At 41.7% G+C, this 282266-nt stretch overlaps 6 protein-coding genes across 14 annotated transcripts; 3 read left to right on the forward strand and 3 right to left on the reverse strand.

Moving 5' to 3' along the window:
• The first annotated feature begins 992 nt into the window (after positions 1-992).
• mpl (MPL proto-oncogene, thrombopoietin receptor) lies at positions 993-8800 on the forward strand. The gene is made up of 12 exons (XM_037113468.1): positions 993-1240; positions 2317-2437; positions 2861-3021; positions 3838-3992; positions 4461-4602; positions 4725-4839; positions 4993-5162; positions 5494-5633; positions 6038-6188; positions 6511-6592; positions 6837-6924; positions 7167-8800. The coding sequence occupies exons 1-12, from the start codon at positions 1129-1131 to the stop codon at positions 7641-7643; spliced, it is 1914 nt and encodes a 637-aa protein (XP_036969363.1). The 5' UTR covers positions 993-1128; the 3' UTR covers positions 7644-8800.
• A 305-nt stretch (positions 8801-9105) lies between these two features.
• Positions 9106-96603, reverse strand: ddah1 (dimethylarginine dimethylaminohydrolase 1). 4 transcript variants are annotated; one of them, XM_037114505.1, is made up of 7 exons: positions 95235-95315; positions 88775-89117; positions 32277-32376; positions 30798-30871; positions 23413-23532; positions 17666-17809; positions 9106-12946 (listed from the first exon to the last, which is right to left on the reverse strand). In XM_037114505.1, the coding sequence occupies exons 2-7, from the start codon at positions 89066-89068 to the stop codon at positions 12830-12832; spliced, it is 849 nt and encodes a 282-aa protein (XP_036970400.1). In that variant the 5' UTR covers positions 89069-89117; positions 95235-95315; the 3' UTR covers positions 9106-12829. The 4 variants fall into 4 exon arrangements, with proteins under 4 accessions (XP_036970400.1, XP_036970399.1, XP_036970402.1 ...); XM_037114504.1 differs by lacking the exon at positions 95235-95315 and adding an exon at positions 89302-90134; XM_037114507.1 differs by lacking the exons at positions 88775-89117; positions 95235-95315 and adding an exon at positions 96426-96603.
• Positions 96604-97843: 1240 nt separating this feature from the next.
• On the forward strand, positions 97844-100722 carry ccn1 (cellular communication network factor 1). Its single transcript, XM_037114503.1, has 5 exons — positions 97844-98102; positions 98291-98543; positions 98881-99225; positions 99324-99526; positions 99649-100722. Exons 1-5 carry the CDS (start codon positions 98055-98057, stop codon positions 99949-99951), a joined length of 1152 nt encoding a protein of 383 aa, XP_036970398.1. The 5' UTR covers positions 97844-98054; the 3' UTR covers positions 99952-100722.
• A 9184-nt stretch (positions 100723-109906) lies between these two features.
• Positions 109907-140513, reverse strand: znhit6 (zinc finger HIT-type containing 6). Its single transcript, XM_037115476.1, has 10 exons — positions 140312-140513; positions 139895-139960; positions 135937-136043; positions 135664-135749; positions 133219-133322; positions 122763-122831; positions 122434-122514; positions 119508-119588; positions 112842-112966; positions 109907-110733 (listed from the first exon to the last, which is right to left on the reverse strand). The coding sequence occupies exons 1-10, from the start codon at positions 140425-140427 to the stop codon at positions 110384-110386; spliced, it is 1185 nt and encodes a 394-aa protein (XP_036971371.1). The 5' UTR covers positions 140428-140513; the 3' UTR covers positions 109907-110383.
• A 1386-nt stretch (positions 140514-141899) lies between these two features.
• On the reverse strand, positions 141900-237703 carry LOC119029103 (collagen alpha-1(XXIV) chain). 6 transcript variants are annotated; one of them, XM_037115694.1, is made up of 60 exons: positions 236934-237703; positions 225514-225584; positions 218578-219962; positions 212637-212690; positions 208738-208791; positions 205026-205079; positions 203892-203945; positions 201307-201351; positions 199044-199097; positions 198503-198547; positions 197175-197228; positions 196464-196508; positions 194647-194700; positions 194030-194074; positions 188680-188733; positions 188328-188372; positions 187892-187945; positions 187414-187467; positions 186663-186716; positions 184443-184496; positions 184284-184337; positions 183478-183522; positions 183335-183388; positions 180990-181034; positions 177438-177491; positions 176126-176179; positions 174321-174374; positions 173565-173618; positions 171383-171436; positions 171137-171181; positions 170061-170105; positions 165503-165556; positions 164829-164882; positions 164629-164682; positions 164281-164334; positions 162913-162966; positions 162535-162642; positions 161645-161698; positions 161207-161314; positions 160568-160621; positions 158971-159024; positions 158775-158831; positions 157706-157759; positions 156566-156619; positions 156065-156118; positions 154525-154578; positions 154076-154183; positions 150179-150286; positions 149937-150044; positions 148669-148722; positions 148449-148511; positions 148117-148170; positions 147795-147830; positions 146773-146808; positions 146349-146375; positions 145376-145441; positions 145037-145205; positions 144832-144941; positions 144251-144487; positions 141900-143304 (listed from the first exon to the last, which is right to left on the reverse strand). In XM_037115694.1, the coding sequence occupies exons 1-60, from the start codon at positions 236984-236986 to the stop codon at positions 143158-143160; spliced, it is 5184 nt and encodes a 1727-aa protein (XP_036971589.1). In that variant the 5' UTR covers positions 236987-237703; the 3' UTR covers positions 141900-143157. The 6 variants fall into 6 exon arrangements, with proteins under 6 accessions (XP_036971589.1, XP_036971588.1, XP_036971590.1 ...); XM_037115693.1 differs by lacking the exon at positions 236934-237703 and adding an exon at positions 227378-227800; XM_037115695.1 differs by lacking the exon at positions 236934-237703 and adding an exon at positions 227120-227268.
• A 28970-nt stretch (positions 237704-266673) lies between these two features.
• c11h1orf52 (chromosome 11 C1orf52 homolog) lies at positions 266674-271346 on the forward strand. The gene is made up of 3 exons (XM_037115414.1): positions 266674-267123; positions 268488-268698; positions 268992-271346. The coding sequence occupies exons 1-3, from the start codon at positions 266824-266826 to the stop codon at positions 269141-269143; spliced, it is 663 nt and encodes a 220-aa protein (XP_036971309.1). The 5' UTR covers positions 266674-266823; the 3' UTR covers positions 269144-271346.
• Positions 271347-282266: the final 10920 nt, after the last annotated feature.

Below are 282266 nucleotides of genomic sequence, written 5' to 3' on the forward strand. Positions count from 1 at the left end.
TATATGGAAAGATAATGGTGAAGTTATCATTTTAGATGGTAGCATTTAAAAGTATGAGCATGATTATTTTCGTTATTGATTAATCTGCTGATAGTATATAAAAAGAAAGTCAATCATCGAAATTTCCCAAGAACTCGGAAATCAAGTGATATCTTAACAGTGCTTAATTTGCCCAAACAACAGACCAAAAAAACACAATTCAAAATTTAGTCCAAAATGTTAGATCATTTGTCAGAGCTGAGACAGGTCAGGGATGGCGTTGTCTAATGAGATCTTCCAGTCATGTTTCCTGTTTCTTACAGTGTGCTCTTCATTTACTCTTCAACTTCAATCATTCTGTAAGTATTTGAAGAGCAGAGTGAGCTAGAGGACCGAGGACTATTTGATTGGAATAACGTCATGAAAACATGGATTACTGTTGAGCTATGTATGATTAATAGTGGCGTGCCCTGCTGCTGCACTTACCGAGGATGTGGTAAATATGAAGAGAAACTCATCAGAGGCTGGCGATGCAAGTTAACTGTTTTTCAGTCTCTTCAGTAGCTATGAGCACACTTGTGTATAAAGGAATAAAGTAAAGCACTCCACATCACCTCTGAGCGTTCTTTACCTCTAGATTTCCCTGAAGTCCTTGATGAGCTGGTGAAGCATTAAGTGATTAGCCTTCATACCCTTGATTAAAATGCATTTCTCTTAAATTGTGAAATGTATTCTTAATAAGGCCAAACCTGCAAACCAAGACAAATGATGCACTCATACATTCACTATTTTCATCAGCAACAACATCTCCCATTAGGAATAATGTCTAACTGTTGACTATGGAAAGTAGTATGTAAAGTACGGAAATGTACCTCATTTACTAAGCTTACTTCCAGTCACTCCTCCCAAAACCGCCTTTTACGTTGGTGTTTACTTACACTGTACACAAAGAAGGCTTCCTGCTCTACTTTGGGCCGCCCCCCTTCAAAACTGCTCAGCCCTACCCACCCATGCCCACTCAAAACATCTGCAAGCGATAACACACACACACAATGAACATGCACATGCATGCTTTGTGTTAGTTTGTGTGCCATGGTGGAGCTTTTTTGGATACATTATTCCTCATAACAACGGCACCACAAATCCAACATGATGTTTCCCTCCAGGTGGGAGATACTCATAATTAGCTTGTGGACACAGGTTGGATTTCTGCCTTGGATGCATTGCAAAGATGGGACTGGTGTTCATCTGTCACAGGAAGGTAGGCCTTTAATTCATTCTATTTTCATTTTTTCTTCTTCAATTGCAGAACATTTTGAATCAATTTTAATTAATTCCAATTTTTCTCCTGTTTATTTTCACTGAAAATACTGACCGTTAACTGCATCATACAGAGCCTCTGATTTCCCAAAGCGTGTGTTATTATGTGTGTTTTAAGTCTTATGACAAATGGTAATGAGACATAGGTAGAAGTTATTATCTTGCATCAACCACCAAGTCCATCATGGGGAAAACATAGTTTTGTGCAAACAAGATGTGGCGACAAAATTCTATGTTGATAAAAGTGATAATCTCACGAGAGACCATTTCACCTCACCACAAAGATCCTTATCACTTGCCCTGGAATTGAATGGTTCTTGTTTCCAAAATGTTGCACTGACCTGTTGCTGATGATGATATGGTATGGTATGATACGGATATGGTATCCTGTTGTGTTCTTACTGTGCTGACTTGACTTTAATTGCCCCCCCCAGAGACAAATAAAGTTGTTTTGTTTTTTTTTTTATTGAATTGAATTGTTCCTGTCAGTTACTATCTTCCTGTTAGGAGTAAAAATAAATAAAGAAAGAAGATTGAAATTGAAATAGACTTTGGGGGACATGTTTTAACTACAGGGCCCTGGTTTAGTGAAAACTCAGATTTTGTTAAGCCTGAGATGTAGCCTCTGGGTTTTTCGGTTCCAGACAGAGAAGTAACAATTAATCGGTGACAACATAGAATGAAACTAAATTGTGAAACCTTTCTGAAGCTTTTCCTCGCTCTGACTCAGACAGGTTTCACTCTGATTCAGACTCTTTGTTTAAAAGATAAACATCCACAGTCCATGTGTGCATTAATATCTCTATATTTACTAGATTAAAACGAGGGCTCTGCCTTTCATCGGCCTGTTGCCATAGTGAACTGTAATATCAGAGCTCTGGTGATGATTCAGAATTGATTGAACAAATTCTGAATAGCTTTTCTCAACTCTCAGGTTTCTCATCTCAGGCTCAGCCATCTTAGAGTTCACTGTGAAACACTGAATAAATAAATCATTGTTTGTCTTGTCTGGATCAGATCTTTTGGCGTTAAAGGATGAGCAGAATCCCAAATGTTTCGCTCGGACAAAATGGGATGGCATCTGCTTCTTTGAGAGTGCAGACAACGGGACCTATGATTTGTTCCACAAGGTTGAAGAGTATGTTGTACACATAATATTAGCTGTTTTTTCATAAAATGTTATCAATGTTAGAAATGTCTGCCTTTGACATGCCACTCTACTTTTAGCATTTTACCTATACCTTGTATACTCCCTGTCTATATTCTGCTAGACTATAGGTCCCAGTGAAACCAATGTGAAAAACTGAAAATGACCCCATCCTTTACTTTTCTTTCCATAGTTTTCCATTTTTGCTTCTTAAAAAAAAAAAAGAAAAAGATTTCTTCTTTTAAGTTTACATTTAAACCGCAGACATATCTTTACTTCCTCCATGAGTTTTGTTGGTCACCTGTAGCCTACAGCACTTTGAACTGTTCTCACCTCTGTGAAGGATCCTGTGAAAATAATGTTTGATTGGTGGATTAATATAACAAAATGTTTATTGTGTTTCTCACTGTTCAGATGGAACATGTGCCAAATGTCTGTTCAGGAAACAGAGGAGGGAAAGTTTCTTCACATCTGCTCATTTTCCCCACATTTTTATGTTGAGACAAATGTTATAGTGGTCAAGCACAACACCAATGCCACCTTCTACAATCGGACTGTCAATATGGATGAATTAAGTAAGACATTTCTTTTTACAAATCCATGTGTGTGTATCTCAGCCTTTACTCCTTGTTGCTTCACATCCCATCCCTGAGAAGAAGCGTTGCATTGACAAATGGCTTCCAAATTGCCAGCTGAATGTCTTTGGGCTTGACCCTTCCTCACATCTGAGAACAACGTATTACTCAGTGAGGCTGCTCCTCCCAATCATATCTATCATTATGTTGCATGCACCAACTCCTCTGGTGGTGGATTTACTGTGATGTATGTTTCCCCTTTCCCAAACTATGAGAAAGGTCAGCTTCACTGTGAAATCATAATCGTATTCTGAGCGGAGGCATACAAGTGCAAGGCAGTGATTGTAGTTTCTAATCTTTGAGACAATGACTAAACTGCAGATTAATGAAGGTTGATGGGGACCAGGTATTCATTCGCTTTGTGTTGTTGTCGTCTATCCTTCCTATTCACAATTGTGTGTTTACTTTGAGGGATGAAATAAATGGGGTCCAAATATTATATGCCCAGCTTTTGCCTGAAACTGTACCTATTGCCCTTCAAAGAACAGTTACAGGTTCCATTTCAAGTACGCTAAGATGTTTTAATTGCAGGCACCTGATCGGCTTTTTGTTGATTTTTTTGTGATAAACATATTTGTTTTATCATTTTTCCAACCATGCATCCACAGAACCAAGTAAAAACTCTTGTCAGTAGAGTTGTTCATCAAAAGAAGGCACCGGGCCTCCTCACCATCTGCCTAAAAAAAAAAAAAAAAAACAGAATTATTTTCAACAATGGATTCTGTAATGAGTTCTTGTCCTTTTTTCCCTTCTTAGTGCTACTGAATCCCCCCTTCAGTGTGTCTTTACACCAAACTGGCAAAGCTGGACAGCTGAAGGTTTCATGGAAATCCAATATCTCTAAATACGATAAAGATAATGTGATCTATAGGATTCGATACTCCTCCAAGACGCTAGGAGAGACACGTGAGGTACACACAGACACACAAGCATCAAGACTGTTGTTTTCATTCATGTGTCAGCATAGCCAGTTTGTATCTATATATAGTTTGTATGTTGGGCTTTGGTCCAGTATACTACTGCTACTTCTTAAATAGGAAAAACAAAAGAGAAAGTCAAACAAAAGGGAGAGTTATTTGACTTGTATTGTAAATTAGAATAAAGAGCTTTTCTTTTTTAGTGCCAAATCACTGGCATATAAAGGTAAAGCATTAATTGATATAACCTGTCATATCTATGACTCATGACTTGTTTATGGCTTTTTTTTTTTGTTTTTTTTTAAGTACTTTGCACTTTTGTCTATATTTTTGGTGGTTTTTGTTCATTGAGTGTCACTGATAACCTTTTTTTCACATGCAGGCCTGTGCTGTTAATTCCACTGGGTGAACATACTTACTTGAATAACATTGTAAAACCCACGATGTTTGTGATTTCTACAGGCAAAGGAGGGCGAAATACTCGACTCTCTGGAACCAGGGGAGGAGGTTGAGGTCCAGGTCCAGGTCAAATCTAGGTTTTCAAGGACGGGACTCTGGAGCAGCTGGTCACACCCTGTAAGAGCTGTGGTTCCCCAAAGTGCAGGTGTGTGTCCAGATGAGAAAAGAGTGTAAACGTCTGAGTGGATGCAATATTTTCAGGTGAGGACAATTTTATCCCTCTCATCCCGTGCCCTTTTGAATTGTTTTTTTCCCCCTCTTTTCCAGACAATATTTCAACAAAGTGCTACACACCTGACCTGCAAAATATCATCTGTCAGTGGAATGGGAGCAGATATGGCGAAGATAATGAGTATAAACTTTACTACAAGACGAATCTCAGGTATGTTTTTTTTCATCATCGATTGGTAAAAGTCCTCAGATTTCTCTTTGGTGCTGTAACAGCATGTGAAGTTCTTTGGGTTATACCAGCTAAGACCACAACTGACGTTCAATGTGGCTGTGATCTGAAATGATGATATCATAACCTTTACAGTGAAGTTTCGGGCTGGACAGATTGGACGGAGTGTCTCGCTGACAGGAACTTGACTGGCCAGTGCAGTTTCCGTGGGGAGGAGTCCAGAAAAGTCATGGTCAAGCTCAGCAACGCTCCAGCTCCACTCAGCAGAACCTTCTATACTCAAGAGTTCACTCTCAGAAACAACAGTGAGGGATTTTTTTTTCCTGCTTTCTTTTTCCTCTTGGATGTGCCATTTGTATTATTTTAACCTTTTGATTTGTTTTATTGGTTAATGAGGAGAGAAGGAGGCTGAAAAAAACTGTCCTCTGAAGCACCAGATTACACTTTTAGTTATGCTTCAAAATTGCTTCAAAAGTAGGAACTGCAATGTTTAACAGACCCTCACGAGTCAGGGCCAAGGCATTCTAGATGCAGCAGCTCACCTAGACATCTAGGTAGCTAAGCTCTTAGCTCACTTACATTATTTGCAGCAGGCTTCATTTTGAGAGAAATGTAATGTCTGCTTTTTACTTTTAGTCAAAACCTCCCCACCAAGTCATCTGAGAGGAGCTCTCGAGAACTGGAGGCTGTGCTTGAATTGGGAAGCTCCGCCATCTCCATCAGCTCATCTGCAATATGAAATCAGCTACCAGATCACAAGGAAGGGAGAGAAAACGGTGAGAAGTCACAATTTCATGTTGTTAGATTTTTTTGTCTTTACTTTGGGTTATTAAAATAACATACAATTTTCTGTCTGTGAAATACTTCTTGTATTCATTTGTGTTCATGTTCATAGAACTTTTTGCATTGCATTGCATTTTGATTTCAAATTCCCTTGCAACCTGTTTTGTCTCGGTATACCTAAAGTCCTGTGCATGGAATTATGTAATGATTTAGCACCTTTGGAATTATTCTGATGGCACAACTTCTATTGTTTCAAACAACTTTAGGATGAGACCCCACAGTGTCATTCTTGATATTACCACCAGATGGCACCAATGAATTCTCAATTCTACACAGTAATCAGTTTACAAATCAGCAAGATGGTCCATTATATTGTTTACATTGTTTATGTCCCCAGGTTGCAGCTCTGTATGATTGTCAGTCTGGCGACTGTCTGACGGTTCCAGCAGGTAGCAAGTACGGTGTTAAGATCAGAGCAAGACCTATGGGCTCCATTTACTGGAGTGACTGGTCAGATGAGCTTACTGGTGGCACTCCCGCTGATGACAGTAAGTTCACACTGAGAGCCACAAAAGTCACTATACAAGACATTTAATTAGCAATCCCTATTGTTATGTTTTTTTTAAATCACAACCAAAACTTTGAGAAACTTTAACTGCTGTTTTGCATTTGGTGATGTTGTCTGTTTTTATTCTGTAAGAACTTCAACTAGTAGTTAAATCAAATGTATATCAATTGCAGTGGCATCTGAAATATACTGCTTTGACTTGATATGCTTTAGGATAAACATGATACACCCATGAAATGCACTCAAGTAATGACTGGACACCATTCAAAACTTAATAAACAATATATATATAACCTTCACAGACACATTGTTGCTGCTGTTTATCCCTGCTTTGGTGCTGATAACTGCTATCGTCCTCATATACCAGTTTAACACTCCTCTCAGGTAAGACCATGTTCAAACAGACTGTAATCTACCACTTCTCAGGAATACTTTAAAGAAATGAAAACCCTGACCCTACCTGTACTGTAGAAACACTTCAACATTTGTTACATTTTCTATCATTTTATATTGTAAAAAATTATTTCAAATCACTAACTACTCTCCTAAGTGTCCAACAAGTTAAACCAGTTAATTCACTGACTTTCTTGGCCATTAGACTATTTTCATTTCTGTTTTTGTTACCCAGGAAGTTCAAGCTGTATTTTTGGCCGCCTGTGCCCAACCTTGATAAAGTCCTTCAAGGCTATCTGACTGAGATCAACGGGCAGACCTGGGTAAATAATTTGATGTGATACATGATACATGGCGCTTTACATTGCATAAAACATGTACTGTGGGGTGCACAATTTTATAAATATATAGATTCAGATATCAGATGGGAAATAGATACAACACAATTAATTACAACACACAAACTGTGAGCGATACAACCAAGTTTTCACTCAATTTCAGCACTTTGAACTGCGTGTGGGTGTCCCCAGGTGTTAAAATGAATTACTCTGTGTTCACACCACAGAACCCTCCACTGATAACAAAGCAGTGCTCTGAAGAAACCATCCCGTCTCTGGTGGAGATAATGTCTGACGATGAGGTCTCAGGATCGGGGAAGCCACAAGAGGAATCCACCCAGCTGCTGTCACCAGAGGGAAGCTTCTTATGCAGGGAACAGGCAGATGGAAGTCCTGGAACGGAAGTCTTTCCAGACTATGTGACTCTCAACAAGGACAGTGTCATTCTTTGCCCAAAAGGAAACAAGTATTTTGTCGAGTATGAGATAAGTATGTGTGAGAAAGAAGCCCCGGCAGTGAAGAATGAGCTCCTCCAATCATGTAACTCCTCCTGCGCTGATGGCTCAGTCTGTACCAAACCCTGCTGCACGGACTTTCTGAACCATTCCTACTTGCTTCTGGCTGAGCCTGCAGGCGGAGTCCACTGCAAGGTCACTGCTATGAGGGTGCCCGGCAACCTCTACACTAACTTACCCTGCAGCTAAGTGTACGGCATAACTAGTAGATTTTCCTTCCAATCGTGCAGGTTGATGAAATATACTTTGCACTTTTTCATTGACATAACAACTTGTTGTAAATTGACATTTCAGTAGCTCCAGTGGTGAAAAAGGCTTTTGAGGATTAAAGCACCCCACAACTTAAGCAAAGGTGTGTTACAGTACCTTGTAGCTGCAGTGTAATGGGGGCTAGTTTAGTCAAGTCATTTCTACATATATATATATAGCCTTATATATCACAAATCGGCAAGACAACACCATTCACACAGAGAGGAGAAACAAACGCACTGAGGGAGAGAGAGCCATGATAACAATGGAAACTATGGACAGGGGGAGAAGGGGTGAAGCCGAGTCTCCTGAGGGACGACGATCTTGCAGGAGATTCAGATTTAATCATGGCGTCTTCTCATCATTTGTCACTCTTATTAGACAGTTCAAGCTTTTTACTCAAACGCTGTTTAAGATATTTAGGAATAATATTTTATCTGTTACTTCTGTTTTCTTAGTATTTGTGTGGAGCTTCCCACACTTCATTGCTGGCAGTTTGTCTACTGTTGTGTCTGTTTTTGTTTTTTTTTTGGCCACTAGAGGGAACAGTAGATCATGTGATCCTTGGTGAAAATAAAGGAAAGGACCCCTCTCTGGTGGAGGAGATGGGGGTACATTGTGTGGACCTGCTTTTCAGAGTACTCTTAAATGTTCAGAGTAACTTTGTGGGAAAAAAAGGTGTCATGAGGGATTTGGACTTGATGTTTGTACATTTTTTATATAGCATTTGAATGTAACCTTCACTCATTTATTCATGTATTTTTTCTTCCTATTCTGAATGATCAGGATCTGAAATACCACTGGGCGTTGGTTTCTCCTTTGCCCTTACATTGTTTGCTGTATAGTCATTTGCTCGTTTGTATCGCACATATTTTCTTGTGGAATCTTTTGATCTGTCAGAATCCCTCTCAGGGTGGAGGGGGTCGACATGGAAGCGACATGTAACCAAAACTGCTTTCCACCTTTCTAAGCTTAGTTCATGATCCATTACATTATAACGTGATGGTTTGTATTTTTGGCAATAAACACTGTAAAAGTTATTTTTCTACCAGTTGCATTTCTTCTGAGGTCAACTATAACAAATGAGACCTTTTTGGACAGCAGCCTCAACTAAACAGCCACTGCACTATTGTGCTCCTAAACAGACCTGTCTTAAACCTGTGGTGTCACTAGGTGGTAGCAGAGAACAACAGGACGTCTCTGTGCTCACTGAGACATCACTAATCATTATACACCACTGAAAAGTTAAGATTTGGGCACAGATTCAGGTTTGTACTTTATCTCACCCGATGAAGCCTCATGATTTGTTGAAGCTCCTTCGAGCTAATCACCAGATGTGAAGGTTAGTTTAAACTTGATTTTTTTTTTTTTTCCTTTTTAAAAGAAGCACAGTTCAACACAGTTGAATGTCAGATGTTAATTTATTACGCAAAGTACATGAAAGGCTCAATTAAGATGAGTCAGATTATTACTCACAACTTGTATGAAAACCAAGAGACCTGAGCTGGAAAACACAACATCAGTGACTACTGGGATGAGTGAGGGGATTAGTAAGAGGCTAAATAAGAGTTCGACATGGTCAGCACGCTTCTTCAGGAGCTGTTACTCTCATCCAGTTTTGACAGCCAAGAGCCAAACATGTATTAAATATCGCTCTGATTTTAAGTCAGTGATAGGAAGAGGTTACGGTGCCCCACAGCTGAACAACCAAGAGGTGATTCGGAGCTATTTCAGATGGCTTTACTTCCCTAAAATCCAGTGTTTGACATTGTACTAATCAGTATGACAGGTCCTGTCTGGCTCAGCCTTCTGGAGTAACTGTGAGAATCAGAACTGGATGCATTTGCAGCTACGCTATCACCCTGCACCCAAGCCAGTCGCCCTCTGTAAAATATACTACCAGTGTCACACTTTTAACGGCAGGCCATCGCATCTACAGGGCTCGCCAGACTGTATGATATCATGGCCATAAATTAGCCCAGATAGTCTATGAGGCAATAGCAGAGGGTGGGAGAAAGTGAGCGCCGAGAGTGAGACAGTCAAGAGAACGACAGAGAACGTTTAAGAGAGTCAGTGTTTACTGGTGTACAAGCCTCTCCTCCCAGCAGGAATTCTTTCCATGTTTCATCATCACTGCCCGCTTGCCCATGCACAAACGTCTATGGAGGGAGGCTGAATCACCTCCTGATGTCATTTCCTCAACTTTCACTTACGATCACATTGAGAAACAGCACGGTTTCAGATGTGATAGGTTTCAACGTATATACGGTGTGTAGTGTACGTACAGTGCACATGTACATTCACAGGTCTACAAGGCCTAAAAGATGGACGCCGGCGACAACAGAGGTAAGGCCACCAGATCAGAGCTCATCAACATCCTCTGGGCTCCCGCTGGCTGCCACCATCGTGAAACACACATGGAAGCGCACCAAATGGGGGCCGCGAGCTTGTTCTGCATGCTGAGTGCAAACTCTCCCAGCGCAGTCACGTTCATTGGATGTAGTGGAACAGAAATCCGCTTCACAGCGTGCGCTTAGTCAGTTTTGAGCAAAAACTGCCAGACAGGAAAAAAGAAAGAGAACCAGTGTAATGAACAACACAGGCAGAACCGGTGGTGTGAGGAAAAACTACAGCGCCTTCACAGTCGTTCAGCAGGAGTGACAACATTGGTTTTCCACACAAGCATTGTATACTGAAATGAAAAGAGGTGTTGCGCGGGGATAAACGGGAGCTTAGTTCATCCGAGAATAATGAAAACATATTTCCCACACATGGAGCTTTTATCTGCGCTCTGTATAAAGGATTATCTCATCTGTAGGGCTGCCACAGATGAATACATTTGCATCCCCGCATGCATCTAAACAAAAGCTTACCGGGAGGGATGCTAATTTGCTTAACCAAAATGGTCCTTTTGGAATAAATCAACAAGCTCCTGTTGGCGTCTCTGGCTGGTGGCAATTATCGAGATTAGTCAGAAATCGTCTCCAGTGTTCTGTGAGTCAGTTGCAAATAATCAGTGAGCTATAGAGAAATGGTGAAAAGTAAGAGCACCTCAGGTCTCAATGGCAGGACTTCAGAAAATCAAATCATGACACTGTGATCGTACCAAAAGCTTCTATCACCATAAGACCTTTCAAAAGCTGTACTGAGAAAGCAAAACAACCTATAAGTCAGATAAATGGCCATCGTGTGTCAGTGGTCTTGAAACTATGTATGTTCTCAGCACCAAATGTAAGAAACAGCAGGCATTTAAAGGGACAGTTCACCACAAAATCAGAAAATAAATGTTTTCTCTTACCTCAAGGATTTTTTTTTTGTTGTATCTTATTAGATTGTTTTGATGTAAGTCACCAAAATGTTTGAATACATCACTTGCAGAGATGTCCGCCTTCTCTTAGCCATTATGGAATTAGATGACATTCCACTTGTGGTGCTCAAAGGGCCAACAAAATAAATACTCAACAGCATTGTCTCTTTTCCACAAATCCACAGGACTTGTTGTGAGCAGTTTCAGGAACTATTTTTTCCATCACAGAAGGATCTACTCATGGAGGAGAGGCTAGATAACTGAGTTGAAGAGGATGCCATTAATGTTTAAATCCTCTGCTGTCATAAGCACGAGCCTCTCGTCCCTGAGTAGATCCATGTGTCCTTCTGCACGGCATTATGGTTAAAAGTAAAAAGTTCTTACATTAAACTGCTGACAACAAGGTCGGAGGATTATCTTGAGTAAGTGGGTCATCATCTCTTAGAAGATAAATCGCTGTTGAATTTTTCAAATGTAATGTTTCGGCGCTTTGAGCTCCACAAGCCCAGTGCCAGCTAGTTCCGTTAAAGGCAGATACGTCCATGGCCGATATCTCCACAGCTCAGCTCAACTCTTACCAAAACAATCTGGATGAGGAAAAACACATATTTTTGATCTCGAGGCGAACTGTCCCTTTAACTAACACATTTCAATACTTAAACACTGCTATTTGGCAGTATTTAAATGTGTGACAAGGAAATGTTCTCATGTTGCTCCGAAATGCAGTTCTCGAGAAGCAAATTACAAACTGAGTCCCAATTGAATTATACAGTAAAACCAAACACTCAGAATTAAATCACAGTTAAAATGGCGCACGTAAACAGCAGAAACCAACTGTTTACATTCTTCACTGTGTCACTTATGTAATTCATAGACCTGCAGTGCAATGTTGACAGTACTTTTCAATGGCAACAAGAATGATCAAACAGATCCATCTGGTTTTGTTGGTTCAGTTGTTCTGCGTGGTTCTCTTAAATGGTTGTAAACATCTAACAGTAAGTGAGGATTGGTCCACACATGAGCAGAAGGGGCTCTGCAGGTTTAAGGGGGAGTGTGCGGGGGATCTCCACGTGGCACATGGTCTACTGATCTGGAATCAGATCTTTCCTCTGTCAGATTTATAATTAATTGGAGCTACATTTTAACACTTTGTAGACTATTTGTAAAGAAGCAAATACTGTCAAAAAGTGGCTTTACATGGGTTGAACTGATGAACCATTATCTAACCTGCAAGCATGTTTTTTGCCTTGTCATAATGTTAGAATACATCCAAGTCAAGAGCGATGAATTTTTATATCTTAATTCAGACCCATAAGACACATAAACTAAAACTAATAGTGATGTATGTCAACCAAACAATTCCAAAAAAAGTTTTTAAGACACAAGTTTAACTTGACATGGTCCTTAAAAAGTCTCAAATCCAATTATCTGAATTTTAGGCCTTAACATGTCTTCAATACAGTTTGGACAAGGCTTAATTGAAGTTCAAGATGGATCTTAATTAGTTAATTTACTTTGCAAGTGATTAAAGTATTCATTTTTTCTTACGTGCTCTGCATTTTTTTTTTTTTTTTTGCCAGTGTAGATGTGAAATAGGTTTTAATTTCTTTCATAGTATTCTTAGGGTTAGGGTTAGGTCAATTGTTTTGGGGGGAAGATGACTCCCTTTGATTTATATTTTCTTTTTCCCTCAGCAATGACAAACTTGTCTACCCTTCCTCTAAGTACAAAGATAGTTTTGCTGATTTTCCTAAATCCTTGGTGATCAGATACAGGCTCCGCTTGGTTACCATGTACTCAGAGACCCCCCGGTGAGCGCTCAGATGTTGGCCTTCTTGTTGATGAGTACAGAGCAGCAGGTGAGGGCTCCATCCACTTTGACCTTCTCCTTGTTGCACACGGGGATCAGCATGTGGTCCTTCAATTTGTCGAACACCTGCGGGGCGAGACGAGGCTGTTGTTAGAAATATCTGACACCTACTCCGTTTAGAAATCACAGATGATGATTATACAATTATGTCCGCTGAAATTCAACAGAACATCAGCGTTCAGCCAAATGTCATTGGAAGAAACAGGTTGCAAAGCAATTATATGTCTGGGAATCAAAAACCTACCCTTTTATATAAAAGATTATTAAATAGAAAATAGACAGCAGCGACATCTTGATTCTGCCCTTGGAAACCAGATCTGTGAGCGAGTGTTTGAGGCCTAATTGACCCGTCAGCGCTCCAACAAGCTCTCAACAAGGCTGAGGTACGGCTCAACTGGCGGTAGTTAAAATTGTGAGGGGGAACTTATGCAACACTTAAGTTTGTTTACTCTACTTGTCAACTTGTAAAACTCTGTGATATAAAAGACCTGCAGAGAGACACAAAATGGGAAGGAGGGGAACAAGCATTCAATGAGGTTTCCTGGTCTCCAGGCAAAATATACATGAAAAAAAAAAAAAAAAAAAAAGCGATGGGAGTGAGAACTATTACGACATTCTCAAAAGACCCTCGTAAAGCAGTGTGTCACCCCGTGGACATTTTCCAGAAGAAAACCAGTGTTTTCCTACCACACTTCCAAACCAGGATATTTTTCTCTTTAAACTCCCACTTCAACCCTGCTGTGATACTGAGCGAGGCCCCGCGGCACAGCCACAGGCACCAACTAAACAAATTCTTATCTCATGATGCAATATGGCTGACGAAGCCTCTGGCGAACCAATAGCCATGTTTAAAGCCACCACACTCATGTACCTTATAACCCCTGAGTTTTTATGACCAAAATACCAAGGCATCTTGTGTAATGTGGTCACTGTAACACCACCATACCACTAAACACACGATATGTCATTTCTGCTGCTAGGGGTCTCACAGTCAAATCAAAATAAAAGAGCAGCGTGGTATCATGGGAGTTTTTGTCTTCGTTGCTTAACAGCGTCCATGGCCAATGAAATTCTTGTGTGATGTGACTCCGGAAGAAATGTTCACTTTAATGTCCCTTTATGGTATTAAAGTTGTCTTTACATTACGTTATGTCATATTTGTGGACACCCTTCCTCACTCTCCTGGGAGTTAAAGTGACAGGGGACCAGATAAAGCCACAGTTACCATGAATAACTTGTGAGTTTCTCTGGTTTTAAGATCATTGGAAACATTTGGGAAAATGAAGGCACACATCAAAATACTAAACAAAAGTCTAATCGCTTTACAATTGTTTTTGACTTTATAATGCAGAAATGTAACATTTTATGTCTTAAAAAATATGGTGTTAATGCATATTTGCATACGTTTTTCAGTCATAGCTAAAGCATTGGATTTATTAAACATAGTGTGTAATTTCTCGCAAACAAAACAATGAAATCAAAAGACTTGTTCCAGATGTTCCAGGAGGATTTCTTTTGTTTGTTTCATGTGTGAAACCTGCCACAACTGTTTTTAAAACTTGGTTTCACACATGAACAAAAGAAGAGGGAGAAAAACAACAGCTTTAGATCCATTTTAGACCCATTCTCTGGGTGCCATGAATGTGGGTACCAAATTGTACGGGAATTTGCACTTAAATCGTGGACAACTACAAAACATGTCTGTCAAAATTCAAGTTGATGCGAGAGAAAAGGCTGGGGGAGTCAGACAGAATACTCATCTTGGAATACATCCCCACACATGTTGAGACGTTTCAGTTCACCCATTGGATTGTCCACTTCTGTTTTGGAGCCTCAAGTTTTGTGTCATCATCTTCGAGCCAGAAGTGACCGTATTTGGACAAGAGGGTTAAATGGGGGAGGATATTCTGATTAAGACTGACTAAGAACCCGAGGACTGTGGCAGCTACTTGTCAATGACAAGGTGGTCATGCCCTGGAGCATACCCTGCTTTATCAGCTATGTTACTTAAAACCAGGCATAATTTACAAAATGAACATCATGCTGTATTGAAGAAGACTTGAATCTAGTGATTATCCATGAGCGCATTATGAAACGGTTTACTATGACAATAAGTCAAGTGAAGTATTTCCTAATTAGCTGACATACAAGCTGACTTCTTTTTGAAAACCAGTGCTGGCCATTAGCAAGAATGCAGATTGAAGGGCACTTCCGCACCGGCTCCAACCTGGACGCTCCAGACTTTATAGTGAATGGTCTCAACTATAATTTAAGACTGAGCAAACAGGCAACACTGCCATCCCAAAAACTTTAGACCACATGATCAGAGGGTCAACTCAGGGAAGGTTTTGCTTTTATACAATTCCCCCAAAACAACATCGGTAAATCCCCTGCCGTTTATAGCATCTCCACCTCCACAGTGTCTTTTTTTTCTTCGGAACATTTCCAGCCGGGTTCTCATTACTGCGGTTGAGATTTATATGTCAGGCCGGAGGGTGGCATGGTCCCACACAGTAGGGGCTTCTATTTTTCACTGGGCCTTTTGTCTGCTCCGTTTCTTTATCTCCAACCCGAGCCCTCTCGAGCCGTCGCCACTGCTAACCATTAAAGATGTCCCAACTCCTCCCCTCCGACCCCACCAATCCTCTCTCATGACCCCCCGCCTTTGTTGATGTGGGACTCTTATGTAACTTCACGAGCAGACTAAAAATAGACCGGAGATTAGGACAGACAATGTTTAGAGTTAGAAAGGAGCAGAAGTCTTTGCAGAATGTGTCTGTGACTGTGAAATCTCGACATCGTATTGGGAGGAACAAGCAACGAGTTCCCCTTGGGAAGCATGCACCGACTGTACACTCACTGTACGAGAAGGCAGGAGAGTCAACTATCCCCTGCTGCCACCATTCCTTAAACACAGGTTTGGACCAAAAAATGGGGTCCAGGCCAATTTCTGGTGGGTTTGAACACTGTAAAGGAAACTGAATCATGGAACAAACATCCATTTCTCAAACGTCGCTCCATATGGTCCGTTAAAAGGTGCTACCAAAGCAGGAAGCACGAGTTACACAAATAGATTTTTATTATGCTCGAGTCGAATTCTCTCAGTTGATCTTCCTGGAAAAAACTGATCCCTCATCGTGGATCTAAGTCCAAAGACGCATAATTTTGTGAATTCTTCCTTCTAAAAATAGCTGGCGGAGGTTGGGGTTTTAACCACAGAGTACATTTTGAGGTCTCAGCACTGTCTCTGTAGATTGTAGGCTGCTGGGTTCGATCCTGTGAGAATCCTTTGGACTTGTTGTGATGTGGAGTGACCCCAAAGCATCTAAATAGCATGGCTTCAGCTCGGGCTCTCCAAAACCAACACACAAAGTCAGACAACAACACATCATTTGCGATGAGCTACGGCAGAAAACAACATGTAAGTGTCATGAGTCTTTGCAAGTAGGTCAATGCATGTCTGAAAGAAATCTCAGGAATTTTTGTGGTCATACTTGTTCATGGAGTGTATGTATGAGACACTGTTGGAGATTAGTTCAGCCAGGTACTTTGAGCCAAGTTTACAGCAACGATGGGCTTAACAGGGAGCATATGCTGTAAGGAAACTTTCTGGGAGGGCACCCGCGGCAACTTCCTTAGAGATTCCTTATGGATTTCTCTTATTTATTATCAAAATAATACCAACTTGGCAACCATAGGTGCAAAAAGTAAAAATGTTCCATCTAACAGTAAGTCATTTCACTTTCATCTTGACTGAAGAATGTCGTGGAATATGTAAATACCATGTATGTATTTTATCATATTTTCTATATTTTGGCACTTTGGACGTTTCTTCTAACTTTCTTTGTAAAACTACGACAATGACAATAAACACGCTGACCTGACTTTGGTATGGTCGATGAAGCATCTTAAAAGATGTATTTTTAAGCGATTTAACTTTTTTACACTTAAAAATAAGTACTTCATTTAATTTCGTGCAACAGCAATAAATAAACACTGAAAAAAGCTGATAAAGACTACACTGACATACTTAAGTGGGCATCACATTAACAAACATTTCAGACTGAGATTGTGTTCACCTGAAGTCCAACATCGTCTTCCCTTTTTAGCTCTGGTTGGGTCTGTGACTGAAGGAAATATCAGATGCTCCAGCTGCTCAATGTTCCTCTATGTTTATGGGCCAGGACGGATACAGTGGGGTTTATCAGTGAGAGTGGTGGGGCTGTTTTTCACAGACACTGATGAGAGTGGTGAAACTGAACCGGAGCAGTAAATATGTAGGCTGTAAAACCAAAACAACATGCTGGAAGACTCCAAAACAGCTCTGCGGACAGGATGATGGGGCCATTTTCACAAACATGTTAAAACATATTGATCATAGCAGTTTTCCGAAGATTTATTTCGATGATTCTAAGGGGAGAAATGCCAAAGACTCCAACGTATCTGACTCCTAGTCTGTGGTCTGAGTCATGTCTACAAAAGGTCACTTCGCATAAATCTGTGCGTTCCTTTGTCAAAAAAAAAACACAGCGTTGGTTGTGGTTGACCTGCAGTGGTCCATGTGAGACAATCACATAGATCATTGCAGGGTTTATCTCTCCAGCTAGTTGTTAAAGATAGATAGCAACAAAGAAACGTGCTCTTTAAAACTGAAGCCACTAAACCAGCCTGTCCCGACGCCATTTCTTCCTCCCAAAGGTGTGACCTCCGGACTGTGATTGAATGTGTGGTTGCATGCCTCAGACAAATCTGTTGTGAGTGGATGTGAAATGAGCTGAGCAGTACCTTAGCACTCTCTGGATACTGCTCTGGCGTGCAGTGCAGCAGCACATGTCCCTTATTAGGCAGGTTCATGTAGATGCAGTTGGCAGCCAAGTCATCAGGCACAGTCAGCTTGTCATAGCGATGGTCACTCATCTGCTGCATGATCTACACACACACAGGAAAAAGACATTTAGGTAACGAAACGACAAGCTGTGGGAGTCCAAATGACTTTCAGAGACACAGACAGAAAGCATTTATTCAGAATATCAGACACTTTGAGTCAGAATCGAGGCCACAATGTCAAAGGCAGAACCACATCTTTCCCTGGCCAAACCAGTCTAGGGCCAGTGTGTGTGTGTGTCTGTGTGTGTCTGTGTGTGTGTGTGTGTGTGTGTGTGTGTGTGTGTGTGTGTGTGTGTGTGTGTGTGTGCATGGGGGTGCGGGGGGGCTTAATGGAGAACACAGGAGCAGACAGACATTCTTTCTCAGCAGATGTCATGTTATTTATGTAATCTGAAGGAGGTGAAGGTGGGACAGGAGGTGGGGGGAAGAGGGGCTGAGAAGACGCTCATGTTGCCAAGTGGAAGTCAGGGGGTGAGGATGTTATGACCAGAGGAGAGGCAGGTGCCTTTTAATGTTTATGAGCAGAACATCTGCGGACGGATACCTCAGGGACAAGATGAGGAGGGGAGGGGAGGGAGAGTAAAAAGAAAAAAAAAATAATCCAATGCGTCAACATTCAGAAAAGGTATTTTGAGGAGTGAGATCTTCACCAGATATTTTTTGCACTCTTCCACTGTTCCTTTTTCTTTCATCTTTTTTAACTTCACTGGTGGACAAGATGAGTTCATGCTTGGGCCTGAGTCAGAGAAGGTCACAATCAAAAGCTGAGCGAGAATCTTAATTCTGCAGCTCAAAGTCTGCTCATGAAATTCAGCCGATGCCACCTATGCGACTACGCTGCAGCCAAATTGCGTGACATCAGTTTGACGCATGTATAGGTTCGGGGGAGTGGCCGCGAGCGAATGTGGTGACGCGGATACAAACGTGGGAGAAAAATGTGTGGTTTGTGAGCAACAATGGGCTCTGTCGCCAAGGACGTTTTCATTTCACTTCCACTTACTGGGTCTGCTGCACTAGAGAGGACAGAGACCTTTTCTTGTGTGAGAACTTATCATTTTCCACTCGCATTACAACACGTTATACTCGGAAAAATGACTCATTGTCATTCTTTAAAAGATGTGTATTGTCAACTGATTCAACCCAATACAAAAATATGCTGTTCTAAGTTCAGTCAGGGCTTTCCTGGAGAAAAAAAAATATTATCTGGCACACAGGAAGCAACACATTTGATGTTTTTGGCAGCAGAAACTTCGCTAGGTTGGAATAAATAGAAGAACAATTGTGTGGCGAGTATGAGTAGTAAATCCCATCATTGGAAAGAAATCCCAAGGAAAAAGTTGTCACAGGATTGGACTTGTTAAATGGAGCAGTGATCTCTGGGAGGTGCAAACTAAAACCAACACATTAATGGTAGCGCTGCAAAAATCAACGTGAAAAGTAAAGAATAAAATAGGAGATTCTGCATTACAACACCAGTATCGCAAACTGCGAAAGCTTAACTAATATTTTTATGCACCCAAAAGCCATAACTCTTTTTTGATTTATAAACAGTAAATTAACAAGCCCTGCCAATGCACTGTCAATGCCAAATAAATCAGAATAACTTTATAGCAGCTGACACTGCAGGGCTGCAGGGTGGAGTACAAGCTCTGTGTGTGTGTGTGTGTGTGTGTGTGTGTGTGTGTCTGTGTGTGTGTGTGTGTGTGTGTGTAACCAGACCAGACACATTCCCAGGTCACTTGTGGGTGTGTTAGGTGATTGCAGCAGCACTAAATGAAAACATCGTCCATGTGCGTGACCGCCAACACAGTCTCTCACACACAGGGGGATTAAGAGTGGTAGAGGGGAGAATAAACGTCGACTCCACCAAAGATCACAGTCGCTCCTGCTCTGCTCTCCATCTCTAAAACATCTCACAAAAACGCAGAAGACAAACAATTCGGGGTGTAAGGAAAATGTCCCGTGGCAGGATTTCAGTGTTCTCTGTGTAAAGTTCGGATCCATGAAATGCAATTAAATCCTTAGAAAAATTCAACTGACTAATGGAACAGTTAGTTCTCTGTCCTGAGTGAGAGGGTGCAACTGCTCAGGTCACTAGCTCATGTATATTTTGGTACCAAGATGTTTTAATTATTCAAGTCTTGGGGCTCAAGAAAAAAAAACAAAAAAACAAGTGATCATCATCTTGCTCAACGAATGCTTTAAAACAGACTTTAAGATGCCTTTGCTAACATCAGTTTGCTGTCTGACATCATTAATGCACCTCAGATGTGTGCTTTTTCTTCTCAAGAGCGGAAGAAAAAAGAGAAACAAACAAGTGTTCTACATAGTCATCCTGGCCCTCCACCAGGTACAGCTACAGAAAATCAGCAGCAGCTTACTTCTGGACAGTGGCTGAGCTCCAGTTAATACACAGAGTGGTGACTGGGCAGCAGAGTGAGCTCTGTCAGAGCCGCTTAAACAAAATATTTACTGGTAGGTAATAAAATCCAGCCTGTGCGATGACAGTCATGACCAGCTGACAGCAAACACTGACAGTTTACTGGACGTGATGCCATCCACTGAGGTCATCAGTGTAATCTGTATTTTGGCTCCTGGTATGAATATTTATAAGGCTTATTGTAGTAATCTGCCCCAGGAAGCCTTTTAAAGTTTTACAATGCGTCTCTTCAGTGATGAACAACAGCAGCGTGCACAACACTAGTCCTACTCGAGGCTGCTTCCAACTCCTGAGGGGAAATGAAGCTGAAATGGCTTCCTGTTGGTGTACAATAAATGTTTGTTATGGCTCCTTGACACACATTTCACTCTGGAAATATTATTGGCCTATAGGGAGTGTTTATGGCTGCACCCTAAGGCGTCCAATGGAGGATTACTAAGAGGGAAGGAAGGGGAGGAGAGGATGTAGAACATCTCTGATAGTACTGACAAAAGAACAGGATTCAGAAAAGTGTCCCTGAAACACTTCACATTTCTCATTCATCTTCTTATTATCTCAGCCATAAACAAGGCAAACATTCAGAGGCACGGCTCTCTAATCTGTGATACAGTATCAGCTGCTGCTGTTGGGCTCTGCAGCCGACTCAGGGGCTTGATAACATTACTGGCGAGAAACCTAATGCTCACACTCCATATATGGCCCTCTTCCCCATATAATAGCTCTGCAATTTTCTTAGCCACACTAGGGATGACTCCAGGGATGACTGCTGGTCTGTAAATCCACCATTTAGGCCAGCCTGACGTATCTCAACAACTATTTTGTGTGTGTGTGTGTGTGTGTATATTGTATATAGATGTATATGGACCTACAGCATGTAGCTCCCACTCAGGACAAATCCTGACTTTGACTTTTTCTTGACTTAATAAAACCCAAAAAACTAATGTTTCCCAGTTTCAGATCAGCCTTAGCTGTACTTTGTGCTTGGAGCTAAGACAGTGAAAGTGTCTTGTGTGATCGCTGTTAAGGGAAGAAGCATGGGGACAGCTCAGAGACCCCAAACCTGTGACCTAAACTGTGTCATCAGCTGCTGCTCTGTGACGCTGCAGCCGAACGACTCTATGAACCATGTTGTGACATCACAGGCAAGGAATCATAGAGCTTGAAAAGAAATATTTTTACATAACCCACTGATTTATGTATTGAACATCAGAGTCAATCAAAACTGAAGTATGTGTTGTATTTTGGTCACTCGCTTGCGTGTATGAGCATGTTTGCGATCACACGCAGCTCATCCAGAATACAACCTTCGCCGCGCTCTCACCCCATCTATAAAACTCAAGTGTGTAAACAACCTTGAGGTGAAGATCAAACCCTGGCCGACCAAGTGGAGAGTAATGACCTCATGGATCAAACGGGCTGACTGGAGAGCCAGAGCGCTGCCCACGAGTCCGCTACAGGGAGGGGGCAGTGTGTGAGCGAACAGGGAGTGGGTGCTGCTCCGGCGTCTGACGGTAGGCGGTATTTCGAGATGATGACTTCATGAGTGAAGCTTGGCAGTGACAGCGGCAGATGGATGACGAAATCCATCCGGTCAGCGTGTATTCTCATCCTCGAGAGAGCTAAACACAGACAGGAGACGACACCTGGCCTGCACGTACACACATGCTGAGCACTGGGAGTTATTGTTTAAACAGACCCTGATATAGACAGAGCCAAAAGTGCAAAAATGAATAGCCTTGATCCCCAATTATAAATCTTTTAGTCCAAACACATGCGGCAAACAGGTCTGGTCCTCCTCTCTTGTCAAGTGAATATTCTACGGCAGCAATATTTAGCTCCCTGAAGACAAACCGAATTAGCCGGGCTCCAACTTTAATTTGTACACAGTGTCTTTGTCCAAGGGTACACAGACAAGGAGCCTCATCCAAAACAAGCACTTTGAATTCATTAAAACGGCATTCATGAGATCTCACTCCCCCCACAAAGAGAACATTACCTAATTACAAATCCAGGGTCGTTAAAAGTCCTTTAAAACAGGAGCTAATTGCTGCAAGAGAGGGGTGACGTAAGCCGTAATTAGAAAGCGAGCAGCCTGTCATTAAGTCTCGCTCGCGGCCACTCCTCGCTCCGGTAGCTAATTACTGGGGTGATCAAACAGGCAGGAATCTTAATGAGTCGACGCTGGAATATAAAATCAATTAGCGCGTGTGTTTGTGCAGATTCCTGAGTTCTTGTGTATCGAATCCGGCGAAGCAAAACACGCTCGCAAAACCAACAAGTCCTGACCTTGTGCAGCTCTCGAGTGCTTCACCTCATTAGGATGTGCTGTATGATGGTCTGCTTTTAACTGCCCCTGAGACTCACTTGTACTTGACTTAAGATAACCTTGTGTCTCCGGGCCAGTAGAGGGGGGTATTACACCAAGAGGCACGTGAAAGCCCTGCCAAAAAAGATATGCCGAGGCCAAGGGTGTCCGTGCTTCTTACTTATGTAATTAAACTTATGTTTTTATGCTGTGCAAACACTGTATGCCCCTTTCAGAAAGTTCACATACTGTCTCATGGGTTGATGTTTGGGACTTTCAGGGATAATACCCTCAGAGGGATGAGCTGATATTTGTGGCTCTCCATGCGAGAAGGATCAATCTGTCTCTGTCAGGGTGTCCACTCCCCTCCTGTTCGTGTTGAGTCCTTCAGCATCCCCTGGGTTTACTTTCTGAGGGCCCTTGCCGCTGTGATGGAGCTCAATCGATTCCTCTTATGTGGTAATGAGCTCAAGCTGTTGGATGGAGGGACAACACCTTCGTAATTGAAGCTGGAGCGAGAGTGCCCGGGGCAATCCCCTCAGATTAGCCGAGAATATGAATTAATGAGCAGGGATTAAGGTGACAGGTGGTTTCTGTGCGCTTGAAGTGGGAAGCAGCAGCCAAGCTGTAAATCAGTGAGTCTGCTCTGAATCAACACGTGTGATGTCCTGTCTTGTAGTGTTATTCTTGCTGAATACTTTGCAGAATGGGAGGGGCGGCGGAAGGACTCGGCTGCGTCAACGTGCATCACAGTTATACAAACAATGGTTGTATATTGATTTACTGGTTTCCATGACAACAGCTGGGGTTGGGGGGCAATGCAACAGATGATGCACTTATTGCATGTACAACACACACACACACACACATACACACACACACATACACACACGTCCATACTTTGAGGGTTTTCTGTGCCGGTTCACTGGAGCCAATGACAATGAGGCCTGGTCCTCCCATGCTGCAGAAACTTTTCAGGTGCAGCCCCTCCAGCACTGGCACAGTAGACACGGCATAGTCCTGCAAAACACAACAAGGTTATGTGAAGCTAAAAAAAAAAACATGATGAGAGATGATGAGCTTCCTAAAGATGGGAAAGGGCGAGCTGATGGAAGCTCATGGAGCAGGAAATCACTTTGGGTATGTGGTGTCAACACTGAGGGCGTCTTTACAGATGGGGTTTCCCTGCAATTATAATTGTATGTACAGAAGAAGCAGAAAAAGGAGAAGAACAACAACAAACAATATAGTAAAACTGGTTTGCTGCATTTAACCCATCCTGAGGGAGCAGTGGCCAGCCAATTTAAAGCACCCAGCTCCACATTCTGAGCCAGTGCCTCGGTCAAGGGCTTTGATGGTGGAGAAAACAAGAGTACCAGGAGGAAACCAGCACAGGCATGAGAAAAACATGTTAACTCCACATAGAAAAGGATCCAAACCCAGGACCTTCTTGCTGTGAGGCAACATTGTGAACCACAGAGCAAATATCAGAAATTGAATCTAATAAGATTATCCTAATAAAGGTGGGACCGGATTGCTGTGAGAGCTCAATGAAAGTCGTCCTTTGTCCCCTTTGTCCATTGGGACGCTGTTTACAACATAAAAATAATAACAGAATGCAGTCGTGTACAAACAAACTGTGTTTAACAGTTGTGCAAAGTGCTCTTGAGCCCATGCGGGAAGATCCTTTATACAAGAATAAGCATACATTTACAATAATCAACCTGGTTAAACAAAAGATATATTGTCTATGTGGAATTATTGAATTATAGTGTGTAAAAAAGGATTATCAAACCATCATATTTGGATAATTTGTATTTTACATTGAAAACTGGATTGTAAGTGAAATGACGTTTTGGTTTTCTAATAAATTCAAACAGCATTGTAGTGGTTCATGCCATGCCATTAAACTGGGTGGCCTTTAAAATGAAGCGGTGGCCAGCTGAGGGGCAGAACAGAGGCAGCAGGAGTGTCTGGGAGCTGATGTTAGCGAGCCCTGGGCTCAGGAGGATATTACAGAGCGGCTTGTAGGAGCCTGACGTGAGAGGCTCTCTCGTCAGGATGTTACATACCTGGTCTTACAAAACAACCGGTCACATAAGGAGTTTACGTAACAATTCCAGGCCGCATTCACACAATGATGGGCAGAAGGCACGCTATTGTTTTGTTTATCACATGTGAAAAATACTTCAAGTATAATTTGCCTAAAAATGTAGTGATCACTGTGGGCACAGATATCATGTGGTACACCACCACTACATTTTGAACCGGGAAAATACAGAGGTGTGACTGAAGATGAAACAATCTGTGAATACCGGGAGCTATATGAGGGGGAGAACAAAAACAATTTCTATTTTATAATGTCCTTCATCATTTATGGCAAATATAAAAATATAAAATATAAAAAAGCTCATGTTCCTGTCTTAGATTTGATGGTACAGAGAATGCAGTTATAATTGAACACCTCAGGGCTCATGTTTTTGCATTTTTTTAGAAATATTTTTCTGAAGCATGTGAAAGGGAGGAGAAAGGAACTATATGATAGATAAATTCATCAGACTATTCTTTATGGTTTGCCATTAATGGATGTAGATGTACTTTTCGTTTATTATGTCCTGTGTTTAAGGGGCTGGGCTTACATGTTTGTATATTTGTTGTATTCCCATTGTGGAATACACCTTGGAGAGTAATTATTTGTAAGTAATTCTCTATAATATCAAACATTCCCAGCTAATTAAGCAACATTAAAATTTAAAGACTGCTAAAACAAAAACGTCCCTGATCGGAAATGTATGGATGCGGTTTGATCATATTTAACTATCAGGACACGATGACCTTCTTCACATTTTGTTTGAAATGTCACTAAACTCTACTAAAAACACCGATAGGGAAACTTCTCATGTTAAATGACAAAAGTCTTTTATAACTATGGCAGAAAATGTGCGTTCACGTAGGATACCATCATCCATAGTGAGACACTGATTAAGGAAATACTAGTTTTCACAACCTTTAAATCTCAGCCACCAATTCCATCCAAACTAATTGATAAATAGCCCATATTACCACAATGTAGGATGATCTCTGCAGTATGATATAGAGGACAGCTGACTGATCCCTTCATTAAAATACCAGCAAGAGTTAAAGCCTCTGGTCCATAACTGAAGAGCCAGAACTTAGCTCATCCTCCTGAAACAACATCATTTTACCACTGACTTTGTTCTGATTTTGATTTACTGGTCTGGAAGAAATTCCTACATTCAAGTTGACTGATTGAGCATTTGATACACAGACTCACAGTGTGTGACAGTTGGACACACCGTGAGCCTTGTGAGATCCGCCAAAGCCAGAGTCGAGTCCTGCCAACATTTGTAATCGCTGAAGTGATACCGAACTGTAATTTGAATTATGAGGGGATACGAGACCTGAGGCGTACTTTCTGAGGCCTTTCCTTCCTGAATCTACGTGAATACATTTATATGACCGTATAAATTTTGGTTTCGGCCTGAGGAAATAACTTCCAACTGACATCCATGTGTTTATTTAATCACATAATATGTTTTGAATGGGTTTTTATGGCTCTTAGCTTCATAAAACCCTATGAAGTATTGTGTACATTTTCCATCGTTACACTCAATTGTGACATTTTCCATTCAAGTATATGTTAACGCTGTTCGGGTCAATATTTGTACTGCACCATTAGCTCAATTAAAGCGCAGTGATTCACTGAGAAAGTTATTGTGGCTGAGGAACAGAATAGTGCTTGGCAGTTCATCATACAAAGAATCTAAATTACCCCATTCTTGATGTTTTCCTGAACTCTTGCCTCGGTGCTTGTTTAGCAGATGCAAAGAGGACAACTGGGAATTATGTAATCTGAACTTTCTTCATCCCTTAACCATGAGCGAGACGTTTTGTTGCAGTGTAAAATTAGAAGTCATACTTTTCTCCTTATCAACATAAATCCATCAGGGAATCGAGGGAGAGGCAGAGTTGCTTTTTATCTGGACTAACAAGCTTATGCACTGCCATGTAATGACCTGAACAGACCCTATTGACTAACCCGGAGGCATAGCAGACTGAGCTTCACTGCTGAGGTCCAAGTTTGGGCCTTATTGGCAAAAATTAGGATTGAGCGGGAGAAGAAGAGAGGCGATTTGGCCTCCATATTACTGGAACTCATTCAATTGACAGCGCCATCTACTCTAACCTCTGCAAGGAAAAAGAGCTTCGACATCTGCACGTAGTTGCCGAGTGCTAAACAAACCTGGCAACAAAATGGTCCTTAATTTGATAATGAAAGGAAAAAACAGCAACAGGAGGCATCAATCAGATAAAAAACGGAAAAAACAATAATGGACGCTCAAGCGATTTTTCCGAGTGTCATTTGTCGGAGACGCGTCATTTAGCCCTGTCTTATCAAAGATAACAGAAAACACAGAGGAATCCATAATGAGGAATTCAAATCAGATACAGATGGCACAGCAACGAGGCCAGCCAGGTTACCGTAATGTGCTGAACTCTTCGCCTCTGAACTTGAGAGTCTGCTGGCTTTTCTCTTTTGATTTGGTCTTGCAGAGCAAATCCAAAAGCAACACACGAGTCTGCGGGATGAAAGTCCTTCACATTACAATAACAGTAAACAAGATAGATAGAATCAGTCTGTGTTTGTGACCCACCCTGTGACCCTGTCTGTAGGCTGCGTGCCTAAATCCTCACAGTTAGCCTGAATCTGTCGTCTCAGCACTTTTTGGGGTATTTTGCGAAGTATGTCCTTCGTATGTGTGAGTCATATGTGGGTGGTGATCGCTGAGCTCAGTTGAGGCTTTCGACATCAGGCCAGAGCACACTGGAAGATGGAGAAATATATCCCTTTCACACTGTACAAATGCAACACTAACACATTGTTTTTCTCTTAAATTGGACAATCGTTAAATTCATTCGCAGGTCAAATGACTCAGTAGTCAGTAGCTGCAGTGGTCACAGGTGTTTATCTGCTCCAGCTCAGGCTGGCAGAGATACATGACATCAGGGTGGACACAAATTTTTTCATTCGGATACTGATATCATCTCCATCAGTGTTGAGGCTTGACATTAATTCAGTCAGCATTCAAGTGAAAACAAAGATACTTATTTTAAATTTTTTGTTGCTTTTAATGAGCTAGATTTTGTGTGAAAAATGTTATACGAAAAAAAAAAAAAAACATTTAAGAGGTCCCGTTATCATGCTCAATTTCAGGCTCATACTTATATCTCAGGTGTCTACTTGGATATGTATAGTTTTAACGGAAGTTTACCGGCTTTTAATGTTCACAAAATATCATATTCCTCATGATTGCTGCAGCGCCTGTATTCACCCTCTACCGGAACGCCTGTCTCTTTAAAGCCGGTGTTTTTACAACCGTGCTGGGGGCTAGCTGTGACATCACAACCTCACTGAAGTCCTAACAGCTCGTTTAAAGGCACAGTTTATGAATATGGGCTGCGTGCATTTCTCCGTGGATCAAGAGGGCTGGCACTTTGAGCCGTTTCATAATTAAAAAAAAAAAAAAAAGGCATAGAAATGCGACCTTTAGAATGTGAAATAAATGACTTCCAAAGAGACGGCTCAGGCTGACACACTTACTTCTACTTTAAGGACAAGGTTGGCTCAATATTTTACTCTTTGTGAAACAAAAAAGACCAGAAGCAACAGTGCATTTGTCTCGAAATATTGTAACCTTTCTGCCTAGTCTGTGGTGCTCATTTTTTCTGACAATTAAGTACAAACTTTAAATATCTGGGCTTTGTAGTATTTAGCAAATGTTATTCAAAAAGGTCCAGTGCGTGGTATTTATGTCTACTGCAGAGAGAAGGCGGACCCCATGGAAGAGGACCTGCTCTCTCTCTGGAGATATTAAAGGCTCAATCTAAGGTAACAAAAAATCAACAGTTTTTAGTTTCAGGTCATTATCCACTAATGAACACACCATTCCATTTCTGCCAAAAGACCTCCGTAAATGTGCCACACTGAACATCTAAGCAGGAGTAGATATTACACAGATTTCAGCAGCCAGTTTGGCATGCATGGGAGTGTTTACAGCAGCAGGACTGTGAACATGTGTCCACATTCATCATGATGAAGGAACCCGGTGGGTCACTGATGAGCTTTTAATAGTTTTTGGACAACAATATAAATCTTTGGCACAAAGTCGTACACTTTATCAGGCTCCTTCTAGACAATAGGATCAGTGGTTTTGTCTGATGTGAGGTCATCTGACAGCCTATTAAAGAGAGGGATGTTAGTGATTGTTTCACATTTGTTTACTTTAAAAGACGAGAAAGACCAGACTAATATCAGTTGTCATTCTTGTGTTTTAAATTGTGTTTTAAAAAAGACTTCACCGGAGGCTCAATAATGAAAGAATTCAATCATCAAAGTGACAAATTAGCCAACAGTCAAACTCATTTAAGTCCAAGTCATTCAAGAGAAGACAGCATTTACTTACAAAGTGGAAGAATGAGCTTTAAATGCAATTTTTAAGACGAAGGTATTGACTGATGGTAATGATGATTACAAACAGGAGTCATCAGTGATGGATAAGAACTGGGAGAAACATCCTTTGTTTATTCCTCACAGTTCTCAACGGCAACACTCAGTAAAGCAGCCAGCAGTGATTTAAAGACGGGCAGATTTAATAGTCATAAAGTAACTCACAAGAGAGGTCTTTTCCCTCCAAAATCACCTTTTCAATCAGTGTCATCAGCTGCTTGTATAATCACTGTGTACAGATGTGGCAGAGGTTTGCATCAATAGCTGATTAAAAAAGCCTCAGAGCCAGCTGAGGCCTGAACCGGGGCACTGATGACTAACTGCCACTGGGACTCTTTACAGCTGCATCCATCGATCAATTATGTCAGAGTGCCGCGCTTCAGTGGTGCTACATACCAACACAGAAACTTGGTGTTCCGTACAATGTTTTTTTTTTTTTTTGAATGTTATAGTCACGTTCATGGCAGTTGTGATCTGAAATCAGCTCTCTTCGGCAAAACAGCTTTTTTTCTAACAAGCAAACTTACAAAAACAACAGGGTACTTTGTATCTTTGTCATCCATTTCCCTTTGACAACAGGACAGGCATCAGGATGTGTGGTAGGGTTTCCATAACCCCTGGCAACAGTTCATGTTTTCATGTACTGTAGCAACACTGACTGGAAGTCACACATCCACAGCCAGCAACAGAGTTAAGTGAATGCAGGGAAAGAGGAAATGGAGGTGGATGGATGGAGGACGGATATTTCTGAGTTTACTTTACCGGAAAGTCCCACTGAGATCAAAAGTCCTCATCTCTCTTTATATACAGTATATATACAGTATAATGGATAGCGAGGCGGGGGAGGAGTGAGACAGAGATGGATGGAGGCAGAAATGGAATCAGAGAGAACGGGGAGTTCGAAGAGAATGAGAGAAGCAAGATAAATGGAGTGATGATGCTGTTATCTTCCTGGTGGTAAAGCTTTTATGATTGATAACATGTAATATTTTTCTCTCTTCCTTTTTCTTGTTTGTGATGTCTGATTGCTCGCAGCAGGCTTGTGCCTGGAGACCATTTAAGATACTTAAGAATAAAAAAGCCATTCTCCATCCTCATATACAGCAGTAATGTGCCCAGATCACATGGTGTTTCAATACATTATCATAATGATTGACCAAGTAAGCACACATATTTTGAAGCACAAGTCACTTTGCTTACAGTTTTAGAACTTAGTTATCAGTGTTTTTGTCTTAAAACTAGTGTTTCATATGCTAGTATATATCCTTAAAGACACAAAAGCACAACACCTGATATTTAAAGCTACTCTAATCACTTTCTTTTATAAACCATGGGTCAAACACAACCGAAAAGAATTATAACTAAGTTCCTCTAAGTTTTACAGAGTTTTAAAGTCTGCAACATCACCGTTCTGGTTCACTCTCACTGATCTCCTCAGTTTCATTGACAGAGGTTCTCAGCAAAAAAAGCTCTTGGAATCCACCATGGTAGACAGACCAAGTTATGCCTACCCACTGGGAGTATTTTACAGCTGAGGAGTCTGATATATTTGAACCAAATCTGAGCTAAAATGAGAGCAAATATTAGACTTGACTGGCATGATAAATACCTCAGTGTTGTGTTTGCAGCTTGTTGCACTGCCCCTAAATTTTAGATTACAGTGTCAGGTTAAAGTACATTAAAGTTTCTCAAAAATGAAGCAAAAGGTCTCTTTAAAATTAACTTCAATATTAGTTGCCACTTTTTTGAAACTCACCTTAAAGGCATCTGCCAGGATCTCTGCTCCTCTCTGATTGGTCCGTTTGGAAAGGCCCACAAAGAACTCTCGACCTGAAGAAAAAATCAGAGTTCATTTAATTGATCTCATCGAGTTCTATTTAAAAGTGCTCTGTGGAACTTCTGTGTTGATCAGCTGGTTGTTTATATTGGCTGACTCTGTTTCTAGTCTAACATTAGCTACTGTTGGTCTCTGTTAGCAGAGCGGAGAGCAGCACTGAGACGAGGCATTCAAGAACGTGTGTACAGTCACATCCTTTGGACTGTTGCGGAAAAAATCTGACCAGAGAAAAAAAAAAAGCCACAGTCCAGCAGCATTAAACAACTTGAACAAATCGTCCACAGGCTTCTACTGTCAACAGGGAGAGACGGGGGGAAGGTGTCATTTTTCATGTCACCTTACAATCTGCTCACATATGGCCAATACATGTGATTCATATGTGTAAATTGCTACTAATTGTTACATAGAGCCTCTCAAAGTCAATGCAATACAGCTTTATTTGAGCAAAAGTATGATCAGCAGATACTGTACATATGAGGCTTTAAGCTTTAGAAACAATATGTGGAATCCATAAGTAAAATATGTACATTAACATTATAATTATGCTATACATTATTATTACACCTCTAAAGTCTACGGCGATAAAAGTTTAAAAAGCTTGAACAGCAGCAACATGAAGAGCCTGCGCAGCGACGGCAGCTGAACACTACAGCCACCAAAGTGTGTTCTTTATTCATGCCTGTGAGAAAGGCCAACTGTGGTCAGCATGGTGGGGCACCAACACACAGAGACCTGACTGCCTGGCGAGGCAGCAGCAGCTCAGGGATGGGCTCCTAATGTAGCTGCTGAGCCCTCACCCTGCCAACAGGAAATGTTTCTAACCCTGCCATGTGAAACCCATTTCAGCTGGAAGGAACGAGCGCACAAAGCCAGAGTCTAGAAACCCAATTAAGTGTACTATGCTTTTTTCCAAGTGGCCTGCACAGTGTAGAAGGCACTGTCCTACATTTTAACTCACCGCATGACTGCAGCAGAACGTACAGAAGATCTAATAAAGGCCACCGCGCTCTCGACTCTCGCCGCCTCTCGTCGTTTTGATTACCTGATGCCAGACAGGAGGCCATGTGGGTGCAGCGCAAAACATTTGCGCGTCCGATTATTTTTCAAGGGAGATTCTGCTTAATGTGCTGAAGCACCGGGTCATCGAGGTCGCACAGAGGAATGTTTGTGTGAAGGATCCAGAAACACAGAAATGTATCACTGCCGCTCTTCTCCCAGAAGAATCTCAGAGAAATCTCTATGAACTGCAGAGGCTCACGTCGGCTATCTCTCTGCTTTTTAAACGGTTTACCATCATCACCAAAACCTCAATATGTGGATGAACGCAGGCTGTTTTTAGAATGGCACAATGTGTGATCACCGTGTTTACAGTGATTGGAGGGACACGCTGTGGATTACCTGTAAAGAGCACGTCCCCTCCATCCAGTGTGGCGTTCTCATCAGTCATTTCCACAAGGTTCAGATTCAAATCCTTCAGAGCTCCTTTCATTAACTCCGTCTGGAACAAACACACGGACACAAACAGAAATACACTGAAAACATCTGTAGATATTAAACAAAACACTGAAATGTAATGACGTACAGTAAGCCATCAGCGTTTCCCATCTTCAGGAACATTATGATACGGTCCAGTTCTAATCAGGCATCTGTAAACAACATGATGAAAATCACTTTGAGGATTTTCATTGGATTTCAGCTAGGCACAGTAACTCACAGTACCGAGATTGAGCACAGTGAAACAAAACCTCTTCTCCCCAACAGGTTGCGATGACATCATCTCAATGAGCCATGAAATGATGTCATTTTGAAGGAAGTATGTAAAGTCTTTTACAAGGCAGTGTCTGCGGAAAAACAGATACCCTGAAGGACCGACACAAACTCTAAAAAAGCCTCTTCCTGTCCTTGTGCGCCGGGTCATCTGTCTTTCATACATTTATAGGAAGGAAGTTAAAGGATGGTTTCCAGCCGGACAACATTAGCATACATTATGCAACACATTCCCTGGATGGAAATCCACATTTCACCTGCATGTCCTCTCTGCTGTAATGGAAACCTGAGGAAAGAGCAGGTCTTTATTTGGCTGAACATCGGCTGGTCCGCTCTCCTGTCTGACCGCCCAGTGTGATTTTACTGTCCTGTTTTTGGGGTTCCTGCGGGAGTGGTTTCCAAGGCCAGTCATGTTAGCGAGAGCATCAGTGTTTCCACAAGCCCTATCTCGCTATGACCTCAGCCTGCTCACTGTGCTTTTTGGCCAACATAATGCTTCTGCTTCTCCTCATCTGTGGAGGGCCCAACCATGAAGTCATCCAGGTAGACTGCCATGCGCGGCCCAGATTACACAACGAGGGACTGAATGTGCACACGTGAAGACCTGTCCTTACACCTACACACACACTCACATATGGACAAATATATATATGATAGTATTTAGAGCTGCAACAATAACGCTTTAACGCTCTAAAATCTTCAACATTTGCTGGTTCCAGCTTCTTTAATGTGGGGATTTTCTGCTTTAATTCATCAATAGTGACAGTGAGTGAACAGTCGTTGGGTTTCGAACAGGTGGCTGGACAAAAGAAGCGCCTAAAGACGTCACTTTGGGACTCTCGGAAGTATTTTTCACAATACAGAGACTGACTCTTGGCCTGGCCGATTATTAAAGCCATTATTCAGCAATTATCTCTATCAATGGGATATTTTTGTTTTTTGTCAGATTGCAGATAGAATAAATCACTTTCAAAATGTGCTAATTTGGCTCTGATGCAGAGTCCTCTCTCTATCTGCAGTGTGACTGGTGATATGCAAGTGATACATACCTACGTACCAACATGTATACTCTACATAATGCAACGTTGTCAAATAAATGCTCTAGAGTGGAAGTATGAAATAGCAGGAAATGGAAATACTTAAGTAAAGACCTTGATAATTACACTTAAGTGAGCTCCTTGAGTAAATTTTACTAATCATCATTCTCCTTGGTCCTCTCTGCTCTCTTTGATTACTAATAATCAATATCAGCCCATATCAGACAATTTTTTGAACATTTTTGAACAGACTAAATAATGAACTGATAAAAACAAAGAAAAATAATGGTCAGATTAACTTAAAATGATCATCAGCCCAAGTGGTATTATAACACGTGCCAGTTTATTAGATACAACAAGCTAAAACTAGCACCATCCAGCAATAAATCCCATCAACAACTGTACTGTCAGGTTGGAGTGTGCAGTTTGTGATGCTGCTGAACTGTATTGCATTGTGCTGTAACAAGTGTTTCTAATATTTTGACATCTCTCTGTATAAAATGACTAAAAAATAAATAAAAAAGAACATCGAACCCTTCATGAAGGGAGGAGTCATTTCAGGACTGTTGTATCAGACTGAATAACACGTGTATTTCCACTCTACTATATGTGTTTTCACAGCTGTGACTTTGGATGACTTTGCATTTTAAATGTTCTCGTGACATAGTAGCATTCTGCTGATTTAGTCACTGTCCACAAGTAAGACATCGGAATTCCACAGAATAATAAAACTTTCCCCTTTTATGTTTTCATCCTCACTGCAGGCCTTCCGTTCATCTTTCTGCCTCAGTTAACCAGCCAGGACACGGTGTCCTTCAGAGAAACTGGGTCACAAATTTATGACCAGAGTTCTGAGAGCGTCAGCGTACAGTGTATTAAGCAAAGTTAACAGTTAATCCCTTTCATTTTGTTGTTCATGAAGTGCAGAGGCATCTCTGAGGTTAAATTTCTGCTTCTCATTTAGTTAGGTGGCAAAGAAAAGGTTGAGTCAGATTCTGAGGAAGTAAACAATCCAGATGGTTTCGAGAGAAGTCAACTTTTTGATGTGTGTTGTGTGTTGTCTCTGAGCTCCACTGCTGTGGAGCCTCAGCTGCTGCATCACTGATTCATCATCAGATCAAATATTTAATGTTTTAACAGAGACCTTGACTGCGTGTCTGTGCCCGTCAGCGAGGCCAGATTTGCACTACAAAGCTGGGGATCAGGCTTTTAATATTTAAAACCCACTTCATATCGAGTATATAATTAAAAAACACCTTTCAAAACAAGGCCACACACATTAGACACACTCTCTGTGGTGTCTCCACCATCACTATCAGCCACTGCTGTTTCCTTTCGTCTTCTATCTGCCGCACACTGGAGCCTCCACTATCACAGCAGTCGTCTGCCCAGGAATCTGCAGGACTGCAACGAGGCAGCTCTTTACTTCATCTCTCTGGCATTTCCTCTGACATCACTGGAGGTGATGTGACCCAAAGGGTGTTTAGTCCCCCCTCGCCATGTGAAATGTAATGGCCCCTATACACAGACAACAGTGCGATATCTGCTCCGGCTGCCGGGTGCATGTGGCGGAGATCATCAATCAGGCCATCTTTCCACGTCGACACACAAAAGAATGTAGTCTTAATGAGTCTGGACGAGACATTTAGTGCAAAACGAAAATGAGATGTGGATTAAAAAAAAAAAAAAAAAAAAGATAGAAGATGAACAAAGTGAAGAATAAAGCGTCATGAGTACCCTGCCACCACATTTTAGTGGAGTTCCACCCGCCGAGGAGAAGACTGAGGGTGCACCGTGTGATGTAATGGGCTTGTGTATACAGTTTGTAAACGGTCAGACGTACACTGCTCTACGCAATGATAAATTACAGACCTACTGTAATCCATCACTTAGTTTAAATAAACAAAGGCTGTAGCCTAAATCCTGCAAGCAAACCAAGAATGATCACACCACTAAAATTTTCAATCAGATCAATCAGATCGATCTGTGGCTGCAGCATCATCCACTCTTTTACAGCACTAGTTTCCATGGACATTTGACATCAGCATCACACATCTGTCATTCAGCTGTGTCCTGGCACTGTACAACACATAGTGAGCTCAACAAAGTGATATGATTTTACGTATTTTTCTGTAATGTTATGTCATGTAATATATTGTGAAACCACAACAAAAATGATCAACTACAACATTTGCATGTATTAAATCCACAGCAAAATAAGGGCTAATGTGTAGTCAAAATTAACTTTATATGTAAAAATGACAGTGATTTAATGTGGCACACATTCTGTTTATTTACAGGATATGTATTTAATATAGTTACAATGGTAAATAAGAAGATACTATGATTAGGCTACAGCAGAATACAATAATTCAGCAATTTAAGGTATTGCAGTTTTACAGTGATGTGTAGTTGGGTTACTGTGAAAACACAGTAAACTGTTGTAATGTTACTGTAAACTGTATAGTAATGTAATTTTACATCAAACCACTATGGTGTCTGGTAAGTGTAGAAACGCAATGAGTAACTGTAATTTTCATGTATATTACTGTTAAATAATGACTGTACATTACTGTGAATTTATTGCAATTTTTTTTTTTTTGGCCATATTTAACCACATTACTGTGTAGCTTTGAGGGTGCAGAAGTGATAAAGTTGACAATCTGCTTTACTTAACGGCAGTCAACTAGCTTTGTTAAAAAAAAAAAAGACAATGGACAGGCAAGCATGAGGTGTGCTAGATTTTAGCCACTTTGGGGCATTTTTGTTTTATTTCCAGAGAGAAGTCAGCAAACGATGACATTTCTAGATGCTCTCTAGTTGAATCTGCTTGACTATTGTCTTATGCAACCATCTATTCTACAGCACGTGTTCAAAGTCCCAAAAACAACCCAACAGAGAATCAGGTCTTGCACTGGTTAAACACAACAATGCCCTGCTGAATCTCCTTCCAAATGCTGCCCCGTTGGTTTGAGATCCTGGGACCATGCAGGATTTATTGGAGCAAATCTTGTTTGTGCTGGATGTCATCATTTGAAAAGACGACAACGGCCATGAAGGGATGCATCTACTCAGCCGCAATATTCCTGCAGGCTGTGGTGCTCAAACAATTCTCAGCTGGCACAGTGAGCCAAGACTAACCCTCCAGACATCATCACACCTCCACCTGCCTGGATCCTTCACGGCACATTTTGCTGCAGAAACGGCAATTCAGCGAAGCAGATAACCTAAATACTTTGTACATTGTTGGCGGGAGTCGACCTGCGTTCACACACAACTGTCTCAAGATTCAGGGAGGTCTATGCTCAGACCTAACCACCTGCAATCAGTTACATCTCAAATCTAAAAGATGCGACGCGGCTTATGGCAAATCAGTTTTCCATTTTACTTTATCACCCTGCTTATCAACAAGTTTTTGCCTGTGTGACTACAACTGAATGGATGATAACACCATTCCAGCAAAAAACATCTAAGTCAGCAGCATGGGGAATGCCCCGGGAGATGTCTAAACTAGCACTTAGATCACACAAATCGCATCACTTAACTTTACATCAAACAATAAGTAAACCTGTCTGTTGTATGTACCATATAAGATTCACAGCCTTGCACGTCACAACTTGATAAAACAGAGAACCACTGACGTGACCAGGCTTATTTGCTTCTATGGTGAGGCACCCGGTGAACATTTACGCCTTCACCTGTGTCAGTCTAATACCAGTGCTTGTTCATGAGTATCGCCGCTGGTTGTGGCAGAGCATTAAGTGTGGTAATCATGATTGACAAAGCTCTAAGAGCCACAGTGTAATAGGAAAAATTATTAGCATGCCACTGCAGGTCCTCAATACCCCCCCAATATCCCCTCCCCCCCGCAAGTAATCAAGTTAATGATGTGCAGTTTCCTGATGTGATTCATATTGCATTTACAGAGAGAAAAATCCATCTAAGAGATAATTTCAGGTCCGTCAATCAATGTCAGGTGTAACTTCATCAGTAGTTCTTACTTACTGGCTTATGGTGGTTTACAATGCTCGTTATCATAGTTATATACAGAGGAGGTCAATACAATGTCAAGCTGAAGGTAATTTATCAACTGGCTGTTAATGGAAGCTGCTTGAGTTTGTACTTGAACTTGGAAGATCTGATCTCACTGACTCCCTGGAACTCTTACAATACAAACACTTTAATATGACTCTTAAACTATTCAGCTTCTGTTTGTACCCGTTTTTTGGATTGTTTGTGTGTCTTGTATCTTTTATGGACTGTATTTATATGCCTAACACTTATTATCTGCAGTGATCTTCGACTTTAAATAAAAGTAAGATAGAACTGTGTGTAGTCACACTCTGATTTCATCAACAGTCAAAGTGATAGCATTTATAGAAAGAGTTAGACACTTCACACACTTGTCAAGAATTGAAGGGGATGGATACCAGTGTCATGTCTATAAGCAAGGCTTAAAGTTTCTCTTTTCCATTCTCTGTGCTAAGATAAGCTAACCTCTGCTGGCTGAACATTCATGTGCACTAACAGAATGTAATTGAGTGCATTTACTCAAGCTGTGTACTTCAGTAAACATGATGAGGTACTAGTACTTTGCTTGAGTATTTCCGTTATCTGTCACATATAACTCCACTACATTTTTTTGAAAACTCTGATGTGTGATTAAAACAGAAAGTAATTCCAATAATCTGAAAAGTGATCCAAATAACATCTTAATCGATAATCGGTCAGCCCATTCAGAATACACATACATGTAAATATATGAATACTTTACTTTTATTTGTACTTTTTGATACTTTAGTACATTTACTGACAGCTGATAAGGGGCCTCATTTATTAAATTCTCCTTAGATCTGTACTAGAACACAGTCTTAAGATCATATTCAGAATCAGACTCATAAAAGATGGTGAGCATGAAAAATGTTGCTCGAGCAGGTTTTAAGGAACCTGCAGTATTTGTCACTTATGCACCTGTGATCATAAATCTCTAATCCACCTAAAATGACGACACCTGCCATGTGATTTCCTGTTATAAAATGTCAGCACAAACGGGAATCATTCAGGAACAGCAATGGAGGAAACTGAGAAAATCAAAACATTTTGGAAGACAAGATCACGGCGATGGTGGAGGGAACTGCAGCCAGGCATCCCAGATTTCTAAATACAGTAATTATTTACAAGAATTACTATAATGACAAATAATTACAAGAATGACTTTTGGGCACTTTTTAAAGCACTGAATGTTTGCTGAACGGACATGAGAGTCGCATCAAAACTCTCATCTGACTCCAGGCAAGAAAGCCAATAAGCGTACTTGCAAAAAAGACAAACTACTCCCTTCAACAGGTGCAGACATTTCGAATTTCACTCGGTGACCTTAAACCAAATCTGAGACTCCTTTTTTTGACAGAATATCCCGCATTCAGTATCTCTCCCTCCTCTTCTTGTCCTTTCTTGTCTTTCTTTCTTTGTCTCTCACATTCCCTCTATTCTCTTCAGACCCTCGTGTCGGGGTCAAGAATGCTCCTACAGTGGCTTCTCATGCAGAGTGGCCTATTATCTCTCACTGTGAGGGACATCCAATACCCCGCCCGGCCTAGGTGCCAACTCACTTTGCCAGCATCTCCTCTCCCTCCCACCCTCTTCAGCTCCACTCTTCTTCTCTCCTCTTTTTCCCCGGAGTGCTTGGCCAGGCGACATGCTGTTAGCCAGCACCCTGCTTTGAATGAAAAAGGCCTTTTAAAATTCATTAGGGGCTGAGGGCTCTGAGATCCAGCCGGTCTGCCTGCCACATTCCTGCCGTTCCAGCTCAGGACAGGGGAGACGGAGCAGAGAGAACAGCCTTTTATTTGGGGCTTTTTATGGACCCCTTCTCCCTTCTCTCGCCCCTGGTACCCGTGGATATCGCATTCTGCTAAAAAGGACCATCAGCCTGATAGAGCACGGTGCATTTGGAGAGGGAATAGAGTGCACAACAATAGCATTCCTGAAGGTCATCCTAGCCTCCCCGCACCAGGCAACAGAGTCCCACGCTCCGGCATAATGGGGATACAGCATTCCTCCGCGCCTCACACGCAACAAGGTTAACCTCTTTAACTGACAGCCATCAGCTGCAGCTTGTGGGCTCATAACGTACATGCAATCAATGACACAATAATACCGGACAGCCCGGTTGGTTAAGCAGTGGTTTTGTCAGAAGTATTTCTTATTTCTTGCCTCAGATGAACTCAAATGGCATTTACATCGACTGCTTCAAATGATTTCAAACATATCAGAACACAAGAGAAAACTGTAAATATTAAACTGCATTAAAAAGTCTGTTGCTTTCCATGAGTTTTTCAGGAGCTCAGCAGTCAGAAAAGCAGTGATCATCAGAACAAGAAGGAACAATTTGACACGGCAAACAGCTCCAAGACCTGCTGATACACCTCAGCTTTCAAACGCAGGCTGATCTTTTGTTTGTTTCTTTGTCCGTTTGTACACCTTCAACTGGTATTAAGAACTTTTTTTTGCTTTAACTTGTAGTTCTGAAGTAAATATTGATTGCACTGTGTAATGGCTATAGGAAAATTACACCATCTGCATACAGCTTGGTTCTCTACATTCAGTTTGGGCTCGATTTTTACCAGAATAGCAGACATCGAGTAACAGCACAAAGGAAACACTGAACAGGAGGAAGGCGTGGTGTTCCCCAGTTGCAAGCCTCAGGTAACAGTAGAACAACTTAATTTGTGTCCCCTAACCATCAGGACGTTTTGTTCAAACCTGCCAACTTAATAATACAACTGGGTGTCTCAGTCTGCCTTCTCATTGCACACTCTAGAAAAATTGGGATTCTTACATTTGCACTTTTGCTTTGGACATTCGCTAGTCATGTCGCCGATGCTGTGTTTGCTACCACAGCACGAATAGTAATACCACAGGGAAACGGTAAGAGGGGGGAAGGCTGAAAAGTTGTCAGTTTCAACATTAAATAAAAGCTTATTTTATTTCAGAAAGTTTGGGAACTACTGACCTATTTACATAGCCAGCAGACACTGACCAACACTATCAGTCCACTGGAGTTATGTGTCTGGCCAGCTGGCAAAAGTCTAACATTCATTCACTGCTGTTTTGGTCTCCACCAACTCCTGAAGGAAATATCTGGTTCTACCATGTTCGCCAACTAGTCCCTTTCTGTCTGTCTGCTGTTTGGTGCACAGTGGGTTTATGAGAACATTTCTCTTATAAATAAATAAAGATATTGGCTGGTGCAGCGTTTCTCTTGGAACCTGAAAGGACTCAAAAACATAAACAATCAGGCAAAAGTTGCATTCTCCCGATTCCAAGAGCTGTGCACAAAACCGAAGAACAAAAGTGACTTGTTTGTATTGACATATGGGCACAAGTCTGAACAGCGAGTCCTGTGCGTCAGAGCCGAGCTTTGGCTGGACACCCAGGACACAGACGATGATCGCAACAGATAGCAATGGCCCTAATGAGAGGAAATTTCAAAGACCAGTGGAATACAGAAGGGGAATAATGACCGCAGTTCAGGGCAATCGACCAAGTGGAATTTAAAGCAAATGCACAAATCGCATTAGCTGTGCAACAACTAGCTGGATAAGGCTATCTGAGCCTTTCAGGTATTAAATCTCTGGCGTCATGGAGGAAACAGAGAGATGAGATCCTGTTCTTTGCTGAGAGGAGTAAGTGCGATTCAGTTGCACAATTATAGATTTGTCAAAAGTGTGCAACCGGTTTCACTGAGTGCTTCTTCAGAGAGAGGCCCTTAGGGGTTGAGGAAATGGCAGCCATGAGGGTAAAAATGTACAGAAGCTGTAATGAGGTTATGACAGGGCTATTGTTACATTCACATACCCCTTATTTGACAGCACACACACACAGATGCCACACAAAACACCAAAAAACACGCAGACAGGAAAAAAAATTGAAGAATTAAAAAGTGTTACGTTTTTTCGACAATCAGTACCCAATCATTTTTTTATCTCTCCTGCAGGAAGAGCAAACACAAAGGACGAAAATCCCTCATACATGAGTCTCGCAGGATTGTGCATACATGGAAAAAAGGGCCCAGTCTGATGCTGTCACGGTGGTCAAATGGTACATTCCTGAAGGGGACTAACAGCGAGGGTAAGCGCTGTCACAGCCTGTAACTAAAGTAAGAAATGACAACAACTCATTTAGTGGCAGCCAAGAGAAAACAAACCCTCCGTGGCCTGTCCTTGCGCTATCCAAACAAATCTTTCGTGTATGTTGGAACATACCTGTGGTTAACCAAGCCATGACACCACCACCCCCGACCCCCCCCTCTGGCAATCTCTCCCATCAGCTTTAGGATTACATAAATGTTGAGAAGTAGGTCAATGTGAAGGCGTGCGCAGTTAACAGTAGCAGATCTGGAGACCCTCGCACCACATCGACCACAATGATCTGGCAGTCTGCCTCTGTAAAAGAGCTGTTTCAGCCAAACCGGCTGCGCTGCCAGACCGCTTTCACTTGGGGCTCCCAGGATATCAGGGCTCCGAGGAGGAGAATGCCACCCTATAGTCCTGCTTGGACACATTTACAGCCGCCTGAATGGAGGGGGACAGCGACAAGGGCAGGATTACACAAATCATGTGAAAAGAGAGTGAGAATCAAAGTGAAATTGCAGGGCACTGAGCCTCACATTGTTAAATGGGGTGTCTTCTGCTTTGTAAAAAGCACATGGTGTGTGTGAGAGGTAATTGCATTTTGGAGAGCTGTGAAAAGCTGCTGTAGCCCCCATATAATTACACATACAAGAGTGGATGACTGACTGTGTTGAGACTCTTTAAGCAGAAATGAAGACTTCTTGGGAATTAGTTTTCTATTAATGTTCTAGTGTCGCTTCATCATCCACTCCTTTTGTTATTTTAAGATTGGAAAACCAAAATTGAAAGAGAATACCAAGAAGACATCTCATCCTGAAACTTTCGCTGGGTCTCAGCTGGGATCCTGAACTGATGAACTGAAGTTTTTCATATATGTGGAGAAGGTTTTGTTAAACAGTATCTTCATCTGCCCCACTGACTGAAGTTCTGAGGTCCCAGGTCACATTTTCTTAATGGATTTTTAAAGCTAAGATGGTCATCAAACCTCTTACACATCCTTAAAGATTTGCAGCTTGTAACCAATAAGAATTATTACTACAGAATTATTTCTACGTTCTTAGAAAAGATTACAGATTAAGGAGTACCTCTGTTTAATAATGCTTGTAGAAACACTCTTAGATAACATTCTTAACCTCTGAGGTCAGCCTTTATCAGGAAAGTAGGCCCTGCACATTTCTCAGGAAGACAGCGAATACATCAGGAACTAGAAGTAACCGTCAAATATGCAGTAGTGCGTAGATAAAGAGGAGCAAAAATGCAAAAAGGAAATGTTGGGAAACTTCATCAATAAAGGCGGCGGAGTGACAACACCTTGTACAATCACATCTAGAGACACCCAAGCGGGGCCGAGCACTCCAAAAATAAACAGAAATATGAGTCTGTTTGACGAGTCCAAAGTCTGTCCCAGAGCAAATAAAGCGCCCGCTCCAATCAGCAGCGCTGTAAAGAATGTGTCTGCTGCCTACCTCTCACTGTGACGGCTCCACAAATACAGGAGAGCTGCAGGCTAGGAACTGTTGGAGAGCAGAGGGATGGAAGCTGCTGGTGACGAGTGAACGTGGGGAAAAACAGAGGAGGCTTCAGTAAATACATCTCCACTTGGCACAGACTCCTCCATGTTTATTGGGTTTGACCCCCGCAGACTGGACCTCTATACCCAAACAAGGGGGAAAAGCCAATAAACTCCCCTACCTCATGGAGAATTATGGCTTACCTTTCTCTCCATAGCTTCCCATATGATATCACTATGCTACTTAAAAATGTAGCTTCATTTAGCACATTCACAAAACAGAATCCGTGCTGATTTGCTGTTTTGGTTTTTTTTGACAACCTCAACAAGAACTGCAGCTACAACACAGGCTGGTTTGGACGTCAGCGATGGTTGTTTGTACTCAAGAGCCTGCATGCCTGCAGCCAGGTTGTTCTACTCTTTACCACCGACAAGCATCGCCAACATTCGCCAGCTTTTACGACCTAGATTTCCTGAGCTGTATGACATCAATTGGAAAAGTAGTGAAATATTCCAAAGATTGGAGGCCTGACTGTGAGTGCTAGCCCGGTTAAGGGTCGTTCCACTCTGCTCTAGTTTAATAGTTTAAGTAGGGCTATAAAGTCCCTAAGCTCCTCTCTGATAAGATTTACGCCTGAGCCGTTTACCTGGTGTTATTATCCAACGCAATAAAAGACTTACAGCCCAATCAGTAAAAAGTCATACTTTAACATAAGAGTGGGCAGAAAACAGGAAGTAACGTGCGAGCTGAGAACAAAAGCCCATTTGCCGTCACCTTTGGCCTACCTGGGCTGACAGACACAGCACCACCCATATTTTTGGTAAAAGGTGATGAGGCAAGGAGTTCAAGGTGACAACATTGTGTATATCAATCTTGTTTATGTGCCACATGTGTGCGTAAGAAGGCCATACAGCACTGTAGTCTATAGGGCAAAGCCTGTGGTTTTACATGTCTATGTCCACTGGCTAAAAATCCTGTGTATCACTGTGGGGCTGCATTATATGATTAAAAAGAAAAAATCATGATGCCTTTTTTGGAGATATACAACAATAATTTTCAGTGAAAAAACTACCCAAATCATGATGATGTGACATTTTGGTGGGTTTTCATGATAAAAATAATTAACTTTATCTATATTGTGCCTTCAAAAACAGATGTTATTAAGTGCTTTGACAATCAAGCAAAGGCAGAAAAACTCAGGAAGACAATATTACAGAATAAACACTTGACAGTCATGCCAAAAACAAGAAGGCCTAGCCTAAGGTGAGTTAAAACAAAATGGCAGAACAGAAAATGGAAAAACACAAAAAGATTACATGAGTCATTACAAGTAAAAGGACAGGCAAAAATAACTGAAAAAGAAATAGAGAGGGGAAGTAATTCAAAAATAGAGTGAAGAATTAAATCAATACAGGATGATAAGAAGAAGACATCACATGGGACAAATTATGAACAGGTTAAAGAAGATTAAGAGCAGTGAAAAGAATAAAGGACAATAAATAGATTAGAAATGAAATGAAAAGATGCGAGCAGTAAAAGATGGCAAGAAAAAAGACATCAAGGGAGGGGAAATAACAGATAAATAGACTAACAGGGCTAAAAGGAATGAAAAGATAGAAAGATGAAGCATCAATTTAAAAAGCTGACTTTTTTATTTAAAAGTTAATGATTCTGCGAGCTGCATCTTCTCAGGTAGGTTGTTCCAAAGTAGACGGGCCCTGGCGGCAAAAGCTCGGTCACCTTTGGTTTGAGCCTCGACTTTGGAACGAAGAGAAGAGCACCGCCCGATGATCTAAGGCTGAGAATAGGCTCAGGGAGAAAATGAAAAATGTAGTGATATACAGGACATCCTGGTTAATATAAGAACCCACAGATCTCACTGCTTACGGTTAAACTACTTTTTTTTTCCCAAAGAAATAGACATGAGCAGAGGGGACAGTCTATGGAAACATGAGCTGATGGTTCCTTTTTCAATGTTTTGAGCCCCACAAATAAAATTCCATCTCGTTGCAATTGTTTTTTAGTGTGGTGATAGAAACCTCAGGCGAGGATGGAATCATAAGGCTTTGCAAGCTGTGCAACAAATAACATCCTCTCGATTCGGACATGGGACACACGTCCACAGGGAAAGTGTTAATTTGGGTGGAGCAACCCTTTATAAAGGAACTAAAACCTGCAAACACAGCGGCATGGTCCTTTAACAAGCTGGAAAGAAAGAGTCGGCCGCCTGAAACTTCCCGAAGCTGTTGGTGATCAATCGAATGAGACTGTTCTGAAAGACATTCGGAAACAGATGAACTGATGCACGATGGTAATACGCCTCAGCAGACGTCTGCCAGGGAGGTTTTGTGGAAGTACATATGGTTTATGATCGAAAAAAGGGGACGAAAAGTTGAGCAGAAAGTGGAATGCAACTGTCACCAGAAGTCCTTTCCCATAACCTGTCAGGCTTTCCAAGCTCTGCATCGAACTGACTCTTAATACCCCTACAGATTCAACGCTTGGCACCCGTATCACGTGTTCCAAAAGATGATTCAATTGAGATGATTCGAGTAGGAATCCCCATAGTGTTTGTTTTTGTTCCACGGGCTGAGGCCCCTGGAAAGCCAAAGTCAAAATACCCAGAGCTCCCACATATTTAAGCTGTTTCAACATTTGTGAGGCCCAAGGTGTGCCACGGAACGGAATGTCCGACCAAACACGCTCCATGAAGGTTTGTCTGGATTTATGTGGCCCGGAGCCTGACCTACCACGGCCTTTTTCCAGGGGAGGAGAGAGATGTGTTTCGCGCTGGTACAGAGCGGCGAGAAAGGTCGAGAAAGGAGGCGGAGAGCTTCGGGTGAGTCACGTTTAGATGAAGTTCGTGTCGAAGGCTTCCCCTTTCGCTCCATCTCTCTCTCTCTCTCTCTCTCTCTCTCTCTCTCTCTCTCTCTCTCTCTCTCTCTTCCCTCCCACGCAGGGAGTCCTCTTAGTGTATGGTTCTGGCTTGCTCAGAGAAAGAGGAACCCCCGGCTAAAAGGTCAGGAAAGCCATACAAGTGAGAGGGGAGGATTCAAAAAAAAAAAAAAAAAAAAAACTGACTTCACTGGATATGAACAGTGTGTTCCCTGAAAGGTTCCTCTCACCATGTGCTCCAATACTGTTTGCTTTTTCTGCAGATATCCAGAACGTCAATAACATGAACAAAAAGCTAACCAGACTTTGGCTGCGGGCTTGTATAACCGACGGATCAGACCACCTTCGGACGCCACGCATACTGTCTAGAATGTAAAAAGAGTCTGTTTATGTCTTTTCATATCTGCATTCTTTTCATTGCTGAGGTGTTCCAGCAGTTATTCCTCTTTGCTCGGTCCAGAATACTAAAAACAGCATGGAAACACAGAGCAGTTTTGCAGAAAGAAAACACCATCATACCACATGGATACACCCACGATTTCCAAAGAATGCGATGGATGGGTTCCCAAAGGGGAAAAAGAGTTTGCCAGGCAAAGTACAGACTAACTGCCCATTATGAGGGATTTCCCAAAACAGCAATGTGAAGTTGGATGTATGGGGGGGGGGGCTGGTATGGAAAAATGAGGAAAATGACTATGTGTTTTAATCTTGAGAGGGAAAAGAACAAGATGGGCCAAAAGGTTTCCCATAAATGTTAATGAAGGGCTTTCCCAGAAAGACTTTTTTTTTCCTCCTTTCAGCTTGAAACAAGAGGTCAGGTGCTAATGTTAACCAGCAGGGCTGAATCCAGGGATCTGACTTTCAAGTAGAGGAAAACCATGCAGAAATTTACCATACTGCTGGGATTTAGTAGTGAGGTAACTAACTTTTGCATGATGATGTGCTAGAACAATTGAGCAGGCCTCGTGCACCGAGCAGCACACAAACCTGAGAAAAGCCAAGATCACTGAATCACCTCTTACTTTTAGAACTTGCATCAATTGCGGCAAAGAAAGCCTCTGTAACTTGTCAGGTATGTTTCCATGTAGACAGATGTGGTTACTGCGTGGTAGCCGTTCCTGTGGTTATTAACAATTAGTATTTTGGATTCCATTTTTCGTTGCACATGTCTTTGCACAAGTACAGGGCTGCTTGGGGTTGCTGCTATCTTTATTGTTGACAGTCTTTGCTGGGGTTCTGATACAGTTTAGTTTCTGATCTTCACAGCAGCCCGTCTTCAGCTCACACAATCTAATTTGAATTTCTAATTTAAGTGAAAAACAAGTGCCGGCCCAGGGCTGCGGAAGCCACTTCAGCTGTTTCTGGTGTTGACAGGGAGGCTAAAAGACACTATTTACTGTGATGTGTTCTGGAGCTGCCAACAACATATCTGCCCCTCCATGACACATTGTACCTGGACCTAGACACCTAACCCTGTCGTGAATGACTGCACCGGTCTATCTGTCCTGTAAACTGATAATAATCTGATGTGTGAGTTACAAAATCATTTGTAATATTTAAACAGAGGCCTATTACGCCCTTTTCAGTTGTTACTATTCCTTCAGTGTTTTATGTAACAGAGTCCGCACCAACCAAGGTCCTCTTTCCACAGAAAACACTGCCCCTGGACAACCTCGTCATTAATCCCACCTTTAATTCTGTTTATTTGTGACACCACACTACACCACCATGCCACACACTTTAGTGCTAGTTTGCTACATAAGAATTGATTTTGCGTTGCTGCTCTGTTTATGTTTGGTGGTGCTGGCTCAGTCGTGTGTGAGTTGACCAATAAGAGCAGAGTGGATACTCAGGAATGGGGGGGACCTTAAATTGACAGGAGCTGGAAACGGAGCGCTTCAGACAGAGAGGGAATACACTGCTGCAGCAATGAACAGTGTGAGAAAACCGATGTGCTTTTCAAGCACTTAAGCATGTAAAAGTATTCAATAAGTCAGCCAAAATAAAAATTATGGATCTGAAAATGAGCATAATATGTCTTCTTTAAGAAAAGATACACAAAACTACCCAACAGATAGTGACTGAGGACTGAGCAAGAACCATGTCTGACACTGCATTGGGATTTGGGATGAATGTATGAATGCAGTGAAGCACTGACTAAATCCTTTGTGTAAATTAAACATCTTAAAACTCAAGTGGTTACCTGGCAATCTAAACTGACAGACAAGCGGATGGGAAACATGTAGGCACCAGAGCGATGCCACCACCAAACAGACAAACAATAAAAACCTTTTGTTTTTTTTTGTTTTTTTGTCCAAATGGATGCACTGCGGAACTGACACAGCACTTCTCTGCCTCTCTTTGTTCTAATGCGACCAGACACTTACTGTATGAGTTCATCAGAAACTGAAAGTGAGACAATCTGCGAGGTTTTCACTTCACAGGTATTCCAGGGAAGGCAATAAAATCAAGTGTTAGTGCAGTAAACTCGGCTTAATGGTTATGTAACTGAGATGTCAGATGTATTCCCCAACAGTGTCCTGAAAAATAGCAGACACAACCTGACTCGTAAAATACTCAATATCTATTTTAGATTTGCCAACGATGAAAAACATTTTGACACTTCTACTCCATAAATCAACAGATGGCTCCTGTGTGTCTGTGTCCTGATGTCTGTTGGAGTGGTGGGATTACAGGTCGTTACCTTCACCCCGTTACTGTCCAGACAGCTTTATTACAGCTGATATTTGATACTGTTAATGACTCTGCATCACTGGACAGTTGCCTTGACTACATCATTACACTTCTATGTCAAGATGGGCTGTTGGCTGTCTGTCAGTCTCCAGTGGTCCAGCACAGTAAGACTGTTATTTAGACTGTCATCGTTGTGGCTGCAGCTGCTTCAGGATGACTAAGAGGATCAACACTACACGTTAATTGCTGATTTCTGATTGTTCACTTGGACCTACTCTTTCATTTTCTGGAGGTTAGTCACCACAGTCCGACACCAAAGCAAGATTCAGTGATGCAACGACCCTTCCTTCTACCAGGTGAAGGTAGTGGATGATTAAACAACTAAATAGTTTGATATTTTCTTCAGGAGTTGGAAGATACCAAAGACTGAGCGTGAATATTGGACTTACATTCAGCAGGTGGACGTAATAATGTTGCTACATAGGTGCTGGATGCATCCACATACTGTAAAAGGTTATTGCAGGTTGGAAGAGAAACTATGAAAAAAAAAGGAAACATCCATGCATGACATATATTATGCCTGTCTGTTAGCATGTTAGTGAATCCGTGAATGATCATTCTGCAGTTATCTAACTAACTGGTCTGAAACCAGTTCCTGGCAGTTCTCCTTCTGCTTTCCTGTCAGTGATAACAGGCTTCCAGCAGTCAGGCCCGTCCAGCTTTGTCTTTGTAGCTGCACATGTAACCCATGTGTGTGTCTGAGAGCCACAGCCGCTCCCCTCCCTCACCTCGCACTGCTGAGGCCTGGACTCACAAGGCCACAGAGCTCGCCCCTCACCCTCGGGCCTCTATGCAAAAACATCGCCGCTGCAGCGGTGAAACGAGACGGACTGTAATGGAAACGGCACACTTTCCAGACACTTGAGGGAATAGCAAGCATCTCTGCCTTAGTCTCGTCAGGAAAACATACAGACTACCATCCGTGGTCCCCCCCCCACCCACCCCCGCCCTCTGCTCATCTGGACAAGGGGACATCTCGTCTTTCAGGAAATAACTGGCTGGGTTTCATAATGATTACAACACAGACATTATAGATAATAAACCCTTGAGTCGGAGGATTTTTGCAAAGATAACCAAAACAATGAAAAGCCTAATTCATCACAGATTCACTGTTCGGTATGTACCTGCTTTAGTGATGCAAGGTTGCACGCTTTACTTTGGAGACAGACATTCCTTGAACTCACATTTCAGTGCTTGGTGTTGCATACTGATCATTCTGAGATTCAACAGATGAATCGCAAACTGGAAGTCGAGACATCCGAAAGAGTCACGCAATGGTTTACACAATGTGAAAAATATCATTTATGATAATAATATCTCCGCTGAGCGTGTCTTATGGAATTTGCAGCCTCATCTGGGAGGTGTGGGAGGGGGCAATGCAATAGACAAGGCTGTGTTTTAAAAATTCCTACAATTACTTGCTGATACTTTGTGGGCAAATGTGACGATTTACTGCTTTTGTTCTCTTTTTATTATTAATTAATAGACGCAATCCTGAGCAGATGAATGGATAAAAGAAGTCGACGGTTATAGCGCAACTGTACGCTGCATAACAAAGATCGGGAATGTTTGTCTACAGCGAATCAAGGACCCTGCATGAGCTCAGACTGGGCCTGACCTGTAATTTCAATCAAATACTGAGCTAACAAAGGTGTTATTGTACAGAATTAGTCCAAATGACCTATTTCACCTCAGAAAACAAACATCTGAGAGGTGACCGACATGTGGCTTTGTTACAAACTAGTTCACTCAGGGTGCAGTTTCAGACAGTGTTTGATCTCAGCAGTAATCCAATCTAATCTCCAACTTCGGGGGTTAAATAAGGACGTTTCTCACACTTAATTCAGGTCCAACAAAGTCTGTTTTGTGCAGTTTTTAATTCTGCTTTTGTTGCCAGGTTAATTAAATAATCTTTAATCTTTAAGGAGTCCACATCAGATTTAAAACAATGTAAATGAAGCGGTGTTGAAGTGAGGTCCTGCCATCTGCTATAGGTGGATCAGAGACTTGTGAAGAAGCTATAAGGTGAAGAAGCGTGTCACTCCCTCCGCCCTCCTGCATTTCACTGGTATAGAAGTGGATCGCATTTCGACCCCCCCCATCTGATAACATATAGTGCTGTTCAGAAGCTCTTAAACCTGGCCATTCTTGACATTCTCAGGATTCTGGATGGTGTGACCTCATTGGGTGAGCGAAGCTGGTAGGAAAATAGCCCCCGGCCGTGCCTTTGCTTCAACATGGAAAGTTAAGCTAACAAAGAATGCATGACTATGTGCAAACTTGACTGTGGCCGCACTTGTGAGTGAAAACAACATGTTTTTCCTAGGTGAGCTTGATTTCACTGCGATGTGCAGGTTGCTCTGTAGGTGCAAATGTCAAATGCAAGTGTGAGCATCTGCAGGTGTTGGTTTCCACTTTAACAGAACACAATATTCAGAAGAAGATAACGCTTATGTGTTCATCGTGCCCACCACATGTGAAACAGGATGCGCCACATGATGCACAACAGTAAAGTCAAACACAAATGTTCTTGCTTCATGTGTCCGGACTTCAACTAGCCGTCGAGAGTTTTAATTACATCCGTGCATTACAACAAAATGTATGGCCTTTTACTCAAAATGGATCACCCGTCAGTACTGTGCAACCGTAATCATGTTCATTTCCTGCACTGTTTACAAAACAGTCACAACTACTGCAACTCTATACTTTGCAAAAAATGATTCCAATCTGTGACAAGCTGATGCAAGAATATCATTGCATAACATGTTATGTGTCTTGGTGAGCGGCTATGTTGTTTTGTAATTTGATCATTCAAACTGTGAAACCCCCCCCCCCCCCCCCCAGTGGAGCTGAACTCAACTCACGCCTCATTTGACGAGCCGCCTTGAAATGAAACTATATCTATCTCTGCAAAGCATTGAGGAGCCACAGGTTCAGGTGACGAGTCTCAGCAGGTTTATCATGACAAACAACCCCTTTATCTATCACTTATCACTTACAGACGTCAGTGCTTGGGGCCGATGACACTACCAATATCAGGGAGTAATAATTTAGATGCCGATACACCGATATACACACATCTTTGTAATAATCCCCAAATGTGTCAAATGGACATTAACATGGCAACAAAACAAACGGTAACAAAACAAAGTGACGCTGAAGAAAGTTTCTGCCATGTCAAGAATGCAAGTCTGAAATTTCCCCTTGAATATCAGGACTGTTACACAGATGGCTTTTTCAGCTCATTTCATGCAGGACAGGCAGCAAAAAAAAAAATGAATAAATAAATAAATAAATGAAATAAAATAAAAAATACTGGCTTGCTTATTTTTTACTGGAAAACATCTGCTTACAATTTTATATGTAGGATTTATGAGAGCTGTAAGACTCAACTATACAGTCTGCAGTATTTGTAGGTCAGAGAGGCAAAATAATGCTCCCAAAACTGTAGACAGGTGCAGAGTTTGATGTTAATCCTGTGGTCTGATGCTCCAAACAACTGTTTTTCCAATACCAGGAATAGCTTGATCCAATCACATCCTCCAAAAAAAAAAAAAAAAAAAAAAAAGAGTTGCATTTGAGAATGATCACATTAGTGCAGGCAGAGGGAAAATAAGGTGAAGGATGAGAAAAAGTAGGTTGAAGTAAGAGTAGCAGGTAGAGACAGATGAAGAGGAGCAGCTGGGGGAGGATGGAGGCAGGAGGAGGCAGCAGTTGTGCACTAATGCTTGTCACAGTTCTGATGGTAGAAAGCAATTATATGGCCCTTTGCCTCGTGGAATGTTCTTGGAATACAGAGCAAAGCGATCCATTAGGTGTGCTAATCAAGGTGTGTGTGCGTGCATGTGTGTGTGCGTGTGCATGTGTTAGTTGCGTGCCTTTCACTGGAGCACGTAATTACTAGCTGGTGATAAAAAAGAGGAGAAGGGGGCATTGTGGGATAGCTGCGGCATGAGTCGCCATTTCCACGAGGGTTTATTGAATGACCGTAAGCGGACATGATTAACTACATAGCTGGGAGCTCAGGTATGCACCGGCACGCACGCATCCAAACACGCCTCGCGCACGTCAATCGATACTTTATCAAATGAAAGGCAGGATCTGCAAACGCTTCGAAAAAAAATGGCACATGTATGCATCGAATGTCACGTCTCCTGAAATGTGCAGCATGCACACATGGACCAACCGCAAATTTGGAACGATCAACAAGTCAGGCCAAAAAAAATGGAAAGCTGTTTATACTCATAACCAGGCTCTGAAAACATTCATTTAGTCAGGCTCTGCTGAATCACTTACCAAAACTGAGGTGGAAAAAATATATAAGCTCAGAGTCTGGCTTTTACGTAATGCCAGCAGCCAGTCAGTCAGAACCACAGGATGCATACAGGGAAGCAGAGAAAACAAACACAGAAGGATGTCCTTTCTGCATACTTGATGCTTTTCCCAGCCGCAAATACCAAAGTTCGCCCGGGATGCTGCAAAACAGATTCACTCTCGGCCGACCTGCGATTTTACCTTATAAGGTTTTGAGTACTTTGGGCCTTAGGTTGTGTGTATACGTGTCCGTCTTTGTGTAGGCGCCCTGGAGAAGCCAGGTTCAGATAGAGGAGAATTCTTCTCACAGCTGGTTAGTTTTTGTTATCATCTAGAGATGGTTCCTCTGGCAGCATCAGCAGTGGTTTAGGAAAGCTTAAGGCAGATGAAGAGAAAATTCCACGGTTACCACTCGGTCTAACATCGTTCCATTCCAGCCGTCCATGCCAGCAACACACACTCGCACACACAAACACAGAAAACCTCCTGGTGGTGGGTCTGAACTGGAACATTGTTGGAATTCTAGCAGGCTCGATCCAAAGCCTCCCTTCCTCTGCAGTTCTTGGAGATTCTGCACCATTAAGGATAATGTATACTGCAGCCCACTCCACTGCTGCTGGATGAAAACTGTTGAGCGCTCTGCAGGTGGCGTACGCCTCTGATCATTGCTATTTTCAACGAGACTTTTGTCTTCATTCAGCTGGAGAAAAACCCCAGTTCTCAGAAGTTTTTACCACAGCGGTATTCGTTACTAACAGAGATCAACGTATTGATCTTGCTATTTTTGCAGCCTCTTCCACTTAATTAAGAGGGCAATGGTGCCAGGAGGCCCTTAACGAATGGAGGCGCCTGGTGGTGTACCCTTTCAGAGTGAGCAACATCTGACTTTTGAGTTCAATGTTAAAAGGGTACAGTTGGCATTCATTCCTGTGCCAAATGAATCACAGGTATTAATCGGCCCCAAGCTATCCAGCTCCAGCAGTGATGAAAACAAGACAACCGGGCAGACACGCAAATTTTTGACATGATGCTACAGCGCGCATGTCGCTAGTTTTCCATCCGTATCGTTCGAGCAGCGCCCATCATTCAAGTTGGTGTTGAGTTTGAAAGAGAGGCTGTGAAAGACATTTATATTAAAAAAATACCCACCATAACATCGTCACTGGCCTCCATGCTGCTTTCTGGAAAGGCAAAATTTTCTCCCGGTGATTGGAAGGGTTACCAATGGCATATCATCAGAGAGGTTAACCACATTTAGATAATTTTCATGTTAAAACGGTACGTGGATGTTAAGACACAAACCATACACTATGATAGAAACATCCCTGGTTCTATTCTAGCGAGGGACCGTTGCAGCACGTCGTACCCCAGCCACCCCCCCTCTCTCTTTCTTCCTCCCTCACCATTTTCTGTGACCAAAATCCCCCTCAAAGGGCTTCTACAAATCCTTAAGATTTCCTTAACATTAGAGAAGAAGGATAATAAAAAAAAAAAAAAGGTTTTATCCTGAGAAGGAAAAATACCTGTCAACCCAGGGAATAACTTGGGATCAGCCCTACGCAGTATGAAGATACAACATGGCCTTTGATGGCTCAGGTGAAATGCTTTTAATGTAGATTTATCCAACATCCAAACAAATGCAAAGATGCCGAGCCAGCATTCAGCACGATAAATCATCAAAAACAATCATTCATCAATCTAACAAACAGATGCAACTGCTCACATTGCAGCAACACAGAAAAACTGTAATCTCAGAGTAAAGTCATACAGTCTACACCTGATGTCACACAGAGCTGTTCTAATATTTGCTTCGTCTTATTTAAAGATATCAGGAAGCTGGCCAGAACTATTGGAACAGGATGTCAATGATGAGATTCTGTCTGAGTTGAGAGCATAACTCTTGATATAAACCGGATCTGGAGCGAATTACAGCTGCTAAGTTTTATGTCCAGGGACTTGAAAGAGGAACGCAAAAATGGCTTGTCTATTTATAGCCTGTTTGTTAACAGGTTTGCATCTTCTTTGAGGACAGACCTGTCAGTAAACTGAGGTGTGTCGTATCTGTGCTGCCGCCGGCACAACCTACAGCATGTCAGCTCACAGCTGCACGTCTGAAACAGAATACTGATTAAGACGCCTGGACCCTTGAATAAACGTGACACATGAACAAGCCAGCCAAAGTGCGCTCATTATGGCAAGCATGAAGGGTCAAAGCATGCTCAGTGTTCTGCCTTACAGGGACAAGGCCACAAAGTTCAACCCTGAGGTCAAGAGGACACATGGAGCAATTGACAGTGACTGCGCACGCTCACACAGCCATGCATGCATATAATCAGACAGTTAAGCACGTGCATACACTCAGCTCCAGTCAGGCTCGAGTCAACAGCTGCTGAGCCACACATCCAAGAGGCAAGCTGACTTCATGCCAACCATAAGAGTAATGCCTCACTTTGGAGTCGCAGTTCAGGGCTGCACATGATGGTGAATACCTTTGTGATTGCTGAACAAAGGCTGTTCATTTAGGGTCCCCGCTATGTTTAGCCAGCCTACTAAGAGCATGCAGTCATCGCCCCAAACAGCACCTCCATGCGCGGTGTATAACACTTGACACACTTCTCGTGCCGTCACGCCGTCAGTGACACCACGAAACAAAGCGACCTGCGGTCATTCATTTCAAACGACTGGCGTGACCAGGAGAAGAGCGCGAGAAAAGCAGAGCAACAGCTGGCGCATAAATCTTAGCAACATGGAGCCAGCCGAAGGGCGAATGTGCTTTGTTATGATTCCCCATGAAACCTCTTTTGATTTTTAATCTTTTTTTTTTTGATTGAGCATTTCAGTCATTTGCTGGTTCAAGGTTCCTTGATGCTGTTCTTTGACAGATTCATGACAGTAAATGATGAGTCCTGGACAAAAGAAGCAATTTGAAAAAAAAAACTGTACTGCAGGAAAATATGATCAAAGGATTAACCGATAATGAAGATTATCCTTATATGCAGCCCTTCAAAGTGCAGCGATATGGGAACTGTACCTGTAGCCATGTTGTGCACAATATGTTCAAAACTTCAGTGCAAAGAGTAAAGAGTGGAGGTACACCTAAGAGCCCCAAAGGACCCACGATGACGTTTAAAAAGCTCATGGAGAAGGTTATACATCAGGAAATAGATTTTGGAAAAGCAAGCTAATACAAATACATCTAAATGTCTTTTAGTATTTTATTCAATTAGTATTACTGCTGACAGTCAGAAGTATACTGTATGATGATTGCCACAGAGTAAAAATCAATAACAATATCGACATAATACAGTATACAGCAGTTGTAAATACATATGTGTACAGTGTGTGTGTGTTTGTGTGTGTGTGTGTGTGTGTGTGTGTGTGTGTGTGTGTGTGTGTGTGTGGTGCATGAAGGATTTTACAAACCCACATTTTATGTAACTCCGTGTTGTACAATGACATAAATTACCTTGAACTTGAACTAAGGTGTCATGTATTTCAAATGAGCGCTCATAGACATAGGGCTACTTTTGGGACCCATGGATATGTGGGAAAATGAGATACAATAGCATGCTCACACTCACAGCCAACAATAAGTTGCCCTTGCCAAAGTTGTCAACAGAATACAAAAAGCTCTTAGTCAATGCTCTTGACAGTCAATAAAAGCTTCCAAGAACAGTGTCTTTTTTTTTTAGAGAAGGCCGTCATCAAACTATGTCCAAACACTGGTCTCTGAAAACATGGACTTTCCCTGATATCAGACGAGGACTGCTGGAGTATCATCAGCCCTGACAGCGAAAGGAACATTCACTTGTCTTAAAACTTCAAAATTTGCAACTCTCAAGGACAGATCTCTGGAGTGGTGTGCTGATCACAAGATCAAAATACAGGAAAACACCGAGCCAAAGCTTATGAAACATGCATAATTCTCTCTTTCTGTCTAAAGGTCTCTGGACAGTGAGCGCAGGAAATATCTGTCACAAAGGATTCGTTTGACATATTCTTGCCCTGTCCTCTCCATCTTTAATTTATCATTCCCTCACAGCAAAGCTCTCGGTTCATTGGGATGAACGAGGCTCTACTCGATGAGTTCAGACCGTGGCTTATATCTGTGACAAATCATGAACCTGATGGATCGGTTCCACTTATGCCATCAGCGTCTCCACAGACACACAAAAAAAAAACCCTGCTGGACACTTCGAGGAATCTGCTCAACAGTTGCATAATAGAGTGGATTACACTGGATGATGTAAACTGACAAGTTAACCATTTGTGAGTAAAAGCTCAAATTGAAAACAAATTAAGCTTCAGAGTTGACTGACTTGTGACTGCAGATGAGGAGAAACAGATGCAGCAGAGGAGTTTATAATTTGACTCCGACTCTCTGGGTGATCTCCACTCACAGAGGACAGCAGGTGAACGTCTGCTCTGAGTTAATGGGACGAGCATGACCAGCTCTACCCTATCGCTATAAGCACTGGAAACCAGCACCAAATGTTCTCATGCACCATAAAGGGAAAAAGATCTGACGGAGACAATTTGGACATCATTGCAAAACCTTTCCAAATCCCTTAAACTTTGTTATGATTTCTGGCTCAATCCATTTGAGAGTGTTCCCTGAAGAAGCCGGCGGCTCTCATGTTGTTATCACCCAGTGATGTCATGGACCCAATCTGAGAGGATTACGCAGATGGTGGGAGAGATGAACATTGTGTTAGCTGAAGGAAAATGTGGATTCCACTGACAAACTATGGGAAGAATGACGAGGAATTTGGCTTCGCATTAATCTCTTCCTTCTTACGAAGGAGGTTTTGGCTCGTCACCAAGTTGTTCCATTGTAAACACTCAGCTTTGTGAATGTGTTTCCTGTAACAGAAGTAAATTCCTCCTGAAGGCTGCAGGAAACAAACAAAACCAACGAGCCTGAGACAATGGAGGGGGGTACACGTAAAATGACATTCTGTGTCCGAACAATGAAGTCAAGGCGCTCGCTATCTCGTGTTCCATTAGTCTTTGTCCTCGAATCACAATTAAGGTTGGAAAACATTGCAGCACCATTGACGCGATCCCATTTCCATTACTTATTCAGTTGAATAAACGACTAAGTGAAAGCACAGAAGGGTTTCCCAAAAGTGCAGCGGATGAGTAAGTAAGTGATCAAATATGGTGTTGTGTGACAAACACAGATTACTTCTTTTGCTGACGTGCACACATACTTTACATTCCTGATGTTTTATTTCAGTACATATTGTGACACAGAATAGCTGTTAAATAAGTCATTCTGCCCCCTTCCTTTGCCGACGCTTTACTCACCATGTCAGGCTCCATAAATGGAAAACAGTTTGCTCTTCCTCTATATTTAGGATTAACCCCTACTGTTTTACATCTGACTTACAACAGCCATTTTGTCATTCAAAGGGGACAAAAGGTACGTTGAGATATCGTTAGTCCAGCATACTGTTAAAAACTTAAGTTAAAAGTGTTCTATGTCAAAAAAATCTTTGGATCTGGTCAAAAACATGCAAAAACTGCTAAATTTACATGCAGAATGTGAAGAAAAAACAGTTTGATGTTACATGCTGTCAGAGATATCTACTGAGGCTAGCATGCTAACAAGCTCAGCCTCAAGACTATGTTTCTGTACTGCCTTAATTGTTGTCCAAAATCATAGGAAATACACGGATGACGTGCTCTTACATTATCATCAACGCAGGCTTTCTTGTCCGTTTGATTCAATCCTACATACACCACAGTGCTAATGCTAGCTAGCACACTAAATCTGGGGTAAAAAGACCCATCATTTACTCCTGTGTCAGTAATGGTTGCTAAAAACTAAGACACCCAGCCAAAACAAAATGAAAAATAGCACACACTTCAGACCCATCACATCTATAATAGGAACCAATGGGCTTGGGGAAGTTAGAAAGTACTGACAGACGCATGTGTTGTTTCTGCATAGGCCTTCCTGATATTCTCATGGTACTACCACCTGTTTTCATTAAGACTGGCTACATTTCATTTTTTTCTTAACAAAAAATGTCGGCTCTCTTTCAGCCACTTGAGAGATGATTACCAGGAAGGAAGGTGTGCGCTCTGTGAATTAACTGAAAATTAATTTAATCTCTTCGGGTCCTCTAAGAAGCATCCAATGAAACGATCCGACAAGAGCGGTGTCTTAAGTGGACATTTTGATCCAGGAAACAGGTGTCCTCTCTATCCACTCATGTTCTATGAGGCTTTATGAGGCCGCAGACAGGACACTGAGTCATGATCCATGCTGGCACCAGAGCCTTACACGGTCAATCTGTCCATTCACGCGTCGACTAGTCATGCCGACCAGCGCAGAGCAGGTGAAGGCCGAGGGCTCTGCGACATTCCTGAGGAGGCCTCGATGCCGTGCTGCCATGACAAGAACATTCCTGCGAGCCGGATGCATGACCCTCCATCTGTTTGCGGGTTTATATGCAACGTGGCCGGCATGTTGACAAGCATGATGTAACCGCATAAGTCTGCTGGAGTCTCGTATGGTTCAAGCACAAACATTGATTCACCGTGGATCAAATGAAAACTCAAATCTGAGCTGTGAGACTCAAACAAGAACGGACACTTCACATGTCCGTCTGTGCTCCTCTTGAATTAATTATTCATACTGCCCGTCCACGCAGACATGGCACCAAACAAATCAAAAATGTACCGATGGACACAATCTCCGCAAACAGATAAATAAAACATGGTTTTCTTCCTTCTGTTTTTGAATGGTTTGACCACACCGCTGCAGTAAGGGCCGCAAAAACTGCTTTTACTTTCAGTTTGACTTCTAGGGAACAGTCACCTCATCGATATTCATCACTAAACATCTGAAAAGTTAAGTAAGAGACAAGGAGGGGTGGAGAGTTTGGTTCCAAAACAGTGAGCACAGGCTTAAAAATGCATTTCTATTTCTAATGCTTTTCTCCCACCGAGCATAAAACAAAAATAAGTCTGTTTTTCTTTGAATCAAACCGAGTCTTTATCGATATAATGCAAATATATCATGGCCCCTTTGCTCTATAAGACGTAGCTTGTCGTTTTGCCAACTGTGTCATTATGTACAGTAATTCTAACTTGCACTATGCACTAAAAGAGTCAAAAGTAATTGAGCCTGAGTCCATAATGTGAAATTGTGCATTTAATTGTAGTTTATGAGCGTGGCACTCTCACCAGTTTTTCCATCAGTCTGCCTATGATGTCTACGTGTATGACCTCATGAAATGCCACAAAATATCACAGATGACATAAAATATAACCCTTAAAAAAATAAAAAATTCAAAAATTCGTTAACAAGAGGATCAATAGAGAAGCTGTAATGGAGCCATGGATTGATCTGCCTGTTGGCTTTAACCATCTGTAAAATAATCACACTTTTTTTTTTTTCAAAATGGTGGACAGCATCACGCAAAAACAAACAGGCCTTTCAAACTAAAGGTGTCATTTGTATTTTTGTAAACCTTGAATATGATCATATAAAAGCAGACATGCTGTCAGAGGATTGGAATGTGAAATGGAGCACAGTGGGAATGTCTCACGGACTCTGTGTGTGTGTGTGTGTGTGTGTGTGTGTGTGTGTGTGTGTGTGTGTGTGTGTTTGTGTGTAGTGTGTGTGTAGTGTGTGTGTGTAACTCGTCAGCTCTGGCACAGGACAGGTGTGCTTCTTGGGATAGAGCAATCCCTGTTATTGCGCCTGGCCGGCCTTTTATTACGGCCTCGCACCAAGCCAATCACATCCTAACACTGGTAAACAGGTAGAGGAGAACAACCATCAATCACTCTGTGTGCCGAGACCCGACTCAAGCCAATTACACACAAACACAGAAAAAGAAGGGGGTGGGGGGGCCAGCAACACAAAGAGCAGAGTGTATTTTTGGAGGACAATCCTATTTTTCCAGGCATGTTTCTGTCATTATCATTCCTGGAGTAGCTCATGTTTGAAGTCAGCGGGCCGTAGAACAGCGCAGCGCTCGCTCTGCACAGAGTGGGATGTGCTTACGAGTAGATGATGGGGAAAGCAGGTGCTGTGATTGAGGCCAAGCCAGTGCCAGAGAGGTAGAAAAAGAGACGGAGGGAAATGGAGAGAAGGGGGCAGCAGCAACGACGACTGTGAGAGCTCCCTGACCTTATTTCCTTGACTGGACCCTGACTCAGTCTGATTGGTTTTCATTTCGACTTCCTGTTGCCGTCTGATCAGGAGGTTTAGTCTGTCACGCCCCTGGTCTGTCTGCGGGGCTGTGTTTATGTCTAATGGAGAGCGGTAGTGACTAAAGCAGGGAAGATGAGCTGTTTTCATGCAGAGAGCACCAGCAACGAAAGCTCATAATGGGCTCGGATTTTATATATTGTGTGTTTAAAGTTTGTATTAATTTGAACTTGGAACTTATTGGCTGACTAGCAAAATCATACTCATTATATGCTATCTTTCAAATAAGTTTGGATAACCTGGGGACAGGGATCAGTTTCAAGGATGGGTACGACATTGCTACCATTTCATGATGGGTCAGTGCTGAAGTATTGATATGCTCCTGGACAAACTGCGCTGTTATCTGTGTCTATGTAACATAAACTCACTCCAGTATACCACAGCTGGCATCTCCTGAGCAAATGTCTCGTAACGATGAAAAAGCAATTAGCGTCACAGTGACTATGTTCAACATTGCATATCTTCGTGTTTACATTCTGTACTCCTTAACACTGCAGTCACAGCTGACCGGGCAAAGGGCATAAAAGCGTGGGTTCACTTTACTACATTTAATTAAATTGCAGCAAAATGCAAACGGTGCGTAAACCAGTAGTGGCATGCAAAGATACATGACTCGGACAACTTCAACCACCTGAACCGTGCTGATAACGGACAAAAGTTTCAAAATTATACCCAGGTTTGGTCACGTCAGTAGTAGTTATTCTCATGGATGTAACTCCAGTTCTGAGTGCATAGCCATAGATACAAAATACACTGGTGGACTCAGGGAGGTTGGGGGTGATTGGCCCCCTTGGTGCCCCTGTGTTTGAAAAACACTGTGAAAGTGCTCATTATATGGTGCAATAGTGTTTGTTTTTTAAACATCTTATCAGGTCATGTTTTCATTCTTTTATTTTCATCAAATAATGGAGAGTAGCATCAATAAGAGTATCCCTAAGTATAAGAATGTGTCAAATCCTGATGATGGCCGAGGACTTTTTTTTTCTTTTTAAACCTGTAGAAATGTTGTGCCTCCTCTGACTGCTTTAGTTAACGTTGCCATGTTTCGAGATCGAAGTGATGGCATTATTAGCAAAGAGAAGGTGAATGGTGAGGACACCCGGCGCAGTTTGGCTGGAGGTGAAAAAAACAAAAGTATTGTACAAAGGAAAGAGAGATGACAGCACAGCCGGAAAGCTGTCTGAGCCGAGCGCTGGCCGACTCGGCTCAGACAGCTCGTCGTGTGTAGGCAGCAGCAGAGGAGACTGAGCGGAGGATGGGGATATTTGGTCTGCGGAGGAAGTGTCTTCCACCAGATATGAGAATGAGATCATCTTTCTCATGGACAGGGGGGGCTGCAGAGATGAAGGCGGTCGGGTCGTTACTGAGGTCAGAGTGGAAAGACTGATGGCTCCCGTGACCTCCATTACGCGCGACACCAGGAGAGGCACTGTTTCAAGTGGATGACGGCATGTAAAAAAAATGTGCTATTAGAAGGCGAGTAAGTGTGCCAGGGGCTGACGTAACGCCTGCCCTGAGTTCAAGGCTCAGATAAGCATTTTAAGGGGGAAGGTTTCATCTGGAAGGCACTGTGTGGACCCTCCTGAAATATTTACATTTTTTAAAATTATTTTATAAGACAAAAAGCAGAAGTGGTGTATCCAACCCGATTCCTCATTTTAATAATGACTTGTCAAAGTGAGAAAAGAGATAAGAGGACATTATCACAGCCTTTTCTCACTTTGACTCTCAGAGGACACGGTGGGTTCACATCTATTAACATCTCAGTAAATAAGAGGATCACTTACAATCCCTGAGTGCCATAACCTCAATTACAGGAAAAATGTCAGAACAAGCTGCAGAACATTCCTGACTCTCATTTGGTATTCATGAAAACAATGCCTTCAGTGGCACCAGAGCTATTCCATTAAAGATTTCGCTCTCGTCGCTATTCATAGCAGATTTGAAAAGTGAATGACAGGGCAAAGTCACATTTAGGGGTTTTAATCATGTTGTGATGAAAGGGAACCTGGCACATGACGAACTCCTCAGAGGCCTGAAGCAAGAAGAATGGAGCAGCGAGGCATGAACATGGTGTCTGTTCTTTACAGCAAGTCCTCCAGGACCCGACTGCAAAATACACGAACATGTACTGTACAACAACGGATAAAAAAAAACAAGCTTATGTGCATGTGAACTCCAAAGCAAAGTTACGTAGCAGTATTGTAAAAGCCTGCTAAAGCATTGGCACTGCATGGAGTTAATCTTTAAGTAGTCAGTTATCTTGACACAAATAAAACGGGAAGTTTCGTAGTGCGAAATGAAACTGTATTAGAGCTCACATGAATGTCTGAACTAAATATACTGGCAATCCAGAGAGAACAGGGGCTTACATTTTTTTAATTCTACTGTGAATAGAAGAAATAAAAGAAAATATGGAGCCTCAAATGGCTGAAGACACAGACAATATGGTGTGTATTCTACCACAGTTCAGTTTTAGGTCGCAATCACACATAAATCCTGGCAGTTCAGGATGCGAGGCACATAGAACTCAGGTTGCTGGTTTTCTCAACCATATATTTGTATGTACATTTATGCACTTGTATGTACATGTAGATGTACATGTACTTGCACATACAAACAGTTTTGCTTGATCCATAGTGTCTGCATTGCTTGACATATCACAGCTGTGCATGCTTATCACTTAGTAAACTGAGTTATGCTAAACGTGTTACAGGCCTGATTAGTTAGATGGAACACAGATATATCTATCACTTAAAAGTCACGGCATTATTTTGAACAACCCAAGTTCTTCAGAAACTTTCTGCTCACTGTTTGGGAACTCTAATTAAAGTTTCACTTTGGAATTGTTTTGCATTTACTGGAAAAAAAACAAAAAAAAACAGGCAACTTAGGAGGGAGTTGTTGGAGGTATTGATTGGTGTTTGCAGTCGTTGATAGCGCTGAATGTGCGTTATGCCCCCAATACCATTAGGAATACATACAAAACCACTCTTTTGTCACTGTTGGGCCTGACAACCGTTAAAACATTAAATGCTGATTTTTACTTTATCATCTCAGTATTTGCTTCAATCTATCATTTTGGTCATGTTGCGTATCGTCTACAAATTACCCTGTTTAAATGGCATGTTTCTCTAACCATTACATAAGGAGCTACACTATATGATTCAGTCTAATACTGCATCTGCTGTTGTTAGATTTAATGAGGCGGATAAATTAAGCAGCAGAGGTTCAGTTCAGTTCCTCTGATGCCTCCTGGCAAATCTGTGCAATGCTCCTCTGACAGGAACATACAGGAAACCAGTGATCAGATAAAAAGATGTTTAAGTTTACAATGTAGTAGCATGTAACACACACACACACACACACACAGTCACCTACACATAGTTGTGTGCATAGCAGCAGTAACCAAAGCTGACCTGACACGCCTGGTACAAAAAAAAAGGTCAATCAATAGCATCCTGGAGCAGAGCAGTGATGGGGAGGAACTGTGTGGTCTGTTATGGCTGGACGACGAGTGCAGCTCTCAGCCAACAGGAAACAGACGATGTGTTCCGTTCACTGCTGCATGCTGGGACACACGGACTGTGTGTGTCTGGAAGGGATGTCTGTGTGTACAGGCCTGGAGTTTGAGTGTGTGGGGTGTGTGCTGTCCTTGGACTTTTTGTTTTTTTCTGTCTGTTTTCTTATCTAATTCTGTGTATGAATCCGTCTGGCTCTGGAAGCATTTGTGTATTTGTCCGTCGACTTCTCTATGTGGTTGGGCGGGCTGGAAGCTGGGATCGGATCATGGGCTCAAGCTCGGCTCGTTCTCAATATTTCCTTCCAGACTGCTTATGTTGAGACTGTGTGTTGTCTGTGCCGGTGGTTTTAAAGGATAAGGCAAACCTCCCACACCAGTACCATGACCACAGCTTGATTAGTTTCCTTGTCTACAAGTTTTCAATATAATGAATATATCTGATATAAATGTATAGAGGAGTGTATCAATGCTCCAATGTTATAAGAACTTCTTATGGTTGGTTAAAATCGAATTGCGGGCATGACGTCACTTAACATTAATAAATGTTGGAACTCATAATTTTTTTAATTTCTTCAAAAGACTATACCTTTGTTGTTTATTTTGTCAAGTTATACACTTAGATTATTCCAAAAGTTTCCACCAATGCTTAAACCTTGAGAAATCCACACGTTTAATCAAAAGTAAAGGTGCATTTCATATAGTAGCCAGAATACGTACATGAGCCTGTCGCGTCATATCGATTTTCATCAGCAACTGTGCTTGTGTAATGGTGTGTTCACCACCAGCAAAGTGAGCCAGACTGTTGGATCATTTGTTTTTATCTGCCGCAAACAGCCACATGAATCTACTGAACACTGTTCAGCTGTAAGACAGCAGGTAAAGGTAAAGAGCTCTCCTCCCATTATTTTATCTGAATCAATGCACCATTAGATGTGACTCTGGGTGTTTGTTCCTCCAGAAGATCTGGCTTTGCACCCGACTCTCTGCTGCTGCTTTCATTTTAATAGAGAGGAATTACATATTGTACGTTTCAGTGTTACTACAGTTACCATAATTCAAACAGAAAGTATAATGTTGTCTTAGATTCAGTTAGCTTGTTGTGGGGCTAAAACACGAGCCAAGGGCTGGGCGATCGGACGATCTGAGATTGTGATGAAAGATTAATGTCTCACTTGCTTCTGTTGCTAAACTTCACATCACCTAACTTATTAGCTGATCCACGCTACATGAACATACCAAAAGCATGATGGAGAAAACTTCATGACCTGGAGGGTGACTTACTGTAAACAATACAGTGTGAGTTATTGCTAGCAACATGGCAGATGAAGAGCTTGTGCCAAAAAACTAATGGCGCAGATGTAGAAAATGAATTGGCTTTAGTCTACAGGGCAATACAAAATAAAAAAATGTAAAATTTGCAAATGAGATTTTGGCCTGATCACCCACCCTATATTTTTAACAATTCTGCACCATCAAAAGTATGCCAATTAAGCCATTAACAGTTGGAACTGACTAACAATGGATTACCCTGATAGTCAAGAAAACTTGATTCTCAGCCAAGGGACATAAACTAATGGTATCTTTGCAAGGAATCAGCAACACTAAATCTAGAAGTAAGTGCACTATGCTTGTGTTCAGACCCAGCTGAGTTATGACCCACACAAGAGGTACAATTATCCATGCAAATTATGGAGAATCACGTGCTAAGGGTACGCTAATCGCCTCCATGAGCCGTGTGCCACAGCCGCTGCTGCTGCCGCTCCAGCTGCTGATCGTGTTAAAAAGGCCAAATCTGTGGACTAAACTATAATTATTAACTTTTGGTTGTTTTCGGAACTGCAGCCAACATCTGTTCCTTTAAAACCACGCTTCTTACCTCACCCTCTCTCCCTCTGCGTCTAGTCTCTACTGTACATGTAGTTCTGGATGTATTTTTGTAGTGTCTTTCTGTGCGTGTGTATTTTGGGCTTAAATGCAGACTCCTCAGCTGAAACAAAAAAAGCAAAAAGAGGAGCTGAAATAAATTCAGAACTAAGCTGTTGAGGTTTTGTTCTATTTTTGCAGCTGCTACTGCTGAGTGAACCTCTGACTGCGGTTTGTCCACATTATCTCTGGCAAACAAGACCCAAAACATGACCTGCACACTCGTTTCCATCACATGTCTCTCTCCCTGCAAACACGTTTCGCTGCTAAACGTGATGAACAGCTTGAGTCAAGAATTTGTGAGCAGATTTCTAAATGTTCCATCTTAAACAAATTGATTTTGTAGCAGAACTAAACTTCATTACCCAGGGCCGACTGCAACAGATGCAACCATCCTGCTCCTTAACAGCCTCTGACATTTCACATTATGGCCAATTATTGCCATCTCAATATTATGTAATTATCGTGGAGCTGTCAAGGAAACTTTGCCTGAGGATCTAAGACTATTACCACAAAGTGACAACAGTGTAATTGTGTATTTATTTGACCCAATGGTTTACCGTGGGATTCAACCTTTACAGCCGAGTGTGCACTAAAAGGGGAACGGGCCCCATTACAACTGCAGAGAGGGTGGCAGATCCTTCCTAATGGCTCTGCTGTAATGACCCTGGCATCTGCAAGACACTGTACCGTTTCCAAAACATTACCGGAGCGGCTTGGCCATCATTTAGGCCTCGTCAGGCCTCTGGGATCTGTGAATCTTCTGATAAGTCATCCCTTGGGCTCAAAAGATCACAATGAGCCTAATTTAGTCCTCACAGAGCTTATTTGGCTCCCGGCTATCTGAGTCATCTCCACCTTTCAAGTCATTAACAGATCCTTCTGAGTCATCTGAGGCTTTTTACCTCCGACAGTGACAGAGCGTCATTACCTTCATATCTCTTTCAACCACAGAATGCTATTGAGCAAACAGTTGAAACCACAACACATAACTTATGAATCCTTATATGATAATAAGGATTTAAAAAAGTGTTACCACCCCTTCTCACTTTCATGCTTTTCATTTCACGAGATACACTTCAAAGAGGGCACAGCTACCTTAGCCTGCAGCTACACTTCCAGATCCTTATCTTCAGCTGACAGGTACCAGAGGTAGCTCTTACAGCGTCCGAGATGTTTAGTTTGTTTTCCTTGCTCAAAAGATCCTTTATTGGTTTGTTTGGGAAGAGGGAACACTTGGGATCTGAGAAACTCTTTAAGCGATGGAAGAATTTAAAATGTGAATGACAGTTTTCAGGAAATGAAACCAATGATTTGTTGATCTTCACAAATCCAGACACCACTGTCTTACAATGGCATAACCATCAGTGCTGAGAAACCTTAAAATCACAAAATCTGAAAATACTGAATCATAAAACTGGAAAAATCGTGGCGTAATTTAGCTGACTAAACCTGAACTATTTTCTAACCATTATCAAACATTTTACAAAACATACACTAAAACTTGATTAATTCAAAAATAATCATTGTAGATTGACTTCAAATCTCTAGACAGAAGGCAAACACTCTCGCCAAAGCGAAAAAAAAAAGAAAAAAAAAAGAGAGCCAGTCAGTTGCCGTTGTATAACTGTGTGACCTGTAAAGCTGATACTGGCAATCAGGCTTCCTGGAGTGCTAATGTGCTGATCCAGTCTGCTAACCAACTGATAGGAACACATCCTCTAACTGTCCGACAGGATTCGAGTTCATCAGTCTGCCTGCTGACCCTGCAGCCCCTGACCTGTGATCACCTGCCAAGACTGTTTCCAGTGAAGCTGGGAAACGGGTGAGAAAGCGGCCAAGTGTGATTTACCCCCTGCACTGCTTTTATTATTAACCTGATCTCATGACAAAGATGCGAAGGCACACGGACATGAACACACGTGCACTTACAGAGTCACACTTGCTCTGGGCTATCAAACATCTGCTAGGGGAAAGTCATATACAGAATTAACCAATCGAAAAGGTGGGTGTTTCTGTGCAAACTGGTAGCTGCAGGAAGAAAAAGTTTGACTCTGTCAGGAGCTCAACTTACAAGCTCACAGTGTATATGTGTGTATGTGCCTGTGTGTGTGTGCTCATGGGTGAGTGTGTGTGTGTGCACACGTGTGAGTCTCTTCTACTCTTTCCAATTTTCCGGAAGTCTGCTGGAGCCTCCCACAGCTCTGGGCCCCAGCGGATGACTTCTTATTGTGGGTTTGGAGCCCAGAGCAATTAGATGAGTTTATGGTAAGCGCTAAGAAGCGGAGAAGCTTGTCATTCTGTCAGAGCTGATTTCCCCCTCGCTTTAAATGTTGACCTCCCCGGGGCTGCCAAGGGTGGACACGGCCCACAGGCGTGTATGTAAAAAAAAAAAAAAAAGAGGTGAGGGAAGTGGAACGTTTCTGAACCCTGCAGTGATTCAGTTTTTACTTCCTGTAACTACATACTGTTGCTAAGCGATCTGAGCAGAAACATGCCTCTGTATTTTGATGCCTGGTTACCAAAATAATTTGTATTCAGTAAGGGAGGACTGGTGGGGGCTTTCAGATTTGAGATACTTTTGTATGAGCAGAGCCACAGTGAATGGTGAAGCACCCGGGGTCCTTCAGAGCTTTATCCTCAAATCGGACAGTTTTTTAAGATTTCATCGATCACAGTGCTATGCATCCATTTGAAAAGTGATGCACTGACATCCAAACATCAGCATCAGCGGATATTTGCCTTGCTGACTGCCTATCAACAAATAAGATGGCATTTACTGATGGCAGTGGCTGATGTTCAGCTGTTGTGTCACATCTGTTTTGCGCTGGCACATTGATGAGCCTGTGACATCCCTGCATCACTTTGTAAAGCTACATGCAATAGGCATTACGGTTTGGCAATGTCTACTGAACTGGCATTATGAGGATATCCTCATTGAAAGATTACTATGGGCCACGACATCACTGTTTGTCTCTTTCTGAATTGAAGGTAGTGCATCTCCACTAACCATCGACATAGAGTCTCCATGAGGAAGCTAAACTAAAAGAACACAAATAACAATGTCACAAGTGAAAGACACACACAGACAGTGACCATCAGAACAGAAGCACAGCTGCAAAATTACACAACCGAGTGTCTTGGGTTCGCCTAACTGGGCAGGTTTGATAAGACCATAATAAACAGGACATGGAGACATAATGTTGGCAATGAGCAATGACAAACTTGATTTTTTTCTTTTTCTCTCCCACATGTCACAAAAAGGCAACAACTCCTGCCTCAATGTAACTTTTTAGTCTTTAAATTACGATGTTAAAGGGGTACAGGGGTCAAGAGTCGATGAGCATCTGCCATCAGCGAGTAGTACGTAGCGCAAACTTCTATTCATGGAGTAGGTAGTTGTAAAGCAGGCTAAAAATGACACTGAGTTACTTTATTTATTCAATTATATATTGATTTTCATGGGAAGAATCTGGTTCCCAGATTTTATGATAAAAATGTCTTCTCTTTCAAAGATGGTGCAATGATGGACTTAATGACATGAAAACAGTTACGTTGTTCTTTTGTAATGAGTTCTCTGTTTCCGCGAAATCGATGACCAACAACAAAAACTAAACAAAAAAACATATTGTATTGCACCAGATTAGACATTCATTGTATCCCTAATTTTGAAACAAAAGTACAATGTTGAAACTGCTGTCATGTTCACTGAGCTGCTGCATTCATCATCATATGACTCGAGTGCTGTGGGAGGATGAAGGTATTCAAAGCTGCACAGTGCAACACAGCGGAGCTTCAAAAGACACCTAAAAAAGCAACAAACAACGGTGAGGTATCCTGCCATGTCATGACACAGGAGTAAAACATTCTTTCTACATGAAGAGTAGAAACACATTACAAACAGTGAAAGCACCAGCATAGCAGTCCCTACATGAATTTAAAAAAAAAATAAAAAAATCTATGTTGCACCTCCCCATGCAGTCCCAAGAGCGTTTCCCAACACTGTTGATGTCTTTTTTCCAAGTGCGGTGCCAACAAAATACTTCATCCACTCCACCTCTGAGGCCTGTGTATCCTCCTGAGTCTTTCTACAAGATTCACCTCTTTACTAAAGGATTTGCTGGAAAACTAAATAAACACAGTTACACAATGGAAAGGGGGTCTTATATAACTGACAACAGCCATGCTGTGGCCCAAATCGAACTATTTTCACGGCCCTGAACTTGAATACCCCACCCACCCCATCGTCCACACAGGCGTACACACAATGTAATGTATATACAATGGGGACCTGCTGTGTAAAATGGTGTTGCCTTTTCACATCTGCAGGGATTACAGAGTGATTCCAGAGAAAATCCCTGGAGGTGAGGCAGACCTCTCTGAGACTCCAGTCAGATTAAAGGTTACCAAAACACAACATGATCACATGAGCATATTTATCTTAAAATATCAAATAACACTTTTGCTCCTTTACATTCAAATCACTCTGAAGCAATGAGAATGGTTAAAGACAACATCAGATGGTTATTAATCATCTTACTTATACTGCTATGACTCGTATTTCTGATGAGACTAAACTGATTCACAGAATCAAATAAACAATATGGTAAACAGTGATGGTTGCTGAGTGTCATCATACTGCCGTGTGACAGGATGCACTGATGCTAGCATGACGATGCACTTGATATGCACGTATTACAGTATGTAATATGTCTTGCATTGGAGTCGGAAATGTCCTAATTTTCCCCCAAAAAACAAAAAGGCCACACATCTCCTTTATCAGAAAGCTACGTCAGATTAATGTTAACTATCTCTCAGGGAAAGCACTGGTTCTAATGTGTAGTGTGCTTAATCTTATAGTGCAAAGCCGTTTTGTTAATTGAAACAATAGACCATATTCACACTCTCAGGGTGGGAAGCTCAAATGACACATTTATTCAAACCTAGGAGTGAAATGCACTGGATATACTCAAATGGGAATAGCAGCTCGGATGTAGCTGAATGCAAATGTTAGCTAATGGGCCATCAAACATGTTGTTTTATCTTGAAATATGGTCCAATGTCCCTCCAGATTCTCACTATCCATCATATTTTCAGTTCCTGATCTATAAGGATCATGAAACATACTTCATGAGACATCATGAAAGGTTAATAGTTTATCGGTTTTCATTTCACCTCAACAGCTGGCAACTACAAAAGTAGTTGATGGTGTGACAAATATATTTTGCTTTTCTTTCATCTCAAAATCAGGTTTACTTACATCTTACACGGCGTGAAAACGTTTTTGGAATCGTTGTTGAATATGTCAAAAACGTGATGTGAACACTGAGGACAAGGTGACACAAGGACAACAGATCCATTCACAGTGGTGCACATTGTATAAAAGTAACAGGAGCTGAGGAGCTGCAACCAGCAAATGTTTGACATAAGACATTCAACAAGTCAACTAATTATTTTCACATTTTTGGACACCTGTACTTATCCACTGATTGTTTCAGCTCTGACACATTTCCATGCTGGCTCGGCTGTGCTCTGTGCGTGACTGAGGAGATTGGCTGACGGAGGAGAAGTGTGTGTTTTCAGTATGATCCTTGGCGTGAGAACAGACTGAGAGCGGACATCACACCACACTGTGACAGGCGAGGGCAGACAGGGGAGGCAACACACACCTCCCTGCCCAGCCCCGATACCTGCCCTGCCCCTCAGGACCTCTCACACATTCACACACAGAACCATCATACACATGTGAATGCATGCATGCACACACATAAAACCCCCAGCCAATTTCTGCAATATTCAAATTAATTGATGTCTATCCTGGTTTTGACTGTAAAGAACAAAAATTGTCATGTCTGTAGTCAACTGTGAACTGTAGAGACTAACAGTTTTCCTTGGAGTTTTGCACAATACGCCGAGCATATAAACGCCTAATCGCCTGTTTGTGAACATGTCCAAGCCTGCTGCATACACACAGATCATCAAAGATCTGTGAAAGTACGCAGTTTATGACTGATACTTGATTGTTTTGGCTGGGACGGCTTCTTCAAGTCTGAGCACTTGTCTCCGCTTGTCAATTAGATGAACACAGAGTGTTGGAAATATTGCCAGGCACATTTTAAAGGACTCCTGGTATTGAATATCAGTGCTTACAGGCATATAAATGACCACAGGCTGTGGTAATTGACAGATTTAGCCCCCCAGCTGTAGGTCACTGCAGTAGGGTAAATGTGTACGTGTGTGTGTGCGCGCGCAAAACCAAAACTATCCCAAGGACTATGAAGTAAACTCGAAAATAAGTTTCTTGTGACTTGTTCGAAATGACCCTTTAAAGGTTGAACAGTTGTAACTGAGGCATGCTACTGTACACATGCACAAATTACACGTAGGTGCAAGAGATGCAACAAGGCGAGCACTCTCCCCGTGGCCTCCAGCCTCCTCCTGACACTCTGACAACACTGTGGCACCCAGTCGACACATACTGTCTCATGACTCACCGTCAAGTGGAAACTAGACACCTGAGTCTCACCTCCTGTGCTTGAAAATGAATGGACTGACATGCACCAACAGTGAATTCATGCAGACCAATTAAAAAAAAATGTTGAGTGAATTAAAGGGTAAAGTGCACAGATTCAGATCCACTACAGTCTGTTTACATGTTTTGAAGCTAGAGAAGAAGTGCAAGAGGCTTCTAGCAGAGGACCCCTTAATATCGAGACTGGTCGGTAGAGTAATGTATTTTTCTAAACTGTCCATTTTAAGTCCGACAATGTTGAAGGAGTGAAATGCTAAATCTGTGGAGAGACAATAATGGGTCAATCCTTCATTGTAGCTGTAGATTTCCAAAAGCTTTGAGATGTGTACCTGTTTGTTTTTTTTTATTGTGCATGTTCTACAGACTATTTAGGTGTTATATTATGACAGCACAGTGGTTAAGATCTGGTTAGGTTTTGGCACAAAAATCTAGGTTACAGTTAGTTAAAAGTTGACTTTGTAGGACTCAAAGGCCAACTTTATCACAAAGTGGACCTTTAGAGATTATGGTTTAGGTTCAAAAGTTGGGTCTTGTGAAATCTTTCGCAGGTGTGGGGTTAAAATCCAGACAACTCAGAATTCAAGTACAAGTTTCACCCTTCTTTTAGCTCTGTTTTGGTCTCCACCAACTCTTGATGAAAACACCTGCCCCTTTCAATGCTAAATGCTTCGGTATCCTTATATAATAGTCCCCAACTTTTTCTGCTTGCTGCTTGCTTTCGGAAAACGTCCACCTGCTGAGACTGGAAATGGGCTGATCAGAGCCGAGAGATTGAACCAAAACAGTATGTCATGTTGGTGATACTCTATGGATTAATCCTCTTTCACATTGAACAGTGTCACTTGTCCCATCGTTAATATAAAAAGAATTAACACAGCTTCAATCAAAGCCTCAGTTTTAAACTATTTCAATTTAACTAATTGTGTGTAATGGGCTTTATAGCTCACACTCTCACACTCTCAAAGACATGTTTAAACCAAATTAATCCAGAACAATTTAAAGGGGACAGGCTATCAGAAACAGTTGTAATGCAATTTAAAATTTAAATAGCTTCAGTATCAGAATATTGATATCAGCTTATGTCTTATTCCTTTTAAGGATTAAAGAAAATTAATGAAGATAATATTCCCCACACCAGCACCATGAGCACTTCTTTAGAGAGAACATTATAAATCCTGAATCCTCTAAATCACTGGATCGTTAACTCGGCCTCTGTTAATCCTGCTTACATCAAATTGCTCACCAATTCAGAAGTCTGACAGTAATTTCCCCTGAGGGAATGAGGTTCACAGTGGCATACAGCAGAGGCAGCGCGGCGGCATCCTGCTCACAAACATGAAACTGAAACACATGGGACCAACGTGGCCGCATATTATTCAGCAGCTGACATTGTCTCTTTACTGCGGCCAACCCTTACTCACTGTTAAATTCAATTTGAGAGTGCCCCCGAACAAAAAGCATTAGTCAGACTGAATGATCGAACAGTGAAAAATGTAAATTCAAAGAGGGCGGATCTGAAGCAATAACCGCGTCAGAGATATATCACTTTGATCGAAGACCGATGAGTGGGACGAGTGCATAAGAAGTTCATACAGTGACAGGAATATTCGCTGCACGCTCTGATGGCGGGGCCAAAAATTAAGAGAAGACACGTGAAACATGCATCAAAGAGTACTGATGATGAATTATCATCGGTTTGTGATTAGTGAATATGTTAACAGAAAACAGGCCGATGCATTCCTGCTCAGCTTCAGGTTAACGCTCCATCAATCTGCAGCACCGCAACAGGTTTGTAGGGGAAGGAGAAAAAGAATAACAGTAAATTGTTTCTGGCAAGAAAACAGGAAGACAACGAGAGAGATGAAGATGAGGGGGGAATGAAGCACATACTGGAGCGTGCTGCGCAGACAAATCGCTTCATGTTCCCGTCAGAGAGATAATTCTGAAACAACATTGGCCGTGTGTTCTGGGCAGATGTGAAAGCAGGGCAGTCATCTGAAGGCTTCGCATTTCCAGCCGACGCCGCTACCTAGGTGTACAAAATATGAGCGAGCCCTGCTTTAGCTTGTCCTCCCAGGACGCCGTCCAACAATGAGACACGAGATTGACGTGATTGAGTGTGCGCATGCTGCCTGTATCTGAGAGAAGAAGACAGATGAGTGAAACGCAGGCCCGCAGGTGAAAGGGTTTTCTATGTGTGGAATTTAGTGCACGTTCATATGCATGTCACTATGGGTTAGCTCTGTTGGCATGTCTCCTTTTTTTTGTTTTCCATAGTTTGAACTGAGAATAGTTACCCTGTGAATGAGTAAAAGGGTGTGCAGGGGGCAATTTATTTTAAGGTCCATGTTCAAGTGGATGTGGGCATGGTAGCGGTGTGTCGTGTGCGTCAGGGGTCTGGTTCACGCTGGCTTACCCCTGACATGTAAATACAAAACCCAGCCACTCCGAGAGATGTGAGGCGGAGTGGGGAATGGTTTGTAATTTGCTCTGTGTCTCTGAGGCAGACCAACTGACATGGAGGGCCCGAAGTTACAGTAGCACTTGGAGGAATTTCACAAGGGAAATGTGTGACAAATAACTAGAGTTTGAAATCCCTAATTCTAAACTTCACCTCTGATTTATTTCCCCTGCTTTTTACGCTGACAATAAAATTGGTCTTGTTCAATATTTCATGGCTTACTTCACTCTCGATGTAGCTCCAGGTCACCAGAAGCACAGCACCGTTCCACACAGACACACCGCAGCAAAACCCAAAACAGTTTCAACCGGGTTCTTTCAACGAGTCTCGTCGTCACTACATGTCAGAATAGTGTGCAGAATTTAATTATTTCAGCTAGCATGAGCTCATCGGAAAGTAGACGATGTAAGCTGGTAGTCTGGTGTCGGGTTCCTTTGATGCTTTCGTCTAAAATGTCAACTGGGGAAAACGCGATCACGTCAACCTCCTGGTGATAATTACAAGTCGGATATGAGGATTGTTTTGACAGGCTCGCACCAGCGGTCGCACGACACTTTTCAGTGACGTGCCCGGGCTACTTTAATACATACACCAATCACGGGTGAAAAAAATACTAAATGTAAGGTTTTGTTATTTGGGTGACTTTATGAAACTTACTGCTGATGAAGACAGCAGATAAAGTTGTTGTTAGAGAGGCTGTTGAGTCGGTTGTTGTTGTTCGGTGGCAGCAGAGATAAATGCATGTAACCAAACCGCCAGACTGATCGGGAAGGCTGATGGCTGTGGACTGCAGATTGGACCAGATCCTTTTTGTCTCTGAGCCTCCAGCAATCAATGAGGTTGATGTTGACTGTTTGTGTCTCTCTGAGAGTGTGTTGGTTTTTTAAGAGTGAGGACAAAAGGGAGGGGGTGAGAGTAAGAGTAGCAGAGAAAGATGAGAGACAGGAAGTAGAGACAGTAAGATTATAAGAGCATGCGTAGATTCATCTCAATTAGTCTTAAGTGCTTGCTGCTGTGTTTTCAGAGTGCAACAAAATGTGTCTGAAGCAATCATGGTATTACCACTTAAGTATTTGTTTAATGTGAGGTCCACTGCTAAGTAAATAATTCAAACGCTACTGAATCCAGAGTCTAGTATTAGAGGTGATTGTCGCGTAATCTGCCTTTAAACAACATCGGACAGTGCTGTTTTAACTAAATAAATATGGCCAAATCCTTCTGTTTGAGAACTCTCACAACAACAGTATCTCTTAGGGATGGATGGTCTGTCCAACACTCAGGGAGGTTATGGGTTCATATATTCATTCTCATGAACACTGTCAAAGGTTGATGAGGCCGCCCTCCAGACTTGATGACATAACAAATCCTGAGATGTGAAGGTCTGGCTTCTGCTCATGACTGAATGCTATCACGTCCAATCATGGGTTAAACCTTACATAAACAACCGGCTCCACGACACAAGGGCAGGGGTGCCCAAACCTTGAACACAACACAAATACCCCTGGATAATTTTAAGCCATGTTATGTTTAAGGATTTTGTCTTGTATATCATTTAATTGAGATGTGTCACTGGAAGCGAGGTCTCCCCAAAATCTCCTGTGTCAGGCTACTTAACTACGTATTTTCACTACAGAGGATCTGATTCAGACAGCAGACAAAAGCTGGACTGAAGGGAGGAACAGAAGACATAACATAACATTTTATTAGAAATTAACTTCTAACCCCGAACCTCCAGGCGAAAAAAGGGGTTTTGTCTCAGCTTATGCGGCGCCCTCTCTGACCTGACAGCGTGACTTTTCTCAGCACCACCGCGCCGGGCCCACTTCCTGTGTCTTCCACTGCTCGGTCTCACATACCAAGCCAGACATTCACACACCCACGGTGACGGCTGAGCGTGACCCGGTCATCAGCAAGGCTGAGAGGAGTTCCTGTTCACAAGTGTGCCGCAGCTGTCTCACAGGCTGCTGGGTTGGCGGGTTTGCGGTGGGTGAGCCCGTGGCCAGAAAGGGGGCAGGGTCCAAGGTGACGGCAGGGCGGGGGGAGAGCTGTCTGGTCTACTCACAGCCTTTACACAACACTTCCTGGTACACATGAGAAGCAAAATCCCGGCACGTGTTGACCAACACACACAGGACACTTTGTAATGATGTGAAAGCAAGAAAAAAAAAAAAAAAAAGAAAAAAACGGACCGAAAATGAGCTGCACCTGCTATTTGGAAATTCATGAATGTAAAGTCAAAATCAGCTTGTTTCAAAAAAGCAATTTAGCAGGCAACAGGATTCACAAGAAATGTCTAGCGAATACTTTACTGTAAATTAGAAGCTTGAACACATCCTTCACATTGTCCAGTCAAACCCAACCCACTGTACTAAACGAGTGTTAGCATCACGGGCAGGAAGACAGGAAGTAACAAAGTTCCAGCACAAAGTATGAAATGCTATGTTTAGATGTTTCTGCAAGGACCTACCTCACTGCTGCTCTCAATGTGTTTTCAATACGAGCCCATTTTCTTGCCAACAAAAGATAACTAGCAGCAAAGGAATTTACTGCTGCTATCATCATATTACTGGAAATATAAGTTATGTTTCCTGTGCTGATAGCAGGCTAACCTTTACGGATCAGTCAGAGAGATTCTAAATTGTTTTAGTGGCCATCTGTTTTGTTGAGTGGTCGATTCATGGGAACAGTGATCCTGAATTTCAGGTTTTAAATGTAAATGTAATCAGGTTAACCTTAGGAGACCCTATGATTGGTGAGAGATTGAATCAGACGGAGGATGGGAGCGGCAGCAGCACTGCCATGTTACCAACGAACACGCCAGACGAGGAGTCAGACAGACAAACAGTGAGAGGAAGGGCAGGTTAAATGTGGTAGGAATGTGACAGACAGTTGGGGAAGGCACGTTGACCCCATCCCACATGCTACTTGGCGGGTTCCAGGTGTCTCACCCTCCTCCCCACGTTCGCAGGCGGATGTCAAGCCTCCCTGACGGAAACCAGGTCGGTTCCGTTGTGGAAGTCATATAAGAGCGGGGAGGACGGCGAGGAATCTGCATCTGCGGGCCGTCTAGTCAAAACAAGGCTCCTGTGCCGTCTGGTGTTAGTTTGGGGGCAGCTACGTGAGGCGTGACCAGAGAGGGGCCCGCATGGACATAAACTGCGAGGTCTGAACCTAAATATTACGTCTATAAAAACATGACCTAAATACTGTGTCTGTGGAACAGGATTTTCCATCTGGACTCCAGACTTGAATTGACACCTAGGCCTTTTACACTTGTTATGACACATTTCAGCACCTTTAAATGACCATTATTTTCCGGGCTCAGCGAGCTTAACTTACAGTAACTGCTTACATTATGAAGATACAGTGAGCATTAGCTGGCACTTCTGGGAGAGCTAATGGCCACACTTCAAGCCATCACAGGGTCTGAGCACTAACAGTAAAGGTGGCAGTTATGGTGATCACGTCATTTCATTATCCATTCAGATGATGAAACGCTCTGATCACTTGTTTTCAACTCAGGGTCTTTTTTGCTTTGCTGAAAGTGTGGCGGGAAAGTAAAATGTAAGAGTGGGAGGATTAAAAATGGATTTTCTTTTTAGGAAATTACGTTTGCCTTCACTCTGCAATGTAGACACTGCCAGCACACCTGAGGTTCAGGATATGAAAATGATTAAAAAAGTCACCCAACTGCAGCTACTGGGAGACAGCTTGAATTATATGAAGCAGTGCATCAGAGTTCAGCAAATCACTCCTTGTCAGGGCTGCTGGACTGAGAGTTGAGTCTAATCTTGACCAACAATACGGCAAAAACAATGGTGCAAAAGTTAAAAATGCTGTAGTTCTCAACAACATTTCTTGTTTAAGCATGTCTAAGCCCTCATACATCTCACCAGGGGAATTCTTATGGTCTAATATTTTTTTTTATCTTTCACAAGTTTTAAAGTTTAAAGATAGGAAACAATGATGTGGGAGAATTGGGCTCGTTCTCATTTCTGACATTGTTTCACCTTGTTGTTGAGTGTAAAATGTCATCAGTCCACTGGGTAATGGGGCTGAAAATAATACCTACTGGGATGAAGTTAGCACTTGGAGCTGGCACTGCCAGAGAGAAATGAGAAGCCACAAACTAGATCTGAATTTACCAAGTGTTTTCTGCAATGAAAAATGCACTACTCAGAGATACTTGAATGCCACTGGCCCCAATTCTGCAGATATGGCCAGCTATCAAAGCAAGACTATCACATCTTGGTAAATATCTTGCAAAAAAGATATTCTCTTCATAAGTTATGTCATCAAACAGCTTTCTTAACATGTCATTATATCGTACTATGGGTGGTAGAGGTGGTGGAGTGCCACAGTGAAGCTTGTGTTTATGAAGAGAAGACAGTGAAGTGCAATTTCGGAACTACTTCTGGCTTGAAACTGGGACTGCCCTTTCCCCTGCTCGGACAACAACCTCTTACAAAAGCAAGCACAAAGAGCAGCTTTCGTGGCTGTAGCTGGTAAAGGCACACATACTGACCTTTTTCAACAACAACAGAAAAGCCACAGAGTGAGTCAGGTGAACTGGCACTTTAAACGCCCCATCTGAATGTGGAGGAGCAGCAGAGCGACTGCAATTCCTCAGCTCTTCACTCTGTCACAGTGAGTGAGCCCAGATATCCTGTGGCGAAAACTCATTTTTGGCCACTTGTGTCCAACATCTCTCTGTTCCAGATACAAGCTTGTAATCACAGAGAGGATGAAGATGGTAAAGCTCTCAGAAAAATGACACGGCAGAATTGCGGCCTACCTTTTGATACATTCCCCCCCCAAAATACAATTATTTGTACGCAAATATTTACTATAACAGATTAATCAATCAGTGCTAAAATAACTGCACTATCATGACCAGATAGGGACAGAGACAAGGATTCAAAATGATCCATCAGCAGCTTCCCACCAGTGACAACAAATTACCATTATCTAACACAGGGCTCACACTTGAGGACCCTGCTTTTCCACTTGCCAAAATCAATGGTGATTTCGACTTTTGATTATTATTTGCGATCCAACAACTAGCAAGAATACAATTACCTATATCTTTTCAACCAACCAAATTAGCTTTATCCGTATCTGTACACAGAATTGACAGTGCCTAAACTGGAAGTCCAGGTCCAGGTCCGATGCTATGGGATGGTGGCCGACCCGGCCTACAGTCAGTACAGTCAGTCAAAGTGTCAGTAATTGACGAGTTGTGACTGAGAATCAAAACTCAACTTTCTTACAAATTGGACCTTTAATTTGGGCCTGAAGTTGATAGAGGTTGATCCAAAGTTGCAATATTTATTGTTTATTGTAAAACTATTTACAGAACTTACTCAGAATGGTGCTTCAGATCAGCGTTCTTCATCACAAGAGCAAGAGAACTATTTACAGAAATAATTTTATGACCAATCTGCATAAATAGACTTCAGGCAGCTACCAAATGAAGATTTTTCTTGATCGCAAATATGAAAATGTACTAATTTTACTTGGGCAATACTCGCACTTATCTGTACCTAATCCTCAATTAACCCTAGCACTCACTCAATCCAAGTGTGGATTGTGGAAAGATGCAATCTGAGCACTTGCAGCGAGCAGATGCCTCGCAGACACCTGAAAGATATCAAGCAGGCTCGATATATTGACGTGTCAGAGACAGGGATGGGTCAGGGAACATTGCAGCAAGGTACGGCTGACGAGAGCAGACGTGAGCTGAGGGATGGTAGTGCTAGGAGCTGTGAAGGAGGGACAGAGGAGCACGGGAGCAGCAGCCAGAAATGACATGCAAAGAGTCTGAGTAGTAGTTTTTAGATAGACAGATAGACTTGTGTAGGATTCCTCCTGGTGAAAGATTTTGTAGATCTCGCCTCAGTAGCTGATCAGTCATGTTGTGAACAGCAATTTCAAGATTCCTGTACAGTACAGCAATCTGACGAAAGACACAGTGTGACCGAGGCACCGACTGACTCCAAGAACAGCCCCTCTGGTTCAGACTGAGCTGCCACAAAGGAACACCTAAAATTCCCCTGATCCTCGAGTTGACCTGCGCGTCCACCCTTACCCTCCTACATATAAAAAGGTGTAGAGACACCTGAATACCTGTACCTGAGTTGCTGCTGAGAAACTATCAATAAAGTATGTAAGCAAGCAAAAACATGTGGGTTTTGATTGGCACAAGGAGTGCCAGCAGTTCAAAACTTGCATCAGAGCATCTACAGAGGGCGGTGACGACACTCCGCAGAACAGCCTTCAACAAGTGTAACAACGAAATTGACAGTGAAGTCTGCCACGTCAGACCTGCGATGCACTCACTTCCTACCTGCCAGGCATCAATACTCCAGGACATTTTTAATTAGAGCATTAACGGGCTGCTTCACTCACTCTGCTGACTTTATGGAGAAGGTATTCTGACAGTCAAGGTTACCAAATGGGAAGCTTGGCAACATCTTCTACGCTGCAACCACTGATTAAGGTAAGGAGGGTTGACTAGAAAAACGTGTTGGGAGCAGGCCAACAAAGTGTTTTTAAGTCGGTCGTTATGTTCATCCAGAACACATCCAGGTGAGACACTTTTTTGCGGCTGTCAGATCATTTAGTGGGAGTCTTCAGCGCAAATGAAGTGAATACTTAACACAAATCACTGAATACCTATATATATATATATATATATATATATATATATATATATATATATATATATATATATATATATATATATATATATATATATATATATATATATATATATATATATATATATATATATATATATATATATATATATATATATATATATATATATCTCTGTTGGTACACACTTAAGACTTAGGTTGCCAGTTTGCTGTTGTGATGAAATTTTCCCTCCAACTGCTAAGCTTGAGACAACACTGGTAATACTCAATTCCCCAGACTTTACACAAGAAAAGATGCTCCCTGACTGCTAATGGAAAGCAAACATTTCCTACTGCTTCTGCTTCACATTGCAAATGATTTAATTGGTGAAACCATGAGTTGGCTTTTTTTTTTTTTAAAGTAGGCCAATTTAGAGAAAATTCAATGTGATCAGTGAGATTAGTGCTGTTGTTCATGCAGCAGTTTGTAATTGTAGTTGTCCATCGAACAACTAAGTATTGATTAGAAAAGCAAAAAGACATGGGCGGTGGGCAAGTGATGTAATAGGTGCATGTTCGACCACCATGTAACTACGGGATAAGGGTAGACCAATTATTGCGGTCAATATTCTGCTTTTTTTTTTTTTCCAATTATCTGGATCATTATTTTTCGATCATTTTGAGTTGAAGTTAAGTCACGTGAAAGTGTGCTACATTTGCTCTGATGCAGCATCCTCTCACAAAATGTCCTGCCCTCATCAATACATGATTGGTAACACATCACAGTCGATAGCCTTTAAACACAGAGCAATCTAAATCTTCAAAGTAACTAGTGACTAAATTATTCAAATAAATGTAGTGGGGAGGAAGTATACAGCAGCAGGAAAATGTTATTACTCAAACTGTATATGAGAACAGTACTTGAGTAAATTGTATTTAGGTTTGTGTCATCCCTGGTTGTCTGAACCTATGACACAAAGGGTTTCATTTTTTACTGCAAATGAATATCGGCCACAAATATCTGTTTTCAGTGTCCTTCATTCTAGCAATCGGTATCAGTCCTGAGAAAAACCATCAGTCAACTCTTACTCCGGAAACACCGACTTCCATGGCAAGATCCAACTGGATGGTGCGTGACAGCACAAGCAACAGCTGTGAACACTACAGCGGTGAAGTGGCGAGGACCACGGCCAATCAGTTAGCACCATTAACAATCATCACCAGTCTGCCCGGCCAAAAGGTTTAAAACGTTTAGAAAGTTTAATCTGAAACAAAGCAAGGCTAACATTTAATATCATTCTTGAAACTCTAAATGTACACAATCACATGTGTTGGTTACTGACAGTGGGTGAGTCCCTTGGCGCCCTGTGACCACACTGCACAAAGAGGCTGTGTGCAACACCAAAACACTGCAGGCTGTCAAATTAAAAACATGAAAAATGCATTCATGACCCGCGGTGCCGTAGAAGACATTAAAAGCTCCTAATAGTATCTGAGAAATGTGTTCCTGTCAGCCTTGAGAGACGATTTCTTTTTATCTTAATTCTGGAAAAAAGCTCTCCATTGTGTGAATAATTTGGTGTCTCATCTTCTCACAAAGGAACAACGGCGTATAATAACAGCAGCTTTACTTGCGGGCCATTTTTCATTTTGAGTCCTAAATGGGTTCGCAATAAGCAAAGAAGTAAAGGTCATCTGACAATCTGCAGCTCTGCATTCAGCCGGGTGAACAATTGCAGCTTATCAAGCTAATGTTTGGTATTATGGAATAATTAACTTTGGCTCCTGGTTGGAGTGTTTAAGGACAATGCTGCAGTCTGGCCTGAATAATCATGCAGCCCATTTAGACAAGCATTTCCCTTAATAATAAAGCTTTTAAGCCACAGCCTAATGGATGCAGTTCCTGCAACCTTCGAGAAATGTTTAAAAACGCACTCCGCTCCATATTGACTCATGGAGTTGAACAACAATGAACTCTACAATCACAAGAAGTAAAGTCCTGATCTGGGGGAGTCAGGGGGGAGAATGATCACACTATGTGAAACACAGTTAATCTCTCCTCTACGAGACGATTAGAGCAGTGGTAGGAAGGGGAGCTCAGAGCGGAACTGATGGATGAGGCCAAGAGACCAAAAACTAAATCCCATCACATTTAGAACAGTCTGAAGTGATAAACAATAACAAGTGATTCCTCCCAACTCAGATAGCACCACCTTTGGGGTCCCACATCAATTCTCCTGCTGCACTGCACAGCTGCACTCCAAAGATTCCAAGCACTTCTTCAGAACTTTTGTCGTCCCTTGACAGTCGAAAGGACCTGGAGTCCAAAGCCCAAAAGACTGCACACATAACTGTCCTGGTTAATGATAAAGTAAAGAGAGTTCAAGACTAGAGACAGATTAACGACTGCGCAACGTCCAAAAATGACAAGCACTGACGAGGCTTTTCTTCTAGCTGCAACTGCACCCTGCTTCATCCATCCTGGCAGCAAATTGGCAGCAACTAATGGAAGACTGAGAGGGCTGAAAATATGTGAATCGAGGCAGGGAAAATAGACAGAACCCTGGCCAACCGTGCAGTAGGTAGAAAAGCCATTACACTGATAGTCACTCATTAATCTTTTAGGTTAGAACACAGACTCGCCCAATTAAAGTCGCCCAGGATGTTTGTTGAGTCTTGAAAAATAAAGCCCGCTCCTCTCGACTAACGCCAAACCGGTAACGCAGACGCAGTCTGTTGGTGGCGGAGCCTCATCTACATGCAAGGTTGTTAAAATGTCAGAGGTAATTATGGGATAAAAATCAAACCCCCACCATTCAATCACCAGTGAATGGGAGATGGTGATTATTTCAGCACAGCGTGTCGGAAGACTTACCGGCAGGGCCTTCAAACATGACGGTATAATTGTAACTGACCGAGCGAACGCAGGCAGGAAAAACACTCGTCATGACTACAGGAAGTGATTGATCACATAATTGCAGTTCACTTCCACCTCCACGAGCAAAACGATTTACTCTCAAGAGGGCTGATAAAAGACGAAAATGTCCCGTTTCCCATTTGCCAGAACGTCTCCAGTCAAAGAAGACATACCTAATAATTACAGTACCATCTGCTCGCTCACAGACAGTACGTGTCTGCACCATTTCTGAACTTACAACAACATTATTACACACATTATAATTATCTTATGATATGTTAAACCTCATGGGGGGGCAGTATGACAGGTGAAAGATGTGCTCCTGCATTACTGTATCTGTTGCCATGAGAGCTGTGATGTGAAGTAGTATGGACAGAGCTTTAAACACACTGAGAGGTGTTGTCAGGGATGTCTTGTCTCTCCTGCATCACAAGGAAAAAGGAGCACCACCTCAGGTTTCATGGCCATCGTAACTGTAATGTTAAAGTGGCAATAGACAACTTTTCCTTTAACTTCCCACTCTCAACTATATACTATATATATAAAAAACACATTTTTTTAAATTTTCTATATATCTATATATATATATATCTCTATATCTATATATATCTCTATATCTATATATATATATATATATATATATATATATATATATATATATATATATATATATATATATATATATATAAAAAATACTGATTGCACAGTGTAATGGTTGTAGAAAAAGGACACCATCAGTGTACAGACTGGTTCCCTGTAAACTTGTTTTCACTGGGCTGTTACATTATTACAGCATGAAGGAAACATGGTGGTCAATGCGCAACCAAAACAGACAGAGGCACTCTCTGTTGTTTTCCTCGGGTAACAGTGGAACAACTGTAATGATTATAGAACTCCAGCTCCAACAGAAAACAAACCAGAGTGAAAGACAGGGATAGAAACTGAGGTGCAACAAGAGTCGAAGGATGGATATTCACTCGATGGAGAGTGCTCCAGGGTTGCGTGTTTGTTCTCTGGTGATAAATCAAGCAGCATTCATTCCACTAGATCAGAATGTAACAAATTCTGCCTAGCTATGTATTGAAAAGACTTTTCATAGCACCAAGATCGAAGTTTCTGTGTCAAATTGGGATTCACAGCTCATTTTTGCTCAACTGACTTGCTAAGAACGTTTCCACAGAGACGTTCAAACTGATCGTTTCTTGATGTTACAGTGTTATGCTTTGTTTTAGGTTGAGCATAAAACCACTTGATTAGTAAAAAATAAATTAATGTTTCATCATTGGGACTTGTTTTATTCGGATGGAAGTGGTCTGACTTCTGGTGAAATCAAGGAGATTTTGGCCCCCACGAAAATCTCTGGAAAAATCCATCTAGGGAAGTTTCCAGAGATTTTTCTTTAACATATCCACTGGTGTGACTCAAACTACGGTCGTTCATAACGTCACCTCCTGATGTGAAAGTCAACTAATAAGCTCACAATGTGAACGTGACATGGCACGTTTGCTACACATGTAAACCTGGACGCAGCCACGATTTGCAGAAACGTTAATGGACAACTTTATACCCTGGCTCCTGGGCTGTTTTTGCTTTTGACAGTGGCCAGGCTGTTGCTAACACTGTGGCAACACTAATACAACGGAGAGTTGAGAAGTTGAACGTGACACATTATGCAGCATCCAATTTGCATTGGAAACAGACAGAGGGTGGTCACAGACATTGTTCTTCAGTTACAGCCCCCCAAAAGGGCACAGATGTGATAGGAACATGGTGCAGAGTGTGATGACCATCATCAACAGCAGAATTACTGTTTCGTTTCAGTCCCTTCAAACTTCTAACTGAACTCAACTGAGGAACAAAAGCCTTATATTCCTTTTCTTGATATGAAATCACTCGTAATTCTGCCTGAGACAATAGATGGCCATGCGTTCACCGGGGCCCATCTGTGCTTTTAACAGTCCTGTTTTTGCAAACATATTATTTGCGCATTTGCACCTTCAGACGGTGCCAGTTTCTCATTCATCTAGGCCAACAACTCCCATGAGCAGAAGACGGGGTGAGAAAACCCCAAACCGCTGCTATCTCTGGATGTAATATGAAAGATTTAACAATTTGGAATGTGAAAGGGGTTTTTGGCAGGGTGCTTATGACGTGCACCACATGTGCATGCGAATGTCACCCGCAAGCGGCATAAATGAAAACGCGGCGGCTGAAGGTAGCCGCTCCGAGCTTTTTCAATCAATAACCCTGCTGCCAGTGAGGCTGGGGGACCATTAGCACCAGTGAGCCAAGCAAAGTGACTGTGATGTGAAATGACAGGGGCTTTCACAGAAGCCGTCCTACCGTTTCCCTCATTGTCATTCTCTCTCTCACTCTCTCTCTCTCTCACACACACACACACACACACACACACACACACACACACACACACACACACACACACACACAGCTACCCCCACATTGCAGCGCCCCTCACTAGGCAACCCGATACACTCATGCTGTTGTTTTGTTTCCTAGAGATGGCTTGATTCATACATTTCAGCAGCCATAAAATATGTGTCTTTATTCTTTAGGTCATGTTCCTGATCATTCAGTTGCTGTCTCGAGTTATGAAGTAAGACCTTCTAGGATGCTTTGAATGCAACCCATGAACACCACTGACAGCCTACACACAGTATGAAGTGAGCGCTGACAATAAAATCATCCAGAAGTCACAGAGAGAACTGCATCGAATGGACTCTAGACTCGTTTTCAAACTGTCACTTTGGTGCGAAAGGCGCCTGTGCATCAACTAAAATGCATTGTGGGTCCCTGAAATGGGCGTTGCCTCCTGCCTAATCACCATATCTCTTTGTATAGGCTGGTGCACAATGTGGTTAGTGTGTGTGATCCCCAGACGCAGGCCTCCTGCAGAGTAAATCATTCACAAACTTTAGTTTCACACATGTTCTGCAGGAGCTCTCAGCTGTCATTGGGCTGATTACAAATTGCAAAAGGCTTCCAGGTGGAAACTGTTGCTTTTTGTTTTACAGCGAACACCATTTCATGTTTGCGTTAAAATCACCTACAGGCTGTCCCGTGGAGCAGCGCCTTCATGTTACCTTTTTTTTTTTTTTTCTAAGCGTGCGTACCTGCACATGGCTGCATGCTAAAGTGAGCACAACAACAGGCACATAACGAAGGGGGAGGACGCCCTCCTCTCCGCTTCCACATCAAACTTTGGATTTCTGCTATCGAACACACGCTGTCACTGTCCTACCTCTCTCCTCCGGCTCTCCGCCCCGGGTCTGGTGATGAGCGCCGTGTCGCCGCACACCACGGCCGCGTCCTCCACGAACACGCAGTCCGGGAGCGACTCGTCCGCGGGGAGCTCGACCACCTCGAGCCCGAGCCTCGTCCGCAGGACCTCGACGTACGCCTCATGCTCCCTCTGCGCCTTGGACAGGTCCACCTCCGCCGCGGTGCTCCGGAGCGCCTCCGCGGCCAGGGACGCCGGGACTCCCCGGACGACGGCGTGGGTGTAATGACCAAAGCCTGCCATTAAACCAGCCATGTTTTTTTTTTTTCTTTTTTTGCCTTCCCTTCACTTGGCACGCTCAAATCTGGAAACCAAAAAAAAAAAAAGAAAGAAAGAAAGAAAAAAAAAAAGGACTGAAAAAACCACCCTGGCAGACAACTCAGCGAATGAATGAGAGAGAGTGCTATCAGTTAACCCGACGGTGCCCGGCTTGCTTATTTGTCCCCTGTTAGTTAGTGAGTGAGTTGGGTTTGTATTCTTTTATTTACAGTCGCCTGCTGCACACAGTGTCAGTCAGCCCTGCTCCAGTCTCCAGGCGAGCGACGGCGCTTCGGTGACGCGCACCGACCATCACGTGTAGCCGACGAGCCTGTCAGCCTGTCAGCGAGGCGCTCAGCCCAGCGAGTGACTGTCCGAACCTGTGGCTCGGTCAGGTCCGCACCGGGTCAGCACCGCACAGTCAAAACTCCTTTCACGCTTGAAAAAGTGTCTTTGAGGAGGGAAAAAATCTCCAGGATATTAAATTATCCACGTTTCTCCCCCTCTCTCTCTCTCTCTCTCTCTCTATATATATATATATATATATATACATTTTCCTGTGGTTACTAATGGGATCAATCAGACCTCAGATCAATATTTCAAGCACAAATGCAACACGCACACACAAAACAAGCCTCCAGTCTCAGTTCTGATTCACTTCTTTTCTTCATCTCATGTGGTATTAAAGGCACATTATGTAGTTCTGGGGAGGGACGTGAAGGATCTTGACTGGCTGAACAAAATGAACAGACTCTTCATCACTGAATAAACTGAATAAACAAACTGACCTTTAAAGGTGCTATCCGCAGGAAAAGTTGATTTTTGAATCTCGTTCCAAACTCGTCAGAAGAAGACGCACTGGGTTTGTGGGACGGGTCGGCCGCCATCCCAGCTTTGGACAATTTTACAGGTGCTCCTCTTACAAATGGCACCTTTTTAAAGGAGAACACAATTGCGTACCATTTTACTTTGTTTATAGGTGGCGGACCCTGCCACCTTTCTAGCTTCATACAGTGTTCTGGGGTTATTTTCCTCTGAGAACAGCTTGTTTATTGGACAAAAATGAAGTTTGTATTATTGCCTCATTAAAATAATTTGAATTTCTTCTCCAAGCCTACATAGTGCCCCTTTAAACTCATACTCTGTTGGTCAATACAAGCAATTTGATGGCGTCACAGTGGGCCCTAGGAGCATCGCTTTCGCCTCTGTCTGTCATTCTATTCAGATCAAACTATTAGTTGATTGATTGTGATAATATTGGTATGCTGCAGCCATAGAATTATGATGTCTGTGGTTGGACCGCTGTTATATTCCGCCACATGAATAAGCTACATCGTAATGAGATTTATATGATGCTTTTAAGAGTCGGCATGCTTTGCGTTGCTGGAACCTGCAACACATTACAATGACTGATATCAAGAACATACGACATCAGAGTTAAGGGTTATGTTGGATGGGCGCCAATCACTCATACCACACCTCCTGCTCAGGTTAAAAGATTAACAATATTCACAGAAACAAATATCACTTAAGATAAAATTCTAGGCTACATCTTGATGCGACCTTAGCGGAAATAGTGATGCAAAGCAACCAGCATCCATGTCAGAGTTTGTGCCTGAAAAGGGGCAGCTAAAAGCTGACAGACCAACATCGAGGGGAAGGAATATATATCAAGGAGGATCTCTGCAGTGAGAGAAGAGTGTGAAAGGAAGAGCAGTGTTAGTGTGTGTGTGTGTGTGTGTATGTGTGTGTTTGTGTGTACAGGAGGGGTGTTATATTCCCTATGGTGCCATCTAAGGAAGGTTCTGGGCCCGGTAAAGCTGTCTGAATGGATGGAATGTTTCTTCAGACGTCCCAGAAGCACATTCTTCCACCGCGGGACCTCGGTTTGTCTTTTCTTGTTCCAAATTCACTCAATTATCCCCGACTGCTCTAAACATTCCAGGACATTCCAGGAGCCCCACATTCCTTTTTCCACTCCAGCCAGGATCACCACCTACCACCACCACCACCACCCTCCTCTAACACTAACACCTGCCCCCACCCAGGTTTTTTTTCTTTCTTTCCATCATTCCTCATCACGGATGGACGTGGCCCAAGAAAAGACCCTCTCTTTCTCTTCTCGCTCCATGCCAAGGAATTTGGGTTACTTTAGATGAAGGAAAGCCCTCATATTTTAAGCACACCTGGCTGGTACATTGTGCAGTTATAAAGAAAAAAAAAAGTGAGTGAGTGAAAGCAGACACGATCCTCCAGCTGCGGACGAGGCGGCACCGAAAAAGCAGCCACCTCTTATTTGTCTGCTATGATTGGACTCATGATGAGATCCTGGGCGTCGCAGACATGCTTGATTACACAGGTGCACAGAGCATATTCAACTCTAAACGGTTTGCCACATTCATGAATCTAATTACCACAGAAAATAAAGTGATGAGACGACGAGAGATGAAATGATAAAATTGCTGTTTCTTGATGAATAATATTGTATTTCTGGGGATTTCTTTTTTTTTAAAGGTACAGTTGGGAACGATACAAGATCATCTGGAGGAAAGGATGCAGTGACACTTATCATCATGCACTGTTGTTCACAACAAATAGTGGATGACAGCAACAATCTTAAAGGATCTTGGATCTTTCAAGAGGCTTTCTGGGAAATGGGCTTGTAGTTAAAGGAACACTACACTCAAAAATGAACAGTTCTAATACAAAAATCGGTCATAATCTGCTCACGCAAAACATTTCTGGGGCTTCACAGCAAAACAGTGCTGCAGCATTCTCCTCAACATCTTAAGTAGATAGGGACTTTTTTACTAACATTAGAAACGACGTGACGATTCGAGAACCGAAGGAAAATGAGTTTGGGGAAAAGGTATCAAGCATTTTCAAGTCCAAGAGACGTCAGGAGTCGTCGGTGTCCAACGTGAGCGCCAAGTCTTTTTTGATGTGATGAGTCGAGTCTTTTCAAGTCCTTTTTTTTTTCACATCACGTCCAACGTACACCGTCGCGCTGCTGAAGATTCTTGCCAGCGAACCAAATTCTTTACAAATCCCACTGAAAATGGTTGCAAACAAACACACTGCTTATACTTCTATGGTTACTATACGTCTTCTCAGGTTTCTTTACAGTTTCAGTAAGAATGGGTTGACTATGATTGACAGGCTGTAAGGAAATAACAGTATTGAGGATTAGCACATTGATTTCGGTCTTTTCACAGGGTTTGATGATAATAAGGAAAAATAGAAATCATCTCCGTCATCCTTGTCCTTTAAGTGCTGTGTTCATATAGCACCAAGCATCTGAGAGTAGAGGGAAGCAGGTTGAGGGAAACTGAGCCTGTTTAAAACACTAAATCACTCCATAACTCCACAGATTGATAATAATATGTCAGAGTACCAGAGAGGGAAATTTCCCCCTGAATGTATCTTTGCAGTAATCAATTTAGACACAAATGACGGACATGTTTCCACACAATTACAGCAGTTAATTACATATTTTTGGCGGGGGGGTACCTCTTTAGTCATATTTTTTTTTGGACAGAGCTGTAGATTCATCTTTCTTTTATGGTATGATTCATGTGTGAATAATAATGAACCTATTTCAGTAAGATTGCCACGCTGTCTGCTAACTCTGCCGCTTCCGCATCACATTTCAAAAGCCCTCAGCCTGCGCTACGCTGCATCTAAAAACAGGCTCTGTTTCGTGGCAAAATGTGATATTGTGAGCAACGATCACAGCCTCTAACTTTTCAGCGGTCAGCAGAGTTTACTGCTCATCTTGCTGTCTTGCCCCGGAGCCTGTCAAGTTCACACCTCAACAGCTGATTGAGTTAATCTCATAAATATATCAAGTTTATTACCAGGGGGTGACCTTTGACGACTCCGCCACGCAGTTAGCTTCTCCACTTTCCTTTGCATATTCAGTGAAAGATGTGCGTGACAAGTGCGAGGGGACACGCGGCGCGAGTGTCTTTTAAAGCGGTCATGCAAAACCAGGCATATGATTTGCTTTGTTTTTGCCAGCACAAAAATACACTTGCTTGCATAGGGACTGCTTGTTCTCGCGGCATGTTAAGCAGAAGATTATATTTACTGCACCTTCCTGAAACGTGACTCTGCAGTAGATGTTAGCGTTGCCATACAAATGTTTGGACAACACAGTTTGCTGCACAAGCACAGGAACAACCCGTTCTCCTTCATCCTGTGAGCCATATCCTTTCTGAGAGCGAGCTGCAATCCTATTGGACCACTGGAGAGACCCACAGTGAAGGTTAAATAATATCAACGTCAATGAAGGACCGAACGGAAGACTGCCTAGAGACAAGACTACTATATCCATGCATGTGCATAGACTGAGTTGGATTTCTGGCCAAATATGTCATAATTATCTGGAATTAAATAAAAGCAAAAGATAGAAAAAACTGCGTCAAGGTAATCTTAGGGGAGAAATGAAATAATTAAGGTTATGAAGAAACAACTAGATTATAAAAAGTAATTCTCCCTCAAGGCCTTTTTGTTTAATTACATCAAGATAACAAAGACAAAATGGCCGAACACAAGCTTGGGCGGCACTTCTTTTCACTTTTAAAGAATCCTCAAAACCCGCCGACAAAAGCTATTCAGGCAGATCCTGTGATAAAGACATTTCTGCCGTCTCACATCTGTATTTTTTCAGAACTGGATTTGGTATTTTAATCTTTGGCCCCCGTCTCTGTCCCTGTTCACATGAAAACGACCAATAACTCAGCAGACTTCCTGTTACTCCATGAGGCTGACAGACAGAGGAAGTGTTGCTCGTACAAACTGCACAGCAGTGGTGACATGTATCTTGAATATACTACAGTGGAATCTGTTGTTTAAACATGCGAGGCCGTCCTGCTCTGTTCCATCTGTCACTTAGACATAAATGGGGAGGCTGAGGGCCGCTCGCCACAGACTTCCTGCGGGCCGCCATCTCTTCCACTGACAGAGCTCCTGGTGGGATCTGACAATGGGTTTCCATTACGCTGAGTCACAACACAACACACAAACTATGGTGAGCAGCGATATCACCAAAGCATCCCTGCTGGAGGCTGTGGAGCCGCTCACATAAACATGCAACAGATGAGCATGTGGTGAGCATGATCCAATGATAATTTCTGTGGAAGAGAGAGAGGACCCCCCCCCTCCTCATTTTTGTGACGCATATGAGAGTGTACACTGTGTGTGTGTGTGTGTGTGTGTGTGTGTGTGTGTGTGTGTGTGTGTGTGTGTGTGTGTGTGTGTGCATGTGTGTGTGTGTGTGTGTGTGTGTGTGTGCGTGTGTGTGATGGAGGTGTTCAGACATCCTCAGTGGAAAGTATTATGCCAGTGCAATGGCAAAAACAAAGACACATGTCCAACTTTCTGGAATATTTCCTGAACAATTAAAGAATGAATATTACTGTAATGGTATTCTCCATTGACGCACAGTTACACCACTGTTTCCTATAACATATGAGCGGAAGCACACATGGAGCCATACACAGGCACGGAGACTCACATTCAGTACGCACACACACACACACACACACACGAGTGAGACTTTAAACAAACACGGTGGAGAGCAGACAAACAAAACAGAAGGCCTGAGACACTGGAGGCATTAAAGGGATATTCCAGCAATTTAGGAGACTTGGAAGAAAGATTAAATGTGTAATATGTAAGAATTTAGTTAAAAATGTTATTTAAAAAAACCCAACTAAATTGTCAAGAGAAGATGAAGAACTGTTTGAGCGGGCAGAGGTTTACGCATACAATGTATTGCAGTGACATCTACTGAGATTAGCCTGCTAACCAGCCAACCCCGGTCTGTCCTGGTCCAAAGCTAGCTAGCTGTGCTAACAGGTTAAACATCAACATTTCCCCACTGTAACAAGCTCCCAGTCTGGATCGCTAGCTGCATGGCTAACTGAGCCAACAGCAGCTACATTCAGCAGCAGTGAGCGGTTACGCTAGAGATGTGCTGCCCCCTAGTTGTTCTGAGTATGGTGCCCCATGGTACCACGACTAATGTTACGCTCCTGTAAGGGGAACTAAATTCACCTGCTAACATTACCTCTGACACAGATATTTCATCATCAGCATGTTCCTTGTCACATAGACAATATATACATTCACTTTAACACATTACAGCCATTGTTCTTACCTGTAAGGGGGAAAATAGAAAGGAATGAAGTGGACCCAATGTTGCCGGCTTCAAGTCCAAAGTGTAATGGAGGAGCCGCGAACAACATCCTCCCCTTACAAGAAAACCAGAGCAACTCATCGCCTGGAAGGCCAGAGCAATGGATTACAGATTACTGAGAATTAAACCGAGGAAAACAGAAAATGCATTTTCTCAAAATAAGAAATATAAAGTGACATGAAGTCAAATGCATTTTCATCACACACTGTTTCTCTTTTACATGCAGTGCTCGTTTTTATATCCATTACACTAACTGGGGCTGCTGTTAGCTACTTAGCTAGTTAGCTTGGTTAGCGGTGCAGCTAGCAATCTAGACCAGGAACACGGTGCACCAGTGATGTGTTGATGTTTTTATAACACAGGCAAAAGAGCTTTGGACCAAGACAGGCCAGGGCTAGGCAGTTAGCATGCTAAATTCAGGTGGATGTCATAATGTCAACTGGAACTTCTTCACATTGTGTTGATTATTTTAGGTTTTTAACTCAATTTTTACATACTGCACCTTTAATGCCAATTCGCCTTTCAGTGTAAAATAAACAACTTAATGTTTAATTCCAAGCCAAAACCCAGATAATGACATCATCAGGGTAATCTTTCCAGCTTCCTCCACACATTTAACAGCTGTTCTCACCAAGATGAGCCAACAGATGATGATGAGTAAAATCAATGCAGTGCCCCTTTAAAATCTCTTATCTGACACTTTCGGGCGACTGGTAACACACTTTAGCACAATACAGCTGGAAATACACACGAGAAAGCATGCTGCACGGACACACCCCCTATCCAAATGCAGCAGGCTGCACACACCCCCAGTCCAAACCCTCACACAGACACACGCTGTACAGATCTGTCCACAGTGTAATCACATGAATATCATATTTGAAGTCCCAGGTGATTACCGACATGGACAAAATAAAAAATAACATCACTCATAACCTAAGCCCCGACAGTCCACATCGGAGGTTCCTATCCGGAGGGGGGGGGAACTTTCCCTGGAGAAAAGGATCCTTTAAGAAAACAATCTAGCTGCTGTGACTCATATTTCTACACCGAGAGTACGGTGATGAGTCAGAGTGTTGCATTTAAAAGCTGATCCGGCTCACCAAAGTTAAAGTCTGAAGAATAAAGGGAAGAGACAAAAGGAAGACTCACCGGAGAGGTTCTCCAGCCGCGCTGCTCTGAGCCGCTGTCTGGTGTGGACACTGCACACGACGTTAGAGCGGAGACACGAGTGAAATGTCCGATCCTCGAAAACCCAAATAAACCCCGTGCACCCGTGCAAAATGTCCTCTTTGGTATCAGCTATCAGTTCATGGCAGGAGGCTAGTATCAATGTCTTTTACGCTGCGTCTTTACGCACTTTGGTTCCATCTTAGGTTTTCATCAATCGGAATCATTGGGAAAAAAAAAAAAAAAAAAAAAAAAAAAAAACTTCGGTAAAAGGGACTTATTGAGACCCCGATGTTTAAAAAAAGGAAAAAGAAACAAAGACCAAGTATTTGTCTCCCCCCACCAACTCCACAACATCCCTTTGTGGAAAATTGGATCAGTTTACCTACATCGGGTCCCACTGCCCCCCCACCCCACCCCAACCTCCCCAAACGTGATGGACAGATTGCGTGAAAAGTCAAATTGCCTCAAGGAATGAAAGCAGAGGAATTTCCCTGCATGAAGAACATATTTAACAAGCCTTTAAGCTGTCAGGAATGCTTTGTGGTCTGCTGGCCAAAGGCAGAGAGAAATATGTTAATAATGTAGGCTACTGCCATACCAAATATGGCAATATTGTTACGTCTGAGCTCTGGTGCGCATCTGGAAACGCTTAGCTCCCCTGAATAAAGGCGCTGGAAAGCCAGAAATAGCCGCTGTTAAACGTATTCCTGCCCACACCTTTAGGCGCACGGAGAGAAAACCTACAGCTATTTTAAACGTGGCGGCTGCAACACGCTGTAAAAGTGGATTTAACAAATTGCTTTCATCAGCAAAAACATCACTGACACCAAATGAAACCGGAATCAGCTCATTATAACATTTAGAGACTTCGGAACATGTCTTTAAGGTATTCTCTGGCCCGTTTTATTGTATCCAAACCACAAGCAAACAGTCGCGCGGTGCACTGATAACAACAAGTTATGAAATAGCAAACTATATCTTTCAATCATTTGTGTTTTAAAAGTGTGAAAGAGGAGGAAAGTCACCCTGGAAAAGTCCAAACAAAGCGCCCAAAGTGCGCTGCTTCTCCAGAAACAGTCCTCTGAACCTGGGTTTGATAGATGTGAGAAGCGAGCGAGAGGAAGAAAAATGAAAGGGGGGGATAAACAAGAAGGGAAAAATGTGAGACGGAAAAGTGTGTTCAGATGGGATCCAGGGGGGAAAAATCCATTTGAGAGAAGAAGAGAAAAAAAAAAGAAAGAAAGAAAGAAAGAGAGAGGGAAAGGTTTAGACAGGGTGGAGCTTAGGTCTTGGATGGAAAATGCGCCGAGAAACATTCCTGGCATAGTTTGGGAACAGTTCAGCAAGCAGCCCGATGACGTCGGCTTCCCACTATCGTATAAAAGTGCGGAGGTGGCCGGACCTCAGCAGACTGCAACCGCTTTACCGAGAGCTTCACCTACTCTAAAAGGAGCCTCTCACTCTTAGAGACTACCCGCAAACAAGTCAAGAGACAGACGACTGGGAGAGGGAATATCTCTAAGGACTCCTCTGAAGACAGACTTTATCCACTTTTCACACAACTGGGAACAGGATTCCTCTTGAGGACGCTGAAGAAATTTATCCAAGATGCTGATGCTTACTGTTGTCGTTACCTTCCTTGGGAGCCTTAACTTGGTGAGTCTCTCTTTACGATCTAAGACACGTTTGTGCCGTTAGAGTGATCTATGTTTAGCCAAGGAGAGGGACGTGAGCGCACGTTTCTTTAGACAGGGTGAGCTACTGAGAAAGTTCTGGGATAATCTGTGTGGCATGGCTTCAAAAGTGGCAGTTTCTAATAGAGGATTGTGTTGTCGGCTGTACAGGTCCTCTCCTCCACCACCTCCTCCACCTCCTCCTCCTCCTCCTGCCCCTCCGTGTGTGCGGAGTGTCCGCAGGAGATGCCCAAGTGCGCACCCGGCGTGAGCGTCGCCCTGGACGGCTGCGGCTGCTGCAAAGTTTGCGCCAGGCAGCTGAACGAGGACTGCAGCCTGACGGAGCCTTGTGACCACACTAAAGGGCTGGAGTGTAACTTTGGGGCCAGCTTTGCTGCTGCTACTACTCGTGGCATCTGCCGAGGTATGTACGAAAAGCCCAAATCCAGCTCCAGATGTGCATGCTTCTGACAGTCTCAAGTGGTTTTCTCTCTTTAAATGAGGGCGTTTATTCATGAGTATGGGAACCTGTGTGATTTCAGCACTGTGGAATGCAGATAGAAGGAAACTTAGACTAGACCTCAAAGTACAGACAGCCCACTGTGGAGGGAAAAAAGAGTCCTCAGGCAGCCTGAAGAATTTCACAGTTTAACTGATCCTTACCTGGCAGCCATGTGATGTCTTCAGCAGACGTCTCCGAGCAGAGCAGGAAAGAATAACATTCCTTTCCTCTTGTTTTTTCTTTTTTTCTCCCGCCGCAGCCAAGTCAGAGGGCAGACCCTGCGAGTACAACAGCAGGATCTACCAGAACGGAGAGAGCTTCCAGCCCAACTGTAAACACCAGTGCACATGCATCGACGGGGCGGTGGGATGCGTGCCGCTGTGCCCCCAGGAGCTCTCCCTGCCCAACCTGGGCTGTGCCAACCCCAGATTGGTCAAGGTGGCGGGCCAGTGCTGTGAAGAGTGGGTGTGCGACGATGGCAAGCAGACGGACATCCTGGAGAAGATCTTTGGCAAAGATGTGCTGACCGATGACCTGGAGAGAGACCTCACCAACAGGAACGAGCTCATCACTATTGTCAAGGGAGGACTCAAGTCCCTAGCTGGTAAGAGAGCCTCTCAGTCGCAATTCTTATTGTTTGCCTGGATCCATATGCGCAGGATTGTGAGACGCTAATGTTTGTTTTCTTTCTTTCATTCACAGCATTCAGAGCGCAGCCCGAGGTCCACATGTTTGACAGCCAGAAGTGCATCGTCCAAACCACGCCCTGGTCCCAGTGCTCCAAGAGCTGTGGAACAGGCATCTCCACCCGAGTCACCAACAACAACAGCGAGTGCAAGCTGGTCAAAGAGACGCGGATCTGTGAAGTGCGGCCATGCACCCAGTCACCTTACTCCAGTCTGAAGGTAAGCTCGAGCCACCGCCACTGAGATCGACTTGAAGCACGCATGGTACTGAACGATGCATCACTTCCGGGTCCGAGCGTGCGACTAAACCTCCATCTCCATCTTGTTTTGCTCCTCTGCAGAAGGGAAAGAAGTGCAGCAGAACCAAGAAGTCCAGCCAGCCGGTGAAGTTCACCTACGCCGGCTGCTCCAGCCTGAAGAAGTACAGGCCCAAGTACTGCGGCGCCTGCGTGGACGGCCGCTGCTGCAGCCCCCACGACACCAGAACCATCCGCGTCAAGTTCCGCTGCGAGGACGGCGAGACCTTCAACAAGAACATCATGATGATCGAGTCCTGCAAGTGCACCTACACCTGTCCCCATGCCAACGAAGCCTCCTACCCCTTCTACCGCCTCTCCAACGACATCCACAAGTTCAGAGACTGATTGGTGACGAACGTCCAACAACAAAAAAAACCCCTCAGCAAGACAAAGAGGTCATCCGCAGTACTGGCAGCCAATGGCGGCCCAGATGAAACACAGGGGTGTAAATAGACTACCGATCAACTACCAGCTTCTTGTTGTAACTAGATTCCCAAGGAATTGTGGGCTTACATCATGAGGACTTAATGAAGTGCACTGTTTGCTGTGACTACATCAGCATTCTTATCTATGAACTGCTTCATATTAATGGAGCCTGTGAAGTAGCTTCGTTATGGAGCAAGATGTAATTAATATTTGTACATTTATGTTAGTCGCTGATATCAATTCACTGTGTATATTTTGATCCTTTTCCATCAGACATGACACAGACTGTAGACTTGCGTGTGTATATGTAGATATGCACATGCGCAACTTCAATTAGCATACCATCCTGTATCTTAAGAGCAAGACACCGAAATGTAACCTCTGGACTTGTTTGACAAGCGTGGTGGTTTCATTCCTTCCTGACGTGGGCATTATTGTTCATGTTTTGTGGCAGCTATTGAACTCCCTTGGTGAAAAAAAAAAAAAGAAAAGAAAAAAAAAATACAAGACAAGACAAGACAAAGCGAAACATGTCAAAGGATGAATGAATGTTTTTATTATTGTTATTAATATTATTTATCAAAAAAATGTAGCTACTTTATTTGGATATTATGTGTCATACTGGAATAAATTGTAAAATGATTTAATTTTATATGCTCCAAATAAAACTGATTTATTTATGAAAGATGACACCGCCTGAGCTTGGTCTGTTCAAGCACATGCTCGGGGCTGGGGGTGGGTTGGTGGGTGGGGATATTTAAAGTCACTACATCCAGAGAAAATCCTCCTGTTATATCATTGTGTAGACCCAACAGATTCTCAGACGGACACCGAGCGAGGTCGGTCTGTTCTTATATAACACAACCTTGGAGGCTCCCGCTCCAGACTTTCTGTTCTGTGGAATGCCATTCTGCAGCGAGCTAGCTTGCTTTCATTTGATCAGGCTAAGCCATACACTTGACTGATTCTGAGAGAGGGGGGGGAAAAATAAAAAAATAAAAGATTAAGTCCACGAGTAGCAATGAGTATGGGAGTATGCCAAGAATCTTAAGTGCTGCTCTGAATGGGCCGGGATTAGACACCATGCAAGAAGGACAATGACTATTATTGTATACAATGGGCTGTATACAAAGCATGCATTCCCCCGGGAAGATCTGTTTTTTCTTTTTTTCTTTTTTTTCTCCACGCAGCGGAACAGCACGACCAAACTGACCTAATTCATTAGCAGTTGCCTTTAAAAGTGAATTAGTTGCATTGGCCTCTGTCGGCTCTTAAACTGCAGGGGTCTGCTAAACAGTTGTAAACAGGCCTGCGGAAGGAGGGAGGGCTTAAGCCTCCCTTTCCAGCTTTCAGTTTAACGGGCATTAAGAAATACTATTATGAGGGAGAAACAGGCGAAGGACAGGAAACAGGGGTAACATAGCTGCTTCTGTGGTCATAGAAACTTCAAGCTCAGTTTTACAGCTCCTCCAACGGTTTGCTGCTACTGTCACAAACACCACTCGACGCCAGCTCTGGTGTCTTTCCTAATTCATATTTACCTGAGCTCCGACTGGTCCTGTTGGTTTTATGACCCCGATGTGCAAGACATGTGTATTTAAATAAGACAACAAGCATCGGTCTGAGAGGGACGCCTGTTATTGTTCTGTTTTGAGACGCTGGATGCTCGCACTTGGTACAAATACCTCCGGTACAGTTTGAACTGGGGTAGGAAGAGCAGAGCTCAGGGGCAACGACAGGGAAGGGTTTCTTTTTTTTTTGATCCAGGTAGAGGGAGCGGCTCAGGAATGCAGCAGTGGCTCAGAAAGCAGACATCCTGATGGGCGGCAGATGTTGGAAAATATTTCAGAGCAACATGTTCACTTTAGCTGAGAAGGTTTTCCAAATATACACAAACATTCCCAAGTCCTCGCTTGTGTCCACAAAAGGCATTTTATCTCCTCACAAACAACTATAAAAGCCCGGTCTATCCGAGGCTCCATGGCACTCGTGCACAGCCTTCCTGCAGAGCTGCTGGAAATAAGTCTTAATCGAGTGTATTTAATAAGAGGTTGAGCAGGACACGTTGCCTTTGATTGAGCTGCATACCGCACAGGATGTGCCCACTGAGGTTTTACAGATTGCTCACATGAAAGGCTTCTGAGGTTTACCTAATCACAAAGATGTGTGGCTGCCCCTTGCAGCCCGGATTTACAGTCCAAACACTTTCAGGGAGCCCTGTTTTTGCTCTTTCCCTTTCTGCTGCTTCCCACTGGAGAACGTTTCCATCTCTGCCCTTCAGAGTTTGGAAAGTGGCGTGCAATCAGACCGCCATTTGTCTTGTTAACACAATGCAGGCAAACTCGGTTATGTAATGGCACCTGTACGTTATGTGAGCGATCCTTTTTTTCGGCCACCCGCAGCATTCCTTTATAATGGACGGACAAACAAAGTGGCGAGGTTTAAACTCCCTCAGCCTTAACCCGAAGATCGCGCTTGTGTGAAATAAATGGAGCTGTCCGGGGCCAACAAACCTGTAAAAACTCTCAGACACACAAGGCAAACAAGGCTCTCTCACACACATGTGCCTCTGCAATTAAATCACTCAGCGACTACCTCATTCCCTCAACCCAGAATGTGTTTATATGACAAAGACATTAGCATTAAGGCTCCATCAAGCACTACGTAATGCTGTGCAACCAGAAGCTAACAGGATCGAGAGAGCCCATTACAACATGCTGGAAGCCGCTGAGCACTGATGTCAGCTATTTAACAACCCCCTCGTCCATAACCTCAGGTTAATATTCTCTGTTATAAGGAGCCCAGGGGCAAGAAGCAAGGAGGGTGAGAGGCTGGCCACCAAACACAGATGCAGAGGCAGCCACTTGTTTTATGAAGCTCCATCTGCTGGACACAGAGGCAAAGAGCATCCTTTAAATGTAGACACGGGTGAGACTAGGAGGACAGTCTCACCTGACTGCACATTTTAAAGACTCATATGTGCTAAACATGCTAATCATTACAATCAATGCATTTTCTGATTACGCATCTCTGGAAACAAGCTGATGTAAAAGACGTCACTTTGCCAGATCCTGACAGGGTGTGGGGCCCTGTCGGACATACACACATAACGATGACAGTGATGCAACTCTTGTGACACACCCATCAGATCCCCATCTGCAATTACATAAGAATAACTGATGATCAGGCTTATAGCGGAAAATCAGAGTCCATTCCCTCCCAGGCTGTTGGATTGTTTGGCACGTCCCCGGAGGGCCACCGGCTACTAGAGTGATTATTTACTCGAACAAGCCGAGCATTGATGGGAGAGGCGGCGCCGAGTCTTTGGGCGTCTTGAGTCTCAGCCCGACGGAGACAATGTTGGAGTGAATAATCTCCAAGGGGGCACACATCGTCGACAGCTGAGCTAATGTTGGCATATGCTGCTCTCGCTATTGTTCAACGCTGGGCAGACCGATGACATCAGATCATCAGAGGCAGTAATTTTGCCTTCACGCCTTGTTAAATGCTAAGTGGATTCAACACTACAGCTAATTCCTTAGCGATTACTTTTGCCTCCCAAAATGGCTAAAATGTGAAACATCATGGATATAAAATGTGTGATATCAAGGTCCGTCGTTATGGAGAAATTTTAAACAGAAGAGAAAGACCTCCATTGTCTCATTTTTTTTTTTACACCCAAACAAACTAAATATACAAACTGTGTTCAGGGCTCAAAACTGTTGTAAAGACGCAAAAACATCTTCCACGTAGATATCCTCACATATCCTCAAAGTTAAACTTTTAGTAAACCCTGGCCACATAAATGCAAAGAAACTATATTAATTTCTTTCAATGATCATTCAAAACTGCTATAAAAACATAATTTTCTTGGTTAGCATTTAAAGAAATGTGGTTTGAGCTCTTAAGCAGCGGCTGGCCTCAGGATCAGGATTCTGCTGATGTTCCTATGGAACAATAAGTGACAGGGGCGATGTATTTTCCTCCTCTTTCGTCTCCCCCCATGCTGGGTAATTGCAGCCCGATTTCCACTATTGTGAAGGGATAAGGGTCGGTAATGCTTCAGTCATTATATCGCCAACCCACTTTCCCCTGTAACACTTTGATCTCTGCAGCTGACGGTGGGTGAGCCATGAGCTGATGAGTGGCAACTGTGACTCGGGACTAAAAGAAAAAAAGAAAAAAAAAAAAGTCTGCTCGCTTCAAAACTGCAATTAGGTGAACAGACAAAGAAGCAAATATAAATCTAGGGAAATGAACATGCTCTTACCAGATGCAGCCTTACATTCATGCCAGTCTGGAGATTCAAACTGGCTGACTGAGCAGATAAGATGGATGTGATGTGGAAGGAGATTAAAAAAACTGTTTTTTATCTCAAAGTTGTAAAGATATCATGATTAATAACTAATATTAGTGCTGACGTTTTAAGTTAAGACACCTCCACTTTGGGCTCTTTCAATGGAGCAACAGACTCCCTCTGAGTCTCCTCTTGATGCCTGAGATCTAAATGCTATCCCCAAATTCGTTACTATTAATCCTGAACCAGTCTGCTTGTCGACCTCACTCCATCCTGCCCTCGCTGATGCTAAAATGCCTGATTTACTTGTGGTGGGAACATCTTGGGACACCTGAAGGTATGGCGTCTCATTCAGTCTGCTTCAAAATCAGCCACACACCCCCCCAGGACACGACGACGAGAGACGCGCTAACCTAAACTTCACCTCAACTAGAGCCGAGAACGAGATCAACCATGGCAGATTGTTTGATACGACTTCAAAGTCAATCACACTGTCCATCAATCATCTCGGCCGGAGGTGACTGTTTTGAACAGTCGATGACAGTCCAGGCAGAAATAGCCACGACGAGTCCCCTCATAGAAGAGTCCAAAGGTGGAGGCCTCTCCTGGACCCCCCCCCAAAGCTAGACAATGTTGTCAACTGTGATTTGTTGAATGGCAGCTTCTCCTCCGAGACACGCAATCGAGCAGACGGAACATGTCACTCTCTGGTAAAACCTCCGAGCCCTGGTCCACACGCACATGAGTGTTTACGGAAATGGTGTTGTAAAGCAAGAACCGTCTCTGTCCAGACAAGGGCCTTAACACAAATGCAGAAATAATCTCAGTCCACACCAACACACTTGAGAACACGTACCACATGGCCATTCACAAACACTGGTTAATGCTACTTTAATGTGAAGATATCAGAGGCAAATCTCGTCTCTCTTTCTAAAGACGGACAACATAACATCTGTTTCATCAGTGTACACGCTTTTGTCAACCAAAAGTTCTGGTTCTGGGCTGCACAGACCCGAAAACAAAAATGCAGTAAATCTTAAAATTGCCTCTTTCGTCGTATGCTTTTACACGAAAGTCTGGCTAATATACATTCACAAAAAAAGCCTAGGTTGCATTTTAGCAAGAGTTTCGCTTTAAGAACCGGTTTGCTTTCCTGCCGACACCAGAGCCACTGTAGAGTCACATCACACAGTCACTGTATAAGCCTCCAATTTCCCAGCATTGCTAGAAACAACTTTGGCGGACAACACTGACTCTTTATAAGCGCTGCTCCTGGATTTACATGTCAACACTGGTGTCCAAACATGTTCCAGACCAGCAAAGTGTTGGTGCCACTCTGGAACCAGTTTTCCTGGCAGCTTCCTTTGGCTGCTGAAAAGCAAAGAGCTGGCTCCAGAGTAGGCACTGGCTCCGAACCAGCACCCGAACCTCTTTAGTTGGAAAAGGGGGTACATGAGGACCTCTTGTAGGACGAGTTCCAGATAACCAGGTACAGTAACTGCCACCTGAAAACAATGCAGACCATTTTTTTTTTTTTTTTTTTAAATAACGTACAAGGAGCGATTCACGACCCACTTCCCATCGTTACTGGGACATGCATTCACCTCCAGCATGATAAAATTACAACACTTTTTCTTGCCACGTTATTCAAATTAGGAATTGTATATCAAATAGCTCATATGTTATCATTTTAAAGGTAAATCATTCTGCGTGTGCTTGAATGCAATCTCAGAAATTGCAGTATTATTTCTACCAGATGCAACTCAAAGTGTGCTGCTGGGAAATGAGAGCGGAGCTTAGATGACGGCAACATGTCACCGGGATGATTTGGTACTTCATTTTTAGCTTGCAAACCAAAAAAGAAAAATCCCTCGTATTTGGTGAAGTCTGCAAACAGTTAGGACAAAGCAGCCACGATAAAGCGGCAGAGAGAAAAGACAGCCAGAAAGTCTCGTGACTCTTGTGAGGCAATGGCAGGTGCTCTAAAAACAACTTTGCCATGATAACTGGAGGCTGATAATACCAGAAAAAAAAGAATACAAGCAGGCTCTGTTGGTTCAGACTGTCAGACTGACACAAGACAGACAAAAGGGAGCGAGTGAATCACTTCCTGTAAACAACTTACTGGGGATCAGTCTCCGAGGTGACCGCGGTGACAACATTACTGGACTGCTCTTGTTAAAGTGTGACAGAGACATGTGTTTATCCCGAGCACAGGATGGGTACCATCAGCCGAACACTCTGAGGGAGGCATTCTTTTAATAAATCAGTGATGCCCTCGAGTGTGCACAATGACGTCCTGAAAACAAATCCAGGCTTCATCTTACCTGATGCGACCTGAATGTTCTCAGTATGCATTTTCACAAATTTTCAAAAGTAATTGTCCTCAGGTTTTATAAAAGCACCATGCGCTGGAAAATGGGCCATAGAAAACCACCATGATACAAACACATGGCTTTATTTACTTGGAAGGGTGAGATAAGCGCAGTCGAGCGTTAATTCAAAATGTGAGATATGCATGCAAATTCGTAGACTTGGTCACAGATGGAAAGCATTTTTGATTTTGAACACCAAATATGTTTTTTTCACACATTTTGCAGGTTCTCCTGGTGCACCCAGTGTGACCTACTCCATGTGCCATGTGAAAACAGATGACATCAGGCTCTGGAAACATGATTTTTTTTTTTTTTTTTGCTCCTGTACCTGCCTTCCCTGGTGCAGCACTCTGCCAACATTAGCCTGTTTCTGGATAAGGCCACCACAGCAGGGCCGTGTCCCGGAGCCGCTCTCGTAAAAAAACAAAACAGCTCTGCACGCAGCACAATTGAGCCCTGCCCACCAAATCAGGACTAATTAACTGCAAACCAACTATAGAAATTTCAAAGGGCCACTTTCGTAAATTGGAGGAATTATTTCCAATGAATGCGCTCGCCGCAGACTAAAAACAGCTCAAATGTACTTTTAACAACAAACAGAAACGGAGGCAGAGCTTTTGTGTGGTCGCATTGAGTAACTTTATTGAGATAGAAAATTAAGAAAACTGCTAAAATAAAATGGGTGGTAATTCAACACAGGCAGAGCCACGAAAGAAGAAGGAACACATGTGGAGGAACCAGAGGTAACCACACTGTACTTTCATTCACTTGGTGGTATCTTACAGACGCTTCGAAGCAGCACAAACAAGTGGATTAGTCAGCTCAGAAGGTATATATTTTAAAGAAACACATGTTTTTGATTCCGTATGGACAATAGATTTTGAATCTTACGCTGAGAAGGCCTGACACGAGGAGGCAGCACCCTCTATTCACGTTTTAAGGAACAGTTTGACATTTCTGGGAAACAGGCTTACTCACTTCACTGTCTTGCTCTATTCCTACTGTCACACCTGTCCGATAAATATTACACAGCAATCAGCCCACTGCCTTAGTTTAGCGAAAAGACAGTAAGGGTAAATGGACTGCATCTATATCGCGCTTTTCTAGGTTGGATGGTGGACGACCTCTTTAGCTCCTGAGCCACAGCTGCCCCCTCCCGTCTAAAAATACAAGAAACAGCCCAAACACTTCAGTTATTGTATGAACTAAACAGACAAGATATATTGTTTAGATTCCTGAACTCAGACTTGCTGGTATGTGGGTGCTTATGCCTTCATACAGAACCAAACCAGCTGTTCTCCCCCTTGCTGAGGGAGGACACACAGACCCTCATTGGTTTACGTTTTTCCATGTAAGTCCGTAACTTGCAGAGATGAGGCAAAATGAGAAAGAGCAGATTTCCTAAAATGTCAAATGCCTGGAGGGAGGACACTGAGACTCAATACGGGGGGTGGGGGGAACCAACACCATGGCACCTCTGAGCTCACAAAGTAAAACAATTCATCTTGATTCTTCTTTATTTAGTCTATACAATAACTAAAGTGTGTTGTGTATGTGGGAGGCTGTCTCTTGTAGTGGTAGGTGAATTCTGGCAGAACCAGGCAAGCCTTGTCCCTGTTTCCAGTCTTTCTGCTATGCTAAGGTAACCAGCTTCTGGCTGTAACTGTGTGTTAAACATCTAATCCTAGACATAAAGCAGTACAAGCAGATTTCCTAAAATGTCAAACTATTCTGTTAAACCTGTGCGGTTAAATTTGTCACCTCATTTTTGCACATTTTTCCTAACGCTGTACACATGAGGTCCAAGAAAACGATGCAAGACCAGCAGCGCTTTGGGCCGATGTTTATTCAGCAATCTGGAAATGATAAAAATAAAAAAAGTTTCCCAAATATATGTCAGAACTTAAACATGGATGTTAAAAACTGCACTAATGACCGGGAGTAAATGAGAGAGGGGTCTCTGCATCGCCCCTCGCCGAGGGATGCGCAGTCAGATGTGAGATCATTGCCTCTGACTGCAAAAGGGTGGAAAATGCGTCATCACAGGCCAGACATCAAAGAGCGCCCGTCCATGGGGGTTAACATCCAAAAGAGGTTCGCAGAGGTTATAAAAACACATCTATAAACACAGGCCCCACAAACCAGCCCCACTGTCAGTTATTACTGGCACTCTGTCGTCGTAATAAACTAACATTAGGTAAGAATACTCTGCATGGAGAACGTTCACACGGGGAGACACCCCAGAGGTGTCAGAAAAGCGGGCATGTCAACATTAACTTTTATTAGCTGATGGAAAATGAGACTAATGGGCTGAGTGAAGCTCAACACAAACGTGTTGAACTTCAAAAGTGATGGAGGCACAGCGTGGAGCTGGTTCCCTTAGTTATTTCAATTAAAACAAACAGTCAACAGATGGACGCATTACCTAATGAGTGTTTGAAACAAAGATGTGTACATTCGAAAGTAATGTTTCAAGACCTCTCTTTAACTGCTGAGCGTTATATAAAACATAGTGTTTTATTTGAAGAGCGTTTCAGTTAAAGCTGCTAGAAGGAACTTCAGTTGTGGTTGATTCTGGCGGCCCCTGTGGAGCAGAGCTGTCTGAGGCGTGTGTGTTTGTTCTGAGCATGAGTGAAAGCAAGGAGCAACACATTCTTTATATGAGTTTTATTTTTGTTAAACACGGCCAGTTATGTATACATTTGTGGATATCTAAGATCAATAACTGTAATAGGATCATGATCAAACAAGTATTTTAGAGCCGTACAGCCACGCTACAGAGTAGCTTCTTTCCTCAGGCTGAGACAACTCTCAATCTCCTCAAGATGCTTGATAGTTAAAAACACACTTCTGACACAGGATGGCACGTTAGATAAAAACATTTAGGGCCATTTGATCACCTCTTCTTGACATTCATTGTGCTCAGCAGATGAAGCTTGGATGGTGGAAAAGCCCGTTTTTCCGAACACCTGTGATTTCTCATCCCTGTTGCGTTACAAATTGAAATTCAAAGTGCAATTAAAAGGCATTCTGGAGCTTTCAAACATACAACATGATCATTATTAACAGATGAAGTCTGATGATGGTGAACACAAATCTAGAACAGCTAACTGATGGATAAGATGACACATCTTATCAACATTTGTTATGTTTGGTCTGATACTAGTGTCAGCACCACCACAGATGTGACAAAAACACAAAGTTTTCCAAAAAATTGTCTTTATTAAAGAATGTCAAATCAGCTAAATCTTAATTATACATGTTGACACTGAAATGTTTACTTTATAAACAATGACATACATACAACACTACCAGTGTTCTTTCTTAAAACAATCTGTAGAAAACAACTGAAAACACTGTCAGGCTGCACTGGTCCACTGCACACTGACACAAGATTAATGACTTCCTGTCAGATATGTCTGCCTCCAAATTAATGTCCTGCTGAACATCTGGGCGTTCTCATTCTAATACACAGCTGTCAGCAGCCTTAGCTGACTCATTGTCATCATGACAGTGACGGGTATGAACAGGCCTCGGCTTCTTCGCAGCGTCCTTCTTACTCATGCTGACCTCAGCACTCCCTCTGGCAGCTGAACTGTCATCAGTGAACCCGCTGATGGTCTAATTTACACACCGAGCCCTGCCAATGTCCCTGTGTTCAATCACACCAGCTTCAACATTAACTGTGTGCTGGTTCATCTTTAATCAACTCATTAGCAGAGCTTTTGGCACCGTCAGAGCTCTTAACACACGAGGTATCAACGCCAGCATTTCCTTCTTCCTCCTCTTCATCACCGCTGTCTACGATCTCTCCCTCCTCTGGCTCTTCCTGGCCAACTTCTCTCTTGGCTCTTTTCTCTTGTGGGGGTTCAGTTTCAGGGCTGGTCTCTGGGGTTCCTGTCCAGATGTTGGTTTCTCCCGGGGTGCAAGCTCCTTTTTGGGATGGTGAAACTTGGGTCACTTCCTCCCTCTTGTGGTCCACCCCCTTGTTCTTAGTTACACAACTACTGCAGGCCGACACAGGTTCAGCTGAAACAATATGACCCCATGGGTGTATTTAAAAAAAAACAACATGATTAAACATGGCTCTTGCAACAGTGAATCCTTACATGTTCAAACATAGACATACACAAGTAATCAGGGTGGGCAGCTGCACAGCTGGGGTCATGCTTAGACAGACACAGTGAGAGTAAAGACAGTGCAGACAGTTGGATGATGCTATTGCTAGGCTCCATGCCGGTTTCCAGGTGATGCAGCGTGCCAAGCACTTAGATGTGCAATAAAGACGGGTCGACGTGTGAAAGAAAGGCTGCAGAATAAATAACGTAATAACAATAATTGTGAATTATACCCAATTACTTCCCTCGGTCCATTTGCGGGAAATTCTTTAAACCTTTAAACCTCGTAGACTTTTGCCAACACATTTTTGCCTCTATCCGAGAAATTAGTTTTCCAGCTGAGCCCAAATAAGAAGATTAATGTAATTCAGCTTTTATTATTTGTGCTATAACACGAGACACGATTAAAAAAGCCATGGCTGCTTCCCATTAACCATTTATCCTGGGCTGGGAACATACATTTTGGAATGTTTTGACCAGAGGAGATTTTGGTAAATTAACAGTGAATTCTCAACTGACTACAAAAAAAAAAAAACACATGCAGGCCTGCTTCAGTCTAATGTAGACAAACACCACTCAGGTCAGCGCACATTTTACAGCATCATTTCATTTTGTCCATATTTCCGAGCGGTTTCTTAAAGCTTACATATACGGACCAATAGAGCAGTACCTTTGGTAGTTCTAGTGGGGCAGTGTAGCAATGTTTAAGCGAGACACAAACACGGGACAAGGGGAAGAAGTTTTAAAAATGGCGGAACATTTTGAGGAGACGCAAAGCAAGTTGCTGAGAAGTTACTGGTCGACTACAGAGCAGCTAATCTTCCTCCTGTCTCTTTAAGGCCCGCACTCCCAAATTCCCTCTCTACTCTGATTGGTCAGCTCACACGTGCCTGACCCAGCACCACTGAATACAACAGAGCAGCTGTGCTAAATCAATTCTTAGGTGCTAACTATCTACAAGACATAAATTATGCAAATGCATGACTGTGATGTAGAGTATTGTAACAGAATTAAAAGGTGTGAGTACTGACGAAGCTAACAGCAGCAGAGGCCTGTGGTCACCTCACTGCCAAGACTTTGAGGGATGTGAAAGAGAACATTTACAGTTTATTAGTTAAACCATTTCTCCCTCTGTGATTAATCTACAAAGAGGGCTAGACCCTTAATGTTACCTTATCGTCACTGGATGTGCTGCTGTCACAGTGTCTGATTGCCCTTTATCACTTCCTGCCCAGCTTCCTGGGCCATGGCCTGTGCAATTATCAGGATGTTTCTATGGCAAACTTTATAGCAAAACAGCATGACAACAAGGCCTTATCAGTGAAAAACACACACAAACTCAGACTAAAATGATCTCACTCCTTGTTCAGCCTGTCTGGGTCTGACAATATAATGATACTGGGTTAATGTGGACTTTTGTGACCATACGGACCCTACTGACACGTACACGTTGCAAAACACACTGTGAGCAAATCACTCTTTATGATGTGCAATCCGACTTTGTCAAAACCCTAAACAAGCGGCACAAGAAGAGACCGTCGGGCAGGTGAGAAAAACCACAGGCTGATCTCCCGTGTTCTCATCTTCTGTCACTTTACAACTCATGAGGTCACTGTCCAACAGTAAGCCATGTTTGATCCTCTTTTTGGACACGGTCGCCGTTGAGGTTGAGCTGGTGTGTGTGATACTGTGCAGAACACCCTCATTTCCGTTGGGGTAGCATGTTGCCATAGTGAAAAATAAGTGAAGGGGGAGTCTTAAAGTCTCAGCTGGAGAAACCAGGACATGATACAATGCTGCTAGAATCAGGGAAATGGAGAGGGGCTGGTGACATGGGGCGACACGGGGTTTTGACTCATGTCGTACATCAACCATTACGTTTAGTTACAGAAAACACACATGAAAAAGGGAGCATTAATATGAAGATAGTGATGAAGAAATGAAGCATTAGTGGGTTAATGTTGGTGCAGGAAGCAGGACAGGATTTTGTGACATTTAAAGCTAGATAAGGGTTTTTACCTGGTCCTTTCTGAGGATACTCCTTCCAATGATCTCTCAGTACGACATGCAGCACAGGATATTCAATCAGCATTTTGTATCTGAGGTTGTCCCTTAGGCTCTTATGAATGTCCAACTCATTGTACCTATATTTTAGATAAAATGAAGGCAGAAAAAAACACAAAGAGATGTTTACAAGACATGTCAGGCGTTCGCCTGGTTCGAGGCAATTCCAAGAGCTTTTAGGTGCTAGTTAGCAACAAAGACGGACCAAAGATGGCCACTGTTATTGAAACTCTTGAACTGGCACTGTAGCTCTGTATTTCCAGCCGCCTGTGGCACGCTGATGGCTGAGAATCATTTGAGGATTGATAGAGATTGGAGTCATGGCTTGGCACACTGTAGATCCTGCTTGGTGTTCGTCTCAAGAGATGGAAACTGACATTACCAAGAATCAACAACATCCCTCACAAGCACATGAAGTGACTCCCCTACCCCTCCTTCAGCTCTTTGTGTGAGATGACATCAGTCTAGTCTTGTCTCTAAGTAGTCCTGTCATGCATTAGGGACGGTCATAAATCACCAGACTAAATGGTTAACTGGATTCTTGGGAGGCATGGCTTGCTCCTACGCTCAACCGAAACAGAACCATACAGCTTAGGCTGTCATCGCCAAAGTACGACGCATCATATATTTTGGATGTATACAGTCACTGGCACCGTCCCCTGCAACTGTCAAACCCGTGCCAGACTGAAGATCACTGAGCCATTGTTTATTTTGCTAAAAGCACACGCAGACAGAAACGCCCAGGTAGACACCCACTCCCAAAGCCAATCAAAGCACTCTGCATTAATGTGACATTTACAGGTCTTTTCTGGCGGGCCGGCCTCCAAGAAGCCCTCCCTCTTGAAAGAGTCTCTCTTAGGTGGGCTGAAGATCATTTCGCATGGTCCCACAAATAAACAGCAATATGTGCTGCCACTTCCTGCGGGATAGGATAGAGGAAAGAAGCGATAGACTGTGGGCCTCAGAACACACAGGAAATATCCTGCCAGAGTGCAACAAATGGCTGCAGGATATTTACAACACATCCTCACACCAGAAAACTAGAAATAGTCCATGTAAAGCTGGACAGGATACTTGGAACATGGATTCTGAGCTGGGAAGCAAAAAAACACCATCGATGAGGTCAAAGGTTAAGTGGTAAAAGCTTTTACACTCTGCATCCTTTTGCAATGTGCATGCCAGACAAATGCGCTTTCCATTTCATTTGTTTTTATGACCACCTTGTATTAAATTAATGTTCAGGGATATTTTTTATTTTGCTAATATACAAGCTAAACTAAAACAGAAGTGTTTGTGAACAACACAATTGAAAAAGGGGTAGATGGCAGAGCAGACTGTGGCTCCCTGTGGTGTCGGTGCGATTGTTAAAGCTCTTGCCATTTCTAGAAACACGGCTGGATGACTCAGCCAAGAACACGCACACATCTGGTCTCTATATAGTGTTCTAGTGAATGAACGGAACAGAGGGTGAGACTAATGCTCTCGTCAGGGAGGTTCCTATTGTTTTCCCCTCCGTTGCTTTGACCCATCACCAAGGATGGAACAGCAGTAAGGTGCAAGGACAAAACGAGACTTCAGTTATTTTGATACTGAATAGGCACTACTGTGATAACAACACTGAAAATTCAGATGACATTAGTGCAAAACTGACCTGTCAGTGGCTGTCTACTAGCTAATACTGGTGAAAGTGACTCACTGTAACTGTTTCACTTCATGGTGATTTTGGACAGTCCTGCATGCTGCTGGCTGCAACAAGACGGCTTTGTAATTCTTCACGTCAGCTTTTTTATGAAGCTTTTCCTTGTGTCAGCACACTGTGTCCTGAGTGTTGGGAACTTAGGCAACAACAGACACAACCGGGCGTCATTTACAAATGTTGTCATTGCACAAATCAGACCTTGACTGATGCATTTTCTGCTCATGCCAAAGTCTGAATTTACAAAAATTGAAGTTGATGTGACAATAATCAACCACAGAAACCATGATACCTAGAGATATTATAATCCTTATCTATGTCATTTGATCGTTCCTTCGATCTACAGCCCATCCACCACCATCCGCAGGATCAACTTTATGGAATATTTAGTAGCCTTGTGCATTTTTGGACTGACAATTGACTCTGCCAGCCATCAGATCATGGATACTTGACACTGAAACTGTCACTACAACTGGAGGTAAACAAAAGAGTATTAACACAGTATTTTAGCTTCATTTAGACAAGACCACCTTGTGGTTGGCTGCTTCTGTGCAACAGTCAACTTTTGGTTCCAGAGGTGTTGCACTGAGTAATGGCCAGAGCATTTTCTGCAAAATATTCAAAGTACAGATAGTCAAAGTGCATTTAACCTCTGACCTGCTGGATAACAAATGCCATAACCTCATAGTTTTATCATATTAGGCATGTGCATTTTTTTTGTATCATTGTAGAATTATTGTATGCATTCTGCTGTTATTTTCTATATGGCCAAACCTGATCAGATGCAAAAGGACATTTTGAGGCTGAGCATATAACCATGCTCTTAAGCTTCCACTGTACCACTGGATACATCCACTTACCAAGCATGCCAGTTGAACTCAACATTCAGACAGGTTTCAAAAAACAACTTTTATCACTTTTCAAGTCTACAAATAATACCTTTGAGGGGAGACTGCCAAACTGAACAATTATGTAATATAATCTGCTGCCAGTACTGCCTCGCTATTTTAGTAAAAAGGAAATACCCCCCCAAAAAAAAAAAAAAAAAAAACCAAAAACAATCTAGCATTCCAGGAGTCCTGAGGAGGCATCTGCTGCACAGTAACAAACTTCCACAAAGCCTGAGGGCAAGCTGAGGGAGAGCAGAGCGACAGGCATAGAAGGACTGAGAAGAGGGTTTGCCACAAATATGCGAGAGAGCGCACTGCTTGAAAAGGACAGGAGCATCACTGTCTGATAGGTCCACAACACTGGTTTACAAAAAGACAGAAAGCACATAAACAGGTTTCCTTTTTGTGGCTGAAAAAGTAAAAACAGCATCTCTACATCTGACGAGTCCAGAGGCAGAGATGTTCTGTGGGATTTGGCTGGCTGAGTGGAAAAGAAGAGGTAAGGGAAAGGAGAAAAGGGCATCCACTGGATCTCTGGAGTGGAAGGAATAAAAAACAAACAGTGAAAAAAAATAACACAAACAAACATCAAGAAGGGTGTGAATGGATCCCTTGATGCAAACTCTCCTTTCCAGTAAGAGGATGCTGACTGGTTACTCAGTGATGTTTAGTTTAGCACAAGAGTTCCTTTATTGGAGTGGGTTGATATTCCCGGAGACATTCAACAACACAAACATGCAGTCATACCCTTTGTGTTAGACTTGGCAAATGGCATGTAAGTAGCCATGACTACTGCAGTCCACGACTTCATAATATTAATAATACCTTAGTTAACAAAATTAGGGGGTTTCTTCTAAGACTGAATTATTATCAATAACGTAGAGGGAGGTCCCTTTGTGGTCACAATACCTGGAACTCCTAAAATGGGATGAGGCCTCAGACTGTTGGGAGCCTCTCCTCTGATTAAAACTATATTCTGAAGCTCTGCTCCTGTTATGTAACTGCACCTAGTTCCCCACGGATAGGCATGCCAATTTCGCTCTACTTCCATTCATCCATCCTCAATCTAATGTTGACAATAAACACTTTTGAATTATGTTATTACTTAACAGTCCGTCATTATGCGCCTCATCCCCAGAGCTCTTAAGGTATGACAGGAAAAGGTTACTAAGGGATAGACAGGAGGAGACTTATTCCAGTGAATTGGCAATTATGCCAGACTTGACAAGTCAAAGTCGTAACATTCTTTCTCCAGAGGCTGATTCAGGATGGTGACTGGATCACAATAATAGCTGTTCAGAGTCACTTATCAAATCCTTCTATGGAATATGTGTTCCGATTGTTGTTGTGACTCATTTAATAAAACAATTCACAGTCAATAGCAGGAAATGCCTGAGCTTGTGCACCTCTTCCCCCTTGATGTGACTGGGCAGGAAGAGGGTCTTTCAATATCATTTGTCATGGGTTATATCTTATTGGCACTTATAGCATATAGCCCAATTTTTTCCAGTATTTTATATAACGGACATATCAGTCAAGTTCAAAACCAAGATAAGTTGAATGGATATTCTAGTTCTTGATTAAAAAAGTTTCATTTGATCAAATGCTTCTTTAAAAACGACTGGTTAGTTAATCGCCTCATATTACACTTTAGCTGGCAGTCAGTAATAAAACAGACTATAAAATCAATAGGGGAACCAGCCACTATGGACGGTCTGTGGAGAACTGCTGGAAGCCTTGAGTTTAATCAAGGCCATAGCCATCATAGTTTTATGGAGCCAGGAGTCACTTTGTTTGAATGAGAGGTTTGAGCTGGGGGGGTGGGTGTTTTCCATGTTGTCCATTATTCATAGTTTCAAGTAGAGATACGTCTACACAGAGGCAGAGTAACTTTTCCTGTGTGAGAAGTAGGAGAAACCTCTGTGTTAATCAAGCTTTCACAATCTCTGTTTTCTGGGTCACACTTGCATAACATTCACCAAGTCAAATGTGCGGCTCGTGTGTGCTGTTTGAGGGTAATAATCTTCATTCGTATAGTGCATGAATATGATGGACGTATGATGGACGTAGATTAAATATAGCAAGAAGATGCAACAGCTTGTTATAAACAAAATTTAAAGGGAAATTCTGGTGTATGTTTAATCCATGGTCTAACTCACAGTGACACCGAGTACAACCCCCCCCCCCGCCAAGAGATCAAGTTTGCAAACTGCTACCTTATGTAGTTTTAGCAACCTCAGAGCAACTTTAACAACAGTACAAATAGAGTCGCAGCAGACAGTTCAAGGCATCAAACCTCGCTAATGTTTGGTGCTGTTCTGAGCATTATTTGTGGCTTTCTGATGCCGGTGCCTTGTTGGAGGCATATACTGCAATGTATTGTTATCACGCGGCCTTTTCTGAGGTTGCTAAAACTACACGAGCTAGCAGTCTGCAAACTTGGTCTTACTCAGTGTCACAGTTTGTTAGAGCATGGATTAAACTTACATCAGAATATCCCTTTAAAGAGACCAAGCTGTAAATACATTGTACTACAAACTTGAAAACACTTGAAAATATGTATAAACTTTATGGCCCTATGAGCCTTATGTATTATCAACGTGTGATTATGCAGTGTTATAATGTACCTTGTAATGACAGTCATTACAAGGATCACACTGTAACGGTGTGTGCCATCAGACCTAATGACACATTTAAAAGTATTCAAACTGTCATTAAATTGGTATGAGGTGAAAAGGAGACAGCCTGGCAGCTAAAGCTAAATCTTGCGTGTCATATCACTACACTCATCTCTTATTAATCCATCTCTATATGCTGCCATAAAATATAATTTATCTGCTTAGAAAGTATGTGCAGCCAGCGCACCAGGCAATGCAGAAGGAGCGTGTATTACAAGGACAAATGATGGGATGGGAGGTTTCATGACGTTTCACGCTGGCCGGGGGGGGGTAATGATTATGAGCACGGAGAATCATCATTCACTCCATGACTAAGTGGAAATGGAGGACAGCCAAAGAATCTGAAAGTAGGCGAGGCAACTCTGACTCCCATGGAAAAAAAAAAATGGACAGATCGGAAACAGAAACATCCACTCCAGAGAGTGAGTAAGAGATGGAAGATGTATATAAAAGTTGTGAAGAATTTTATTGATCGATGGCATTCTCGATGTTGTAATAAAAGTGAAAAGCGGAGGAGAAAAAAACGCCAGGCACCGCTGCCAAAACTCTGTGTAGCTTCGCAGGAATTTACAAGGCAGTGATGTCATGTTCATAAACAAATTATGTCCATTTCAAACATGCTGAATAAATCAATCATGAGTGGCAACTCCAAGTGAACGGTCAGTACGGTCACAGACAGGATGCCTGAGCTATGACAGGACGCTGACGTACTTCAGAGGGGTAAAAAAAAATGGCTTCCATTTTATTTTGTACAACTTTATATCAATATGAACCCTTTATCTTTTCTTTAAATCCTATATTTATCTGTAATAAGTGCTTGTTTAATACTTTTGTAGTAGTACAAATCTTTCAATACAATGTAGAATTCTTTAGGCAACAGGCTAAAAACACTGTTAGCTTCAGCAGAAGTTACAGTTTGAGCGGTGTTTCAGTCATAATATTTCAAAGTTCAAGTTGTTTCCCATCTTTATTTCCACTGCCATACAGACCTAACAACAGTGGTGCTGCCAAGTCAGGTAGTTTTTAATGTAGTACACTGTCTATGCCATCGTAATTTAGGATTTCTAACCTAAGAAACGCTTACAACAGTTCTGTAATAACCAAATTCATATATTAAGAAACATATTTTTGTCTTCTTTTTCATCCCTAAATGCAGTTAGGAAGTTTCTGTAATACCAAGTCCAAGCAGGGCAGATATTTCCATAGGGGTAAATAATTTTGCTTTCCATCTTTATGTCGGTGCTACTACATAAAGACAAAAAAGCAAAACTATATTTCCCTATGGAAATCAAGGACATATCACATGATATTGATCATGGGAACTGAAATAGCTTGACAAATAAAAGGTAAATCTCACCTCACAGAGTTTGCTTTTCTCCCCTCTGCTTTCATGAAGACTTTAACATGTTCAAACGGAGCATTCACATACATCTTCAACCTGAAACAGAAATCCACATTGACACAGGTGGTTAGATACGCAACTCCAACCTAATCCCTGACAAAGGACAATAAAAAAAAAAAAAACACATGGGAACACAGAATTCCCTCGGGTTGTTACCATAAAGGTCAAAACACAAAGAGCTCATTGAGTGTAGCACAGGAGAGACCCAAATGTACACTTGTCTGGTATGCTCACTGATATATGTACAGGCTTCTTGCGTAAGGAACAATCCTCAATGTTTCTGATGGCAGCTGTGCTTGTGCCCGCTGTAAACAGCCAGCCAATAGGCCATGGAAAGTTACACCCCACTCACTTGAATCTAGACTAAGCAGAGGCAGCGTCTAAAAGGTTGGCACTGAACCAAGTTAGGTGTCTATTTTAAAGACGCTTACCAGTCTACAATATGCTCCTGCTGTGGCTTTTACAGTAGACTGCATAATGCTGACTGTTATCAATCCAAAGGGATAGGTCAAAGGAGTCAGATCGCTGTTCTGTTAGAGGTGCAGATTAGAAATATTGAGTGTTCTGCAATCAAAGACCCTGCCTTGTTCAAAGACCGCAGTTCATGTTGGGAGAAACACGAGCCTGGGAAATTAAAAAGAAAGTGAAGAAAGAGCAAAGTGACAAAGATAAATGCAGGAAAGTGACACGGAGAGAGCCCAACTGAACCCAGTGTGAGTGAAATTGGATTGAAGATTGAGAATGACCGTTGAATAACAGCTTTTGTAAATTCACCTACTGATTTTTCTCCGTAGTTGCACTGAGATAGATTGAACCTGTTAAAACAAGCTGTTCCACCTATTCATCTGCTCCATGGGAGACACTCACATTCCAGTTGAACATAATTGTGACAAAGTGTGGTCGCACGGATCAGCAGAGTGATAAATTAATTCATACACTTTCACATTCCGCAACTAATTTTAATTTGGAGTACAATTTGTAAAAAGAAAATACTTGGACATGAATTTCTCCAGAGCTATCTTTGCATCTCGATCCATTCCTTCTTAAAGAGCGCTCTTGCACATGCAGACTGATTTTTTACTTAGTCTGTGAGTGAGGCATAATCCCTGGACAGACTGCTGCCAAACTTAATTACAGGGGCTCTGGTCTAGCATGCCGGCGACAGTGGGCCTGATACAGGTCATCAAAACCAAAGCTGCAGTTGTGGTTACAAATGGCCTGTATTTTTAGATAAGGAATGGTGAGGACAGGGAGTAAATCTGACATGCAGCAGGTCATTGTACTTCTGTGTTAACAGAACAACTGTTAACAACTGATTCATAGAAGCAACAGCAATGACCAGGCAGCATCTTGGCTGCACAGTTTTAGTCAACACAAAGTGTAATATGTAATATTCCCAGGACATTATGATTAATGTATGTCACACTGGTGTTAAAATTAGGATGTTGTACTGCACTAAGTGCATATATCACTGGATCTGCATTTTCAACAGTAATTGTTGTGAGAAAGTTAGTTAAGTCCCCCCCACTCTCATTCCCAGTTTTTATGGCCATGAGAGTGCAGTAACTAGACAGCATCACGAGTGTTGCCAAGAGCAAAACTGTTCATTCTCAACAATGGGCTGAGCAGCAGTCATTATTCCTTGAACTTATGAGCACTTCTAAACCACAAATCAAACTGGTGCTGATTTCTCGGTCCATTAACACATTGTTAAGTTTTCTTCATGTGACGAGTGCCTGAAACTAAACAAGCATGTAGTTGAATTTTTACCACTGAATATAAAATATCAATGTAAGGTTTCTGGCTTTGCTGCGTGTTTCAGCAGGAACTGCAGTTGATGGCAATAAATTAACTTGACTCAACTACACAGACGTGGTGACAAAGCAACATATTTGCCGATAATATGGAGACATCTTGAGCTTGAGCTGTCCAAAGCCTGACAGCAAAGGCTCCACACCACAGCTCTATGCACCAATAGTCATCAAATTCATCTATGTGATTTTGCTACTTACTTTGCTGTACAAAACATGGACAGAGTTGGACACCAAAGCAGTTTCCAAGATTTTTGGGGAAATAGTGATTAGTGCACTTCTTAATTCTCTATCTTAAACTTGATGTCTTTGTATTAAATTATGCAAGTTCATAAATCATCTTAACAATATCAATATACTCTTTAACAGGTCTAAAAAGCATGCAGGTACGTGATTGTCTACACTCATTGTTAAGAGGTGACATATTTAGATTTTAAATTTAGGAAACTACCCCACTGGTATTGGATTGGTAGAGAGAGTGAGTCTGTATATCCTATCAGGTAGATAAAAAGATGGATTAGTCAGCCCCTGCAAATAATTACGACAAAAAACTCAGCCCTTCAATGATTTTTAAACATTTTTCATGGCCTTTTGACTTCATCGTGGCTTTATTATGATAGTTTAACTAAGGATAGACACAAAGAAGGATGACAGAGAGAGGGAATGACATACAGCCTCTGTACGTGGAGTGCACACTCAACTAACTAAGCAACCCCAGTGCCCTAGAGCTGCATTGTATAGTCGATTCTTCAACTGGTGTATCGCAAGAAAATAAATCAATTATTTCTATCATCATTTCAGTTGTGGGTTTTTTTTGCAAATATGTCAGAAATTAACTGATCCCAGCTTTTTAAATACAACAATTTGCTACTTTTCTTTATCATTATTACAGTAAATGAACAGTTTTTGGAAGTCGGACTGTTCAATGGACAAAAGAAGAACTTGGAAGACGGGAACTGGGAAATTGTGGTGACATTTTTTTTCTCCATATAGACCAACTGAATAATTGTTAGTCGCAGCCCTAAAAAGTGCCCTGTGGAACTTGCGAAGTGTTATCAGGCAAAGCTCACTTTTGTCGTGTCACAGGGTCAGACTCTGTAGGGTGGATATAAGGAGTCAAGATCTGCTCCAGGGTTTGCTTGTCAGACACCCTGAAAGAAGAACAAAATGTGAGAGAAAATACGTAAACGTTCCCACCCAAATCAAGTGAAATCATGTTGATAACTGTCTTTGTAAAGCATTAACAATCCTGAAGAGACACATGCAGAGTGTGGACCCACAGCACTACATATTGATCATTTGCTTTCTGTCAGCAAAACACTGGAGCTACAGCAGAGTAGTTTGATGCATACATCATCAAATGCAGGGAATGTGTAATAAGTACTTATGTGTAACTCACCTCCTCTGGCTGAACTCTGCACTGCTCTGAGGGAAAATGAGCTTCAGGTGCCACATGAAGAGTTGTTCTCTAAATAAGACACAGAAAGCTCATTTTTAGTTTCAGCTTATCAACAACAGCAGCGCTTGTTGCCTGCGGTTCAACAGAGACAGATGAGGTCACTGCTGCTCTCACAGTCGAACACAAATGTCCTTGTTTGAATTCAGAGCATAAAATGGATTCAGCCCTAATCTCTCCGAGACAATGCGCCTGGCCGCTTCCAAAATCTTGTCCATCTGTGTGACTGTGTGAGTGTAAGTGAATAAACCACAATCACCATGGAGACCGTGACATATACACTCAATACTAGGACACCAGCTGGTGGATATCAAATAATGATCACTACTTCTGGGGTAATGCTTTGGGCAGCAACTATTAAACGTGGTTGGGTTTTTTGTAGGGGTTGCTGGGCGTGCTCTACAACCAAACATTTATCCCCTAAACAGCTGCTGTGTTCACATCTAGTAATGTCATCATGATGCAGAAATAGCCAACAAAATGTAATATGTCAAACAGTTTGGGAGATACGAATAATAAGATGAAATTCAACCTTTACTCTTTGAGTAATTTGAATTTTGTCAGCCTAGTAACTGATATGACACATTAAAATACTTGTGATACTACAGAGAGAGATTCCTGCTCTGTGGATAAGAAAGAAAAACAGAAAGTTCATTTCTGCTGCTCCTGAGGAAGAGAGCTGAGTCTACTGGCAGAGGCATCAATAAGTCCTGCTCTCCACAGCTGTATACTGAGCATACCGACATACTGAGCTGAACCTAACTACAAGGACTTTGCGATGACCAAGACCACAGAATAAGCCATATATAGGCTGCAGCTGATTCATCAACTCGTTCTGCATCAGAGTACTAGGACCTTAATGGATCTGAGGGATGAGAGATGAAACATACGACCCTAATTGTAAGGCACATATGGGAGACCTTGTTATTAAGGCTTCGTACTCACCAAGAGAGATTTACAGCACAACTTGAAGGTTTCTCTTGATATTTGTAATACCAAGATCTCTGTATCTTTTTCTGAAACATCTAAAAAACTTGGACTGATCTCACTGATCTTTCTATTCAAGGCAAGAGTGTGTTTTATTTGGTCGACGGTCGCTATAACTTCCGGGAGAGAGTTGGAAAATGAGGAAGGCAGCCCTCAAACAAGACTAAATGAAACAATAAAACATAAAACTTTAAAACATTACCCCATCCACGAAAATTTGTGCAGAGTATTGTCAGGTAGACTGTCATTAGCAAAGGTGTTTGTTTCACTATGAAGGCAAAAACCCACATGATAAGCCATGAAGTCCATGTAGTACAAAATACATGCAAATAATCTATGATTTAATGGGTAAAACTGGGAACTTGACACTGCTTCTGAACAAATCACGACACATCACGAAAGCCAATAGAGTTCATCCTCTGAGGACTCTTAATGTGAGCAACAAATTTCATGGCGACTTATCCGACAGCTGTGTTGATAATTGACTCTGGATCAAGCGCAGACTGATGGACAAATCATAATGTAATGCAGCTACATCAAGGCTCTGATGCAGACACATCAGAGGATTTTGCGGTGAGAAATATGGGCACATGTTTGGACTGAAGATGAAATACGAATTTGACATCAAATGTATTTGTTAGTTCTCACATTTTCAGAGTAATAAGCATTACGCATTCAATAATGGATGCTTTTAGGACTTTGTTCTTATTTGCTCACTTCTGTGCTATCATTGTTGACAGGTACACAAGTTGCATGGACTATCCCAGCAAAAAAAAATCAGTTCAAATGTTTATATTCTGAAATTTCTATAATCACTGGCAATGAGCAACCCAACACTGCCACATGTGTTTTGACAGCAGGCAAGGCTCGGGTGCTTGTGAGGTTATTTTGCAGATCCAGATGGAAGCATTATACAACAACAGGGGGCATGTTTTTTTTGTACTTGAAAACAGTAACAGGATGGGTAGGAGGAGTCCAAAAGTGAAGAAGTATGTGCAGAATTGGCAGAACACCCAATGAAAGGTGGTTATGAGTTTCCACTTGGCCGTAAGGAGAGGGTGAAAGGGGTAAAGCTGTGGGGAGAGTATCGGGAGAGAAGACACAGGGCTGGGAGGGGATTCCCTTCATAACTGTGGGAGGTACCCAACACCTCTAACCCGTGAGTCAAAAGAACTTATGTGTTTTCTCGGTTTTGGTTTAGAGTTTCTCCTTTAGTGCATCAGGTCGTGCATGTGTATACGTGTGCAGGTGTGTGTGTGTTTGTATGTGCAAGCACATGAGGGTGGAGCACCAGGTGTGATGCCATTATTCTGTCATTACAGCAAATGGAAACTATGTCTTTCAGTGGAAAAGGGGCTTGCCCAAAGATGCATGCACTCATTTCAGGCAAGGCTACAGTGCATACCTGGGATAAGTGCCATCATTCATTGTTGGGGGAAAAAAAGAGGAGAGCGAAGCATAAAAAAGACAAAACAGAGGCACCACGAGTAGAGGTGCTGTGAATACCAGAACCTGCGGAAAAATATCAGGACACACGGCCTAATAGTCATTTAACAGTTATTGCTGAAGGGCCTTGAGCAAGGCAATTAAACTACAAAGGACAGCTGTGGCAAAAAGCTGGTTGTGTAAGGTAGTTCCACTTTATAACTGTGAATACAACTAGTACATTTCCTCTCGAAAACACGCCTGTTTACAAAGATTAAATGCTTAAACCACACAAAGACCATGCTGAAAGGTTTATAGCCACATAGGAATTCCATGCAATAAGCTATCTGCCACCTTACATGGCCTGCACTGAAGGTATTTTCTCCTCCAAGAGGGATTATTCATCAAACAACTTGTTTGACTGCAAGTACTAAGCCTCGCTAAAATACAATAGGATTGATACAAGGCCAGAATACAGTGGAAAGAAATGTAAACATGTTTCATTGCTACAGAAGTGATTAACTGCTTGTTTCTAGGGAGAAAACTGATTCCTTGAAATCTATCAACTCATGAATGAGCTACTGAATGGCTATCAATCTGTACTGCATGTGTGTTTTGTGTTTGCATACATACGATGAAGAATATTCTTAAGAGGCCACATTTGTTTTATGAGTAGCGAGGACAGTTTATAATTAGCTCTGGATGTAATACTGTGAGCTCCAGATTCTAATGTTGTTTCTTTGGTCTCTCCCATCCTGTTTGTACTGTCTAACATCTGCTATGTTTTACTGCTTCGTCCTGTTCGCTTTCAGCTGTTCCAGGAGTCATGTTTAGTTACTGCTGCCGAAAACACGCTTCCTGTAATGCTGCTCATCATAAATGCTTCTGAATTATTACATTTAAATAATGCAGGACTTCTATTGTGAAAATTTATAGGAAGCATGGCACTCAAATAGCGGAGCAACTTTATTAGTGGTGATTCTTCGATATTACGGCGGGGATCTGGACAAGCACATCACTGTTTTAAGACACACCTTGAAGCAGGTAGCCCACTTGTGGCAGAAGTGCAAATCCCTGCCGACACAATGGGAAACCTAACTAAAGAATGGAACTGTTTTACTCTTTGCTACAGTGCTTGCTATAAACACTGAATGCCTCTCTAGGGCCAGTTTCCTGACAGAAACATGGTGGTGCAACATGTGAGATATTAATGTGAAAGTTAAGAAATTTAAAATTCCCACAGCCCTGACTTCAAACTGTGAGCGTACAAAGACTTCCCTTTGGGTTTTAAATGCATAACAAACATCTTACAGAATCTTCACAGATAAAATTTTGGCCTCTGAAACTGAGTCTGAGCAAGTGTCTACATTCGTGAGGGAGACTAAGTAATAAAGTAGACTTGGAGGAGGATGGATGAATTCATTAACAAGAACTTGCTCGTGTTGGCGCATGGTTGATTAACTAAGCGACTGCAGTGCCTTTAACACTAGAAAGCCGAAAAGCCCGACTGGTGGTCTGGCAGTCAGTGCAGATCCATCTGGGCGGATTAAGGATTGGACTGCTCCAACAAAAATGCCACAAAATATGAAACCATGTGTCCCGTGTATCTACCCATCGGAGGCTGATGCCAGGATTTGGGTGGCAAGATGATGTCTGCAGAAAGAGATGACAGGACAGATGAGGGGACTTTGGGGCCTCTCTACTCAGATATAATAAATAAATCCAAAATAACCAAAAAGCCATGGCTGGATCCACAACCTCGGAGGGTGGAGTGGCAGAGAGGATGATTGACGACAGAGAGTGGAGACACAGATTACAGGCAGCTGTACGTTAAGACTCCTTCTTCGAGTTCTGGCTGGAGACTCAGTTGCTGGACAAAAGCAGCAATGTTTAAGTCATGGGATTGCTTTCTCTGAGAGGCTCATAACACACTTGTCTTCAATTCCATTAAAGCAAAAAAGCTGTGAACATGTGTGGGCTCTAAGTCTGCATGTGTACATACACGGAACAAGACTAATCTTTGACTACGCTAGCAGCTCCATGAGGCTATGATGCTCAATACTTGGGCAAAAGGATGAAAAGGGGAGACATTTTTCTCCCTCTTAAGATTCTTACCGCTATCGGGTTTGGGTCGGTGGAAAGATGACCTTCTGGTCACAGAAGATGCAAGTCAAATGATAACCCAGGTCATAAAAGCCACATTTCCATGGCAGGGACTTTCCCCGGGGACAAGGACCTTTGGAGCAATTCTGTGTGTTTCAACTGCAGGGACCAGGGTCTAAAGTACATTCTGGGGGTTATTATTTTTGCCTTGCATCCTTTTGTGGGTGAAGTTTGCAGCACTGAACAATTCTGATTGTTTGAGTACATGCAGCAATTTATTTGAGCCACTATTTTTAAAAATATGTGGCCACAAACCAATTTGTTTTTTTATTTATCATGTTATAACACATTAAAAAAAAGCATACGCCAGATGGACTGACAAGACTTGTTGATATACAGCCATGTGCAATAACAACAGCTGCTGCTCTTTCATAACTTTAACGGACTAATTTGCTTTATCTTCACGGGTCTTCAGAACGTAGTGGAAGCGCAGATGGACCCTTTTAGTTCCTTGAAAAGTAGTAACTGGTACTAATAGTTCTAGGTACTTTGGGTGGAAACGCAATTTAAGAATTCTCTCCTGGGGACTATGTGTGTTTGTACTAATGTCAATGTAATCCGTCCAACAGTTGTCAATATATTTCGCCAATGTAGTCGGCTTTTGGAGCCAAAGTATTAATGTTGTTGGCCAAACGTCATTAACACTGAAGTTTTTCTGTCCAAGAACAAAACTATGTAATTCATTCTGAACAACACATGGCAATAATTACAATAATTATTATTAAAATTAAGTTCCCAGACAAGAAACATGGCGAGTTTCTATGCTCTCTGTGCAGCAAATTCAGATTTCTGCTTTAATTTACAGTTTGGGAATTTCACTCAGAGCCACAAAGCAGCATGTAGCCCACAGCTATGTGGCCAATTGTGATGACAGCGTTTGCAACACTGATGAAACTGCTGCTTGCCATTCTGATGTGAGCTCTGCCTCTGATGGCAGCCAGCAGAGACTCTGCCCTGCGTCAGCACTGGTTAATCAAGCCAGTGGCAGCCAGAAGTTTGTCTGGGGGAGTTTCAAAAACATTTGACTAAAGCTGCAGCTGATTGTGTCATTTGAACTTAATTGCTGGAAAGAAGGACGTGACGCAAGGAGTCGTATACCACCATGAATTCTGGGTTGAAATATGGCTCCCTCTGCCTTAATCCATTTCAGCATTCATTCATCACATGCAATGTTTCAACACTCAAATGTATACAATGAAGAACAGTGATAAATGTCACATGTCATAAAACTGTTCATCATCCCACCTCATCTCCACTGATGTAGACAGAGGTGTGTATCTGCCTCCTTTTTTCTAATGTCACTGCTACATAACAGGTTTTTCAAAATTGCCTTAATTAACCTAGTTGAGGTTCTGAAATTACCTAGTTTTCTCATTTCTCTACTGCACTAGTCTACTGCACCTTCACAGTCGAGGATAACTGATATTTTCACTCTGCTTTGATACAAGACAATACCATTGTCCACTGGTGATGGCCAAAAAACACTGATCAGGTTTAAGTAGTTTTAGAGGTCAGAAATACAGCCACAAAAACATCCCTGTTCTGACTTTCACAATTCATGCAGAATGACTAAAGCATGCTAAATCTGCTTCAACAGCACATGTACCACCTCCTTTGCTGTCGCAGCTATAATAGATTCTGGTGACATGTGAAGAACAGCAAAACAGCGACAGTGAAGTTTGGTTGACACATGCATACCGACAACAACACGTCATCAAGCCAAGCAATGGTTGAAAAACACTTTGTCTTCATTAGTAGATCGGATCACATTTGCTGAATATCATGGCTATGTGTAATGTCCACACAACAACATGACAGCATACAAAAAGCAAGAAACACTTTAAAGGATTGAGGAGCTGCAGCAAGAAGTGGCTGATGAGGCAGTCAGGCAAGGAGTTCTTGATTTTTAGTGGATCAACCAGAACCTAAAGCTGTAGTGAAATGGAGGAGGAGGTGGTTTGTTTCACAGCTTCACTGAAAAAAGAGGCAAAAGGAAAAGTATGCTGGAGCAAAAATGTGTGAACTTTAGGATAACTGTATAAAAGGTTGGATGAGCTCAATTGGCATTTGAAAGAAGGGGTCGTCCTTCTCAATTATGATTGTAATCGATACATTTCAAGTGAATTTTAGAGGTCAAGTATATAATGTCCTCTTACTTTTGTCCCAAAAACTTACTGACGAGCAGATTTGTGCAGTGTGATCAAACCAATAGAGTCATGTTAGACAGCTACATGGCCCCATTGACTGGACTCATTTTTTCCCATGGCTCTTCTTTTGGACTTCAGCGACATATTGTATTGTGTTTAATGATGGAACCACATAGGCTATTCTGGTCTGGTCTGTATTCTAAGTCTGGCTATAGTCTACAGGGAATTTTAAAAAATGAGAAAAAGGCCATTTAGGTTGTAGACTGTGATATTGAGATTGTGCATCGTGATATTTAGGTTGTGGATTGTGATATTGTTTGGCCAGATAACACCCACAGCTTTGCAGCAACAAACAATGTCTCTATGTAGTTCACACTGTCAGATAATGTATTTGTGGGTGATAATGACTGTACTTCATTTGCCAAACACTTATTTTTTCTCTTATAGAATCAACAAGTAGCACTTTTTAGTTCAGAATTCTTCAACAGTAAATTAGGCCTCCTCTGACCTGCAGAGCTGACTGAGGCTGATTCCCAATAGATGACAAGCTGACCTACATGGTACAAATCCATACAGCTGCTCAAATTACTAATTATTTGAAGTTATTATAGAATTATGTTCAGTTATTATCAGTGTACCTGCCATGAAATGTGTTGTGCAGTCCACTCAAGCTGTCTATGAGGAAAATGCCCCTCCGAGCCAGGCTGGGGCTTTAGAAAACATAATTCCACCCAAACACAGCTACTCGCAATGTTCTGCCAAATGCCAGCTATTATGTGCTCACGGCTGATTTCAGAGGGACTATCAGTCTCCTTTCTGTTTGTACCTGTTTTTTTTAAAGTTTTACCTGCAAAAGGTGTAGAGAAAGCACTTGCATGGCCATTATTATGGGTACAAACATTGAATCAAAGAAACACATAAGTTCACACGCACATGCACACACCATCACCAGGCATGAAAGTCCTCTAGTCAGCTGTCTGCCAGTAAAGATCCTTCTCTGGCAGCGCGAGTGCGTAGCATGAATATGTCGCTAACCAGCTGCAGTCACACTGCTCACACATCTGCTTCTTATATTATGTACTTGGTACATTCTGAAGCACATTCGTTCTCAATCCCGAGCAATTCATTGCACACCTTTCATCCTATCCCTTGTGTCCACTTGCTGCGTCTGTGAATGGGACACTGTTGCGGTTAGTTGAAGAATCTTCGCCGTGAAGCTAACCAGACTAAACAAAGAAATAAGTCTGTACAGCTGGCCAAAGATTCCTCCACAGAGAGTGTAGAAGCAAAGGCATAAAGATTCTTCTTGTGTCTTCACTGGATCAGTTGTGGAAAATCAACACATCTCCCCGGTGTTGAACCGAAATAACTAAAACCTAACAAACACAAGAGGTTTCATCCAGTGAACACTTTCTGTCACCATCTGACAAGCGTTGAGCTGCGAATGGAGAGAGTGGGGTTGGGTAGGTGGGCAGAATGTGCTACTAAAACCTGACATAATGTTGCCTCATCCTGAAATGTGACATGCACGTTTAACTCAGCGTCTGCAAAACACCAGAGACAGACATGACAGAGTGGTAGACTTTAAGGATGGAAAAGAGGGTGGTGAAAGGGAGAGTAACAACATAAAACCAGCTGGAGGGACTGACAAAGGACTCTTTTAGTGGCAATCCTGATTGGCACCCAGTGTTGTCCCTGGGCATTTCAGGCTCGTAAAACTTTAATGTGCAGTTCAATAACCATTTTCCCCTCTTCTCCTCCTCTATTCTTCCACAGAGGGATTAGAGTGGCAGAACTCAAGTCTCAAAGGAAAAGGGAAAATGAGTGGCAGAAGGTTGTCCAACAAGGGAGAAATAAATGCCAGACATGAAAAGACCACCAGGAAAACTCAGCAATTGGACAAACAACCATGCAAAATAATTACTAACTACTTCAATGTCTAAAGTCTCACTGATACAACATTTTGCAAAATCATTAAACCAATGGAAAAACTTTCACCAGCCTTGCCGTTATGTCACTATGTGCATTAAGACTTAAATTAAACATCAAGTTTCAAGTCTCAGGCTTGTAACAACCAGCTTCAGTATGAGTATGAGAAATCGCTCTGAATAACTGTTCAGGTAAATGCACGGAAAGGGAAACTGACAAGGAAAAGGAAACCCCCTTAGTCTGTCGCTTAAGCATCCATGATTCCAACATATTCTCACTTGGAAGTGCCTATAGTAACAAGCGTGGTGTCAATTTTCGTCTTCCAATCCAGTGGTGCCGTGTGTTCAAGTGCAGCTTTTTGGCCATGAGGTGACAAAGGTCGGCTTTTGATGCAGCGAGGTCTTTCATCTGAGTTTGGTGTCATGGCCTTTAAGTTTCCTACATAAAGACGTACAGCCTCTGCTGGTGATTTGTTGTATTCATCTTTTTACACAAGGGTGGTGATGTGCGACGACCATGACAGGTTGTCTGTGATGTTGATCCCCAGGAGCATAAAACTGTTCATCATCCCACCTCATCTCCACTGATGTAGACAGAGGTGTGTATCTGCCTCCTTTTGATACTGAGCAGTAAATTGGTCTCCGTGAACCATTCTGCAAGATTGTCCATTTCCTCCAGACAAGAAAACTTGCCGTTATTTGCAATACAGCCTTGACATTCTATGATATTATCACAGAATGTGAAAACACCTAACCTTTGGCTTGAATCCTTTTTGGTCAGAGTCCTCTGGTAGCTTACAGATTGGCCATTTAACTGGCGTAATATCATTATGGAGAAGATGCACTGCATCTGCTCAATTATGGTTTGTCTGCAGAATGGAATATGGCCCCATTGATCCTCAGCAAGAAGAGTGCACGTGTGGCTCTGAAACTGAAAACATGAAAACTGAAAACAGAGGAATGACCACAACGTACCAACCTAACAATGTTGTGTCATTCAGCAAAACTACTCGAGGACGTCATGATGGCTGAATGAACCAATAGAAGGGATTAACCTCTGGTGAGTTCTGAAGGACACTGTTGTACACCACACCTTGACTGCCTCAGGTATATAGGTCACATCTAACAGACATGGTAAGCTCATTTTCACTGTCACATACCAGACTGCTACAAGATAACCTGAAAAGAGCAAGCTGCTGTTAGGGCTTAACAAGAGTGCCATCCTGTGGTAAAAGAAAACATCACTAATCAGAAGATCACTTGGCTCCAGACTGAGCATGACTGACTGACGGAGACTATCAGCAGTCTCAAACTGTTTGGTTGACAATTTAATCAGAGCTGCTCTGACGGGAATCCAAGCATCCAAACTTGGTGTTGTGTTATTTTTTACTCGTGTTTGCGCGACTGTATGTTTGTGTTCTTTCTTTTCTATGGTACTGTGAAATGCATGTGTGGGATAGTTGAACAATTAATTATCATTAACATGCTACCATCATGTTGTAGCCTTTTTTTCTTTTGTATTAAACAGATAATCACATTAGATTAAATTGGGCCACTCACTTCTTCAGAGTCTCACAAAGGTGATGAGCCTGGGTCACTAAATTACAGCTGCTGCTAAAGTGAAAAACTGTGTCCCTCTTGTACTAGGAAGAAACAGATTTGTCAAACTACAGTTAAGGACAACACAAATACTAATATTCAATGTTAAGTCAAAATACATTATTTGTATCCGAGTTATTTCATTCTTACTTTGCATAGAAGACGGTGGAGTTTTCTCTGCTCCTTGTGAAGGTGACTGGGAGGAATCTCAAGATGATGTTCATCTTTCTTGCACAGGATGCCAGCTTCTTTGCCTGGAAAGTAAAGATGATACAACTCAATATACCAGCAAAAGTATGCTTATCCATTCTGTTTAAACCTGGTAACACTGCAGAGTTTTAGATACATATTTGACTATACGGATGCTATCATTATTATACAATTTGTAGAATTAGATTGCAGTGGTTATATAACAAAATATTTATCTTCAATCTGTATTTGTTGGCAAAAAAATATTTACTGTGGTCAAAAAAATGTTTTTTTCTCCCACTTGCAGCATAATAAACAGACAAATAATATGTATTTATAACAAATAAACATACTGAGACACTTACATCATTAATATTAAAGATTTTGTTTGAGAATGTCTTTTTTGCACATGCACATTGGTATACTCTGTAAAGAGTAGTTTTACAGAAAAATACTGACAGTTATGACACAGTTAAGTCTGGTTTAATAGGGTCAAAACAGATCTATATTCATAACAACCCAGCAGTCATCAGGCACGTCTTTAATAAAGATCTCACAGCAGCATAAACAAGGGTTTAGCGAGACAGGATGTAACAGAGAGCTGCTATTCTTAGCTCTGAACAGATTTGATGGAATCACAGACTTGCTGGCATTCAGTCCAGTGGAAAAGTCAGTGGGGGGGGGGGGGTATCTTCTCTCAGAACAAATGGGTCTAAATATTAAACATCTGTTCTGCATCAATAAATCCAGCTATGTAACTTTCATTAACAATTAAACCAAAGATGATCTGAACTTCTCCTTACTGGCCTTGTCTTAATTAAAGAAGACAAGGCCTTTCCTTTCTGGCACTCATGCTGCTCCTTCATGACTTGAGATCGGCGGGTAGTGAGAAACAGTCAGAGATTTATTAAAAAGTTAGAGCTATACAAGGCTAATAGCAGTTTACTGCAATTTCAATGTTCTGGTGGAAACACAAATCCCAAAGCTCACAATGTGCAGAGTCTTTATCTCTTGCTGAGAACGAGCCTCATTATTCTGATTTGTGACCTCTGAAGCAGCCACTGCCTCTAAACATCTCATAAGAGAACATGTCTTATTCCAAAATATCAAATATCTCTGGTGTTGTCTTGTAGTTGCAATAAAGGTGAAAGTTGGCACGGACACTGAATCTTACGTAATTGAATGTCTGTGGTTTGGAGGTAACAGCAGTAGACATTGCATAACTACAGACAAACACTGTATGGGAGAAGCAAAACAGCACAAAAACATTTAGATGATGGTGAATCTTCTGTGGTAAAGCTAGAGTTTTATACTAGCATTGTTTTCAACTTGGAAATCTTATGTCTATCAGGTATCTTCTATTACACAAACATGGATCACTGACATGAGCTAGCGAACAGTAAAACTCCTTCACCTTTACACCTACTCCCAAACTTATCACACAAATCACAAATGTATGCATTGTGTGCACCCGTCAAGACGGTGCTAAAGACTTCTTGTTTGAATTCTCTGATGAATCTCGTCCACCAGCAGCGGAATTTCTGTCCTGCTTTAGTTTGGATCTTCTTCTTGTACACATTTCAGAAATGTTACGATTTTTTTCTGAACTGTTTAAATGCGTGTTGGGGCATTTTCATTCTGTGAGGCAAGTCAAGCATTCTGTATAGTTATTATTGTTGCTTTAATTACTTCTACTCAAAACTTTTTTTTTCACTTTTGGGTCTTTGCAGTGGCTCTTTTCAACATGTTTAGTAGTTTGAATAACACAGGCTCTGGTCTTCAGATGGTGTGGTCAGTGTTGGGTCAGGCTGTTCTTGCTTTGGGTGAAAGTGTCTCAGTTCATAAGAAATCTCAGAGCTTTTAAATCTCCCCATATTAACTTTCAATTTAGCTCAGATAGATTCTTCAGCACTCAGGAGAGCGGTCTTGGCTGAACAGTTATGAACTGTCGCCTTCTGTTATAGCTAACACATGAGCAGTGGTGACAACAATGAGGAGAGAACCATCTGTTTTTGGTTCTTGAATACCTGAGCAGTTCACACTGAATTTCAGGAACAACAACTTCTGAAGAATACCTTACATAATGATGTGGAAATGTTCACATATACAGTATATTTCTATTTCAGATAAAAAACGATTTTGAAATTGTTTTCACCAGCTAAGCAGTTCTGGTAACCGACCAAGACTTTCTTTTAAACATGTCAAATGTTGATTATTATCGGGATAGCATGACACCATAGGTAGGACCGTCTACCGCTTCACTTGGTTACGTGTGTGCATGAGATAAACACAAAGGAAAAACTGTTTCACAGAGCTGCTAGAGGTCAAACACTTCACAGGGAACCTTTAAGGCATCCTGCCCAACATTAAGCACATAAAAATAGTTTAACTTGTGAATGTGAGTACCTTTGAAGTGGTACGAGGAGTCCGGATGAGACTGTCTCTGGTGGCACCATCAGCAAATCGTCCTGTATCCTCCAGAAACCTGTAGTCTACAGTCCAGGTAAAGGACAAATTGTCATGCCACTCACACAATAAAACAGCCTGATGTAAGCACATTTAAACTGCAAACCATGTCAAAACAATTTCCTTAAAATTCAACAGTGATTAAATAGTGTTGACAGTATTTTTGCCTTGTTCAGTTCTTCCTAAATGGGAAGGCGTAAAGAAGCTGCTCACCACTAAGAAGTGCCATTTCATCAAAGTGTGACAGGGGCACAAAGGTCGTTTTATCTCTAACTCCACTGCATCCCGAGTCATCCTTGTGTTTACTCACACACTGCAAGCTGGAAAATAGACACAAGCAGAAAGGTGTTAGGTAACACTTCAGTTCTTTAAAAGAATTTGGTTTGGCAGCATTTCAGCTTTTTCAGACAGTGGAAAAAAAAAAAAGAAACTGGACAAAGAAGACAAAATGCAAAAAATGTTTTCCAAAGACTGCTGGTCTGCTAAATTGAGACAGACAAATATGCAACAATAGCAGACTGATCCCAGACTAACTGAAACAAATAACTAGCGCTGCGGCTGCAGGTGGACAAACACTCCTGGATTTCCTCCATTATCTAACGAGGTTATCATCATTCCAGAAACATTTTAATATCAGTGAGCTGAGAGACAGATCCAGAGAAAACAAGCTGCTTTCGCTGATACTGATTTTTGTGGACTGAATCCACCAGTGTACTATCCAAAAAATAAACACGGGCCCAAAAGAAGCTGACAGTATCTGTGCTCCACATCCATCCAAATGCTTAGTGAAACTCTTGGATAAGACACCGTCACAAAGGTTAGATCAAAGATATTGTGGAAAGAAAAATAGTGATATGGTAACAAGAACACTGGATTCACACAAGTCCAGCTGCCAAATTAATACATTTGTCATGTCTGCCAGGAAAAAAGTGTCACCAGTTAAAACAACCAAACAGGGATGTCCAATACAATTATTAACATGGTAAAAGAGAACAATACACAGTTAAAGTTTATCTAGCCAGTAATTAAACAGCTCACTTAAGCCTACTTACAATGTTGGATTAGCAACACGTGAGCATGAGACAGTCTGGTTAGCAGTTGGAATGATGGGGGATTACTACAGGTTTAGGATATTTATACATTTTGTTCTAAGACAGTTCAGTCATAAAGCATTAACATGTCTTATAAACGGTGGTTGCTAACAAGTAGCTAAAATGAGACTACAGGAGTTGTCATGAACTTTGAATGTCCTCACACCGAACACAGATACTCATCTGCTGACTAGTCCATCTTCACAGGCCGACTTTTACTGGGGATTCTTCAGCACAGCTGAGGTCGCTATTGGGGAATTCAAGTACCGCTTATAAATTGAGACTTTTCACCTAATATTCTGTGTTGCTGTCATTTCAAATCCGATGCCTGCAGTGATCCATAGGAGCATTAATTGACACGCTTCAATTGAGGCCCATCAAGTTTGGCCTTCAGTGTTAGTTAAACCTCTGTGGAGCAATTGAACACTCAACTGAACTGACTTCTACCTCCTTCACCAGACCCCGATATAAAACTGTAAATAGTTCATAAAACTGTGTAATTCATCTATAAACATTATTAAGCTACTCATTATAAAGTTGCAACTGATGTTTACAAGCCTATAGAATTGCTTACAAAATGGTTTATAAATAATTCAATTGTTTGGTGTCAGTGTAATTACTAAAGTTCATCAATTGTATATTTAATGTTGTTAATGATTGTTATAATAAGCTGTTGGCAGACTCTTCCTACCTGTAATACAGCCTTTTTACATCATCATGAAGCAACTTTTATGAAATGACTTTTAAATGAATCATTCTTCCAGCACCTGCTCATCTGCACTTCTGACTGAAATATCTTAAAATAAAACATTACTGAAGCTTATGTGATTATTCATACATGCCAGTATTGGCTTTCAGAAACATCTTACAAAAACACATTAGAAAAAAAAAAAACTTTAATCCCATTTGCAGGCACTTGCTGAGAGACAGGTATTTGGCCAGAGTCAGACGAAGAAAGTATGTAGAAGGAATGCTGAATGATGCCCAAAAACAACAGGGAGCCATGACAGAGAGGAAAGGACATCCCCAAGCGCCCTTTGATAAATCTTAATGAAATTTTCAGGTCTGACCTTCAATATGTCATTAAGTACTTGAAGGTTAAGTCATAAATGCCTCAGCATCCACAGAATTTGAGGAACAGGCTGTGGACCATTGCTTTTGCCGGGGGCATGTTGTTGCTGGACGTGAATTAAAGTAAAGTTCAGTTAGTAAAAACAAAAAACCAGCAACGAGTAAATCATAGATATCATGTTACTGCATGCAAAGGTAGAACAGATTTTATTAGTGAACTTTTCGGGGGGGGGGGGGGATTTTGGTTTTCTCATCATAAAATGCAGAAATTTATCTTTGGATCTTCTTTGTGATACCAGACACAGATGGAACAGAGCTTTTATGCCCCATTAACTAATATAATCTCATCAGAGAGAGAGCAGAACATCAAGGGGAAAACACAACTCATGTGATTTATGCAATCTCTCTGCAGTTTTAATGATATAAACAAGTATCTGTCCCTGAAGACTTGATGAATGGTTAAACATTCTGGGAAAACCTGTCTACAGTCATGCACTCAGCTATTAAAACTATCAAATGCAATGGACAGAAGAAACTACGGCAATATTTCAGGTGAATATAGCATAAAAACTGCCAACCCAGTAGTGAAGTTAGGAGTTTGTTCTGGACTATCGTCCAATACACGCACAAATGTATTCTCTGAAGGACTTCATAGGCCACATCTTTTATTTTTCTACCCATTCCTCCCTCGTCTTACCTCACATGTTACATAACTGCAGGCTCACAGAGAGGTTGTTTGTAAGCACCTGGGGAAGATCAGCTCATACAAATCAAAGCATTGGGCCGGCCAAAGTTTGCCTTTTTTTTCTTCTTCCTTGTTTTATAACCACCTGGCGTTTCTTTTATTTGTGTACTCTTTTCGCTTTTTGCTAACAGGCTCATGAGACACCTGGCACTGCTGGCACTGCTAAGATGCAATATTGGGGATTTAAGCATACCTGCCAACCTGGACAAATCAAAAATTCCAAGGATTTGGAAACCAAAGTGAGGGGCAGAGGGGCGGTTCCCAGAATAATCTATCAGAGTTATAAAGACTTAGTCTCTTGCGTTCTGGTGACTTTAGAGGAGCCTTGTGTGGGTTTCAGGTACATTGAAGAAAGAATGTGGATGCCTCTGCTGGTGCATGTGGTCTTCACAGTTCACATTTTAATGATACTGGTTGTGTTTAACTGCTTTGGAGTCTTTATATGTGAGCAAAATATGACTTAATGGAAATCAAACATGACTTTATTAAAAGAAAGGCTTTGGAAAAAGTCATGTAACATGACATTATGTGAATACATTTGGGCAGCCGTCTCATCCTGTTTTGCAATATGAAGGCACATCAGGAGTTATACTTACAGCCAGAGTATCAACATGAGTAGGAATCAAGTCAAAGCATCCAGCATCTACCTCATTCACCAACTCTTTATTACACCACAGAGACTGCATAAATAAAAAACTGAGATATCAAATATACATTTGAGATGTGGCACAGAGGAAGGCTCATTTTTGCATTCTCTCTGGTCTTGAACAGAAGTCTGATACATTCTGGCACAACATCAGTGACATTATGAGTTAACGTTCAGGATTTACCTTCCCGTTGGATCCACAAACCTGGCGACTGGAAAATGTTACAACCATATGTGCACTTTTAATAAACTTCCAAAAGAGGATTCTAGAAATAGGCTTGTGCCTTGCCAGGAAATGCACAGCCATGATGTGGAGCTCTTATTCCTAACTTTTTGGGAATTAACAAATTATATCAGAAGTTAATACAAGACCTTTCTGATGACTTAACTATGTGCCTGTATGAGATTTGACATGAAATAGCAACCAGAACTGATACAGCATTAATCGTCATTATAAGGTAGGATTGTTTACATGTTTACATTTCATGTTGTATTGATTCACATGTGATTCATAAACAATCTTTTATTTTTTTAAATACATTTGAACTGATCTGCCTACTCCTTCTGAGTAAGTGTCAGGGATCTGGAGCCATGTTTTAGTGTGTGTGAGAATCTCACCTGCAGGTGTGGGCCTGACAGGCAGGACATGTGTACTTCGCCTCCTTGCATCCACAGACACCACAACTGCGGGACAGACGACATGTCAGCATGGAGCATACAAACTGCTCAGAGTTGGACTGAAACCACCCGAGACAGGATCAGTAACATAGACAGAGAGCAACCCACATGCCGAAACAACTTCAGAGACAAACATTAAAACTTTTACAGACATTTGAGACATTCAGCAGGCTAATGACAGGCTAACCTCGCAGCTATCGTTGGCACATGACACAACCTTGTGGTTTTCATTTAGTATTTACAAATACAAATCTGTAATATCTTCACAACTTCTACAACTGTAACAGCCAGGACCGTGATAGCAAACAGATGCTAGCTAAGTTCAGTTAGCAGTTCTCTGCTCAGTTATAAACGTACCTGGACAGAGAAATCTTTCTTTTGGTCGCTCTCCGCTCTTCCTCCGGACCGTCTTCGTCTATGTGGCTCTCCACAGTTGACATTATGACTGTTGCTGGTAAAATTACAGAGCTCATTACAGGAGACGTAAAGACACACGTTGGACACGAGCAGCAGCAGCAGCGGCACCAAAACAAACCTTCTTCCGCCGGTGGACACAGGCACCACGTGGAGGGGAGTTCCGGTTTGACTCGTCCTCGTTGGCGCCCCCTGGTGTCAGAGGAGGAGAACTGTAGCGTCCTCCAGCGGGGGAGGAAACATGCTGTCAGCACAAGATGCGACAGATGCTGATGCGTCTTTAGTTTTTAAACATGCCGCACACACACAGTCTCTCATCTATTTTCTGACTGTGAAATATCTCAAAGAAACTCTGAAGAACCATGAATCAAAATTCTTTTTAGGCTGCTAACTATGTCTACTTTGGTACTGTTTATGCCCATTGTTGAATTATGTCAATAAAGTTAGATTTAAAAAACAAGTCAGAATTATGAGAAAAATCGAAATTATGTGATTAGAAAGTCAGTTATGACATTAAAAAGTGACAATTTTGACTTTCTATCCCACATTTATGACTTTTTTATTTTATAATTTTGACTTTTTTTTCATATAATACTTTTTTATCATATCACAACAGCTCACCATGGGAATGTGTATATTTATTTGTATCAAGGCCATGTTTTGTTTTGAATAATTTCTTTAACTGGTGGAAATGGGCAACCACAGTTACTCTTTTAACCTTAAATATATTATTTGTTACTATGATAACCCAGAAAATGTCATCATTCTATATACAAAATTATTGTACTTTGCAAAAGTTCCATCTTAGTTTTAACCCGTTGAAACCTTTCTCCATGACTGCTCAGACTGATTGTGACTGACTGTGTTCTTTCTTGTTTTATTTTTAATATATGTACTTTATGTTCCTTTTTTACATTTGCTTTGCCTATATTTGAGCTGCAAGTGATGCCCATTGTTTTAACACTAATCCTTTGTATATTGTTCATGTTCTCAGGGTCCAGGTGTCGGGCACTCATTGAAATAAAAACATTTTCCAAAAGATGTACATATATATATATATATATATATATATATATATATATATATATATATATATATATATATATATATATATATATATATATATATATATATAGTATATAGCATAAATAACAAATATAACATGTGTCAGAGCATTTTGGATGTCCATGGAAGTGAACATATATAGTTCCTTGCCCAATAAAGGGTTAACCCCTAAGCCACCACCAACATCAGTAGAATTTGGCTATTTCACTTACTTTCTGTTCTGGAAACATGAACATTAGCCATGTTTAATAAGATAATGTATCATTTTCATATTGAAACATAAAAACTGAGAAAACTGCTCATAGAGATAAACAATAGTCTATCATCATAGTGTTCAACTAAGGAAGTTTTACAGTAATAATCATACATTTCTAGCCTATTCACCTTTGGTGTGTTGCCTTCAGTGCAGTTTGATCCTAACATTCCATGTAAGTTCTTCAAAAAAAAGTACAGAGCCACTTGTGGATAACATGTTCCATTTATTTGACAACTTTTTTTTTAATTATTTACACATTTGCATCCAACCTTATCCTCCACAAACTTTATATAATTACACTTTGTTCAAGGTAATATAAGTTAAGAATATGATGACTGTGTTTTCTGTGTATTCTGACTCTGGCTTATTGTAGCTGCCAGTCCACCACACCACCGCTGAATGAGCTGAAATAACAGTATGATACACGTACAGTCACAGGTGTGAACACACAAACACACCTTTTAAACATAAATACTTCTTTAGACTGAGCTGTGGTTGACCAAATAGTTCTCTGAGAGTATAACTTACTGCGGTACAGTAATGTGAACAAAATAAAACCAAAAAGGATATAAATAAACATACAGTATGCTGTCAATATATACACAGGAAATGTAAAAACTCACTGATGACTCATTCTGTTGCAGCACCAATGATAGGTTTCCCCTGAACAACCTACCAAATAAAGAAAAAGCTACAAAAAAATATGTAGTGTATCAAAAAATGGTTCATAAATTAGAAATGACCAAATCAACATAAGTACTTAAACAACATAACAAATCTTTATGTAACCGGTACATATAACACAAAGGCAAAAAAAAAAAAAAAAAAAAGGAAGCGAATGAGCGGGTAGAGGTAGAGCACCATCCGTCAAGATGTACAGGTCCATCTGGGCAGGACCGGAGACAAAAACATCATGAAAACAATGTAAAATATAGCCTTTGATGAAAATGAAATATTTAAAGCAGTCACACATTACCCACATGCTATTGCACTCATAAAAACTGTTAGTTAGACAGTGCTCCTATGAAGAGGCCTGTCACGCTCCTTCGGGTTGGGCCTCTGCTTAGGATGGTCTTGGTGTGTTTGGGGGTGAGAAGGAGGAGTGACTTTTGGATCGGCTGCTGCTTAGTAAGGCCCCGCCCTCTTATCAGGGAGTAACATCGGTCCATATACAGCCAACCTAAGCACCGTTTGACTAACAATCATTGACATTGACATACTTTACACAATTATCGATAAATATTGGTATACACTGTTCTCCGTTGGCCTTCCTAGCCTGGATGTTCCACAGAGAGTTCTTCCATCTTGATCTGCCTGTGGCTGAACCTCTGTTGCTCTGACAGGTCTCATTAACGGCTTCCATAACAAAGTCTGATGGACACTCACTCTTTGGTAGGCAGCCATTTTGTGTGACAGCCTTATATTTTAGTAGCTCATGAAAGTAAGCCACATGAAGGTGATGTTAGTGTCAGAGGAAGCAGACTGGACCAATTTCTATACGCTGCTGACTACTGGGTTGTGATGTGGGAGATTCCTGTATGTCTACAATGGGTAGCTGACGACTATCCTGAGTGTGGAAGAAGAAACGTGACTGGTGCCAGCTGCCATCTTGGATCTGAAAGAGGATGAGTGGAGAAGAAAGAGAGAAATCATCACTCAAGTGATTCATATTCCAGTCACAGTCACAAATATTGCAAAACGTGTTCACATTTTTTTTTACTGAAATCTAAGTCTGACAAATAGTGGTGGAAATGAACTTAGTACAATATATAAGGGGTGTATATACTGCACTTGAATACAGTTTTAAGGTATCTCTACTTCTGCATATCCATTTTTTGCTTCTTTATACTTATATTCATCTAGGACAGAGAGGCAAAATGTACTGTGCTACATGTATTTGACCACTTTAGTTACTTGTTACTTTACTGCAGATTTTGTTTAATAGTACAAAATATGATCAAAAGAAATCGCAATGTATTATCTTAAATTAATATACAACTTTACTACTCAGCAGATAATAAAGTATTTAAACCTCCTGCACCAGTGATGTTGTATGTTGAGTATATTGGTGATTGATTAATGCAATAATAATAATTCAGTGATACAGTATACATTTATCTGAAGCATGCCATTCTGTCTAATGGGCACTTTTACCTTTTACACTCAAACATTTTGTTTGTTTTTGTCACTGAATATAAGTAACTGACATAAGTAATAATTTAAGGGCTTGCCTTTTCTTGTAATAGAACATTTCAACACTGTGGTATTGACATCAATGTATGATGCAGACACATTAAAGCACCATTTTTATACTATTTCATGCATTTGTTTGTATTACAGAAGCCCTCAGATATGTGTCTAACCACATAGAAAATAAACCAAATATCTAAAAATATGTATTATCTATTTTGTATACACAGAACAGTTATGACTGAATCCAATAGGCATCAAGACAGGAAAAATCTCAAGACACAAGACACATCAAGTTCTTAAGTCTATTTAGTCCTGGTTCATGTAGACCTGAAAGAAAATGATTTACTGAATAACAAGTGAGTCATCACCTTGCAGTCGTCTTGTAGCACATGTGGTTCAAGTAAAGTGTCTTTCTCAAACATCTGTTTGTTCCAGCCACGAAACCGAAGCGTGGTGTTCTCTTGCAGTGTGGATCCAGTGGAGCTGAAGCTGTCTGTGGTGCCATAGGGAGGATCATTTAGGCAGTGAACTGTAATGCTGTGGCTGGCCTCAGTGCTCAGTAAATGGAGAAACTTCATCTGGACTTTCCCTACACCAAACACCATCTGTGATAAAGAACAGAAACATTAGTGTGACAAACACAACCCCTGCAATGCCTCCTGCTTTGAGGCAAATGATAAAATAGAGCATTGTTGCAGTTACAAGTGAACTTATTTGAAACATTTTAGGTGTGGTTATATTAAAATTAATTGCAATTTAGTTTCTAACTGAATCTGCACTAATGCTTTACTACTGTGCAATCTGTGTTAAAGAATGTGAAAAAGTTTGAAGCATTAACAGATATGGTTAAGTTGGAGAGTGGAATGACTGTGCACACACCTGTCCTCACCATCCAAAATGTGGCACAATAGCAGCTACTTTTATTTCATGATCACCAATTCAGTGTTACCTTATTGGAGGCCACTGGATGTAAACAGGTCATCCCTCCTGCAGTAAAGTTGCAGAAGACTTTGAAGGCATCAGAAGTGCAGCCGACATTTGGATCGACCCAGAACCAATCTGAAGTTCACAATTCAAAGAGAGGTCAGAGAGAGAAAGAGTTAAATAACTAGTATTCTTTGGAGGCAAAGTTCTATATCAGCTGTGAAACTCACCATCTTTGAGCTTGTGACGACAGTCAAGCAGATCCTTGCAGACACGAGCTGGGTTCTCCCGCGTGCCCAGTGGCTTTTTGATGCTCTCGATTACACTGCTCAGATAATGTAGAGTCTTAAGAATCTCTGTATTCTGTTCCAACAAGCTGATCTCTGTGTTCTGGAAACTCTGGTTGAAAATGGAAAGTAGCACTGTCAAACAGCACAATTAAATATCTACTGCCTTAATTACAGTCACAAGTGCAGAGCTGAATTTGTGAGGAACTTTGAACATTAGAATTGTAAACTAATTTGCAGTCCATCCTTCATCCTTTCCAATTGAGTATGTCAGCGCCTTACCTCTGTCCTGAGGGCAGCGTTCGAGTCAGATAGACTGTAGACTGCTGAGTCATCATATATCTGCCTCTGTGGATTCAAAATCAACATATTCAGTTAATGAAAACATAACAGATTCAGTGTCCTTTTCATTATTTAACTGAAAGATTTTAATCTGTAGGTTTGTTCACCGGTTAGGGAAAACAGTTTCAATACTCGTCCAGTTTACAGAGAAAACTTTAAAAGGATAAAAATACACTTTAATACCAAAGCAAAGCAGTAAAATAAGACTTGCATAAATAAACCTTCACATTCCTGACTTCAGTAGGGGGAAGAAAAACACGTTCTACTCAGCATCAACACTACAATTATCACATAATGCCTGTAAACAGGGGCATCTGATACAGTTGTTTTTCTGAGCTCTTAGAACTATTCAAACAGGAAAAGGTCATTCAGAAAGCAGAAAGCTGCTCTTTATCGAGAAACGACGGCAGATAAGGGATGTGAGGAGGGTTCTGTCACAGTGCCAGAGAGACTTATTGTTGATCTTCATTGGCAATGCTACTGAACAAAATCACAAGTTTTCCTTTCGGACATTTTATCACTGAAATGATGATTGCTTGGCTCATCTATAGCTTAGCAAAAGAGCAAACAAAAATGTTTTCCTGGCTCTATCACATCCTGGCTTTGCTCTGCCGTCAGAGAAATGGTTGCTGTCATGTTTCTCTATTTCTTTGAAAACTTTACTCAACCTTGGACGGTCAAAGAGTTTGTGGCTAAGAGATGCAACACGATCTCTTCTTTGTCTTACTGATATTCAGACATACAACAGAATGAGGATATAGGGTTACGTCAAAAGTGAAATGTAGATTTTAAATTTAATTACTCAAGAGTTTGACAACTTTCCCTGCAACTGTATGGTCCAAACTTTGAACAGGACTCCTGTCTTCTAGCTCATTCTGTCTTCCTGCCTACATGAGTGACATGACGCACTTACTGTTGGACCTGGAGCACCGGGAGGTCCCTGAGGTGGGGAGAAAAAAAAAGACAAAATGAGTGACACAGTGAAAGATGATCATGTTGTGGTTGCAGTCGGTTCACGTCTGGTAAACCATGTCTGTGTTGGTGGGCTCTGGCAATACGTCACAATGAGCTGTCTGGGTGTGACACTACAGAACAGCCAAGCCTGGACTGACCAAATAAATATAGAGAGGTCTTTCAGCCTATTTTCTAAATAACATTTAAAAAAATTTTTTGAAACTTAAGAAAGTCCATATGGCCATAACACAACAATCCTCGATTGTTTTTTCTGTGTCCAGAGTATACAATTAAAACGTCTGCCTGGACTGATTAAAGAAACGTCTAGAAAGCACAGGATGTGCTATACAAAGCTGAAAAGTGACAGTGAGGTTAACCCTTACTCTGGGTCCGGGACTTCCCTGTGGTCCTTGAGGCCCCTGAAAGTGTGAGAAAACCAGTGTTAAACAGCTGAATAGATGCATACATTATGTATTATTTTTGTCCTGTTTGCTAATGTGAATACTCCTGTTCTCGAATGAGTGTCCCACCACTGATAGCTTAAAAAAATGCTGTTTTTTTTTAGGTAATTAAAGTACAGCATCACAGTGAGCAGAATGGGACTCACAGAAAAACTGCAGAACCATGGTTCATTTTGTTTGTGATGTGAGGAATCCATGCAGTACATAACCACAGTGGTTAAACACTGCCCCCTCTGGCTGATTCTTCTTTAGCAGCTACCTGGAGCAGCCAGATTTTTATCAACTCTGCCAGTGCATTTTCAGTTAGTATATGTCCATATATGTGAGAGTTTGCATATATTTGACATCAGAATGAAAAGGTCATTGTACACACAGTCTGTGCATGTGTGGTTGTGTGAATTGCAGAGGCACTTAAGCAGATCTGACAATATTATTTCAGTTTGCATGACAGACTGGGAGAAGGATGAAGCAGTGAATATGCAGATGGTGTGGTTTATGACAATGCATTTCCTCAACAGAGTTACACAATTGGATCTGAGAGTAATGTAAGACCCCACAGCAAGTGAGCTCCAGGAGACACTGAGTAACAGCTACTGTCACTATGACTCAGCCACAGTGAGCTGCTATCACTTTAAGACAGTCATAGAAATGAAACTACCACTAAACCCCAACAATTGTTCGTGCACTTTAAACAGCCTTCATCATCTGCAGTAAGTCTTTTTTTTTTTTTTTTTTTACTCCCACAATCTGCTTTGAGGTGGTGCCATGATAACCACCAATGATTTCTCTGAAAGGAACCTTCAAGTTGGACACTTCAGTGAAGTATAATCATGACGTGATCACAGGGTGTCATCATCGTGTAATCATATGTATTATAAATCATTAGCATATTATAAGTCTGACAGACTTTTCAGTGTGTGGTGCTGGTTTGAATACATTCTTACCATTTCGCCACCACTTCCCTTTGGACCCCTTGGCCCCTGTGGAGAAGAAGAAAAGTAACAACATGAAAACATGTACAGCATTTTATCCATCTCTGTATTAAAATATAAACCAGAGTTAGGACATTTGCAGTAAACAGACTGGTTTAAGTAAAAGAGTATTGTGTCTACATCTGTCTTAGTTCAACAGAATGAGCACTGTCTTGAGATTGCCTTGTCATAATTCTTTTTAAACACACACACACACACACACACACACACACACACACACACACACACACACACACACACACACACACACACACACACACAAAGAGAAACCTACGGGTTTTCCCATTGGGCCCATCATTCCTTCAGGGCCTACAGGTCCAGTGAATCCCTGAAACAAACAGTAGAGTGGGACACACATAAACAAGTCTGTCTGAATTTACATGTTCTTAAAGTCATTATAATGACAAGTGTGTGTAATCTACAGCCTGTTTATATCTTCATAAGGGCTTGATCACACAGGTGTAGAAGAAAACTGTACTGATATTTCTAAATGTTTGATTCCTTTTTTATTTTATTCCACTGCTGAGGTTGAACTTCTTTAGGTAACCTGCTGAGGCAATACACCTAAAGAAAGCAGTGTAGCTTGCCTACTGTGCCAAAACTTACCCAAGTACCCATTGGGCCTTTAGGGCCAGGAAAGCCTCTGAATCCCATATCACCATTTGGACCCTGTATGAAGAAAAAAGATGCCTTGTCAATTCCCTCATGTCATTACACAGGAACAATATAACTGTGATAATAAGAATATAATAATACTATCTCTTTTTTCTATTGCATTTTATCATCTAGTACATGCTAACTGTTGGTCAGATGTTCAGTCTCTTACCATTGGCCCTGGAAAGCCCCGTAAGCCAACCAAGCCCACATCTCCAGATTCCCCCTAGAAGCAGAAAAGCCAATAACATCATAACAACTGAGGGTCCTTGCCTTTTAGATATTGCATTTGACAAACACATCATATAATAAATAACTAATATAGTGTGATTGTTTACTTTTGTATAATTTTTAATTCCATTTTAAATGGACAGCTCCAGACACAGCACGAACACAGTAAGCTGGCCTTTTCTATTTCTCTAGACCTAGTCCATTTCAAAAGAACTGGGGCACACATGAGGCTTCATGTCTGGATCTAAAGAAGCCCCAAACCACAGTCACACGCCCGACTATAGGTACAGGTTAGGTGTCTGTACCCTTTTCAGTGTCTGAGTACTGTCTGTCGTCCGGGGTGGCAGACACTATGTTTGTACAGCCAGTCATCCACGTCCTCCAGACAGCTCCGCTTTCGGGCCAGCCACTTTGACCGAGAAACTCTATTCACGAAAAAATGTAAAGAGATCTGACCCAAGGGCCTGAGTCTGCTCTCTGTTTCACGAGCATCAATGGAGAAAACTACTGGAGGGAGGGGAGAGCAAGGGATTGAATGCTGATTATTTTTTCTTCTTCTTTGAGGAGTTACATAAGAAAAGTGGAGCACCTCTTTTTCTGGTCTCTGGAGTGTGAGGGTCTTACATAACTTGGCCTGACCAGGCGGAATGTTTCCATTCCTGGTCTCGCCCGGATAATTTGTTACTCCACTCAGGGTGGAAAAGTGTCAGACACACACATTTTAAAGCCCACCACAGACTGGCTAAACCCCTGAAGCTAAATTTAGAGACGTATTAAAGAATGTATATAAGGATATAAGTGCCTCTTTTAGAGAGAACATTCCAGGGGATGGTATCAATCTAAAAAGAGCAATGTAGTGACCTTCACTGTTATGACTTCAGCAGTTCAAAAATAAGTATCATGTGAGTTAAGACATTTGAATGAACATTAAAGAATCTGAGGTTCAAACTGTTGCAAACAAATACAGAGGAGATCATACAATAATCCCATCAAAAATAATAACTAATCTTTATGTGAATACTACTAACAGATCTAAACTTTAAGCAGGTGTCAACATAATATAAAATACCCCTAAGACCCGCAAAGGTTATTGTTATATAATTATTCCAGGGCATGGAAATGAAATATTTGAACATTTCTTCTTTTTTTCCTTTTTTTTTTTTTAAGACTAACTTTTGTTTTAAACCACATATGATTAGATATACTCACTGGTTGTCCTTTGAGTCCAACTTCACCTTTCCTGCCCTGGTCACCTGTACCCCCTTCCATGCCTTTAATTCCTGAGGCTCCTCTGTCCCCTGGCAGTCCTAGTTCTCCCTGTACAAACACAAGTCAGGAGTTTAAAATGGTCTAAGACTCGGAAAGTGCTTCTGGACCAGGAACCGTTTTGTTCTATCATACACACTTCAAACAATTCAGAAAACATTAGGTAAATACGTTATCGTTTTCACCTTCTGACCAGGTGGTCCTCTTTCTCCAGGTTGTCCAGGAAGTCCAACATCTCCCCTGGGACCTGGACGTCCAACAGGTCCCTCTTTACCCGACAAACCTCTCTGACCCTGAGTGCACACAAGAATTTCTATAATTAAACTTTGGTCATTATCAGAACAAAACTTCAAATAAAAAGCATGGTTATTTTAAAAGACAAGTTGTTTTCTTTAAGATGACTAATATCCTCCAACTTTCAAAATTAAACCATCCAAAGTGTGTGTGAGCGTCCTTGCACCAAATATAAATCCAACAGCACCCTGCTCATCAAAACATTCCTCCATAGTGTCAGTGTTTCTGCCTGTGAAACGTACTCCACATGGTTCCTTTAAGGTTCATCAGAAGTTGTATCTGTGGAGACTCATGATGGTGGTTCACAAAAACACATATGGATGTTATGAAGAGGAAAATCTAAATTTTGATGTTTCGTCTGACACTTAGGCTTTGGATTTTGGAGCATCCCTGAAAGTGCCAACAAGGAAATTTTTTCAACCATCAGTGGAAAGCTGTGTCAAACAAATGGCAGGGAATTTATAGTCAACAGGCCAGAACAGGCTAATCTAGCATTATGGTCCTTTAAACAAGGTAAACACTAAATAAATCTTAAAATCTTTTCAAAATGATAAACAAACAAATTAAATGAATTTGACTGTTTTCAAAGTTTCAAACTCAACATTCATCATCAGCCAAAAACATTACTAAATGTGTTGTTTAGTCATAGTGCTGAAGTCTGCCCCATCACCTGATTATAATATTTCTTGACAGTGTGTTCCTGAAGTGTACCCATAAAACTGACTGCCTGTCACTGGGTTGCTTTCTCACACCACAGACCACAGCGGTTTCCTGCCCCATCAGCAGTGTGGTGAGGCAGAGGCGAGCAAGTGATATTAGAATAACAGACGGAGTGGGTCGTCGCCTCACACATGGCTTCTGTTCCTCGATCACTATGAGGGGAGAGGGTAAACTGGGAACCAGGTTTGAATTACATGGTTGTAGGTGCACTGGGTGAAGCCCAACCTGCAGGTGCTGTGAAGCTCTCGAGTAAGAAAAAGCCACCTTCTAATTAATTAAATCACTAAGATTTAAGATCTAATTAAGTGACACATCAGCCCATCACACACAGTTTTGCGGGCATGTACAGACCTCTACAGACATTGACTACAACATATGCTTTCTGATGATTTGTCCATTATGATAGACTTCACAATCTTGATGAGTTTTTCTCCGTTGTGCACAGTGAACAAAACTAACAGACATATAGGTATTTTTTTGGACAAGGAGAGCAAAAACTTACTTCTCTAATAGTTGAGGTGTTATTGATCTTCCATATATATGTAACCTCAAAGGAATACTATGGAGGATTCAAAAACCCCATGCAGACAGAGACAGCACAACACACGTCTAGCAGGTCATAAATGATGATTGAGAGGGACTGTTTTTAACAATATTGTTTTTAACAGAATTCTGCCCAGTATGCCTCTAATAATTCAGGTTACAGACCCAAAAGCAGAAGCCGCTATCAAAAATCACATGTCTGCTCTTCATTATCACACCACCCAATAAAGCAGAAATGTTCCAACTCTATATTGTTTGTTCTCTATACATCCTACTGGCATTGTGAAATGAAATGCAGCAGATAAGATGAACGGTGAATAAGAAGGACAAAGAGGATGATGACTATTCTGCAGAGACTCTGCAGCCTGCCAGCATGGACAGAGGGAAGCCATATTACAGTATCTTTCCCACTAAGGAAGCAGGTAGTGTGAAACTGAAAATAGAGTTTCCTGTAGCCCTCTCCTGCTGAGGCAGCCCCAGGTGCTTTGTAGTGAAAGGAGACCTCTACACTACTGAAAAGAACTTGGCTTAAGAAAACCTTCGATCTCCAGACATGACTCACTTGCAAGAAAAGGTCTCTGTAAATTAAAAAAGGTCATTTTTTAAAATTTACAGCCAGTTTATTTATTTATTTAAATTAAACACTGTGTGATCGCTCTCCTAGTGAAAAACCACATCATTTCAGTCAAACTGAAAAACATCAGTAGCCAAAATTAGACTTACTTGACTTTTACACAACATTATGTAAATGAAATCCAGACTGAAAAGACTTGGCTATCCAGCCTTTGGATGAAAAAGGCAAAGACATTCATGCATGAAATCCCAATCCACTCTGGCTGCACACGTATTTGGATAAACCCGCTGAAAAAGAAGCCAATCAAATCAAACAAGGCATTTAACGATTAGTCAATCTCCAGATGCATGTCTCAGTCTTAAAACTGCAGATGGTGACAGCTGAAGGAGAGCTTTGGGCACTCAGATACAGTCAAATAAAATCCCTGTGCTAAATGGGATGTTATGGTATGAGTTAGCATGAGGGCTAAATGAATAGTAAGGACTATATGCTGTCTCTTAGGGCAGTCTGTAAACCAATGCAGCTAAAATCCTCTGCTGTTTGGACTACTGATGGTTTCAGCTGACAATAATGAACTAATTCCATGACTCAACTTGTTGTAGGTAATGTTCACACAGCTTTATCTACTGTGAACAAGGTTTAGATGTAAAATTATATCATTGGCTTCCTAAATCCTTCCAATACAGACCACAAGTCTGCTATAGAGGTGTAGCACTGAGTGCAATGATGGAAATATTTCTCCTGAAAGTTCAGTTATGCAAGTAAATCTGATGACCTACATTTATGGTGCTGAGCAGAAATATTTTGTGACATAACATATTTCTGAGGTTTTGATTGATCACCATTGTTGAAGCCCACTTGTGTCACTTGTGTCAGAAGTCAACTTGTCATGATCCATGATCAACCCTGATTCCAAAAAGTTTGGACGTTGTGCAAACGTATGTAAAACGATCTGTTTTTAGCAACCATATAGTTTTTCATGTTCCTGAAACCATGTAGTGATATCCTTTAAACAATTGCTCCATCTCTGCTTGTGAATGACTTAGCCTTTCAAGGATGCTCCTTTGAATAGCCAATCATGACACTACCACCTGTTATCAGTTTACCAGTTTACCCGTGGAGTGATCCAAACATTTGTTTTGAGTATTCCACAACATTTTCAGTCTTTTGCTGCTCATATGCCTACTTTTTTGAAACATACTGCCTTCAAATTTGGAAGAAGCATACATTTACAAAAATCTATTGAGTTGATGAGGTAAAACATTACATATATTGCCTTGGTACTGTTTTCAATTGAGTATAAGTCAACAAGATTTCGCAAATCACCACTTTCTGTTTTATTTATGGTTTACACTGAGTGTCCTAACTTTTTTGGAATTGGGCCCATAGCTGTCATGACTTGCATTAGTGACACATACAATTATGCTTTACCTTTTAATAAATTCAACAAATCTGTAATTGACTAACAGGGCAAGTATTTTAATTAATTTTTCACTTCAACCTAGTCAGCAATAGTCACGGCAAAGTTCTATACACAAAATCAGATGCATTACTAGATTAAGAGCAACATGAGAACATTGAAGGAATGCCAGAAAACATTCTGGATATATGCAGAAAAACAAATAGATCTAGCTGTGTGATGTCAGAGCCAATTTCATCCATCATCTATTGGTTGTGCTTTCACTTACTTAGAAACTACAGAGGGAAGAATAGAGGTTGCAGCTATTAAGTATTGATTATGTGAGGAATAAAACAAAATGTCTTCCTGTCCAATAGTGAGAAAAAAAAGGGGGCAGCCAATAATTTCTGTTCTCATGATGTTTCTTACACTTCTTACTACTTCGGAATAGATCAGAACTGATACATCCTTAAAACCATACATAATCAAACTTACATCCCATATATATATACAAAGGTACATTGCTGTCTGTATGATACAGTCATTATTTACCTGTCGTCCCTGTTTTCCTGGTAATCCTGGTAAGCCGGTCAGTCCTGGGGGACCATCTGGCCCAGGGTAACCCGTCATTCCCACGAGTCCAGGTAAACCAACTGGCCCCTGGATGATTTCCATAACAGAAACAATGTCACTGAATCTCAATCCTTCTTTGGAATGTGAACTGACATCACTTGCTAATCAAACAGTGTGACTCTTGTGATTCTGGAGATGGCATTTCATCTATTGTGATTATTTCGGATAATGCTAGCTTCTGCTCCTCTGATTATTCTGAACACAATACTGTGGCCAGTTAGCTTCACATTATTTCTGAGAAACACCCATCATCATCATCATCATCATCATCATCATCATCATCATCATCATTTAATGAAGAATTTTAAGTCATAAGGTCATTTTGCTGCTGCCTTGAGAACATTTGGTGGAGGTGGCGTAATACTCACTTCAATGCCAGGGGATCCACTTAGGCCCCTCGCTCCTTTCTTTCCTGCTGAGCCCTGAATAAACACATACGTGAAGAGTGAGACATACATGGCCATTCACAAAAACCCATAAGGTTATATATCTTGGAGCATGTCTAATATGAGTCTTATGGAGAACTCAAGTTCAGGACAATTTCTGTACTTCACTCAGCCCAGACAGTCAGAGAAATATACACAACTGTATGTTTAACTCCTCAAATGGCATGAGGGTATATCACACATACTGAGGTGTCTGAGTAGCAATAACACCGGCAACCTCCGCTGCATGATGTTTTAATAGTAGCACATAGTAAAGTATATTATCACATAAACTGTATTAATATTTGCACGTGTCAAAGCCGTGTAAAAAAGAAAAACAGGGCATAACAGCAAAATACATAGAAAAACATTTCCCTTCACTCTGAAAACATCCTTTTGCTTCTCATATTTTGTCTCCGTGGTACAGTGAGTTATATATGTACAGTCCTAGCACGATAATCCTCAAGGAATGCTTTACCAAAGCCGTTAATTTGAAACAGAAACACAACAGATCCATAAAGTTTCCAGTGTTTCCTGGCAGACTGTCAAGATCTCACTGTTTCTAAACAGATGGGTCCATACAGTATGTTGAACGTGACAACATTACTCATACTCACGCTTAAACTCAAGCCAAGCTGAAATACTATTTGGTTATACTTGCTGGTTATATAAGATCTCATACATAAAAGCTGTTTCACATGTGGAAGATCGTCAGCGGTATCTGGAAACCTGTGAATACTTCACTGTTAAAAAATCTATGGGAAACCTAATCAAGGAGGCGCAAATATGTTTCACAGGGAAATTAAGTTACGTAATCCGAAGGCCTGTGACAAGGCTGAGGACTCAAAAGAGCTTGACAGTGATGACAGCAAAACAGTTCAAGAAGGCTTGGTTTGACAAAAGATATTTGCGTCGATGCCAACTGGATGTTTCAGAAAGCCATTTCAGGACCAAAGACCAAAATGTCTAAATGTCAACGTCGACTTAGATGAGTAGAATGGTGCATTCAGGGTGGCTTGGAAACTTGCTGCTGTAGTTCCCTTGTTGCTGTCCACTCATCAAGTAGCCCAAGCATATTTCCACCGCGTGGTTTCTGATATTAGGTTTTAAGCTTAATTTTGTTTTTCTGGTTATACATTTTCACCACAGCTTTGATGAAATCATGAACCACATCTCAAAATCTCTGTACTACTGTACTCAACTGGCTACAGGTAAAAATTTAAAATGGTGCTTTGGACAAATGTCTGTGTTTGGTCATTCATTCTGCAGCCAGCAGAAGGATTTCTCTTTATCCACAGAATCAATTATAAACCAACTCCAACCAAAGCTGTAGAGTAGAAACATACTGATCCTGAAACTGTTCATTTTATTTGAAGCTAGGACACCAACTTTAATGACTTATCAATCTATTTACTTTATAGATCAGTGAAGCAATGTGAAGTGGATATATGTTTGATTTTCATGCTGAGCGATTTGGACTCACTGGAGCTCCAATCTCCCCTTTTGGACCTGTTTCTCCTTGGTGGCCTGGTGATCCCTAAACAAATGAAGAACACAAACACACACATCAAGTATATTGAGCAGTTATATAAACTATACTCCTAATCCACACTACATTATGAACTTGACAAACTACAAAGAGATGAACCTCATCTATACTTAATCCAAGTCTGTCCATTTTGGACACTTCTTGAGGCAAAAATGTCTGTTACATGTCCCAAAGGCAGAATCACACTCGATGCACATTCACACTCTTACAGGTAATGACTCTATGCCTTACTCTTGTGTTACCCCTGGGCAAATCACATTTACAAATTTAATTTATTTAGCACCACTACTGGTAAGGTTGTTTTATTCTTTCCAACCCTTTTTAAACTTTTTACATCACTGTTTTTTCTGTCAAATGCATGTACCTAAAACACAAGCTGATATATAGCACTATTATTATGTACTGTACAATATTGTACTACAGAGATTTTCTTACCGGTGGGCCTTGTCGTCCAATAGCTCCACGAGGTCCGACGGTACCAACATGGCCCTGAAACACAATTTTTATATAGAATTGTATTTTTCTGTCTTTCACTCAATCTTAATTGGTGCTGATATCTGATAAATACATGTCATTCGCCCATTATTTACTAAAGGAGAAACTGCATGCCCATAGCCATGTTGTTTCTGTTATCATGAGTACCATTTCCATGTACACTAAAGAAATCTGCTCAATTACAGGCTCCACAGCAACGAAACAATATACAAAAGTTTCCAAACCACGTTTGAATGTATGTCAGACAGCGTCAGACAGACACTCGAATGAACTGCAATGAAAGTGTGACCTATTAAGGTGTTTAACAGAAGCCTCAAACAACTGCCAAATTAAATATCGGCTGTTATGACTATGTACCCGTGCTGGAGCTGGAAATGGGTCAAGGATTATCTCTAGTGATTCCTTGCGGGACTGCACTTACAACGGTTACACAACTGTTACCCAACAGTTTATGCCTTAGTATGAGATACAAAGCATAATGACTAAAATGTGTCCGTGGCAAAATGCATTAAAATAATCTCTGCTGTCATCCAGTGGCAAGTAGAAAAACATCACCCTATATCACAAGAGTTTAAGAGAGGACTTGGGGCATATGGGAGGATTTGACATTTTTGAAAAAAGATGACTTCTGCAACATAAGGTTTTTGGTCATTTTATTTTTCTTTTTAAAATGAGAATCGACGGAGAAACAGAGAAAAAAATATAGGATAAGAAGATGTGACAACATGCCTCTTGCCTGCTCAGGTACAGACCATATTCATTGTTCCATTCACAGCCCAACACAAATAACACCAACTGTTCAAAATTAAATATCCCATATAACAACTTGCTTGCACAATGAGTGGGTGCATTCGTATGTACTTTTTGAGAAAAACAAATGATGTGGCTGAAAGGTGTGAAGTTTCAAAACAACAGATTTCCACTGTCTTATTGCTGCAAGCCTGGTTATCCTGGTCTGCTATTACCTGAGCAGAGCAGTTTTCACCAAAGGAACGACAATCAACTTCGTCAGACAAGAACGCTGATGGTGGTGATTGTGTTATACAGTAAGTCTAATGTTGATTTAATGAATTTGTCTACCTGATATCCTTCATCCCCTGGCTCTCCGCGCTCTCCTTGTGCTCCTGGGGGCCCCTGTGTAGACACAAATGCAAGCACATGAACACACATACTGTAGACGCATGCCTTCACTCATAACCACAAGGCTTCAATTGAGCTGGACAGCTACTTAAATAGAGAGTCGCTTCTCAAGCCAACACACATGAAACATGTTCTTCAGGTGTGACCTCTGAGTCTGGACCTCCACTGGAGTCAAATGGAAAGGCTTAATTTCACTGTGAACTTTCCTTTCGGCCAGACAGAGGCTACCATTGTAGTGCTCACGCTATGTACTGCAATTCTGTGCCAACTTGATAATCCAGTGCTACCCATACAAGAGGATGCTCTCCATGCCTGAGCAGACTTCCAGTAAAACCTTACAGTTCATGCTATATATTTCTGTCTCCACAGTCACATCCAGTGGTGGGAAATATGCTTCAAAATGCAAAAGAGTCATGGTCCTGTAAAACTGTGAGCTTTCCAAAGCTGTTAGGACTCTTTGATACACTCTGATCCTCTTTTGATATTAGGCTAACACTGACTTTTTTCTCTCGGTCACAGAAGGGTGATTAATGGCCCTCACTGGCGCTCTTTCCCTTCTCAAAGTAAATATGTTTTGTATAAATGAACAGTAGCAAAGGCTGTTTTGGCTTTAACAATGAAACATTTGTGTTCATCACAGTGTTCTGATGTTATCCATATTATAACTCAATACAAGGAAACAAAGATAAACTGAAGCCTTACCCTGATGTGTAAAAGCCGTATTTAAACATTAATTTCTGCCCATGCTCAGCGTGCAATGAACACAAAAGATATGAGCCACACAGGTTGATAATAGGGCTCCATGTGCATGACAGGATTAAGAACGAAAACACTGACACATTGTTGTCAATCGGGTTGGACAAAATGAGTGTACTTGGTGTTAAAATCAGGAGTTGATCAGGATTAACTTTTACTTCCTGAGTCAATCCGGTATTTAAATGGCTTGGACTAAACAGAGCGAGGAGTGTTGGGGATCACAAAGGAGAGTTTAAAGGAAAGCAAGACCTACTGGTTCACCTAAGGGCCCTGGTGGTCCCGGGGTCTTATTGTCTTCGCCTGGGTAACCCTGGAATGTAGAACACACATACTATCAGACATGCAGGTACAAGATTTTACCACCATACAGCATGTTAAATTACACTGAACTGAAAACCCCAAATACTGAAATTATAACAATTCAAACACTAGTTCAGGTATTTTATTACCTTTTCACCTTTAGGACCTGGTGGTCCAATGGGCCCTGGCTTGCCAGGGTGACCCTAAAAAAGAAGAAGAAAGCTCATTATCGTACCTAGCAAAGCTGCCATACTTCTACTGGCTGCAGCATGTTTCTTGGAGAAACATGAGTTCTGCTGTCAGCATATTAATCACAGCTGTTTTATATAAACACAGTTCTTTGTAGAGAAGCTCTCCCACTCTGTCACCTAAGGATTTGGATTTTGGCACAGACTGAGAAATCACTCAGCAATCTGAGTCACGTGTGAAGGAGTCTCAGAGCTGCCGTACACACACATAAACACAAAGGGACTCAGTGAACTTGAGGTGCCCTGTTCACGTTATGCAACCTAAACCCACTGATGCTGGCATTGACCAGGCTGTGGAGTTGCCTGGAAGATTTCATCATGTTCAGTTCCATCTCTTGTCTTTGCTCTGGTAGTCTGGTGCACTTTTTACATAACAATGGCAGGAATGATGTCTCAGGATGTCTCCAGCACACGCTAAGCTTACACCACAAGGCTACCAGGGGAGATGAGTAAGCTAGATTGAAATTCAATTTGAAAGTTATTTTAAATTGAAATCTGTATCTGAAGCATGTTGCCAGGTTGTAATATGCTCCTTGAAGCAGGATTACGTTTGATGGATAAACGTGGAAATGCTACTTCTGATTCCCATGTTCTTGAGGGGGATCCAGTTTTTGCAGGCCCATTCACACTGCCCTTTCAGTGTGGAAACTACGCGGCGAAAACTTCACCTCGCTGTCTGTGTCAAAGTTACAGATGAGGAGAGGGGGGACAATTTCACAGAGGAGAAACGGTGTCTGTGTTAATGGAAAAGAGAAATGTCCAACACTTCAGTCCACAAAGTTACGTTACAAGACCTCACAACAGACTCTTCATCGCATAGCTGCTTGAAAAACAGCATCTGCCCCTGGTAACAGAGTGTTCCCAATAGAGACTTTAGTGAGCTTTGCCCCAGAAAACAGCATCCCTCCCCACAAGTGAGAGCCACACAGGGCCCGCTGTTTACTGATGATGGTGATTATGTAATTATGTCATTTAGAACAAAAAACATAACTTTGTCACTGTCCATGATGCATGGCAGGTCAGGATCTCAATCACAATGCATTATAACTGCATCCATATTACTAGAAACAGTTGGTGGGTACATGTTTAAATGAACAGGTGGACACCGGAAAAAAATAAAAACACACGGATGTCGATGTCATGATGATACCATCACAGCTCTTTGGGTCCTCCAACACCAGTGCTGTATGAAATGACACACTGGAGATGCTTTAAGCGGATGCTGCTTGGTTCAGTTTGAACAAAAAAAGGCAGCATAAAAGCGAGCATTCATTGCACAATAATGCAGAGTCTCTGTGTGAAAAGGGCTCGGGTAACATTGTAAAATAAGCCCAATGATTGTAAGCGTAGTTAGATGTTCTGAGCCAAAACTCAGACCATTCCGGTTTTACTCAACTATCTAGTATGAAGACGATTTCTAATCACAAGTTGTTTTGTGACGGTAAATGGTTGTATGTAAATAAATAACATATACAAATAGTTAAACAACAGTACTCACTGTGTATCCTGCCAGTCCTGGTTGCCCTTCTAAACCCATGACTCCAGGCCGACCCTGGAAGAAATGCAGAAAATACACACAATACAAGAGTGAGTCAGTCCTCGTGATGTTTGTTTTGCTTTTTAACTCTAGTTGAGCTAAATACAATCATTGGCCTAAAACACACACGTGCAAAGTGAATCCTGTGACCCGAGTCTTAGTGGTTCTGCTGAAATAGGTTCTGTCTTTCTCTATAAAGAAGCAAAGAATGGATCACTTCCTTTTATTCTTTTCATGACTTCTGTTGCTTCTCTCTCTGGAACAAAGAAGGTCATTTGAGGTTTTGCAAACAAACAAAAATACATGTACAGATTGCCTTTGGGTCTTTGTACTGTTTTCAATAAATGTCAAAAAGGATTAGTAAATTAGCACATCCTATTAATTTCATGTGGAGTCAGGCTTATTCATCACCACCACAAACAACACACTGTCTGTCAATCAAACACAGACACCAACACAACCCCCCAGTTGACTGATACAAAAAGGGGCATTTCTGATATTCTTCCTTTTAACAAAAAAAGTGAAACTGTCTCTATGCAAATGTTTTAGTTTGGGAGGGACACAGGACAGAGAAGAAAGACAGGCAGAGAGGGAACTAACTGGTGTGCCTCGAGTTCCCCTGGCACCCTTCAGCCCCGCCTCGCCTGGCTGGCCGATGTCTCCTCTTGTGCCAACCTCGCCAGCAAGTCCTACTGGACCTCGCTCGCCCTGAAAAAAACACAAAATGTCATTTGGGGATGAGAAATAGCAACATGTGTAGCCAAAAAGTCAGCATTCAGCCCCTTCTGATAGCAGGAAGCATCTATTACTCCATCAGCAACAAATCTGTCTGTTAAGGCTGAAGTCACTTTATTTTTTCCACAGAAATTGAGTCAACAACTTATTGTTTGACCAAAACAACGGTTTAGGCAGCTGAACCAAGATGACTCGGTGGTTCTCTGGAATATCATAGGACCTTTGACTGTGCCCTCTTGCTTCCTGCTGTTTAACGGTGGGGAGACACACTATACAGAGAAAGTGGAAACATCAGGCCCTTACTTTCTTTCCATGTCGTCCTCTATTCCCTGGGGTCCCTGGTTTTCCTTCCGGCCCCTGTAACAGAACACTCATTAAATAATTCCAACACACACTAAACATCTCTTCAGCCAATAGAGGCATGATAACTGTAACTATAAGCACCATCTAATTATTGCTTCTCATTCAGAGCACTGTGTCTGTCTGATGAGTTATACACATTATCAGTGGGTGATTCTCTATGCAGAGCATAGAATGCTATGCAGCTTATGGTTGACAATGTTGGTCAAAATGTTTACTAAATTTGTCAGCTTAATTTTTGAACAAAGCTTTGCTTATGTGCCCTGAAGATTCTTTTCTTCCTGACATTGATTACCTTCTTGTCCCTTAACACACATTGCTGAACCTTGATCTCAAAATAAAGAGGTAACTAAAGCGACTATGACTGACATTTATTTCACTGTGCCTAACATCCACCATCTATGATATAGTATTTTTTTTTTGCCTCAGTTGAAAAATGTCGTTGTTGAAGAGAAGGCTGACCCCTGCTGGGATAGTAAAGGCATTATTTGGTAAAGTGCACATTTGTAAACTGCTCTGTGAGTTGCAGACATTTAAAATTGTAAATGTGCAAATGATTCTTTCAGTGTCTTAAATTATGCTCAAGATCAATTTCCTCTTGTCTCTCTGTAAATTACCACATTCAAAAACCAGAAGAACCTGTTCTGCAACGAACTACAACTTCCTGACCTTTTATTCAGATCTAGCTTTTACTTGAACTGCAAGCAAGCATCTTTTTACCGAGTCAGAATATCAATGCAGATATACATTTCTTGTAATTACCCCCAATCTAAATAAAGGTTATTTCATGAAAATGGTTGAATCTGTGAGTTTGGAAACAAAAATAAACTTACACGAAATCCCTGTTTCCCAGGCTCTCCGGGGGGTCCTGGGGGCCCAGGGTCCCCTTCTATTCCTTTGTCTCCTGGTTCTCCAATTGGTCCACAATCACCAGGCTCCCCCTGTCAGTGTGATAGACAGAGAGAAAGAGAGGTGGACCACCACGAAAACAGAGTGAAAGACAGTTCAGTTATAATATAGTAAGTTTCACGTTACCAACATAGAGAGGTCAGACAACCTGTGGTACTCAGAAGCCGACAGGAGGCTTAAGTGGAATGGTATGGACATCTCCCTATTATTGCTGTCAAATGGAGAACCCCTCTGGAAACAAACCCTTAACTTGTGTTTGGAGTGAAGCTAAGTTAACAAACACAGCGTCCTGCTATGTTTACCTTGGCTCCATCTTTCCCTTGAGGGCCGTCTTCACCAGGGGGACCAGGAGGACCCTGCAGACACATTACAAATTATAACAACACCTCCTAACAGTCTCTTAAAAGGGACAAATCATCACAATGAAGTTGATCGTACCTCTTCAAAGTCAGCTTTAAGACAACTATGAAATTATTGATGGCAAAGGTTTGAGTTTATGCATCCATTTTTTCTAAAATCTCAGTCTCCACACCAATTAAGTTGGGGAAATACAAATTGGTTTGATCTGCACACACTGAAACAATTTTAACCTTTCTCTCAGAAGCAATGTCCTTGTTATCTTGGTTTTAACAGGAATATTTTTTAGCAGTGAAATAGTAGTTAAGGAAACTGTGTCTCTGGAAAGAGCTGTTGCTATTAATGTTAGCATCTTAAATCCTGGGCCAGTTAAAGTAAAACGAAAAACTAAATCGCCACAGCAAGAACATATTTTCGCATACATCTTGGTAAAATTAGAAATGTACTAATTACAATTACAGAACACGCTTAATTTTCAAGATTATCAATGTATGCAACTGTGAAAAGTTAAAGAGTTAAGGCATTGCTGTCAGGCTGAGAAGCAGTCTTTCACTGCCTCCTCTGGTTAACAGTTTCAGGGCTGTTTTACATCAGCCCACAGCCAGCATCACCAACGGATGTGATTGGTTGTGGTCAGAGGCATGATGTGTTGAACGAAACAACATACCTATATTCACAGAATGAATGAATGACCACTTATAAATGCTGATAATTCATTCTGACTTGGGAAGTGTATGGTGAACACTTGGCAATCTAAAAAATGTGTGCCATTAAACAGGAGAAATTATGATGTACAGTAATTAAAAAATTTCCTTTTCTAAATTATAGACAAGATGCATTTCAAAAATCACTGCTGCAATTATAAGTTCTCTGACTAATGAACCAGAACGTGTCCTTGGACCATTTTTATTAAGAAATTATGAACTCACTCTCTTGTTTGGTCCATGTGTATAACAAACGGACAGTCAGAAAAGATAAGATCATTCCTTTGTATAGACAGACAGTTTCTCAGACATCATCACATTTGTTTAATCCTCCTTCACCCATTGTGATGACGAGAGTAAGGACGCACTGTGGGTCGGATGTTTGAGCAACCTTGTTGAAGAATGCTGAATCTTAAGTCTAGATGAGACTCATGCAGTCCAAGTTCTATTTATATAGTCCACCGACAAAAATAATTCCATGGTTCTGCTTTCTTTGGTACTGGGGATTAGACATCCTCATCACAATGAGGGGGAGTAAACAAATGACCGGGTTACATTTACCCAAACACAAGGAAGGAAGGGATTAGTGGGTTGTTTGTAGTGACTCACTCTCACTCCCTCCTGTCCCTGTTCCCCTTCAGCTCCTGGAGGCCCAGCATCACCCTGCAGAGGCACAAAGCACAACACAGGGCCGTTTGGAGGTCAGAAGATATACGGTGTGTGTGTGCACACCTCTACTCTCACAGTAACCTCAGATTTGTGAAGCTGAGGAAGTGTTGGACAATCCGCTGTTTCACCTGAGGCTAGAGCTATCTCAAATAAAAAGTGACTGAAGGCAAGTTCATGTTTTTTCCAACTGCTGGAGAGTGGTTGGGACTGGATCTCAACATGACAAAAGTCCTCTCAGAGACAGAGGTGGAGGGGTGGTTGCAAAAAACACGGTAAGATGTTGCTGACCTTTAACCCCACTTCTCCAATGGCACCCGGTTCCCCTTCTACACCAGGCCCGCCCTAAAAAGTTGAGACAGATACATGGCTTGAGTCATGTTTGATTTGTCCTATATACATAGAAATGTCTACATACTACATAATATACTATAAACCCCAGAAACCTTAAATAATGTATTGAAAAATATTATTATTATGTGAACAAGTACTTCAGGTCCTTGTTCTCCATCAGGTCCGGCCTCTCCAGGAGGTCCTCTGAGTCCCTGCAAAAATAATAATTGTCATAAAATACTTTTGACACCAATTTAATGATAAAATAATCTCTTGGATTAAACAGGTTCATCGTGTCAAGCAATAAAACCCCAGAAAAAACATAATCAAACTTCATAAATAACTCTTATGATGGCAAAACAAACAATAGAGTTAAATGTAGAGGAACGCTGAAAGCTCAGAACGCATGGAATAAAACTGTAGACCAGCCAAAGGCAAGACGAGACTCATAATATAAACGGAGCCTCTAGCGTTATTGAAACCTTGCACCCTAATAAATATTTGTATCTGATTGTTTGACATTCCTGATGTCCCTGAGGGGTAGGCAGTTTTCCAGGAAAATCAAGAACTTGAAGACTAATCCAAGAAGGGAGGCAGAAGGTGTGAAGAACGCAGAGAGAGGAATCTATAAACAAAGACTAATTTCAATAGCAACTTTTTCCATCTGAGGCACTTCCTTGTAAAAAGCAACATCAGAGGTTCTGCAGTGTTTCTTTAATTATTTCAGCCATGGCAGTTTCTGTGTCTGCGAATATTCACACTTACATTCATCAAAGATTTACACACTGTTTGCCAATTCCTGAAACAACCACATCAGTGGTACCATACTTACTGGTTCACCGTTGGGCCCTCTCTCCCCGGTGCTGCCTGGAATGCCTGGTTTACCCTGGAAACACACAGCCACAAGCTCAATAAAGCTTCAGTCATTGGTTTGCGTAATTAACGAATCAACATGATCAAACTTGGCTTGGGCAACAGGCTCATTCTCATGAGGACTGAGTCTGATATTTCAGATTTGATTTATTCCAACAGACGCGACGCAGAAACTCTTTGATGCAATCTGAACAGACTGTCTTTCCTGCTATTTCAGATCTCTTTGTTGTAGTCCAGTCAATATGCTGCCAAGTCAAAAGCAGACATCCTTTTTTGAGACAGTGTTTCACCAAGCACTCACAGATGATATATTACTTCTGCTTGAGCAAGAAAGTGGTAGTTGTTCCAAGCAGTGAAATGAATGTGCCAAACACTGATGAGATAGCAGTAAATTCAGTAGCATCAGTCATCAGATGTGCAATAAATCAGTTTATATGCCCTATCTATGCTCTTTATGCTCATAGTAAATATGACTTCAAATAAAAAAACAATTTAGCTGCTAAAGCTGAAGTATCTAAATGTCTCAAACTTCAATACAGTCTTACAGTTCTAAAGATGAACAACATGGAAACATAAAAGAATATTTAATAAATCATTCTCACAGCCTGCATATATGTCATGTGCCAGTGAGAGTAACTGTCAATGGTGAAAGTGATTCTTAACAGATTTTAGGGCCCAAGAAGTTTTCAGGAAACAGCAGTATACCATGCTTTGTGACAACCACCAAAACTACGATCAGTCAGCTGTATTAACCACATAACTGCATTAAGCAGTGGGCCTATGGGAGTCTGACTTCACAGATTATTACATGATTTTGGGAAACAATCTCTCAATGACTTTAAATAATAGAACTAGAAATGGAGAGAATTTACTCAGGGCAGATTTCTAAGGAGTTTTTAATCAGACACAAGATGGCGCTCTGAGTCCAGAGGTGGACAGCAGAAATGTGCTCATCACCTTCAGCAGCCAGAGCTGTAATATCCATGACAGTAACACGAAGTTTGTAAAAGCAGTTTTGTGTATGGGGCAGATTCATCACAGAGTGAAAATGAATAACAGCACCTGTGTTTGAAACTTACTGCAACTTCATTCAATTAAACAAATCTCTGTTGGTGCTTAGAAGGACAGGTTGCGACTAGTGCTGAGTATATGTGTTGTCCAGAGGTGTAAATTTATCTCTATGTGTGAGCAGAAAGCTGTACCTGATAGCGTGGGTACAGGCCTGCACATTGTATTTGTATATCTGTGTTTCTGTTAAGAAAATTACTGATTGCACTTGGATGTCATGTGTTAAGCCGGCACAAGATAAAAGAAAGTGGAAAGCATCTTGCTTGTCAGTGGAAAATAAGGCAAGCCCCCAACTGAGTCCAACAACTCTTACAGTTACAGCCACCTCAATATTCGCCTCCCTGCCCGCTGCCTTTCGGCTGCTAGCTGGTTCCAAGTTGGTTCTCAGCCGCTGGGACTCCCCCCTTCCTCCTCCTGGGGGTGTGCCTAGATGCCACTGTAGACACACCCATTCATTCAATTGCATGGTGTCACCATGAGATGGCGCTTCACTTACGAACAGCATAAACAGCAAAGCATTTAAACTTAAACCATAGTCTTCTACCCCATTATATCTCAGTGGCAAAAATACACTTTTATCCCACTACATTTTATTTTTTGCAGTTTCATCAGAGTTTTTCAGCCCCCGATTTCATGGTACATAAACAAAAAGGCAGGCAGGGACTACTGGCTCACAAGCTTTTATGGGAAGAATAGGCAGTATAGTAACTTTATGTATTACCAGCACAGCCAGGTTTACACAGATTGATTGAGGCTTATTGAGCGTGCAGTGATACAAAATTCTCTAGTTGATTCAACAGCCCTGCAGCCGCCAGATGAGCGTGAGGGCTGGGAGACCTGTTGGGATGTCCATTGAATAAGAACAACAAAATGCGCTGTAATGCTAGTGTTTAGCATCTGTTACCTTTCCAAGATAAGGAGAGGATGTTTGTGAACCCACTTTGCATCTCTTTTATCATCCGCCACGGCGCGAGGAATTTCTGATAATTTCTGCTGAAGATGTGTCTGCTGAACGTAATAGTTCAGGCTTTTTGCACCCACCCACACCCAGTGAAATATTCAAGCCAATTACTTCAAGTACAAATATCATCACGGACCAAGCATATCTAAAGATTATCTACCATGTCATGAGGTCATTAATAATATGCTTCAGCTTTTTGTTTTTCACCAGTACTGTAAGTAATATGGTTGGACAACTAATGATTCAACAACAATGGAACAAACTTTGTTATTGTAATTATATCAATGTAATTTCTCATGCTGTTAGATTACTGCGAGACCACGGCATCAGGTGTGTGCATAAATACTAGAGTAAACTTTGTTTTCCCTGTGAAAATGCTGTTTTTGTGATTAATCACATATTGAAGCAGTATGTTTTGTTAGGTAAAAGCATGTTATGGATTTTGAAATAATTACCTAAATATTTTTTTCCATAAATTTCAGCTTTTGGAATTTGTAACATTATAAGGCTACTTCACATGAAGTTTGCAGATATCTAGGAGCAGACATAAATCTATGAAAAAACATTACTAGCTCGAGGTTGTTTTAGCTAAAACAACCTTGAGCTAGCTACATCTTTCTGTCTTTGTGCAGTATCTATTCAGTTTGGGAAATCCCATGGTCTCATTCAAAGCAGATTCAACAGGGACTAGATAGCATCATTGCTTCACCAAAAATTGCTCTAATGCACCATCAGCATTTGTGGAAACAATTAGCAAATGCCTTTGTCTTTGTTTTGTTTTGCGTGAGATTGCGTTTGACCTGTGTAATCTGAACATTTCTCATAATCTCAGAGCACCTGAAAAGTAAAAAAAATCTAAACACATCGGAAAAAGAAGAATGTAATAATTTTCAAAATCCACAACATGTAGATATCAGCAAATCCGTATCTGTTGGCACCGAGCCTTTGAAAAATAACATTTTTCTGTGGCTAAACATTGCTCTTGAATTTCCACATGAACCTGACGGCGTGGTCTAGTATATTTCTTTCAATTTTTATGCAGTACTGCTGAAAAACCAAAAGCTGAATCACAATGTTGAAGACCTCATGATATGGTGGCCTAATAATCATTAAATACACTCTGTGTGAGAATGACCCTTTGTCACACACATCAGACACTGCATAAGATTAAGATACAGTAAGAAGAGCTGATTTCCTCACTGCTCCTCCTGGTGGATAACCCTAACCCACTTAGGGGTGTTACAATTCAGCCCTGCATTCACTTCGTCATCACGGGGACCTCATTCCTGTCACAGACTCTTCCAGGTCCGAGCACAGACCAGTCACTGCACGGTTAGGGCCCCATCACGGAGGAAAGACAGGTTTTAAGAGGCTTCATCTGTAAGCATGCATGTAGGGCTTTTCTCTGACTGGCGATCATCTGTTATAAGCCCTGCCATCAACAGATGGAACAAACTGCGCTATAATAAACACGCTGCACATAAGTTGATCATCACTTGACTATTAGACAGCCCTAATGGATCTGCTTTTGAATCTGCTTTCATCTGTTTTGTTTACATGTATATACCAACTGTGGAGCATCAGTTATTATATCCATGCACCACAACAAGAGACTGTACTACGTGGCGTTTTCTCTATGTGAGTGCCTTGTATTGGATACTGAAAGAAAAAGAGTGGCCTGACCAATAAATCTGGCTGATATCACCAACCATTGTTAGCTAAATATATTGAGACCAGCACACATGCTGGCAGATAAGTAAAGAATTGGCAGTTTCAGCACTACATTATATGTCCACCTGAGAGTCTTTGTCAGCTGTCTGTATTGTTCCCGTGTCTCCCCGTGGCATGTTTCTGGTTTTTGTTATTGGCTTTTCATTCCTGTTGCTCATGTCATCACGGGTTTGTACATATTCTTTTGGTTAATCATTGTGTAGCTTTTGCTTTTGGGCCTTTTTGGGGTTACTTTGTTTCACACTCAAATATATTGAGAGGTATCAGACTTAAAAATGATTAAATATAATGCAGCTATGTTTAAATCAAATCGTCAAATAAAGCAACTATTTTAAATTAATCTGATCAGAATCTGAAGCAGGACAGGCAGTTCCACTGTTGTTGGTATATCGTGTTCATCAGCAGTATAAGTCATTGCAAACTGATGTTAGTCCTGTAAGCTGCATGAAAAACTTGAACCCAAACACCCCAGATGAGTAAGGGAAACACATGCACATGTGCTTTGATAATGAGCCTGGAAACACCGCTCTGTGTCTTCTTTTAACTATGACAACTTCCTCTTGCGTGACTTTACTGGTGCACACTCCTCAAGTGATAATTACATATATTACAGGTGAGAGGAGGATGTGGAGTTGTTTTACAAGTCTATGTTGTCTGCTGTAGTCATAGTGATGCTCCCAGCTAAAATGAAGTGCATAATTAAACCTCAGTGAGAGAAGTTTAACAGAAAAATAACTACAAGGTAAACAATACTTACAGGTTTCCCTGGAGGGCCTCTCTCTCCTGGACTGCCAGCTTTGCCCTTCAAAACAAATCAGAATTCAAGTCAATGTGATGCTGGATTGTATTTCATTCAGCTAGATAAACTAAATATATCCATCTGGCTACTCGACAGATTTATCTCAAATGGCAGCAGCACATAATAACTGCATTTAGTTGAAACCTGATACTGAAGAGAAAAGACAAAGGCCAACTCTGCAAATAAAAGCTGATCAAAGCTTTAACAGCTGCCTGTGGGTTACACTAGATGAGGTAAATGTGCATCTTCAAAAGGGATGTGTGTGTTAACCTCGAAGCTTCAGGATGATGCCAATTAATATTCTTGACTTTGGATGAGGGTATAAACTAGCCTTGTAATTTCTTAGGGCCTCAGGCCTTTATCTAGATATGTGGGGGTTTCTGTACAGCACATTTACACACATTCAAACCGGGGCATGTGAGCGGAGTGGAGCGCGGAGCGTGCCAAATATAGTCGGAGTGCAGAGCGGGTTTTAATCCAAAGGCCAGAGCGATGGTTCCGTATCGCTCCAGTTCCATTCCGATACCGCTCTCCACGAGTCTAGGGCACGCACGAGTCCACACAGACTCACGCGTGCCTTCAAGGGTTAGCCTACATCAGAGGTCATTCGTTGAGAGATGGAGTTTGTAAAATATTTCGAAAAGCAAGCAGACAGGTCATATAGGTGCACAGTCAGGAATTGCTCCCTCTTTTAAATCTGAGAGAGTGTGGAGCGATTTCACCGGAGCCGAATGAAATTTTAGGTGAACGGAGAGCGGTCTTTGAGCAGAGCTGTCAGGTATAATTTTGAGCGATGGAGCGATGGAGCGATGGAGCGATGGAGCGATGGAGCGAAGGAGCGAACACCCACGTAAGCGGGGAGTGGGTGATTTCTCGCCGCTCAGCTCTGCTCACATGCTCTGATTCAAACATTCAGTGACTAGTGTTTTGAGGAATTTAAGTATAAACTTTAAAACATGTTTTTTGCCCCTTAAAAAAGAAGCCGAAAGACATCAGTATATACAGTATATAATCAAAACTACTTGACTACTTACTATGAATCCTGGCTCTCCTTTGTGTCCAGTGTCCCCCTTTTCACCCTGCAAAGAATAAATATGGTACATTTTAGAGAGGCCTTACCAAAAACCGACACTGTAGCAAGTAATTTTACGAGATCAGTGAATCCACATTGAGTAGCTAATTCCAGCTCCAGGACATATTTCATGCAGATGCAAAATATTGATCCCATCTTCACATGCACAAATGGTTGTTTTTTTCAGCTGGGTGCTGTGCATGTTTACCTTGGTGCCCTCAGGGCCTGGTTCTCCCAGCGGGCCATCTGGACCCCGGGGCCCCTATGTGAAAGCAACATGAAGCACACCTTTGAACATCTCCCAATATATACAGTTAACTCTGAAATGACAACAGCAAACTCATTAGTTTCTGTTCTTGGTCTACTTGGGGGATTTTCCGCCCTGATGTCGCAGCCTACCACTCCCACAAACATTCCAGGGGTTTCCAGGCATTGTAGCTCCACCTCACAGGTAGGGTGGCAGATAATGATCTGTAAATACAACCAAAAATCCTTTTCTCTCCTCAGGACCCCTTTCAGCGTATCTGTTGCTTCCATCTCGTCTCCCCTTGTTTGTATCTTTACCTTTGATGGCTTGTTATCTGCTCCTTGTTTGCCTCTAGTCAGACTCCCAGCCCTCTAATGTCCCTCTGCTTTCTCCAAACAACCCTACAAACTCTTCTCTATCTTTCTATCTCTTTCTTACTTCCTGTAGTTCACCTCTTTTCCTAATGGCAGTTTATGTCAAGGCGATTATTTCTGCAATGCCACTGTAACTTTTGGTCCATCACTGTGACTGTTAACCTGGTTTGTCTTCATTAGTTAACAGTGAGTAGTCATGAAATTAGTTGAGAAAATGTATCTACAAGTAATAACACATAAAAAGAAAAAAGGAATCAGAGAATTAAACACTGAGGTGGATCTGTCATCAACAGTGTTGAGAAAAGATGTTTTTTCCCACCGACATTTTCATCCAAAAAAGATCTGCTAGCATGGGAATATGACATTGTAGTTCACGTGATCAGCATTCGCACTGTTCCCTGGTCCTGGTACCTCAGCAAGGCAGGAAAAGCAGCCACCAACTGACACATGAATGAACTACACAAGCCATGGCATGTTACGTGCCATATGTTTTTCTTGGCAGAATGTTCAACTGGAGGAAAGTAAGTAAACATAGGATTAAAGGAAGTGAGATAAATATGATTATGAAGTATGAGAATTTCTGTGGTAGTAAATTGTACTTAATTGGCTTGTTAGCATTTCTTTTTCATTGTCTTGCATTAACTGAAATGGATGGACTATTAATTGGAGAGCTGTAGCGATGATGCTGTTAGTCAATTTGCCAGTGGAATGAAGCACATTCCCTCAATTTAGGAGAGATTTAAAGTAAATTAAAGGCAAAACTGACAGTTAAAATGTGTCTCACTGAGAGGACCCTCCAGGAAGTGTAGCTGCTTGCAAACTATTAGAAAAGAGTGGTAAGTAAAAGGTGGCAGAAAATCCCAACCATAGAGCTCTGTGCTGTCACATAAGCACAAAGTATAAAAGTACAGTACAAAAGTAAACTAGTATGAAACATCTGACTATTATGAATTATGCCTGGTTAGTAAGCAGACAAAGGTGTTGTTGATAACTGTAACAAAGTTGGTAACTGGAAAAATACGCTGATAGTCCGCGTAAAATAATTAAACAGTGGGGAATAAGAATTTGGTTTGGTGTCTTTGCATCCCAGAAAGCTCAGCAAAAAAACTTAGACTTTGTGCTGCTGATGGTCTTTTTATACTACTGAGGTCCAAATTGTTCATGTGCGCAAGCACAAAAAGAGTATAGAAACAGAGTTTGCTTTCTAGGGCATCGGGCAAAAACTGTTCTATACAGGCTTTATATCCAGACATTTAAGGGTTATGTTTCAGGACAAAATTACTTGTCCTTTGTCTTGTTTGTTCTGATCAGGTTCACCGAATAATCAGAACAACGCACCTCAGGTGCTGCTTCTGTAGATCTTAAAGTTGAAGTCCATTAAAGCTCTTAGAAGCCTGATTACAATTATAATCATAAATGTATCTTAACCTCACCAAATGATGGTGTCATTCTCCTTTCAGCCACATGGTGTCTCACCAGTATTACCACTGCTCCATCTTACATTAACATAATGTCTTCCAACATGAGCTTCATGGGGCTTATGAAACAGCTGTAAATGCACCTATAAAGAAGCTCAAGCCAACTGGAAGGACAAACACATGTCTTTTAATTGCTTTAACCTCTGGTTTATGGGAATGGAGCTGTGACGTGAAACAGACAGCCAAGGGTCTGGTAAGCCAGTTTTTTTATAGTCAGTAGTGAGTTGGTTCACATACATAACATACAAGTGAGTAGTGTACTAATGTCCCTAAGGTAGTGTCAGCTCTTACCCTCCTGCCCTTCGACCCAGCGATGCCTGGACTTCCTCTCTGCCCCTGTGGACCCTGTGAGGAAAAATAAGACAGACATAAGATTGAAGGCAGAGAGAGTAAAGATCTTGAAATTATAGTTATGTCGCGCAGCGTTTCTTTGGCATGATGCAGCTAAACAAACTATGAAATACAGTGAGAATTTTTACATAAACTGAACGGGGTGAAACCTCTTCATGCATCTTGCAACCCACAACATTAGTCATGCGAACCTAATGGATGTACTACAAAGGCTTCAGCAGAACTACTGAAGAGTCAGCCAGTCAAGACATACTGTTTACACAGGTCTAGACTAAATTGTGGGAAACAGGAAAACTGATACATCATATCATCCACTTAAATTTTATGTGTTTACGAAAAAGTACATTCCTCCAAATCACTTAAAGATTCCCTGTTAATCTTGCAATTTAGGTGTTTTCCATATCGAGCCAAAGCACGAGAAGAGAAGCTGCGAGTCAATGCATCCAAGCTTCTCAGCCCATTAAGCACTAATGTGTTTATGACTCAATCCAATATGCAGAGGGGAGCAAAAGAAAAGGAAAACCTCACAAAAAAGATTTTAATGAAAAGATCATACATGCAGACTGAAACACCTCCTGCACTCATTGTAGTTTTCCTTTTTCATACACACAGTAAGTACAGATTTACATGCAGACATCCTAGCACAAAGAATCATTATTTGGAATTACATAGTGGTGATGAGGGCATGCCACTTACAGGTGCACCTTGCATGCCGATGTCGCCTGGACTTCCCGGCAACCCTGGATAGCCCTTACACCAAAGAAGTAGAAAATAACAATAAAAAACAGGCAGACAAAAATTCATGTCCTTGTTTTAATGGATTTCAATGATAACTGAAGGGGAGTAACAGTGAAGCAGCAGCGCAATCAGCGCTGAAAAGGTGGTTACATCTCTGACTAGAAAAGGATCCGGAACTGTCTGAACTGTGTTTCATTTCCAGCACATTCAAGTTGTCATGAATGTACTCCAGATGCTCCAGAAAACAATACATGGCTGGGTGCTTTGTTTCTCATCACAGCTTTTCCTATAATAATCTATCGAGGAATAATTCCACAAAAAAAACAAAAAAACAAAACAAAGTCAATAAAGGCAAAATGGGTTGAGATTTTCCAGGAAAACGCTCATCACTGCGAATCATCTTTGAACAGAAACAGAACTTCATGAGCCAGTTGCCATAATCGGTGGTTAAACAGCCCAAAGTCCTCACACAAGGTGCTTCCACCCCTCACTAATGTGGCTACATTATAGTGCAAACCGGTTCACACAAATCACTTTAACTCCTTACATAAGTCACAAAGCGCTCTCTCAGTGAAACATGCAAACAAACTAGCAGTGATTTAATTTAACTATTTAGCCAGCCAGCCAGCCAGCCAGCCAGCCACTGGATTAGTCATCCTCTCTTCCAGCCGGCCTGCTGGTCAGTCTGCCAGCCAGCTAGGTCAGGACTGGGACCCAAAGCCACAAACATGGAGTTAATCCAAGGCCTCAGGACAGTGAGGGATGTTGTCCAGTCCTCTCTCTAAGGACTCAAGCTGCAATACAGAAGACAGTGGAAACACTGCTGCACTTGACAGCAGCTTGTTTTTTGCTCTGGGGAATCAGAACTGTCAAATAACTTTCATGCTAACACATTTTCCACAGTAGTGACCAAGCTAATGTCTAAAATGAACCTGTTGTTACAAGATTCATCAAATCCAACTTCAACACACTGAGTGGAAGGGTAGACAACATTCACTTTTATGCAAATGTCTTCTTTTGGAGAAGTGAAATGTTGAAACCTTCAATGAGACACAATCTCACTCACTGTGGCACTTTAAACAGTTTTAAGACTGGATTAATTTGGTTTAACTGTCATTTAAAATCTCCAACTCCAAATTTTAACACCAGCAGTTCTCAGTTATGTCAAAGATGAGACCAAGCAGGATGCCACTAGAGCTCTTTACTGTTACAATGAGTTAGAAACAGGGAGTGACAGTTACTGGTCAGCCTCTTATTCAGACTGATACATCAGAAGAATACCAAGCACCACTGCTTCAGTTAGGACTGCAATGAAACATACGCAAAGTCACTGAATTGATCAACCAAACCACACAGTGATTCCAAAGAGCCACTGAAAACACCAAAGTTTATATTTTTCATTCCTGTCCTCTGCATGTGGAAAAACCAATTCCACATGGCTGAATTTTGCAAAAATCTACAAAAGTTACAACATCAAGGAGTCTGGAACCTTTCAGGCCTAGTGAGTTCATTTCCATGACCTAAACCTTGTAGCCATCTGACATGTGCCAAAACTTACAGCCAAAACTGTTAGTGGCTCGGTTTAAAATTCATCATCCATAGACATCAGTTTACTGAACAAAGTATTCAGACTCTGCTAGGCTGTTGTACCATTGCTGATTTCTTGGAACACCTTTTTGAATATACACATCATGCCTCTGGGGTTTACCAACTCTCAGACAAGAAACAGAGCTCTGTAGTGTATCCTGAGTGACTGTGCTTACCCTTGGCCCCTTCTCTCCGACTGGACCTGTTGGACCCGCTGGTCCTCGGTCACCCTGGGGAGAAACAGTGAGACAGAAAGAGAGACATCATTAAACTATGACCTTTACCTTCAACACAGAAAAACCCAAAGACATCCACTTCACATACAGGTTTCCGTATAAAGAGCTGTGAAACTGGAGCGCAGCTTCTTAAATGCAGGAGGTTACGGTGACAGCTGGTTGAGGGGAATTTAAAGCAAGCAGGCACTTTGCAAACCAGTTGGTGGCAATCTGCTCACTGTGTTAAAAGCAAACTCTAGGTGATGTGTAAGGCTGCTTTGGTCTGTACTCCAACTCCTCCAAAACATGTGTAAGTGATGCTTTAATCCACCCTGAACTGTGTTAACATTCATGACTGTACTAGTATGCTTCAAGTTCTTGTTGCACTTCTCTGGCAAATACTTAGCAGAATAGTTATAAGGCTCTATATTGAAATTAAATCCTTATCAGAAGGTGGCATTGAATTTAATATATTTTCAAATATTATATGAAAGGAATTTGTGGGCGGTCAGGGTACAGCTGGTGCTGACAGACTGAACCAGGAGGAGGATTTTGCGCAAGGGCAAGATAAGCAGACGGCTTTCCATCACAAGAACAAGTTCTGACACACCGCGGGATCCTGGATAGGAAGGGAAAGGGGCGACAGAAGGAGATAGAGGGAGGGAATAATGGAGAATGTACAGGGATGTTTTTTGGAGGACTGTCCATAATCAACAGCCAGAGGGCTGCTAAAATTATTCCACCTGAGAAAGAAAGCTGCAGAGGTGCTTGAAACTCTTCTTTTAAGCTTAGAGGCGATAGAAGCTGAACATGGAGAAAGCCTCAGGGCCTCTTCAGATTGCATAATAAGTATCTTTACATTACCTGTATAGTATCTTCCTTCATTTTTTATGACTGCATATGCATTTGAATTAACAATTATAATATATATCAGCACAGCACATGACGAATTACTCTAATAAGACACGAAAATATGGTAGACTGACATGTAATGATATTTGTCTAAAGCGCTTGTCACCTACTGAACTGAATTTTGCTTAAGCAAAGGGGCGGAGAGTGGGGAGGCAGTTAGGGTGAGAAAGCTTTGACAATATTGTTATTGATGTGGATGTGGATGTGAAAGTGTTGAGTGTTTAGTTGAGCATGTGTTACGGGCCCTCTGAGGCCTCAAGTCATGGCTGCTTAACACAGCCCAAATTATAGGGGTCTGCTACTGACAAGCAACCAGCTGATGCTGACTGACAGCCTAATGACAGAGAAACTCGCTCCTTACCTTTTCTCCAGGAACTCCTACCACTCCGGCTATCCCAATCAGACCTAGTGGACCCTGGAAAGGAGAGCAGAGGGGAGGCAAGGCATGGTGAGGCGAAGAAAGGAGAGTATGTCATTCCAACTAGTCTTTATTCATCAAAGGATGGTTTCCAAACCTGTACCAACATCTGAATGCAATAACTTATAGATTACAATTAGGGATGATCGGGGCAGTATGGGCATTTTTCCACTGACCAGGGATCGGTTATTTAGAACGTGGACCCAAGGCCCATTTTCTTTTTTAACATCACAGCACAGTTTGTGGCAGAATGCATGTGCTTGTAACGTTACTCTTGCAAAACTGTAGAAGAAATGTCTGCAGTATGGAAATAACTTAAACTAGAAAGCGAAAGCAGTCCAGCAGCGACATGTAACATCTGCAATACAACGGTTCTGCAAGGCGGTAACAAAAGAGCTGCATTTAATACTACACATTTGGTACAATAAAATACTACAGAGAAGGTAATTAAATTAATCACTCTGGATATCCAGCTCATCTCTGTGGTAGAGGATCAGGGTTTTCGTAATCTGGAGTTTTTCAGTCCCCCGTATGCCCTATCATCTCGGCATTACATAACATTGATTCCACTTTCTAGTTACAATGTGCTGGTATGCGCACTAGTTTTGTGGGTCACATACTGCAGAGCATGTAATACAGGCAATCAAGGAGGTGCTGAACGTGTGTGAAATAGACAAGCAACGTGTCCACGTCATTTTACGTGACAATGTAAGGAATATGAAAAAAGCAATGTATATGGAAGTAACAAGCGTGGGCTGCATCTTGCACACACTTCATCTGGCTCTTGGCATTTACTAGATATCAATGGACTTGGATCAGGATCGGGGTAAAAAAAGCCTGATCAAAAAATGCTGAAACCTTTAAAGCTTAGGTGAGTCGTGAAACTAAACTATGTTGACTGGTGGGATGCAAGAGAGGGTGAGTTAGGAATGAAATGAAAAAATTAGGTGCAAAGTCAATTCACAGCATACCACACTCAACACAGATGGCCCAAAAAACATGTACACTACTGAGTCCTTGTGGGGAAAATACAGGCTAATGTAAATACGAGACTTATCAGAGGAGTTTAACCACTTCCAGATAAGTCTTGTGGTGCAGGGGCTGCGGTCTGGACCAGTGCCAGCTGCTGTACTAGACAATCTGGAGTTCCAGACCATCAGTAAGACTTATGGGTGACTGAGTAAACAGTCTCAGAATAGAAGAGTTACTGTATTTTTTTAACCTTGGCATTGTGTTTATTTTTGTTAAAACAGTACAACAGTGTGAAAAGAGGAAAAGTATAAAGAGTGAAAAAACAGAAGCAACACGGTAACACGCACTTATTGCATGCTAGACAAAAGCCACAATAGTACAAATGTAACACCACAACATGTGTACTAAGCCACTGGGACACTGTAAGCTACCAGAACATCTGAACCTCACAGAATTATATTGTTATTGTAATATTTCATAAGACTGTCCAATTACAGACCAGGGTCTCACTGGCCAACCACAAAAGCCAGTGTGGTCAAACTGTGGCTGTCTCTGGTTGTGAGAACCAATTGTAACCCTGTGTTTCCTCCTTGTAGAATGATATACTGTATTCACATAATTAGCATGTGTCTGTGACATAGTCGTGCAGTAAATATTCCTTTTTCCAAAACAGATTGACAAAGCGAGTAAGTAAGTGTAAGACAAGAAATCAACCTCTACAGTACACACAAGGAAATTCTAGTTCCATTCTGTAACAACTGATTCAGGTCAAAAAGAAAAGGGCCTTAAAGTGTTCCTCGTGTATCATCACCTCAGGAACATTATCCTGTTGGATGCAAGTAAAGCAGTTGAGCAGCAGGCGGATTAGTAGTAGAGTGTCTGTGAGGGGATGCTGCCTGCAGGCATGGGAACAGGAGCTCTAAATTGACCTCAAATCCCTTAATTAGGACACAAAGTGGGACAATGTGGTACCCTTTATCATTTAACAGAAGGTAATGGTTTAAAATGGGTTTCCATGTGACAGGGCATTGACATGGGGGCTTTACAGTGCTGTTTTGAGGGTGATCTGGTTTCTCAGACCCAGCCTCAGTTACATATGTACTGGTATAACAGTTAACCTTGCCAAATGCAGCCCTAGTCACATATTGTTAAGGGCATTGAAGTTCTCTCAACCACATGCCTCTTTCTAGTGCCCATATGTAAGTACAAACTGAGTCAATGACAATAAAATCAAAGCGCGGCGGTTGAAATGTGAACTTCATTTAAATGCACGCCTGTGGTTGCCTTTGGTAATTGAGGACTGATGCATGTTTTATTAGTTACCGACTGGAAGGTGATTCAAAAATGGAAGGCTAAGCAGTCAATCTACATTGGCAAAATTACACTACATTGTAAAAACCTCCAGTAAAATTGAACTTGAAACGGTTTATACAGAGGCACTCGGTGAAGCCAGGTGACCTATGCCCTCCTGGCTTCGACCTCGGTTTAACCTGCACTAGTCAACAGTCTTTCTCAGTTTCTTACATTTCTAATTTATTTGAAAGTGATGTAATGGCATTCATTAGAGAGTCCATATGTTTTAGAGTTCTATTTTTTTTTCTCTGCATAGCCCCATGGCTCCTCCTCGGCTTCAAAGGCTCCTCTACTCAGTAAGTGCTTAATCCCTCTCATATGTGCACTGCAGCAACACAGTCCAACATGGCCCGCTTGGTTGCCTCCACTATTCACAGAATGCAAATATTAACATTAAGGGGCCTCCAGGAAGGACAGACATACTTTCAATGTTCAGAGCTGTTGTGTGGATATGAAGATTCTTCAAAGGGCAAACAAGTCCCAACATTTCTCGAGAGTAATGTGTTGGGTATAAAGCAGTAACTGAAGCATGAAACTGTAAGGCTGGGATTTTGTAATTAATTGGTTCATTTACAAACAATCCTAACACAGATGTTTTGAGACTCTTGCAAAAACCAACAAGTTTTCTGGATCGTCATTTTCTTCTTACTACACTTCGACAACATGCAACATAAGTACGATTCTGTGGCAACACCAGACGTCAGACATACTTTGGCAGGCTTTGAGCCATAAACAAATGTGCAACCCAAGTGGTTCACAGAGGATCTCAGATTGGCGTTCCTTCTGTTCTACTATTGTGTTCTGGCAGTTCCATAACGGGAACACTATTTGGCAGTGGTTGTGGATCCAGATTTCTCTGATCATATAAGTGGGTCAGGAGGAAAGCAAGACATACCAATATGCTCGGGTAGCTTCCTCCACAGTTGGATGATTTAATTCACCTCTACAGAAGCACAGCATTCATCTTAACATTACGTGTACATTAATCTTGAGCAATAGTTTTTATTATGTGCCTAAAGCACACATTACTTTACATGCTTTAATGGCAGGAAATCAAGCTAATAAAAGCTACCACACGGGCTCCACATTGACATTGCTAAAGTGGGGATTAATGAAAAGCTACAGATGGCTGTTAATTAATGTCAGTCCTGTACATTACAAGCAACTTACTTGTGGTCCGATTTTTCCAACATTTCCCATGTCCCCTTTCTCTCCCTGCAAGCAGAAAACATCAAACAGTGTGCTGGTTAGCTTCCTGTAATTAGAGAGATGACTAACAGCATCCTTCCCTGCTACTTCAACATGATTTGCAGGATATTACAAGTGTCAAAGAAGGAACACACACACTCAGATTACATGGGACTGTGAATGACTTGGTGTTGCTTCTTAATGTGGTTTAATAACATGTATGATGATAGTCCTGGAAGAAATCATTTTCCCTCCTAATTAAGAGCATGTTTACACCACAGTAAATGTGAGCTTACAGTAAGCGGGTCACAAACATGGAGACACCGGTGCTCAAAAGTAAGCCCTATACCATAATTAAGAACAATAAAATCTTGAAACACATGATGCTATGATTGTGGCAGTGCATTTGTGGTGGCTACAAAAAACAATTAGAGCCATTAAAACTGGTGAGGAACAGGTCTGCAATGCTGTGCTTTGCTGAAGTAAAAGACTTAGAATAAACTGAGTTACATAATCTCAGTTTGAGAAAACAAGAAGTAAGATTGTCAAGGTCCAGAAGATTAAGGTATTCAGTCCTATCAAAGATACAGTGGATGTTTGTCATTTGTTTGGAACTGAAGGACTTCAACATGAATGGCAGGAAGCTAATAAAAATCAAAAAATGAGCCCTGCACAGACTGCAACAAATACATTTGCTATTTCTTAATCTATCTAAACCTAAAAACGTGTGAAGGCAACTGATACAAAATAGCAGAAACTGCTTTGTGTGTTTCTGTTAGAGATAACATTCTTCACATGCCAAATGGTAAGTGTGTGGGCCTGGATGGGGTTCCATTAGAATTCATAAAGTAATTTTGGCTAGAGATCAGTCCTCTTCTTATCCAAGCTATTGATAATATCTTAAAAGGTGGTATCCCTCCTTCTTGAAGAAACACTTCTATTAGTTTGCTTTTAGAAAAGGATAAAAAGCCCTCTGGACTGTTCCTCGTAGAGGCCCATTAGCCTACTTAATGTGGCTTACCACATAACCGCCAGAGTACTGGCCATCAGATTTTAAAATGTGCTCCCTAAGATTATAAACCCAGACCACGGCGTATTTGTAAAATCAAGACATGGGACCAATAATGTATGTGGTACAGTTAATGTTATACACTACCTTAACACTCATACAAATCCAGCATTTACTCTTTCTTTAGACACTAAAAAGGCATTTGACAGTGTGGCATGTTCTAATAAACTAATCCCAATAAAGACAGAATCACAGCTGGTCGGGTAAACCATGTCATATCCTTATTAGCATATAATGTAGCTTCTTTCAGTTCTCTGCCACAATAAATGTAATCATAGTAAATCTGTTGTCTTGCCTTTAAATATCTACCAGAACACATTTTTATCAAGATGGGCCCACCCTGCCAGCTTCTTTCCTTTGGGAGAATCCATGTCATAAAAATGAATAACCTCCCCGGTTAAATCATTCATTTCAAAATCTTCCCTGTTTATTAACTCCATCAGTCTTTGAGTCTCTGAGTTCTCATATTTCTTGTTATATCTGGAATAACAAACATCAGAGGGTCAGGTTTTTTCACACTCATCAAGCCAAAAGAAGAGGGAGAACTATACTTAAAATGATGACAAGCTGGTTCATGAACTAACAGGACTCCTTATGGATCAGCCTGGAATCATTACATGTTATCAGAGAAAACACATCTCTCCATTTTATCACTAGCATAGATCAGATTAAACCCATTGTGATAACATGATTATTTACAACACATTACTGACATGAAGGGATGTGAGAAAAACATCTAAATATCCCTTCTGCTATCTCTGTTCAATCTCCTTTGGCACTGAACCCTGATCTGCCAGCGCAGCTCAGAAGCATTGGCATGGTGGAGTGGTCTTCCAAGGGTCTATTAGATTTTGTAGGCTTGCTGGTCTCTGATTCTCTAAAATCATTTGAATAAACTAGAACTGATTTTCCCCTAAAAGAATTTTTAAAAAAAAAATCTCCGACTCCTTTCAAGTGTGGTCATTTAATTTGATAATACTGTTATCTTGAGTAATCGGTCCTCTGCTTTCTCTATCAACAACAGAAATTAATCTGTTATTACAAGAAAATGGGCTTTGTAATATTATATATACAATATAGTCTGTATTGCATATGTTATACATGTTCGGAAAATCGAGCAGATTTATTTTATAATGGGATCATTTTTTCAAGTCCACAGTACTTGTTGATTTTGCCACATATATACAATTATGAATATAGTGACAATATTGTCACAGTATAGTACTGACAGTACAGTTCCTTAAGAAATAACACTCACCTCTAGACCCTCTGGGCCAGGTTCGCCAATGTAGCCTTTCCTTCCAGGTCTCCCCTTCAAAACCAGGCAGAGAGACAGACAGACACATGAGTGATGAGCGTGTGTTTGTGTATACAGTATATATGAATCTGGGAGATTCTTACAGTAGGGCCAGCGCTGCCAGGTGGGCCAAGTGGTCCTTCATCACCCTGCAGAAACACAGTACAGTTCATCATACACAAAGGCCCAAAATGAAATGCTGACTGTATCATTTACATATGATCTTAACCATTTCAATATGATGATGCTCTCCAAATTTGCAACCTTTTTGATAAGAAATGAATTATGAATGCATGACGGAATAAAGGTTAGAACGTGACATTGTTATGACAGCATAACAGTGGGCAAGCTTTTCATTCTTGTAGATTACAAAAACATTTTAGAATGTATCTGATGCTGATTTATGATAAAGCTACATATATTATAGAGACATATGTAGAGGCATGTTAGAGGAGAGTAGATCTGCTTGTTACACCTTCGTGAGCTGCTGCCAGGTCAATGCTGCAACATAATAGACAAGTGTGTGTGTGTGTGTGTGTGTGTGTGTGTGTGTGTGTGTGTGTGTGTGTGTGTGTGTGTGTGTGTGTGTTGTACAACTTCCAGAAGCTTCTGTTCCATTTTTTTCCAGCGCTGGAAAACATTCAGCCTTGTTTTTATAAGCACCCAATGGTGAACCATGACTTCACCCAGTGGAACATGCCCCGAGAGAAAAAAAACTCCCACTAGGATTTGAGCTGCAACTGTTTGAGATATGACTAAATGCTAAATGAAGTACTACACTACTTAATCTTGTCTCAGACTAATGATCTAATGGAAATCCCTTGATGAGCCGTATTTTCCATGTTTCTGTATCTGTAAGGCAAGATCTGAGCCAAGGTGTGTATGTGAGTTGGGTGCTAAATCGCCTCACCTGTGGTCCTTGTGGGCCAGGTGGGCCTTGTGGTCCTCTTGCACCCTGCAATCCCTGAAACACAGTCAAATGCATACATTCAATTGGATGACTTTTAATGGAGGATGGAGAAAGAGACAAATGGAGAAAAAGAGACAGATGATGTAGTCGGTGTTGTACCTTTGGCCCAGGAGGACCATTGGGCCCTGGTACTCCAATGTCCCCAGGAAAACCCTTTTAAAAACAGAAGACATTGCTATTATGTTATTCTTATTTCACCCAATTGGTCATGAGTCACATGACCAGTGGGATTACACTACATTTAAAATGGCAAATTAGTAGCATTCCTATTTCTATGTTGATGTACCACAGCTGGTCTTCTTTGCAGATCAGTGAAGGCATCCTGCATAAATCTATATAAGACATACATAGGGATGGGGGCCTTTCTAGAACAAATGGCCAGGCCTCTCAAAAGCTGATGCAAAGACAGTGACGGATTACTACTTAACTGATAGAGGCAGAATACCTTCAGGCACGCCTGCCATGACAAAATCACTCTTTTGCAGGAAATATGGCTGCTAGCTGTGGCCTATGTGACCCATGGTCATTTACACCACCGAGTGTGCAGCGTCTTTGACAATTTCCATGCTTTTCACATACTTTGCAGCAGCTACAATGACCTCTTTGACAAAAGGTGAGGTTTTCTACATCCAAGGCCAACATGCTTGAGGGAGATGCCAGAACATGTAAAACAAGGCACAATAAACTAATGTTGTTTTGGCACAATACATTGAATAATTGAGCAACGGAGCCATCAAGCATGTCATCTCACTATCCCCAAAATGTCCATTGTGTCCGAATAAATTAAGTTTAATTCAAATTTTTGCCAGTGTTTCCAAGTATTTTCTAAATAATCTAAATTAGCTTTACTTCCATATATTATGATTATGAGTGTTGTTATTATTAAACACAGTGTAATACTGTAATACTTATTTGATAACTTAAGTTACCAGTTACTTTACAGATTCCATCTTGTTTCAGAACCAAAGTAGTGCATTTTTTTAAGCTAATGTATTTTATCGTCAGTCAGATAAAAAAAATAATTGGATATGCGGAATATTGGATCCAATGATGGTTAAGGTAAAAAGTCAGCCAACTCATAATTTATAGTATATACATACATGTAAATTTATGTATGATTTACTTTACCAGAAAGCTAATTTTGACACTGTACATTAGACTGCTGCAGTGAGGATGCAGTGCACAACTGAACCACCGGGTTACCCCCAGATAAACATTCTTTATCTCAATCCTAACTGCTACATTGTTCTTGATTGTCATTAGTGTTGTGCATTGTGCTGGCATGTGGTGTGTGGTATTTCTTTTACACCATGTTTTAAATGTTCATGTTCAGTCAGAAAATGCCACTGCAGCCTGCGGCCAAAAACTCAGACACGTGTGGTAGAGTGAGATCTGCATTTTTCAGCTACCTGCTACTTTAACCCTCACAACGACTCCCATATCTCTTTAATTTCTTTATGCGATCATAATCTTGAGTGGGAGCATTCATAAAAGAGGTCTTGGCTTGGCTCTGTGCCTCCCACATTACACACACTCCAATAGAAAAAGTAAAGCAGGGTGATTATGTTTTACAGCTGGCTCTGTGTTTGGGCTCACCCACTTTTCATCTATCGAGCTATTACTCAGTATTCTGCACTGTGTCAAATTAACAGACTTGTAAAGCAAACCAATCTTTCATTATACTTTTTCTCATCATGCTTCAGTTCTGTGTCTTTCAATATTGTGCCAATTAACTTCTCCACTGCAGCCATCAAAGCTGCCAAAGAGAGGGCATCAGCAGTTTACTCTAAAATCGAGCTTGTCTTAGTTTGGCAGAACATACGAAATTCAACAGGTACATGGTTGTTTTTTTTCTGTTTTGTAAGGAAAATAGGTGTAAGATACTTTCTTTATTGAGACTTTGTGAGTTTAGTTTGTTTTCTTATTGGGCTAAGTACCAAACTCACTGCTTGCATAGCACATCTTCCAGATAGAAGTATGGGGCTATCAAATGATCACTTCCTGAGGGTCAATGTAGTATTACTGTATTAGACAGGATGGGCCAGGGTACTTTCATGATGTTAGTGTACAATATGGCAAAAATTCTTGCCATATCTTACACATTGCACAAACAGTAAACCATCACAACCTTAGTCTTATCTGGATAAGACAGACACAAAGACTTGGTCACTGTTAACATAATGTGATTATGTCTGTGGTCCAGATCCTCCATTCTGAGAACTATTAAAATACGGTGAACTCTAAAAATGTAAAAAAAAAATAAAATACAATAAAAATAAATAAACAAATAAATAAAAACTCCTGATATGTATGCCCTACCTCTGGTCCTGGAGGACCAGGTGGTCCTTGTGCCCCCATCTCACCAATTTGACCCTGTTAAAAAAACAGAAGACACACAAGGTCAAAAATAAGTAAGAACCACACATTTTTTTTTAAATTTTTTTTAACCTTTTTTATTATTGTGTTTTCTTTGGCTCTGATTTTCTCATACAATTCCTCTCTTTTATCATTTATATGATGTTTTCTCTTATTCTGTTATTTTTGTCAATGTAACAGAAAGATTGTATTTCAGACTCATTGTGATGCCACATTGTATTCTTAACGCCATTTGATGTGATGCAAAAAACTTTTGAAACATTTGAACTTGGTACACTATCAAGCCTCAAGGGTAAGTCTAATTCTCAATAAAGAATACGGTTATCCAGATTATTCAAGGACTGTAGTAACCTAAACTGCAACAACATCTGATGGTTAATAGACAACATCTGGATGTGTTAATAATGCATACTGAACAAGAAAAGAGAGGCATTTTAATGTTTCATCTTTATTTTTAATATGAGCTTGAATCTGCTGATAAGCAAACAAATGTTTAAAAACTTTCATTTGGCTTCATGACAGAGCCAGTGTGTTGTAACTGTGACCAAAACGAAATTCAGTTCACAAGCTCACAAAAACGGAGGCCTGATCTAATTGTAGTACACTATGGTTACTTGCACAAATAAATTCACTTTCAGCCATGTCTACATGTGCACTCATGGGTGCACACAGATATACACTCATGCGAACATACCGTTGGTCCTGGCTTCCCTCTTGGCCCAGTAGGACCAGGCGCACCAGCAGCACCCTGAAAGATACAAATATAGCACTCTCAAACTGGTGTACACACCCTTTGTGTTTGTAGTGTCCATATAACTTTGAGAATCCCTTGATGTGCGTATGTGCACAAACCCTAATTCACATGTGACAAGCATTATGTGGTGACTTAATATGATTAATGAGTCAACATCTGCATGTATTCAGTCAAAATGAATTTCTGATTTGTGGAAATTATCATTTAATTAATCTTTTTCTGACTTAGCAAAGACAAATGTAGCAAAAGTCATGTTATTGACCAATTACTTGTCACAGAAGGGGGTAAACAAATATCCCTTCTGTGTTATTCACCATCAAGAAAAAAAGTATGATAATAACAGTCTGATGTACAACATGTTAAGATATTGCACATCAGAATATTCTGTTTTGCTCAAAATGTGTGACAGCAGACATACCTTGTCACCTTGGTACCCCATCTCTCCTGGTTGGCCCCTTTGTCCCACTTCACCCTGAATTTCACAGTATCATACAGAGATATAACACAACACTACCCTGCCACAGTGATGACAATATGAGCATAGGTAAGAGATAGATACTGTAGACAAAGACCCCGTACATAGACGGTTAAGTTGACTGTTTGATACATTATGAAACAACTATCAAGACAAGCTACTTCAAAATGTAGTTTATGTTTTAAAATCATGAAAAAACGATACCGATACAATACGATACCAATATTGAACAAGACCTAATATCATGATATTTGAATTTCAGTTCACATAGTTGGGCATGTATAGAAATGTCAACAGAAACTCTTGCGATACTCCCAACTACAGGGCTAATGAGACATTACACACAGATACACTGCAATAGTATAATTATTTAGATCACCTTATCACCTTTCAATCCAGGCAGGCCGGCTCGTCCTGCTGGGCCCTGCCACAAGGAGAGGAAGGAGGGATGGAAAGTAGCAGAATCACTCAATTAGACAGAAAGAGAGGTAGGGGGGTTATTATTTGAGAAGAATCAGTGCCTTCACTGACTCAATGATTCAATGAGTTTTGCAAAACAAGTGAAGCAATGGAGGAGATTGATAAATGATGAAAGCTGACATTTTCATATGCAAACTAAATCTATGATGTGGAGATACACAGTACATTATTCTCTAGGTAAATCTGACAGCTAACAGTATTCTTAATTATTTTCCTAAAACTTAGGGCACCTGCTGTAGTGTCTAACATACCTGAGGTCCCACCATACCAGGCAGTCCTCGCAGTCCCTCAGGCCCTGGGTCCCCCTGTGGATGGAGGGAGTCACAGAACTGTATTTAAGTATCACAAACACGCAGACAACCACACATACACACAGACACCCACACACACACTTTTGATCCTCACTAAGTGTTGTTACCTGAAACCAAAAGGCATTTTTCACACTTGATGTTTCCGGTTTCTTCTTGGCAGAAACTTTATTTTGACATGAGAACTATCTGCTGTTTCCTACACAGAGCATTCCTTTTAGTCACGGCCTTCTAACAGAACTAAGCCGTGTTGACAGTGTATCCCGTTGATCTGTATGGGTCTGGGTTTGGCCCTGCTAACCGCTGCCAGCTCACAACATCCACTCTAATTGACTGAGGCAAGGTGAGAATGGCTAGAATGTGTGACTGGACAGAAAAATATCCTTTACAAGTAGACATGTGGTTAAGCCGGCCACTGATTTGGAGTTTTTCGCAGTGACTGCCACAAATATGCCAGCAGCAATGATTTTGAGATGACAGTGGTGTGTGTGTTTGTTTGCCTGTATTCATGTCTAAGTATGCACCAGCACATGCACATATATACCATTCACACAGATGCACACAAACACAATAAACTAAACACTGCCCTTGTTTCCATGTATATTCCAGTTGCCTATAGTAAACATTTTAATTAAGGAAGCTAGGCAGCCCGCTCACTCAGTCCCCCTCTAATCCAAAGTATTTTGATTCTTGTTCCCTACAGTTCAGTGTTTGAGATCCACTGTATAGAATGTGTACTGTATGTGCAGAGTTTGACAATAGAAGGTTGTTTTCGCATTCATCTACTCAAAGTGTACATTTTCTCTGTGTTAATTAAAAATCTGATTTTATGAGGCAGCTTACGAGTAAGATTTGCAACATCACAATTAGTTGTGATGCCAATTTCTGGTCCAATATTCAACTTACAAGTGTGATTTGGAAACTTGAAGCCTCCCGTGCACATTCAGAGAAAACTGTCTTGTTGTGACATTATGTGTCCAAAACTGTGGAAATAAAAAATAATGATGTATTCATAGATTCTGGAAATGTAAATGGGGGAGAATGAGTAGATGTCAATTTAAACCATATTAGACACAAATCATTATTGAAAGTGGCGTATTTCATGGACAACTGAAAATGTCTATAGGGGATCTTTAAGGTTTCTTATATCTTTGAGACAGAAGGAAGGTTTCAACAATGGGACATAGACTGAAGAGACACCAGGGTTTGTTGCAAAACTGGATAGAAGACAGTGTCTGCAGCATAGTGAATACAAACAAATACAACAATGACAAGGAATCTTGAACTTCATATCTAACTTGAGACTGAAAATGTTACTATCAGAACACTATCCTCTATCCAAACTTCTGTCACTTTCTGTCAAAACATGGTTTCATTTTATGTCCTCATAGACATGTGGCCCAAACTAGGAGTCCATCTGGACTGTGTAAAGCTGGTGTTTGATGCTACAGTACCACTGTGGTACTGCAGCCGGATAGACACAAATCACATGCACTCAATCAAGCAAGGCTTTCAACAGAAAACACATGGAAAATTACGTAGTGAAAGGAGGAGATAAGCTGACAAAAAGAACTTTCCCCAAAAACGTGGGTGTTGACCAGCCCGGATGAAGTGATCTGGTACATCAACATCCTATACAGAGCCTTTGCTCAAAATGCTTCCAAGATGTGGCCTGACTGTCAGGTGGTTAGAGATCATCCCAACCATTTTCTCCAAAGAAGAATGGTTAAAGACTTGACAAATACCAGATTGCTGAATTCCTGTACTTTGAGTTTCAACACAACCCAGTCAAACATAAAATGTTTTGCTTTATACACATCACACCTAACATGGCAAAACCCCAAAAAACACTTTAAATAAGGTTTGTTAAGCCGTAACACACACAAAAATCCTATAAAATTTCAAACAACTATTTTTGTCTCTGCCTCACCCTTTTGCTTTTCAATTTAGGATGTGAAGAAGTGTCTGATTGTACCACATTTTGTTGAGTCACACACTGGCAACGACATCAAGTGCATACCAGAACGAACACTTGCTGCTCTGTTTCTGCTCTTTCTGATTACTTAACAAAAGTTCTGACTGTGTGTAATTGCCTTTCAATAAATGAGCAGAGCCACAAAGGTGTGACTGACACAGGGAAGTGAAAATTTGTTTTAGATTTAGATGTCAAATTAAAGCTCTTTGTGAGATCTATCCTATGTCAAAATCATGCAGCTGGATAGTTGACTAAATATGAATTATGTCAAAGACAGGATTAAAGATGTCAAAGTATTTTGGCTCTCTTGTATGATTACTCGAAAGTACTTACAGGCAATTCATTGAAATGGACCAGTAACTACCAAGACCAGTAACTACCAAAACATATTACCAGTATGTTCCAAAACTAGAGAGAAGACAGTGTCTGCAGCATAATGAATACAAATAAATACAAAGATGACAGGCAATCTTGAGCTTAATAACAATTAACCACACTGTTTCCAACAAGAACTTGTGTTGAAGTGACCACAATCGCTAATCATGCTAGTGATGTTTATCTTGATAGATTGTTTATATGGTTGCTAGGGTAATTGAATATGTTGGATATTTTAACCATGTCCCTGTTGTCTGTTTGAAAAAAGATTGTTAACCAAAAAACAGGAAGTAACACTGGCTAAAGTAGTTTTACAGAATAAACTGTTTTAAAAAGCAGTAGCGTCATTAAGATATTAAAAAGCAATGAAAGAAGACATGCTCTGTGGCCACATGAGGTTTAAATGACAAGGTGCCTTCCAACATATGAATTTGTTTATCCTATGACCAAAACTGTGCCTTCACAGAGTCAGATTTTGTCACAAACTACACCCTTTCAGACCTCAAGATGCAGGCTGTGAAATAAGGAGGCAAGCCATATTAAAAACATTAAAATTGCATTAAACAATTAATTACAAGCACATGTGCTGTTTATAGATCAATATAAGATGCCGATTGAAACCACACACACACACACACACACACACACACACACAGAAAAAGAGATCAGCCATTCCTAGAGAGAAATCTGACAACAATCTCACTGTCTTCTGAGTTTGGCTTTGAATGTTTTTGACATTTATAACACTAGTGTGTAGTTCATCTATAAACATAAAGCTGCAACTTTTGTTGATAAACCTGTACAATTGCTTGATAAATGGTTTCTAAAGCATACATAGTGAATGTATAGTCAATTCAACTTTATTTAACAGTTTATTTAACTGTTACGTTTCTATTGCATCTAGCAGATTAGTGTGATTGCCTCACATGTGTAACCCCTGTGATAATATTCTTGTTAAAGGTAAAAACCTGAAGAGGGTATCTGCATGTTTCATGTCTGTGTCCATAGTAAAAGATGACACACAGCCAGTACCTGAGGTAAATGTTAAGGGGAAGCCATCCAGATGTGTCTAGGACACACAGTGACCCTTCAAAAACCCCAATAAATCCCCATGCTACATGGACAGCAAACCAGTATAAATGAGGCTTGAAATGATATGTACACAGTTGTCTCTATTTTGCTGACATGAACCGGGGATGCCTTTTTCAAAACTTGTACATTCCACAGTTAAGAAAAAAACAAAAAACCAGCATGCTCTCTATTAGGCCTGTGGCAGTCTTTACTCTTTCCAAGTGCAGTTATAAGACAGAGCCTCTAGGCTGGTCATGTTGGTAGCATTTAGGATCTTTTAACTTTCAAAATCATAGTTTGACATACACCAAACATACTGTGTGTCACATTTCCATGTTTAACCTTCAATGTAACCAACCATGTAGGAAATCCTGCCAATGCTCATGATGAGTCACAGTGTGGCTGTTACATACAACAGGAAGGGAGAAGGTGTTGTAAAGGTATTATGTTTCCAAAGCTATAGTGCGGTCTTCATCTAATTAGCTTGCTAACTCTGTATATAAATTGATCAGCTGACAAAGAATGAACAATAACCTCCAAGTTCTTCTAACTGCACAACTCCATTAATATTAGGGGTGCACTGATCCAATATTAAGATTAGATATCGGCCCTGATACTGACAAAACAGCTGGATCGGGGATCAGTAAAAACTGACATATCCATGGGCCGTACTGCAAAGTACAATACTACCAATTTAATTAAGCACATCCAAAAGCACCACGCTAAGGAGCACGCCGAATTCCTGCAGCTCAACAAAACCAAAGGAGCAGGAGACAGTACAGCCCAGCAACTAACTGGCAGATACACTTCAGTGAGGCGAAAAGTTACTGATGGAAAGCTTGAAAGCATTGGCATTAATACAGAAAGTTTTAGAATTAACTGTTTTAGATGCTCAACTAATGTCAGTTGTTGAAGATGAGGGCTTCCGTTGCCTACTGGAAAAGTTTAAAGCCAAGTGTTTTTCCCAGACCGGCATGCAGTTTATTATTAACTCAAAAATGGTATTGTATTAATATACATTTGGGAAATTTGCTCAGATTTAGGTTTTCCTTTCCTTCTCCTTCCATCTTCCTCTATACATATTACTCTGTACTTCTCAGCTGCACTTTCACAACTTCTGGAGCATTTGGACCTTTTTGGTGCTGGCATTCCCTTGAAGTTAATACCTATTCATGTGGTGTCGGATTAAAAAGTTTGGTTGATGGCAAAAAAACTTTTTATATATCACATAATACATATACATGTTTTGCTCACATCCAATGCATTGTGTGGTATTAGACTGTAACTGCTGCTGTCCACCTTACAAGAACAGAATAGTTATGTATTCGCATCAATCCTGATAACAAGTCAGGTTGAATAATATCTCAGTGTTTTTTGGAATGTACTTATGCAGCAACAAGTCTCAGAGTAAATCAATTTGTAATACAACAGACCTTTGCAGCATTCATGTTGTTTTCACATTTCAACGAAAAATGTCATGATTCAGGAGTACAATGAAGTCGTAAGAACAACTTTTCAATTTAGGGCATGGGATCATCCAAGGAGCACATGAATACACTATTAGCAAAGATAGTCCCTGAGGATTTTAGTGGTGGCTGTCATTAATGGCAAGAAATACACTGCTGCCATGAAAAACAAAAAACCCTGGCTCAAGTTCAGCACATCCTGCTATCCATCATCCAAACCACAATCCAATCACTAGAGACAGACAACTAGAAAGAAAGATGGACAGACATGCAATCTCGGAAGAAACAAGAAGAGACAGATGCAGAACTGTGTGAGCCAAATGAATGACAGATCAAACTAAGTGTCTATTTGGCATGGGAAATGTAACACATTAAAAAAAATTTACATTGCAAAAGAGATACTCACCCTCAGGCCTGGAAAGCCACTAATGCCAGTCCCACCAACAGGCCCCTGTGAAACATCACAGCAACATCCTAAGTACACAGGATAGGATACTTACAGTATTACACATTCCTTATTCCCAAGACTACATTGGAAATACTGTAAGTGTCACTTTTTGTTATCACGCACAAACAAGTGAGATGAGAAAGCATCTCAACAAACTTAGGTCTGAAACCCCCAAAATGTACATGTAAATGTAACTTGACCACAGTAGAAAAATTGTAAATGCTCAGCACTTTAGTAGACTAATTATCTGTCCATCATCTGCTTTCTTTTCAAGAATTTGCATCAGACTTGCCGTGAAAGTTTTATCTGTGACAAAATCGTATCCACTGTGTTTTTCTTTTAGACACTATACATACAGTTAAGAAGTGTTAACAAAAACCTTCAGAATAAGTTCATAAGAACAGCCTGCAGGACCTAGCTGAGTACTGTGCACCTATAAGACACAATCACTGATTAGAGAGGGCAAGTCAGAAGCAGGGAAAGACTGATTTTAGGGTTGGATGACAGAAAGGAGGAAGTAGAAGTAAAGGGCATGACAAAAGAGAGGGCAGCTGAATTCACCAGGAGGTTCTCACCTCATTGCCATCAGGACCGGGAGGTCCCCTTTCCCCCACATCACCCACCACACCCTGTGAGGGAAGTACATCCACATTCAGTTTACAAAAGTCTGTGCAACCACTGCTAAATATACCCTCTACTCACAGTTTTATTCAGTGCAGGTGAATGAACAGAAGTGTATTTAGCTTTTTATTCACCCTTTTTCTATTTTCTTACCATAACTTCATTTCTAAGTTTTCTGTTACACATTGCATTTACTTTAAATAAAGCTCATTACATGCTTGTTGTTGATGAAGATCAAATTTGTATTGACATGGTGTGAATGAATGCTTATTTAATGAAGCAAGATTAGCATGTATTGGTAAGCTTATGGACTGACTTACAACAGCCCTTAGGCCACAGACTCTGATCCAGTTGGCCAGACATCGCTCAATGTTCCAGAAAAAAACCCTTTGGATGGAAGAGACACTGGGCTGCCTGCCCGCTTGGCAACTTCAACACAGAAAAGCTAACGCTTGTTTTTAAAACATTAACTTTTCACAGTGTGAGGCCTGACTTTGACATTCCATCTGTCTTTATCTTAATCTAACTGGCTTTTTTTTAATGCCACCCTGGAACAAACTTGGCATTACAGGACCGATGCCAAAATACATGCCATTAGGCATTTCCAACATGATTTGCCACACCTTGAACAGTATTAAATCCTCTCTTATTTATTCTCTCTGCACTGTTTATGTCCTGCCCTTATAACACATTCACAGCAGATGCAGTTTTCAAATGAATCTCCTGTTGATGTCCCTTGGGTATTTGTGGTAAGTACTGCCATTTTAGGAGGAATATAATATAGCTTTTGATGAGACGAAAAGCAGGAGACATGCTGGATGCAGCTATCAAGTAGATGGTAAAGTGTGGGTCTCTTGCATACTGAAAAAAGACAAATTGGTTGTTTATGGTTCCACCCATTTAGCCTTCAGTCCTGATCTGTTTTTTAAGTACCTGTCTATGAAAATCATCACCCCAGAAGGCTGCTGCCACCACCATGTTCCACTATGGGAATGGTGTGTTCAGGGCTATGTGCAATGTTGACTTTCTCCCACACATAGGGTTTTTGTGGTTCAGTTTTGGTCTCACCCGACCAGAGTACCTTCCATATACTTGCTTTGTCTCCCACATGGCTTATGGCAAATTCCAAACCTGATTTCACTATGGCTCTCTTTCAGAAACAGCTGCCTTTTTGCTACTCTCTCATAAATGCCGGATTTGTGTTGTGCATAACGAAGTTGTCCAGTGAACAGATTCTCAGGGTTACTTTTGGCCTCTTGGTTGCCTCTGTGATTAACGCTCTGCTTGTTTGGTCCGTCAGTCTAGGCTGCTGGCTTTCTCTTGGTGGATTTGCTGTTGTTCTTTCAGAACTTTAAGAATTTAAAGGGGCTTTGTGAGATAATGAAAGCTGGGATTTTTTTGTATAACCATCCTTTGCTTTGCACTTCTCCTCAACTTTGTCCCTGACCTATTTGGTGAGCTCCTTGGTCTTCATGATGCTGTTTGTCAAGTTTTGTTCTACAACAAACTCTGAGGCCTTCACAGCGCAGGTGTATTTATATTGAGCTTCTAAAGGCAATTAGTTGACTTTTACAGCAAAGGGGGTTTAAATAGTATATTGTGAAACCCCTATTGGCAACATTTCTATCAGTTGTATCTTCCAGAGAATCTCCCAGATTTTCCTGATGCACCACACCAGCAGCCGTCTCCACAGTCGGTAGCTGTTGGTAGATGAGATATGTATATGTATAACTATGAGCTATGGCAAAAATGAAAATGGATTAATCATTACGTGTCTTCCTTTGGGACCAGCTTTTCCAACATGACCAGGATTGCCCTACAAAAGAAAAAGAAAAGAAAGTTTCACATTTGGGATATGAAACTGTGTTGCTAGGGAAGTGGACTAAAAGCCCACTTTAAGCACAAAGTTAAGAGAAATTTAGAAAATATACTGTATGTAAGAGAAAGATGGCACTGATCTTCTAATCTGATCTATCTGAATAGGATGTAGATCACACTCCTCATATACCACAAAGTTGCATATTCTTAATATGGCCAAGGGAGGGTTAAGCCAGGATTTAAGTAATTGTTCCATTACACTGAATTAATAGTTCCCTTGGCACAAAACAAACTGATGTAATGCCAGCCATAACAGAGCCAAAAAGAACAGGATTTCCTTGGGACTGGAATCTCCCAAAAATGAAAAAATGAGTGACATAATTCAGGGATAGTCTAAATGGAAAATATCATTTTTTTCACATATTTTCTTGGAACCTAATAATGTTAAAAGACAGCTTAAAATGCTGAGTCTACTGCAGGTTGATTACTAGAAAGTGCAATCCCAAAATATCTCATCATAGCTGGCATCTATTAAACCTCAGTCAGGTAGGTTTTAATTATCAGACAAAGATGTGCAACCAAATGTAGTAGGAAGACCTGAAGAAGATGATGTATAGAGACATCCTATCATTGTGTGCACTTAATATAAAGAAACATTACTCACTGTCTCCCCCTCCAGCCCTGGTGGCCCCGCAACACCAGGAGGCCCAATGAAACCCTGGGAATTAGCAGAATTTCATATAACAATACTGTCTAAATATTACAACACTACCACATTTTCGGCATTCTGATATAGTATTTCTGAGACTTTCATGACCGCGACCCTGATGGATCCTGAAGAAAATTCTGGGGGAATATTTAGTGCCACTGGCTAAGCATTTGAGCATTATTCAGTCTGTACCATCTCTCTTCACATTCTTTGTAACTTCCTTTGAAAACAAGCTTTTTATGTCACTCATCAAATTGCACATTCTTAACTAATGTAAATCCACCATCATTAGTTCCATGTTTGCTTTTAAACAGTCTTCTTCTTCCCTGTCTTTGCTTGCACATTGCTGCATATGTCGGTGTGTTACCACCATCTGTCGGTCAGTGTAACTGAATTTGGAACTGGCTGCTAAGTATGATGTTGGCTGGATCAGCGTCATACCTCAAAGTCTGGGACCATGAGTATAGTAATCCAACACATGCAAGTCAATGAATATACTTGAGGTGCTCAAAGACCTGCAGATGTGGCTGCCAATACAAGTTAAATCACATTATAAGTGGTTGTGGATTGTCGGCTAATGTAAATCCAAAATGAAGCTATTCAGCCCCCATGCATAATATTGGATACGGACGCTGTTTCTGTAGTAGCTGCCTTTGGAATAATAATTCCCAGGAGCAGCCACTTAACTCCCACATTGTACATCTGTGATATAAAAGTCTGAAATACATTAGCTGTACTGTAATTCTGGACATTATGACTGAGCTTTTGTTTTGCATTAAAATATCTATGTCAGTTGGCATAGCACATTATATAAGAAATAATCCCCTCTCTTCTGCTGTCTCTCATATCCAGTCATTGCTTTCATTTCATTGCCATCTTTTTCACCTGCCTGCAGCACTCTAACATAGCATACTGAGCTGCACCTTCCCTCTCTCACTAGTCCATTGGACCGTCTTCTGTCTACTTTCATACTTTCACCCATTTGTTTGTCTTCTGTCCTACTCTCTTTTTTTCTGTTCTCCTGTTTTTGGGGGCATTCCTCCTTGCTGAGGAATGACACTAAGAAAAAAACACTCAGCCTTTATAGAGACAACCCAGAGCCTGGACCAGCCCCCACAAGCAGTCTCAAATTAGGCAGTATGTCAGAAATACAACTCAGAAGTCTCTCTGGAGCAAAACTCAGGGCCTGACACTGCCCTAATCCTTTCAGGAAATTAAGTGTTCAATCCAGTGCTGCTGAAGAAAAGAGGGCACAGTGAGAGCAGCGTGCCAATTGTACTTACACGGACACCTTTAGGCCCTGGGCTACCTTGCGGCCCCGCTGAGCCCTGCAACAAAAGACAGACTGATGAGGAGGACTTATTGTCACAATACCTGCAAGCGCAGTGATTTCACATGGTGAGACAAACTTGGACACAAAAGACTCTGAATGGTCTGATAAGAGAAATACAGCAGGCTTGACTGACGGACAGCTAAAAGAAAACACATGTTTTTTATACTTTAAGTTGCACTTTATATTTCCTTGTCAGCACTGCTGGAAGTGCACATTGTTTAAGACCGCAGACTGCACACGTGAAGAGACATCAGGAAGCCAATGTGATTAGTTTATTCATTTCATTGTAAACTATATCTTCAAATGCAACGTATTTCTTTACCACCTAATTCCACATCCAATATAGGTGAAAGAATGCACATAGGAAAGCAGAAATCAGTGTGCGTTGTGCAGTTATCATTAATGATGCTGTGAATTCTTAACAGAGCAATGAAGAATCTAAGCAGATCGATGAAGGAACTGAAAGCATATTTTTGTATTTTTCACTGCACCTGCCTGCCAGGGTAACCTGCAGCCCCAGCTTCCCCAGGAAGTCCTGGTACACCCTGTAGCAGAGACAGAGAGAGAGAGAGAGAGAGAGAGAGAGAAAGAGAGAGAGAGAGAGAGAGAGAGAAAGAGAGAGAGACAGGCAGAGATTGAATGAATGTTGAATAGGGAGATTAGATGGATGGATAAAGTGAAAGAGGAGACACACAGACCTCTACCACCATTGCCAACTGAGGAATAAAACAAGCACTGTTCATTCCAGACGGCCTCCAACAAGACACCCCGGCTATTACTGTACCTTTCTGCACTACTTCTGCACACCCCTCCCTCACTGACTCACACTGCTGTTTCATCAGCCCCATGCTGAAACGACACGACAACACTTTAAACATTCATCTGATCAGTGTAATATTGATATTTTAATAGCATTCAAAACGTACGTCTCACAGAACTATAAAACATATGTGAGCATTTTATGTTGTTGCTGGATAGATTTCTCATTCTCAAACCAAAAAATAATCTCCAATCAACAATAAAATGATCAAATGTTCTATTCTTAGCTCCTTCTGATGTGGACTTGTGTAATGTTGTTAACTGTTAGCATTTTGATGAGGTGAAAAGTTTTTCCATCAATGAGAGAATAAGCAGATAAAAGGAACAACTGACTAGAGAGGACAGCTGAGGGACTTATGCAACTGGCTGGTGACGCACACAGTCACATCTGTGTTTTCTGTGTGTGTATGAGTGTCGATTTGTATATGGACTCACCCTGTTTGTGTATGTGGGAATGATGTGACTCCCAACATCAATCAAAGGCTTTCGCTGTAAATGTCCCATCGGTGCTAAAGACAACTGCTGAAGATGATAGTATCTCTATATAAAAGCAAGGAATCTCTGGCTGTCTGTGTGTGTTTGCCACAAATATCTCAGCAGATCAGGATCAGACTGATCTGAGAGTTTCAACATGGCTGCTGCTTGGTTCAAGGGTGTGCAACGTCAGATTTGTTTGGACTACAATGATACCGTTAATAAATTATTTCATAAATGCTTTACCAAATCCGCTAGCATTGTCAACCATAGCCACTATAGCCATATGCACACCAGAGCCAATCACTGCAGAGCTCAAGCCCACAACATACCTTAAGGAACAAGCGGATTACCTGCAGTGGCGCAAGCTGGACCTGGATTTTGCCGGCGGTTCGGTCCCGTTCTGTGCATCTAAACTGACTGTTGTGGATTAATGAGACTATACGAGTCCGGACCGAGTCTGTTCCGGTCTGAGGAGATCTGGATACGCGAGGACAACAAAGTGGAATCGGAACCTGTGGATGTTCATGTGTAGCTAGGAGCTAGCCCACCCCCACATAGCCCACCTCCCGAGTCAATGGACAGGACGCACCGGCACGTCCAAACCCGAGTAAATAATGTCCGCCACGATTTTTCGCGAACATTGCCGTCACGTTTGCTTTGTGTCTGGTGCAGGAAGAAAATGGCTTTTGTCACGAAAGTGCCCGCAAGCAGCAAGTTTGGTTGCTGAGGAACAGGGGAAGTTGTGTGATGGACGCCGGCAGTGATACAGACAGCGACAGAGATGGCAGGTTTTGAGAGTTGAGAGATTTCTGACATATAGCGTGTTTGGAGTGTATAGTTAGTATGTTATATAGTGTTTAGTGTGTAGTGTAGTCTTTTTTTGTGTTGTGAGTCAAAACAAGGAGGAGACTGCTGAATGTGGAACAGGCAGGAATGAGCTGAGGAGCCTTGAGCCTGAGGCATTGCCTGCATTTAAATGTAAATAGTTACATACAGCTTTGTAATTTTCAAAAACTTATGCACAAATTTTGCAAACAACAATTTATATTTGCATTGCATTATGACTAATGCAATTGGTTCATTACACATATTTGTGGTTACTACTGTGATTTTATGTTATTTTGTGATTTTACGTCCATAGTGTTAATGTAGTATGTCAAAATGAAAAAATAACTGTACAATCACACATGTGAGGTTGTGCTGAAAATAATGACACCAAACAAGGCATGATAAACAGTATTTAAAGTGAAATATAATGGTATAATCAAAAGTAGTCAAAAACAGCCAATTATATCCCTAATGTCCCAACTTCAAACACAAGCTCACTTGGCCATCCATGAAAAAGCTACTTAACCTCCCACGTTTCTATAGGAACACATGCTTCCTACGGGCAATGCACTACTAATAACAAAAAGACTTATTTTGCTTACAAATACACACTCACTCATCAGCACTTACTTGTTCTCCTGGCAGTCCGAGTGGCCCTGGATAACCTTTAGGACCCTTGAGGATGGAGTAAACAATTGTTGTTGTATGTTACACATGAGACACACCAAAGACACTGACAAGTATAATAAATCTCAGGCCTTTGAGCTAAAGGATAAAGTTTACATGATCACAATTACAACGCTTACATGCTGGTGTTCAGCAGGTATAATGTTTACCATGTTCACCATCTTAGTTTAGCACGTTAGCATGCTAACACTCATTAATTAGAACTAAACACAAGTAAAGTGAAGGCTGTGGGGAATGACATCAGTCTTGCAGTGTTTTTCATTTAAAAAGGTCAAGTCAAGGTAAGCCAAAAGTTGTCACATTAGCATCGATCCTCTGGAAACCATGAATATTTGTATCAAATTTAATAGCAATCCAGCTGACAGTTGTCGAGGCATTTCACTAAAAGATGTCAGTTTGATGGTAGGATCAGAGCAAAATTCAATGGATCACTAAAGTTTTCTTTGGACCTGGAACATCTGCATGAAGTTTCACAGCAATCCATGTCATAGAAGATTTCAGTCTGGACCAATGTGTGGGGGCCGTGCAACCAACAATGCAAAGGACACTGAAGAAGCCTACCAGTGAGTGATTTGATGAAGCATTGCAGAGTTTGCAGTTGTTATTGCACATCTCAGTTATGCTAGTGCATTGTTAAAATGCATTTTCAAGGGATCTAAGGATGTTCTGTATCCTCTTTCCTGCAGCCAGCATCACTCTAATCACAGTATCACTCTAAAGGTCTCAGTTAATGATCTCTGAACTGGGATGGTGTGATTTGTAGGATAATTCTAACTGTGAATTCCTAGACATGTATGATTGACATTTAAAATGTGTTGAATGGTCAATATTCAAATTCATATGAGTTATACTTCCTGTTACCGCTGGGTAGTGATTTGGAAGAAGATTTATGGGGGTGTGTGGGTATGTGTTTGGATTGGATGAAATTGGGCTAAGTCTTAAGCCAGGTGATGACAATTCTGTGCTAATGTTTAATATCTCACTTAAGTTATCCCATATGTCCTGTGTAGTGTTTCCAGTAGTCAGTCCCTGGCCCATTTGGGGTTTAGTGTGATCATTAAACATTAATCTTGGGTGAAGATTAAAAGGAAACTGACACGACTGAAACATAAAGACTTTCTATAAGATCAAAAGTTTGCTCATCCTCTTCCACTTTCATTTTGTGCCAAATTCCACATTAAGTTGAACAAGCACTTCTTTGTAAATTAAACAGGATTTATTGTTCAGTAAATCAGAGCTTTTCTTCTCTTAAGCCCTTTTATTTTCCCTTTGACATGATTATCAACAACAGATGTTTACAGGTCCAAAACACAAGGTCAGGGCCAGGTCACTATCTTTTTGGGGCAGCAAGAGATCTTCTTGAACGGTATCATTGACACTGTCATGTGTTTCCGAGGTTGTGACATGTGAACCTTCACACTCAATAAAAGGCCCACTTGGGGGTAAAGAGCATAGCCCCTGAGCCAGTCATTTCCTCTTGAAATACTTGAAGGGGCACAGTTCATGTACTGGGTATATTAGGTTCAGCTACTGCAAACACTGGGATGGCCTCCAGGGAGAATATGCTATGTGGAGACCAGACTCAGAGCTTCAATAAGAGGCTACCTGGACGACTGTGGAGATGTAACCATGTGGGCGACCGACAGTAGCAGATTAAGCCTGCTTTGTATCAAAAGGACACAGGCTTAATTTGAGCAACAGCTAAGCTGAACACAGCAACACAGCACAGAATTTGAACATACTTCATCTAGAGGAAAATGTGTGTGTGTATATGTGTGATTGAACATATGCACACTAGTGGACATAGAGAGAATGCCAGTGACCTTCATTTTACTAACAGCAGCAGCCACAAAATTCTCCCTCTTTAGAACGTGACAATTGCTGACCCGAGGAGTCATGGGATATTGTGCATGTCTTTGACCCCCTGACTCTTGGCAGGGTCCCTTTCCTATTTTGGACGGCCTTTCACCTAGACCTCAAACCCAATCAGATTTAAGCCAGCCAAAACCAAATACTAACAGATCTGAAGGTTTACCAGAGAGAGGCAGTGACACAGATGGAGGTAAATGGAGAGACAGCGAAGATGAACAAACAGTGTGAGGTAAGAAGATTAAGTACGACAGAAAATGAGCGAGAAAAAGGTTACAGATATCTGTACATGTTTCTTTCTATCAGTATGAAGCAAGACAGGAAGTCTCAAGACAGGCAGAGAGCAGGGTGGGCTGTAGGCTGTCTCTGACAGGGTAACCTAATACTAACCACATTAAGAGGCCTCAGCTCACGGCTGTGGCTAACACTTGGGGGAGAACACAGAGGGAATACAGATACAGTGAACGCTTTAGCTTAACCAACCTATGTATGAACCAGATATATACATATATATATATGTGCAATACCTGTTTTGTCTCACATTAATATACAATATATCAGTACTTGGACAAGTCATGTAAAAATAACTAAGTCTTAAAAGCCTTCGCATATTTTCATAGTCAGTTAAAAGTTTAAACACAACCAATGCAAAATCTTACCGGTCGACCTTGAAATCCATCCAGCCCAGGCAAACCCGGCGGACCTCTGTCACCCTATTGGAACAATAGGAAGTTCAGTGGTAAGAAAGTGAATTCAGTTGTATACATTACTTAACACTAAAAAACAGCAAAAAGTTTGTTTGTTAAACTAACATTACGGATGAACAATTGCAAAAATGTGCAACAAACTATTTTTTATGTGGGATCACTCTAAAAAAAATAAAATAAATTACATTTGGGTGATATGGACAGTTAAACGGTGCTTTTCTACTTCAGAGAGAGTCTATCATCCATTTAAGATTATTATCAATAACTCGTGGGGATGACATCAGGATGAGATTGGACAAATATGGACACAAACTTTGATTTGATTTTGAGTGTAATCAAACATTAATCTGGCAATTCTAGACAGAATGTCAAGAGAGAAGTTATTAGTTTTTCTTCTAAGGAGATTTCTATGATAGCACCGAGCGCCACAACTTGAAGGGAGGAAAATACTTTTCGGATCTTAATAAGTTCAAGTTCAAGTCAGTGGTGCTACTCAGGAAAATCATTATTTATTATTAATGATGTTTGGAAGAAAGAGGAGCAAAAAGAGGAGAGATAGTAAAGTAGAAGAGACCAGCTGTGGCATCGCCAGACAAATCAATGATAAGAAAATGAGTCAGAAATGCAAGAAGGCAGTTTAGAGGAAGATGCTGAATAAATTAAATTTGATGAGGAAACCCTAACCCTAATCAGATTATAAAACACATTCATTAACCACTGTAACAAATATATAGTATACAAAAAACTATTATTAGATATAATAAAAAAAAGTTTTTAATCATCCACAACTTGGAAAGCATTAAGTCAACAGTAACTCAATGCTCAAATTACCACAAATGAAATCAAGAGTAGACTAAAATGCAGCCAGTGAGCAGAGACTAAATGAGGTCTGAGAAAGGACTGTGGTAAAGATTGGAAGCGTACCATCTCAGGTCAGGAGAAAAGCCTTTGTGAGGGAAAGGGCAGAACAGAAGAGAGAGACCTTTTTAACAAAACCAAGAGGAAGAAGGAAAAGTACAGAAGGGCCTGAGAGAAACACGTAGGGACAGGGAGCATGACATAAAGACCTGTGGCAGATATTCCTACCTTCTCCCCTGGTGGAGCCTGGCCTGGAGACAGCCCGGGGTCTCCCTTTGAACCCTAGAATAGAAAAAGATTCACCGATTCAGGACACTTAAGCGACTCAAATGTATTTCCTATTTCATCTTCCTATCTTACTGCAACCACGTGGCTTCATGTCGAATCCATTCCTTAAGATGCAGTTTCTCTAAAGGTAGCAACGTGTAAGTGTCACTACCTGCCACAGTGGTTCCAAACAACTGAGAAGAGATCAGCAGGCATGAAAGATATGAACTTTAAAATGTCCTAACAATTACAACAATTGGTTGCTTGGTTCAATACATGAGACTACAGGCTTTAAAGCGGGAGGTGTATGTTTTGAAATACCAGTAACTTGGAACTGTCACAGACTATGAATAATGAGAATACTTAAAGTTTTTTTTTTTTACTTTTAAAATGTTTTTTCTTTAACTTACACAAAGTAAGTACTTCACAAACCAGTGCAGCTTCAAGAGGACCCTCAATTTTTTTTTTTTAATATATCTTAACTGCATGCAATTTTTCACACATAAAGGACAGAGGGAGACATTTTGCTGATACGTCAAAGAGTTTGCAAGGTTGGAGCTGATGTTAAGTAAATTTCCACTGAACAGCAATATTAGATTTCAACAGCAAGAGTTCTTTTCTTTCCAAACTTATATGGATTTGGGTCATAAAATATTCTATTGACATAAAAAATGTTTAATCTCAAACATTCTTCCAGATAGCTCTGCGTCTACAATGGTGTTTTGGTGTTAAACCAAGAACAGCAATGTTAGCAGACCTCCAAATAATTTCAGCATGACAATTTTATCTAATTATCTGACTTGTTGCTGTTTACACAAAATTAAATGCTCAGGTATCATTGAACGGTTAGCTGTTGCAATGGGCCAGGAAAAAAAGCAGATGTGTGATGTGTATGTGATAAGGTATAGTATAGAACCCAACCATATTAGATTTTTTATGAAATCTAAGATATACAGCTGGTTATGGTTTGAGGTGCTGAGCACTTGTGTGACACCTTTGATATAAACTTTAACCTCCGTACCTACTTTAAACAGGTACTATATCCTTGGATTTTGATCAAATTTCAATAGCTTTGACTGACACGCAGTGAGGCATTGACAAGCTTGAAGGTGGGAGAACAACCCTGCATAAAAGCAAGATTTCCTTCTGTTCGAGAAATACAAAGACAGCAGTGTGTGAAAGAGGTTGAATGGCTCTCTCAAGTTGTGCAAGCACATCGTCATAACATTTTAGACAGTGCTTAAAACACATGTCAACTACGCTTAGCATCGGGGTTGATATTCCTCTGTATGTCCTAGTAACCAAACACATTTCAGCAGAAGAATTTTTTCCTAAACTGAGACAAAGAGTCTCTGAATCCCTTTTCCGCCTCCACAAAGGAGTTTGGGTGTGAGAATGACTCACTGATAGGCCACTGTGGTATTAGAGGAACAGATTTTGGTCTTGCATGTGTAAACAGAAACCCTATCTTTCGTAATAACCAATCAGAAGCCCTCAACCAGACATGTCCCAGCAGGGTCAGAGGTGTCACAGAACAAATCTATTAATCTGCTTGTGCTGTAATCAATGTGGAAAAGAGGATATTACACTCGTTACAAGGCAAAGAGATAATAATTCATGAAACTACTGCATTTTATTAAATGTGTCTCTTCTTTGTCTGTTCTGTATATGTACTGATTAAGATTCCAAGTGAGAAGCTATCCACTGTCGAGTAAAAAGTTTCTGTTTCTGTTCCTATAGCATGACTCTTCCCCTTCTGACTACACGGTGTAGACAGCCACTCTGTGGTCGCCACTTGGGACCACAGTCACCACAACCATCTGCATGGAGCTGCACACATCCTCTCTCAGTTGAACAAATGTACCATTTCCATCTGGTGCCATGATGGGAAAAACTTAGCAGAGATTTAAAAATGCTTTATTTCTTGTTTTCCCTATCTGTGAAGTATGTGTTATAGTGGATGAGCCGGGACTAGCACGGTTATGTCTACGGTGAAAACCAGGAGAACAAAGATCTACGCGTTATTTAGGCCAACCACCACCCTTGTCTCTTTAGACTGTCACAACACACTGACTCATTATCACGCTTGCATACATCTGGTTGTGTCTGCTTTAATCCTACTTGCACACACTCACAACAGCAAATAATGGGCTCTTTACAGAACAACAAGTCAGACTCTGCTATAATTAATGCCATTTGCCATTTTATAAAAAACTAACTTCAGTCAAATGCCCTTTTGTGAATGTATAGAATTTAACACAAAATTCACTGACCTGGAGAGTTTTCCTCAAAGACAAACTGATCAGAAAGTAATCAAAGACTCGGCTTAAAAACTTAATACAAAGTCTGCTGATTTCTGTCTGTTCAACAATGGTAAACTCTTTTAAGAGAAAATGGATGCTAAGGCTTGTCACTCCCTTCTTTGCAATCGTAACTTTACTGTGGATCCCAAAACCAATGTCCTGCAATATCATAAACAATTTTTAAAAAAAAATGTATGCCCACTTCACTGAAAGGAAAATATAGGAAAGTAAATTACTTTGAGGACTTTAACTTTGGGTGGAGCCTGCCACAATCAACAATCAACCATCTGGTTACAGTATTCTGTGTGTCAGGAATTGTTCTATTTTTTGTGATTTGTATAATGCAATCCTTTGTCTCAGCAGTTCAGCTGGAATTCCATCTTAACAGAAAACATCCAGAATACACATGGAGCAGTAAATGAAAGGAGTACATGACTATGGAATTTCCCATGTCTTTAGACATACAGTATTACAAATGTGCACATTCCTTTTTTTCATTTCTTACAAATCTGAAATACCATTACATTTTAGTCTCCTTTTAATGAAATTTAAATATATCAGTGGATGAATTTCACCATTATGGTTCAACTAGCAGCTGTACAAAATGTAACATGGGTTGAATAAAATATCACTGTTAATAAATTGTTATTTGCCAGTTTTGTTTTAGCAACCATTTTTCTTAGTTTTCCCACTAGCATCATCCATCATTGTATGCTTGTGAGGCACTTCCAATATACCTAAAGGGCATTTTTCCAACTCATGAAAAAATTATTTGATGTAATTTTTTCCTTTCCCTGTAGCTTGATCCAACATGTTAGTAGGTTTGCATGATGTCATGTGACATTATCTTTTGACAGTTGAATGAACTATACCATCAGTTCAGGAAGACCCCTGAAGTAATGCTTGTATTGGCTGGTCAGCATCAACTGTTTGCAATGTGCTTTACAATGACTGGCTCATTCACAACTGCATGGCTAGTACTGTCCAATGATATTCATGGACAGTGTAACTCGGAAATATTTATTGATGCAGCTCAAACTACCACCATCCTCAGCTCCTCCTAAAGTAAATCCCTGTATGTGTCTTTCCACAGCCCTTATCATGATTACCTATTTTACCAATTCAATTAAGAAAGGCATAATTGTGTAATTAATGTAAGATATAGACCACTTGTCGTGTGACACTTCTCATGCCACTTCTTAACTGAACATGTAAAACTATTTTGACAAAAAGTGTGGGAGCAGAGCATGACATTGCCATGGCCTGTGTGTTGGGATAAGTGGAGCTTGTTTCAGCTCTGAGGGTACACATATGGATTGTCCACACCCACAAATATATATAATACCAGATCCTGGGAAATAGTCACTCACCTTGGGCCCAGGTGGTCCAGGCTGTCCTGGGTGTCCATGTGGACCAGTGGGACCCTGGATCGGATGCAGAGAGAGGGGGAGGGAGAGAGAGAGAGAGAGAGAGAGAGAGAGAGAGAGAGAGAGAGATCATTTAATTACTGTGCATTACTGACAACATCAGCTTGTTGCGAAAATTAAATGTCTGCCAGCAATCTCAACTACAGATAAACAAGTGAAGGAAAATAGTTTCTCTTGAAACAAGGAATACTGTAGTTCTCTTTCAAGCCTCACTTGATATCTCACTATGGAATGCACATTCTGGTTTGACCAATCATGGAAGCTTTCACTTGCTTTATAATGTTGTACCGTGGGGCTCTCAGGCATAATGTGGAGCACTGAACTCCCTGGTGTCATTATGTGTGATGCATATTCCTGATCCCAGATTCTGCTGCGGTGACCCCTCATAGGCTACAGTGTCCTCTTGTCATTTTGTCAAGGAACAAGGAAGGACACACCAGTAGGAAAGGACGTTCCAGCTCGTCAGTGGTCAAAAATGTTACCGCATCCTGAGTAAGACTCCTTGAGCCAGGCACATGAGGGCATTTCTGTGAGTGATATGTGTGTCGCTGCCAGCTTGGCAACTTCACACACATGTATTTGGTTTACTGCCATTATGTGATGGAGTCTACGTTGGTCCACTCATTCAATAATGTGGACTCTTTAAAGTCGAGTTTGGACCTTTCAGGGTTGATGTTATATGGGCTTCAGAGCAGGCAATTCAGGAGTGGGTCATATATCATTATAGTAAGATAGTGAAAGAGGTTCAGAAGACATCAATAGGTTACAAGGGTAACTCGGGTATCAAAGAACAGAGTGCATGCATGTTCTTAGGCACGTGGAGGAAATACCTCAGAATACAGTGTATTCAGTTAGTGGGCGTCTCCCTCTCAGATAACTCCCTCAGTTATCAGAGAACCAGAGTAACCCTGGTAATAAAACATTTCTTCTGAATTGCACATTCCATACATTCTTGAAATAAACATCCAGTACATATTCATATGGTACCACATTTGTTCTTAGTGCACCAACAGTATTTCAGTTTTTGAAGATCCCAGGCATGCTATGAATGCACATCCACACGTGCACACTTATGTCTCAACTAGATGTACAATTCATATGCATGCACACACACCAAAATACTCTACATTCCTGCACATCTGTATCCCTACTGCTTTCTCTGCACTTCAGCCAAGAGACAGGAGGGATCTCACTCTCATTCATTGTCATTTTTAATGTCAGTATTCTGAGCCTGATTCCATCAGAGAAAAGAAATTGAACTTATGAATGTCTTAAACACTTCATTTGGTTGAAGGTTATGGCAAATGTTGAATAAGGCGTGATATGAGCGTCTTGAATCTTAACTTGAAAATCTTTCTACTTAGACCTTCCTCAAACACAAAATTAATCTATAGAGGTGCTCCTATGGTTAACTGTGTATTTGGTCAGGAAGTGGTTAATAGTGCATAGAAGTTACTTTACTGCAAAATGGCAAAGAACAATTGAAAATGTCATTGCAGCTCATTTCCTTTATAAAATACTTGATTACTACAATACTTAAACTGTAACATTCATGGCCTGCTTATAATCAAAGAGCATCTTAAGTAAATTGGTGTTTCCACTATAAAAGTCTACGCCATATGGTATGCCATGGTTGACAGACCTAGTGTGATAACATTACTGATTACAGGCAGCAAAACTGGTCTGCTGCTCTGTGCTGAGACAGCAGAGACACAACCACAGTGCCACATACTGCCCTCAGCTTCCCACCACATAATGATTCCATGCCTCCCTCTATCGCCACTTTATGACTTACCCTATAGGGCGACGAGTATGTTCTGAACCAGCTATATGTTTTCCAAGCCTTTTACTAGGAGACGTGTTTTACTGTCTACCAACTTGTCTTCCTGTCTATCGGCCTTCAAGTCTGCCATTTGTGCTCTCTGTTGGAATACAGTAGAACATAGGGCCACATCCTGAAAAAACAACCACCCTTATTTATTTGTTGCAGCAGAGGTGGCCTCTAGCAAAACAACACAGGGTCATCCGGTAGAAACATTGAACTCAAATTTTACCCCAACTTCCTGAATTGTCTTTCATTGTCTCACATATACTAAATCATCAAAACCACACCAACACATCCCCATGCAATGTTTTAACACAGGGATGTTTCTGCTCTAAAATGTACATAAACATGCACTCAACACATTTTAAAGCAAATCATTGACAGTTATTCAGACTTGAGAGTCATTGTCTGATGTGGTTTATAAGCAGGTGTTCCAAACTATCTATACCTAAGCATTAAGTGAACACACTGTAGATATGTACTTTCCCTGGGTTATATTTACAAATGACGTTGCTCTCAGGATTTCTGCAGGTTTGAACAAGTCAAACTTGGCAGACTTTTTAAGACCTTTTTAAGACCATTTTGAACTAAATGTAAGACCTACACAAAATAGGAAAAAGTAAGAAAAAATAAAGTCGCAGAATTACTTTAATTTGAATTTAGTTTTTCAGTTTGTTTTTTTTTATTTCAGTTTAGTTTTAATTAGTTTAACAAGTGATTAAGTATGTATAGTTCATCTTTTATCTGGGAATTCAATTTAATTAAGTTAACTATAATGACCTTGGTGTGTGTGTGTGTGTGTGTGTGTGTGTGTGTGTGTACACACAGTGTTCTGAGATGAGTCAAAGACAGTTTGAATGGTGCTTGACTGCGAGACAACAGAGGCGGTGCAGAGTTGGGGTCGAGCAGAACTGGATGAACTTGGACTGGGAACTGGTGACAGAGGTGTACATAGCGTGATTTCGCTAGACTTTTAGAAGCTAACTGGTGTTTTTTCCGATTTTGTGTGCGACACCAGTGCTTTCCCAAAAAGTTTGCCCAAGTCCCCTTATTTAAGACCTAAGCAAATGTAATTTAAGACCTATATGCAAAACATGGATGTGTTTAAGACCATTTAAGGCCTAAAATTGACAATTAAATTTTAGATTTTTTAGACCCCGCAGAAATCCTGTGCTCTGCTGGGTAGCAGCAATTCTACAAAGATCTAGAGTTAATTATTTATACACTTTGCCTCTGATGCGTTCAGCATCCATTTAGTAAAATGTGTTATGTCCTGTTTAAAGAGGCCTCCAGGGCCTGTGGCATTAGCAGCTGGTTGCAGCTGGTTGAGTTTGGTCACTCAACCTTGATGCAGACAAATACAAAATACTGCCTGCATCCTCAAAGCAAACTATCTATTTGTCATGAGCCTTTACAAAGCGAGGCTTATTTCTGAGTTTAATAAAGATAACCACAAACAGCAGTTGTCTGTGAGCACCCCTTTCCCAACAGTTACAGCTGGATGTGATAGTAAATACAGGCAAAATAGGCTACATATGGCTAGAGCCTGTTGACTGCCATAACAAAGCATTAAAATACAAATGCTTAAGTCGTCAGTTTGTGTAAGTGCTGTTTATCTAAGTTCACTGCCTTATGAGCCAATAAACCTGACCTGAACTTCAAAGTCTTTTTTACCGACTCAGCGAACAAACTACCACCACCAAACACGTTTTGTGTTAATCGTGCCTGTAAAGACGTCACCATCTTTCGTCTGAATCTAAGCAAAATAGCACTTTCATAGACCCACAAATACATTTTCTAGTAGAGATATACAAGGTTCACATACAAAGGAGTTTTCTATTGTATTAAGTGTGAAAGAAGACACATCTAGTAGTAAAACTTAGATAAAAAAGACATTCTTAATTGTATCCAACTATTATATACTCTGAGAGGGTCAAAATGTTCCTCCTGTTCAATATATTACACCTAGTTTACATCATGCTGACTCTGTACCTTCATCTTCATGCAAGTTACTCACCCGAGAACCTCTTTTTCCTGGAGGACCAGGTAAGCCAGGAGGACCAGGGGGACCCTAAATCAGAGAGACAGAGGGACAGGGAGAGAAAGAAGGGAATGTTTTGGAGAGAGGGAGAGAGACAGAGGGAATGAAAGGAAAAAGAAGAAGAGATATAGAGTATGTTAATGGCAAGCAATAACATGCAGTTCACTGTCCAGGCCTTCGCAATGATGAGTATGTGCTATATTTATGTAAGAGCTATGAAGTTCAAAGAGCCAAGTTTTCTCAACTACAAGGATCGAGTTACATCTTTGAGATGAGACTGACACTGCCAGCCTTAGGACGGCCCACAGCACTGAGATAATCCTTTGTCTTGAAAAAGCATTGCATGAAACACAGGGAACAACTGCATGTCTGGTAAGTGTAAGTTGTGAAATAAAAATTACAAGTTTCAAACAACCAAAAGTAACATTGTGGATAGCAAGCAGTAACAAACCTCCTTGAGCAGAAATGGATCAAGAAAAGGGCCCTCTGAAAGGCAAGTTCAACTTCAAGGCTCTACCAGATAGTTCTCTCGAAAGGAAAAAAAAAGTTATTTGCATTTACTGTTGATGTGAACTGAGTTAGCAGAGAGTGTGTCGAGCCTCCTCCTTTTCAGCAAAGAACGACCACAGTGAAAAGTTTGCAACGAAGACACCTGGATAATTTTACGTGCCACAAACTTTCAACACCGATAGCTAAATTGGTGGCTACAGCTTGCAGGCCAATTAACAATGTTTAGTTTACTTTTACATGTGTAAAGTTGGATACTACATTCTGTTAGCATTACTAAGGAATGTTACATATATATACATATATATATATATATATACACACACACACACACACATATATAATGATTAGGGGTGTCACGATTCTCCAAATCCTTGATTCGATTCAATTTTCGATTCTAGGGTCATGTTTTGATTCGATTCTCAATTTTTACATTTATCTTTTTTAAAGCACAGGTTGCAATGCCATTTTTAGACTAGACTTTTATGCAATATAATGTCTGACCTTTGTTTGCAATGCAATCACACTACAATGTTAAATTCAAAATATTTATTAACAACATAATGTAACAATAACTTATATCTTAAGTCAATTGGAAACTCAAACAAAATAACCTGCCATCTAGTTTCTGCAGATCTTGCAAACTGTGGCTTTTTTGTCGACAACCCAATGTTGTCAACGTAACATACTGGAAATCCAAAATACTTCCAGTGGCGACTTCAGTGAAAGAGGAGGGGGTTCAAGTTCTGTAGATGGGTCTACTGTATCTGCATTTGCCATTGTTGTAAGAGTGGTGTCGCCCCTTTCAGGATTAGGGTGGTGTGTTAGGTGTGTGTGCGTCAGGTGTGAGTGGGCGAGTGAGAGTGAGGGAGCGTGTGTGTGTGGACAGTGAATGAATGGGAGAGGAAGGAGAAGCGAAAGGAGTAGCAGTAGTACCGAGGGCAATAAAGTATACAATATAGGCTGCAGCTTGGCCGTGAATAAAGGCGACAGCTAGATACAGCAAAGCTCCCTGGTATTATTTCCCAACCAGCTTAACACGTGAAAGAGGGTTCACCCCGAAGGTAAACATAAACTTCGGCCCTGGAGGAAATCATCTCCCCTGTGCTTCCCGACCACGGTCCATGAGCCGCACAGGAATGGTGTAACACCATGCTATCGTTTTGCTGGATGTAGCTAATAGCTACTGGCTTAGCTAGTAGCTAAGTTAGAGGAGGTCGACTCGCAGCACTTCAACATGTGTGTTTTTTTTCCGCTTGGTGTGGCAGCATCAACGATCCCATTTTTTAATTCAAAGTTCGAGATTGAGACTTAATTTTGGTCGATTTTGATTTGAAATCAAAATCGTGACACCCTTAATAATGATTAACATGAATCTGCATAAAGCAATTTGTCCAGTCCCACGTTGATAAGGGCATTACAAACTTGAAAAATATCCCTTTAAGGTGCATTTATAACAGATAAACGTGTGCAATTAATCTGTGGCACATCAGCGCAACAATATTGTTTGATACCACAATTATTAAAGTCTTTATTATCTCTTTTTCTTTCCATGATTAGAGGATATGGCGAGTTCTACCTCACTGAAGTTGTAAACATTGACACAGCTTTGATACGATGGGGAGGTGGCGTAATTTGCAGGGCCTCGTACCAGAGTGTGCTCACTCATATACTTCAGTACGAGGTCCACACAGAAATTATCTGAGGTATAAATTCTGTGAATTGTTATTACACACACAACACATATTTTCTCACATATCTTTTGAACCGAACCAGGCTGAGCCTGCATTTGCTTTCTTGGACCCGCTTGTGATGCTGTGCTGTCATATTGTTGCCGGTTGAGACAACTTCTTCCTATCTTAGCATGTTTCAAACTTTAAAGAACATAGTATATGCTTCACTGAAATATGCAAACACTGCTTTTGGCATTGGTCATTCCATCCCTAACTCCTGCTGCTGCTGCTGAATTATAATTGCTGCCATTATAGTTTGTATACAGCTCTTTAAAAATGCACTGGCATGTCAGTTCTGATCTGTAGTGAAAACAAATATCTTCCTTCCTGATTGTCTTGGTCTAATATTTGTAAGATGAGAAAAACGTTTTACAAGAGACTACCGTTTCCCAAAAAAAGATCTGATGATTTCACTGGACTATGTGACTCATCACTAAAGGGGATTTAGAATATACTAGTAGAATCTGAAATAGAAAGACAAAGAGTGAATTGATTCACTTGAAAGGAGACACACTTAAACGGCAATCTACATCACTGGAAAAAACAGGAAATCCCTTTGTGGTCAAGGAAGATATTTATTCCTCAGGCTGTTGTGCTACTTCCCAATGCAATCTCCCCTAAAAAACAAACCCCACTAAAAGGTACAATGTTCCGTGGTTTGGATGAAAATAAAGGTTTAACTAGTTTATTTAGTATTCTGAGTTGTTGCTACAACAAGATGTTATAATGGGGTACTCTGGTGCAGCCTTATCCCCCATCAGAGCAGTAGATGGGCACAGAGGGAGATATGAATAAAGAAACAGCTGTTTGTTCCTCGAGACTCCCACATACAGACACATGGAAACTTTGAGCACACCACCGCCTTCACCACAACAACAGGGCCTGAAGAAACCAAGGAATTCCTGCAGTAAAATGATAATATTCACAAGCTTCAACTGTGCTGCCAAGGCAAGGATCAAATCATTCCCAATGGAGTCAATTCAACAAGTCAACTGAATTTTCTGGAAAGCTGAAGGGAAGACTGAATCATCTTTTGAACTTTTTGCATTGCCTGACATTAACTTGCTGCATCATATGATCCCCTGCATTGTTACCCAACACAGGGTTGTTAAGTAAGCTGTCTGCTGTGGTTAGCTTAATAACAGTCCATGTAACAGAGACATTACCATGAGGGGAAATGCAATAAGGAGGTGATGACTAACTGTCAAACTCCAGAACTCATTCTGAAGGGTTACTCTGAAGCACTGCTATAATCACCGAGTGATCCAAACATGCCACATTAATGATTTCACAAACAAAATTAAATTGCCATTTCAGGAATCTGTGCCTCTGCCAACCAGGCAGTTGCTGTTTACATCCATATTTGTAATGGTGACTAAACCAAAGCTGTTGCATATTTTTTTTGGCAAAATAGCTTATGGCCCAAAAAGAGATCTATTGTGAATTATCAAAAAGTGTAGACATAAACTGTGGACTGTAAAATTCAAACATAAGAAATATTTGGACCACAAAAAACACACAGTAATCACGTAAGCTAATGATAATAATACAAACAGCAACAGCAGCCGAGGGTCTCTCTGTGTGGGTTTAGCGTACTCAGCAGGATGGTGTGTTCGCAAATGCTTATGAAAAATTGGTAGAGTCCTTTGCCGGTACCATATGTTTGCAGAGATTGCAAATTGCTTCAGTTAGGTCCTTTGGCTTGCTAGTTGCATCTTGTTTAAAACCAAAAATCTAGCTCCTCCATAATTGCATTCACTGAAAATGTGTGCAATGTAGTTCATGGGGAGGAGAACTAGCTGCACGTGCTGGCTCACACCTACCCAACTATATCGGCAATCGCCAATTGTGGCCGGTTGGAAAATATTAATGTGTCGCCAAACCCACTTCAAATTGAACTCACTCACAGATTTTTTTTAATGAAGATTCATGCATTATTCAATGATAAAGAAAGATCTTTCATACCGCTCAACTCAAAGAGTTAATGGGTTAAGTGTCATGGAAAAAAAACTCATTTTTTTGTGTAATAAACAAAAAAACGACAAAGGTGAAAGCATAACTTCTTTGGCGAAGGTAAACTCATAAGCATAAGAGCTGAGTAAAAAGAGGTCTCATTAAAGGACCGATGTGTAGGATTTAGTAGCATTTAGCAATATGGTTGCATAATGCATCCAACAACATATCCGTCTTTTTACCCCATAAAGTAACATACTGGACTTTTATGATTGGTTGGCATGTTGTGAAATGTACTTTTGCTTGTGGAAGCTGAACAACAGTCGCTTCTCAGAGCCAATGTTAGTATCAAAATGTTATCTGCTCTGGCTAGCTTGACTTTTTAGCTCATCACTTCTTTTTTGAGCTTGAGGTAACATTGCCAAACCAGTTCTTTAAATCCCTCGCCCTCCTCTGCTGCAAAGCATCCCACATTTTAACTTACATTTGAATTTGCTGCTGTTTTGGAGTAAATATTCCAAAAATGAGCTCTTATAACACGCTTCTCTTTTTACCTCGGCCTGCTCGAGCGAAGCAGCAGACAGTGGGTCTGTTCTCAAATTAATCATTAGACCAACATGCGTAACCGTTATTCTCAGCAGTTACTGGCAACTCTAACTATTATGAAAAATTGTAGACATTATCATTAAATGAGAATGTTATATGCAGTTTCTGAAATCAATACCCTGAACCCTTCACACTGGACCTTGAAGTGCTGAAACACAAATTAGTGTTCACGAAACATCTACTGAGACAAGAGGAAGTCTGTACACGTGCCAATGTACTGTCTGGTTTTGTGGCTGTAAAACTATAAAATGTTTCCCCTGAGGAAGTAACCCAGCTTGTTTTCAAGTTTAAACTAAGAGGCAATGACACAGAGTGAACCACTGACCTTCAGATAACCCAACATTCAAAAGATGCCTGCATCAAAGCGGTCAAAGTAGCCAAGACACACAAACAGTTTAAGGAACAGCTTAAAAGAACAAACTTTCTGGCTAATTTATCTGTATTATGTATGAATTGTGCTCCACTGGAAAGGGGCCTGCAGCTCAGATGGTATTGTGCTTGTAATGCTGCAGCACAATGTGCTCAGGCTCTGAGACATGAAGAAGATGCAACAACTCAGTGCTGGCAAAGCTGTGTCCCACTTACATACCCGCATGCACTTCATAACTGAGGCAGTACTATGGAAACTTGTGGATGAGTCAAGACATCTTACATGATTACAGACACTCCTAAATTTAAACAGATTAGATAGAAGCACCCGGCACATCTCACTCATGGAAACACAAGCAATACCTGAAAATCTGAACTCTGAAAGCAGGTTCAGAAGAAAAGCTAAACTGACAACCTACATACATCATGAGACTGGATGGACAGCTCATTTCTCTTGCCAGTCTACGCTTCATACGTCAGATGACTTATCGTCTTTAAAAAAGGCGTTAAACCGCCTGGCAGTGGTTCAGCAAGGGAAAGACTTGTTATTTTAACAACTTGTAGACACATGAAAAAAGAACAGCGCTTGGATATGCCATATTTTCTAAATCACTACACTGCCCCGCCCTGTGTATGTGAGGAAACCAAATTTTACATAGCACTGGATGCCTTGCATTTCAGTTTTGATCATAATACATCGTTCCACAAACCCTCATACCTGATTGTCATTCATAAATTCAGTCACTTACCGGAGGACCTGGCTCTCCTTTGGGGCCACGGAGACCATCTTCATAGTCATATAAGAAGTCTGGCTCCTCATATCCATAATCATATCCTCCCATGTCTACATCATCATAGCTGCCATCCAGATTATGCTGTTCTGAGGTGTCCACCTGATTCTCCCGGTATAAAGTGGTGCCGTTGGCCCTAAGGTGAGTCTTCATGACCTGTTGACTCTGTTGGAGCACAAAGCCAGAGTCCCTGGAGTTGGTGATGGAGTTGTTCCTGAGTCCTTCCTTCACTCGGCTTTGCCTGACAGGGGAAATCAGACCCGGCGTGGCATCTGGAGTCGGCAGGCTCCATGAGCTGCTCTCTTCCTCTGTGCTGTTTTCAGAGAGATCAGCATCTCCCTGGGGGCTACTCCCTTTTGCCAACACGTTTTTAGTAGTGGTGATAGTTGTGCTATAGGTGAGATCCATAATTGCTCGTCCATTATGGGTGGTTAGGGTAGGGTTGTCAGGCAGAAGCAAGGATGTGGTGGAGTGGGCAAAGGGCTCCAATGTGGAAATTTGGCTTTGATCCCCTAGATTAGGTTGTACTGATGGGCTCAGAGTTGAGTACTGTGTGACCAAACTAGCACGTGACAGTTTGAAAGCTGCTGTGGTTTTTATGGGGATTTGATCGGTAGCTGCTACTCCAACAAGGGACTTGGTCAAGGGGTTAGAAGGAGGGTCATTTACCTCAATATCCAAACTAGGATGTGGGGAAGGCAATCGGTAAGTGTCGGCCAGCCGGCACTGTGTTTTAAGGTAGTTGCAATAGTGCGCGGCAGCTTGGGCTGAGGGATAGATATCTAGCTGGCAGACTCGACCATTAAATGGTGCTGCTTTGGAGTTCATCCTCCCCAGAGTGAAGAGACCCCCAGAATCCCTCAGTGTCTGAGATCTCCCCAGGGTGTGCTCCCACTGCTGCACTGCCCCGCAATCCGCAAAGAAGGACACTGACCGTGCACGAACACCAACAGCAAAAGGGTGCTGCCGCCCATCTTGCCAGTTGTAGGTAAAGTAGATGGGGGCTTTTTCGGCAGTGTAGACCACCACTCTGCGTGGCAGCAGCTGAATGCCAAAACGCAGCCTGTCCCTACCATCCTTGACACTAAAAAGAAAAGCATTGTTTGCTCGCCAGGAGCTTAGGCTAACCACAACAGAAAATTCCTCCCCAATTTCCGGAAAAAGATCGCCTGCTGGAGCCTCATAGAGGGAGTTTGAGTCGAATAATACCCCGTATCCAGAAACAGGAAGATTCAAAGGTGAGGAAATAGTTGTGTGAGTAGTCAGAGGTGAGTTTGTCCTCTTGTAGGGACTGTCTGCACTGCTTTGAGGTGCAAGTCCCAGTCGATAGAGGATATCCACTCCTGCAGGACAGAAGAGACATTTGGTATGATTAACATGCAGACACAAAGGAGGTATACTTTGGTTAAATAATTTCTAAAAAACTTATCAGACAGTTTCTTTTAAGATAAATTCAACAACAAAACTTTAAATAGGTGAACAGTTTGGGGATATAAATTTAGTGATGCGGTCTTTACGCGGGTCTTTGACTTGAGCTTGGTATTTGCAGTGGATTTTGAGAAATGTGCAATAGTTTTTATTCAGATCCTTGGGAAAAATCTAGCAAATAAAATTGCAGAACCAAGAAGAAAATCATCCTTTGACGATTTTATCAGCTCTAATAATCTTGCAGCTAAGAGGTGAAACAAAATGTAATTGTAATGACAAATGCCTATGACTTTAGTTGATAAAAACAACTGTTGAGCAAGATGAAGTGAAAAATGTGCAGTGACAAAAGAATTTGCTTTTACAATTCATGGCATTTCACTTTCATTGAAGATCTGACAACAGGAAGCCACAAGACAATGCCCCCCTTTTATATTTTAAGTAAGGCTGCTGTGCTACTGTCTCACTTGTGTAAATGTGATTTGTTATTCAAGTTGCTACAGATGACCGTAAATTACCCCAGATATTATTGCATTGGTTATTTTATCATATATGCTTTATTCATCCTCCATGGTTGTTAATTCTTTATTCAAAAAAGCAAAAACAATTTACAAGGAAGACCAACTATTTTGATTATCGAATAATTGTTTCAGTTATTTTCCAAGCAAAACTGTGAAATATTTGCCGGTTCCAAAATGCTTTGAACTGTTGGGTTGGACAACATTACTTTTGGCACAAATATTAGACATTTTATAGACTAACCAGTTCATTTATTAAAAGTGATGATAAGCAGATTACTTGAAGATGAAAATAATCCCTTCAAACATCATTGCTACAAGTGAAAACAAATGTGGGACATTACGTAATCTGTCCTTGTTCAAACTACATGACTGAGGATAAAAGAAATCACTGATTAGATCTGATTAGATATTAAAGACCTACAACAGTCTCCACGTGATGCTTGTGACCCCTCCCTGTTTTCCTCCTGGAGTAAGTACAAGAAAGTCAGCTGTGGCCCAGATGAGTGGACGTGACTAGAGGGTTAAGGGGCTGAACTAGGATACAGGAAACCAGTCCGCACAGCCCTTTTGAATCATTCTGCCAACAGAGATTCATGAGAGGAGCTTTCCTCAATATGGTCCTGTCATTCTTTTCCCATGCCCACAGGTAATTTTCAAAGAACTTACTGACAGTGAGGCACAGCCAGGCAAAAACACTCTGGAGACAGAGGATGTTCAGTGCAGTCTTGGCTTTGAGCAATAAGAAAATGACAGATCACAAGGCAGGAGGGCAATGTGTCACATGTGTGACATTTGTCTCTACTGAGCAGGCAAAGTTACATAAATAAATGCATTATTGATGTGACAAATGGCAACAAGGTTACCTGACAAAAACTGTAATTGTACATGTCAACTACATCACAAATAGGAGGGACATTTTAGAAACTGACCTGATCTGTGTGAACGTGTACACACATGTGAGAAAGAGGGCAAAAGATTAAGAAGACATACACTGTCAGTCTGTGCATCGGTGAGTGTGCTAGCAGACTGAGGCAGCAGCGATATGAAAGCCTGTGATGCTTTCTAAGCCAGTGTGTTTGTGTGTACACAGGGCTCCAGGCTAACTTTATTTACTAGCAGCACAATGGCCCCTAACTGAACATTTTAGGAGCGCAATCACAAAATGTATGGGCGCACACCGCAAATTATATTGACTATATAATATAAATATATGATAATATATATTATATAATATAATAAGAAATTATTATATGTTGACTTCAATTTCACGCTGTTCTTTCTTTGCAGGCCAAGTTGGTCTTCATATTTGGTAAAGGGTAGCTCTTCCTAGCTAATGAAAAAGGCCATGATAAACTTAAATATTAATTCGGCCTCCTCAGTGCACTGATTAACAGCCTCTTGCCTTCTAAATGCAACTGACAGTGGAGCTGCATTTTCATTTTTTCACCACACTTGTGTCGTCAGACTCAGACTTATCCTCTGAGTTAGGATATGACTCTGGCACACTACTAGGCTTATCAGGGATAAAAATAAGCGTCAAGAGTTTGTTTTGCCATTGTATGCTGAAAGTAAAACCTTCTACTTCCGCGCTTGGAACAACTCTAGGACCAGCGCCCTCCGCACATTAGCCACTTACAGTGCCACTCCTCATTCCCTCCCCCTCCCCCACATATTGGCCTGCCACCTGTGATTCCAGATTCTTTAAATCGCCCCTTCCACGTGCCAGTTTGAAAAAAAGTGAAACTCTCGCCAAAAAGAAACCCAGGCTTTTTTTGCAATTGAATATGAGTCAAATCTTCGCTATTTTTAAAACACTAAGAAGGCTCGACACAACATGAAACTTTGCTCCTAGTATCACCAGGGTCTCTACACATGAACACAAGCATTGAGAACATTGAGCAAAGTTTCATGTTGTGTCAAGCCTTCTTAGTGTTTTAAAAATAGAAATTTTGATGCTGGCATACAAGTGCCCATAGCACTCCCATTGAAAATTAGCTTGACCAAAAACAAAACTATGGTAAATCTAAAAGTGCCTCTTTCATCGTAATTATGCTTTTATACGCAGGTTTGACTCATATTCAATAGCAAATAAAGCCTTGGTTGCTTTTTGCAGAGAGTTTCACTTTAAAGTAAATGTAATATAAGTTTAAACAGATTTGAAAAGGCTGCTTTTTGAGAGCATAGTGTGTTCAAGAATGCAGATGCTAAAAGAAGAGAAAAGGCCAGATCAAATTTCAGATGAGTTGCACATGTTCAGCCTTTTGACCCTTTACCTTTTTCAGGGGCTCAAATCAGGTAGGTGATGTCCAAGGCCACATGATTGAACATAACTTTAAAAATTAGATATATGGGCACTTCATACATTGTCATACAGCAAGGGTAGTCCACTAGTGTTGCTTCTGCCATAGACGTTTTTGGATAGAAAACAAGATAACCCTTTCTCAGCTGTAGTGCTTTGGGTGGACGCAGGCAAAGAGGGTAACAGAGCCAGAGAGTGAAAGTGCAATGAATAGAAATAAGACATACAGCACATCATCCTGGATGCAGTTCTGTACAGTCTCAACTCGACATCCCAGGTTGGGAGACTATCTATCTGCAGCTGATTTAAGCACACACTGAGATGTCCTTGACATTCTTAGCCTGAAGTAATGTCAGCTCGGATTCCAATTAACCTGTCTCATATGTGAAGACAAGCTGCTCTAGCTCTGTGTGCATTCCTCTTCCCCTTGTTATGATGGATTGATCCTGCTTTGAGAGGGCTCATCACACATAGATACATGGGAAAGAAGACAATGCAAGATGGAAAGGGGGTGTTTTGCTTCATCTGTGCGACAAGACGGTAGAAATGCGCATACATGTGTGGATGTGAACAAATATGTGAAGATTCATCATGAGCCTTAAACCTTAAATCAAGTGTGCATGTACACTATATGGTATTTCTGGCAGTGGTCCAGTGATATGTCACTCAACAATATGTCCTCTCAACACACTCATGTGCAGCTTGCTGAATCAAAACGTGCCTGCATTTTCTTTAGATCACTTTGACAGCAGTCTTTCTTGCTGAAATGAAGACAAGTCCTTTCAAGAAAAAGTCACATCCGGAGAAATATGGGGGACTTTACTCTAGCTGTCCCAACGGCTATGAAAAAACTAAGTTGTGCTGACTGTGCCTTGCTGGAAAAAAGATCTACTCTGCTATCAATAATCACCTCCTAACTTTTGCCCTTCTCTCTGACCTTATCTTCAGCATCTGACCAGCTAAAGGAACAGTCTCCAATACATGCTATGCATTTAACTGAGATTTCCTCCTCCTCATGTCTGACTGATTGATGTACTTTCCCAGAGTGCTAGCATGTACTTCACATACTGAATGCATGTGACATATTTAGAGTTCTTTCTGGTGGACCAGAGATGAGAGCACTGGCAGGAAAAGAGATGGGCAAACAAAATGGCAAGTAAGGTTATGGGGCTATTTTGGCTGCCTCCACATGCATGCTGTGGCCTGGAGAGCAAGAGCAGACATGTTGGGGAGAAGGTTAAAGATGAGCAAAGAAAGAGGAGCTCCTGTTTTAAGCCACTGTCCCTATGCATATCTTTAGTTTTAGTTTAATGTATGTTTAATGTACGTTTAATTAAACGTACGGCTCTGCCCTTTTCTGTGTAAAGTGTTCGACAAGCTGGACTGGACAGCAAATACGAACACTTTACACAGGAAGGCTGGGGTCCTTCAACATCTGCAAAAAACTGCTGCAGATGTTTTACCAGTCTGTGGTGGCCAGCATCCTCTTTCATGCTGTGGTTTGCTGGGGAGGAAGCAGCAAGAAGAGAGACACCAGTCGACTGCACAGGCTAGTGAGGAGAGCTGGCTCAGTAGTGGACAGAGAGCTGGACTCTCTGGTGACAGTAGCAGAAAGAAGGACCCTTGACAAACTGCTGTCCATACTGGACTCTGCACAACACCTTCACCAGGCAGAGGAGTGTGTTCAGTGGCAGACTGCTGTCCCAGCCCAGCTCCACCAACAGACTCAAAAACTTTTTCGTCCCCCTGGCCATCAGACTGTAAAACAGCTCTCAGTAAAGACAGGGAGGACAATAGATAATATACAATGGACAATTTCTACCCCTATCTGCACATCCATTTGCATAATTTCTTTTAAAGTTGTTTTTATACCCCTGTAACGCACTTTGCTATAAAAATAAACTTGCCTCGTCTTGCCCTCATTCAAGCTGTCATTTTCTGTGATCTGTGGTCTAACAGATAAATTATGTCTCCAACCTAATGTTAATGAATGTTCTGTTTTTTAATAAGCTATGTCAGCATCAAAATTAATTAAGATTAATCAGATGTATACACTTTGACATAGCACAGCATCATTATAGACAATAGTGTGTGACGAGGGGCTTTCAATGTGGAAGTTATTGTGAACAAACATTGTGATTCAGTCTACATCTCTGTGCTCAGCTATTCACTCATCCACTCACACACCAATGGAACAGCCAACAGGAGCAATGTGGGCTCAGGAACTTGACCGAGGACAATTTGACATGAACGTGGAGCCAAGGATCAAACCACAGACCTTCCGATTACTAGATTAACACTCTCAAAATTGCCAATACAAGGTATAAATCTGATGCAAGTGTTCCCTTTTACAGAGATGGGTATACTACATTAAACTCACTGGGATGATTTTATATATAGCAGCATGTGACCGGATATGGCAGAAGGGCTATAAAACTGACTGAAGCTGAGAGCTGAAACTCTAGTATTCTTATAGGTACACCGACTAAAAAACCTGATCTGCTTGATTAAGTCAGTATGCTGTCTCAGGGAGGTGCATAACACTCCCCTTCACAAAAAAAGACCAAGTGAAAGGCCTTTTTATAAAAACTGTACTACTAATTATCTTAAAGCCATCGCTTAGTTATGCATTCAAGTCCTGTTGTTTACCTTGAGCTAGGTAGTCTTCTTCTCCAGAGAGTACTGCTGAGCATACTGACAGGAGCAGGATAAAGTTCCACCTAGAGGGACAAACAAACACAAATTAATAAAAGATTAACTCATTTTAGGAGCGACCTATAAACCACAAAAATAAAGGCCTTGATTGTGTGAGGCTAACTGAGAACAGCTCATATATCATACATGCATGTGTCCACTTATTTCTTTGACAGACAGGTTGCTGTCCATCACAAAACGGGTAAAAACATACACATTCACATGTATGACTAAATTAGAAGTCGAAAGCGCCTTGGGCCTTGCAGCCTGGGATGAAAACCAAAACTCCAGGATAAAACCAAAGCAACTATGAGGGAGGGCAAATCATGACAACTGTACACACAGAGGAGCAGGGCTGGAAATTCATGCCTAGTCCTGCTGTGAGGCAACACTGCCAACAACTTGACAAACTTTTTCCCACTGAATTACAATCCTGGTAACATAGTTGATCTGACGAACTGCTGTTAAAGATGCATATGAGGTTATTTTCACTGTGTGTGAATCTCTGTCAAGGTGGAGATGTCAGTATTCTACATCTTGATTAGATAGTACCGATTAACCTGAGACCACTGAGACCTATGTGGTGACAGCCCACAGACAAGCCAACACTCAGGTCTACTATTAAATCAAAGTACTGCTCTCTTGCTGCAGTTTTGTCTCAGTTTCAAGTGTGTTATGGTGGACAAGGTTGTGGAGAGTCTGAGAAAAACAACAATGAAATGGCTCTTTCTCCATTCAGTCACTGACTGTAAGATCAGCCTTTCTGCTTACACGAAGAGAAAGAGCGTCCCCGTCATCAACGACCAATTTAGAGTCAAAGTGCTAGTGTATGCCTTGCTGACAAACAAGAGGTATGCCCCAGTTAATGTACCAGCAAATTAGCTAGGTAGATGGTAGAGAAGGCCTGTCAAAATTGTCTTCTTGTCCTAAAAGCCAGTCCAACAACAGCAACATTAGTCTAGTAAAAAAAGAGTTGTGGCCCATTGAATAGTTATCTGCCGGTGAAATGTGAGTTAAACACTGTTTGTGGGCTGCATATAACACTGGCATCATCATAATTTCATGATTGGTAGCGGACAATTATTTGAGACACTGGAGGTAGGACGTATTTCCAACCTTTGTGTACATAAGAAAGGGCAGGAATGGCCACTCAAGGCATGAATTGACTGAGGATACTCACATTACAAGGTCCCTGGCACTGAAACACCTCAAGCTCATGGAATGCAGCCGGTATATTAATGTGGAACCTACATTAGCTAATGCTAGCTGCACCTGTATATGCCAAAACGCCCACCACAAGAATAATGAAACAATATCATGAAACAATACCTACTGTTATACTATTGCCTTAAACAAGATGTGGGCCTCCCTCCTGTTATTACACAAGAACAGGTCAGAGACCATTTTATTATGAGATGACCTTGAGAAAAGACCTTAATGAGCGAGCAATAACGGACAGTTACGTCAACGGTCCACGATACAAGCTAACACTAGGCTAGCGAGTGAGGGCTGATAGACTTAAAAAAAAAACAAAAAAAACCCCTGCATTATCCTTAACTACCTTAACTGTGTCAATGTCAAACTGAGCAATGCTAACCATGGAAGCATTTGCGGACAGCTAAATTAATGCTAGCATTGTGTTAACTTCATATTAGCTATCTGGCTTTCAAACTACAGAAGGGTACACAGTGAGTAGCTAACAAATCCCCACCCTCTTCCCGAGCCTTACAAACATATTTCTAGGCACTGCCAGTCGTAATAGGTTACCCAGGGTCTTGAAATTATGATTTAGAGATTTATTTTAGGATTAGGACTGAACCTAGGTTTGCCTCCCATGGTCAGAGCGAATACGGCCCCCTGCATAACTTCAACGATGCCGCTAATTTCCGTGGGTTGTCTCATCATAATATATTACGTAACTCTATGACTAAAGGTTACTTTTGAAATAATTGGCTGCCTTTTTTAAAGTTCGACTTCTGTCAACTGTATGGTTGTGTATGGCTGTATCAGTCTCGACAGTATACTAAATTATCCTTTTAACGGTTAACCGTTGTCAGCTAGTGGTACGTAAATTATGATGCATTCCAGTGTCCTTAGGGGTCGGTATTCCCGACTTTCAATCTAGAAACGTCCCCATGCATCTGAATAGAAAGTTTGAAAATTTAGCAGCAGATTTAACAGTGAAGGGCGCTGAAAAAAGACAAAAGGAGTAGGCTCCCACCGCAAACCCTCAAAGACTAACTTTTGCTTAAGGCCTCATAACCAGATAACGTCCTCTCCATTTTGGAGATTGTTTTTATCAGTGTTCCAAGTGCAATGGAACGCACCACTATAAATATAAACTTAAGTGCATCATAAGTGTCCTTGATGAGAGTTTAATAAACACCTGGCAGCTGATTAAAAACGAGAAGGCCATCGTTAGAAAAATGTATAACATTAGCACAAAGATCTATCTACATGTTATCATATTTTTCACATTGGGCCCACATGTTATCACTGCAAATACACCATTAACATAATAAAGGGAAATATCATCACAGCTCTACAGACTAATGTATTCTGGTGTAAATTATAAATTGTATCCTGTGTAGTGTGATCAGTCATTGATAGCGAGATAACTGATAAAGAGTAAATGACTTCATTTTGTTCAACATGAACTCATACATAGGTAAATATATTCCATCTCATGAATCCTGCCATGCATGTAGGCTGCTGCCTGAAAACTTTGTGTTCATTGTCAGGGTTGGGAGGATTACTTTCAAAAAGTGTAAGTACAGTTACAAACAAGTATATAATTTGTTATTTTAGAACTGTAATCCTGTTAGTAATCTTATTTTATTGAATGTATCGGTAATCTAATTATATCTTTGTACTCTGTTGTACTCAAATTACTAGTCGATGAGTTAGTCCACAAAAAAAAATAACTCTGATATCCAAGTAATTTTTTATATCATTCTCTATCAAATGCTATTTGATTTTGGATTGCTTATTGTCCAAAACAAGCAATCTGGGGTCGAACCAATTGCCTCTGGGAATCTGTGATGTGCCTTTTTTTAGTGGGCCTTATTTTCTTTTTTTGTAGACTAAACAGTCATTCAATTCATCAGAAAAATGTGAAATCAGCCGGGGGAACATGTCAGCCCTTTAAAAGGCAACCCGATTCCTTCCTTTACGAAGGCAGTCAACTGTGACATTTTCATGTCTGAAAATATAGTCAGGCAGGGGCTGTTTCTGTGTCATGTTTTATTGTGTCCAGACGATGGTGGGTTTCGTCTCTGTGGCATAGTTGGTTAATAACAGTTTAATGGAAGCATGCCTCGGCAAAGTTATGACCACAGAGAGAGAGAAGGCCCAGCTAAGATTTGGAGAGAGAAGTGTCACGCCTGCCATTTAAGATTCATTTCTCCAGCTTGTGGAGAGCACTTTGCTTCATGGATCTCGATTTCTAAACCTCTTTTTTACTTTTTCAATAAACAGGAGGACATTATGAAATGACATATTCCATTAGAGCCACAAATACAATGAAATATTCTTGTTTTATAGCAATGCACAAACCACGTCTTCATTGTGGACAGTGTGCAGGCGTGTTTTTGCTGATTTAGTCATCCTTCGGTTTTCTCCTACGCACCTGTCGATCTTAAGGTGTGCAAAAGCTGTACTCTGAAAATACAGTAAAGTAAAAGCACAACATCTTGTTTGTGAACACTTTTCGTAGATTTTCTTTTAATTTCAAATAGTATTAATCACACAATGAGATGCTGGGACCTTTGTCTTAAACTTAAACGTAAGCACATTATGACCTTACTCTTTAATAGATCCACCGAACCACAGTCCTTTGACCCTCACTGACCCCACCTCTAGGTGGCACTGCCCACCATATAGCCAGAGGGCAGCAGTACTATGTACGAACAGTGAAAGGCCAAAGAGATGTGAGAAATCCAAGAGGAGTGTGCCTTTACTGTACGGACTGCAATGACATTTGTTTTTCCTTATTCAGACAAACTTGACATAGACAGATCATGTCAATGCTGGTTCTAAACAGGTGCATTTACGCTACATTTTTAAAAAAATGTAATTGTTCATTTTTCAATTTATGTGTGCTCAGCGTCCATCTTCTTCTCATTTTCTGTCAAAACTACAGGAGCATTAAACTGTGCACAAATCCAGCTGTAAAATAAACAGAGTGCAGAGTTGTTTGTCACACCATCCATCCACACATTTCCATACTTCAGTCCTACACTTTTTAGGTCATTCATTTGCGTCTCTATAACAGGATCATATTGTGTCATCACTGTTGGTATCCTAATGCTACGAAACTTTTTTTCTGAAATTCGACTGATTTAAAACGACTTAAAACTAAACTGAAAGAAAAGAACAGTAACTATTTTGTCAATGTGGGATATTCAGATTTTAAAATCTTTCCTTCAACAGTAGCTCGACTGTTACATCAGTCCAGTCACATCATCGCTTTTCTCCTACAACTGTAACCCTGAGCATAGTTTGCAGAGCATTTATCATGAAAGCTTCAAAGCGTACTCTGTACATTTAAAGCAAATCAATCACATCGACAGCCCTGCCCACAGAGACAGCTGCGGACACAACCTTCTGTGGCTTCTGGCAACTGGATGATTTTCGACACAGTGTGGTGGTAGCACAAAAGACACGAGGAGACGGTAGCCCCGCTCTTTTAATATGAGCTTACGTAAGACTACCAAAAAGGGTACTATCAATCACAGGCTGCTGTCACACCTGAAACCTTCTGGCTTATTATGTGAGCGTAATGGCTAGAAATAGTGTGATAGCTTCATGGTCTTTGAGGACCAGATTAACCCGGCAAAGAAGCCACCAGTGTTTATGTGGCCCTGTTTAATGGATCACCACAGACAGGCAGCCATGTTTGTTTTCCCGGGGCAATGTGGCCCTGCAGACTGGAGAGAAAGAAAAGAGAAAACAGAGAGGAGAGGAATGACTCTAAGTAGAAACACTATGAGCTGTGCCCGTCACCTGCTCCCCATCGGGAAAGTGGTGCGACATTCCTCTGTTGGGACACAGATTTATCCCCGAAGCAGGAAAAAGCAAGAGAGGAAAACAAAGAGGGTAATATATCGTAACAGCCGCTCATCTGCTGAGAGGATAAATCTGAAATGTATAAAGCCAACAAGTGGCTGGTTCTGCTTAAAGGTTGGCGGCGTTTAAAAGTAGACCAAAAAGGAAAAAGAAAAAACTAAATATAACACTGAACATTCCCTTTTGGAGCGTCGACTGTGGCCATCTGATGCTGATTCGGACAGCCTTTTTCTGCCTGTCTGTCACACAGTCTCCCTGTTCAGGGCTATTTAAGGCATCGCTGAGGCTCTGCCACCAAGCAGACGCAGGTCACCGCTTCAAGACATCTACAGTGACGCAAGAGCAAGTGGTGGGAATTTTCTGGCACCTTAACCCGACCATTTGTCAACTTTCCGTCGTCAGCTGTTGGACTTTTACGGATCTTATTATTACTTTTGACATTTTGCAAGATTATTTTTTTTTTATTGTTATAAAGACTTCGACTCACAGCCAGGCTACATGCAGAGCCACTGCTTTCACCACTTCTTGGGGCGGCACACTATGACATGCTTTCCAGTCGTCGCAGTTAATGGAAAAGACTGGCGAAAGCAAGACAAAGCTCCCCAAACACTGCTCTGTTGACTGAGGGAAATACCACTATGTGGGGAGTGGGTGTCATGTCAAGACTATAAATAATCACAACTTAAAACTCCCCTCTGCAATGAATCATTCCAGAAGTAACAGATCTTGCCTTTCTCCCCTCAAAATTAGCTTGGATCCCTAACAATGGTTCATTCAACTGACGGAAAAGAGGCTGAGAGAGGCGAGTGGAGAGTGCTCGATTTGACTTGGCAAATAGGAGCGAACTCACTCAAGCTCTGTTTACAGTCCTCATGAGGGAAGGGAAACAATTTTCTTACGTTCAGCACTGATGTCTGTTAGGGGGTCACTTTGTGCGCCGTGACATTCACGGTATATTGTTTACAAGTCTAATTTGGCAGGCCACTTACCAAATCCATTAGCAGCAACAGTGCATGCAAAGCTGTTAATCTACCCATACAGCTCTGAAATGTTTAACTTAAACAGAAAGGAAGGGATACCAGCGAAACTGCTGTTGACATGTGCGGGGTAAAAAAAAAATCGTGCACAAGGCCAACAGCTGCTCTTCTCCGCTTTGGTGGAAATGTTCTTTGATTTGTAAGGACATGTTGGGCCATCTGAAAGAAAAAAGCCTCGACTGCCCCGTCTCTTTCCATCCCTTCTGTTGACTTTGAAAAGATTATTTCCCTCAGAATATCACAGCAGTAGATTCAGCCCTCGTTCGAAGTACTCCACATGGAGTCATTACTCAGAAAATTGAGGTTTATAGAGCTTGACCTTGTAGCATTTGTCTAAACTCCACAGTTATATGCCCCCTTTGCTTAAGTGTGGCTGCGCTGAGCCCAAGTTCTTTTTTAAATAGAGTGGAGCTCAAAACAGGGGGAAGGCAGTAACTCATGACGTGAGTCACTTTGCCAAGACATCAAGATTCTGTAAAATGCCCGGAATTTAAAGCAAATACCTGTTCAACCATGTTGGAGACAATGCGGGAAACAAATGCAGTCCATTCACACATGCTTTTGGCTTTACGCTGCACCTAGACCATGTTTAGACGTTTACTTGGGATACCTCATAGGAGATACTGTGTTGTTAAGAAAAGACAAGAGAATTTGATGAAAATCTTGTTGGCAGCTTGAAAGAAGGCCATTCCAAAGAGACGGTATGAAGCTGAACCAACCAACATCAGACGAATGGCTGAAACCGTATGATATGGAACAGTGAACTGAGAGGATGAGAACTCAGAAGGAGCAATCTGGAGAGAAATGGGGAAAATGGACAGTGTTTACATATCAATGACAAGACGGAGACATGGCCCTTTCATTTGTTTCTGTTCTGTAAGCTTGTGCGTTTTTTTTGTGGTTGTTTCTCTCTTCCCTATTTCGTTCGTGGCCCTTTCCAGTAATGGACACACATTAAAAATGAAGTATTAAAATCAAAAATTAAAAATTACATCCATCACATATGCAGCAGATCCCTCATTTTTCAAAGGTCAGGCATCACACGCACACCCACACACAAACATGCACACAGGCACACAGGCAGCAACACACACAAACTCACAAAATGAATGTGTGAAGCAGGTTTCTCGCTAATCAGGTGTTCTCTTCCTGCATGCTTCACTTCTCAATCTCCACCAACACATTCCTGGACATGAGCAAGTAACTGATCCGCGGCCAATGTCTGGTCCTACTGGCCGTGTTTCAGCTTTAGCACCTGTGTGCTGATCATAATTACTTCATTATGGAAGCACTAAGTGCGCTTGTCTTGTTCTCAAGTCCAAATTGCCTTCAGCAAAAAAAAAAAAACCCTAAAAAATTAGCAGGTCAACAAGTTTCCAGTGTTCAATCGCCTTCTTGAAATACTTTCCAGATCTGATGCATTTACAAAGAACCCCAGGCTTAAAACTGTAAATCTGAATCTCATTTTCTAAGACTAGAATGTTATTTCCGGATGCTTCTTCTTTGACAAAGAGCCAAGCGTGGTGCATGTTTGTGCTCACTCCGAAGGGTGACTGGAGTCAAGAGGTCACCACAGACCAGAGTAAAGATTGACTCAGTCCACAAGACAGCGAGCAGACAAAGGGCTGTGAGTAAACTTCCATTGGCCTTTATTGGTTTGCCCTTTTCCTGTTGCAGGAGGACCTGCAGATGTTAGGAGGGTAAAATACACTCACTCACACTGGCAGGCCTGAATACCCTCAGCCGCCGGTGTGGAGGAGGCGAGTATACTGCAACAAGAAGGCGGTGAGGCTGTGATCCCACCATGCAGCACTTTTCAGGAGTAATCAGGCTTACAGCGGAGAATACGCTGAGGTTACTCCTTTTTGGGATTCTTTTTCAGTCAGTTTCACAGCTGTGATCATTACAGGGTTAGTTCAAGTTTCTATTCTATCATCCTGGGAAACCTGGGCACTGTTTTCTAATCAGGAGGCTTTGCGATTGAGTTTTTATATCAGTCAAAGTCTGTTTTTCAATGACAAATACCTCTTAGTCACTTCCATTATCATAGGGTGATGACGTATGATTAAGTGGCAGAGTTCTCGGCAGAAACAGACACAATTGAAGCTAGCTTTGCTCGCAGTCTTTTTTTTTTTTATTGTGTGTACTGCTCCTTTAAGCATCACCTTCTTGCCCACTACATGAATATGATTGAACTGAGCTTATGCCTCATCTGGACCAAAAATTAAAAGTCAAAATTCCAAATATGATGAGCTACCAAGTGATTCTTCGACTGGATTGTATTTACTAGGAAAGGCAGCTGGATTCACAAGATCGTGTGATCATATAATCTTGCTGAATGCATCTCATTTTTATCTTCAGCCACCCGCTTGTGGCCGAACAACCGATCGCTTCCTCCTGGCGCTCTCCTACTGTTGATCTGATTGGCCAAGTGTCTGCCCTTTTCCACCGAAGAACACTGTGTAACACATGTAAACAGCCAGCAAAACAAGAGATTAGAGGCCGTGTTAAAGGTAATTACAGTCAGTGAGGTGGCGAGCTACAGTCTCTGTAATGTCTGGAGGAGCTGAACAGTAATGATGCGTTACATGGAAAACACTGACCACCAGCTTCACAGTAGACTTGTTCTTGGCCCAGTCAAATTAAAAAATAGCGAGTATACTGATATTCACATCCTGATGTAAATATAACCTAGGGGTTGACTGATATGGCCTTTCCAGCACCTATACGGATACTGATAATTAGAAATCAAGGAGACTGAAAACCGGGTCTGATATTCATTTCCAACCAGTGATGAAATAAACCTGAGTACAATTTACTTAAGTGTTGTTCTTGAGTACAAATTTGAAGTACTTTCCTTTCTCTGCTACATTATACTTCCTCTGCACTTCAATTATGTGATGCATGCAGCTACCAGTTACTTTTTCAGATAATTCAGTGTTTACAGACTATAGATTGTGACATGTTGGCAATCTGACATTGTTGTGGGTGAGACATTGTGTTAGAGGATGAAACATCAGAGCCAAAGTAGCACATTTTAAAAACAAGTTTATTTCATTGGCAATCGACCAGAAAATGATCAAAACCACAATAACCAACCAGAGCTGATTGGTAATACCCCTAATATGATCTACCTGTAGTCCACATTTAGTAAATCTGAATCCCCATCATCAGTAGAGTACCCTCCTCAGAATAACAGAGAAACAAGGTATCCAACATCTTTGGGCCCAGACACCACAAACCACATCAGAGAACTAGCGGTAACAAAGGCTGATGGCCAACGACCTTTTACGTACTACGTAAAGCTGGCACCACTCTTGCTAATGTAGCCACTTCTTATCAAGAATATGTCCCACAAATGGCACTGGCGAAGAGATGGGGGTGAATGATAAGGTGAAACTGTGCTTAATTGGTGACACCATGCATGCTACAGCAACAGGCTCCAGGGGCCCCCCCTCACTTAGCTGCACAGCCAATCACCACCGGGCTTCGCCAATGATTCTACATACCTAAGAAGCCACAGACAAGGGCCAACTAGTGACAACAGGACAAACCATGAAAGTGGTGCCAGTGACACTCACCAGTGCTCCTATATTTAAAGCACAGGTGCACCATGCGAGTGTCATTTAGTGCCATCATGTCAAAAATGAATGTGTGTTATCGTGTATTATCCAAGGCAGCCACAGGTACTAAGAATAACCTGGTTCCAGTTATTACTTCTAGCCAACTCTGTGTCAGGCATAAACAACGCCCACCTCATTAAGACATCCTAAGTCACATTTCACCAGCAGTTAGTCTGGACCTCCTCCCCCATACTGCCCATCTCCACTAATTTCCTGAAAAAACGTGTATCATCATCTTATAACTGAATGCTGTGTAGAGGAGGCGGCATGCTCTCAGTCAAGTGTACAGTATGTGAGTCCCTGCAGCTATACAGCCCAACCGCTGCCAGTGACGGAGCAGCAATTCCTGCAACAGTGGGTGATTGTCTGGAGCTCAGGAGCCAGTTAACCACTGATGCATACACACTAACTCTCCCAGTGAATTCAAGGGAGACCACACTTGTTCTCAGTCAGCTCCGTTCTTCCATAAGGCTCTCATTTTCACCCTCAAGGAAAAAAGAAGAAGAAGAAGAAGACAAAGAAGAAGAAGAAGAAGAAGAAGAAGAAGAGGAGCTCTTCAGGTCCACTTTGTTCTCCATGGAGAAAACACCATCAGTAGAGAACAACAGAATGCATTGTGAGCTCGGCTCTTTTTAGATGTTATCTGCAAGGGATTCATAATAGAGTACAGACAGCTTGGACTCACTTCTGATAGAAGAAAATACACTTCCTGCGAGGTAAAGCCTATGGAGGGGTGCACATTTCTGCCAGCCACAGTCCCAGATGAATGTAACAGGACAACAAAACCTGCATGCAGGATGTCAATAATAAACACTTCTATGAGGAATTTAGTTTAAAGGTCTTTTTACATATGTTTATATATAAAAAGATATGAGTCACTCTGATGCTTAGAACAACATGAAGTATAACGTGAATTTATCACTACTGACATGCTGAATAAGCATCATTGTTTCCAAGCCATCCTCTCTCTACACACAAGTGTTTATTTCCATGCTTATTGTAGCTGTGTGAGTGACAAGAAAAGAAAAGAAAAGAAAAGAAAAGAAAAGAAAAGAAAAGAAAAGAAAAGAAAAGAAAAGAAGGGGCTTCAGCAGTGGCCCACATGCTGTTCATGTTATACCGCTGGAGATCCCAGGCAGCATGTTCATATGGCGAGTTCAAAGCCAAGACTGCACTCACCGCTGCTGAGTTGTCAGCTGCGTTTATCGAGATCAAACAGGAATAAACAGAAAACGTTCACCGGAAAAACATTCACAACATGCAGGGAGAGGTGAGCTGAGCTGAGCTGAGGCAGTCTGTCCAGCTGCAGCTGTTTGTATGATTATTATGCAGAAGTAAAGAATGCAAAGTCAACATGAACAAAGGAATCGAACTGAAAACACCCTCAACAATAACAGAGACGAGGTATTCTGATAGTGAACTCTTAGTGTTTGTCATGGCTACCCAAGTACAGCAGGCTGACAGGCACGTTCTGCTGGCTGAAACTTGCAGCTGCAGGGACAAACCAAGTCAGGGAAAGATGCCAATGATCCAGGACGCAAATGTGAGCCCCCCGTTTCCATTGCAGATGAAAATCAGTCCAGGGGTCAGTTTGAATGCACATGGGTAGCCTAACATCTGGATACTGTTGAACAAAATGCCAACTTACGTTGCTGCCGCGGAAACGTGTCCACTCCTTGTCCGTTGAGCTCCTAAATGCATTTGTATGCATTTGTCCAGGCAGCAGAGATCTGGGTGAAAACAGAATCACACTCAAGGGGATACCTGCTCATGGGCTCAGCCTTTGGCGACGGCCAAAGGAAGCGTGAGAGTGGACGTTGGAGTAATGCCACCTCAGAGTTTCCTCATCGTACTGCAGCCCGGAGGAGAGACCTCTCCAACTCGTTCAAACGTGAGCTCGTCAGATCCTCTGCGCTCTGCGGCGCGCAGTGGCCAGGCTCTCTCTATCCAAAGTGGAGACGCGCAACAGTTGCATAGGAAGGAGGAGAGGAAAAAAAGAAAAAAGTTTGCTCGGAGAGGAGCTAGTCAGACTGCTGCGGTGTGAACTCGACCGCTGTGCGGGACACAGAGAGGGAGGTGGAAGCTCAGAGCTCTCCAACACAACAGCGGATCCAGCTCTGCTCTGCTCTGCTCTGCTCTGCTCTGCGCGGCTGTACCTCCGGGCGGTGCTTTCTGCTATGTGCCTTGACTTGCACTGATGCAAGGGGACCCGTCTTCACCCCGACACAACTCCTACCAGCTGGTGGTGTTGGATTTCACCAGGAACAGACTCGTGACATCACGGATAGAGCCATAGTTTGGCTTGTGCTCATCAGTGCCCTTTGTCTCCTCTGACTTCTTGTATGAGCCTCCAGCGGGTGCATGCATGTTTACTGTAAAGCCAGCGGGGTGGAGGGCTCGATCTGCTCGTAAAAAAAACAGAGGAGCATAAACTGGCCTGCAAAGACGCGCGCACGCCCACACACACACACACACACACACACACACACACACACACACACACACACACACACACACACCAAGACTGAAATAATGCCAGAGAAAAATAGACTGGCCAAGCTGACAAGCAAATCTGCCAGGTGCTGCTGCAGCTCAAGGCTCTGTTGTTCTGGCATTGTGGCAACATGAGGAAACTCCTATCAGGACTAGTTTACAACAATTTACTGCTGGATAAGAACGGTCTCTGCTCACATGTTCCTCCTAACTGCACATCTCTGTGAGGTTATTTCCTCAGCAGTGGAGTGGAGTACCCATGTTGCTCTTCAGCAACACTGCAAATATGAATCCGAGCCTCACATGTACTTGGCATTATTTATTTAAGGCCACAAGAACCAGTGAGAAACTCTCTCAGTGTCAACAGAGCAATGGATGACATGTAATCTGGATTATTTTTGTAGATCACCGAAAGTAGTAACTGTAGTCAAACCAGATTATAGTTGAAAAAAAAGCATAACTTTATCACATTTTTAATTAAACCTTAAAAATATGTTGTTTTTTTTTAAACAGCATCCCACGTGTTGAATACACCCAGTGCACCTGTAGTGTGTGCCAGTAATGTCTTTGTGACGGTAATGTGAATTGGCCAAATGCAAATGCTGAATATGCAAATTAATATTTTCTAGACGTTTAAAGGATGAGTTCACCCAAAAATGAAAAAGTAATGCTCACCCTCATAATGACAGAAAGACAAGTGAAGTTTCTCAGTCCATTTCAAACATTTCTGGAGTGTCACAGCAAAATGGGGAAGCCACTGGCTGAAAAGACGCAATTTACAACTGCGACACGTGGTCGAGCTCGTGCACCCACTTCAGACAGGGTTTGAAGAATGAAGAGTTTGGCATAAAAAAAGGGGGGGGAAGTGAATATGTCATCTTTTCACATCACTCTGGGATCTCGAGATTCTGAAGACTTAAATTACACTGAACAAACTTGTTTGGAGCCATTTTGTGATTTTCTTTTCCCAGGTTTTTTTTTTTATTTGTTTGTTTTTTAAATGACATTTTTAAAACAGGTCTCCATCTACAGTGGTTGCTGCAGTGATGTTTTGCTATGAGGCTCCAGAAATGTTTTGTGGACTTACGAAAAAACTTCCCCAAATTTCCCATCTGCATCATAGTGAGGAGATAAAGACCGAATTTTCATTTTTGGGTGATTTTACCCTTTAAAGAGAAAATGCAATATTTGTGTGCACTTTCTTCGAACAAGGTTTTGAAGCAGTCCAAAAGCATTCAGATAACATTTCATGGATGCAAAAAATTCTATGTAACATGTATTGGGTAAATGTGTACATTTACAACCCTGGAAAAGGATGCAGCAGTATACGTTTGCACGGTGCAGTCCAGAGGTATGAGGCGTTGCTTTATGCGATACAACCCATTTGCATTCTGGTCTTTATCTCCTTTGGCAGGCATCCCAAATAATTACCTTTCAGCGGGGCTTCTCCTGACTGCATTTTTCACTCACATACAGTTATCAACAATTATGTGGCAGACCACCATCTGACAGGTCTGACAGTCCGGATGATGAATGCCCGTGTAGTTTGAGGGGATCGGATTCTGGATTTACACAAACACAGATTTATTAGGTGTGTAAGCCCTTGCAGTGTTTATCATAAAACATTTCTGCTCTGGCACTGATTATCGCTGGAAATAACCCTTCTTTGTTCCTGTGTAACCTGAACACACGCACACATCGGCCCCCCTGCCCCTTGAAAGCAACACCGTCTCTTTTTCTTTATCTCGCTCATCAATTTTCCAAACAAACAAGCTTTAACCTACTTCCACCATTCCCCCGATCAAGGTTAACCCATTAACCCAGAACAAACAGACCTCTGTGGGTCCCCAGGCTTCCCGTGCCTCCCCCCCTCAACACACCCCAGCATCCTCCTCCAGACGTCCCGGTCTGTCCGCAGCCTCCCTCACCCCGGCCTGGATGGAGGGGGAGTCCATATGGTTTGCAGTTTAGGGAACTGGGGGCGACGCCACTCGGAGACGGAGCAGTTCCTGCCTCTAATCCCAGGTGGAGAGCACAGGCCTTCTTAACCTGGAGACAGCTGCAGGACAGTTACAGTGAGCAGCCCCGATGCCCAAACAAGGAGTCATGTAGGAGAGGTCAAAGTGACATGGAAACCAAAAGAGCCTGCCAGCCACTGTAAACACTGAGGCAAATAAAGAGCATTCAATTTGGTGGTGCCTGCAAACAAGGCTCTTCTCGCTCCAGAGTTTTGTGTGTGTGTGTGTGTGTGTGCGTGTGTGTGTGTGTGTGTGTGTGTGTGTGTGTGTGTGTGTCTGCAGCAGTCGGTCAGACTCTCTTCCCCCTCTTCATCAAAGACAGTTGTCTCCGAGGAGGAAGCAGGGGATGCACTCTCTCTCTCTCTCTCTCTCTCTCTCTCTCTCTCTCTCTCTCTCTCTCTCTCTCTCTCTCTCTCTCTCTCTCTCTCTCTCTCTCTTGCTCGCTCGCTGGCTTTGCCATCAGCCAGCACCTTGGGATAGCAACGCTTCGACCAGATGTTTTCTTCCTCTTCCAGGAAAGAAAAATGTTGAGATGCTGGTCCTCTGACAAGATCGTGAATCAGCGTCGTGAACAAATGAATTACATGATCAGTCTGCAGCACGGCCCTGACGCAGGCGACCGAGGCTTCAACATCTCTTTCAGGCAGCACTTGCCGTTTGCCGACCGGCGAACATTAGGAAGAGTCTGAACCCAGACACATTGATGCCACATTGGTAAAAAACTTTGATGAAATAGTTCATTTATGACCCCCTGGGATGCTTAAAAGGCTCCATGTAACTTTGTACTATATTAAACCATAAAAGTTACTTCAGGCAAATATGCACACAGATTTACAGCAAACTTTTCAAGATGGATTTTCCTATTTCTTTTTTTTTTTTTTTTTTTTTTTTTTTTCCCGTTTCCAGATGTGTCCTAATCAGTTCATTGTGCATGAGAACCAGAACGTTAGCGGTGTCCGATAATCAGAATCAGATCACTTCTTCTTGTTCTTCTTCCCTCTTGAGGAACGGGCAGACGCAGATGAGTGTACACTAACTAACCCCCTCCTGAACGAAACATGTGGTGTTCCCGTCTCAGCAGTTTCAAGACTCATCCAGTGAGACAACGGCCAATAAATGCGTTGGGATCAAGCCAGGATCACCGTGGCAGTCGATGGACAAGTGTTTTTTCGGACGACGGCTACAAAGTTTTAGAAGAACATCAGGGCCCGACAGGATTCTGACTCAAGCAGCATGTGCTCACAGACCGTATTCTGTCCTTCACATATGATCAAGTATTACATAATGCATGAAGCGCACATGTCCATTCTTGCTCGCTTGCCTCCTCACCGCACTGAAAGTGCTAATAAAAAAGTTTAGAAGCAATGGACAGCATGTACTTTCTTCAAGTAATCAGGCCTAATTTGGACTCTGGGATGGGGGGGGGGGCGTCCCAGGGGCCCCGTGTACTCCTACCTGCGCCCTCCGGAGCTTCCCACACTAAGACCTGAATTCAAACACTGTGTCCAGAGCATATTGTCTTTCAGGATATCCCAGCGCAGTAACAGCTTGTAAATGTGGTGTGTGTGTGTGTGTGGAAACTTTTAGCCTCACGGGGCCAGAGCGAAGCCAAAGTCAATCGGTGCTGGTTAAAGAGCAAAAAGCAACAGAAAGAGTGGGATAGGAAGAGGGGAGGCGCGACGGTTGGTAGAGCGTAAACCAAAATGTTGTCTTGCAGCCAGCCAGCAGACATAATAAAAATGTGCTTTTGAGTGCCTACTGTATGTCCTTTCTTCCCAACATAATGCCGCGGACACGCTCGGCTAAGTGTGCCTCATTAGGTAAACAGCTCATCAGTCAGCGTCTGCCAGGAGTCCGAACGGCGGGAAGGCAATTTGCTGGCCTGAGCCTGCGCGACCAGGTTGACAGCCGAGTCTACCTGCACACCCACCAGACACTAAACACGGTTCCGTCTCTAATTAGCAGACGCGGCCCTGTGTAATTTCTGTCCTGCATGCGTGTCACCGCCTCGCAGGGCTGTTATTTTCACCGAGCAGGGAGAGAGTGGGCAACAGCTGGGAGAGTGCTTAACAGATGGTGGAGTACAGAGCGATAGCCTAAAACAATGCTCCATGTAAGAGCGTGTGTGTGTGTGTGTGTGTGTGTGTGTGTGTGTGTTTGTGTGAGAGAGAGAGAGTGTATGCTATGAGGTGGTTTGCAGAGCTTAAGGGACCAGGGGGAAAGCAGGGAGAGAGGGGCCAGGGGAGTCCAGGGTGAAGGGGGTGTTTGGGCTGAGAGGAAGTTTAAGAGTGTGTAGGGAAAGTGAAAGTCCCTGTAGGGGTGGAGAGGGGCACAAAGGTGGAACACACACACACACACACACACACACACACACACAGCACAGGGAGATGTTGCCTCATGTTTGGCTTTTTTTTGCTGTCGTGAAGCTTGGGACAGGTTTTTGGAGTTGTGGCTCTTTGGTTGCTGGTCGATCTGAACGGTATCTCAAAAGATCGTTTACATTCACGGAGAGCTGACGACGTCTTTTGTCATTCGTCACACGTCGACATGTTCGACATTGTGGCTTTATTATAAGGAAACGTGTGGCGGCCCTGATGGTCAAAACACGATATTTCACCAAACACATTCAGAAAACACAACAGCATTTCAGGAAAAGAAAAAGAAAAAAGAAAAAAAAACATTTCAGGAAAAGAAAAAGAACAAAAAACATTTCAGGAAAAATTGTGTCCGTGTTTTTATTAAACGTCATTGTGTTTTATGACCCTCATGGCCACCACAGAAATCACCAAAAAGTGAACTTTCTTTCACTTCCAATTTCAAGTTTGCGTGTGTGTGCAAGTGTGACACTCAAATGCTTCCAGAAACACACACTGCAACATCATAAATTACTCGCACTTCGGATAAATGTTCAATCATTTATGGCTACCTTATCATCATCACATAACAGTTCCTGAGAAACCGGAGCGCTGTCTGTACTTGAACAGAACTAAAGGAGAAGAAAAAAGCAACTGCCGACAAGAAAATGAGAACAGGAAAGAAATGTGCTTAGTAAGATCTTTGCTCCTTGTGTTTATGCTATTAATCACCTGTTGCTAAAAGAGGCTTACATCCCAAAGTATTCTGATGGTTTCCACGTCTGCCTTTCTGAAGTTAAGGGAGACGGGGAAAAAAAAAAAAAAAAGATTTACCAAATGAGACCAATGCAAAGTCAAGAGCAAATTTGAAGGGAAGTGCCTCCACTGTACGGGTGGGCAAACACTTCAGCTTTAATGCAGGGAAGAATGGATACGTCACTGAGAGCATTCAACTCGTCGGTAGTGATTTCTGAGTGTGATGATATATAATTCAGGAGTATTTGCTTTTCGAAAAGAGATAAATATAACCTGCCTGTTTTCAGACGCAGATTTACACCAGGCATGTTGACCCTGCAGAGGAGTGGAGACAAGGTAACATTATCGTAGGTAAATTGCTTTAAAGAGGCGAGGAGGTATGTCATCCAGTGCCTCTGACCTTGTCCTGTGTGAACTTGAAAAAACTGGCAATGATTCTGCAGCGATGACACAGAGACACTGTCAAGTAAGAAAGAAACACTTAAAATGTAGCTGCGGGTGGGGAATTCGCTGGGGTCAAGTCGAGGCCTTTTTGTGCTCAAAATCAAAGCAGAAACATAAAGGGTTTCAGGGATCACGAAGGTGGGAAAACACATCAGCTAGTTTAAACCTGTGACATCAATCGCTCACGTCTTTCATCGTCACAGCCGGTTGGAGACTAGATAGTGGAGAGGAGAAGGCCCGAGTTGTGAGTAAAAACAAGTTTATTTTCCATAACGTAAAGGAAATGAAGACAAACTAAATGGAATCAGGGAGGAGGCGGCTGACTGCTGTGCCACCAGACCAGGCTATAGCTAAGTTGACCCAAACCACCACCGACTTTTAATATTACATGTTCAGTTCTGCCATATCTCCCCTTTTCATCTCGATTAGAACAGAGAGACATGAACAGTCAAGTTTGCTCAAAGGTATCTTGACTTACAAGCAAATGGAATGGAATTAAATGGGCATTGGACAGAGATGAAATCCATGACATGAGCTGGGAATAGTTCTGGATTTCGGGTGAGCTGGCATGGAAAGGCCCTACTGGATGCAAACGTGTCATTTGCTCCTTCACTCGCATAGAACCCACGTGAACAGTGAGTAAGAATATGAACCGCTGTTGATTCTGCGTATGTGTGATGGTGCCTTAGTACTTCTGCTCAGATTGTCAAGTCTTCTGCTCAGTTCGCTGAATCTAAAGCAACAAGGTTAAAGGAATATTTCAACATTTTACAGCTTTCAAATATATATGCTAAAGACACAAAGCCACAGCCAGCAGGTGATTAGCTTATGAAACAGGGTAAAACAGCTGACCAGCAACTCTAAACATGCCTAATTAAAAAGAGTTACATCTCATCTGATATATTTTCACAAAATGGACATTAGACTGTTTTCATCCAACTTCCAACGAGAAAGTGAAGAGAACTGTATGTCACAAAATTCCCTTGAGGTCGGTGGTCGTACGGGGGACAGCACTGCGTATCATATACAAACTAACAAACTCCAAGACTGTAGTCTAGGATCATTGAAAAAGCAGTACAGTGTGGTTAAAGTGGTGTAACTGCTGCAAGTCGTCATTTCATGGCCACAAGTGTTGCCATAAAGACACCTTGAGAAGAGTCTTGGATCAGACAACCTGGCTCAGCTCGGTAAAACATTTGCAAAACACAAAACTTTGACATCATGTTCCCTCATTTTGCAGAGCTGAGCCAGAGGAGAAGCCTGATTTAGGGAGGAGGAGGAGGAGGAGGAGGAAAAAAAGCCACCTTGACCTCACTTTCATCTCTGGAGCTGATCCTCTGTCTGGCGTGAATTCTCCGAGGAGCTGGCCGTGGAACAGAGAGAGGCTTTATGCTTGCTTACTACAATGTTCCTCATACAAAATCCCATTTCATTTCTCGAGAGGGTTGAGAGAATGGCTTGAAAGGCATGTTCTCTCTTATCTCCAGTGATACCATTAGGCTTTGAGTAATTTGGGCCTGTTCCCTGTATATTTTCTGTGCAAACTGAAGCCAGCGCTGATGATGATAATCTTTTGTGAAGGCAAAAAAGTGTTGAACAATCGGCACAGAGACGCAAAGTGCCACAAAGAGAATCATTGTCGCGTTTGGGGAACTCATGAATCCGCACGCAGGGGTCACGTCTCCAAACGACGTCTGTCAGCTCATCCCAGGATCTTGTCTACATTCACTGTAACCATCAAAAGCAACATTATGTAAAAACTGCAATTTTTTGTGCAATTTTGCATCCCTACATTTTCAAATTACAGTTCACTTATACACCACCATTGAAAAGATGTGCTTTTGTAATGATTACGGCTACATTACTTTAGCTGTAATCAGCCATCAGTGATCGAAACAAGTCTTTTTGAGCCACAATGCATAACGCAACGATATAATTACACCGTGTGACCACCACGAAAACTGTCTTTGAGGCCTGTCGCTCATCCTGGGGGCTTGCCCATGACAGCAACGGCTACTGTAGCAGCCGTCAGCGGTCAACATCGGGTCACTCACTATAATTTTGACAGAGAGCTGGGGCAGAGCAGCCGGAGGACTTTAGAGGGAAAACCAGGGAAAACATTTTCTCCCCAAAATCTGATACAGTTTCAGTGACACAGCTGGTGGTGCGTGGCGACGTGCCGTAAAGCGTCACGTTCCTCTCATGGGAGATGGTACCCACCCACCTAAGTGAAATAGTGCAAAGAACAAGGAGAGTGGAAACGACAGAGGCACCGAGGAAAGGCAGTGAACCATCAAAATGATTCTGAAGCTGTTATTTCAAGAAGAGGAGATGGAAGAAGAAGAAGAAGTAGAAGAAGAAGAAGAAGAAGAAGAAGAAGAAGAAGAAGAAGAAGAAGAAGAAAAATCTTTATTGTAATCATCAGACAACGTACAATGGAGTGAAAGTGATTCTCTGCATTTAACCCATTCGAAGTCACTTAACTCCAGCTCTTCGCCAGTACATGTACATGTTTTGATTAATGTAAAGTTTGCTTTAAAGAAAGATGGTGTGACGCTAAACAAGAGTAATATACAATATACAATATTAGTTATTTGGCTTAGAGCTGATGCTAAACAAGAGTAATATATAATATACAATATTAGCTATTTGGCTTAGAGCTAAATTGGAAATTCAATAGGCATTATATGTCTGTGCGCTAAGTACGAAGCTAGCTTAGCTTAGCGTACAGAGACAATTTGGCACAAAAATTGTATTTCTGCATTGGGGTTCTGCGCAATCTCTTTGGTAATTTTTTTTTTTTCTCTGCGGATCAAACAAACAAGATACGATGTATATTGTAATATGTAATATTAAGGGAATACGTGGAAATTGTTGTGCAAGATTGCCAGAAAATGTACAGCACAATAGAAAAACCAGTAACAACTAGTGGGATCTCCAGTTGAGGGTCACACACGGGGCCGAGTTAAAGTAAATTAGAGTATTAAATATTAGTCAAATATACAGAGTACAAAGTGATAAATGCAAAGATCAGTGCCTAATACTATAACAATAGAAGCTAGACAAGAGTAAACTAAAAAAGAACTAAAACGTAAATAAGAAGTATTGGCAACTTAATCAACTTAATAATGCACATTATATAAAACACTACATTGTATATGATAATAATAATAATAATGATAATGATAGTAATAATTATAATAATAAGGCTAGCTGTTTCCTGACATTTCCAAGCTTTCGTAAAGCTAATCTAAAGCAGCCTGCTCCTGGTGGTAACTTCATATTCACATTCCAGGATCACTGGTATCAACGAACTCATCTTGTTTGGCAATCAGCACGTGCTGCCTTAGCTAAGTGGGAAAGTCTTATTCAGCATGAACTGCACTGAGGTTTATGACTGTGGGAAAGCGTCCTCAGCCAAACAGTTTCTGTGACAATGTGGGGAAAGCACATATTTCACGATATTTGGAAGTGTCTGAGGTGCAGTTTATAAACACCCAACCGAACTCTGCGTCAGTGAGATACTTGGAGAGTGGTCTGTAACAGCAGCGGGGTCACGTTTCAGTCGGAGCGTAGCTGTCAGAAGAGATCACACAGGGGCTGGAGCGACAACAGGAGACGGTAGCGAGGCGCTGAACAACGGCCAACCTGGTGGTTCTGGCAGCCGAGACACGAAGGGCTTCGGCGAAGACGTGTCCCGCTTTCACGGATGTGACAAGTGTCCAGCCCGGAGAAGACTTCACACCGGCTCGCTGCCGCCTCTCCTGTTCTTAAAGAGGGACAGAAATATTTCACATGTCTGCTCTGGCCGCAAACACCCATCCGGCCCTCTGCTCATCTGCTGACCGTCATTCATCATCTGATTATGGCTTTTTAGAAGGTCATTTGGGTGATTGCAACGGCTGTTTCCCCTCCCGTTTTCACTGAAAAACAAAATTCATGAGATAGCTGGAGTTCACAGCTTGCCTCTCGTCTGCCTTCATATCAGCTCGCAGATTCAAAGGGAGAGATTAGGATGTTTTTAAAGGTGCTAAGGAGCCCTGAAACGGACACCTGTCACAACATCAGGCTCAAGCACGGTGGCTCTGTGAAAAAAGGATTTCTCCCATGTGAGAACTTCCGCAGGATTTGGAAAACAGAAGCGTCCCTGGCCTCTTGAGCACTTCGTTGGCTTCACAAAGTCTCTTTGATTTTTCGACTTAGCCTGCTTAGCTACAAAGCCGGTGTGAGTGCCAAAAAAGTTCGGATAATCTCCGAAGGACAAGCTATTTTTAAGCCAGTGCGTTTTTTATTCAATGAATATACACTCCACATCTGCTATTTCAGCAAACACTCTGCATGTTTAAAATGTTATCTGGCGCAGGTTTCAACGGTGGAGTGCTCGGGGGAAACCGGAGAAAGAGGACACTGGGAAACGTCCCAGTGTTTTTCCTGTGACAGGGTTTATGGCTTTTACATGTGTGAGTGTTTTGACGATTACTATCTTTCGATAGCTGTGGACAGCTCCCGTGAGGCCAGCTCCTCTTCCTCCTTTTAAGACATCTTCCGTTCTTCTTCTCACCTGCGCAGCCACGCAGACCCTTGGCGAGGGCCGAGTGCGCCCACTCAAGACTTCAAATGCTAACAATGAAAAGCAGACTTCACATTTATTTCTTGGGAGAAACAAAACTAGAGATTAGAAACAACCACAGAGAAAATTGTTCCCAGTTTTGGCAGGAGTAGCGGGGGGTGCACAACATACATTTACTGCTTCAAGAGAAGAGGGACCGCTGTGATCCCTGGTCTCCACAGCAACGTCCTCAAGGAGGAGGAGAAGAAGAAGACGTGAACGAGAAGCAGACAGGATTCAGCATCTGAGCCAAAGATGGGACGGAGTAGATCCGCTTCAAGTTGTGCAATATCTGTCCCGGACATAAAAAGTGTGTAAAAATGTCAGAGGAAAGCTAGCAATCTTTCCAATGAGGTGCTGTCACCATGGAGAGCTGCACGAATGACTCATAAAACCCCATCGTTGCACTTCCAGTTCTCTGATCTCAAAGTCAGTGTTTTTTTTTGTTTGTTTTTTTTTTTCTTTTTAAATTAAACCTGCGACTGCTTATCTGGTGAGCAGTGGAAACAAGCTGCAAACACGAGACTAATAAATATCCACTTGTTGATTTTGTTGATTTACAAAACTCATTAGCAAAATACTTGCCTGTTTTAAATTCCCTCCCCTGAAACCTGAGGGGGAAGTAAATGGTTCTCAAGCCGCAAAGCGCTCGACAATGTCCACCAGCTGGTCAATAACTTCTCTCGGCTTGTTGTCTGGCGCTGGGTGTGGATGAAGTTTGTGTGTTTTATTAGAGCTTTTCTTTCCAGGAGCAAAACGAGCCCACAACAAACCTAAACAAGGCAGGTGATCATAGTTATCTGTGGGCTCTTCTCAAATGCGACACCGTGCGCATTACACGTCAACACAATCACTATAAAAAATGGACGTTTTACATTTCTTCACATTGCAAGTTAAAGTTGCAGACGGATCGCGCTCTGAGTTTCCTTTTGCCAGCATTTCATGGGTGGTAAGGACCTTTGTTCCCTGTAAGCTCAGACGCCTCCCTATCCTTCAGCTGCCCCCCCTGTCAGCGTCTTCTGTCACCGAGGCAAAAAATAGCTCCGGCTTCCTGCCCTGCAGCCTCGCTGTTCCCTGGGGCGGAGCGGTGCCACCTGTCAGCCACAACACAGGTTAAAAAGCCAGGCTCTGCAGACACAGATGGACGACCACCACTACCTCATGTGTTTGCTATCAGCTCCACAGCCAGGTTTGGTGCGGCTGCCTGGCTCGCAGCAGACGACTTCATCATCGTTACCTCATATGCGTCCGCCGTCCAGGCTGCCAGGAGCAGTATTGCATACTGTAGACATAAAAGAGCAAAGACTTAGGTCACGTCTTGGATTAAAAACGACACAAGATTAAGAATTTCCTACAGCGTGAGGTGACTGGATGGAAGGACTCCATTCATGCGCTTTCTCAGTGACACCCGGGTGGAAACCCTGATGTGGAGTCCGGTTTGGACCTTGTTTGATTATGACTGAGAGAAGTCTGGTTAGTATTCTGAGATAAGAGACTTATCTCAGATTTGTCAGAGGACTTCATGAAATATCTCCCAAGATGAATTGCTCTGGGTTGACGTAAAGTTTTGAAATCGGGTTAGCTACTGTACGTCGTACTGAATGGAACATACCAACTGTTCAAATGCAACCGAATCACCAGAATAAAAATAGCTTTCTTAGCCATGAAAACCACTAAAAATGTCTGCAGCTCATCTCAAAAAACATCCAGTTTTAATATCAAGTATGTAATGTGAACGTGATAAACCACGTTTGGTACACCATAATCTTGGATGTAGCTGTGGTTTGCAGAAATGTTAACTGCTAACAACATCTTGGTAACTGGGCTGCTGATAACGTGGCTCGTTTTTCCCTGCAGTTGTTAAAAATTGCTGAATACCCGACTGTGACTCACAGGGTTGTGTCTCACTGGCATCCAAAAAGGGTTTGATTTAATCTCATTCCGTTCACCAGTAAGTCCCCACTAAGATGTTCCATTGTCGATGAACTGCTCAGAGGCCCAGTAGGACACATGATTACACGCCTTAATCAATTTCGTTTTCAGAGGAGAATCAGCATTTTGCTGCACGTGCTGTGGCTCTTCTATTCAGACGAGCAGTGATTAAAACAGCAGGACTATCTGGGAAGATGTTCTGTCGCTAACCTTAAAATAAGGGATTCCTCCGAGCAGTCTAGACGAACAAAGATACCTCTGAGGTCATCGCCATCATGACTTCCAGACTGTTTTGAGCTGACTGGCTCTGCTGGACACAAGACCTGATGGAAACCCAAACATTAAACAGGCCAAGACTGTGGTTATGTCAGCTGTGGTTACATTACGCAACACGACTGAGTAAATGTTGCCCAAAATAACTTAATCTAATGATTTTACTGTGAAACTCTTTTCTACATTAGTAACTTTATTGTAATTCAGCACTTTTACTGTGAGCAAAATTGAGCTATTGATAACACTTATACATAGAGGGATGTTCTGGGTGAAAACCACCTCTGAATTTAACAAGAGTAGGTTTTGCTATAGCGACATTCATTTTTAGGTGATCCAACTGGTTTTGAAAAGGTCTTCCTGCAGAAATAGTTTGATATTTTGGGAAATATGTGCAGCTGCACTCTTGCTGAGCGTTAGATGAGATGATCGGTGTCACTCTCACAACTGTGGCCACGTCCAGCAGATGGTAAGCTTAGCTTAGCAAGGGGGAAAACAGCTCGATTGCTTGTTCCAAGGTGCAGAGGTTCATGAGCCGACCACGCACCTGTAAAGCTCACTAATTAACACGCTTCATCCCATATTTGTAACTGGAGCCTGAACATGACAAATGGTTTTCCCTGTTTCCAAGTTTTAAACGGGGGTGTTTTAATGGACGTTAACAAAACGTTCTGATACCAAAATGACTGACGAGGTCAATTGCTAATGACCCCCAAAACAATATATATCACTGCTGGACAGTTACGCCCACCATCTTCTTCGTCAATGTCGATAGGGTTTTGAAACAGTAGCAGTGTGACGAGATAAAGGCACCAAAACTATGTATTAGGTTGAGGAAAAAAATAATGATTTGGATTAAGTACATTAATAACGAAAAAATGTACATTACATGCATGGCATAAGTTAAAGTCATTAGGTAGGTTGAAATAACTCACCAGCGACTTCTGGTTTCCCACTGGGTACCAAACGGCATTCACCCTGGTGACAGTCCTTCATCGGTTTGAGCCATCCATCCACTCCACATCCTCCATCTAATAACTACACTCAATTGCTTCCCAACAATAAACAGGAATATGTGATGTTATAAGCTGCCCGGGTGATTGAACCACATGGTGGTTTTTCCGCTGAGGACGGGCTGAAAGTCATCAGCATTGTGACTTTGTGCAGGAGAAGGTTCCAACAGCCGCTCATTTTACTGCATCAAGGTGATCTTAGATGGGAAAAATTGTTACTTGAAACTAATCACCACTTTGGTGCATTGAAACTGCAGATATTGGAGCCCTCGGCTCAACACCTGTCCATTTAGGATTGGATGTGCATCTACCCTCATATTTTCACATCCACTCAGTACAGAAACTCAGTACTCAATGTAGCAGATGAGGAGTCGTTGTTCCATCCCAAGGGAAGAAACTCCAGCTCTGGGCCCATTCCTCAGTCAAGGGCACTGGCAGGAAAGATTTACATACTTATGATGGAGGGGGAAAATCAGGGAGAACATGTGAGACAGGACCAGGACCAGGACCAGGACCCTCTTGCAGTGTGGTAACACTCAGTGCGTTTATATGCACAGCATAGTCGGATTACAGCCATAGTTCGACTACGCTGCTCAATCAGACAACTGCAATTGTCCGAGTATACATGCTGGTGAGAAAATCAAATTACTGGCTGAAGCATGTCATACCCCAGTACATTATAAATTGCTTGCGGTGATTTCGGAGGAAAGCCGCCGCTGCCGTCCTTCTACTTCCGGTTCACGGCCCGGAAAAAAGTCCAGAGCCTGCGCAGAACGCAAAACCCGATCCAATCTGATGGAACGTATACATGTAGGAGTAATGCGACTATCAATCAAATAATCTATGTGTGTTAATCCGACTTTGAGAAATCCGATCAGGTCAGACTAAGGTGTATACATGCATTTTAAAAATCCGATGATAGTTGGACTAACCCAGTAATTCGGTTTTCTTGAATGTCATGTAAACGCACTGACTGCTAACCAGTGCACCACCATGCTGTCTCTTCACAGCAAAACACAAACGTGTCCAAAGAAAAAAAGCAAAATGAGACAATGTCAGTGACAACAGCCAAACGTGAGTTAACCGGAAAGAAACCTCTTTGTTGATGATGAGAGCGATCGAGTTAAGATCTGTGAACAATTTCCTCTAAATGAGTAGCCTGTGGCGTGAGCTAGGAAAAAAAAAAGGGACACATTAAGACGAAGGCATCCAGCATCCATTATCTGTGCCCTTCATGTGCCTGCTGGTGGTTTTACACACTGACTGCATTCTCCTGGAGAACACAGACGAAAAGGAACGTGGAATTGTTGTGAATGCAGCTAAATGAAACAAGATGGCTCTGCAAAGTTGTTACGTGATGCAAAGAGTGAAGAAAGCAGGGAAAAATAGACGGGCATACTTTTGATGATCTTTGTCAGTTCTCTTATAATTTTGAATCCCTGTGTGTGTGTGTGTGTGTGTGTGTGTGTGTGTGTGTGTGTGTGTGTGTGTGTGTGTGTGTGTGTTGTGTGTGTGTGTGAAGTGTCAACAGCAGAGATTCAGACCTAAATAACCCCCTCTGTTGTTCCAGATACTGCAGCTGCTTGTTCGCTCTAATTCCTCCGCATTTATTTACAGCACAGAAACAAGGACACTTGAGCTTCCCCCTTTCAGGGGCTATATCTGTGTAGAGCCTGTTGTTGGCCTGTTTTTGTCTCAAGCAGAAATGCCTCCAGAGCCAAGACAAATAAGGTGCACATTTCTGAACGACATCAGAGGCGAGAGTCCAGAAATGGGTAAAACAAAGCCGGAAAGTGGTAAGTATTCCCATTAGGAGGAAGAGATTTAATCTTTTCAGCACCTTGGATAATTCTGAACTCTCTGAACAGTCCTGCTATTAAACTCTACTTGTATTCAGGCCTGTCGAAGGCCTCAGCACGGCTCAGAGGGTGTTTGGTCAAACAGAAAAAAGGCAGAGCCGCGCTGGCAAAGCTTTCCCCGTTGAATCATTAAATCTGTGTGGAATCCGATACAGCAGCTCAAATACTTAGGTCATCACATACCTGCTGGACAGTGGCTTTACCGACCCGTGAGGTTTGCTCTGTGCGGTAACACAGGAGCCGGGCCTCGTACTCTCGTAGAGCGGGCTGCTCTGAGTTCTGCCTGTGAATGTCCAACAGATGGACCCTGTCAGTCTGTGAACTCTCTTGCCACGTCAGAGTGCCACTTATAGCCTCTATAAGCATTCACCTCAGCAAAACATACTGTCAGAATGGATTACAGCAGATACTATAGATTCTAATAGAGACCGTGTCCAACTGCAAAACACCCCTGTAAAGAATGAAACACTGAACCACAGCGCTGGCCATTTGTCAAACACCTACAACAGACTATATTAAGGTTAACTTGACAGGGACCTCCTGCGGTCACGTGATTGATCACACTGAGGCGAATCATTGTGCCGTCGCTAGTCTGCAGCTAGAGTGCCTGTCATCACAGTCTTTCTCTGAGCTTGACCAGGTGCTTTTAGTTTCACAAACAAAAACAAAGCTAATCAAGAAAATACTGCATTTGCTATGAGCAATAATAATCAAATTTATTTGTGCGGCTTTCACAACACAGTTACAAAGTGCTTTACAAAACCAAATAAAGCACAAAGCCAATAAAAGGAGCTACAAGTGATTAAAAACACAACACATAAGAGAGTAAACCACACAGCAGTAAAGCGGACAAAAATCACTGAAATGCACTGATCACTGAATTTTAAACAAATGGGTTTTCAAAAGTCACTTAAAAGATGACACAGTGAATTTGGAGCCCTGGTCTCCTCAGGCAGGTAATTCCAAAGTCTTGGAGCTCTTGACTGCAAAGGCTCTGTTAATTGTGTGAATCAATCCAGATCTTGGAACGACAAGAAAAGAAGCATGTGCGAGAGGGAACATAGGGCAATAAAAGATCTGTTGAATAACTTGGAGCAAGGCCTCCCAAGGCTTTGAAAGTAATCAATAAAATATAATAAAATGGAATTATAAAATTAAAATAAAATTCTTAAAGTAAGGGCTCCCTCACTGAGGGAGACCTAAATGGCAATTGCCTTTTAGCCAGCTGTTTTAGTTGTGCGGCCTGAAACATTAACATTTTAGTTCCCTCTCAATGCTCTCACTAACCACGTTTCCAGTTGTGGCAGGAGGCAATAAAACTGCTCTGATCAACCCACTGCTGCCCAGCAAACAGCAGACAGGCAAAGTTAGCATCTTGCTGGTGAACATAGCGGAGCATTCAGCAGCTACAGGGACAGATATCTCCCTCAGGAACCTCTTCCTATAAGCTTACATTGGGAAAGAAGCAGCTGTAAAAGGGACACATTATGGGCATCATGGGTATCAATTAGGTCCCTCTGGTTTGCTCTAGAAGCACTGCTCCTTACTTACCTGACTTGGATTATTTATCTTATTTTAATGTTGGCGATCTCATGTAGTTTTGTCTGGGGAGTCTATTGGCTTCACGCGTCAGTGAGCAGCTTTCACAGTAATGAACGGGGCTCCAGCTCCAATGCCGTATCCAGTTCTCATTAAACATCAATGTGGATGCTGGATGTGTAATAAGCAAACATTTGCTGGCATATCCAACTTTATAAGGTCAGCGTTATGTTTACAGGCTGCTGTGCTGCCCAGAGTGGCAGTAAAGATTGATATTTTGCAGGCTTAATGATAGCTGTTGTCAGAAAACGAATCGGTGTGGCGAGCATGAAGTTTGGAAGGCAATAACGACGGGCTGTTGTTAAGTTTGGAGGACTGGCTGATGTTGCTGCATCAACCAATTCATCTGCTGTTGTTTCTGAATGACCCATGACTCCGGGTTGTACAATGAGCCTCTTGGGGATCAAAGTTCACTTACCGTCCTCAGCAGACTATTCTCCACGATGGAATGTTGGCAATGTAATGCATGCCACTGATACTTGCACATTTGTATGTGTCTTAGGCTACTTATTATATTGGCACATTACATGTTTATGACCTGACTTTCATATCCAGAGGTGGAGGGGTGGGGGGGGGGCTGTGGGGGCTCCAGGCAGGTTGAGGAAGTGTGAAACCACCGGATGTTTTTAAAGAGACCTCGGGCTGGGACAATTTCCAGCTGTGTTTGTTGTGACAAAAACAGGTATTTTAAGGCAAACCTAACCAAAGCACAGTGTTGTCAAACTTGAAAGCTGAACCTTAAGAAATGATAAGTTGCAACATAAAGAGATTTCAAGTTTCAACATATCTGTGGTTTGCAGAAAACGTTTGTTCTGGGCTTCCCACCGAGAAGCGTCAAGAAAAAACATTTTAGAAACACCTTTCACCTTCCAAACTGTTTGATACTCAAAAGCTTATTTTTCAGGGAAGTAATCCTTTAAAGGATTTCATAGATAAAACTGATAAGGCTTTTTAAAAACATCATGTTTCTTCTGACCTTGTAAGCCTTCTTAACATTTCTTTGTTCACGTACGTCCAAAAATCCGATGTTCAAATGTCAGAGAACATGTGATGAGAGCAGCCGTCATCTTTCTAACAGTTGGGGTCAAAAGTAAACCTTCCGAGAATGTCGGTGTGAAAAGGTGTTCCCCTTCTTTTCATGTTGTTCTGTGCTACTCCTATCGCCTCAAACAGTCCAGGTCAACGGGACACCGTCTGCACATTAGACCCAGGGTCAAACAGACACCTGCTGCCAAGACGAGCAGTCGTATAACTGACAGGCGTTAACACTCCCGTAACTACACTGCTAAGCTGTGTTAAATACGGTGCAGTGCGTAAGGGTGCGGCGCTGCCCCGCTGCCCATATCCGACGCATCAAAACCCATCTGCCGACCTCGATCAGCACTCGTATCTTCTCCTGTCCCGCTCCTCCTTGTCCCCCTCCTCCTCATCTCATTTCACACTAAACAAAGTCGCGGCGGGGTCCGATGGCTGGAGCCCCCTCTCTCTTATCACCTCACAGTCGGAGCCACTGGCTGGGTTGGTGAACTTGGCTGGAAGGAATCTGCAGGCTGCTCCACTTGACTGAGCAGAGCTAATGAGTCAGAAAATCCCACAGCCAGGGCTTCAGGGTTCACCATGGGCATCGGGAGAAACAGGTAGTTCAAGCACAGGAGGGAGGATGAGGTGTGTTTCATGGGGAGCACTGTGCAGACTGCTGAACGGGCAGGGAAGGCTTCTGAGGATACGTTTGGGGATTGGGGGGATGAAACGCAACAAGGACTCCAAGGAGGAGAGGGCGTCAGGGGTGTGTGTGACTGGATGAAGCAGGGATTACCCCGCTTTGATCTGTAAACCGTGGCTGTACCAGGGAGTCTTGGGGACCTCGACTCTTAGCCAGGTGCACTCTGTTCGTCAAGCCGCTGCCAACCCCCCACCAAGCTGCCCCCAAGGTGTGAAATGTGCCCCCAATCCTTTTCATACACGCCCCATCACACAGCAGACCTACAGCAGGAGAAGGACTGGCAAAGGAACAGACAGACAGTACGGTCAGAGCTGTTCTCATACTGACAGTATCTGGTGTTTTCAGAAGCACAATAATTATTAGTTAATGTTGAGGGGAATGGTTAGACATTGTGGGAAAGTCTATTCGCTTTCTTGCTGAGAATTAGATGAGAAATAATTGCCTGTTAAGCATGACGCTAGAGCCAGCGGCCGATTAGCTTGGCTGGAAGATTGGAAACACGGGGAAATAGATGGCCTGGCCATGTCCAGAAGTCACAAAATGGTACTATTTGTACGAAGACTTGATTGTGAGAGTGTTGACATAAATCCTACTCACTGTTTCACTGTAAGTTTAAGGTCTGTATGTTGAGATTGGAAGTTCGCACTTCACAGATTTAAAACAAGGTGCACGATTCTCTACTTTGAGCAAGGAAGTGAAATTAAAAGAAGATTCAGCGTCTACAGCTGTGGCATGCTAATCTGTTTGCTTACTAACCTGCTGATGTTTAGCAGATAACCTGTGTACCACGTTCATCGCCTTAGTTTAGTGTGTTGGCATGCTAATATTTGCATTAAACACGAATCAGGTCACAGCCACGGCTGATGTAGATGCCTTTGGTTGCACAAAGAACTGGATGCGTTAACATGTTGACCTGGACATTGTCGAATGCAATTATAGTTCATCCAATCCACATAGAAATGCTGTTGAGATATTTCAGTCTGGATCAACTCACCAGCTGATCACCATCAACAGAGTCATGCTGCTAACAATCTGACAGCCAGTGTTTTCTTCGTCTTTGTTCTTCCACTTAGTCCAGTTTGGGTTAGGGTTAATTAGCTATCCCTATCTAGTTGTAAAATCGAAGAAATCCCCCGTACGCTTGCAAGTCCTGCAGTGCTCATGATTCTCTCATGTTGTCCACTTTACTTTGTGCTGTTTTTACACGTTTATTCCTCCCTAACATGTCCAAATACAAAAAATATGGATCATCAAACAGCCGAGATTGTAATAACCTGCAGGACAGCCCATTATTTATGATATACGGCCTTCTCTCTTGTTTAAAGAAAAATCACTACTTTCACTACATGCGCAAGTGGTGTTCATACATGCACAGTAAATACTTAGATTTGAAGGGTTCAGTTCTGACTTGAGGACATGTATTTTTTTGCAATTAGCTGGAAACAAACGGGACAGATCTTTCATGTTTCCTTCGAAAGCGAGGTCAAAGTTGTTCCGAGAGTGTTCTTTCTTCGGGTTCCACAGTACGAGCTGCGATGCTGGAAAGGGCACAAAGTAAAGAATAGTGTACAGCGTCTGTTCCTGTGCTTCACGTCCTCTCATAGAGACCGTAGCGAGGTTTTTTTTTCATTACCTGGCAATCCTTTCTAGAATCCTCCTCCTCCTCCTGTTAGTAGAGATGATTGGCGGACAGAAGTAACTGGGGCCATTTGAATTATGCATTCGAAGAGTAGATGTTGCTGGCGTCGGCTCAAAGCATTCTTCTGTGACATGTGCAGAACATACAGACAGGGAGGCTTTTCCCTGCAGTGACCAATCTGTTCTGCAGACAGCCTTAAACCTCAATCTGCAAGATCATAGGAACACTCGGCCTGTTGCTGTTTATTTTTGTGCCCCATCAGGTCCGGTGTGAGTCTCCCTCTTGTCTGTTATTAATAGACAAGACGGAATTGGATAACTGTTTGATGAGGTACCGACGCAAATGTCAGCAATTGACTGTCTGGCTTTTCTTTGTCAAAAAGCTAAAGCTGCTGGGTTAAATGGTGACTCTCCTTCAGTGGTGACTCTCCTTCAGTGCTCCTTCAGCTGCAGACGTCCTGAGGTCTTGTTAAAAATACCTGCCTTTGTCTCCACAAACACTGCTGGAGACAGCTCAGTGTCTGTTTTTTGTCTCCACAAAAACAGCTGGAAAACGTCCCGTGGTCTCCTTGAAAATATCCAGTGATGTGGTAATAAACAAGTAACATGAACGTGATCAAAACAAATCGATATGGCACTTGTCTTACGACGTGCACAAATTTGACCATATCCGTGGTTCGCAGAAACCTTTGCGAGTAACATTCTATCCTGGCGACTGGGGTGATTAGCTCTCGAGACAAAAACAATCTTTGCACGATTTTCAATGAATATCGTCATCTGGAAAAAGAAAATAGAAACATTACAGTTACATGTTTTCAGGAAACCACAAAATTGGTCAACCACTGAGACTTTTACAAGGAAAACGGATTGTCAAGAGCCGCAGACACCAATGATTCAAAACTGTCACAGATGACACCACCATTACACCAAGGCATTGAGAAGAGCCACAACTAAGAATGGGATTGTTCTGATTCTGAGATGTTTCCACGCACACATTCTCTCTATGTTAGCAAGCTGTGAAAGCAGCTAAAATGTTAAGAATATTTATAGATTTGGCTTTTTCCCCCCCTGCGTGTTTTAACACAGTTAAACAATGAAGACCCATAATCAGAGGCTGACAGTGCAGTGACATCACACAGTAATCATTTATCACCCTGACACACATCATAAAATGTAAAGGGGTAAAAAAAAAAAGAAAGAAAGAAAGAAAAGAAAAGGTCCACCTGTCACTCACAGAGCTACCTCTCTTGAACTTTTTGTATGAATGAATGAGAACGAGTGCAGCCGAGAACTCAAGGTGTGTGTGTGTGTGTGTGTGTGTGTGTGTGTGTGTGTGTGTGTGTGTGTGTGTGTGTGTGTGTGTGTTTGTGGTGTCTGTATGGGCATGTTGTGGAGGTTTACCGGGGTTGCTGGGGAGGGAGTGCAGGGAAAATCGAAGCATCAGGAAGGGCATGGGGTTGAGTGTGCTGTGTGTGCTTAGCCCACCGCCATCCACACTGCAGGACACCGTGGACCATGTGATGGGGATGATCACCCCCACAACACCCACCCCTGCCCACACCGCATCCCACCCCACTCGCCCGCGCAGTGTCCTTTTGACCCAGATCTCCCACACCTTCTTCCAGCAGCCCTCTCGTCTCATATCTTGCGCTCCCTTTTTTTTTTTTTTCTTTCCTCTCTTCCTCACCTCTTGCCACATCAGTTGGATCCCGTTCCGGCCTCCAGCCACGAGCCCCGACAGGCCGCGGCGCAAACAGAGCCTCGAGTTAATGTAATGAGCCAAAGAATGCCACCTCTCAGGTCTGAAATCTCCCTGAGTGTTAAGTGACCAGAGAAAACACAGTTGTGGAGGCATGCGTGCATGTGTGGGCTCTGGATAAATGCAGACCAGAAGGAAAGGGGGGAAAAGAAGTAAATGCAAAGAAAAAGTGGGGAGACGGAAGAACAAACGCAGACGATGAAGATGAAGAGATGTATCGGATGGGCAAATTGTGCTATTGCATGCACACGTATGAATCTAAACATGCATGAATTAACGCAGAGCCTTTTGGCTTCAGCTGAGTGTTTTTCTCTCTCTCTCTCTCTCTCTCTCTCTCTCTCTCTCTCTCTCTCTCTCTCTCTCTCTCGGGGAAAAAAAAAAAGACCAGTCATGACACCACACGTTATTTCCACCTCATCCATTTTCCAGTCGTCATTTCCAGACGCTGAGAGACGCAGAAGGTGAGCGTGAATATTTAATTTAGACAGGTGTTGCTTTGAGTGAGACTTGAAGATGACTCCTGTGTGTTCATTCCTTGCCTTGCTTGGTGGCAGGCTGCTGTGGAATAGCCGCATTTTAAGTTGGGCTGTAAATTAAGCGTGAAAGAGGATAAATGAAACGCTGTCATTCATGAAAAATGCAACAGTTTCAACAAGTCAAGCCACTCTCTCACACCTGGTTAAGTTGAATCCAATCGTGTGTGTGTTTTTTATATAGAATATTTACATTAATTATGTCTTGGTTAAGTCAGTATGAGCGGACGAGGCGAGGGGCCAGCGTCCATCTCCCGAATACTTAAACTGTGGTCCTGATTTTAGACTTTAAGCTGTCAACCTCACACCTGGCAGGAGGCGTCTGATGCAAACCAGCCTCTCGTCTGATATAGTGTTTTTCATTTATTTCAATTAAGTTGAAAACTCTTACATAACGACAGTGTATCAAACAGAGACAATCATTTTCACTTGTTTTACAAGGGACAAGATATTTACCTCAGCCAAGGAGGTGTCTGTCCGTTTGGATTGTCAGCAGGATTACGCAAAAACTACAGAAGGCATTTTTACTAAACTTTATGGATCCAAGATTTTCTGCTCCTTTACTTTAACACCGCAAGATGGTATCAATGAGTGAGTGGGAAAGAGGGGACTGTTGGGCCTTGGCAGAGGTATGCGCTCTACAGCTGAGTGCCATTCGAGTTTCTTAACTGATACTCAGTATCTGTTACATCAGCATTAACAAGTAAAGTGGACTAATAAACTTGAACTATAAGAGCTCAACATTTTTTATTTTTTTACAACTTGAAACTTTTAGTCCATAATACACCATGTCAGATTTGACAGTGTGCGTCGCTGCACGCTTGTCTTTCATTACTATCTATTTGTACAGTCTTTCAGCATGGAGTGGCTCTTACGTTGCGCGTCTTTACATTTTCTGTTCTGCACTCTTGCTTTAGCTAAACCTTAGACGAGGCTTCCTTTTGTTTGACTTGACTGTTGGCTGTTTATTCTGTAAAACTGTCTTCCTGAGTTTCCTGCCGTTTCTTTGCTAACTCTGTTCTTAGAGGTGCCCAATAAACAAAGTGTATTATTATCATCATCATCATTATTGTTATATTACAGAATGAATTCAGTGAGAATTTCCTGTATAGAATTCCTGACTAGACTGGGAGCTGTCAGAAAACAACAAACACACCCAACAGACCTGACTGTGTCTGCTGAATAAGGGCAATGATCTTGACATCAGCGTGTCTGTTCTCCTCATTAACCTCCTTAAGGTCGCTGTTCCACCTCCTGTGTCATCCCGCTACATCAACAGCGCTTGAGGTCAAAGGTCACCTCAGCGGCATCAGCCAGAGGTTGTAGCTGCATCATTAGTCGGTTTGAACTCTTCTTGTTTACACTAACTTGAACTGCCAATCGAGAACTTGCTTTAACTTATCGTTCGGAAGTAATCACTGACTGTGCAGCGTAATGGCTACAGAAAAATGACACCATCCATGTATAGACTGGTTCTCTGTAAACCTCACTTCACTGTGCCATTCAGTCTGAGTTGGAGTTTTCCAGCGAAAACAAAGGTCGCATACCGACACACAGGGAGCACCACCATTGCACAGAAGAACCAGGATGAAGCTTAATCTAGATAAGTAAGTAACCAAACCTCTGCCTTTTCCTAGCAGTGAGATCAGAACTTCCAGGTCAAACCAAGATTCATACGGTTGTTTTTTGCTGCAGAGAGTAGCCAAGCTGTTGGTGTTAGCCATGTTGCTCTCACTGTTTTTGCAACAGCAGCACCACCATAAGAAACCCAATGATTAAAACTATCAAGGTAATTCTTAACACATCCCTTTCCACCCCTACAACCAATCACAAATGAGGATGTGCAGATAGGTTAGGACTGCAACAGCTGAAATCAGGAAGATGTCCAGCCTGCACGGCTGTGTCCGTCGGTGAAGAAAGAGCGAGAACTTCCATCTGGGTTTTACAAGCACACCACCAAACCATTTCTTTAATTCTCCAGGTGTTGTTTGGTAACTTCAAGATGGACTGCGGGCTCAATTTTCCAAAACAAAAACAGGATTTCTGCAATCACGACCTGAGTCACCCAGCGTGCCTTCAAGAGGGAGCGTGAGGCGAAGCGGCAAAACACGTGCGGAGATAACATCTGATGCCCTCTGTGAGCTACAGTACTGGGGGGTTAACTTGTAGAAAACGTCTCAGTTACCTCAAACAACCTTGCATCGCTTTCCCTCCTAATATTAGTCGAAAGGCAGAAAACATCTGCCCACTGCCGACACTCAGTAAACCACCCGCTGAGCATGTGGATAAAATAAAGGCATTCAAGATATCACGAATGGCTAGAATAAACAGAGACGTGGAGAGGTGTGGCCTCTCACCTCCATGGGGAATTTCTCACATCATGGTCAGGCTGTGTGGAGAAAAAAGATGAGCCGAAGGAAAGGCCAATTGTACCAGATATATGACAGTATCATCCCAGCTGGATTCACCATACATATATGTACATATATACACATATACATGTTTATATATACATATTTTTTTAACAGTGTTGTATTTCCAAACTGGTCAGAAGACACAAAGGTGGTTAGAAAAACAACCGTCCTTCATCAGAAAAACTTCAACTCATATCAGAATACATTGAACACTGGCTGTTCTGTAGTCTCACACTGAAATAAAGAAGGGTAGACATGCTTAATTAGTAAATTATTTATAATCAAGTTTAATTTTCATGATAGACAGCAACATTCCGGACAGTTTGGTCTTACTGTATCTCACGGCATCTTTTGCTTTTGTACACATACATCTTGAAGCTGCAGCTGAGAACAAATGGCTCTTAATTATTTACATGTTCGCCCTCCAGCGACATAGTCAGGACAGGAAGCCAGAGGCTCGATTCCAAGAATCCACGGTCACATCCACGGCCAGCTTATTAATCGGTTTGGGATTTGCAGACATAAGACGATGAAGGATTCCTGCAGTCGAGAGCTTGCGCTGAAAGAGAGGTGTCGGTGTCAGTCAAGCTCAGAGAGCTGAAATAGCGCTGATGCCACTCTGAAGGGGCGAAGACTGTTCAGTGAGTTCAACTTTCAAAGTCAAAAAAGACTGTGCCCCCTCAGGCCGGAGGAGGTGTGACCTGTCAAAGGCAAGAATATCTGCGTGACTCACCCGCCAGCCTTCAGCGAGGTCGGAAGTTACAACTTGACACAGCGTCATTAGCTGCCGACAAACATGGTGATGAGTTTAAAAGCTCCACTGGAATAAAAAGAGGGTTTATGAAATACTGGATGAAGCATTTTTTTGGCCCAGTACACAAAAACATGCAAATTTTCCCCTGCACGTGAACTTTTTACCTCCGGGACCTGTCAGGACTGGACCTCCTGTAAATCTCTGTGCAGATCTGACCTCCAGCTCACCTAAAAATTCAAAACATCTCATTTGGAACCTCTCCGTCCAGCCTTTATCTATAACCGCTTATCCTGTGCAGTGTTGTTGTGAGACACTGGAGTCATGCTGACGTGGGCAAAGGGTGGGGTTCAGCAGACAGGTCGCCCGTTCATCACATGGCTGAGACACACACGAACACACCGTTCCCACTCACCGTCACTCAGAGTCATCAATCAGCTAACCTCTCCTCGTTTTTTGTCTATCCTGAGCGACTCTGTTGGTGTTTGACCTATACATGAGGGCAGAGACTGGCCCCTCCAAGTCTGCCTGATTTAAGAAAATTCTTTCAGTTCTTTAAACCGCTCTTGATCATCAGAACAATCGACGTTGCCACGAAGAGGTGATGGTCACAACCCCTCAGTGTTTTTAAGGTGTTGGTCTGAGCTGTGAGAGATGATCTGCGCTTCAACCAACAATCTTCCCTGTAGGAACATCTTCGAACAAATCATGAAGCGTGATTTCTGAAGTTTTGCAAAAGCATGGTGTCAAACCAGAGAGGCCAAAGCAGAGCCGACTGCCATGGTCAATTCCGAAGGTTTCTGGGACGGATCATCGTCTCACTGATGTGACGATGCTGCACTCTAGTGGTCAAGAAATGTCAATGAGACAGTTGGTTTGGGTTTTCGTCACATGATCCACACTTCCTGCTGTTAGGTTGCTGATGGATGCTGCCCTAAAAGATGTGCTAACCTCTGAGACAGAATGCACCTCAGAGCATTTGCAACACAAAAACGTGTTACTTCACCACATTTATTTCTTCGGTATTTTGTTTTAGCTACAAGATATATTGAAGACTCCATGCTGCATCAGTTACCAATCAGTTCTGTTTCAATAATCAGGAAAATGCTGAAGATCAGATCCAACAATTGGCCAGGCTGGTAATCAGAAGACCTCTAGAATACAGTATATGCATGCATGTAAATATGGAATAATGACTTCCATAATGACTTTTTCCTCAAATGCTATTCATATGTGTGACTTTCACTTTCAGCAAATTTGTATTTTTAACATGACTTATTTATTTTTAGGATGACTTTTTGGTACTTTATACAACACTACCTAATTTGGATGTGGGGGTGTAGTATTGTATTTATGTAGAGTGTTTGGATTGCTGCAGGGTTGAAGTAAATGTTTCTGATTTGGTCAGACTACTAGATTCAAAAAGTAGGACGTAGTTAAATCCCCCTTTGAATCATGAGCGCAACCATTTTTACTGCTTCTACAAGCACCTTTAGTTCTAGTAACAGTAGGAAAGATGGATCGTCAGGCATCTGCTGCTTGTTAGGATGGTTTTTGAACGTGTTGGTGTGGTTATATAATCAAAGGTGCAACGTGGGGTTTTCTTAAGTGCGGATCATGAACATGCACTGTGTGCATCCTTGAGGTCGGACATAATGTTGCATGCCAACTCAGAGCCCATATTAAATCCTGCGTTGTTCACTTCCATTTCTGCTCGCTCGTCATCCTCTTCCTCGCTGCTCTTAGTGGTACACTGCTGCACCTCTCTGTGCATTTTCACCACCGACTGTTGATAAGACAATAGTATGATACCTGACACCTAAAAGTTTATTTTCAAAAGACACTCAGAATGAAGAGGAGTCAGATCAGTGAGCTCAGCTTACATAGTTTTCAATTGTATCACTGGATTGTACTTGAAATAAACAATATTCCTCCCTGATCGTTCATCTTGTGACGGCCTGATAGCCAGCAGCCTGCAGGCAGCATATCCTTCATTTCTTACATAAACATACTCTCATGACTTTGACACATTGCACAGAATATGTCAGGTATTTGAAAAACGTGATTCTCCTCAGGCTACGAAACGTTCAACTGTAACATTGTGTCGGCAGCACAAGACACCCATGAATAGAACCACAAGTGTGAGTTTGTTTTTTCTGGCTGTGCAGTATTCGTATTGGTTATTTTCAATATGCACTGTTGTGACAGTAAGGGTGTTTGTACTATCTAAAACCTGTCTTTGAAATCTAGTGTGATTAACTGCCCTCCAATCTCACCACACGCTCACACTGAAGAGCAGAAGTGACATTAAAGCCAGATGTGTCTGGGAGAATGAGAATAAATCATTCATGACAAGAGATAAACATCTGTAGAGATTTACTGGAGTAATTAATCGAGGTGCTTCGAAAGCCAAAAAAACAGAAAATGAGTCAGAAAGAGCTTCCAGACTATAATGTCAGGTCACGTGAACCCAGTGTCAGTCCACAAGATGTTTGAGGCTCTGGAATAGTGCCTTGTCTTGTAAAATACTGCAGCAGCAAATGGTTGAGATGATTGATTTCAATTTCAGTTTGACACCAGTGTAAGTTAAGTAAATGCAAAAAGTTTAACAGTGACATCTGCAGGCTGTTTGAGCCACATGACGCAGGAATGCAGCTGCAAGTCTCACTGCCAGGTTGCCATTGTTGTTCAAGTGAAGACACTGTGATATCTCTCTATATATATATCTATATATCCTCAGTGGTGGAATTTAACAAACTGCATTAACTCAAGTACTAAAGTAAAACTTTTATCCAAAAACATCACATATACTAATAAAACACTTGCAAAACCCATTACACTGCACAAGTACTTTCCTTTTGTTTCTTTAATTACATTTAGTTGATTCTACTTCCATACTTTTACTAAGCAAAGTGAAGTAAATGGAGCCTTTCTACTTGTGTTCGACTATTTTCACAATGTGGTCGTTGTAGGCCACATTCTATTTCTTAAGGTATAACCCTGACCCTCGGCAACACCAACCACATGGCTGTTCTGTTTGAACCAAATCACAGGACAGCCAGCCATGGTGAAGATAACGAATAGTTTGCTCTCCTCAAAAAGCCGATTACATGTTGACAGGATTACATGTAGGTCGGTGCCAGCAGTGTAAAGAGCTTGTTTGTTTTTTTGTTTTTTTACACAGCCTGCTCCTTTAATGAGCTGGCTTTGCGACAGTAGCCGCGACGCTACCAAACTGCGTTACGACCATTTTGGAGGCTGATTCAAAATGGAGTAGAGCAAACGGGAGACAGACTAGCTAAACATCGCAGCCTCATCGAAATCTTACCTGCGTTTTTACCGCACCCGTGAGGAAATTTGTAACTCCTTTAGAATGGCCGAAGAAAAGAAGTCAGGCTCTCTGGGCTTCTTCTCCAGCTACGACGATTTGAGCGACAGCAGCGACGGCAGCGACTCGGACGAGGAGGGAAAGAGTCGGGGGAAGAAAGCGGGGACAGACGCTGCGGCCAGCGGAGCTACCTCCTCCCAGCAAGGGACCAAGCGAGCCGCCGGTGGAGCTCCTCTGCCCAGACCCGACGAGCTGTTCAGCTCCGTGTCCAAGCCCGCCTTCCTCTACAACCCCCTGAACAAGGAGATTGACTGGGACAGTCTCACGGTCAAAGCTCCGGAAGAGGTACAAACCAGACTAGCAGCCTGGTTACCATTAACCTGTGTGTTGTATCAGTATTACACCTGACTGGCTGGTGTAACTGAGCTAAGGCAGAGATGAGACATGTTGAGAGGTGCCACATAACGCCACACATCTGCAGTCACCAAGGAGTTTCATATAATCGTATTGCAATTATAGATATATTCAGTATCAGTCAGTTGAAAATAGATTTCCTGGCAACCATCTGCTGGCAAATGTTTCTCACTGGGGCTGAAATTAACAGATGTTTTCATTATCAATTCATCTGTTGATCATTATTGTTAATATTTTGATGATTTGAATAATCCAGCAGTCAGTGAGATGAGAGGAAATTGTGAAAAAACGTTCTCAGAACCCACGTTGGTGTCTTCAGGTTGCTGCAGTGGCACTGTGTACTAATGGCAAATAAATTACAACTCAGAATTTTACAATATTAATGAGGTAATAACACAAGCTCAGAACTATTGATTTGTTTCCCCTAATTGAATAAACAAGCTGCTCTCAGAGGAAAATCATTTCCCCAGAACACTGTTTAAACTAGAAAGGTGGCAGGGTCCGCCACGTAAAAATGAAGGGAAATGGTATCAAAGCTGACCTTTGTAGGTCAGTTGTGAAAACAAAAGAGTACAACAATCAGTCAGTGAAGATTCGTGTTTTCTTTCTCTTCTGATTAAAATGTCTTCCCCAAAACTACAGAGTTGACATTTAAACCCAACAGATTTAATTCCTAGACACATAAAACAGAGAAAAGGAGCAAATATTCATATGTTACAATGCAAAACCAGCGACTCTTCTGCTTTTTGGCCTGACAAGTGACTTGAACAGTCAGTTATTTTACATGAACTAACGGTTGAATCATTCAGTCGCTCTGTGTCACCATAACTTCTCATTTTCTGGAGGGTATGTTGTAGAAATGCAAGTACACAAAAAACAGTCAACTTTTGATAGCTAAGAATATTTAGACTTACTATTCGTAACTCTCAAATAACTAAAACATGAATATAATGTAACCACGCAACCTAAACAACAACAACAACAACAAAAACTGCATGTAAACACAACAGGTCATGTCAAGGTCATACACATATATCAGTAACTTAATAATCATGCAACAGTCCTGTAGACAGTCAAGCTGTGAGCAATGTGTTACACTGAGTACAGGCTATATGACTATTCGTAATGTAAAGGAAGCAGTTAGAGTATTTATATAAGGATAAAATGCTGCAGGTTTCCTCTCCAATGTGTCCATTTTTCCTCCAGACTCCATTTTTAGAAGTGTTTATGCTGAATAGCTGTTACTTTCTCTAAGCCTGCTTTCCTGATTCTGTGTCTTCCTCTGTTACTTGAAGCCCGCCAGAGAGTTTAAGCCATGGAAGACAAACGCTGTACCCCCACCCGAGAGCTACGCCGCAGAGCCAGAGAAGAAGAGGGGACCTCCCCCGGGCATGGACATGGCCATAAAGTGGTCCAGCGTGTATGAAGACAATGGGGAAGATGCACCAAAGCCTTTCACCGGAAACGCCCGGTTCTTACCCGCGGAGGAGGAACAGTCCGACTCAGGTTAGTCCCTCTGCTCGCTTCTCAGTAAGATTGAACTGATGACATGATCACTTCTGCTGGCTTCATTCTTCCTACTATTATCACACCAGTTCATTGACAGTATTACACCACCAGCTTACTCTGTCATGGCTAAGCATGTTTAGTACTAAAAAAACATGTGACTTCTATTTGCACCGCTTCTCTGCTGTAGCCCATTATGTTTTATTAAAGTGCTGTATAGTAATTTAGAAAAAACAACAACATAATTTTCATCTCCTCGCCCCACCCCCACCTGCCTCTCTCCTGGTGATCAGATGAGGAATCCAAGGACGACCTGTCTGCCAAGAAACGCCGGGTGGAAACCTTCCAGCAGAAGGAGAAGAGGAAGAGGGACATGGGACAAGCTACCTCTGACAAGAACTTCGTTGAGGAGGAGAAGAGGATCCTCAGGCAAAATGTTGATTGAGGCCTGAACCGCCTGCAATAAGGAATCTGTTATTTATACATTTTATGTTAGCCACGGACACTCACAGATAAAAGCACAACGGTCCAGAAGGTGGTGTGCTGCAAACATAAACAGGCATTTTACCTTTATGACGACCTCATTAGCAATATTATTGTTTTGTGTTTAAAGGACAGTCCGTGCACAGCAAAATATAGAGTATGATAGTATTGTGTGATTCTGGTAAATCCCTGCAGACTATTTTCCAAAGGTAAAGGAAAATTCAGGTGTTTTTCAGTCTCAGTTGTATTTTTCACAATTTTGGTCATCATCCCCACCAGGTGCCGGATGTTTCAAACTCTGTGGATACATAGCTGAAGGCTTTTGCACACCAAGTCTGATTTTTTTTGTGTGTGTCTGAAACTGCTGCACGTTTAAAAATAAGTACAACCTCATGTTGTGTTCATCATGTTTCCAAGCCGACTTGGAGCAAGTTCGACTTTGTACTATTCTTGGGATCCTTTGATGTGTGTGTGGTGTGCATGTGTGTCCTTAGCTGAGACATAATGCCAGCTCCTGTTACTCCTGCAACTAGTCCGAGAAAAATGTTCTTCCTTTTACTGTGCAGTATAACTCGCAGTGTATCAAACAGGAACTGCTGACATCCTGAAGTACACCTAGAAGCCATCGGGATAACTCTGAAACTCCTCTTGCTCTTGTTTTGTTGTCAGAATTAAATGCACTATTTTCTTTTTGTTTGTTCAAGAAGTGAGAGGACCAAAAAAAATCATCTCCACTGCTTGACAACTCTATCTTTTCTTATATTGTCAGTTTTCAGAACAAAATAGAATAATTAAAGCATCGGACTCTAAGAGTGCAAGGTTTCTGTGTGCAACGTTTTTATATTGGGGTCAATTTTAAAAAAACGCTTACAAAAATAGCAGACTTGGTGTGCAAAGTTCTTTAAACTGTGTGTATGCACGAAGACAGAAATCTGCATATGCATTCTCTTTACATTCTGTTTTTGAAATCTCAGAAGTTATGGAAGCAGGCGCAAGTGCACAAGATTTATTTCCTCTCCCACAATTATCTGTTAATGGATGTAAAAGGCGTTATCAGAGCCATACTCGCGCTCACTCCACCAGCCATTAGAGCCGTCAGTTAGAAGGGAAAAGTACAGCGGAGTGCTGCGTCAGCGAGCTTCTCCAACACCATCAGAACAGCTGAGATTACACAAGAGCATTATGAATAGCTGGTGCTACTTACAGCGTCTGTGCATATGTGCGTAAAGTATCAGTGCAGCAGTACCATTCCCCGGTCATCAGTCTAAAATGTCAGAAGGTGGATCAATGATTAGTCGGTCGAGCTCATACTGAAAAAGGTTTTATAAAGCGTGTCACAGCTCAAATGTAAAGATCATTAATGGGGAAGTAATAGTTGATTAACAGAATAAGATTCAACATTCTAAATTAGAAATGCTCCTCTGTGTGACTGTGTGGGAAAAAAAAATTACATTGGTAAACAACTCAAACAGTTTTACATTTACTTGTCATGGCCATCTTTAATTCCACGCCCCTACATGTCACCTACATCTTTCTGTAGACAGACGTGTCTCCACATACACTGAGATGTGCTCGAGGTGCACACTTCTTCCTTTAAATACCAGTGCATGCGTGGGAAAAGTCAACAGATGTTTTTTTTTAAATCCCTACTCATCATCTATATGTTCTGCCCTCAGCTCTCTTCCAAGGACAGGGGGAGGAGGGATATCACCAGACACAGCTTTACAGCAGGTGGTGGGCATTACCAAACCGAGCAATTACACAGGTTCGGTCTGGGGTTTTGGCATCACCCCTGCTTTGCTTTACCAAACACACGGTTTAGACAACAAGGTGAAATGAGGCGCGTTTAAACCTGTCTGACGGCTCTTCTTTGAATCCCTCCGTGTCTCTGTGTCCTCGCAAAGAAGTCGGCAAGTAAAAATGTCAATTACAGCCAATGAAGACCAGAACTAGAAATCAAATGTTCAACTTGTTTTAGTTAAAAAGAGCCGAAATAGCAGTGACGTCTGGCTGATGGTGGATTTTTCCTTGGTCAATGTTTGTCTTGTATTACATAACGTATCTAATCACTGCTGGAATATGACTGTGTTTGTATTGTGTTTATAGAGTGACCTTCCTTTAAAAAGTGTGATTAAAAATGGCTGTAAAACCTGTTGACATTTTAAGCAGTTGCCTGTTGTTCAAGCGTGCGGGCACTAGATGTCGCCCTTACGCTACGCTAGAAGAGACCCCTCATGGGCAGCAAAGTCTGCTACACTTAGTTTAACTGTCGGACACCCACATTACAGCCGGGGTTTGTATACATGCTGCCTGTCAGGGAGGGAGTCAGGATCTTCGATTTGTCTCATCTCAGTTCTCTCGATATACTCGACGCACACAGGCTGTTTATTCAGCCTCGTGTACCTTCTGTCACAGCAACAACACTTGACTTCTGTGTGATTTTCTCCTTCAGTGTGGAAAGATGTGTCCAACAATGTTATTTTTGTTTTCCTTTTTGTTTGTTTTTAGTGTTATGCTATAAAAAATATGAAAAACAACTATGGCAATAAAATGTATTTTACTGTGCAGGGTTAGGGTTAGGGTCCAAGCTATAGACGAAACATTCCCAAATGGATTCTTTACATTTCTGTGACCGTTGGAGTAAACATAATGGTTTTCCAAGTACTGGGGGGGGGGGGGAGGAAAAGTTTCCACTTTGCAACAGCTTAGTGATCAGAGGAATTCCTGGCCTATCTGTCACTGTGGGTCGACATGAAATAGTGGTAAATATGCCTCTGATAAAATTCCTGCCTCCAGGTATGTGCCTGGCCTTGTCTGAAACGCGTACCTGCTCCTGCACAACAGCAGTGGCCGGCTGATTTTTATCAGCCATATTTACGGACAAATAACTCCTCTCTGTCCACGCGGACTGCATGAGCAACGACCAGCGAGGTCACATCCATCAGTGTCTCAGAATCACTCATCTGGCTGTCGATGTATTTCCCAGAAAAATACATGTTTTGCTGCTCTCTATTCTTAGAACCGTGTGGATAACCATTATAAATACCAGCTTAGGTTTAGATGTCTGTGGCGCTCTCTTTGATATGATATGTATACAGCGTTCCTGGACTGTAGCCTCTTTGTTTTTGGGAGATCGTGTTACCAGAGGCAAAGCATTTTTTCATCCCGCTGGATGTCACACACAGCTGGCCTTATCTTCAGTTAATAACAGTGAACGTCTTGGTCTTACATTGCACTCGATACAATCTCAACATCAGTCACTGAAGTAAAGCTGTGGTAAGTTTCACCACAGTAGCATTCGCCATAATAATTGACCAATCGGAATAAAAATGTAATTTTAATAGATTGAGCGGAGTGGTGTAAACCTTTGATAATCGCTTCAATGGGAAAATCTTACTACCTAATAACCATGTGAATGCTCAGTGTGATCATTTGTCTTTGGTTGGAAAAAAACATTCTTCTGCATATGTTGGCGACATGCTGGGGTATCATTACGTGACATAAACAAGTTTCCCCCCCGAGGGACAGAACTTGGTGAGTGTGTAACATAAGAACACCCCTGTTAGACCATTTTGTAATCACCAAGCTTAAATCCACCAATTTTACTCATTAAAGCACGTTTATAGGTCTTTGGGAGTACAACTGCATATGTGAAAAGAGCCTGAATGTAATCTGATAAATTGTCCCCAGTGTTCTGACACAGTATCTTGGTTGCATTGTGGGTAATTTAGGCACCACGATTTAATAATGAAGGAGAGTCAGCTTCGCACAGGGTCCAGTGAGGTACAAACCAACGGAGCGACCGACGGTACAACCAATTGTACAGCCTATAAACTTTCATTTATTGTCGCTGTGTCAGTAACGTGTATGCAAAATGTATGAAAATGAATTGCAGTCCATTTAAACAGTTAAGTTAGATTCTCCAATCAGAGGACTTTCAATCGAAATATAGTCCATGTTACTGCAGCTAGTGTCAGCGTAAATAAAATGAGGTTCACATGCTGTGGTCACATAGAGGATCTTATTAAATTGCAAGAGGTTTTCCAATAAGTCCAAGGACTTTGTTTCCTGGTCCAGTCAGTGCGGTGTAGTGCCAGTCACACTGACCATCTATCACTGTGACACATTTACTGGAAGGTCAAGACCTCATGATGGCTATCGAGTATTCGGGGATCTTTACTGAGCTGGCTGCCTGCAGCTGCTTCAGTCTGACTTATGACTTTTTTTTTCACACAGTCAGCACAATGTTGCAGCCTGTATGTAAATGGGGGTCTGGCTGTTGTCTGGAGCTGCAGTGCACCCACCAATAATACAAGAAGAAAGATAACAGGACTACGGCTGTAGTCCAACAGTTAAGAAAATTACATCATATGTCTTTTCCTGAACATTCACAAATGCCTTTAGAGCAAGAAAACACATGAAGGAGAGTTCTTAAAGAAAAGACAACCACTGAAATGAGACTGCTTTTATACCAGGGCCACTAGGAATTATGGGGCAGTGTTGCCTCCTTTCCTCTTGTTAAGTCTGGTCCAGATGCTAAAAGACATAAGAAAGGAAGCACCTGTCCTTCATTTGGCAGGCTCTTGTCATGGCTACCATGTACATACTCTGTCCATAAAGTGTCCTCAGGAAGTCTCTAACAACCAAAAAGACTGCTCAACTTCAGCCCAAGTCTAGAGCTCTGTGAGCTGCACTCAAAGACACACTGGTGCTCTGAGCTACATGCTAGCATCAGCATGCTAACATGCCCGCCATTACAGTGTTAGCATGCAGGTGATTAGCAAACACACGACTCTAGGCATCTGGTCCAAGTCTCAATAAAGTTAGTGACTCGAGTCCACTTCTCTGTTGAATAGCAAATGACATTTACCAAGTTTGTCGAGTTAGATTTGCCCAATAACATGTTTTCTTTTGCTAAATCGCTTTAAACAAGAAGGTCTTTCAGGTATTGTGACATAAAAACCCACAATATCCGGTATAGCTCTGCAACAGTTGATCAATCAATTGATAAGTAGCCAAGTATTAAATCAACAGGAACTATCCTTATTATTATTATACAGAATTCTCTGATTCCTGCTCATCAAATGTAAATGTTTTCTGGTTTCATCCCACATCTACAAACGTGAGCTGAATACTGTATCCTTGGGTCGTACACAGCATTTGAATAAGCTATCTTTGGCTCTGGGAAACTTTGATTGACATTCTTCACCATTTTGTGACATCTTACAGACCAAGGAACTTACTGATTAATAGAGGAAATAATCTACAGATTCATTGCTAAGAAAACAATTCTTGGTTGCAGCCATAATTGAGAAAAGTGCAGTTGTTTTTGGCCTTTTGAATATGCAGTCCATGCAGTAGTTGTCAAGATAGTTAGACAGGAAAAGTCAGGGGATCCCCAAAGTCAGTCACTCATCATCTATGAGCCATGAAGGTACGAATCTTCCAATAGTTGCAGAGATATTTCACTTTGGATCAAAGTGGTGGAACAAGCAACAGACCGACACTGTTAGTCTTAAATTCGTAACCAGTTTTTATACTGCTGGTTCCGTGTCAACACACCCACTGACTTGTCGACTTCTCCTCGCTCATCCTCGGATGTTTTCTCGAGGCAAACAGTTGCTTTTCACACCAGCAGCCACGCCAGTCACGTGAAACAGATGTTCAGCAGGAAGGAAAACATTTCTCTTACCTGTCATTTGTCATTTGAGCTTTCACATCATAACTATCTGTGTATGATATGTTGGAGTCATCAAACATGTCCAGGTTCCTGCCTGACTCGGAGGAAGCTATGGACTGCAAACCACAGGTTCTCCTCTCTTGGTCTCATACTGGGTGGGGGAGTCAGAGTTTCCAAACGATGGTGAGACAGTAACTTAATATTGTAATTTACGGGAACATTGTGGTACTGGCCACTGATTGCAGCTGAATATTTCCAAATGATCCCCCTCTTCTGTTCCTCCGTCCCACCAAAGATCATTTGTAAGGTTTCATCAAACCTTTGGAATAAAACAGCAATGGGAACAAGTCAGAGATAAGGATTAGAGCTGGAGAGGACAATTCAGAAACCTTTCTCAATCATTTGTCTATTAATCGATATTATAAAATGACGTAAAAAGCCCAAACTATACTCATGCATGTGATTTCTTAAATGAGAGAGGATTTGCCACTTTTGTGGGTCCGCCTGCATAAACGGAAACTTTGAGGAGCCACTCTTACACAACCTGTATACACTGAGGAGCGACTGCCACAAAAATGCCTGGAAGGGAAAAAAATAAAAAATAGAAAAAAATCATGGAACATTTCGAGAACACTGGAAACATTCACGCAGTAAGGTTAATGTCTCATCTGTTACAGTAACTCTATCTCGCTCGTTCTCCAGGCAAAGCTGACATTTGCATGTGAGACAGACAGTCCGAGCTTGGAAGATAAAGTGGTGAAGTTAAAACGTCTCGAGTGCGATCACGTGATGAATGTGCTCAGAGAAAGAAAAGAACATTCGGAGGTGATAAAGAACAGTAGCAAGAGACGAGCAGTCTGACCTCCTGTCATGATAAACATGTCAGAGGCCGCCTGTTGATAATGATATGGAGCAGGCTCTCCCTCTGTACGTGTACGTGTGTGTGTGTACGTGTGTGTGTGTGTGTGTGTGTGTGTGTGTGTGAAAAGGAGAGCTCGGCCAGCTAACCTGGCTGCAGGTCAGTTGTGGAGTAGATAGAATCCGCTGGTTCTGTTATCTGGAGCCTCCTGTGGTTTACTCAGTCAGGATTAAGTGTGTGCAGCGAGCTGTGTGAGACCCACCTTTTTTCTTTTTTATTCTCTCTCTCTTTTTAGTGGAGAGGAGACTAAACTTTGTTGGAATCTATCCCTGAACCGGTGATGCTCCTCGTGATTAATTTCCACGATGTTTAAAAGGGAGTTTAAACTTAGGCCAGTCGACCTGACAGAACCAGGTCAGCTCAGACGTGATCGTCTCTTCACGCCATCCCGGTGTGTCTTAACCTGACCAGACATGCACTGTGGCACTTCAGAGGCAATTAATAGTTTGGAAATGTAACTGATTAAACTGGCAATAGAAAGGTTTGTGTTATTAGTGATTTTGAGGGAAACAGAAATGATCTGGTCATCTCTTCACCAGCAACGCTGACAGTAAGACGACTTGGAAATGCTGTCGCTTGTTGCCTCTCTACTTAACATACAGTTTGTCTGTATGCTCAACTGAAAGCAAAGAAATCAGGTTTAAAAAAGAAGAGACAGGTTGATGAATAATGCAAACAGTCATTGATTGCAGTCCAGTTCCCTTATACTTATCTCATCCTGATCACAGTATTGAGTGAGATGTCCTTCCTGGCAACACTGACCCTAAAATCTTTCATTTTCACAGCCTGTGTTAGAAGCTTTGAGAAGTTTCAACATCCCACGAAAGCCAGAGGTGGATGAAATATCATTTTTCCCAACTCCAGCCTCTCAATTTAGCCTCTGTGAGTCACTGTGTGCTGCAGAGGAACACTTTATTCCAGCTGCTGCATGCTACATCTCTCACGGACAAATATGGGCAAACAGAAGCCGAATCAGAAATACTCCATCGATCTCTGTGAGGGGAAATTGCGTAAATATTTAGGTGAGCGTCCCAGCTATCTCTGTCAGGTGTACCTGTAACAAGATAAGAGCTTATCTGCTTTCCACATGAGAGGATATGATGTTTACACCAATCGGTTCACGGATATTGGCCTTTTATTGTAGTGTGGATATTATGTGGAGGTTGTATAATATCTGCCACTGTACCCAGAACACACAGATGCAGCAAATCGCCTCATATTAATTATTATATATCCAGCTTTTGTACATAGAAGGGTTCATTTAACCTGGACTGACTTATTAAGGTGTTTTAGTGTATGACTTCTGGAGGAAATGCTGACTCCTTGTTTTATGGGGAAAATTCAAAAACAAAAAGAAAAAAAAAGAAAGAAAAAACTATGAAAATTTCACTCAAAAGCTTTTCAAACTTCTATTAAAAGAATCCACCATTTTAACAAGACACTGGTGTGAATATAAATGCGGCAAAGGCACAAAAAGAGTTCCTTTTAGGGTTTTTTTTCCCCCCTCACTGGTAAAATATGAGTAAGTAGCTATGACAATAATGTGACTCCCTGGAACATAAAAGCTGCAGGCGCTTGGCAACGTTGCTCTGACAGGGATCATCCAGCCTAATTTATACCCTGAGAAAGGCTTGTGTCCAGGGACATAAATTTAGTTGCGGTGTGCGCTGAAAAAGAAGGGGAAGGCCCATAAACTGGCCGGGACAGAGAGAGAGAGAGAGCCGGAGACACAGAGAGAGGGGAACAATGGGCAGCCATCAGGAGGAGAGCCCCAACAGCTGCACGGCTCCACGTCCCAACACACACGACACACACACACACACACATATCCTCGATGCTTTTCTTTCACTCTCTCTGTCTCATGCACTCGCCGGCCGGGCCATCTGAAAGGGGGCCAGCTAAGCAGATGTTCTGCCACTGACTTCACAAAGGGCACAAGTGAGCGGCGGAGACAAAAAAAAAAAAAAAAAAGAAGAAAAGGGAGACGAGCTTCCTCATTTCTGCCTGTTGAGTCAGCTTTGAGAGACTCTTGATAAGCTCTAATTGTGTGTACATTTAATTAAATTGTTGATAACTCTTCCCATGTATGTTTTAATATCTCGCGCATACATTTGCTCACCAGTGTGCTGACATGGATGCATGATGTGTTTACAAGAGGTCTGCTGTCTTATCAGATCAGATAACAGAAACCTTACTGACAATAACTGGTGGTGAACAGTGTTTACACTCTGTACCCAGGTAGAAGTAATAACACCACAACGTTAAAATACGCCATGTAGCCTGCAGATTTACTATTAGCACAGCTGGTGAGATGAAGCTTTTTACTCTTTTATTATTATAGTAAAGTCCAAAGGAAACCACCAAAACCAATAACTTGCTTGTTCGTTCTTTTTGACTTCCTGATCCTGTCTGTGGCACGCAGTGCACATTGGATTCAGAGATTTAAATCTTTAAAAACAGCTCGTAAATATGTGGTTTCACATGGGAAGGACACTAAATAGTTTCCTTGAGAGAGCTGAGGTTTGGAAGTTTTAGTAAATTTGACACAAACGTTAGAAAGTAGCATTGTGGACTATTTTCAGCGGGATGATACATATTTGGGGTGTTAATGTCCACAGCAGCAGGATGACGTTTGTGGTATTACACTTGAAATAAACGATGTTCATGGTAATAAAGGACCATGAGTGCAACAATGTGGCTCATTGATGTATTTTCGGCCGGCAGAGCGCACCCAAATCGATAGCAGATCCAGCAGGTGAGAGAAATCACTCTGGCTGTTGAGATAAGCAAATCAGTGCATGAGAAGAACAGCAAAAAAAATAAAGGGAGAGCTCCTTAAATCCATCACTGTAGCACTGTACCGGGAGTTTACCCATTCTGAGTGGTTTCTCCAATTTTTATACCCCTCTGCCTGCCTTGTCAGTGCCTTTTGCTACATTTAGTCAGTCATATTCTTGATTAGAAGTGGCAGTACTAGCAAGAGTGTGAAAATGACTGTATGAATGAATATATAATGAATACTGTAATGAATACAGCCTACCACCACCTGGTGGTCTGGACTGTTACCCTACCACAAATGGTCCAGCAGGACGCCTGCTCTAGTCTCTGTTCTGTGTTCAACTGCAGCCTTTTCTGGCCGAGACACAAGCATTGTGATGTTCACTGATGTCGGTTGGTGTATCTTGAACTTCAAATTATAGTTTGTTGACAACAATTGAGCCATCTGAGGAATTAGATATCAGGCGGTCGGTAAGTTGTTCAATTAATTGGCGGTTTTGGTCTTTTCATTGGTTTCGCGTAATATTTGAGGAGCTCATCATATTTTTTTGTGCAAATATGGTTATTGGCAATGTACCAGTGACAGCAGATGAAAGAGAAACCCAAAGTCAAAGGTAAAAACATAATCAGCAACTACTCTGGTGATGATTTGTTTGGGTACCCAAAAAAATACCACCATATCCAGAAATACTATGAATATCTGTAGTTTTTTTTATCTTAACAAAGAATTTGAACACTTCATTTGAGAGTTGGGATTTTTCACTGTTTTCTGCCACTTTTTCACAAACAGAACACTCAAGTAAACAAGCAGCATTTGGATACATTTGCTCAGTTTTTGCCGTACAAGCTAAAAGCTATATAAGTATGCGTTGTTGTGCAACCGCAGGTGCTGAGAGGCATCGCAAAACGAGATCACATTCTTCGGGAATGCCAGATATTTCCAGCATTGCCAACTGCAAAAAAAAAAAAAAAAAAAAAAAAAGAATAGATGGATCTCTCACGTCCTGCCGTGAATGTGTCTGACCCAAAGGTTTTTGTCCTTCTTGATGCATCGAGGCCTCTCTTCCCTCGTGGCAGCCCCTCGCTCTCCCTTTTTTCCCTCTACAGAGATGCACTATGCAGCCTGCAGGTTTTGACCTGTAAATAACTGCCCAGACAGAGTCTAGTCAGTCAGATGGGGAGGCAGGCAGAGGCGTCAGGGCCTACATGGCTCCTGGAGAGCAATAACAGATGCTTATCATGTTTTAGTGAGGCGGGTAGTGGTGGTGGGTGGTGGGTGGTGGGTGGTGGTGGAGAAGGAGGGTGAATGTGGGACGCTGGGGCCCTGTCGATGAATGGCTCCGACAATAAACGCACTCAATCATGGGCAGACATTGTACCTTAGAAAACAGAGTCAGATTCAGTCAGAAAGAGAGAGAGAGTGTGTGTGTTTGTGCGGGTACTCGAGTGTGTGTGCGTGTGTGTGTGTGTACATGTGTGTGTGCGTGCACCTTAAAGAGAGGCAACAGAGAGCGCATGTGCACTCACACACCCACTGCAGCTTTTCAGCAGCTCATCCTCTCGCACATTCCAAGTCGAGGCAACAGCAAACAAATGGCTTAAGGTTCAAGTGAAGTATGTTTCATTCCTTTCTCCGCTGTCTCCGCCGCTCTTAATGTCTCAGGTTGTGCTGCGAGCGAGGACGGGGGGGGTTACATGCAAGGTCAAAGAGGAGAGGATTACTCAAGATACACTTCAGATAAAAGTGTCAGTCCGGTGATCAGCAGTGATCCGTCATGCGGCAGGTCGCGCTGGCAGGCCGGTGTTGCCGTCGGAGGGGTTAAAGAATCGCCCTCGTGTGTGTGCAGTAATGAAGATGAAACTATGAGGAGACAAATTCCTCGTGACACACTCAAGCCTGCTCATTTGTAAAAGGCTGAGAGATGATTCAGGGCTGCCAGGTTATCACTGTCCTCCTTATTGTTTCTCGCCGAGATCGATTTTTTTTTTCCCTCCTTTCTCCTCCTCTGCAGAGGTTCAAGCACATCGCTCCCCTGAGATGACGAGACTTGTTTTCCCTGCCGTTTGCTGAAATGCCTTCACAGCTGCAAGTGAAGGTGGTGATTTGGAGTCGTGGCTCGCTGCTCTCCCACTGGATTCAATTCACAGTTCAGGGACAAGTACGCGTCGCCTTTTAATAGAGAAACTGGAACCGGATTTCCCATAGATGGAAAGTTGTTGCTGGCTTCATTTGTGGTTAACACATGACTTACACAGCCTAACAGTTGAAATCCATTAATAAGATCAACGTTTTGGTTGCCAGGTTGTGGCTGATGTTTATCCTCCTCCAGCTGGACACTTGCATTGTCCTGAAAGTTCTTTCATTCATCTGAAAGACCTGTTCAACAACGTGTTCATTCAAGTATCTATCTATCGGTTGATACCATTACATTACATAGATGAGAGTTACAAGCATATAAGAATGAAAAAGAAACTAATGAACTGTAATTCATGGTTTCATAAGTATTTGTAACTTAAGAATTGATGACTTATTCAAATATTACTTTCATTAAAGAAAAGGTTCACCCAAAAATGAAAATTCAGTCATTACCTATTCAGCCTCATGCTGATGGAAAGATGGTTGGTGATTTGAAGTCCACAAATCATTTCTGGAGCATCGCAGCAAAACTAACATTGCGGAGGACTTGTAAACAACTGAAGCAGACAGGGACTTTTAAAAATGTTAAAACAGCTAAAAACACACAACACCGAAAACCCTGGTGTCCTTAACGGAAACCTTCACTGCAGCTGCTGAGCGAGCGGGTGAGTTTGTGCACCCACTTCAGACGCGGTGAATGGTAATGCTTTCCGCTGCTACAGTTAAGATGTCTTTAACGTGGATGTGATAAACATTTTTTTTCAAACTTAATTTAGGATCTTTGGGCTTCCGGAGACTTGGATGAGCTTTAAGGAGCCATTTATGTACTTTCCTGTTGTTGATTTTTTTCACACTTTAAAACAAGTCCCTCTCTGATTGAGTTGTTCAGGAGAATGCTGCAATGCTGTTTTGTTGTGAAGCTCCAGAAATGTTTTGTGGATTAGGAAGTGTTGCCCTGCCCTCCATCAGCATGAGGACGAGTAGGTAATGACTGAATTTTCATTTTTGAGTGAACCCACCCTTTAAAGGAAGTAACATTTGAATAAGTCATCAGTCATTGATTACAGGAAATTAGCTTCTTATGTTGTCATATGCTCATAACTCATCTAAGCCAGAGTTAATGACTGATTTCTCATTGTTGGGTGAACTTATCCTTTAACTTACTTATGAGAAGACACAACAGCAAAAAGGATTTTTTACAACCTGGCAACCAAAATTTTTTTTTCTTTTTTTCTTTCTTTTTTCTTTTTTTTTTTTTTAAATCATGCTTACTAGTGATTTTTTAAGTAGGTTTGAACCAACTGGTCAAGTAATCTATTAGTCGATTGTCAGAAATTCAACCTATGAATATTTTTATCATAAAATAATGAATTTATCATTTATTAAGAAAAAGTGCCAACATGTGCTGCTTTTATCATCTAATCGTGCATCTACATCTCTGAGTTTGGACTGTTGAAGAAAACGATTCGATAAAATCACCTTGTAATTAATCAACTGTGGTGAGCATTTTCTTTAAAAATCATTTGTAAACGACTTAAAAGCATAAATGAAGCCATCAGTTGAAAATGAAG

Source organism: Acanthopagrus latus, chromosome 11 (assembly GCF_904848185.1).
Source record: "Acanthopagrus latus isolate v.2019 chromosome 11, fAcaLat1.1, whole genome shotgun sequence".
Classification (NCBI taxonomy): Eukaryota; Metazoa; Chordata; class Actinopteri; order Spariformes; family Sparidae; genus Acanthopagrus; species Acanthopagrus latus.

Excerpts from the sequence above, each read along its gene's own strand:
- mpl (XM_037113468.1), top strand. The coding sequence starts at position 1,129 with ATGATGTTTCCCTCCAGGTGGGAGATACTCATAATTAGCTTGTGGACA. Across the intron at positions 1,241-2,316 it reads TGTTCATCTGTCACAGGAAG|ATCTTTTGGCGTTAAAGGAT; the intron begins GTAGGCCTTTAA and ends TGTCTGGATCAG. Across the intron at positions 6,189-6,510 it reads TGGCACTCCCGCTGATGACA|ACACATTGTTGCTGCTGTTT; the intron begins GTAAGTTCACAC and ends TAACCTTCACAG.
- c11h1orf52 (XM_037115414.1), top strand. The coding sequence starts at position 266,824 with ATGGCCGAAGAAAAGAAGTCAGGCTCTCTGGGCTTCTTCTCCAGCTAC. Across the intron at positions 267,124-268,487 it reads CGGTCAAAGCTCCGGAAGAG|CCCGCCAGAGAGTTTAAGCC; the intron begins GTACAAACCAGA and ends TGTTACTTGAAG. Across the intron at positions 268,699-268,991 it reads GGAGGAACAGTCCGACTCAG|ATGAGGAATCCAAGGACGAC; the intron begins GTTAGTCCCTCT and ends CCTGGTGATCAG.
- znhit6 (XM_037115476.1), bottom strand. The coding sequence starts at position 140,427 with ATGAGCTCTGTAATTTTACCAGCAACAGTCATAATGTCAACTGTGGAG. Across the intron at positions 135,750-135,936 it reads TGAAATGGCACTTCTTAGTG|ACTACAGGTTTCTGGAGGAT; the intron begins GTGAGCAGCTTC and ends CCTGGACTGTAG. Across the intron at positions 119,589-122,433 it reads GACCCTGTGACACGACAAAA|GTTGAAGATGTATGTGAATG; the intron begins GTGAGCTTTGCC and ends TTTCTGTTTCAG.
- ccn1 (XM_037114503.1), top strand. The coding sequence starts at position 98,055 with ATGCTGATGCTTACTGTTGTCGTTACCTTCCTTGGGAGCCTTAACTTG. Across the intron at positions 99,226-99,323 it reads AGGACTCAAGTCCCTAGCTG|CATTCAGAGCGCAGCCCGAG; the intron begins GTAAGAGAGCCT and ends TTTCATTCACAG. Across the intron at positions 99,527-99,648 it reads CACCTTACTCCAGTCTGAAG|AAGGGAAAGAAGTGCAGCAG; the intron begins GTAAGCTCGAGC and ends GCTCCTCTGCAG.
- ddah1 (XM_037114505.1), bottom strand. The coding sequence starts at position 89,068 with ATGGCTGGTTTAATGGCAGGCTTTGGTCATTACACCCACGCCGTCGTC. Across the intron at positions 30,872-32,276 it reads AGGGGACGTGCTCTTTACAG|GTCGAGAGTTCTTTGTGGGC; the intron begins GTAATCCACAGC and ends TTTTTTCTTCAG. Across the intron at positions 23,533-30,797 it reads TCCTGGCAGATGCCTTTAAG|GACTATGCCGTGTCTACTGT; the intron begins GTGAGTTTCAAA and ends TGTGTTTTGCAG.
- LOC119029103 (XM_037115693.1), bottom strand. The coding sequence starts at position 227,463 with ATGATGAGACAACCCACGGAAATTAGCGGCATCGTTGAAGTTATGCAG. Across the intron at positions 208,792-212,636 it reads CAGGAAAAAGAGGTTCTCGG|GGTCCCACTGGTCCACATGG; the intron begins GTGAGTAACTTG and ends CATCCGATCCAG. Across the intron at positions 156,620-157,705 it reads CAGGGGATGAAGGATATCAG|GGCCATGTTGGTACCGTCGG; the intron begins GTAGACAAATTC and ends ATTGTGTTTCAG.